This window comes from Acinonyx jubatus, chromosome A3 (assembly GCF_027475565.1).
Source record: "Acinonyx jubatus isolate Ajub_Pintada_27869175 chromosome A3, VMU_Ajub_asm_v1.0, whole genome shotgun sequence".
Taxonomy (NCBI): domain Eukaryota; kingdom Metazoa; phylum Chordata; class Mammalia; order Carnivora; family Felidae; genus Acinonyx; species Acinonyx jubatus.
This window is the reverse complement of record NC_069388.1, coordinates 20,655,913-20,940,825: the sequence shown is the minus strand read 5'-3', so window position 1 is coordinate 20,940,825 and position 284,913 is coordinate 20,655,913. Positions and strand designations below refer to the sequence as shown.

Sequence of the window (284,913 nt, the reverse complement as noted above, 5' to 3'; positions counted from 1 at the left end):
CTCTCTAAAATAAATAATAAACATTAAAAAATTTAAAAAATAAAGGGATTGTTGTGGGAATCTAGCCGATAGATGTATGAGCCTACTGGCCCCATCCCAGGGCATGTGGCGGTCTCAGGGTCGCAGACCCGACACCCCCCGGATGAATTTCAAACGGGTCAAGTTCTTCATGGTGATTTAGAGCATCCTGAAGGGAATACGCGCAGTCTACAGAAACACTTTCTAATCTTTCCGTCTCTTCAGCCAGCCTCTTCCCTCGCCTCCATCTCTGCCATGTCTCTCGGGGTCCTCCTGCTCCAAACTCCCTTGGTTCAGCCAACAGGCATGTACTGAGCACCTACTGGATGCCAGGAGCCATACTTAGGATAAATCAGGAAACAGGTAAGAATCTTCGTTGTTCACATGTAGATTCCAGATCTGTCCCCAGAGGGGACCCTAGAACCTAGAACCTTGGTCCTTCCCCACCCTCTTCATCCAGAACTCCAGAAAACCCTGCAGCCCCCTCCTCAGGTGGCAGGGGACAGAAGAAGCTGAGTCGGCAAAGCCAGGCTCTTTTTAGCAGGCAGGGCTTGAGCAGAGACTGAGTATCTCCAGCCATCAACAACGGTGTCCCATTACGCGTGCAGAGCGCCAGCTCTGGCCCAGCAAGGGTGGCCCCAGTTTATAGCAGTCACCTCATCCCCAGTTGGACTGGCAGCAACTTGCGGGCAGAGCCCCCAAGTTGTTCACCCTTTGAGGAATGCATGCCACAGGACAAGGGACACAGTAGCCTCTTGATGGCCGGCAGGGCTCTCTAGGGCACCCCATGGACTGATCTCTCTTGGAGCCCATGGACGGCCCACGTCAGAACCCAGTGATGTGCTGGGAGACGTGTGGTGGCGGGGGAAGGGAGGCGCTCACTGGCCCAGCCAGGGTTTCCTCTGGGCGACGTCACAGAGCTGTGTCTCCGTCAACACCCACCTAGCTACCTCTCCGGCCACTGAGCCCTCAGTGCGTCAACGTCATGGGGCAGGAAGAGGGTGCGGTGGATGGAGGCCAGGGTGTGGACTTCTCCTCAGCCCCATCCCCTAGTCGCTCTGAGACCTGCCAACCTTCCCGACCTTCAGTGTCTTTGTCTGTCCAACGTGAATGCTAACCCCTTCCTTGGTGGAGAGAGTTAAATGAGATGTGGCACATGGAGCCATTTTGTGAAGGCTCGTCTGCCTTTTCTCTCCAAAAAGAAACCACCTTCAGACTCTCAGGCACCTGGGAACCGACCCGAGGACACTGCCTGTGGCGGTACTTGTCCCTGTGGCCGCCTCAGTTCCTTAGAGCCACACGTGTGTGCCCTTGTACACAGCACAGACGCGGGTGTTGTTCCTAACTGCAAGCAACAGAGAGCAACTGTGGCTAATTGGAGCAGAAAAGGAATTGCGCCAAGGATAAGAGTTTGACTTGTGGAATCATAGGAAGTTCTCCAGGCCTCTACCGCGAAGGCAGAGTGAACTTCTTAAAAATTAATTGAGCGGCTCAGGCAGCCACTGTGTGCGTTTGCGTCGAGTTCGTGTCCCATAAATGTTACCCGATAACGAAAGCACATCTCTGTTCCAAGTCCTTCCATGGTCCCAACTGTCACCAAGGAAGCCTTGGCCTCTAGGCTGTGGGTACTCGCAGTGGGCACGGGGATAGAGGCTCTGACTTCTTTCCAAGGGTCTGCAAACCCACGTGGCCATGAAGCATTGTCTGGGGGGCTGGCACACGTCCTCAAGTCAGGGGGAAGAAACACTCACCCCACCTGCCTCTCTGATCTCTGGCCCTTCCCCGACCCCTAGGAATTTGGAATTACTGCTCCGATCAGTCGGATTTAGGACGCCGCTAGGCCTTGGTGTCCTAGCTTCTGTGGCTGGAGGCCCAGGGTCCCTTTCTCTGTTCTTCAAACTGTGCGACTGGTTAGTAATCGCAAACTCTCTCCCTCTCTCCCCCACCAGCCAAGCCAGCCATCCTTGGGATTCCTCCCCCCACGCAGCACAGAGGCCAGCCCAAGGCCGGGACGAGAAGGGCTGGGCAGGGGGAAGAGGCCCGTCCCACTGCCTTCTGGCTCCTGCCCAGCCCAGCCACTGGCCACTGGCCCAGATGACAATGAATCAATACTTTGTTTCTGAACAGGACGGTCTCTGGGTTCGGCTCCCAGGTGTAGTGAGGGCCGGGCAGGGTGGGGGGGTGGGGGGGCAGGGAACGGACAGGGCAACTTTTGGGCATTCAGAGGTCCCTTCGCCACACCATCAAATATCATCAAAACACGCCCCCAGCTCCTCATGTCAAATGCCTGCAAAGGGGAGGCCAGAAAAATGCAAATTCATTTAAAAGAGTTGCTAAATTTGCTGTGGTTTTCCTCGGCCCACCAGCTGCAAATCCAGCTACGGGTCTTGGGCCGACCTTCGTACTTGAAAAACTTGGGTGGTCCCTGGTCCCCAAGAACAAGACCGCGGCCTGGCCCCTCGGCCCTCCCCCAGCACCTTCCCCCTTGCAGTCCACACTGCGGCCCCTGGGGATCTTCACCCTCCGTGCCTTGGCTCAAGCTGTTCCCTCCACCTGGTCTGTCACCCCACAACCTGGCAGGACGTCCTCTGTCCCCTCATTCAGAAGCCCTCAACATCCCTTTGCCACCTCTCAGCTGTGTGGCCCTGGGCAAGCTGGTTCACTGTTCTGAGCCTCAAGCTTCTCATCTGTGAAGTGGAGCCAAGGAGACCTACTTTCAGGGATGGGGGAGGATTAAAAGGGAACGTTAGCCAAAGGCCTGCCTTCATTCCTGGCACGGTTTAAGCCCTCCAAAGATGGAGGCTGCTCTTATGGACGGGGACCCTGGAGTCCAGAGAGGCAGGGCCACGTAGAGGCAAAGCCAAAGCCAGGCCCTTGTCCGTCACTGGCTTCCTCTCATCCCCGCCTGTCTGTGTTCCCGGCCCCGTGCTCTTATCACCCTGGGTAGGGCCAGGCAGGGATCATTTGCTCTTTCCCAGGAACAGTTCTCTTTGGGACCACCACCCTCGGCCCCCGGGGGCTGGCTGAGCACAGGCGCCGATTTCCGCATGTGGCCGAGGGGACTTGGCCTTGGCTGTTGGAGGCCCTTGGCCATTTGGCAACCGCATGTTGCCTTACTTCCTGTGACCCTCCCTCGGGCTGGAAGAGGCCCAGCCTGCCAGAGCCCGTGTCGTAACAGAGGTGAAGCTGTTCGGAGAGAAAGAAGTGAGAGCCGCGCTCTGTCCCTGCCGTCCCCTGGGAGGGCGACTCAGCTCTTTGCAGAAACTAACCTCTGTGCACGGCCAGCGCCTTCAGTCTCAGAGGCCGGCTTTCCGCCAGCACCACACTCGGGTGGCTGGCACTCCAGGGCCAAGGTCGCCTCCTTCTGGAAGCCTTGGGGGATCGTCAGGTCAGGCTGCGCTTGAGCTTCTCAGGCTCCAAACACGCATCGTCCGGAATTCACGCTCTGGGTTCTGACCCTCCTTTCATTTGTTCACCATTAAATATATCTTGTGATCTACTCTGGGCTTTGAAGCAATTACAACCACAACAACAACAGCGGCAACAAGAATAAGAATAATACCATAAGGAAGATCTGCCCACGCCTCCCCGACCAGCGAACCCCAAAGGGCCCGTTTATGAGACAGAGGCTCAGAAGGAGGCACTTCCTTAGTATAACAAGGTCGGGGAGACACCCTCTCAAGGGGTCATCCACACAGTGCAGCGCCTGATTGCCTTGTACATAGTGCACGTTGAGGTCAGACCTCCACGAAGGACTCTTGCTTGAGGATAAAGTGGGGACCACGGGGGAACGCGGGGTTCAGCAAGGTTAGGCTACCAGCCGAAACTGCGGGCAGGTGGCGAGCTGGGATGTGGGCCCAGGTCTGTAAGGTTCCCAGCCCACACTCTCGACTGCTGTGTGGCAACTGGCCACTGCTCACAGCACCAGGCGGCTCCCAGAGGGGATGCGGGCCACGGACTCCTCTCTCTTGCACACGTCAAGCCCAGACCCAAGGCTCAGAGGACGGAGAGCTCAGTCTGTAGCGCCCCTGCCATGTTTTCCTGGCGGTTTCAGGACGCTCCAGCCAGCCAGTGACTGAACTAAGACTACGTACCGAGCGCCTTCTCCGTGCAGACTGATTCACACATGAGCTCAGCCCTCAGAACACATCACACGACTGGCGCTGTCTCCCCATCTTTCAATAAGGAACCTGGATTTCGGAAAGGACTCTGTGATCAGGGTCGCACAGAGAGTGGGGTAGCCTGGTGGCCACGACGGACCCACCTGCTCTAAACCCGATGCGCTTGCCTCTGGGAAAAGTCAGCTTCCCAAGGACCACAGAGTAGAAAGATGGACAAAACCTGAATTAACTATCTTGGATCCACCCCACCTTGGAATTCCTGTAGGGATGCTGTATTTTCCTTATGCTTGCAGCAGTGGTGAGTCGGGACAGGAGGAGAGAGTTTGAGAGGACGGTGGGCAAATTCTAATCCTTACATATAGCTACACGTGTATTAAAATTCACAGATCGGAAAGAAACTATAGGAGGTAAGTATGGCATAATGTGAAGATTTTATAAGCCTGGGTAGTCTATTCCTATCTACATGTTTGGAATATTTTACAGTAACGATAAGACCCAACAAAGAGGAGGAAGAGGAGCAGAGGAAGAGGAGACACTGGAAGAAGCTTGCTTAGCTGCAATGGCTGGAGCCGCTGCAGCCATCTTGTAGCCATGAAAGAAGCCAGGGTGAAGGTAGATCTGAGACGCCAGAGCAGAGAGGTGGAGAGATGGCAAATGTCTGCTAGCTGCTGAATCAGCGTAAACCTGCCCTGTCTCTTTGGAGTTCTCTGAGATAATGTGCCTATTGTGGAAGCCAGTGTCAACTGGGGATGTCTGTGACTCGGTAGAGAGTCAGATGTGAAGCAGTGAGGCACCTCCATGGCCAGTGGCAGCACTGAAAAGGATTTGGCTGGGCGTGGAAGGGGGGGTGGCTTGTGCAGAAACTCTGCCAGTTGGCTTTAAGATTTCGTTTTGGTGGCAATGTAAGTCACAGTCACATGAATTCCATCATAATGCTCCTTTCCTGTCTGACACCCTCACAGATGCAACATCTGCCTGGGCCCAGGGGACTCGGGAATTTGGGGGCAAGTGTTCAAATCTGTATGAGATCATTTTTTTTCAAAATCTAAGTTTTTGACAAATCATCAGTCTAGGTGTCTCGGCTGCTGCTCAGCGCTCTCTTCCTCGTACAGACACAGGCATCTGACTCTGGGGGGCCAAGAAGGTAGAGCCAGGGTGAGGGCCCAGGGTGACGAGTCCTCCTGGCAATGGCTCCAAGTAAGCGGAAGAAGTCTTCTCTCCATGAAAGGCGGTGTGACCTTGCCAGGGACACGATTGCTCAGTTTCCTCATCTCCAAAATGGAGAATAATCACCCCTCCCTCTCAGCCCTCCCTCGAGGGCTGTTTTTAGGCTTGGAGATAATATATGCAAAGCGTCTGGCACATAGTAGATGCCAGGGGTGGCCACCGTTTTTTATTCTCAAGCAAGCCAGAAGGATTCTTGTTGTGGATGGGGGCAGGAAGGGAGAGCCTTTTAGCACCAGGCAAAGAGAAGGAGAAACAAAACAAAACAAAAACAAAAAACCTCGGGTCTCACATCCTCCCGGCTCGGAGGGCGTCATTAGACTTCCATAAAATTAGAGGAGACGAGGAGGAGACGAGGAGACGGGGCACCAGGGGGCTGATGGGGACCCAGCAGGAGAGAAGCTGGCCTCCCCCTCAGCAGCCCCGCCCCTCCTCTCATCGCCATGGAGACTGAACCGGCTGCCCGGTGGGGTTCCCGCCCACCCAGGGCCTGAGGCTGCCGCAAAGGGAGGGGCAGGGGCGAAGAAGACGGAGACCTGTCTGGAAAGCTGGGGTGGGGATGTGGGGAGTGGCTGCACCTCCCCCACCTCCCCACCCCCCTGCAGGCGCTCAAGGACTCAGGCTGATGTGGGATATGCCTGACAACCTGCATTTGAGTCCCAGCTCTGCCAGCGGCTAGCTGTGTGACTGGGGGAAGAACACTTCCCCTGTCCAAGCCTCAGGTTCCACATCTGTCAAAGGAAGGGGGAAAAAGGAACAAAAAAAAGCTTGGTGCAGAACACTGTGGGGCGTGGAAGCAACGACATATGGTGCGCGTAGAAGCATGTGGGGCGTGGAAGCAATGACATATGGTGCGCGTAGTGCTGGGGGGAGGGGGGGAATTCACTACGTACCGTTCATTGGAAACAGGGAACTTTACAAAACTGACCAGTGTGGGGGCGCCTGGGTGGCTCAGTCAGTCGAATGTCCGACTTCGGCTCAGGTCATGATCTCGCGGTCTGTGAGTTCGAGCCCCACGTCGGGCTCTGGGCTGACAGCTCAGAGCCTGGAGCCTGCTTGGGATTCTGTGTCTCCCTCTCTCTCTGCGTCTCCCCCGCTCATGCTCTGTCTCTCTCTTTAAAAAATAAATAAGCATTAGAAAAAAATTTTTTAAAAAAACTGACCAGTGTCATCCCATTTTTCTTTGTTCAAAAAACACGGAAGGGGTACTCTAAAACTCACTTCTGCTTGGTGTCTCCAGAATTGGGGATTGCATGCGATTTTTCTTCTCCTAGTTCTTTCTCAAATTTTGGCCAATGAACATGGATTACTTTTAAAGTCAGAGAGGCATTAATAGCTACCATTTCTGTGCTTATTATGCGGGGGCATTGTGCCCACTGCTTTGCATGGTTTAAAGCCCTCTCTGTCTTCACAACCATCCCAGAAGTGAGGGTACTCTGACTATCCCCACTTTACCGAAGAGGAAATTGAGTTTCAGAGGCATTAAGGGGCTTGACCAAGGTCAAACCACCAGAGAGTGATAGGGCTCCGATTTAAAACCACAGCTAAGCTACTGGACTCCAAAGTTCGAGCATTTCATTATCCCCTACTGCTTCTTAGGACAAGAAAATACGAAAGAGTCTGTTTTTGAAAACTGTTTTACTATGGGAAATATCAAGGATATCAAAAGTGGAAAGAAAAATGTAACTTCCAGTTATGACGTGAATGAATTCTGGGGAGCTAATGTACAACATGGTAAAGTACAGTTAAGAATACTATATTGTGTACTTGGAATTCGCTAAACCAAGAGATTTTAAGTGTCTCCCCTCACCCCCCCCCCCCCACACACTATCAAGAAAGGATAGCTGTATAAGGTGATGCCTGTGTTAACCAGCTTGGCTGTGGCAATTATTCCACAATGTATACATATATCAAATCATCACGCTGTATACTTTAAATGGATACAGTTTTAGGGGCCTGGGTGGCTCAGTCGGTTGTGCGTCCAACTGCAGCTCGGGTCATGATCTCACGGTTCACGGGTTCGAGCCCCGCCTCGGGCTCTGTGCCGACAGCTCGGAGCCTGGAGCCTGGAGCCTGGAGCCTGGAGCCTGGAGCCTGCTTGGGATTCTGTGTCTCCCTCTGTCTCTGCCCCTCCCCCGCTCATGCTGTCTCTCAAAAATAAGCATTAAAAAACAGGCATACAATTTTGTGTGACCATTATGCCTCAAAAGGATGGGGGGGCGGGGAAGGAAAATATAATGAATCCTGATGTTCCTACCCTACAGCTTCAAGAAGGTTTGTAGGTGGAGGGATTTGGGCGGGGGCTCAGAGAAGGGGGTGGGGATACTTAGGGAGGGGATGATGCCCAGAGCCAAAAGTCTCATCCTGTTACACACAAGCGTGTGCACACACACACACACACACACACAGTGCCCCCCTCCCCCGCGCCCCCCCCCCCCCCCCAGCTCTCAGGCTCCACTCTGGCCACCTCTGGGGCTGTGGCTTCCCCCTCTCCCTCCCCTGCCTGGGTTCCTTCCTCCTTTCTACATTTTACTGGTTTGCATTCCCCCCCCCGCCCCCCCCCCCCCCGCCAGATCCTTTATAGATGCCTGGCTCCCCTCCAAGGCCTCGAGGCTTTGGCGGCTCTGGAGGACAGAACATGGCCAGGGAACCTGACAAGGCACTGACACGAGCGACCCTGGTGGTGCTGGCCACCCTGGGCACAGCTGTGATCGCGACCACGAACCCCGGCGTTGTGGCCAGGATCACCCAGAAAGGCCTGGACTACGGTAATCAGACGCCTTCCTTCCCTCCTCTCCTGCCCCTAAGGAGCACTTATCGAGCACCTCCTGTGTGCAGTCCTTTAACTCCAGTGCATGGCCTGCTCACAGCTCCTCAAAGGAGGCCCTCTGACCCCTGTCATGTATATGAAGAAACCGAGGCAAGGTGAGTGGCCCAAGGTCACAGAGCTGCAAGGTGGCAGGCAGGGTTGGGATTGGAGTGCCGATCTGGAGGACTCCACGTCCAGTGCTCAGGCCCCTGAGGGTCCTCATGGTCTCCTCCCTCTCTCTACCCAACTGCCAGCTCAGGCTTCTAGGCCCTTCTCTTCCCCCCAAAGCTGATTCTCAGTCTTGAGATTGAGTTTTGCCTTGAGATTCCTGGTTCCATCTTCAGCGTGGGCAGAGCCCAGGCCCTGTGAGGAGGCTAAGTGACGGGGATGGGGGAGGAGGGCCCTTCTTCACGGTCTCCCCCCAGGGCAGGGGCTTGGCAGCCACACTGCGCACATTACCCATCTGGATGTACCAGAGAGGGTCCCCCCAGGCCATTCATCCGGGTCCAGACAGAGGAAAGAGTGGCATAAAACAGCCCCTGCCGCTCCACTCTGTGCCGGTCATTTCATCTTTATTTCAACCCTGGGTAGGACATACCCGTCACCAGCAACATCCACAGATGAGCAAACTGAAGCTTGGAGGAGGCACTAGGGAAGTGCGCGCCTAGATCTCGCCACCAGTCTTGGCTCATGCCCCCCACCTTCCCCGCGCGGGGCTGCTCGACGCTGCCCCCCAGTGGCAGAGAGATGAACTGTGGAACAGTGCGGGAGATCCAGGCGCGCAGAGGTCAGACCAAGGAGAAGGCAGACCCTCATGGGCTGGCCTGCGGCTGAGGGAACGGGGACAGAACTCAGGGGGACCTGGCACCCCACCCCCGAATTCCTTCCCCAACCCAGGCAGGACATCTCTGAATCCCAGGTGCAGGCAGAAGGCTCCACGTGAGCTCGGAGACAAGAGTACGGGGTGGCCTTGAAGGCTTCCTGGGAGCAGAGGCCTGGGCTCAGCTTTTAAACCCAGAAGCCTTCGTGTTCTGTCACAGCAGACTCAGTTTCCCCATGTGGCAACCAGAGTGGGTGTCCTGAAATACGGCAAATCTGCTCGTGTCCCTGCCTTCAGAAGATGTCCTGAACCTTTAGCATGGCATTTGAGATCCTTTAAGACCTGGCCCAGTGCACGGGCTCCGGGACCAGAAGGGTCAGGATTTGAAGGGTCATCACTTGTCAGCTGTGTGGCCACTTTCCCAAATTTCCTCCTCCTCACCTGTGACTTGGGGGTGGTGACAGGACCTCCTCCCGGGGGTTTTCAGATTCAATAGCTTAATACGTGTACAGAGCTCAGATCAGTGCCTGGCACAGAATAAGAGTAAATGTGGGGGGAGACGTCATTTCCACTGGCTGTTGGAAAACACAAAGCCTGGGATCCCTCTTCTTACCACTTCCTCCTTCTCAAGTAACATGTCTGCCTTTCGACGGGTCCTTGGACGCCGTTAGCCACCTAACTGATGGCAGGATTCCTGACTTTGGGCGTTCGTTCATTTACTCACCCAATATTAAGTGCCTTCTAATAGTAAGTGCCGATCACTACGGTAAATGGAGGGGCCACATTCATCAACAAAACGGATGTGGCCGCTGCGAGCCTTGAAGGGTTCCTGTCTAGCAGTTGGGAGAGGTGGTAACCACAGCGTCACATGCATAGATGTACAATTACAAACAGTCATGCCCGTGGCATCACGAGAATGATAACAAGGAGGATTGCTTTCGTCTCCTGGGTCAGAGAAGGTTCCCGGAGGAAGTGAGGATCGAGCGGACCAGAAGTTAACCAGGTGAAGGTGGGAGGGAAGGGTTTCCTAGGCAGCAGAAATGGCACAAGCAAAGGTCCTGTGGAGAGAGGCCAAAGGTTAGAGAGATGGAGTGTTTGCGAGGGCACAGCACAGAGCGAGGTGCAGAGTAGGTGTTCCGTGAATACTCATAGAATGCATGACTGGGTGTTTGGGGTGATATTTTATTTTATTAAAAATGTTTTTTAACGTTTATTATTTTTGAGAGAGAGAGAATGACAGCGCGTAAGCAGGGGAGAGGCAGAGAGAGAGGGAGACCGAATCCAAAGCAAGGCTCCAGGCTGTGAGCACAGAGCCCCACACTGGACTCGAACCCATGAACCACGAGATCATGACCTGACTGAGCCACCCCGGTGCCCCTTGGGGTGATATTTTAGACCAGGGATTGGCAAACGACAGTCCTCGGGCCAAATTTGGCTGGCCACATGTTTTTGCATGGCCCGTGAACAAACAATGGCTTTTACATTTTACATTTTTAAGTGATTGAAAAAAAGTCAAAGAATAATATGTGGAAGTTATCTGGAATTCAAATCTCAGTGTCCGTAAATGAAGTTTTAAAGTTTTATTGGAACACAGCCACACCCATTCGCTTACTTATCGTCTGTGGCTGCTTTCGTGCAATCGCAGCAGAGCTGAGTGGTTGTGACAGAGACCGCGTGAGCCACAAACCCAAAAATATTTACTATCTGACCTTTACAGAAAACCCTAGCCGACCCCTGATATGGACAGGGACAGGCTGTGCCTCTGACTGTCACCCCTTTTCTCGCCCCTCAGCCTGCCAGCAAGGAGTGGCCGTGCTGCAGAAGGAGATGGAGAAGATTACCATCCCCACCTTCTCAGGAAGCTTCAAGATCAAGCATCTTGGGAAAGGGCATTATAGCTTCCACAGGTGAGGCCTGTTGAACTCAACCCTCCGTGTACAGAACTTGTAGTGTCCCGGGCCACCAAGACCTAGAATCACAGAGCCACAAACTCCTAAACTCAGAGAGGTTAAGACTCCCAGTCTAGCGTTGACCCCACCCCGAGGGGATATAGTCCCCCAAGCTGAGTGTAGAGGAGGCCACAGAAGGTGCTCACCATGACTCCCAAGGCAGGGGGAATGTGTCACGAACCCCAAAACTCTGTGCCAGGCCCATATAGCAAGCAGGATTTGGAGGAGGGGGTTCAAGAGCAGAAAGCTTAATCTAAAATGGCTCAAACCAGAATTTATTGGCTCACGTGTCTGAGAAGTCTCTGGAGTAGTCTGGCCTCAGGTTCAGCTTGAGGTAGCCCCAAATGACATTGGCCCCTGTTTTCTCCTTGCCACTTCTCAGCATCGCTTCTCTTGAGGAGGTCCAATTCTCAGGTGGGGTGTCCCCTCAGAGATGCAAGATGGCGACCGGCATCTCCTCAGCACTCCGAATCCTGTGGAAGAGAGCACTTTTCCCTTGAATCTCAAGCAAAAACACTAAGATTCTCACTCTGATCGTCCCACCTTAGGTTACGTACACGTCCCTGAACCAATCACCGTGGCCAGGGGATACCCTACACTAACTAGCTCATGCCCAAGTCAAAAGCTCCACCCTGTGAACATGGAAAGTCAACTTCCTTTGCAGTGACATGGAGTAGCTGTGTGGAGCCCCAAAGGAAAAAGGAAGTTCTGTTACCACAAGAGGGGAGTGTGGGTGCCGGGCAGAAAACCCATAAATGTCCACTACAGAATTTTATGCACCTATTCACTCAACAGATATTTTTGAGCACCTACTATGTGTCTGACACAACAGGCTTGGCTACAACAGTGAACCAAGAGAAACACATTCCACCCTTTCATAGAACTTGCAGTCAGGCGAGATTACATCTGTTATCCTCGTTGATGGTCACACTTCCCGCAAGATGGAGGTTATTGTGCCCAGAAAACTGAGCCTCAGGATGATCAAGTGACATACTCAGGGTCACACAACAGTACACTGAGGAACGGGATTCAAATGCAGATTTGTCTGACGTTAAAGCCTGCCACTCTGCCCAATGCCCACAGAGTTTCCAAGGTGGCTCTCGTAGTTTCCGGGTTCTTCTGCAGTGGATGTGGTGAAGGGCTGGGGGTGGGATGAGTCTGCACTAACCATTAACTGAGTTCTTGTGTGGGCCCCCAGGAGGCTAACTGAGCATTTCTTCTTCACAGCATGGCTATCCGTGGATTCCAGCTTCCCAGTTCCCAGATAAAACTAGCTCCCAGTGAGGGCCTCGATCTCTCCATCACAAACGCCAATGTCAAGATGAGTGGAAAATGGAAGGCACGAAAGAACTTCATGTGCGTTTCCAACCTTGGTGTTGACTGAGTGTGTGGGTGAGCTTTAGGTGATACTTGGAAAAGGGGTAAGGGCCAGGACCTCAGGAACACTCAATTTTTGCCTTACCCATCACCACTTGTGCCCACAGGGCTCCTGGGGGGGATTTTTCATGTGTGAAAATTCAACATAGCCCCTGGTTAATAGCTGAGCATTTGTCCGTGTCACAACGCAAGACATTGACAAGATTGAGTTTGGTACGTGAAGCGTAGGATGGAAGGCTAAGCGGGACCTATAATTTACCCCTTTATCAGTTAGCTATGGCCGTGTAACAAAACACCCCAACTCAGCTGCTGAAAACAATAGTCATATATTATCACTATGTATCTGTGTGTTAGCTGGGGTTCTGCTGATCTGGGATGGGCTCAGCTGAGTCAGCCCTTCTCTACACGTATCTCTTCGTCCTCCTCCTTAGACCTGTGGGCTACTCAAAGCATGTCCTCGGTGGTGGCTGACATGCGAAAAGGGCAACCAGAAACATTCTAAGGTCTAGAATTAGCCCGTGGTCACTTCTACTCACTTTTACTCACTTACGCCATTGGCCAAAGTAAGTCACGTGGCCAAGCCCAAAGGCAAGAGCCTGGAAATGCATGCACCTCCCCCCCAAGATAGGCAAAGGAATGGAAAATTGGGGCAAATCATCCAAACCACAACTCTGAATCGAAATACTGGGTTCTCACCACGGTGAGCCTGCCCTCTAGGGGTGGCGACTCAGAACGACCAATCACTTCAGCGACTTTGTGGCGATTCCAGGGGGATCACAGAGGAGAAGACACTTTGGGGAGAGGGACGTGAGTCTGCCTTCCTGTCCCTTCCCCACAGTAAACATCGCTTAGTTCTTCACGTGGGCTCTTTTGCATCTATCATTTCACTCGCTGATGGCACAAAAGGTAACAGTACTTCATTATGTTAAAGGAGAGTTGGCAAACACGCTCACGTCCACCGTCTTACCCCAAACTCGTTCCATCCCTGAAGGAGGAGCTATTGACCCCATTTCATGAATGAGGACATTAATTAGTGAAAGTCTCCAAACATGCAGATTCTTAGGGACAAAGCCGGTGATCAACGGCCGGTCAAGGGTCTGGGCGAGGAAACTGGAAATCAGAGCAGTTGAGAAACATACCCAAAGCTACTCAGCAAGGGCAGAGGCAAGGGGAGAGAGCAGCGTTCTGCCAGGCAGACACAGATCCACGCGTGCCTCCGTGCTGTGTGACCTCGGGCAGGCGGCCTCCCCTCTCTGAATTCCATCTCAAGCAGCAAAACCTACCTTCCGGCCCAGGTTTGAAGTTTGAATGGCACTAGGGAAGAAACTGCCTGCTCTGACTCTTTGATCTGTGTTTCCCTTCAGCAAAACCAGCGGCAACTTTGACCTGAGCGTGGAGGGCGTCTCCATCTCGGCCGTTCTGAAGCTGGGCTTTGACCCCGCCTCCGGCCACTGCACCGTCTCCTGTTCCAGATGCAGCAACCACATCAACAGTGTCCGTGTGCACATCTCAGGCAGCAGCCTGGGGTATGGTCTCCTAGGGCCGTGGGCGGGAGGAGAGACCTTAAGAAACACTGCCCTGCATTCAGAGAACATCCCAAGTGCACCTCTTGCCAGGCCTTGTTCAGAGGCCTCCGTTGTAGGGGAGGGGCAGGGTCCGCAGACAGCACAGAGACCGCCCCCACCTCCAGGAGTCACTTGGTCACCCGACATTCATTCAACAGACTTTCCTGAGCCCTGACTATGCCCCGGGCTCTGGCTAACCCCTTGACGTGTGTTGAACCGCACAACCCTCACCACAGATCTGTAGGCGTTGATTCACCCATTCAACAAATGTCCACTGAGAATCTGCTGTGCACCAGGAAACAGCAGTGGCCGATAAAGACTTAGCAATAGCGAACATCAGCGGGACGTCAGCTAGCATTACCGTGAGCCAAGCGTGCTTTTCAGCTTGTGAATTGTCTCAGTCGAGCCGCACGGTGAAGTTAGTCCGTTATGGCCCCCGTTTTCAGAAGGGAAAACCAAGGCAGAGAGGGGATAGAAAAGAGCCTGAGTTTTCATACCTCGTGGGTGTTGAAGAGGGATTCGGCCCACGGCTATCCGGCCCCAGACTCCGAGCCACTCAGCCCCTGTTCTCTTGAAGCTTCCGACCCACTGGAGGAGATAGACATTAATCAAATCATTGCATTAATGAATGATTCACAAAGGATCACAAAAGAATGTAAGAATTAAGAAAAAGAGGTACAAAGTGCTGTGAGCACATAGAACGGAAGGGTCTGACCCAGTCTGAGGGCTGGCTGCTTCTTCCTTGATGAAATGACATTTGAATTGAAATGAAAAGAATAAGTAGGAGTTAATTAGGCAGATGTGGGGGACAGGGGGTGTTTTCAGTAGCAGGAACAGCATGTGCAAAGGCCTTGTGGTGGGAGGCAGCATAGAACACAGGAGGATACTGCAGAGCAGTGCGGCTGGAGTGTCAAGGGGGAGAGCAGCAGCGACGAAAGAGGCTGAGACGGGGTGGCGCCCCAGCCGTGCACCAGCTGAGGAAACAAACTCATGAACAAGTCACTGCACCCCGAGGGCCAAGTATCTAATGGGGGTGTGCCCAGTTAAAGCCTGGGCACGAGGGTGCCTAGGTTACTTGAAGGAGGGAGGAAGGTGTCCCAGATGAGGCAGCCTCCAAGGCAGCCCAGGGACACCTCGGAAGCCTCATGCCTGTCCCCACATGTCAATCTCCAGGTGGCTGATCAACCTCTTCCACGAAAAAATGGAATCTTCGCTCCGAAACAGGATGACCAGCGAGGTAAGACGGGCTCGGAGTGGGCGGGGCCCTCAGTGCAGGCATCGCTGGATCCTTCTGCTCTCGGACCAGAGGACTGGAAGCCGTCCTCATAGCTCTTTGAGACCTCCGGCTCGGCTCTAAAAACCAGTCGTGAGGAGTCCAGCAAGAGACTAAAACGAGGGTCACAGCACACACCCACAGAGCGTGCACTCGCCCCACGCCCTGCCTGGACCTCCTCTGCTCTTCCCCCTGCCTTCCTCCCTCAGGCAAACATCCTTCTCCCAGCTCCGGCCTCCTCCCCCATCCCTGCCATTCCCCAGTCCCCCCTCTTGGTGCTCCCCACCCAGAAACCACACGATTGATGAAGCTGCTAGGCTAGCGTGCCAGCAAAGTATCCCCTGGGGCTGGAACAGAAAAGGGCCACTGGCTAGCGTTCCCCAACCCTCCCTCGCCCTAAATCCACCCAGGCCAGCTTCTTCGGCTGAGAAAAGGGGCCATTCATTGGGCTGGTTTTCCATGAATAAACCATAAGCTGCCAGGAATGCCCTGCGCCTGTCTCCCAGGCCAAGTGAGCCGAGGAAAGCGGGGAGCCACTGAAGATTTTAGGCAAGGGGGTGACCCGGCCAGATCTGTGCTTTGGAAGAGTTTCTGTGGCTGCCGTGAGAATGACTGGAGGAGCCAAAAGATGGGGCAGGGGACCTCAGGGAGCCCAAGGAAGCTGTACAGTCTTCTAGAGGGCCGCCACTGGGTTCTTGGTCAAAGGCACTGACAGTGGGGACAGGGAGACATCAGTCAGATCAGATCATTGGTCTGACGGCATTCTGTCAAAGTTGTAAAACAAAACAAAACAAAAGCGGTGCGTGGTTGTCAAAATGCGTACCACAGCAGATTATAAAATGGGTTTTAGTGGCAGAATCCGGCCCCCGGGTCTAATTCGCTTTGCAACTTTAAGCAAATTTCAGATCCTCGGTTGGACCATCTGTAAAATGGGGACCTTAGTACCTCCTTGCACCCAGCTGCTCAGGCAATGCAGGCGGTGCGCTCACCCACCAGCCTGACTAACCCGTGGTTCAACTGTCCTTGTAATTAAGTCATAGTACAAGGGCAATGGCAGCATTTAACATTGGAACTATAAAAACAGAGTATTTCTTGGTGACACCTTCAGAGTGGCCCTCAGGAGCAGCCAAGTTAAAAAGTAATGATGCACCTGTTGTTAGACAACAAGGGTGAGGAGGAGGGGGAGGGGGAGGGAGAGGAGGGAGAGAGGGAAGGGGAGGGGGAGAGGGAAGGGGAGGGGGAGGGGGAGGATGCCTGCATACAGAGTGCTTGCAGTGAAATTGGCCCTATGTCTCGAGCTCTCTACAAGGATCCCAGCATTTAATCTGCACAAAATCCTTATGCTAGGGGGTGTCATGGTTTTCTCCATTTTACCGATGGGTAAACTGAGGCTCAGCGGGGGAAGTGATGGGACTGGGGTTCAAACCCAGGCTATCCCCCCCCCTCCGAGGTGGAGCTCTTGATCATAGCAAAATACTCTTTAGAAGACAGTACTGGCTTGAATGGACAGACGGATGGATGGATGGATGGATGGATGGATGGATGGATGGATAAACGAGGTACCAGGGTGTCCATGATCGTAGCAAGGGCTGGAAATGACGAGGAGTGAGCTGGGCAGTTAACTCCCGGGAATACAGAGTGAAGGGTGGGCATCTGAGGGAAGGAAGAGCCCCGGTCTACGCAAAGTGTGGGGGGGGCGGAGAGCAGGGGACGACACAAGCAGCCGCTGGAAGCTGGGCTCTAGGCTGTGATGCGATTTGCTGTGGTTTGGAGCCATCTGGTGGCCCTCGTCGGGGAGTGGCACTAGAGGGCAGCAGCCCAGGGGCAGGCAGCCCCAGCTCCCAGATGTGCCACCCCCCCCCACCCCCTTCCCCAGACCACTCGCGGCAGAGGTACCGGCTCCTCAGAGGACGATATTCTAGGCGCGTGCAGAGTCTTGCGTGTGTGATAGAAACACACTCAGGGCAACCAATTTTCTCCCTCCGCCACTTTCCTCCCTCCTACCCTCCCCCCTTCCTTCGAAGAAACATTCAAAGAAAGCAAAACGTGCCCGGTTCCTCATTCCCGAAAGACACTTTCCGCCACGGGAAGCCCTCACTGGCCACTTCTTTGGTTCTCTCCAGATCTGCAAGGTGGTGACCAGTTCCGTGTCCTCCAAGCTGCAACGGTATTTAGAGACGCTGCCAGGTGAGCGCTGGGCGAGGTCAAGGAGACGGGGAGAGAAGGGGGAGGGGCGCAGGAGAACAAGGAGAGTGTGATGGAGCCACCAGGCTTCCCAGACAGGCTTGGGTCTGGGTGGAAACGGGTAGAACGGACGATTTTCAACCGGCAGCTCGCATCGGACCCCAAATGGGCCAGGCCCTCTTGGCAGGTGCAAGAACCGCCCACGCCCATTCATTCCCCCACCGGTGCCGGGGCCAAACAACAAACAGTCCCAGCTCTCTGTGGTCGGGCCCTCATAGCTGCCCTGAGATCTGACGCTGGTCATTTCGTCTCTCTGGGCCCCGGTGTTCACATCTTTAAAATGGGGACAATTCTCCATACCTCCCAGTAACTGAAGAGCTGCAGGTTGGGGGGCAGGCTCCCATTGGCTGAGTGCTTCCCATGTCCTCGCACCCAGAGGAACCGTCTCCTCTCAGCTTCCCAACGCCTCACGGAGGTCGGTGTAGTCTCCCAACTTTACCGGGAGGAAACTGAGGCTCAGAAAGGAACTGTGGCTTGCCCGAGGTCGCAAAGCCAGAAAGAAGCAGAAGCAGGATCCTAATTGGGGTTTTCTTACTCCAGAGCCTGTACCCCAACCTGCTAGCCAGGCTCCCTCCCGGTGGAGCAGTCATGGCAGCCCATGGTGCGAGCCCATTCAAGATGATTCCTTCCCCAGGCACGGCCCCAGACCCTCCCGCGATGGGCCCTACCTGGGCATGTTCAGTGCAATGACACTGACCGCGGTTTGGCCTCAGCAGGCAGGCAAATGACTTTGGTTTGAGTCCCAGCTCCATCACTCTCCAGCTGTGCCATCTTGGAGGAGTGACATCTCCGAGCCCCGTGTCTTCCCCTCTGATGTGGGAAGGAAGGGCTTAAGGAGGGACCGGCATTTATTTAATTCTCATTCATGACTGCTGGGAACCACACACACTGTTCAGACCTGGACCAACCTGGGCTCAGCCTGGGATATTATCACTGCTAGTAATGGTCCCTTTGGCTTTTGAGCCCCTCCCATGTCCAAGGCATCTGTGGGCTCACCAGTGCTGCCCCGTTCTACACGTGACAAAAAGTGGCTTAGAGTAATGAAAGCAACTTGTCCAAGGTCAGATAGAGTCCAATTCAAGCCCAGGTCTCTCTGCTTCTTGACCCTGTGTTTTAGCTACATCTCGGGGCTATGGAAGCAGGGGAAGAGATAATGTCCGTTTGTGTAGGGTGGGGGTTCATTTTCCCTTAAAGGGAGCCCAGGGAGGGCTTCGTGGAGGAGGTGGGAATGGAACCTGCACTGCAGTTCTTTGCCGTTCAACTCTGGCAGATGCCAACACTGCATCTCAGGCCCTAAAGATGCTGCCAGGGGAGGCAGCTCATGGCTCATCTTCTTCCCGTCTAGTGACAACTCGAATAGATCATGTCGCTGGGATCAATTACTCACTGGTGGCACCTCCAACAGCCACGACTGACAGCCTGGATGGGCAGCTGAAGGTGAGACTTACACTGGGGAACTTATACCCTCATGCCTTTGCCACAGGCCCTCCTGGGGCTCCCCAACATCCTAATCTCGGCATCTTCTCCCTGCTCTGGTCACACTGGCTGGCCTCCCGCTATTCCTGAACCACTCTATCCCTGCTCGCTCCCTAGGGCCTTTGCACCTGCTCCCTCTCTGCCCAGAATGCTCTCACCCAGATATTCACATAAACTCTCCCTTCTTTTTAAGTCTTCACTTAAATATCCCTCCCACTAAAGCCCACTCCCACTGAAATAGCTCCTTCTTCCCCCCCATATCCTGATTTATTTTTCTCAACATCACATATTATTAGCAACCCCCCAACACACACACACACACACACACACACACACACACAGAGTCACATGTCTATCTCCCTCACTATGATGAAAGAGGAGGAACTATAGCTGCTTTGTTCCTGACTGTAGGTGCACACACAGAACCATGCTTGGTATCTATTAGCTGCTCAGTAAATATTCTGCTTGGACAGACAAATGGATGGATGGATGGATGGATGGATGGATGGATGGATGGTGGATAGATGGAGTATCATTTCATGCTACTTTCCCCCCACTCACCACCCTCCAACCAGGCACATGGGCTTTGCACTTTCTCAACACACCAAGCTCGTTCCCACCTCAGAGCCTTTGTCTTACCCATCCCCTCTGCCTGAACTGCCTTCCCTCGCATGCCCCCCTCGACCCACTGGCTTCTTCTACTCCAGGTGAGTCTGTGCTTGGATGTCACTCCCAAAGCAGCCTTCCCTGACCACCCCAGCTGGAGTGGGTCCCACCCTTGAATTCCCTCTGGATGTACTCCATTCAGTCCCTCCACGATTGGTGATTGGCTTGTTTACTGTTTACTTGTTTGTTCTAAAATACATTTGATGCAAAAAAGAAAAGTTAGAAACTACAGAGAAGCAGAGCAGAGAAATAAATAAATAGGAAGGAAAGGAGGAAGGAAGGGAGGAGAGGTAGAGAGATTACCCAAATATTACAACTCAGAGGCTAAAATTAACAACTCAGGAAACAACAGATGTTGACCAGGATGGGGAGAAATGGGAACCCTCTTGCACTGTTGGTGGGAATGCAAACTGGTGTAGCCACTCTGGAAAACAGTGTGGAGGTTTCTCAAAAAATTATAAATAGATCTACCCTACAACCCAGCAATAGCACTCCTAGGAATTCTTCCAAAGGACACAGGAGTGCTGATCCGAAGGGGCACATGTACCCCGATATTTATAGCAGTGCTCTTAACAATAACCAACTTATGGAAAGAGCCCAAATGTCCACCAACTGATGAATGGATAAAGAAGATGTGGTTTATATATACAATGGAATACTCCTTGGCAATGAGAAAGAATGAAATCATGCCATTTGCAGCAATGTGGATGGAACTGGAGGGTATTATGCTGAGTGAAATAAGTCAGTCAGAGAAAGACAGATACCATATGTTTTCTCTCATATGTGGAACTTGAGAAACTTACCAGAAGACCATGGGGGAGGAGAAGGGGAAAAAAGAGTTACAGAGAGGGAGGGAGGCAAACCATAAATAAGAGACTCTTAAATACAGACAATAAACTGAGGGTTGATGGGGGGAGGCAGGGAGAGGGGAAAACGGGTGATGGGCATTGAGGAGAGGGGCACTTGTTGGGATGAGCACTGGGTGTTGTATGTAAGTGATGAATCATGGGAATCTGCCCCCGAAACCAAGAGCACACTGTATACACTAACCAGAACTGCCGTGAACATCCTTGTATCTGGGTCTCTGCCCATCCTTGGCTATCTCCTAGAAGTGGCATTGCTGGACCAAATAGTATACTTTAAAAAAACAATCTAAGTGGTACAATGGAATAAAGGTTGAGAATAACCTGTTTATTGACCCCCCCCCCCCCAGGCTCCTGCCCAGAGGTCATGGCTGTGAGGCTCAGGGTGTGTTATATGTGAATCTCCGGGCTCCCTGGTTCTAAACATTCACATAAATGCAAGCCCATCCGATTTTGCTGGTAATCTGTTTGCATGAATGGATACATATCATCTTTTCACTTGCTCTTCTCGCTTAAAAATATGCATTAGAGTTGGCACATGGGTCCACTTATTTATTTATTTTGAGAGAGAGAGAGAGAGAGAGAGAGAGAGAGAAAGTGAGCACATGCATGTGAGCAGGGGAGGGGCAGAGAGAGAGAGAGAGAGAGAAAGAATCCCAAGCAGGCTCAACGCTGTCAGTGCAAAGCCTGATGGGGGGCTCAAACTCGCAAACCATGAGATCATGACCTGAGCCGAAATCAAGAGTCGGATGCTTAACCGACTGAGCTACCCAGGCGCCCCTCACTTATTTATTATTTTAAAGAGTTGCATGGTATTCTGTAAGATAGGTGAAAGGGTGGTTAATTTTTTATGACGAAATGATTCAAAGATACAGAGAAGATTACACACTGACGTACCTACCACCGAGCTTTAAGAAATGTTACCATTAAGGGGCGCCTGGGTGGCTCAGTCGGTTGAGCGTCTGACTTCGGCTCAGGTCATGATCTCACAGTTCATGAGTTCAGGCCCCACGTCGGCCTCTGTGCTGACAGCTCGGAGCCTGGAGCCTGCTTCGGATTCCGTGTCTCCCTCTCCCTCTGCACGTCCTCTGTTCACACTCTGTCTCTCTCAAAAATGAATACACATTAAAAAAGAGAGAGAGAGAAAGAAAAAAGGAAAAAAAAAAGAAATGTTACCATTTTGCTGTATTTGCCTCTGATTTTTTTCTTTGAAACATTTGAAAAATAAACACTGAGGCTTCCTTGGGCACCCGTACCCAGCAGGGAACCCACACGGATAAGACGCCCGTGTGTATCCTTCTTACCTGTGGTGTTTACACTTTTACTGCTTACCTATGTGTCGATAATTCTTAAATAGTACATTTTATATGCCTTTAAATTTTACATAAATGGTTTTCTACCATATGTATCCATCTACAACTTACTCTTTTATAACTCAGCATTGGGTTTTTTTAGCTAAATAAATGATCTGCTTTGGCAACGTGTGGCCAAGTCGCTCTTCAGAAACTTATAAACATATATTCCCCCACAGCATCTGAACACTCTCCCCCAAACCTGGATGGTGTCAGCTTGAAATATGCATACACTTAAAACAGTTTACCTCTCCCTTTAACATTTTGCTAATTTGACAGATGAAAGCCAACAAACAGAACCTCGCTGTTCTTCTGGTAGAATTTCCGTGCTTGTTGGCAAGGTTGAAGCTGGGCTGACGGAGTGGCCGGGAGGTTGGGAGTGTCGCACGAGCGGCCTCAGGCAAGCCTCTTCGGCTCCCGGGGCCTCAGTATGCTTTCCTGCAAAATGGGCATAATCACATCCCCCTCGCAGGACTGGCAGGAAGAGCCCCTAGAAACTAGCACCGAGGAGGCGTAGGACATTCTTGTTAGTTTCTGCCATGGCTTCCTCCTCTGTGAGTGCGTGATTGGTACCCCCAGCCCATTTTCTCCTGGAATGAAGACGTTGAATTATAATTCCTGAAGGAATCCCGGGCTCACCCTGTCGCCTCCGCCCCCAGGGGGAGTTTTTCAGGTGGGCCCACCCCAGTCCCCCTCCCTTTGCCCCTCCGCCACTGGCCTTTCCCAGCGACCACGACCGCATGGTGTACCTGGGCATCTCCAACTACTTCTTCAACACAGCGGGATTCGTGTACCAACAGGCCGGGGTCCTGAACCTGACCGTCACGGACAACGTGGTAAGGCCAGGCTGGGGGTGGATGCGGGAAGAGCACGGGGCTCGGAGCACAGCAGGCCCGTCTGGACTTGAACTTGTGTTTACACGGGGGAGATCACAGTCCAGCCTCTAGGGGCAGCCAGACCTGAGTTGGAATGTCAACCCCCTCTTTTCTAGCTGGGTGACCTCAGAGCAGTAGGTCAACCTCTCAAAGCACTCAGCACGGGCTTAGCACGTAGGAAGTCCTGGACGAGGATAAAAGTTACAGCCAACACCGCCCTTGCCCTCGCCCTTGCCCTGATCCAGGCTTAGCCTCAAACCACCATTATCATCAGCCTCAGTGTCTCTATCGATATATTCAAAGCCGAGTCCTGCTCTGGGCCTCAGTTCACTCATCTGTAAAATGAGGAAATAACCATCCTGTCCAGAGTCCAGGTGCAACCAGGTCACCAACCATGTGTCCCCTGGGAAGATAAACAAAGACCTCCCGAATGCGAACTCTTCCGGGTGAGAGAGTCAGACACCAACACCTGCATTTAGCAGAGACTCAAACACACGCAGAGGAGGGGGAACTTGATGGCTTTATACCTTTACAAGTGTGCTCCTAGAGAGTTTTGGCACGGGGAAGCTGGAGGTGAGCTAAGAGAAGCTGGGCATCCCATGTGATTGGTTTGGAGAGCCTATCCGAGTTTTTTGGGGAAAAAAAAAAAAAGGGGGAAGCTGGCAGTCCAGGCTGTTCCAGGCTGATTGTTGCAGAAGTTGGGGGTCCCCATTCTATTGTCACGTGTAGACTGGCCGTTGTGCCTTTGTGGATTCAGTCTTTCACCCCTCCTACGGACCCCCCCCCCAATCTAGCACATAATCCCGCAAGATCTTTTTCTCTTCTTTTCTTGCTACAGATACCAAAGGAATCCAAATTCCGACTGACAACCGATGTTTTTGGAATCTTCATACCCCAGGTAAGAAAGAGTCTGTTCCCCTTTGGTCCACTCATGAGGCATCCTGGGGGTACCGGGGAGTACTAAGCTCTGCCGAATGGCCTGATGAGAGCCCCCCTCTCCAGATCTAGAGACAACCCAGCCTGAGAGTGGAAGTAGCCTTGTGTAGTCCGTCCTCAATGCAGAGAAAGGCTCCGAGCACCCAGGTGACCAGGCGCGAGGGTAGACACTGGGGGCTTTTCCATGCAACAAATATTTATTGGGGGCTCACCGTGTGCCCAGGGCCCTGTTCTTGGCGTCTAGCAAAGCAGACCATCTCCCTGCCCTCCTGGAGCTCCAGTCCAGTGAAGAGAGAAAATTCTTATTCAGGTACCCAAAACAAATAAGAAAATGCACGCCAAGATAAATGAAGCCAACAGATGGATGAGGTCACTTTAGACGAGGACCTCTGTCTCAGCCTGCTCAGGCTGCTATAACAAAGTGCCACGGACTGGTGGCTGACACAACAGAAATAAATTTCTCATGGTTCTGGAGGCCAAGAAGTCTAAGATCAAGGTACCCACACATTTGGGTTTGGGGGAGAGCCTCTTCTGGGCTAATAGATGGCTGCCTTCTTGGGGCGCCTGGGTGGCTCAGTCGGTTGAGCGTCCGACTTCAGCTCAGGTCATGATCTCACAGTTCGTGAGTTCGAGCCCCGCGTCGGGCTCGGTGCCGACAGCTCAGAGCCTGGAGCCTGCTTCCGGTTCTGTGTCTCCCTCTCTCTCTGCCCCTCCCCTGCTTGCGCTCTGTCTCTCTCTAAAATAAATAAACATCAAAAAAATTTTTTAATAGATGGCTGCCTCCTTGCTGTGTCCTCACATGGCCTTTCCTCTGAGCAAGCAAGCTCTGGTGTCTCTTCTTACGAGGACACTAATCCTGTTGGATTAGGGCCCCACCCTTATGACCTCGTTGAATCTTAATTTTTTCCTTAGGGCTTCATCTCCAGCTATAGCCATACAGGGGGTTAGGGCTTCAACGCATGAGTTTCGGGGGACACAAACATTCCATCCATAACAGCCTCTCCAGTGGTGGCCCTTCCAGAAATTTCTATACAGGAGGTACTGGTGTGGGCAAGTGTGACTGGTAGGGGGACCAGGGGACTCCCCTTGAAGCTTTATGGCCTAACCGTGAATTGCCTGGGGGAGGGTTGGAAGCTAGGAGAGACGGGGGCAGTGTCACAAAGCCCTCCTCAGTTCCCCCAGGAAGCCACCACTGCTCTGTGACATTTGAGCTGACCCCTGAAGGAAAGGAAAGAGGCAAACTGGGAAAGAACGGGGGGGGGGGGGGATGAGCATTCAGCAGGGGAACTTGGACAGGAACAGAGTGGGTCATATATTTGAGGAACAGAAAGGAGTCCCATATGGCTGGAGCTGGAGAGCAGGGACTGGGGCCCATGGGGTGAGGTCGTGGACACCAAGTGCAGAGAGTGCAATCTTTCCAACAGCAATGGGAAGGGGTACCTGAGGGGCTCAGTCGGCTATGCATCCAACCCTTGATTTCGGCTCAGGTCATGATCTCATGAGTCGTGGGATCGAGACCCATGACGGGCCGTGCACGGAGCGTGGAGCTGTTTGGGATTCTCTCTCTCCCTCTCTCTCTCTCTGCCTCTCTCGCTCTCTCGCTCTCTCTCTCTCAAAAATAAATAAATAAATGAACAAATAAATAAACAAACTTTTTTTTATTAAAAACAATGAGAATACGTTGGAGGCGTTTATGCAGGGCCAACACAAGATAGGATTTAGAAACAGTTTAATAAAATCGTCACTTTGTTTGTTGTCCCCACTGGGGACTGCAGGTGGCCAAGATGTTCCCCAACATGAAGGTGCAGCTCGTCTTCTGGGCCTCCTCCCCGCCACACCTCACCGTGCACCCCGAAGGCCTTGTCCTCGCCCCTACCCTGGATGCCCAGGCCTTTGCTGTCCTCCCGAACTCCTCCTTGGCCCCCCTGTTCGTGCTTCGCCTGGTAAGCGGTTCGCAGGTGTGGGCAGACGAGGGCAGCGCCCTGGGAGTTGGGGGACCAGGGTGCACCTGCCCAGGTTCAGACGCTCCAGGGTCTGAGACCAGAGCCACGGTACTAACTGTTTCTGGCTTCTGCGGGCATTCATACATTCAACTCTTCATTCTGTCGCTGCCTTGAAATACGTGTACCGTTTCAGATTCATTCGCTCGTATCTTTGGTCATTCAGTTATGCGTTTGTGTATTTGCTCATTCATTCAAGTATTCACTAGATTGCTGACTTGAAATGCGCTAGACCTGTTCTGGTGCATACATGCATTAATCCGTTATTCATTTATTCACTTACTTAAACCTTTGTTCAATTAAACATTCATGTGTATATTTGTTCATCCATTCATCTTTTATTTGTTGACGCACATCTCTGTCGATGCCTTCATCTGCGTGTGTAAGCCCTTGCTCGTTCAAGTTTGGGTTCTATTGCTGGTGTGTGGGTTCATCCTCTCTCTGTCTCCCCATGAGCATTCGGTGGCACCCGCTGTGACCATGGAGGCGAAGACCAGACCTTCTCCCCACCGGGGGGTGCTCACAGGCCTCAGGCAGGTCTGCCGTCTCTCAAGTCGAGACCCATTTCCCCATTTTGCCAATCAAATGGGCTCCCGGGGGGATCGTCCCAGGTCTTACAGACAGTGGGCAGGAAAGCTGAGGCGGGGAGCTCGGTTTTCTGGCTTCGTCCGTATTTGTTGAATGAATGGATGAATGAATGAATGAATGGATGAATGAATATCTTGACATTAGGGCTGGCTTGGACTCCAGCCCCGAGGTCTGTCTCACCTAGCCTGTGAGAACGGCCTGGGAACTCTGGAATGGAATCCAAGAGTGTTAAGTGGTAGGTGGTTGACAACCCAGGACTCACCGACAGGCACGGAGCAAAAGGAAGAGCCCCTCCCCCTCGGGTTCTGCGTGGGCTCGGGGACCTCACTCTTCGGCTTGCTGCTTTGCAGAGCATGAACATTTCTGTGACGGTCGGAGCCACGCCTGACAGGCTTGTGGGACAGCTCAGTTTGAACAGGTAAGTGTGGGGACGACAGGAGTGGCTGCCCATCCGTTCTCGGGGCCCGTGGGCCAGCAGTGGCCCCACAACACCCCGAGCACGGTGTCGTTGCTTTCTTGTTCATCGGTGGCAATTAAGCCTCAAATGGTTCACAGCGGGCCCCATGGCCCTGTTTTACAGACAGTGAAACTGGTGTGCAGAGGGGAAGGGCCCCGCCCAAAGTCGTACACGTAGGTGACCGGTCATCTTGGTTTGCCCGCAGCCCCCCACCGTTAGCACTGAAAGTCCTGCACCCTGGACGGCTCCTCCGTCCTAGGCAGACGCGTGGCTGGGCGATGCCAGCTGGTGCCTCCAACCCGCGCTGAGCCACGGCAGCGCCCAGCCACCTGCATCCCTGATCCGCCTTAGCGCTCGGAAAACCCACAGCGATTTCCTCCTACCCCATCCTTGGGACTTTGTCAGCCACCTCGTGTTGGAAGAACCCCAACAGAGGCGGCTGTGGCTCAGCGCGGGCTCTGGTGTTGAGGCCGCCCGCCCTCAAAGCGCAGCTCACCTTGCAAACACTGAACTCACCAAGGTCCCGTTGCCCTGGCTGCAGAAGAGGCCCAGTGATTTAGAAGAAACAAATAAGTAAGCCCAATAATTGTTCCTGGCCAGCAGCGCTGTAGGTGAGAATGAAATCAGATATTCAAACGCGTCGAGGTATTGAGAACACAAGAAATCTAAGTGCTCAGTAAGCAAGACAGAGAGAGGCACACGCGGAAAAGAGAAAGACAGCAATGGGGAGAGAGAGAGAAAGTCAGAAACGGAGACACATGGAGAGACTCTCAGAGAGAGATAAACGGAGACACATGGAGAGACTCTCAGAGAGAGATACACACAAAGTGGGGGGGCGGGGAGAGACAGAGAGGGACAGACAGACAGATGATGGAGAGGCATGATAAGAGAGAGACCGAGAGAGAGAGACAGAAGGGGGGAGAGAGAGAAGGACACACACACACACACACAGCAGAGAGGGAGATCCTCAGAGAGCAGATGTGATGGCCCCAACCGCTAGACCTGCTGTCTGCCTCTTAATCACGCTCGCGCTGCTCGGATTGAGTCTTGACCTACATTCCTGCCCATTTCCGCCCTCTCTCCAGCACAGAGCTGTCCTTCTTAACCTTGAGACTGGCTCCTGAGGTTTACACGCGGCTTATTTCTCCGGGCATCATTCTGACAGGTGTTACTGCCTCAGATACATGTGGATTTAATTTTCCTTGAACGCCCATGGGCCTCCCAAGTAGGGGAGCCGGAGAGGATACAGCTGGGTGAGGGCTGAACAGACTCTCAAACACGCGGGGCTGGGGTGCGAGAGTCCACAGGGCAGGAGTCCCGGGGCTCCCACCTCTTGCCGAACAAGGGTGAGTTTGCAAGCTCCCCTTCTAGGGTATTCGAGACAAGAGCTCAGGCATCAGAGAGATTGGATTGAAATCCCACTTTGCTGATTGTTAGTTGTGAGACCTTGTAAGTTGCCTAGTGGCTCCGTCAGTTTCCTTATCTGTGACCTGTGAGTATGATGGCCCTTGCCTCCTGGGGGCTCTATGATTTCCCATGGAGGATAGCACACAACATAGTGACGGATGGAGGTTCAACAGGGAGCCACGTGGTCCCCCCCCCTTTGATCACGGTTAAAATGTCATAAAGACTATAAAGAGGGGACAGTTTATTGGTAATTGAGAAGTCTAAGGATTTCAGGCAAGGGTGGATCCCAGTGCTCAAATGATATCCTGAGGATTCTGACTCTCTCCATTTCTTGGTTCTGCTCTCCCCTACGCGTGATCCATTTCACAGCAGGCTGTCACCAAGGGGCCACAAAAATGGCCACCGGGAGCTCTCTTTTCCCGGAGGAAAGAAAACACCTCATCCCCAATATTTCCAGAAGTCCTAGGGCCAACTCTCGTTGCACCAGCATGGGTCACAGGTCCCTCCTTCCAACAATCACGATGGCAGGGAAGGTGGACTCTGCCCTATTCGCCAGACTACCCCAGAGCTCAGGGCTAACAACGTAGGATACCCTAAGTACCCTAAAGAAACAATCAGGGGGCTGTGACCAGAGGAAGGGGAATGAATACTGGGTGGGACAACCAGACGGCATCCACCAGAGAGGGCCCCTTCTCCCCAGCAACTGGGCTCTAACACAGCCCAGGCAAGTGGTGGTCTCAGTTTCTTCCTCCCCTTCTCACAGGCTGCTCCTAGAACTGAAGCACTCAGACATCGGCCCCTTCTCGGTGAGTCTGAGGCCTTTGGTGGCTCCTTCCGTCCCCCTGATTTGGAGAGAACTGTCCTCAGGGCCACTAAGGCTCATGAACTGTCCTCAGAGCCACCAGGGCTCATGGCATCCGGTGTGGAGGCCACCTGTCCCTTTGCATATAATTTGCATGTGACGTCACGGCGGGTGGAGCTTTGTGGGCCCACAGACCTAAGCTCCAATCACTGCTCCACACTTCCCCTCTCCGAACTTCCAACCTTCCCCCAAACCCAGGATAATCCTTCCTAATTGCGCGAAGAACAAAATGAGGGTGGGGTAGCAAGTCGCGGCGAGGGCTGAAGGCTAAACCATGTGATCAGGGAAAGCCTCTCTGAGGAGGTGATATCGAGGGCTGAAGGCTAAACCATGTGATCAGGGAAAGCCTCTCTGAGGAGGTGATATCTGGGCTGAAAGAGCCAGCAAGGTAAAGAGCTACTGCAGGCAGAGGGAACAGCGGGAGCCAAGGCCCTGTGGTGAGAACAAGTTCCACATGTTTGGGGAATGGAGGGAAGCCTGCGGGGCTGGAGCAGAGCAAGTTGGGCGTGGGGGTACAGGAGGAGATGCGGCTTGAGAGGCAGGTGGGGCTGGCTCATCCTGGGCCTTCTGGCCTGGAGTAGATTGTGTTCAAAGGGCAGTGAGAAGCCGGTGGACTGTTCCACACAGGGGGCGGCCTGCTCTGGTTTGTAGCTTTATAAAAGATGCCCCTGGCTGGGGTGAGGGGGCATGGATTTGGGAGGACAAGAGCTAGCCCGGGTGGATCAGCAGGGAGACGGACTGCATTTGTGGGTGAAGAAGGAGAAAAATGGTGGTTTGGAGCCACGCTTTGGAAGTGGTGTTCGAGGCCGCGTGGTGAGAACTTTGATGTGGGTGGAGGGGGTGGTGAAGAATGAGTCCTCGTTTTTCGGCTTGAGCAGCTGGGTGAAGGGCGGAGTCATGTAGAGGTGGAGAAGGGCAGGTGGGAGGGGAGACAGTAGGTATCTCGCCAGCCTGCTAGATGATTCCACTACCTGCAATCACTGACCATCATTAAGCAGACTCACCCCTGCCCACCCCCCTCACTCCCTCTAGGGCACGGGAGTTGCCCAAGTAAATAGCAGCTTTGCACTCTTCACCAGCCACCTTGAATGAGCGTCGCCCTTGTGACTTCCAGTTGCCCTTGTGACTTCCATTAGAAGCCACGGCATGCTGATTCTGTCCTACACATGGCCCAATCTCCCGGGGGGCGTCCTGTTGAACCCCTGGAGAGCATTTTCTTGGATCCCTGAAATGCCCCCCAAGAGCCCCACCAAGTGGGTACCTTGGAAGCCACCTGGCCCTGAGGTCAGACCATCCCAACATCCCTCCCCATTGGATGGAAATCCAGCCAGCCATTTCCACCCAAAAGGACTACAACGAACAGAAGGACCCAAAGTGTCCTCATTGTATTTTCACAGACTTACTGGTGCCAGGGTTTTGTGGGCCTGCTTCTTCCCAATATTTCCAGAATATTGGGAATATTTCAGATATACGGTGGCTTGACTCAGTTGGTAACCAACGTCTGCTTCTGCATAAGATCAAAATTTAAAGTTCTCAGATTCATGGGAAGAAGGGCACCACATTTCATGAGCCCAGGGATTTACAGCCTGGCGAAGGAAACTCAGTTGCTCCCCAAACAAAAATGTACATATTTACAAGTTGTAAACGTCACCGGGAAATCATCTTGAGGTGCCACATTACCTTTGAATATTGTTTTACTATCGCAAAAGCAAAACATGTACGTTATAGAATAATCAGAACCTACAGGTGTGCAAACCAAAGAGAATAAAAGCCATTTCTATTCTTACCACTTAATCATTCGGAGTATATCCTACCTGACCTTTTGCTATGCATAGCCAACAACACAACAGAATTGTGTGGTTTCCATAGCCTGCTTTTCCTCACTCAAAAATATAACATGAATATCTCTGTGTGGACAATTAAATTTCTACGGTACTATTTTTAACAGTTGCATAGTATTTCCTAGAATCAAAGCCCCCCCCCCCCCGGGCCCCCTAGGAAATTCCCCCATTTGTTAGACATTTCGAGCCCGATGCGGGGCTCGAACTCACGGACTGTGAGATCATGACCCGAGCCGACGTCGGATGCTCAACCGGCGGAGCCACCCGGGTGGGCACACACATTTTTAAGGCTTTTGATGAACATTGCCAAACAGAGCCTCAGAAGGGTTGAACCAGTTTGCCCCGTAGCCGGCAGTGTCTGAGGTGATGCATTTTCTTACACAACGGTTTTCATGGTTAAATACTCTCTGATGACCTTCCTTTCCTCGGCCTGGTACCTTCCATCTAGAACACACTTCACATCTGGAACCTTTGGGTGCAAAAGCGATCACTTGGGTGACCTGATTGGGCTGCGGAATCTGCCCGGCATCACCTGGGTCCCAGCTCGGAGGTTGCCCTGTTGGGGAGGGAGGCTGATGCCCGGGCGCCCTGACATGGCTTCCGTCCTTCTGATTTGCAGGTTGAAGTGCTGCAGGCTGTCATGAACTATGTTGTACCCATTGCTGTGATTCCCAAGGTTAACGGTAAGGTGCTTTGGAGAAACGGTTGACTTTCAGTCCTAGGGGAGGCGGAGGGAGTTAAGTCCTACAGCCGCCTAACACCTGGCCCCAGTTATGGAGGCTGGAGGGTGGTCACTCAAATGAACCTCACGTGGCATCTGACCCAGAAAAGGGGATGAAAAAAGGGGACCCCACGGGCTGAGCTCCTATCATGTGCTCATCCACCACTTCACCCAGTCTTTAAGACCGCCCCATGACATGCGGATTAGTAATCTCTCCAATTGGGAAGAAATGGGAGATCCGAGAAGTCACAGGGGGCTGGTTGCAGGTCCCGGGGGAGGGTGAGAGACGAAGCTGGGATCAGATCCCAGCTCTGAAGCCAGAGCCCTCAGCCCCCGCCCACCTCTGGGAGAAGGGCCAGGGAAGAAGGGCTAACCTCGGCTAACGGCTTCCGCTCATCGCCCTGATAAAAGCCTAACCTTTGCAGAGCCAGGGACAAGAGAGCACATACCTCTCTTAGAGGACCACATACCACGGGACTAGAATAGTTAGAAATTGTCAATTAAGACAAAAGTTATGATATAGGCTACGACATCTCCCACCTTGGCAAATGTAGCTTCCTAATGATCTGGGAGGCCAGGTTTGAGTTTAGAAGTCTCCAGAGGCTCTCATCAGAATATGGTGGTATGGGGGGGAGGGGTCCCGGGCTACCGCCTGTCTCTAGTTTCATCCTAAACATCCAGGGGCTTCGTGTGCACACGGGTAGATACCCCCAGTCGCATGCCACGGGCTGTCTATCCCTCCCCCCCCCCACCCCCAGCAAGCAGCCGCCCCTGACCTTGTACACCAGCATTGCCATCAACCTCGGGAGGGGGGTCTTGGGGAAGAGGTCTGCACGCATGCTGAATGTGGGCTGGGGGCTGACGGGGCGAGAAGGCAAGGCTCCGGGTCCCTGCGCGTGGTGAAGAGCATCTCTGGGGCAGCCTACTTGTCCAGCCTACAAGTAGTGCCAGTCCCTACCCAGAGCCGGGGACGCTGGTTCAGGGAGGCTGCCCCCTCCCCTCCCCCTGCTGACCTCCTCCTCCACGGCAGAGCGGCTGCAAGAAGGCTTCCCTCTCCCGATGCCCAGCAACGTCCAGCTCTTCAATCTGGTGCTTCAGTCTCACCAGGTAGGTCCGAAGGGCTCCTTCCGCCAAATGTCCCTCAACACCAGCAACCTGTTGCCACAAAGCTTCCCGCAGGCCAGCCCTGCAGCAAGCACCCTCTGCCCTTACAACACCCCGCGAGGTGGGGGGCTGTTCACCCGCAGGGAAGAGGAAGGCTCAGAAAAGCCACGTGGCTATTCAATGGAGTCCAAATTCAAAGCCAGGTCCCCCCTCCCCGCCCCCGCTTTGAACCACTGGCTTGGAAGCGTTCCCACACTGTGTTCGGTAAAAACGGAGCTCACTTGGTGGCCACAGGGCCTCTTTTATAAGTGGATGTATTTAAATACTTGGCAAGTGGGTATCGCATGACTCCCTCGGCGGCCTGGCAACATTCTAGGCCTGGGGGAGAGGTGGGGGGGGTGGTGGTAAAAAGTGAGGTACCAAGAGGGGACTTAGTCCCAGAATGGAGACCTCCTTTTGTCTGTCCCCCAGCCAGACCCACAACAGCATCTGAGACTACTTAGGGATGCTTTCTTCTCCTCAAAGGCTCCCTCTCCCGATTTCCCAGCTGCCTCTCACGGGGTCAGTGCCGGCTTCTTTCCTGGCTCCTTCTTCCCTTTCCTTCCCCTTCCTTCCTCCCTCCCCCTCCCTCCCCTTCTTCCCTTCACCTTCCCTCCCCTTTCCTCTTCCCCTCCTCCGCCCCCTGCCCTCACCCTACCAGCAGGAGTTCTCCAGAGTTCCTGCCCAGGCCTCTGCCCTCCCCCACTGTTGGCTTTCCCTGCCCACTTGCCCCAAGCCAGCAGCCGCCTTTGTGCCACCCAGTGACCCAGCTGCACTTCTAGATTCTTCCATGCTCCCAACTTGTGCATTCGCTGGTGTGCCTGGAGTCTCGGCCCTGAGGCCCCTTAACCCAGCATGTCCACTGGGTAATGACACTGCCACCCCACTATAGCGTTCCTTAACTGGCTCAGTGGCTTTCCTGTTAACCTCGTGGCCTTCGTGGGGCCTGGCCACGTCGTCCAGATTCCCCGCCCTCCCTCACCCCCAGTCCCCAGGTCTTCAGGCAGGCTACCAGTGGGGCTGAGACTACGGAACAGTAGCCAAGAAAGCAGAGGCCGCACATCCCCCCATGTTCCCCACGTTTTACCAAGTTCATCCTTAAAAAAAAAAAAAAAAACGACTCCATGGTACCATGCAATTTCTTCATTTCTGAAAATGCTGAGTGAAGGGCAGGAAGGAGCAAAGAAAAGTGGTTTTGCAGCCTTGATGGGAAGGAGGCTCCCTTGAGCTGCCATGAGGCAGGGATGACAAATGAAGGCCTCCGCTGCAGCCCGCGGTCCGCCACCCATGTCTGGGAGGGGACAGCTGCCAGGGCGGCTGCTGATAGGATCACGGTGCTGACATGCAGACCCCGGCGGCGACATCCCGAGTGCCCACCCCCCCTCACTCCTGCCTTTCTGTCAGCAGACAGGCCCCACTCTGCTCTCCTTCCCGTCGGGCAGGCTGCTCCCAAGGTTTCCTTCAGAAACCCCAGCAGCCCCGCGCTCACAAACCAGGGCGCACGTCCCGCTGATGGCAGCGTTCTCCTCTCTCCCTAGAATTTCCTGCTCTTCGGTGCAGATGTTCGCTACGGCTGAAGTGGCCGTGGGCGCCAGGAGGGGAGAGGTTGTCCGCACCTGCTCCTGACGTGCCCGTGGGGCAGAGGCTGCCTTTCTCCAGCCCTTGCACCAGAGGCCCTTGCAAATTTCTCGGAACTCAGATTCGGAAATGACCTCCATACAGGAACTGTGCTCCTTGAGAAAGCGTGGGATGTGTATTTCAGGGATTATGAGCGTCCTGCGAGGTCTGAGTCCCCCCTCCCCGCCCCCCAAAAAGCACTGCTTTCTCTGTGGAATTCTGTGTGATGGTGTTGTTTCTTGTTTCATGTCCATTCTTTTCTTCACCGTCTATACCCAGCATGCTCTGCGGTGCTGACAGCACAGCCCCCACATGCCCTTCTCAGTAGAAAGTCTCCTTCTCCCTTTTTGGGGACACCCCGCATGCCACACTTCCCACGAGTACTTAGAGTTTACTCAGTCCAAAGGGAGCGCATCTTGCCTCCTAAGTAAGGTCAGGCCGAGTGGATCCACCTGCTGGGCTGTTGTTTCCGCCACTGCCACACGGTGCCGCTGTTGAACAGCTATCCTGTGCAGCCTGTCGTCGTGACTACAACCTCCGGAGCCTGTTGCTCCTGTCACCACCACACGGTGTCGCTGTTGAACGGCTATCCTGCACAGCCTGTTTCCTTTCCCCACCCTTTGGCTCTGATGTGGCTCCCTTTTCCCAAGCTCTCCTGCTCAGCCGTTGACCCCAAAGCAGAACACGGGGCCAGGGCACAGATGCCATTAGAGGTGTTAGTCACATCCTTAGCTGCAATAGCTCTCCCCCGTGACGTTCAGGGCTGGCACAGGCACCAGACCCCTAGCCCAGACTACCCTTGGGCCCTTGGTGAGTTTCCTTGGGGGCTCTGGGCCATTCCCCCTCGTGGCATATCAGCGGTGGCCATCTCGGGTCATTAGCCGGGTCCTGCTACCATTGACCGAGCAGTCCTGGAGGGCTCTTGCACTGTTGACATCTGGTCTGAGACCAGAAAGATGAGTTTGAAGCAGGCGGTGGGGTATGGGATGACATAAGCAGATTTCGTTTTTAAAATGTTTGCTTGTGACTCCTGAAAGCATTTGGAGGGGCAGGCAAGAGTGGAAGGAGGTGGGCACAAATTAGGAGTCAGACTTCATCCAGACTGTTTTGTAAAAATGGAGAGGAGCATTTGTAGTGAGGAGAAGCGGACAGAAGACTTTAAACATTTTTTGTTTTTAAAGAAAAATGCATATGCTCTGCTAACATCATTGATTCGCTGTTAAATGGAGGTGGGGATTCTGGGGCCGCACAGGGGCAGGGAGGGACACTGATCAAGCACAGCACACCAATGATTTCATTTAATCCTCAAGGCACTTTTCATCCGCCAAGGTGGGAATCACTCAATCCTTTTAGACTGAGTCACCCTCCCTGAATCACACAGCTGGCAAGTGGCAGAGCTGGGATTCCCCACCATCTGCCCTCGGAGCCCACACTCTGTCAAAATCTTGTCTGTTGGGGGCTTGGTGTATTTAAAGCAGGACTGCTGTGTTCAGTTGCATATGTTGCGTACTATAAAAAGGCACCAGGCTGAGAGAACAAAATCCTTCCTCTAATTTGTCCACCAAGAGGGTCCACATTTTTTTTCTCTTTCCCATGGAGGCAGACTATGAACAGAAAAGCAGCCTGTGAGGCTGGAAGAAAGACCATGAGTGGGAGTAGCAGCAGGACGAAACTGATGGCCTTCAGACTACTAGGGACTCTGGCTTGCCTTCCAAGAAAGTAAGGGGGGGGGGGGTCATTGGAGAGTTTGAGCAGGAAAGCAACAGAATCCAATTCACATTTCCAGAAGAGCCACCTGGCTTTGGTGGGGGGACAGTGCTGTTGAAGACAAGGAGCCCTGCCTCCCCCACCCTCACATCCTCCCCCACCACCTCTCTGAGGATAGTTGCCCCCACCCACACACACATACACACACTGACCCTCTACTTTCTGACGTTCAGGCAGCCCCTGCCCCACTCTCTACAGAAAAAAAAAAAAAAAGGCTGGAAAAAAAAAAAAGAGGTTAGGGTGGAAGAGAGCCAAAGCCTAAGAGACTCTTAAAAACTGAGAACAAACTGAGGGTTGATGGGGGGGGGGGGGGGAGGGAGGGGAGGGGGGGGTGATGGGTATTGAGGAGGGCACCTGTTGGGATGAGCACTGGGTGTTGTATGGAAACCAATTTGACAATAAACTTCATATATTAAAAAAAAAAAAATGCCATTATTTCTTGGACCTAAAGATCGGTGAATGGAACACACCGAGCCCCATGGACGGCTCTTGAATGGGGGAAAAAGCCAGTTGTCTGAGGCGTGATTTGAAGGGTATTCCCCACCACGCTCCAAATGATCCGCCGCGCTGCCCCCCAAAACCACTGTTTGATCAACGTCTCCCTGCAGGCTAAGCATTGCCCGCTCCAAGTGATTGCTAAAGTGTAGGGTTTCTTTGGGGGGTGTTGGAAACGTTCTAAAGTTAGTTAGCGGTGCTGGTTGCACAACTGTTTGAACACGCTACAAGCCGCTGAACCGTCCGCTTGAATGGCGAATGTCACGGTGAAATATGTGTCAATAAAGCCGCCAAAAAAAAAAAAATCGCCACTCCAGACTGCCTGAAAGCTCACCATTCAAGCAGCTTCCCTTCTGGGTTAAGCATTGCCTTTGGGGGTTCCTTTTGGAAATGGTGAGTTGTTAAATATGAAGGGAGGGTACCCTACCGGGGGAGAGAATGGGAAGCGGTCCCAGGGAGACAAACCACTATGTTCATCATTTGCCACATCCCATTGGTGGCCACGGGTGGCCCTGCCTTGAGCCAATGTCCTCAAACTTTAATCCTCATGGCCACATCCAAAGGTAGATGGCCGGGTGCAGGACAGAGGGCATGCGAGGTTTAGACAGGCTACGTGGCCCTCTCGAGGTCACTGAGCTCAGAGCCTGGTTTCAAACATCAACCCAGCCCCTCGTGGGTTGCACAGCTTTCCAAATGTTACTTAACCCCTCTGATCCTTCTCTGAAAAGTAACAATGAAACCTTGCCCTCCTCTTTGGCGGGAGACGGTTGGGAGAAATCGGTGGTACAATTAGTAAGTTCACGGCATGGAGGTTTACAGCATGAGCTATGGTCCCGGACATGGTGGTTTCAAGTCCCAGTTCCGCCACTTCCCGCTGTGTGACCTTGGGCAATTAGCTGGCTATGAGGACACAGGAGTCCCTACCTCACCGAGTTGTTATGAGAATCAAACATACGTGTGGCACGGGACCTGAGGAATAGAAATCAAAGCAAACTGAGGGGAGCCAGAGTGGCTCAGGCAGTTAAGTATCCGACTTCAGTTCGGGTCATGATCTCGCGGTCTGTGAGTTCGAGCCCCATGTCGGGCTCCGTGCTGACAGCTCAGAACCTGGAGCCTGCTTTCAATTCTGTGTCCCCCTTTCTCTCTGCCCCTCCCCTGCTCTCTCTCTCAAAAATAAACATTAAAAACATTTTTATTTTAAGAAATCGAAATAAGCTGTAAAGATTAATAAACCCGGGAATTCTCCCTGTACTGTAAGGACTGTATCTGACGTGCCACAGTTGAATTCCTAATGCCTGCCCGACAGTTGGTGCTCAAGACTTATTACTAATTTTTTTTTCATGATCTAGGACTTGAATCCAGCTCCTTGTGACTCAAAGCCACCGTGTTATGATTTTCAAAGTATGATCTGGGCCTGCCTGCTTCGACAGGCTTAACCCCAAGCATCAGAACCATCAGCTGGCCAGAAATCTGGGTGCAGTGACGAACTCATGGTATGGCCAGTCCTTCTCCTTCTCTAGGCCTCAGTTTCCCCATCTGTAAAAGCCAGGGCCCTCTGGAAATCCAGGAAAGGAATCCACTAAGGTGGGTTCTGGCAAATACTAAAGAACCTTTCCCTGCTGAGAAATTTTCATTTTAACAGAAGCTCCTTAGGGTCCCCAAAGCTAACAAGACCCAGTGAAACGAGGCTATGGCTGGGATTTTTAGATGCCGCCACAGTTGCAGAGGCAAAGGGAGGGCGGAGGGAGAGATGGGAGGGTCCTCAGGCTCCTTAGAGTCCCCCTGGGGTGAGGGGCTACGAATCCACACGCTGCTGCTCCAGAGGGCCTCCCGGCAGCGCGAGTAGGCGACACAATTTTCAAATCACACTGGCTCATCACCGACCGTACTATTCTCTTCTGTAAATCTGAACGCCCAGATCTGCAGATGATGGGGCTGGGGAGGAGGCCGCCATAAATATCAAACTTTCCACTCCAAGGTACCCCGCAGAGATCCAGAACCATGGGCCTTTATAACATCGGTCTCTTCCAGCTAGAGCTGACGTTCTCAGGAGTGTGGGCCCTGTCACAGACAGCTCTGCATGAAATAGGAACGAACAGAGTTATGGAATCGCCGAGGCTGGAGGGAAATCGGAGCTGGTTTTAGTCCCTTGTTCTCAAAGCACAGTCTAAGGTGGGACCACCAGGGAGCTTGTTAGAAATGCGGAGTCTCAGGGGTGCCCGGCCGCCTCAGTCTATAGAGCATGCAACTCTTGATCTGGGAGGTCACGAGTTCGAGCCCCACCTTGCATGTAGAGATTACTTTAAAAAAAAATAAAAATGAATAAAAAATAAAAACAGAAGAAGAAATGCAGAGTCTCAGGCCCTAGAGGAAACTGATGAAGCAGAATTGCATTTAACGAGATCCCTGGTATATATATACAACTTTTTAATCCATTCATCTGTTGGAGGATTAGATCGTTTCTGTGTCATGGCCGTTGTAAATAATGCTGCAGTGAACATGAGGGTGTAGACATCTCTTTGAGATCCTATTTTCGTCTCCTTTGAATATACACCCCAAAGTGGAATCACTGTACATAGGGTAGTTCTATTTTTAATTTTTTGATTTTCTACAGTTGGAAAAAGTTACCTGTCGCAATTTGCATTCTTACCAACAGTGCACAGGGGTTCCTTTATCTCCACATCCAAAAGTTGTACACACACATACACACACACACACACACACACACACACGCACACCCCACAATGGAATATTATTCATCCATGAGAGAGAAGGAGGTCCTGCCATTCGCAACAATGGCATTGTGCTAGGTGTAATTAGACAGAGAAAGACAAATACTATATGATATTACTGATATGTGGACTCTAAAAAAGCCAAACTCAGGTCACGATCTCACAGTCTGTGGGTTCGAGCCCTGCATTGGGCTCTGGGCTGACAGCTCAGAGCCTGGAGCCTGCTTCCGATTCTGGGTCTCCCTCTCTCTGTGCCCCTCCCCCACTTGCTCTCTGTCTTTCTCTCTCTCCCTCTCCCTCTGCCTCTCCCCACACACTCTCTCTCAAAATAAATAAATGAACATTAAAAAAAATAATAAAAATAAAAAAGCCAAACTCCTAAAAGCAGAGAGCAGAGAGGCTGGGGGTGGGGGAATTGGGGAGATGTCAATTAAGGAGACACATTTGGAACTAGTAGATAAGTCCTCTTAAAGGACTTCACAAACTTCCAAGTTGCTAAAAGACAAGATCTTAATTGTTCCCATCGCAAAAAAGAAATGATAATTATGTCACCTTGTAGAGGTGGCACTTAACTCTACGGGGGTCATCATATTGCAAAATATAAACGTATCAGATCGACACACGGCACATCTTAGATTCATATAAAGATAAATTTAAAATTAAATAAACAAGATTCCTGGGTGATTTGAGAAATGCTGTCCTGGTCCAACGCCCTCATCTGGATTGGCTGCGGAGGAAAGTGAGGATCAGAGAGGGGCACGGTTTGTCCCAGGTCACACAGCCTGTCGGGAGCAGAGCCTAGACGAGGACCCAGGCTTCCTCGCTGCTAGTCCTTCCCATGTTCCTATGGCTCTATGTCTCCAGCACACGCTGCTCCCTCCTCCTGGACTGCCCTCTGCTCTCTCCTCTGCAAAACCTCAGTGTGACCGGCAGGACGCGGCAGGATGCTACCTTTCTAAGAAGCCTTCCTCGGTGGCCCGCAGAGACTCCCTTGGGGGCAGAGCATGGGTCACTGTGTATTTTTAGTGCCGTCTTTTGCAGCCGAGTCTCCCCACAAAAGGCCCGTACAGACTTTGGAAAAGAATTCAAAGCTTTCCACAAGAGAAAGGCATTTGCTACAGATCAATAAATGCGGGAGAAATGCTCAGGGTGGTAATGGTGCCCATCGGGGCCCAGGCAGGAAAAAAGAGTCCGACTCAGATGGTTCTCGGGATTTGAATTAAGGGGCTATTTATAGAGGTAAGGGACAGGCTTAAGGACACCGGCAAAAGATGCTGAGGCCCCCAGGAACTAGCATCCCTGGATCCTGGCTTAAAGCAGCAAAGAAAGGGGTCCGGTGTCCAAGCCCAGGGAGGGCTAGAGCCACTTTCGGGTGGAAGGGACACAGCCACTGTCAGACTGAGATCCAAAGCAAAGAGCGAGCGGACAAGTGCCCTATTCCCTCTCTCTTCCAGACCTCTGACTTCCTGCCATACGGCCCTTTGGCTGAGCCCAGCTACAAAGGAGGAAACTGAGTCACAGAGTGCCCAAGGTCACGCAGGGGGCAAGTCAGGATTCAACCCAGGCCGTCTGGAGCCAGAGTCCACACCCCTAACCATTATGCTGCTTCCTGCTTCCTGTTCGTTCCCTCTTTCAACAATGACCCGCTATGTGCTGCTCAGTCTCCAGGCACTGCGATTTCCAAATGCTGGGTTTTCCAAACTCTTTCAACCTGTCCTTATGAGAAGGGAGGGCGCTCTCACTGCTGTGGGACTTGGCAGTGGCAGGAGCTCAGTGGCACCCATCACTGTCACGGAAGCGGATGGACAGCCTGGGAGAAGAAAGGCCCGGGGGATCTGAGCAGTGTTGGAATCACGCTGGCCCCAGGAGCCTCTGATGGGTTCTGGGTCACCAGCAGGGACCTTGAGCGGGGGGTGGGAACCCATGGGGGTGGAGGCCTGGCCCGGGACCGTGGGGCATGTGGCTGGCTGGGCAGGTCTAAGGTCCAAGGGTCACTGCTGTGGGGATTCCCACTTCTGCAGACAGCCCCAGCCTGGGACATCCTCAGACTCCTGCCATAGAAGGAGGGACACCTGTGTCCCCAGGAGGTCCCCACTCTCCAGACTGTCCCCCCCTACTCCACATGGGAGTCACCCGTTCTGTCCCCGTCCTTTTACAGAGGCAAACTGATGCACCAGGAGGACACGGACTTCAGGCTTGCCGTGGGTCACCCAGGCAGGAGCTGAGCCACGTCAGACCCCGGGTTCCCAGCTCCCGGCCCAGGACCCCTCCCCACCACCACAGGCTGAGTCCCGGAAGCAGGGCCCCCTGGCACGTCGGGGAGCCCTTGCTGGCAGGCTGCTTGCTTCTTCGCTCTCTGCTCAGCCTGAACTGGCTCTTCCAGAGCCTGGCCCTCTCTCATCCTTGGGGGCTCAGCTCAACACGTCACCTCAAAGAAGCCTTCCTTGACCATCGTATTGGAATGGCGCCCACAGATCTGGGTTCGAACCCCCGGTGGCTGACTGTGGCCAAAATCACCTCACCTCTCTGAGACTCGGATCTTTCCACTGAAGTAAGACTGAGACACCCGCGTTAGAGGGCCGACAGGTGCACACGACCCGCACAGTGTCCCGCACAAGGCAGGAGCTCGCAGCCTCTCGTCCCTGCCCCGCCCTGCCCCAGGCTGCAGGGCTCAGGGATTGGGAAGCCTCGGCCCTGCCCTCAGGAGCACCCAGGCTGGGTCACAGGGGACAGAGGAGCCGAGAGGCCTGGGCTGGAGGCTTCCCCTGTGCTCATCGCAGAAAATTCTGATCCGAACCCCGATGCCAGTGCCTTTTATGACCCATTGGGAAGAAACTGTTCCTCCCACCACATTCGATCTGTTGAGGCGGTCACAGAGACCCACCCAGGGTCAAGGGGAGGATATAGAGACTCCACGTTTTGATGGCATGTATAAAAGAATTTGTGGACATATTTTTAAAGGACCACAATTACCAAGAAGCAGAGAGTGGTTAATGCTATGAGGGAGGAGGTGCAGATATTCTGGGACCTCAGAGGAGGACCTCTCTCTAATCCAGGGAAACGGGGGGGGGGGGGTGATCAGGGAAGGCTTCCTGGAAGTGGAAGCAGAACAAAACTCACAAATATAGGATCCGTGGAGTGAGGGCGGGGGGAGGATCCTTATGTATTAAGCACAATCCCTACTATAAATTTTGTTCTCCAAAATGAAATGTTATGATCTTTACTTACTGCAGATGCAATGTATCCCCAAGACAATAAAAATTTTGAATATCCACAAACAAAAAGATTTTCAAAACACGCAAAACCCTGCCCACCCAAACAGAGACAATTCCTCAAAACTCCTTGCTAAACATTTTCCAGACCAGCAAACGTGGGAACAGAACCTCACTCTGTGGTGTCATTGGAAACTGTCCCTCCTGAGCATCTTTCTGCATCAAGAAATAAATATACGGAATCAAGAAATACATTTATGATACATTCAAGGGAGGCATTACTTTCAATGTATGATAACTAATTTGGCCAATCCCCTTTTGTTGGACACTCCGGATTGGGTCCACCGCTCCCTTGCCTGTTTCATGCCGCACAGCAATGAGCATTTTGTTGCAGTGACATATTTCACGCTGACTTTGATTATGTACTTACGTTCCGGAGGTGGCACTGCGGGTTACCGGGAATGCAAGCGTTTAGAGATTTGCCAAGTTGCCTTCCAGAAAATTTTACCACCAGCAAGGTTTGAGAAAGCCCATTTTTCCATGGGGGCGTGGGGGAAAGATTTCTTCATACTCAACCCTGTTTATTTAAAACGAGAGGAAGGAATTTGGGTGGTGCCCAACCTGGCTCGGACTCCCAGCTCCGCTACCTGTCAGGTGTGTGACCTTGAGGGACGGACATGGCCTCTCTGAGCCTCGGTTTCCTAGTCTGTAACATCGGGCCTTCCTAGCAATGCATGTGGGGTCTTTTTGTGGGAAGGGTGGACGGAGATTGTCACCCAGGGTCAGGCCAACCCACCCTCTGACCCGGGACAGCAGCAACCACCTTCTAAGCATGACCCATGACCCCAGCAATGTTGCAAGCCAGTTCCAGTCTCTGTACCTCCCATTCCCATTGCCCCAAACTGGATCCCAGGAACCCGCCCCCACTCGGGAGCCACCCCTGCCCCAGCCCTCCTGCTATATGGGAGCCGGACCCGGCCTGGGCCACTCCACTGGGAATCCAGGATGAGGGCCTTGGCTGGGGCCCTGCCCTCTCTACTGCTGAGGTTGCTGCTTACATCCTCCCCTGAGGCCCTGGGTGCCAACCCCGGCCTGGTCACCAGGATCACTGACAAGGGACTAGAGTACGGTAAGAAACTGCGGCTGTTGGCTGGACTGGGGACCCGCTGGGCACCAGGCTGCTCTGGGAACGGTGGAGGACACCAACGGGGTGCTCTCCCTCGGGGCGGCGAGCCGAGGTCAGGCCTTGTCACCCGCCTGCTGTGCCACTCGGGCACGTTATTTGTCTGAGCCAGGGGTCTCCCCACTAGCCAACAGGGATAAGGATTTAGAGCAAGCAGTTGATTTGGGGGAGGATGCCAGGAAACAGCACAGGAGAGTGGGAACGTGAGATGAGAGAGGGAAGGCAGCCGGGGGACAGGAGAGGTGTGTAAGGACAGGAGAGGTGACTGGGACAAGTCCCCTGGAAAGTTCTTGGTAGAGCTTGGAAACCTCTGTCTTAAATCCAGAAGTCAGAATGGCGGTTGCCTCCAGAGAAAGACAGTGACCCGGAGGGGACGGGAGGGAGCCCGCCGGGTGCTGGGAATGTGCTCTGGGTGGTGGTTACACGCGTATACGAACATTTAAGAATTACCCGGCAATGCCTTGTATCTATGTCATAGCTCACTCTTAAAAGAATGAGAAGTAGGACTGCTTTGCTGAAGCCAAGCGTCAAAATTAACCCATCCAAGGGCCAGGGTGCTGAGGTATTTATACACCAGTCCCCACAGTCACCGCACGGCTGTCCTCACATCCATGGAGCCTCAATTGCCTTTTCTGTTAAATGGGGTGATAATGTTCCCTCAGGCAGGTCTGTTGGGAGACGAGAAAAGGAAATCAGGGAAGGCTTCTTGGAGGAGGTTAGGGGGGGCACAAAAGGTGAGTGGGAATTAACCAGGGACGAGGGGTAGCGTTCTGGCAGAAGGCCCGGCACACGCACTCACTAGAGACAGGGGTGCAGCTGGAAAAAGGGAAGACCACTGGTCCTCTGTGCACACATGCCGTCCTTGAGGACAGAACCCTGGGTCCCTCGTGTACCCAAACAAAGGGGCCTGGTAAATGCTGTGTGTTTTGAAACCCTAAATCAGGCAAAATTTGCCTTTGGTTCCTTTCCGCTGTGTGAATGTATCATGTTTACTTAAGCCAATCGTCTAGAGTTGGACATTTTGGTCCTTTCCATATTTTTAGAACAGAAACCCTGCTTTGCTGCTCCGGGGCCTTTCCTGAGCACCTGCTATGTGCACCACACCCCAAGCTAGGAGTGCTTGTTATCTGCCCCCGGCCCCTCTTTGCTCTGCAAGGATCTCCTGTAATCCTCATGCCAGCTCCGAGAAGAGAGTTCTGTTACCATTGCCATGGAGAAAGTGAAGGCTGAAGGCTTGCTCAAGGTCAGCCAGCTAGAAAGACATCAATGTCGGGATTCCGTCCCTAAGTCTTTACATCTAGCACAGGCTAGATGCCGGGAAGGACAGGACAGAGGACCACCCACCCACACCCACAGCACTCCTCCCTTGGTGGGGTTGCTGACAAAGACACTGTTTCCTCACCCATCAGCTGGGCACCCACGTAACAGCACCATGTGAAACGGGGTGATGCTCCTGTTTCCTGAAGTCACGTGGTACGCAACAGGGGCTCAACATTCTGTAACTGTCATTAATACTTACAAGGAAGTCAGCCTGTCTCCCTAGAGCAAGTGGGAGCCACTGAAGGGTTTAGAGGGGAGGCAGGCAGGCAGGCATAGCTTTTTCCTGTCCCCAGTGGCCCACGAGGGATTGGTGACCCTGCGGGAGGAACTACTCAGAATCACGCTGCCTGACTTCACCGGGGACTTCAAGATCAAGCCCTTCGGCCGTGGGCACTACGAGTTCCATAGGTGGGACCTTCCTCTGCAGGGGCCCTGAGAGGGTGGGGAGGGGTGGGGGTCAGCAGGGGAAGGAGAACCCCAGAACCTCCCTGGGGCAGCAGTGGGAGAGTTCATTGCAGCATTCAGAGGGAGGTCCTGGGGAGGAGTTGGGTTCCCCCATTCATTCATTCATCCAATAAATATCAAAGAAGACCCACCAGCTGTGTGACCTGAGCCTCAGTTCCCTTATCTGTAAAATGGGGATGACACTGTGATAATCTAGGCTCCAGTCTGGCCCCTGGATGTAGTCTGGAAGGGAAGATAGACCTTAAACTTTAAAGACATTAGCCCAGCTCTTAGAGCTGAGGGTTGTACATCCGGGGGAGTCAAGGAAGGCTTCCCAGAGGAGCCGGCATTGGAGCTGAGCCTTCAGACGATCGTTAGACATGAGCAGCTGATGCCAAAAAAGGGCATGAAATGCTTGTTGAGGCACAGCCAATGGAGGAGGGCAATCCAGTCACAGCTCATCACCCCCTCCCTGCCCGCTACCACTGATGGCTTCATTCTTTCTTTCTTTTATTCAGTCCATCAGCAAACATTTATTGAGCACCTACTATGTGCCGGGCAAATAAAATGAAACGACCATTGTTTTCCCACTGACGGCCCCACGATATGTGTCGTCTTGGTTTGCTTCTCCCAGCACTCTGTGTCTTTTCTTGAGGCTGGCCCCAGCCTTCCCTGGATCTGATCCCTCAACCCGGATCTGTCAAGGGAGCTGCAAAATGCAAAGGGGTGTGCCTGTGGGCCCAATTCCAGATCCTACCCAGGACCACGAGATTCATGGGCTCTGATCCCAGCTGCGTGACTTTGGGCAAGTGCGGCCCTTTCAAGAGGTTCTATTTCCCCCTCTGTAACAAGGGAACGAGGACAGTGCTGTCCCCTTTGAGAGGCCTAAGTGACATAAGGGATGGAACACGCTTAGCATGGCCGCACAGTCAGGGGGAGCCACACGCCTGCCCGAAGCAGGCTCTGCCCGCCAAGTCCCCGTGGGGTGGGGGTAGGGGGTGGTGGAGGTCGGAGCAAGAGCCCTGCTGAGGAGGGACCCAAGCTGGGGCTGACATGGCACTCCGTGCCTCTCTCTCCTCAGCCTGCAGATTCACAGCTGTGAGCTGCCTGGCTCCACTCTGACACCCCTTCCCGGCCAGGGCCTGAGTTTCACCATCTCTGACTCCTTCATCAGAGTCCAGAGCGAATGGAAGGTGCGCAAATCTTTCGTGTAAGTAGACTCTGCTCCCAGGTTCTTGGGACGTTGGCCTTGGTCTTTCTCCCATCCTCCTTGGGTCTAAGGTATTCCCGGCTCATCAGAAAGGCCACTCGGTAGATGAAAGGAGCCCACAGGGGCCTGAGCCCTGGCTCTTGGTTAAGACTTAAGCTTTCCTGGTGGGGTTTATGGGCGAGCTGAATGAGAGAATGCTGTTTCTTTTCGGTTTGCTTTCCCCAGGAGCAGACCCCAAGGCAAGAATTCAAGTGCAAGTACTTTACCTGGGAAATGACCGAAGGAAGCGGTCCGTGGGGGTGGAGAAGGAAGGCAGGGAGGGAAGGAAGTCAGCCTGGCAGCTGATGGGAGTTCAGCCCTCCTGGGGACTTCTGGAAGCCATGCAGGCAGAGCAAACCTCTGAGTTACCCCAACTCAGCCATTACGACCCCTTCTTCCTTATTTGCCGTTGGTCAAGGGCAGCTCCCAGGGGCACAAAATCTCTGGCTCTTTGAACTGTTCTCCGACCTCCAAGGTCCTTGGATGGAAGGTGGATGAGTCTACTTGGGCTGCCGTAATGAAATAGCACAGACTAGGTGGCTTAAACAACCCTTCCGGAGGCCGGAAGTCCAAGATCAAGGTGTCAGCAGGCCTACTTTCTCCCGGGGCCTCTCTCCTTAGCTTGCAGACGGTGACCCTCTGGCTGTGTCCTCACATGGTGGTCCCTCTGTGTGCAGGCACCCCGGGTGTCCCTCTGTGTCCTCTTTTCAGTGTGTGCTTTTCCTACGAGCGCACCAGTCACATCTGATTCGGGCCCGCCCTAATGGCCTCATTTTTTTTTTTTAAGTTTATTTTTTTTAAGTAATCTCTACACCCAACATGGGGCTGGAACTCACAACCCTTAGATCAAGAGCTGCACGCTCCACGGACTGAATCAGTCAAGCATCCCCCTAATGGCTTCATTTTAATATCATCACCTCTTCAAAGGCTCTGTCTCAAATGTAGTCACATTCCGAGGTCCTGGGATTCAAGCCTTCAACATTTGAATTTGGGGTGGGGACACACAATTCAGCCCATAACAGGAAGGTTGACCAGTCTCTTCTGGATGACCTGACTATATTGATACTTTAGACCTGCGCTGTCCAATATGGTAGCTTCTAGCCACGTGTCTTTCTAGAGTACCTGAAAAACAGCCAAGGGCGCCTGGGTAGTTCTGTCGGTTGGGCGTCTGACTCTTGGTTTTGGCTCAGGTCATGATCTCACAGTTTCGTGAGTTCGAGCCCCGCACCGGGCTCTGAGCTGGCCAGGCTGCTTGGGATTCTCTGTCTCCCTCTCTCTCCGCCCCACCCCCACTCGCACTGTCTCTGTCTCTCAAAATAAATAAGTAAACTTTTAAAAAAGAAGAAGAAGAAAAGAAAAGCAGCTGGTACCAGTTGAGATCTGCTGTAAGTGTGAAACACCAGATTTGAGGATTCAGTACAAAGAAAGAACATAAGAAATCCCATGAATGATTTTTATGTTGTTATATGTTGAAATGATAATATATGCTGTTAAAATTAATTTTAGCTCTTTCATTTTGCCTTTTTAAATGTGGCTACTAGAAATGTTTTAATTACCTACGGGACTTACATTATATTTCTATTGGGCAGCGGGGCTTTAGAAAGACGCTCAGTCGACAAGTCACATTTCTTCACTTCCATGAAAGGAATCGAGCCGTGCTCTTCTGTCCTGGCTTTGTTCAGTTAAAGATCTCAAAGATCTTTCTGTATGAGCATATGAAAATCTACCCCATTCTTTTTTTTTTTTTTTTACCTTTTTTAATGTAATATTTTTTGAGGTGAAATTCACATAGCGTACAAGTAACCATTTTAAAGTGAACAATCCAGTGACATTTGGTACATTCCCAATGTTGTGCCACCACCACCTCCATCTAGTTCCAGAACGTTTTCATCCCCCCACGAGATGAACTCCAGACCCATTAAGCAATCACGGCCCATTGCCTCCTCCCCCGGCCCCAGGCAACCACCAATCTGAACTAGATCTCTATGGTTTGCCTACTGGGGACATTTCATACAATTGGAATGATATCGACATGGGACATTTTGTATCTGGCATATATTATCATCATGTTTTGAGGTTTGTCCACAACATAGCATGCGTCAGTGCTTTATTCCTTTTTTAAAATGTTTTTAATGTTTTTTTTTACTTTTGAGAGAGAGAGATAGCACACGAGGTGGAGGGGCAGAGAGAGAGGGAGACACAGAACCCGAAGCAGGCTCCAGGCTCTGAGCTGTCAGCACAGAGCCCGACACGGGGCTCCAACCCACGGACCGCGAGATCATGATCTGGGCCGAAGTTGGACGCTCAACCGACTGAGTCCCCCAGGCGTCCCAGTGCTTTCTTCCTTTTTATTGATGAGTACTATTTCATTGTATAGAGAGACCACATTAGCCCTCATTCTTTTTAAAGGCCGCATGGCATTGATGCCCACGGCTTCTTGAACCTGTGCCCCACCAGTTGACATTTAGATTGTTCATCACCTCCTGCTATTACCCATGATGCTTCTGTGAGCTGCCCCACGCATATAACTTGGCAGGAAGAGCCACAGAGTAAAGTTCTAGAAACAAAATCTCTAGGCCAAAGATTGCGTGTGTTAGGATGGATCCCACCAGTCTATATTCCAGATATGCTCTCCCAACCACGGTGTCTGGGACTTCTGTTCACCCGTTACCTTCACAAGCTTCAAAAACGTTCACCAATCTGATAGGTAAAAACTGGCATCATTTTATTTTCATTTTTAATAACTTTTCATATGCTTATTTGCAATTGAACTTCCTGTTTGATATCTTTGATCCCTTTTTTCTTCTCTTGGGTTGTTTTGTCCTTTCCTTATTAATTTGTATAAGCCTGTTCTTTGCGTATTAAGGAAATTAGCTCATATGTTACGGAAATTAGCTCTTCGGCTGGCTCACCATGCGATTTTTTTTTTTTTTTTTACTTTGAATACGGAAGGTTTTTTGTTCACTGAAGTTTTAATTTTCTATGCTGGCCAGTTTATTAACAATTTCCTTTATGGCTTTTGAGACTTGGATCCTACCTAGAAAGGCTTTTGCCCACTCCTTCCCATAAATAACTAGACCCAGTCTTTCTTCCTGATCATTTGTGGTCTTATTTGTAATAAATCTTTACTTTGTAATAATTTTTGTAATTAAAGTTTTGTCCAGCTCCATTTATTTTGGGGTAAGAATTGGGCTTCCTATTTTCCCCCCAGATGGTGGCTGATCTTAGTCTAGGAATCAATGACTGCTTCTCTCATTTCCTCCAGGAAACTACACGGCTCCCTTGATGTGGAGGTCAAGGGCATTACCATTTCAGTCAACCTTCTCTTGGGCAGAGAGCTCTCTGGGAGGCCCACCGTCAGTGCCACCAGCTGCAGCAGCCACATTCAAGATGTGGAGGTGGACGTGTCGGGAGATTTGGGGTAGGTCACCATCGGGACCCTGGCCAACTTGATCCCTGGGTGCAGCCCGAGATCCACCCAGCCCGAAGCCTGGCTTCTGATAAGCATAAGTGTCCAGGCATCATGCACAGGCACATCACAGACACTTAGAGGTCATTCCTTGGAGGACCCTGCTGAGATGAACAGAGGTAGTTTCAAGCCAGGAATGCTGGTGGGGACCACCATCAAGGGAGTGAAATCTGATTATTGGAAGAACACAAGGGCCTTTGGCCAAAGGAGAGAGAGGGTGCGGACAATATACAAGTGCTTGAGTACATCTCTTTGAGTCTCAGTTTCCTTGTTTAGAAATATATGGATTCTCAAGCCTCTCCTCCAAATCTACTGAACCTGATCGGGGTGCAGCAGGGGGCTGGGAGACCAGATGAGCTGAATCAGTGAACATACTGGGAGCTGGGGACTCTGGATTTCCATCCTGTCCAGAATTCTGTCACACAGCAGGGCACCAAGACGGGTTGAGAGGGCTCCGTTGGAGACTGGCCTGGCCCCTCTGCTGCCTCACTGCCCCTGCATTCGGCGGAACACAGCTGACCATCCTTTGTGCTCCTCTCCCCAGGTGGCTGTTGAATCTCTTCGACAACCAGATTGAGTCCAAGTTACGCAAAGCGTTGGAAAACAAGGTAGGAATGTCCACGCGGCTGGTATCCCGCCGTGCCATGCAAGGGTGAGGTGTGATTCCTCACCGACTTCTGGTCCTAGATGGTCAGGAGGGCTGGCCCAGACATACTTAAGCCCAAGGCCCAGAAAGGACAAATCACTTGGAGCCAGTGTGCAGTCAGGCTGGGGCAAAATGTGGGTCTCTGGACTCCAAGTGGGTGTGGTCAGGCAGAGAATGGTAAGAAGTTCAGCCAATGGTAAAACAGCAGGGACCGAACAGAGACTCCTCCCCTTCTCTCTGCTTGACCTTGCTCAGAGTGTGCTCCCCCCACCCTCACTGCCCTGCACTCCATAAGGCCAAAAAGGAAATTAACACTTAGGTGCCTGCAGACAGCAGGCAGGAAACTTGGGGAACGTGAGAACCGGGTGTTCATGAGCCCCTGCCTTGGACGGGAAGGCAGCCACAGAGTGTCGGTTTTTCCCATTAAAAAAAAAAAAATTACATGAAATCTCCAAATTTTGAAACCTCTGGCTAAAACAAAGAGGTTTCACGTTAAACACTCATTTCATCCCCAAAATTCCTGAGGTGTTATGAATGTGGAGCTGTGTCTGTAGCAACGATTGTGCTTGAGAAGGGAGAAAGTAATGAAGGAGGAAAGAGGAAAACACACACACACACACACACACACACACACTCTCACACTCCACTTGGTCCAACGTCTGGTCTTGTTTCATAAGTTTATTTATTTATTTTGAAAGAAGGAGAGCACAGGAGGGTCAGAGAGAGAGAGGGACAGAGAGAATCCTAGGCAGGTTCTGCATTGTCAGTGCGGAGCCCGATGCGACGCTCGAACCCACGAACTATGAGATCATGCCCTGAGCCGAAATCAAGAGTTGGCCACTTAACCAACTGAGCCATCCAGGTGCCCCTGGTCTTGTTTTGAGTGCCCCCTGGTGGTTGAAGCGGGAATAGCAGACAGACCCCACAGATGGGAATGGCAAACTGGATTCTGTTCCTTTCCTTTTTCTGGAGTCCTGGGGTGTAGGTGAGCTGGGGACATATGCTAACCTCCTTCTTGTGCGCCCCATTTCCACGATGCCATGGCTTTCTGAATAGGACACAGTATTCTTCCGCAGTGTGGGTGCAAATAATGACTAGTAATATTATATAATATTATATAATATTATATAATACAGTAATATATTACAAGTAGCATTGATATAATAATTGTCATGGTAATTTATTAATTATTGTTTTGATCAGTTAATATAATGTGAACTGAATATATATATATATAATTATTCTTTTTTTAAATTTTTTAAAACATTTATTCATTTTTGAGAGAGGGAAAGACAGAGACAGAGCATGAGTGGGGGAGGGGCAGAGACAGAGGGAGACACAGAATCCGAAGCAGGATCCAGGCTCCAAGCTGTCAGCACAGAGCCCGACGCGGGGCTCGAACTCACAAACTGTGAGATCATGACCTGAGCTGAAGACGCTTAACTGACTGAGCCACACAGGCGCCCCTAATTATTCTTATTTATAGCAATGGCAGCTATTTATTGAGCCTGTGGTTTGGCCAGAAGTAGTGTGCTAAGCACTGAACCATTGATATGCCATTGAGTCCCAACCACAACCTTTGAAGAAGGTGCTGTTTTCTACATTTGATAGAAGAGGCTCTGAGAGGTGGAATAACTTGCCCGGTGGTCACCTTGCTAGTGAGGAAGTAGGTTGGGTTTCCAACTTCCTAGAACATGGAGCATCTTATACCAAAGGCCTCACAGGGGCTGGGTGTCTCATGAAAGATGGAGATCTCACCTGACCCCTGACCTTTATGGGTCTTCAGAAATCTCCTTCTTCCAGGAAAACTAAGAGCCTGATACAGGACCTTTCAAATTCCTCACTCAGGAAGGGATATGGTATCTGACCAACAGGGTTAAGAATAAGCACTTACTGGGGTGCCTGGGTGGCTCAGTCGGTTAGGCGGCCGACTTCGGCTCAGGTCATGATCTCGTGAGTTCGAGCCCCGCGTCGGGCCCTGTGCTGACGGCTCAGAGCCTGGAGCCTGTTTCAGATTCTGTGTCTCCCTCTCTCTGACCCTCCCCCGCCTCATGCTCTGTCTCTCTCTGTCTCAAAATTAAATAAACGCTAAAAAAAAAAATTAACAACAACAACAACAAAGAATAAGCACTTTCTACATGTTTGCTCTCTGGGCCATATATATGCACTGTCTCATTCCCTAGTCCCCCCAAAATCCCTGGGAAACAGGGATTGGCCTTGTCACTGGATCCTGTGTGTGAGGACTTGAAAGCAGGGAAAGATTCTTCAAAGGTCACACAGCCAGCGGGGGAACCGAACAGGATTTGAACCCAGGTTTGCTCAGCTCACATACTACACCCTTACCCCGCCTTCCTGGGAGGCCCTACTACAGGTCTGGGCCTGAGGGCCCAAGGGCCTTCGCTCCCCCCATCGTGCAGGTCCCCTCCAGGGGGTGGGGCATCCAGGGGGGCCTTTAGGAAGGTCCGATGGGCCTTTGTCTGAAGGAAAAACAAGAAGGGGACAGGCTCCAGTGAGGCCAGCAGCGTTTCCTTGTTCCCGTGAAATCAACCATGACTATTGTTCACCACACCTTTCTTTGCTTTTTAGCAGCAACCTGATGCCAAGCTCCTCTCCCCAAACTGAGCCAGCTACAAAGGGAGGCTACGATCTCACCTCTTGCCTGCCCTGCCCCCAGCGTAGTTCCTTCCCCACAACCTTGTGCCTGATTTATGTCTGCTCACCCTTTAGCCTGCCCTTAAAATGTCACCTCTTGAAGGAAGGCACCTGCAACCCCCACACAAGGCCAGGGCCCCACCCCATGCTCTCAGAGCCCACCCCGCCATGTTCCTCTCCTTCCTCTATGCATGGATCCTTCTTTTTTTTTTTTTTTTAATTTTTTTTAACGTTTATTTATCTTTGAGACAGAGACAGAGCATGAACGGGGGAGGGTCAGAGAGAGGGAGACACAGAATCCGAAACAGGCTCCGGGCTCTGAGCTGTCAGCACAGAGCTCGCTTAGGATCCCCTGTCCTCCTCTCTCTCTGCCTCTCCCCCGCTCACGTTTTCTCCCTCTCAAAACACTGAGTAAAACATTAAAACAAACAAAATGAAAATAGTCTCTTGACTGATTGACAATGGACTTCGTCTTTCTTGCATAAAACATTGATCTGCCCCAAGTTCCGGCTCAGATTTCTCTAACCACAATGAGAATTCGAAGACCTTTGCAAAGCAATCCCAGTGCAGAATCCTTCTAGATTTTTATGACTTTTCTTCCTCCTAAGCTTTTTCCTGTTCACACCAAGAAAGTCTCTTGGTTCTCTCAGCATTTTCTTTAAGCAGCTCACCTTTCCAAGGCATTTATCTTTGGATTTCTCCGCCACATTTCGTGGGTTTACATAATAAATAATTTGAGCGATTACAAGAGCACGTACGGCAAACTGGTTTGGGAACATACATTCCCGACGGTCTAGTTCTGCTATTCAATTCTAAATTCTGGGAGGCCAACACCTCCCAAAGGAAAGTATCTTTCGCGGTAGTATTTCAGGAAGTGCCTCCGGCCGACATCCCCTCACCAGGCTGGGTCACGGACCACCCAGCTCAGGTGTCCAACCCCGGGAACTACTTTGAAAGATCCATTTGGACCCTATTGAGGTCCACATGGGACCTACATGTTTTTGATCGTTTCTGTTTCCTGACGCATGGCACATGGTAAGCACTGATACGTTTTTGTAGAATCGTTGGTCAATGAGCAAATACGTGAAAGGCCGTGACTAAAGCGATTAGCACGATGGCAGACCAAAGCCGGGGGACCCGCTCAGGCTTCTCCTCCCGTGTTTTGCAGATTTGCGAAAGGATCCAGAAATTGGTGGCCTCTGACCTACAGCCGTATCTCCAAACTCTGCCAGGTAGGCCGTCCCACCCGTCCCTGGGATACTCGCGCATATACATACCTCGTAAAACATTAAACGGGACAGAAACGTGGCAAGTAATCATTTTAAGTCCCCTTTTCTCCCCCAGTTTTCTCCCAAGAGGTAACCTCTGTTTAGGTTTTGTATATGCAAATTTTCTTTTGTATATGCAAATATAAATATACACATGCACGGGCGCCTGGGTGGCTCAGTTGGTTGAGTGTCTGACTCTTGATTTCGGCTTAGGTCATAATCTCAGGGCCATGGGATTGAGCCCCGCATCGGGCTCTGTGCTGAGGGCGGAGCCTGCTTGGGATTCTCTCCTTCTGCCCCTCCCCCGTGCGCGCGTGCGTGTATGTGTGTGTGTGTGTGTGTGTAACCCTGGAACCCATTCGGGCCCCAGGCTGAGCATACTACCCTCTTCATGGCTAATCCACCAGTGGGACAATAGAACCATGTCATCTCTTTCTTGGAAAAGCAGCTCTTTGCTGTGGGGCTGGGCTGGGTAGAAGGTCTGGGGGCAGAGGGGCAAGGAGCCATGAAGAAAGTTACAAGGGTATGGGTCAATCAGATCCCCCATCACCTGGCTCCTGATTCCGCCCCTCTCCTGGTTCACAGTCACAACAGGGATCGACAGTTTCGCTGGCATCGATTACAGTTTAACGGAAGCCCCTCGGGCAACAGCCCAAATGCTGGACGTGATGTTTAAGGTGAGAGGCCCAGAGGAGGGGCTGGGGTGGGCTGGGCCCCAGGATGGCATGCCCTCAGGACCGGCCCTCACGCGGGGCCTCCTGTCTCTCCGGCTTCGGATCTGGCCCCATCTCCCCAGCGGTGCCCACTGTGTTGAGGGCAGGGCGATATGGAGTGATGGGGAGGGTTTCAAGAGCCAGAGTTCCAACAGGCATCTTACAACCCTTAGACCTTGAAACCCACGCTCTTCCCTTCCTTCATCTTGACCACCATGCAGGTGAGGTCAATCAGAACCCGGCTAGGTGGTGTAGACGGTGATGTAGAGGGTACTATGGGTTAATATGCCAAAGCTGGGGAGCTTGTCATTAAGGGATTCTGGACCCTTAGGAAAACGCCTTTTGTGGTAGAGTTTCAGGCAGTGACTCTCGCCAGTGCCCCCGCATCAGTCTATGCGAGCGATTGCCTAGCTCAGCTGTCCAGCTCTGAGACGGACTTTGAAAAGTTCAAATGCATCCTATTTCTCTTTCCAGGGTGAAATTTTTAACCGCGATCGCTATTCCCCAGTCACCTTCCTTGCTCCTGTCATGAGTCTTCCTGAGGACCACAACCGAATGGTCTACTTTGCCATCTCTGATTATGTCTTCAACACAGCCAGTCGGGTTTATCACGAGGCAGGGCACCTGAACTTCTCCATCACAGATGACATGGTGAGGGTGGTGGCAGAATAGCACTCACGAGTGACAGTGTAACCTGTCCTTCTTCCTTCTTTCCTTTCTACCCCATTTACATCAGTGAAATGGGAAGCTGTCGTGAAAAAAGATTAAGACAAGGAAATATACAAATTGGCACAATTTCCCTTTTCGCTTTGGCCGCCAGAAAGCTCAAATCAAAATTCTTTCTCCCTCAGAACTGTGAAAGACTGTGGCTTCCTTGTCTGTGTTTTACTTTTGCCCCAGTCTAGACCTGTTGTTCTAATTCATATTTTCTCTCATGCTTGGTTGCGGAGGTTTAAAAAAAAAACTGAAAAAAATTTAGTAAATGAGGCAGGATAATAAATACCCCGATAAATGCATATAATTACATGGAATAGGAAATTAAGACCAAGTTACAAGTAAAGTACAACTAAAGAAAACACTGTGCCCCTAAGTTGATTTTTTTTTAATAAAAAATCTCTCTGGGAGCTTCCTTGTAGCCAAAGTGAAAAAGGTCCATGATCTAGTGATTCATGGTAGAAAGAAAGGCAAAGCCTTCCTAGGACTTACCTTTAAAACACTTGTCTTAAATGGGACTTTTTGTCAGGAATCTTAAATTTTACCACGGATGACATCTTTAATAATTCTCAAGTTTCTTTAGTATTTCTGGGTCTCAGAAAATTATTTCTGGTCGCTTTTTGTAAAGCTGAGGCCTCGTGAACAGCGTCGGGATGATGAGGGAAGCAGAGTGCAGGCCGGCCTGGAAGGTCCAGCCGGCTCTGATGGTAGATGGGGGCCGTGTGGCGGGTGGAGGGAGTGGCTTTTTGTCTTTTCATTGATTTCTCACACATGCACACAGGCCTTTTACTTCTGTTATCACATTTGAGTAACCCACCCTGCCTGTGGTGCAGTCCCTTTTTTTTAGTGGATCGGATCAGAATAGCTGTGTTTGTTTGTTTGTTTTTTTTTCAACGTTTATTTATTTTTGGGACAGAGAGAGACAGAGCATGAACGGGGGATGGGGGGAGAGAGAGGGAGACACAGAATTGGAAATAGGCTCCAGGCTCTGAGCCATCAGCCCAGAACCTGACGCGGGGCTCGAACTCCCGGACCGCGAGATCGTGACCTGGCTGAAGTCGGACGCTTAACCGACTGCGCCACCCAGGCGCCCCAGAATAGCTGTGTTTTATAATAGTTATGCTGGGCCTTGGGCTAGGTGCGTTGTTCACACTGTCCCATTTAGCCCTCACAATGACCTGATAAGCAGGGACTACTATTATCCCCATGCTACAGATGAGGAAGTTGAGGCTCAGAGAGGTGAAGGGAATGGCCTGAGACCACACAGTAACAAAGCCGGGAACCATACCTATTACATCTTTGTGACTGCAGATCGCACCCTCACTCAGGACACCGCATGTCACCTGTGTCCCAAGGAGAGCGGTGGGGACCCCGGCGACTGTTGCCATAGTAACACAGGCAGTCAAGAAACTACCGTCTTGAACATCTCCCCCCCCCCCCGCCACACCTCCTTATTCTTACACCTTCAGCTCCAGCGGGAGGACCCTAAAACCGTGTCTCTTTGCTGCAGGTTCCTTCTGGCTCTACTATCCGGCTGACCACCAAGTCCTTCCGCCCCTTCGCGCCCCGGGTAAGCCTTCTCTCAGCCCTGGGCAGGTGCAGGCCAGGCTCACTAGCCTCCAGGGGTTTCTCTAAAACCTCGGTGCTACTCTCAGCTGACCAAGGCCAGCAGTGAAGCCCCCAGCGGGGGCGGTGCTTCGTTCTGGAGGCTTGGGGGCTTCTCTCCAAAGCCCAAACGACAGACGCCGGAGCCCTATGTCTCGTGGGGCCACAGGTGGCCCGGTCTTTTACCGATGGTATCTGAGAATCCCAAAGAATGCCAACACGTCCTGCCAAATGCACCCTGATTAATAACATCATTAATAATAACATCATTATTAATGACATTAATAATTACAGCGGGCACGTGAGGGACCAGGCACCCTAACAGTAAATAAGAAATTTGTTTATAACCACACTAAATTCTCATAGCTCCACATTCAAAACACATAAAAGGTTCAAGAGTGGAAAATTTTCCCATCTGCTCGTGGCCCCGAACCCCCCAGTGCCCACCCCCAGTATATATCCTTCTGGGGATGTTCCGTGTGGATCCAAACAAACGCCGTGAGTCTTTTCCATTTTTTTACACAAACAGAAACATACCACACACGTGATTTTGTACCTTCCTTTTTTGCCTTACTGGCCTGGGAGATCATTCCGTCGAGATAGATAAGGAGCTTCCTCACTCTTGTTTCCATTGGGTATCCAGCCTGCCATCCGGTGGACTTCTGTAGCTTAACACATCTCCCCTGAGGGACCAGGGGGTTGTTTGCACTCATGGTTACATCAGTGCTGCAGGGACTATCCTCGCAACTCTGTCATCGTGGGGCTAAACCTCACTGTGCGTGGCGTCTCATCTAACCCGACAGCAATCCACCTGTCCTCTCCCCCACCTTCCCAGCCCCCCGCAAGACACAGCTCAGACAGTCAGGAGTGTTGAACAGGCCTTGGAGAAGCCTTGCAGGTGGCTGAGGGGGTTATAATGGGAAAGTTTTTAAACTTAAGGTCCTGCAGTGCCTGGGTCGCATCCTTCCATAAGGTGCCCCCCCATAGGCTCCTTCTCTCCCTTGAGCTCCAGAACCACTTATCAGGCTACCAAGTTGTCAGATTTGGAGAGCCCTCGGTGGCTCCAACATCCTTTTAGCCCTAGAAAGAGGAGCAAACTCTTCCCCTCCCACTTCCTGCTTACATCAGCCTCGACAACTCAGCCCAGCTTCTCAGTAAAGCCTTTTACCTCCCCAACCTTCTAAATATCTCCCTTTTACTGTAGGATGCAGGTTTTATATTTGCATAACAAAAAAGGCTCACAGGGACTGTTGTTCTTTCCCCTAAAAAGGAACAAGTCTTGCCCCCCAATTAAATTCCAGTTAAACAGAAAACCGTGAGCACTGGTGAAACTGTGCCATCTAGTCTGGTCATATTTCAAAAATGGAGGGCGTCGGGGGGGGGGGGGGTCTGGTCTCCGTGTGCACAGTTTCCCCGAGTGCAGGGAGGGCCCGAGACGCAATAGGTCTCTCACCTCACGCCCCAGGAGGGATGGGGCATGAGAAAATTGGCCCGACCTTTCTGGAGGACAGTTTGACAATACTTGTCAAGAGCTTGAAGAATATCCCTGCCCTTTGACTCAGCAATTCCACTTCTAGGAGCTTCTTCCACCCACCTCCCCAAAATAGCCAAAGGTACACACAGGGGTGATCGTTATCATGGCGAAACCTTGGAAACCACCTGCTTTTCACTGTGATTAGATCAGTTACAGACCCACGCACAATGGACCCAGTACAGCCACAAGATACATGATGCAGACTCCAGATGTCTGATGACAGGAAAGATCTCCAGGTGACCCATTAAGAGAAAGAAGAACAGAGCATTATTTTGTGAAAATAAAATCAATCAAAAAGCATTCTCAGCTTTATCTGACTCCCTTTGGGGCGCCCTTGGCAAACTTGCATATTTCCTTCTCTTGGCATAATCTCCTCATTCTGTCCCCCCAGTTAGCCAGAATGTACCCCAACATGAACTTGGAGCTCCAGGGAACAATGGCCTCAGCCCCATTCCTGAACCTCAGCCCTGGGAATCTGTCCTTGACCCCCCAGATGGAGATTGAAGGCTTTGTGCTCCTGCCCAGCTCCGTCAGGGAGCCTGTGTTCAGGCTTGGTGTGGTAAGGTTCAAAGCCTTTGCAAATGCTGTTCCCTTTTTCTGCATGCTCTTCCCCCTACTCACCACCTGGTTAATTCCTTCAGATCTCAAATCTCACTTCTTCAGAGAGACCTTTCTTGATTACCCGTTACCCTTGACCCACCTTAGGCCCCCTGTCATTTTTTTTCCTTAAAACACCCTATTATTATAATTGCATAGCAATTATAAAGATACTTATATAGTTGTTGGCAGGTTTATTTGTTTAATGTGTGTGTCTCCCACTAAGTGAGACTGGGCTATTGTTAGAAGGAAGGTGGAGGGGGTCTTTGACCTGTTTACTCTGCATCTATATCTGACCCCTGAAGATGACATTTCCCAGGCGCCCTTGAACCCTGGTTTCAGGCGAGGTCAGCCAATGGAATGTACCATCAAGAGGCTACAGGTGGGAGGAAGGAAGAAGCCAGAATATTTCTTCCTCTTTTGATTCTGGACAGAGACTCAGGCATTGACTATTTCTCCTCGGCGGTGGCTTTCATAACCCCAATTCCTCCTTCGGTTCTTCTAGTCCTGGGGTAGAAGCAGCTTTCTGCCTTTGCTAGTCTCTGAGTCACCCCTCTAACTTTTTTTTTTGGCTTCTTGTCAATTGCGTCACTTGCATAACCAATTCCCTATATTAAAGTCCCTCTGAGTTAAATATTGAGAGTGGTCTCTCCTTTCTCCTGTCCAAGAGAGAAGGGATTCTGAATCCTTTTGGGTTCCTGCCCACCGGATGGAGAACTTTGCTCTCTTGTTTTAGATCTGAAACTCAACCACACAGATTTCTGGAAGGGTAATTGCTTCTAGATGCTGTATCTGCAGTTTGGTATTATTGTTACAATTATCAAATTTGTTGTTTAATGGATTGTACATTTAATATGTTGTATATATTGTAAACTAAAACAAAATTTTATCATTATTATTTTTTATTATTGTCACCACTAGGGCTGATTCTTAGCCCTGAGATAGCTAAAAGCGATCCCTTTAGAGATATCCAGGGACAGGCACCCTACACCTTCTCGCGGTAGTCTGTTCATAGTTTAAACGCGTTCATAGTCAGCAATTTCAAGTAAAAAATGTTCAAGTCCAAGTTCAAACATTTATCGAGTACCTGTGATGAGCCTTCTAGGAGCCTGCAGTCTAGTGGACAAGTTCCTGCTTTAACTTGCTCAGCTGTTTGTTTAAAGGAAACAGTTGGTACTAATAGGTATCCTTCCCATAGGGGACAACCTTTCTCATATAAAAACCTGTTTTCTTCTACTGGAATTCCCAGACTACCAATGTGTCTGCCATGTTGACCTTCAACACCAGCAAGATCACTGGGGCCCTGAAGCCAGGAAAGTAAGTCAGCCTCCCGCCCACATGGGGACACTCAACTAGGCTTCGTCCATCTGGACCCTCTAGCTGATTCCCTGTAGCTGGGGATGGGGCTGTGAGCAGAGCCTCCGCTCAACGTTGGGGCCCACGACTAGGGAAGGAAACTTAAATTTTACATGAGTTGTTGCCCCATGGGTCCTGCCTCCATAAACTTCCTTCCCACCTAATCCCCATTACTTCCAAATTTCTAAACAATTTTTGAAAAAAATTTTTTTTAAAAATGGGGCGCCTGGGTGTCTCAGTCGGTTGAGCTCCCAGCTTCGACTCAGGTCATGATCTGTGGTTTGTGCGTTCGAGCCCCACGTCCGACTCTGTGCTGACAGCTCAGAGCCGGGAGCCTGCTTCAGATTCTGTGTGTATCTCTCTCCGCCCCTCCCCTGCTCACACTCCGTCTCTCTCTCTCTCTCTCAAAACTGAATAAACGTTAAAAAAGTAATAGTAAATAAAGAATTAACTAATACTGCTTTTGTTTAGCCTGTGAATTTTAAACATCAGCTCTGTTGACTTTCTAATATCAGATGAAGATTGAGTTCCTCTACGCGACCCATCTCCCCTCTGCAAGCCTTCACAATAAGGGGGTATCACAATAAGGGGGTTTTGTTATTTAATTGTCTTTTTCAGTCCCATCCTTACCCCATCCTTGGCTCTCTGTCTTCTCAAGCTAGTGCCTCCTTTCTGGGGACCCCCACATCACTTGAGTGGAAATTCCCATGGGCATAATGACCACATCTCTGAGTCTTCTCGGATTTGTTACAGGGTGCAAGTGGAACTGAAAGAATCTAAAGTTGGAGTATTCAATGTAAGTTCTTATTGTTTTTATTGATGAAATGTTTAAGGTATCAGTTAATTTTGTGCATTTACTAAGCAATGCTATGGCACCCATTAGTAGAAAATAGAAGAATTAGGGGCGCCTGGGGGGCTCAGTCGGTCGAGCGTCCGACTTCGGCTCAGGTCACGATCTCGCGGTCCGTGAGTTCGAGCCCCGCGTCGGGCTCTGTGCTGACGGCTCAGAGCCTGGAGCCTGTTTCGGATTCTGTGTCTCCCTCTCTCTCTGCCCCTCCCCTGCTCATGCTCTGTCTCTCTCTGTCTCAAAAATAAATAAATAAATAAATAAATAAATAAATAAAATTTTTTCAATATTAAAAAAAATAAAATAGAAAAATTAGAAGAGCTGCTTTCTGCCCTAGAAAAGGGTAGAAGTTCTCGAAGACTTGAAACATAGGGCCAAGGAGCAGTTACATCCCAATACAAGATATCGGGTGCTAGCTCTCATTGGATTAATCTGAATCACGTGGCCGTTCTTTAGACACTCACTGTGGTTAAAAACTGGACAAGGCCGATTGACCAAACAGGGGTTTCATCTGGACTCCTGGGGCCAGGATGTGGGGTCTCAAACCGTACGGACTGAGCCTGGAAAGGAGGGGTGTCCGGGGGAAAATAGGAGCTCCGTTATTAAAACCAGAGGAATGGATTGTGGGGCAGGCTAACCCAAGAGGTGATTCCACAAGGAGGAACAAACAGTGAAATGGATGGCCCCATATTGAAGGAAGAAAGACCGTGGGAACATCAGTATGGGAAGAAGTAATCAGGGAAAAGTCTCTGACAAGAGGGAAGACAGGATGACGGCAGTTCCTCCTCAGGCCAAGCAGGAGATGGATAGACTTTAACTTGCAAACACCATCCCGCCCTCACCGGCCCCTCTGGCCGGCCACCCCCTGTCTTCTGCTGCCCAGACCTTCCCTTACGAACTTACCAAGTAGAAACAAGCACATAAAAGTGGGGAGAGATGCTACCCCCAAGGACCCCAAACGATGACCTCTTTCCGTAACAAAGGAGGAAGGGAATAATGACATGCTAATATTGCTTCTGTGCGTGGCATGAAAAAGTGTTCCATGAGGTGGGGCGCCTGGGTGATTCAGTTGGTTAAGTGACCAACTCTGGCTCAGGTCATGATCTCATGGTTCATGGGTTGGAGCCCCGCGTCGGGCTCTGTGCTGGCAGCTCAGAGCCCGGAGCCTGCTTCTCATTCTGTCTCCCTCGCTCTCTGCTCCTCCCCTGCTCATGCTGTTTCTCTCTCTCCCTCTCCCTCTCTCTCAAAAATAAATAAACATTAAAAAAATTAAAAATGTTCTATGAAGTGAACCGTCAAATGTAAAGATTCACAAAAAGTCATCTTACCAGAACAGAGGATGTAGAAAGCAAGAATGATAGAATCAGATAAATTCAGGTTCAAATGTGGCCCCTGCTGCTCAGTTTCTGAAAGTCACTTTCATTCTATGGGTCTCGGTTTTCCTGTCTGTGAAATGGGGGCAGTAATATCAACTCCAAAGGGTTATTGTGAAGATTGAATCAGATGTATACGTCATGCTCTGAGCCCTATACCGGGCACACGGTGAATGTTAAAAGTTGGGTTTCATAACTTTCGTTTTGAAATTTTTTCCAAAAAAAAAAAATTCATTCAGGAAAACATTCGGTGAAGGAAAAATTAAATGGTAAAAAAAAAAAAAAAGAAAGAAAATTAATACTAAAGATAAGGCTAAGCCAAACCCTGATGTTCTTTCTGAGGAAGGACAGTTGGGTGTGTAATCTTTCAAATGTTTCTATCCGTCTGCACGCATGTAAATGCGCATCTCAAAATAGTTTTATCTCATAAAATAGTAGCATGATGTAGCCACCTATCTGAAATTTGCTTTTTTTCCGTCTTTTTTGCCATGGCAGCACGTAGAGATTAGCTGAGCCCAGGCAAAATGGCGCGTGTGGTCACAGTTGTATCTCTCCTGTTCTCCACCAGGTGGAGCTGTTGGAGGCGCTGCTCAACTACCACATTCTCAACACCCTCTACCCTCAGGTCAACGGTAAGAATCACTATGGATTTTTCCAAATCAAGGACAATACTCTTTGGGGGGAAAGGAGCTGGACTTGGAGATGGGAAACAGGGCTCTCCTGCAGGTTGAGTGACCTTGGACTAGTCATTTCTCCTCTGAGCTTCAGCGGCCCATCTGTGAGATGGGCCTATTGGAGGTGGCCTCATCTTCCTCCAAGGCTCTAGCGAAATTTGGACACTGAGGCAGCTCTTTGGAGCACAGGAAACCTCCTCCTGAGAGAGAAGGAGGGGCCCACAGAAGTGCCCCCTACACCCCGAAAAGGCTGGCAAAAGACAGAGGACCAAGTTAATACAGAGGGCACGAGGTGGCCCATCTCTGAATTTCCCAGTCAGTTGCCAACTCCCTAATCAGAAAATAAGGCATAAAGCCCTAAACACTGTTTCCACAAGGACCTGCTTCGTTTGGCTGCGACAGAGGGCAGGACAGGGGCGGAGGGCAGAGAGCAGGTGCCCACTAGCTTCTTCGCATGAGCGTGTGCTGCCCCATCCCGGCCACTCCTCCCATACGGCACCATGGCTGGTATTTCAGGGTCCTATAGCAGCCTGCCTGGGTTGACATTCCAGCTCTGCCACTTTCTGACCTCGCACAGGTTCCTTGGCCACTCTGTGCCTCAATTTCCTTATCGGTGAAATGGAAATAATAGTCTTATCTACCTCATAATCTTTGGTGATAATTAAATGGGAATATACCGTGTATAGAGTTGGCAGAGAGGAACTTACCTTACAATTGTTGTTTATTAACAAATCTCTCTCAATGTTATGCCTCAACCTCCAGAGAAGTTGGCAGAAGGCTTCCCCCTCCCTCTGCTGAAGCGCATTCAGCTCTATGACCCTGTTCTCGAGATCCACAAGGTCAGTGGGCTCAGGTGGGCTTTTGAGGTTTTGGGGCAGGGGGGGTGATTAGTTTTCCAAGTTCAGGGGCCATAGCTCAGTGGGTCGGAGCCAGCCCAGCCTTACAGCTCAGAAGGCCTGGATTGGGGGAGGGATGCCCCGGGCATGGCTAGATGCCATGCAGTGATCGACGTGTCCTTCAGAGGTGGTACCCGTACCGGGGCAAGAGGCATTTGACACGGTCTGTTGTCCCCACTGCCTCCCACCCCCTCCCACCATGGGGAACTTCAAGACCGGCTCATTTTGAAAACACTGCCATGGCAACAGCCCAGGTTATGAAAGCCATTTGTAAGCTTTGAACATTTCTTCTAAATTCTTAAGTGGAGGGGACGTTATTATTAATATAGGTTTGATGTGCTCCCCCTCATAGACCATCACCCCATACTCCCCCCCCCCACAGTTACTCGCGGACTGCGAGATCATGACCTGAGCCGAAGTCGGCCGCTTAACCGACTGAGCCACCCAGTCGCCCCTCTAGGTATTTCAAAAATGCGTTCGTTTGTTTGTTTGGGATAGTTGCACTCCTGGTGCCCAGACCCTTTTTCTTTCTTTGCTGTTTCTCTTTTTTGTTGTTGTTGTTGCAAACTAGTCCTCGGCGCTCCCATGTTAAATACCGTTCTATCCATCAGAGACCATAACCTACTGAATGATTTCGATACCAAGGAACACGTCTGATTGTTCACTCTCCTCTTCACTATGCTGTCCAAGCATGTTCTGGTCTGTCTGTGCCCACGGTTCAGGCTATCTTTCTAGAATAGCATCTGCAAGGTGGGATGACTGGGTCGGCAGCCCTGTGAGCAGCAAAGGAGATGCCAGATCGCATCTGGTCCATCGTCAATATGCAGCAAATAACAGTCACTGAAGAGAGTGAAGGGCAGCAGAGTGGTCAGGGACACTGAGACACTGACCAACTGCTATATTTGGAAAAACCAATATCCAAAGTCCTTTTGGGCCCAGAGATGCTCAACATCCAACTCCTGCTGAGTGATTACAAGGAGTCAGACAGCTCGTTATTTAAGTCAAAACTGACAATTCACACAGCTGGCCTCAGGATGGCACGTGGGAAATCATCAGAAGATTTATTCTACACTATCATGCTCATTAGAATTTTGAGGTCATTTGTTTGACCTCCAAAGGCATGGGATGGATCACTGTGGGAGAGAATTGGACTTCTCCTGGAGTTCAGAGTTCCCGCCCCTTCGGGTGATGGAAAGTTACCAGGAGGTAGGAGAGTAAATCCCAGCCGCGCACAATTTTGTGTTATTCGCGAAGGAGAGAAAATTTAGGTGACACAAAGGACATTTATGAGGCCTGCCAGGAAGCAGCAGCTTGGGAAATGACAGACAAATTGCCACCTTAGAGAAGGTGGCTGGCAAAAGCTGTGCTTTATGGAGACCTTGGGGATGGAGGTACGTTCGCGATTTATGCACTGACCTGTTTCTGCCAGAGCTTGTGTTTCCCCAGACGTGGGCCTCCCTTTAAGCAGAGATACATCTTTTCGGAGTAGAGGAGGCTTTTACCATCTTGTCCTGTCTTGTCTCTCCTAGGACTTCCTGTTCCTAGGTGCCAATGTCCAGTACATGAGAGTTTGAGGGCAAGGAGAGAGACGGGGGCTTGGAGGCCACAGCTAAATCGGCAAGTTGCTTTTCCAGATGTGCAGCATATTCCCGGAGATTCTGAGAAGACGAAGATTTTTCCGTTCTCAGATCTGGGGGAGAGGTCTGCCTGGCCCCGGCCCCCACACCGCTCCTCTTCAGCAGGTGCACCCACACCTTCTCTGACTCTGGACTTCACTTTCCCCCCAAGATTGGACCATCTTCCCCCACTGGCCTATACTATCTTTAAGGGCAGACACCATCAGGTCCCTGTGCCTGGCATGTAGTAGGTCCTCAATAAATATTTATTGAATGGTTCAATGAAGGAACCACCTGGTACTCTCGCTGAACCTCCCTACCACCCACCATCTTTTGACTGAGGGGTCTTTGGATGGTCAGCCCCATCCATGTTCTCCAATGCTCAACCCTGACCACATTCCCCTTTCTCACTGGCTGCTACAATGGGAAGTTCAATGAGGAAACAAGGGGTTCTGCTCCCCACTCAGCCCTGGACCTGGTAGTGACGCCCAGTCTGTAAGGCACTTTGTCTATCACCGTGCTTGGGCAGCTCATGGGCACACCTCAATATGTGCTCCCGTCCTCACTTCCTGCCTGCTGCAGCCGAGGGAGCCGCTGGGTCTCCCAGAGCAAACCCTCAGCCTCCCGCTATTCTCCCCACTGAAATGGGTGTAAATTAGGAAGAAATGGATCCCTCTAGGTTTTTGGTCCGACCCCAATAAAAAGCTCATCCAACTGTTGTTTACGAGCCCCCAGCCTGGAGGAAGAAGCCATGATTTCTAATCACTGAACAACCAGCCCTTGATCAGACTTACTAAAGAGTCATTTCCAAGTTATGTAGTTGGGCCCCCGGGGACTGGGAATCAGAAGGCTCGTTTGATATATTTTTTTTTATTGGGTTAATGAGCAGATGGATGGAGCTGCCGGCTAAGAGATAATTCACAGGGAATAGACCCATTTACCCTGTGTGTGACAGAGCTGCGTTCCGAGATGGGACAACGCTCTGTCACCCAGCTGCTGGCAGGGTGGGCCATGGTCTCACGTGCCCCCTGCTCTTTCCTTTTGTTCACTTGTCTGCCTGCATCACCCATCCCTCTGCTGCACAGGTGACAGACCTGGGCTTCGTCTATTCCTAGCCACGTGGCCTTGGTCAGGTCCCTTCCCCCTGCCTCGGGATCCTCATCTATAAAATAAGGATCGGGGTGCCTGGGTGGCTCAGTCGGCTGAGCGTCCGACTTCAGCTCAGGTCCAGATCTCGCAATCCGTGAGTTCGAGCCCCACGCCGGGCTCTGTGCTAACAGCTCAGATCCTGGAGCCTGTTTCAGATTCTGCGTCTCCCTCTCTCTCTGACCCTTCCCCGCTCATGCTCTGTCTCTCTCGAGAAAGTCTCTGAAAAATGAATAAACATTAAAAAAATTTTTTTAATAATAAATAAATCAATAAATCAAATAAGGATAATAACAACAGTAGCCACTTCCTGGGGCGGTTATAATGGTCATATTAGGTAACCCACGTAAAAGGATTTATTTAGCTGTAGTGGGGATTCGACGTTTCTTGGCTGGACGTGATTACCGATCATCTCCTCCTCACAGGCTCAACTGACCCAGTTCCAGCCCCCACTTGCAAGAGTGTTGCCCCGGGTTCTGTGGAAGCCTGACTTGCTTTGGGCCCCCGGGCAAAGCCTGTCTGACTCTGTTTCCCCACCTGTCGACTGCGTCTGGGAATCCCTCCTTGCCGGGGGACGAGGGACTCCATGAGTTCACGTCAAGCCCTTGGGGGTGCAGGGGTCATACTAGGTCCTGGTAAATGGCCAGTGTGACTATCCGCCATCTTGCTTTGGGCTCCTCAGAAGCAGACCCTGACACAAGCAAGTGAGTACAAGTAGTTTCTTTGGAAGAAGTTCCAGGAGGAGAGAAAATGGGATGGGGAAGGGAAAGCAGCCTAGAAAGGGTATGTGATCAAACCAACGGTGACCACAGCGTAATCCCACCGGGGAAACTCTGGAAGCCAGCACAGAACACTCCTCAGAGTATACACCCAAGGGCCAAGGGAGCGTGAATATTTATACACCATCTCCCGTCACTCGCTGGTCGAGGGGAGCTCCTGGTGGACATTAGTCCCCTAGTTCTTCTAGTCTTGGCAGAGAAGGTTCTGGCAGCCATAGGAACCTCTCAGGCAAAGAAATACAAGTGCCAGGAAGCAGAAATGGGGTCGGTGTCCACGGCTGTGGGAAGATAGGTTGGGGCACTGATATGGTCCTACAATGGGGTAGGAGCTCACCAGCTTTAAAATCCTGGACATGCTAGAAAGCGGTTTGCTACCATGCCTGGAAAAGTTGTGGGTTGTTCTCCTATGCACGTGTTTAAGGCACTCAGCCTAGTTTGCAAGCGAGCCTGCATTCTGAACATTCTAGGACATCCCAGCACATCCCAGGGGACGGCTCCAAGAAAAGACTCAGGGAAGCCCAGGCAAGTCCTTGATGAATGTGGGGCAACCGTTTTGCTATGAGACAGGGAAAGAACACTTACTTGTAAAAGAACAAGATATTTGTGATTCCCAAAGCAGGGAAAGGCTGTTCTTGCCCAGTGAGACTGAACACATTCATTTTGTAACAGGGTGTCATCGCACCTTGCTGGGATAGGTGCAGAGCAAACCACAGCTGGCCCATAGTGGGTTCCAACACCCTGAAATCTGACTGTGGACATATAACTGTTCAACTCAGACCTGCATAGACAAGCTGGCTTCGGGACAGGACATTCTGCTTTTAATGATCGAAACTCTGAGCTGTCAAAGAACCATCCCGAGACCACAGTCTCATTGCACCATGGACCTCATCCGCACACCTAAGATGCACCCTGGAGACTCTCCTCTTGGCTACGAGCTCTTCCTTCTCCTCTGCTCTCCCCTGACTTCCCCACCACCCCTCCTTACAGCTACGCAGAGTTCCGTGCTTGTGAATGTACAAGACAACTTCCTCTTTCTTTTCTATTTTTAAGTTTATGTCTTTATTGTGAGAGAGACAGAGACAGCACAAGGGAGGGAGGAGCACAGAGAGAGGGAGAGAGAGATCCCAAGCAGGCTCCGTGCCACCGGCGGGGGAGCCTGACGTGGGGCTCGAACCCATGAACCGCAAGATCACAACCCGAGCTGAAATCAAGAATCGGCCGTTTAACCAACGGAGACACTCAGGTGCTCCACAACTTCCTGTTTCTGAAACACGCATAGGATTTCCTGGCAGGGATCTACCACAACGTCTTTAACCAATCCCCTACTGATGGGTTCTTAGTTCGTTTCTAATACTTTGCTTTTATCAGTAAGGAATCCGTCCACCTCCTCATTGTAACCAAATTCTGGCATTTTCGCCAAAAACGTACATGTGCTTTCTGAGGCCGGACCATGGGCAATTAGAAAGCCTTTCCCTGACAGGCCTCAGGGAGGAAGGCTGGCCTCCCTGCACCAGACCTGGTGAACAGCCCGCGTGTGGCAGCCCGTCCCGCTCTTAACATAACCTGCGTTCCTACCCCAGCCACCTGCGGTCCTAAGTGTCTTCATCTAAGACCTTCATCAGAGGGCTTCCCTAGATGTCCTTCTTCTTCCTTTGCACCCCTGCCACACAGGGAGAGAAGGGGGATGCCTGGCAGACAAGATTCCCCCCCCCAACCCCGGGGCCACCAAAGACTCAGGACTCAGGACTTTCTACCTCCAGCCCACCCCCCTGGCCCTCTCTCCCCTGGCCCAGGGTCCATAAAACTACCAGAGGCTTCAGTGTGGGTCTTCCTCTCCAGCGAGACAGTCCCCACGTCTACACTGACCCCTCTGCATTCCAACCCACGGTGGAAAGGGAACAGGGGGGTGGCGGTGCTTTCTCTGGTGTGAGCCTCTTGCTTCGACGATCAGAGTGAATGACTGAAGACTTCACCGTCACTCTCATGTGGGCTCGTTGTCGCTTTAATCCACTACCCAGGCACACGGCAGGCCAGCTCCCTCTCCAGCTCTGCTGAGCTCTTGACAATAAATAGGGCTTCAGTGAAGAGCTCGGGCCATCCATCACTTCTCTTCACACATCCACTCATGTATATGTGCAGGTACATCGGTGAAATCAATATCCAGAAATGGGATCCGATAATTGGAAGAGACTCTTCCATGATTCAGCAATTGAGTATTTGCTCGTGGTCTCTCCTTTCACACACTCTCCCCTTCTCCTGAGGTGGGGCCTGAGCGCCCACAGAATCATGGCAGTAGGGGGGGGGGGCGTTGGTAGTAAATGATTCAACCTTGCTCAGAGAGAGGTCTGATATTCGCCCTCAGGCCAAGAGGTAACCTCTAAGCCCTTCGGAAGTCTTGCTCCATCTGGGGGCATTGGGCGTGTCTTCCAGTGTGATCTATGCTGGGGGCTTTGGGTCCTGTGGCATCATCTGGAGCCCCCAAGGGGCTGGAGACTACAGTCATTGACATGGGGCGGCGGGGGGCGGGGCGGTCAACCAGTGCCCACAGATGAAACCCTGGACAACAGGGCTCTGGACAACAATGCTTGGGTGAGCTTCCTGGTTGGCAACACTCTGTGCACATTGTGATACATTGACGGGGATTGGGGGGGGAGGGCGGGGAGGGGGAGTAAATTTGCAAGGAGAGGTCGACCAGAAGCACTGTGTTTGGAACTTTCCTGGGCTCTGCCCTCCGAACCTCTTGCCTTGGCTGATTGTAACTGGTATCTTTTGTTTTTAACAAACTGTCGCCTTGAGATGCACAGCTTCCTGTGAGTTCTATGAGTTCTTCTAGCAAATCATGGAACTTACGGGTGGTCTTGGGGACCCTCAAACTTGCGATGGGTGTCAGAAATGAGGGTGGTCTTGGGGACTGTAGCCTACCTCTAACTTCACAGGGGATCTTCTGTTCTCTGGCTCCTTTGGCCACGAGACACATTGCTGGCCTCAGACACTTGATATCTATTTTCTCTGGCTTGGAGGGGCCTGGGGGACCCCCACTCCTGCTGCCAGCTGACTCATCCTGAGCTCTGCTCTTGTGGCCACTGCAAACTCTGTATTCGTCAGACTTCCCAACTACAAACTCCAGAATCCACTCTGGTTAGTATAGGCAGGAAGGGGGTTTCAGCCTCCAGAGCTTTGAAGATCATCTGTTGCAACGACCCTTCTGTATATGTCTCGAGTCCAGACCTCTCCTGAGACTCTGGCCTATCCCCTAACTACAGACTTGACATCCCCCTTGAGCTAACTGGATTTGGGGGGGGGGGAGGAGGGGCGGTGCACATGGCCCGTGTGACAAAGGGATCTGTAAAAGCATCCTGAGGATTTCCACTGGAGTCTGGTGCATAAATCCCACCCCCCGCCCCGGCACATCCGCCTGGGCCTGCTTCTCCCAGCCCACACGGGAACACTGGTAGTAAAACACAGCAGAACAGACAACTGTTTTATGGGCCAGAAGAAAATGATTTCCCACCCGAGGCCACTAAAGAATCTAGGGCTCCGTTCTCCACTTCCCTTAGAGAATGCTTTCCTCCCGCCTCAAGTGATCTCATGGGGCCCTAAGAGCAGACCTATCAGCAAAAATCCCAGGGACAGGCAGGCTGTGTTTCAAAGGATGCTCTTGACATTACTATGTCATGTTGGGGTACAGGGGTAGGCCCATCACCTCAGCACCCAGACCCGATCAAGCCCGGGTCTCCTCCAGCCCCACCCCTCCGCTGCTAGCTAGCTTTCTAGAAACCCATCGCGCCATCAAGAATGGTCCTCCAAGGGGTGCCTGGGTGGCTCAGTCAGTTAAGCGTCAGACTTCGGCTCAGGTCGTGATCTCATGGTTCGCGAGTTCAAGCCCCACACCTGGCTCTCTGCTGTCAGCACAGAGCCCGCTTCAGATCCTCTGTCTCCATCTCTCTCTGCCCCTCCTGCTCTCTCCCTCTCTCTTAAAAATTAAAAAAAAAAAAATTTAGGAGAAAAAAAAATTAGGAAAAAAAGGAGTGGCTCTCCAAGAAATGCCCCTGCAGAGAATCATTTCAAGAGAAATATGAAAGGGGCGCCTGGGTGGCTCAATTGATTAAGCATCCAACACTTGACCTTGGCTCAGGGTCCACGACCCGAGTTCAGGCCCTGCATCAGACTCTGCCCTGGTAGCACGGAGCCTGCTTGGATTCTCTCTCCTTCTCTCTGCCCCTCCCCCACTTGTGATTTGTGTGTGTTGAGGGATCCTAGCATCCCATGGATACATCCCATTTGGTCAGGGGGTCTGGTCATTTTAGGATGAGACTGAATTTTATTTGCTACTATTTTGTTGAGGATTTTTGCATCTATAGTCATCAGAGTGGTCATCCTCTGGAGCGAGTCGTCCCGTGGTCCTGCAGCTTTCTTTTCTCGTGCTGTCTTTGTCTGGCTTTGGCATCAGGGTAACACTGGCCTCAGAAGCTGAGTTTAGAAGTGTTCCCTCCTCTTCAATATTTTGGGAGAATTTGATAAGGATTGGTATTAATTCTTCTTTAAATGTGTGGTAGAATTCTCAGTGAAGCTGTCTGATCCTGGGCTTTTCTCTGTTGGGAGATCTTTGATCACAGATCTAATCTCCTTACTAGTTATGGGTCTGCTCAGACTTTCTGTTTCTTCCTAATTCAATCTTGGTCGGTTGTATGTTTCTAGGAATGTATCCTTTTCTTCTAGCTTACCCAATGTATTGGCATATAATTGTTTATGGTGGTCACTTATCATCCTTTTTATTTCTGTCATCAGTTGTAATGCCTCCTCTCTCATTTCTGATTCTATTTGAGTCTTCTTTTTTTCTTAGTCTAACTAAAGGTTTACCTATTTTTCTGATCACTGTTAAAAAAACATCTCTTAAGTTTCATTGGTTGTCCCTGCTCAGTTAACCCCTCCTTTTCCCCCAGCAAGAAAATATGCACTAGCTAGATCATAAACAAACAAATGATATCTCCTTGTTCAGAATTCTGAAAGCTTGTCATCAGATCCACAGTTCATTTGGCACCTGATCTTGTAGTATTGTGGATTACTATTTAAATATTTGGTTACGTAACTTCTCCCGAGTTTTACGTCTAACCTCCCTAAGTAAATTATAATTTCCTTGAAGGCAGGAAACAGATATTATGTGTCTTTGTGTCACCCATGGCTCATTGCGATACTGAGTTGGGCACTTAACATGTACCTGGTGATTTGATTTGAAGTCTCTTATCACTTAACCTAATACTCCAACCTTTTCCCCAGTTATGGGCTGCCTTAGGCCCTTACCACATAGCTCTTCCAACTTACAGTCAGTTGTTAATTATCTCCACAAGCCTCTGCTTGTGCTGCACATGCCCAGTTGCCCCTGCCTTTCACTTTCATGACACTGCTGTTCAGATCACAGAGCTCCTCAAAGGATTTCCTCACCGTCTTCTCACTCTTTCAGATGATCCTAAGCTCTCTGTTGGGGTTCCGGAGAGTACTTGGGCGGTGGGGGGAATGAGCCATGAAATGTTAAGTTAAGAAGATGGAAACCCGGGGCGTCAGAAAACAAGAGAGGACCCAGAGGACCTACATTTTGGAGATTGATCAAAGGCTGCAGGGATGGGAGACCTGGTAGGTAGATTGAAATGACCTTTGCCATAGTTAATGTTTTGGTGAATTTCCTTAACAACTTTCCATTTTAGGGGACCCTATTCATGGTTAAAGTCGTGTAGAGGGAGTACAGAGTGGGGTGGCTCCAACAGAAAAAGTCCCTCTTAGCTCTAACCTTCCCTGATTTGAAGTCCCTTACTGCTATGGGTTGAATCGTGTCCTCCAAAAAAGATGTGCTGAAGCTTTAGCCCCAGAACCTCAAAATGTGACCTTATGACCTTATGAGGAAGTAGGGTCTTGATAGACGTAATCAATAATGGGGTCATTAGGATGGGCCCTAATCCAATATGACTGGTGTCCTTTAAAAAAGGGGGGGAAATTTGGACACAGACACAGACACACACAGAGGCAAGATGATGTGAAGACGGCGATCTGATGACAGAGACAGAGCTTGGACTGATGTAGTAGCAAGCTAAAAAAAGTGCTTGAGGCTCCCAGATGCTAGGAAGAGGTAAGGAAGGATTCTCTCTAAAGTCTCAGAGGGAGCACGACCCTGTGGACACCTTGATTTCAGATTTCTGTCCTCCAGCACTGAAAGGCAATATATGTCTGTTCTTTGAGCCACCCAATTTGTGGTCCTTTTTCACAGCAGCCTCCCAAACGAATATACTTACCTTCTCCATGCTTCCTTTCCCTTATCCATAAAATGGGCTCCTAATGTCAACCTCACAAGAGTGGGAGGGTTTCAGCTGAGATAAACATACCAATGGGCTTTAAATTCGCCACACAAAAGTCTTCGCACTGAAATAACCACAGGTGTCCCAGGGATCCTCTTGAGAGGAAAATCTTCCAAAGCGTTCCCCGGGAGAGGGGTTCCCAGGTGGCCATGTTCTTTTCTCAGGGCCGTGTCCCAGTCTGCTCAGCTCCCTCAAGACCATCGCTGCCTGCCCAAGTGAGTTGCACATGTACTGAGGCAGAGAAGCAGATGATGGTGGCTGTTTGGTGCTCAGTTATTTGGGAAAAAAGTTTTGGTTTCCGTGAGAACATTCAGTTTACCCAATCTACGTGCCAATGGGGGAAGAGAGAAAGTTTACTCATTCTACAAATATTTATTAAGTCTGCATTATGCGCCAGGTGTTGTTATGATACTTGGCATATATCAGTAAACAAAACAGACCCCCAAATCCCCACCTCTGTAAAGCTTATATTCTAGTGGGGAGAGAGAGGCAATAAACAAAAACATAATATGTTAATTATGTGGTTAATTAAGAGATGATAATGGCTATGGGAGAAAACAGAGCAGGGTTATAATCCGGTCTTTACTTCGTTGCTCAAATAGTCCATGCTTTAAGCCATTCGGAGCGATTCACTTCTGTCTTTTCACTACGGCCCCAGCTTTTTCTGTGCACTTCCTTTCTCTCTAGCACCATAATATGTTTCAGGCTCATCTTTATGCAAGCTCCGGAATTAACCATATCTTCAAAGAACTTTGGTTTTTTTAATAGGAAAATGGTACGTAGAAGCCACTATCTGGGCACTAAGTATCTCTCACTAATTATCACTAAATACGGTTCTGAGAGTCAAGGCTATACCGAAGGGTGTAGTCGCCAGCCCTTGGTATTGTCAGTATTTCTAATTTTAGCCATCCTAAGAAGCATGTAATGGCATCTCACTGTGGCTTGAATTTGCATTTTCCTAATAGCTGTGTGAATACCTTTTCATGTGCTCATTGGCCATCTTTACATCTTCTTTGGTGAAATATCAGTTCAAGTTTTTAACATATTTTCTAATTTGATTATTATCTTAAAGTTGAGTCTAGAGAGTTCTTTCCATATTCTGGATACAAGTCTTTTGTCAGATATGTGATTTGTACCTATTTTCTCCCAAATTGTGGCTTGTCTCTGCACTTTTTTAGTAGGATCTTCCACACATCAAATGGTTTTCATTTTGATGAAGTCCCAGTTATCAATTATTTTTCTTCTATGGCTTGTGCTTTGGTCTAACGTCTAAGAACTCGAGTTCACCAAGCCCCAGGTCATGAAGATCTTCTCCCATAATTTCTTCTAAAGGTTTGGTAGTTTTGCATTTTATGTTTAGATTTATGATTCATTCTGAGTTAATTTTTGCATACAGTGTATAGTTTAGGTCAAGGCTCATTATGTTTCCCTTTGTAAGTAAATCCATTCGTGCCAACGCTATTTTTTGGAAGGACTATCCTTTCTCCATTGAATTGCTTTCACACCTTTGTCAAGAATCTGTTGGTCATACTTGTGTGGGTCTGTTTCTGGACTCTATTTTTTTTCCCCTTGGTTTACATGTCTTTCCCTACACTAACACCACTTGCTTGATTACTGTAGCTCTACAACAAGTAATAAAGTCAGGTAGGGTGATTCCCCCAACTTCATTCTTCATTTTAAGTGTTTTAACTATTCTGGTTCTTTTGCCTCTGCATGCATTTTGAAATTGGCTTGTCTGTATTTACAAAAACTTTTTTTTTAATGTTTATTTAAAGAGAGACAGAGCGTGAGCAGGGGAGGGGCAGAGAGAGAGGGAGACACAGAATCCAAAGCAGGTTCCAGGCTCGGAGCTGTCAGCACAGAGCCCAAAGTGGGGCTCAAACTCATGAACGGCTAGATCATGACCTGAGCCGAAGTTGGCACTTAACTGACTGAGCCACCCAGGCACCCCTGTATTTACAAAAATTCTTACTAGAAATTTAATAGAGATTATGTTAAGCCTACAAATAAATCTGGGGAGAAATATCATTTTCATTATGCTGAACCATCCAATCCGTGAACACAGTCTATCTCTCCATTTATTGAGGTCTTTTATTACTAGATTTTACTTCTTAATCCTCCATAGAAATATTCTGCTTCAATATCCACAGATGAAATTAGTCTGTGAATTTCTGTTTGCTGCTTTGTCTTAGTCAGCTCAGGCTGTGTAACAAAATACCATAGACTGGGTGACTTACATCACAGATATTTATGTTTCACAGTTCTGGAGGCTGAGAAGTCCGAAATCAAGGTGCTGCTCAATTCAGTTCCCAGCTAGGGTCCAAATCCTGCCTTACAGATGGCCATTTTCTTGCTGTGTCTTCATATGGCAGAGAGAAAGATCTCTCATGACATCGTCCACACGTAACCACCTCCTGAAGGTCCCACCTCCCAATACATCACACTGGGAGTCAGGGCTTCAACGTAAGACTGTGGGGGAAGGGCACAACCCACAGCAATGTCGGTACCCTTCATAAAAATAACGGGGCAGTGTCCCTTATTTCTTTATGCTCTGGAAGAGTTTGATGAGCTCTGGAATCACCTGTCACTTGCAGATTTGGGAGGAACCATGCAGTTCACTTGGATAACTTTCTCAGCCACTGGCACAGTTATGAGTCTGTCTAGCCGTTCTGTTTCTTCTTAAGTCAGTTTTGGTCATTTGTTTTGGGTTTTTTTTTTTAACTCCTGTTGGTTTGAGATCATCCTAATCTTCAAGCAGATTACCACTGCATTCTGCTAAATGCAACAATTAAAGAGAATAAAGTAGATCTATATAGGTTGACAAGGAAAAATCTAGAAGATGTAAAAATACAGAATCCAGTTTTTAAAACAATGTTTTATTTTGAAACGAGACTCTAATGCCAAAATGAAAGTTCGTTGTAACAGTATTATATTACTCTGAGACCTGAGCGAGACTCAGTATTATATTACTCAGTATTATATTACTCTGAGACCTGAGCGAGAGGTACCTTCTGCCTTGGGCTTCCACTTTTGAGGCACCTGCTCAAGTTCCCTCCAGATGTATCACACCCCACAGGGGACACACCCTTCTAGAGCCTGAGACTTCCTTCTAGACCAGGCTTCCTACTCCTCCTGGGAACTTCAAATTCATTCCAGGGTCCGTGAGGGCCTCCCCTCCTTAGGGTGATATGACCCCTGCCAGGTCCAACCAGTATTGAGGTGGGGGAGGAGCTCGGATGTACAGGTTGGAGTCCCCATACACACAGGCGTGCACAGGCCCTCGTGGTGCAGACAGAGTCATGTGTGGAAGGTCAGGGTGGCCTCACTGCCACGTTCTGGCAAGGAGCTCGGGAGAGTCCAGAGATTCTAAATCTGAACCCGGTTTTCCAGGTCTATATGAAGGTATATTTGTTTAGAGGTAGGAGGATAGGACATTTTTTTTTTAATTTTTTTTCAACGTTTATTTATTTTTGGGACAGAGAGAGACAGAGCATGAACGGGGGAGGGGCAGAGAGAGAGGGAGACACAGAATCGGAAACTGGCTCCAGGCTCTGAGCCATCAGCCCAGAGCCTGACGCAGGGCTCGAACTCACGGACCGCGAGATCGTGACCTGGCTGAAGTCGGACGCTTAACCGACTGCGCCACCCAGGCGCCCCAAGGACATTTTTATTTAAGGGTTTATTCGCTGGATTTACCAAAAAAATATGTAGACATTTGCTATGTGAGCCTTGGCTGAATCTTTGTCCTGGGCTCCACCAATGTCCTGTGAGGGCCTAGTCATGTTATTTCTGGGGAAAGAGGTAGGACTTGTGGGGAAGAAGGTGAATGAGGGTGTTATGGGCTAAATTCTGTCCCCCGTCAAATTCATTTTCAAGCCCTAACCCCCCAGCACCTCAGAAGGTAACTGTGTTTGGAGATAAGGCCTTTAAGGAAGGGATGAAGTTAAAACGAGGCTGTTAGGGTGGGCCCTCATCCAAGCTGGCTGGTGACCTTATATATATATTTTTAAGTTTATTTATTTATTTTTAAAGACAGAGAGAGCGAGTGGAGGAGGGGCAGAGAGAGGAGAGAGAGACAGTCCCAAGCAGGCCCCGCACTGTCAGCACAGGGGCCGATGTGAGACTCCAACTCATGAACCATGAGATCATGACCTGAGCGGAAACCAAGAGTCGGACGCTCACCCGACTGAGCAACCCAGGTGCCCTGGTTGGTGACCTTACAAAGAAGAGGACATTAGGACACACAGAGGGACACCAGGGGCACGTGCACAGCCAGACAACCACGTGAAGAGACAGTGAGAGGGCCACCACCCGTACCCCAGGAAGAGAGGACTCAAAGGAAGCCAACCATGCAGGCACTTTGATCTTGGACTTCCAGCCTCCACGATGATAAGCAAGTACATTTCTGTCGTTTAAGCCCCCCAGTCCGGAGTATTTTGTCAGGCAGCCCTGGCGGGCTAAGACAGGGCTTTAGCTGTTGACTCGATATTTTCTTCTTGTTTGACTCTTGTTTCTAAAGCACACGTATCCATGCATTATTTATGCAATTAAAAGATACATAATAAAATGTCCTCTTATCATGCTTATCTGTCATTTCTCATTCCTAATTGTGCCTTCTCTGTCTGTCTTCCCCTTTGATTAGGCTAGCCAGAGGCCTATCTGTTTTCCTGTGTGGGGCTCTTTTCTGCAACAAACCAGCTCCTCAACTTACCGAGTTTACCTTTGTTGTGTTTTCCGACTCAGTAATTTCTTCTTGTCTCCATTCTGTCCTTCTTCCCTTGGGTCGATTTTCTTGCTCATTTTATATCTTCCTGGGTTGAATGCCGGATTCAGTTTTCCTTGCTCTTGGTAAGGTTACTGGGGTCTCCCTACAGCTTGGGTTCCCACCACCCTGGGGCTTGAAGACAGGCCCAAGGTGTGACCTTCCCTAACTCAGTCCACCTGTGCCCAGAGTCATCATCTTTCCAAGGAAGGATGTTGGCCTGACCTTTCCAGGTCCTCTCACTTACTTTTGGGAAACTGGCACCTCCTTAATATCTGGGACATAGGCAGGGGCTCTCGAGATCGCCCTTAAAGGTGTGGCCGATATCCCTGTGTCTGGAAGATGCTCTTGCCAATTTGCTCACATCTGCCAAATTCACCGTAGACAGCATGTTCTTCTGTGACTCCCTCCTCCATTTTGTCTCTGCTGCTGCTGCTGGAGAGGGTCACCAGGGGGTTTTCACTCAGCACTCTTTTCCTCCTCACACCCATCCAAGTGCATTGCTTCTGTCTATTGCCACATTCTACGAAAGCCAGTAGCTGGATCCTCACGGAATTGAGAGACTATGTGTTGAAGTGTCTGACTCAAAATAAAAGCTATTAACTTTGTGGATCCCTGGGGACACCTCAAAGGTCACTCTGAAGCCGGAATTCAGTGGGAAGTCCTTGTGCCCGCCGATGAGGACAGACGAGGCATGTTAAGATGCTGTTGGGAGAGAACGCAGTGGCCTCAAATCATGTCTCTTGGACAGGGAGATGCCCTGAATTGTGTCTCACGCAGGCCACTCCACATGGTCTTTAGGTAAAGAGGCCAACCAGGCTTTACTGGTTTAATAATATTCCTTTTATCTTCCTGGGTGACATCAGGGAGTTCGTTGAGTGGTATAGAAACACGGTACTCTCAAACTTTCTTTGTTTTTCCTTTAACGTTTTATCTTTCTCTTTCTCCTTTCCATTTTGTTCTTTTCATTCCTTCTCCTGATCCTGTAACAAATTTTTAAACACCAGTATTTCTGATGCTCAGGAGGTGTTTTTATGACTCTTTCCTTTTTCCTTTGAATAAGAGCTTATCAGCTCTTCCTTTAACCATAATTCTTACCTTCTCATAGTCTTTTAAGAAACAGAGTAATCTTTGATTTACCCGAACTGGCCATTATTATGTAAAACATTCTTTATGTGTCTCGGTCAGTTTTCGCCAGGTTGTGCTGCGAAACAAACAATCCCCAGATCTTCGTGGCTCATCCCCACCCTGGTTTATCTCTCACTCACATCACATGTCAGCTGAAGTCCTGCTCAAGTTCTCCTCCTTCTAGATCCGGTCTACAGGAAGAAAGAGAAAATCAAAGTGCAAAAGGGACGAGCCAGCCAGATCTAATCCCTTTTAAAGGCTTTTGCCAGGAGCCCACCCCTTCCTCGTTCGTGTGCGCTCATTCTGCAGCCTCCTACGGCATGAGCAGCTCTTCCAGCACCCAGTTCTGCAGTGTGTGACAGCCAGCAGCACTGAGGGGCCGGCAGCTTCCCCCAGCATCCCCACCTAGGGCAATTTTATATCCCAGTGTCTCCACTGGGATACCTTCTGTGAATAGCTTTCCCCAGCACCATAGAAGGCAATTTTCTGGCAAGTTCCACTAACACAGACCGCAGTGACTTGTCTACCATCCGGTGACCCACAACCGTGCCCTACTAACAAAGTCTAGATCTCACCTCTGGGGGGAGAAAATGGGGGAGGTGGGAGCTCTAGCTCAGCTCTGAGAGTAGCGGCTGCTCCTTATCCTGTGTTCTCTTCACTTCCCACTAGCCCCTCCCTCAGGACTGCAATCCCCGTGATAGTTTGTCATTCTTTATATTAAACTTTCCCTGTTCCAATAACCGTATGGTTTTTCTCTCCTGATTGAATTCAGATTAATGCACCCATCCAGCATTACTGGCTCCCATCTCATTGGCCAAGACTAGCTCAGGGCTCTTTAGCTGGACAGGCAGCCGCTTCAGCCAACCCAAGATTCTGCTAATCAGGAAGAGGGGACCTGAGGTCTTGCATAAGCAATTGGCAGTGTTTGCTTCGATAGCAATATATTGATAAGGATATTGCCCAGAGCTCCAATTACTCTTTCTTCCTTCCTTCCTTCCTTCCTTCCTTCCTTCCTTCCTTTCTTCCTTTCTTTCTTTTATTTTTTGAGAGAGAGAGAGATAGAGTGCATGCACGTGAGCAGGGGAGGGGCAGAGATAGAGGGGGACAGAGGATCTGAAGCGGGCTCTGTGCTGACAGCAGAGAGCCTGATGTAGGGCTCAAAACTCAGGTACCACGAGGTCATAACCTGAGCCCAAGTTGGCCACCCCAGTGCCCCTCCAGACTTCTCTGTTCTCTAGGACACTTCTCTTGACCACACCCATAGGTAAAAACTCCCCCCTGACCCCATATCCAGGCTCATGCTCCCAGGCACTATGGATCCCCTCAATGTAGTCTATTAGAAAAGGATTAAGTAAATAGAAACAAATGTAACAAGTACGATTTGCACTGTTATGGGTATCACGCAGACCAAATGTCTCACAATGTCCCTCCAGCCTTTGAAAGCCCCCAGCCCTTCCAGCCTTTCAGAGTCCGCGAGCCACAGCAGTCCCGTCGGCCCTCCGTGTGCTGTGACCCGTGTTGTTCTGCCTCCCTGACCCTTTGAGCCCCTTTCACAGGGGGGCTGACACAGTGTCTGTCCAAGGCAGCTCCTGGCCCGGTCACACTGGCCCCCGCAGGCAGGGATGAGTATCATCTCCTTTCTCAGAATACTCCCGGGACTCTAGGGCACGTCCCCGCGGCACAGACACTGTTCCATCCGCTCCTCTGACTCGAGTACAAGTTCCAGCTGACATGGAAACTGGAGGCGGTGACAGCGGCTTCCTGCGTGACTTCGGGCAGGTTATTTCCTCTGTCCTTACTCAGGGCTTGTTGTGAGCGTACAGGAGACAGTGAATGAGTCACGTGCTCGTCACCGTGCCCAGCACAGAGTATGCTCTCAGTAAATGCTAGTCGGAGGCATCATTCCTTCTATTTTTTAAGAGTTCCTGGTTACCTTATCAGAAAGAGGGGTCTCTCCCCCCAAGAGCGGGTCATCTCTGGCTGAGGAGCCTCCAGGTGAGTTCTGGCTGCTTTGAGGTCTTGCGCATCAAGAGAGGCCCCTCTGAAGGGACAAAAAGGGAAAGCAGGAGGCAGGCAGCTTAAGGAACCAAGCTCTTGGGATGGATGTTAGCCTGAATTCGCAGGAAACCTGGTACTGTGAGATCTTTCCAGAAGCCCAAGAACGGCATTCAAAGTGCGGACTACACCGCCACCTGCTGGCCATGTCTTGGAGAGGTAGGCTTGAAGGAACGTAGACAACTGGTCACCTAGGATGCTGGTGAACCAGGCAGGTTTCTGACCCCCACGCTCGGGGTGCTGGGGGTGTCTGCATGTTATACTGAGTCCTTCGGGCAGTCCAGTGCTCCCCTCCTCTTCCTACAAGGGGACCCCACCGTTAAGTTGAGAACAAAAGTGTTCAAAATGATGTGATGAACTGAGATGGACTTCTGCCCCCAAACACCTAACCTGAAACTAACTAGGAGGACATATCAGACAAACCTAAATAAAGAGAGTGGCCTGTACTCTTCAAAAATGTCAAGCTCGTGAAATACAAAGAAAACGAGTGAACTGTTTCCAACTCAAGCAGACTAAAGAGACAGGACAACTGAATTGCGAGATATGATCTAAGATTTTTTTTTCTTTTGCTGTATAGGATGTCATGGGCAATTGACAAAATCCGAACGGCTCTTCTGACAATATGGTATCAATGTCAATTTCACGATTTTGATCATTGTACTGTGACTTTGCAAAAGAACATCCTCGCCTTTCGGGAACACACACAGAGGTCGTTAGGGGTAAAGGGTCACCAGGTCTGCATCCAGTTTGCCCACAGTTCAGAAGGGAAATATATGCACACGTGTAGTCTTAGTGAAGGGTGTTCAGGAATTCTTTGCACCGTTGCTGCAACTTTTCTAACAGTCTGAAATTGTACTGAAATCTGTTTAAATTTTTTTTCACAGCCCTCCTGAGAAAATACAGAGTGACGTAATGCCAGCATACATTCAGTTACGCATTCATTACACCAGGAACCCCTCACAGATGGTAGCTACTCTTGTGGTGAGCGTTGCACCCCATATAGGCTCGCACAATCACCACGTTGTGCACCTGAAACTAATATGACGTTGTGGGTCAGCTATATTTTTGGAAAAAAAAAATAATAATGAATCAGGGGCGCCTGGGTGGCTCAGTCGGTCAAGCGTCCCACTCGTGATTTCGGCTCAGGTCATGACCTTGCAGTTTGTGAGATCGAGCACTGCGTTGGGCCCCATGCTGACAGTGCAGCGCCGGCTTGAGATTCTCTCTCCCTCTCTGTTCCGCTCCCCCCACCTCTCAAAATAAATAAATAAACATTTTGAAAATAAATTAATTAAATAAAATAAGTAAACACCGTACAGTGGAAAAACAAGCAAATAAATAAAACAAGAACACCCCACCTTTTTGTGAAGCCCTCAGTAGGGGCCGGGCGTGTCCTAAGTACTTTTCGAGATTTATCTTGTTTGTCCTCACAGCAATCCTATGGGAGAGATGCTCTTATTCCCCCTCAGTTGTCAGACAAGGAAACCTTCACTTCGGACAGCTGCGTGCCAAGGCCACCCAGCTAGTAAGTGATGAAACTGGGATTTGGAGTCATCAAAACCCACCCAGTAGCAGGTAGGGTCCACAACACGGGACGACTACAGTCCATCTTGGTACCGAAAGGACCGGGGCCCGCTCCTGCGGCTGCCACATTGGACCCCACAGTCTCGGCCCAACTCACCTGGGCCTTGGCTCTGTCTCTGCTCTTGTCGCTGCCCCTGGCCGCCCTTCTCACCGCCTCCAGTAGCCCTCCCCTCCCTCCTCTTCTGCGCTGAGCCACCTATGTTCCTTCCATGCCCCCTCCCTGGGAGGACGCTGTACCTCTTCTGCTCTCCTAGGATCCTCTAGCTGCCCTCCCTCCGAGACTCTCCGACTCTCCCATCTCCTGCCATCATTCCTTTGGCGGAGGCAGAAGAGTGTATTGCTCGCTCCGGCTACGGACTCAGGCCTGGATTCCAAACCCACCCTGCCACTTACTGGCTGTGTGATCTTGAACAAGTCACTGCACCTCTCTGAGCATCTTATAAGTCAAGCAGAGCTATTATGACCCAACTCATTATGAAGAGAAAGTGAGCCGAGCCATACCTACAGCCCCTTTCATGTGACGTCTGGCAAGCCGTGAGTGCTTAATAGACGCCAGCTCCTATTCCTGTGTCCTGTCTCCACCGTGACGGCTTTACGTTTTTTCGGTTAAATTCGTGATAGGCACGTGTCGAAGTTTTATTTCAATCTTGCCACACAGCCACGTCACAGTTCCCTTTTGTTAAGGACATTTTGCAGGAAAAGAGAGTGGCTGGATCATCACCATTACACTGGATACAAGACAAAGGATGTCTAATAATCAGCTGGATGTGTGGGTAGCCGATTTCTCCAAAGAGGTTTTAATCGTGTTAAAGCTTATCAGAAAATTGCTTAAGCATTTATCAGGAATGCTAATTTCCTCCCACAAGGACTGTGTATTGCATCAAGCGAGAGAATTCTACACCAGACCGTGATTGGGGCACCTTCTTCTTAATCACACCCGCAATAATCAAGGCTGACATTTCCTGCGGCCTTACTATGTGCCCAGCCTGGAGCTGCATCCCAGGCCCAGCGGGTGCTGTTAGCAGATCCTGGACGCATCCCATCATTGCCCCCCATGCCCATGGAGCATGCTCCCACCCAGTTCAAGGCCGGACGGTTCAGGCGGCTACTAAACGCCAGTGGAATGGGTGAATGGGGGTAGCGGCCATCATGCCCCAGGCCTTCGTGCAATGTGGCACGCATACCCTCTGCTGCCCTCCATGCCACCAAGATAGAAATAAACGGGATTCTGCAAGTAGAAACTACCCACCGCTCCTCCGATTTAATGGGGGTGTTAAGTAGGTGCTGTTCAGGAAAGTGGGACGGGGTTAGGCTTTCTGGTCCACCACCGTCGGGTGAGGCCTTTACCAGCCAGCTGACAAGGTGCTTTATTCTGGCCACAGAGCTACCGAGGGCTCGTTAGTTACCAAGCACGGATGCCTTTCCTCTGACAGACAATAAAGAGTTGGATCCAAGTTGCTCATTAGCTTCTTTGGGGATTTGTTGGACATCTTGCTGCCGTACGAACGAACAAATGGACTTGGCTCCTGGCTGCGAGGATGTTTTGGAAGGAGCGGATCCACCTATCCATTGTAAAGAGCAAAGCACTCTATCTGACTGGGGTGCGGTGTCTCCAAGTTAGTCTGGGATGAAGTCGGTGGTCCTCAAAGTGTGGTCCCCTGACCGGGACCTTGTTAGAAGGGAGAATTCTTGGTTCCCCACCCCAAACCTACTGAATCAAAAACTCTGGGGGTGGGGCCCAGATATCTGTCTTAACAAGCTGGGCTGCGTGTCCCAGTTGGAGTGGAGTCCAACTACGACGACTTCTCTTCTTTCCATCTTTACTCGCTTCCCATTCCCCACGCCTCTTTCCTGTCTTCACCCACCTGTCCTCCCCTCTAAACCAACACCTTCTCAGAAGCCCCTGGGGTCGATCGAAGCACTCCATCTGGGCGGTGAGATCCCACGGATCACGAGGAAGACGGAAGGTTACCAAGCTCCAGAAAACTCTCACGTTCTCCCAGCTGAATGTTGGAGAACAAACCTGCCCGGGTGAACTAGAAAACGCTGTGATGGCCACCTGAGGCCACGGCTCAATGCGCTTCTGGGGCAGAAACAAGACCAGGCCAGGGTCTGGAGTCTGTGCTGTCCTGGTGTCAGCTTTAGCATCACAAGGATGTTTGGAGCAAAATGGCTTGGGCAAAGAACAGCACAGAAGAAGTTAAGAAAAAGCCGTGGGTGACCACAGAGAAGCCTGGAGCACTGGAGCCATTCAGGGAAAAACCCAACACACAGCTATAGGACAAACCTAGTGAAACATACCAGCATTTTCTAAAGACTCAAATGGATTTCCTGCAGAGCTGGGGGGCGGTATTCAGTGGATTATTCGAGGAAAGAGTGACTCCTGAAGGCTGGAGAGCTGGAGACCGTCATGCACGCAAAAAGACCTTCCAACGGATTCTTTCAATAAACATTTGCCCCGTGCCAACAATTCACCGTGGCACAGGCAGGATTTTATGCAGAGGGCAGATCTGGTCCCTTCTGGCAAGCCCTGCAGCCAGCTCCTCCTATGGTTGGGTCTGCTCAGACCCCTCAAGATCTCAGGGTATCTCAGGGAAATTAAATTCCAAGGCCCCCTGCTGTGGACTTAACTGTGTCCCTTCAAAATTTGTATGTCAAAACCTAACCCCTAATGTGACTGTATTTGGAGGAAGGAAGTAACGAAGGTAAAAATGAGGTCATCAGGGTGGAGCCCTGATCCAGTAGGATTAGAGTCCTTATAAGAAGAGACCCCAGGGGAGCCTGGGTGGCTCAGTCGGTTGAACGTCTGGCTTCGGCTCAGGTCATGATCTCGCGGTTCGTGGGTTCGAGCCCCGCGTCGGGCTCTGTGCTGACAGCTCGGAGCCTGGAGCCTGTTTCAGATTCTGTGTCTCCCTCTCTCTCTGCCCCTCTCCCGCTTGCACTCTGTCTCTCTCTGTCTCAAAAATAAATAAACATTAATAAAAAAAAAAAGAAGAAGAAGAGACCCCAGAAAGATCTCTTTCCCTCTCTCTCTCTCTGTCTACCAGGTGAGGACATAGTGAGAAGGTAGCCATCTGCCAGCCGGGAAGAGATCCCCTGCCAGACCCCAAACTGTCTACCACCTTGACCACGACTTCCCAGTCTCCAGAACCACGAGGAAATAAATTCTGTTGGGGCACCTGGGTGGCTCAGTCCGTTAAGCCTCTGACTCTTGACTCGGGCTCAGATCATGATCTCACGGTTTGTGCGATCGAGCCCCGCGTCAGGGTTTGCGCTGACAGCGTGGAGCCTGCTTGGGATTCTCTCTCTCCAGCCCTCCCTGTCTCTCACGTGTGCTTTCTCTCTCGCTCTCTCTCTGTCTCTCAAAATAAATAAACTTTAAAAAGAAAAGAAAGGAAACTCTGTTGTTTCAGCCACCCAGTCTATGGTATATTATTACAACAGCCCAAGCAGACTCAGACCCCCCTCTGCCCAGCCACACGAAGCTGTCCAGTTGTCCAGGCTGTGCTACAGGTTAGCGACGGGAACACCTTGGGAACATCCCGGGGGACGCCTCCTGCAGACTGCTGAACTGCAAACAGGGCCAGTGACCTGCTCCTTGTCTTCTGTGTTCTCTCTAATCCACCACCAACATCCCTCCACCACCACCCCCCCCCCCCCCGCCCCCGGCTTCAAACCTGAGTCCCAGGCAGGGAAACTGGGACACCAGCTTAGCCTTTCATCTCTGCTCCTCTGTTCTTCTCCTTCCTCAACCTCCCAAGCTCAAGAAGACGATAGGCTTTTCCTCTGTGGCTCCTAATTTTATCTTCTGTCTTCCTGCACCAGCTAAGCCTTCATGGTGGACCGCAGTGCCTCTCCACATCCCTGAAAATTCTACTGGGACAGATTCTCCGAGTTGGCTTATCGATACAAGAATTTGGAGAAGTCGATTTGCAAGGCGTTTGTCCTGTTGTCCAATCCAGCGTGTGAATGGCAAAAACTGACGGCTGCAGTCTTTCTTGGCCTTCTCTCTGCAACAGATTCGAATTTCCCCCAGGCCACACAGATATCTGAGGTGTAATGGAGAAAAGATTATGGCTGGGAAGGGCAAAAGAGAAAAGCACATCAAAATGAAAAGATTACTACCCCATTCTGAGTATATAATCTTTAACAAAAAATGATATCATGTTTTACCTACTTCTCTGCTCCTGACTTCATTCACCTGGAAGGACATCCTTACCTTTCACGTTGGCACGGAAAGATCTCTCTCATTCTCTATCTCTACCGCCCCAGTCTCAGCCACCAACATGCCTCACCTAGATCACTGCCTCAGTCTCCTACCTGGCCACCCTGCTTCCCAGTCCTGTCCTGCCTCGGTCTGTTTTCCAAACAGAAAAGAAGATCTTTAAAAAATAAAGACGTCAGGGGCACCTGGTGGCTCAGTCAGTTGAGCGACCAACTCTTGGTTTCGGCTCGGGTCATGATCTCATGGTTTCGTGAGTTCGAGCCTCCCCTCGGGCTTCACCCTCACGGTGCGAATCCTGCTTGGGATTCTCTGTGTCCCTCTCTTTCTACCTCTCCCCCACTTAGTGCTGTCTCTGTGTCTCTCAAAATAAATAAATAAACTTAAAATAATAAAGACAGCAATAAGACAAATCTCCTGCTGAGAACAATTGGAAAAAGTAGATAAAATATAAGAAGCATGTTTTTAAAGACATCGGAGAGCTTTGGAGTCCAACAGCACTCGAAGGATTCAGTTGTGGTGACGGGGAGAGCCTCAGTCCCTTCTGGGGAGCTTGGCTGAGCGTGTGCCCCCTCTTTCTCTCTGGGACACTGCTAAACTCATGGGGGGCTGGAGGCTGTGGATCCGGGTTTGACTCCTGGTAGAAATCCAGAAAATTTTAAATTACACCTGTGGCTCATGTTACATCTCTACCACGCAGTACTGACCCAAACTAGGGTCACAAGGTCTAAGGAGCAAGGACGGCATGAGGCTGCACATGTCAGGACGTGCCCATTGTGGGAGGGGCTCTAGGCACATTGTTTTATAACAGCTTTATTGAGATGTAATTCACACACTATAAAATTTGCTCCTTTAAAGTGTAATTCAGGGGCGCCTGGGTGGCGCAGTCGGTTAAGCATCCGACTTCAGCCAGGTCACGATCTCGCGGTCCGTGAGTTCGAGCCCCGCGTCAGGCTCTGGGCTGATGGCTCAGAGCCTGGAGCCTGTTTCTGATTCTGTGTCTCCCTCTCTCTCTGCCCCTCCCCCGTTCATGCTCTATCTCTCTCTGTCCCAAAAAAAATAAACGTTGAAAAAAAAATTATAAAAAAAAATAAAGTGTGTAATTCAGTGGTTTTTTTTTTTTTTATTTAGTACACACATCACCATTATCTAATTCCAGAACATGTTCATCACCCCCAAGAGAAATACCCATAACTGTGAATAACCTAAAACAGCTTGGAGCCTTTTAACAAGTTTGGACCTTTTCCATTTGGAGGTGCCCGGACTGTTTTAAAAAATGAAGAAATTCTGAATAGGTTTTCAGGTTTGATTTACAAAATGTATAAAATTTAGATACCTATGGAGCATCTGGGTGGCTCAGTCAGTTGAGCGTCCGACTGTTAGTTTCGACTCGGGTCATGATCTCACGGTTCATGAGTTTGAGCCCCAAGTCAGATTCCGTGCTGACAGATTCCGTGCTGAGGCCTGCTTGGGATTCTGTCTCTCCCTCTCTCTCTGCCCCTCCCCTGCTTCCTCTTTCTCTCTCTCAAAATAAATAAATAAACATTTAGGAGCACCTGGGTGGCTCAGTCGGTTAAGCGTCCAACTTCGGCTCAGATCACAATCTCACGTTTCGTAGGTTCAAGCCCCACGTCAGGGTCTATGCTGACAGCTCAGAGCCTGGAGCCTGCTTCTAATCCTGTGTCTCCCTCCCTCTCTCTCTCTACGCCTTCCCTGCATGCGCTTGGTCTCTCAAAAATGAATAAACATTAAAAATTTTTTAAATAAATAAATGTTTACAAAATTTAGTTACTTACATTTAACATATAAATGCTATTAAGCTATCACACAAAAATGCCATGAAAAATAAGTGTGCTTGGGCAAGGGTAGGATCCTTTTTTTTTTTTTTTTTTTTTTGAGAGGGAGAGTGCAAGCAGAGGAGGGGTAGAGAGGAGGACAGAGGAGCTGAAGTGGGCTCCGTGCAGCAAGCCTGATGTGGGGCTTGAACCCACAAACTGGGAGATCACCACCCAAGATGAAGTCAGATCCTAGACTGAGAGAGCCACCCAGGTGCCCTGGGTCTGTTTCTTAGACATTACTTTGTAGTGCACCAGAGATGATATTGGTCCAGTGAAGAGACACAAATTTAACTTTGAGGATTAGTTTCCTGACAGTCCAAATCCAGAGGCCCTTTGGGAAAAGAGACCCAATCATATATGGCGTTTTTCCCACTGCTGCACACCCATAGCATCCTAGGCTTTGGTTATTTGGGGATTATGAAATGCTTTGCTAGGTATTATAAATACAGACAAAACTATACCAGGAAGGACTGACTTTTATTAAAAATTAGGGGGGGGGAGGCACCTGGGTGGCTCAGTCGGTTAAGCGGCCGACTTCGGCTCAGGTCATGATCTCGCGGTCCGTGAGTTCGAGCCCCGCATCAGGCTCTGTGCTGACAGATATTGGGGCAGCTTGGATGAGCAGCGGTTAATGGCAAGGAGTGGTCAGATCTGGACGCTAGCACTGCCAGGACTTGCTAATGAATTGGAGTGAAGTCCAACGGGAAGACGATTCCTAAGTGCTTGGCTTAATTACTGAATGGATGGGTGAAGGAGCCCTTTGGGATGCCTACCAGACATCCACGTGGAGATGCTGGGTGGAGATTTAGTGCTACGAGTCTGGATCCCAGGAGAGAGGAAGGAGCTGGAAATATAACATGAGCCTTATACGTATAGAAGACACGTAGAGCCAAGAGACTAGATGAGGTCACCTAGGAAGTGAGAGAAGAGAGGAAGGCGAAGGCTGGAGCCCAGAACACTCCAACATTTAGAGGTTGAGAAGAGGAGCAGGTGTGAGCAAAGGATCCTGAGAAGAAATGGTTAAGTGAGGTAAGAGACAATGCCAGAGAAGGTATTGTCCCCAAAGGCAGGTAGGCTTGAAACTAGAAATTTTAAATATGAATTGCAAGGAAGGGAACGGAGATTCTTCTTCATCAAGTGTTGGCCCGGTAGCTAGCTCCGACCTGACCACCCTCTCTTATAGAACAACTTTAAACGCTGGACAAAATGTACAGAACAGCTCTCTGAAGGCACCGGGCAGCAATCCAAAGCTGGAAGATACCAGAGAGGAGTTAAAACCTGAAATAAGGGGGGCGCCTGGGTGGCTCAGTTGGTTAAGCGTCCAACTTCGGCTCAGGTCATAATCTCACAGTTTGTGAGTTCGAGCCCCACACTGGGGCTCTGTGCTGACAGCTCAGAGCCTGGAGCCTGCTTCAGATTCTGTGTCTCCCTCTCTCTCTGCCCCATTCCCACTCATGCTCTGCCTCTCTCTGTCTTGAAAATAAATTTTAAAAAAACATTAAAAATAATTAAAAATAATTTTTAAAAAAACCTGAAATAAGGGATCAACACTGGGTGAGTTTCCCACTTTTTTTATAGCTTTTAATTTGAGGGAAGGGGACAGTCTTGCTGGTTTGAAGAACCAGAAGACAGAGTTTGGGGCAACCATAGTGGCTGAAAATAAAGAAAGAATCCTCTCAGAAAGGGAGGAGCCTCAGGGGTACCTGGGTGGCTCAGTCAGTTAAGCATCCGACTCTTGATTTCAGCTCAGGTCATGAGCTCACAGTTCATGAGTTTGAGCCCCGCACCGGGCTCCACGCTGGCAGTGAAGAGCCTGAATGAGATTCTCTGTCTCCCTCTCTCTCTGTCCCTTCCCTGTTCACTCTCTATTTCTCTCTCTCAAAATAAGCAAATAAACATTAAAAAAAAAGAAAAGAAAAGGAGGAGCCCCAAATTCTGTGTACAAAGTCTGCCTAACTCTCTGGCTGACTCCTGAACTAGGACACATGCACAGTGCAAACTCTAAACAGCCCGAAGGTGGATGAAAGAACTGAACTGGGATTTCAGCTGCTTCCCAGCACAGAGAAGACCAAGTTTTCCATTTAAGGTCAACCAAAGTAACTGCCTGCTTTAAATATATATATTTATATATATAAATATTTAAATTTATATTTAAATTTATATTTAAATTTATATTTAAATTTATATTTAAATTTATATTTAAATTTATATATAAATATTTAAATATATAAATATATATATTTAAAGCAGGCAGTTACTTTGGTTGATCTTAAATATATATATATGTATATGTATATATGTATATGTATATATATATAAATATATAAATAATATATAAATATAAAATATTTATATTTATATATATATCTTAAATATATATATATTTATCTTAATATATATATAAATATATATATATAATATATATATATTTATATATATATTTTATATATATATTTATCTTATATATATATCTTAAATATATATATGTATATGTATATATGTATATGTATATATAAATATATAAATAATATATAAATATAAAATATTTATTTTTTAATTTAAATTAATTTAATTTTAACTTTAATTTAAAATATATAAATAAATTTATATATAATATAATATATAAATGTATTTATACATAAATAAATAATATATATTTATGTAAATAAATAATATATATTTATATATAAATAATATATAAAATTTTATATATTTTTTAAAATTTATATATAAATATTTTTTAATATATATATTCTTCAGAGGAACATAACAAAATCTAAAGCTTTCAGATGATTCACAATGTCTAGAATACATCCTAAATTACTCAGTGTGCGAAAAACAGAAAAACATGAGCTGCACCCAAAAGCAAAGACAATCAAAAGAGACCAACCCTTAAAGGATCAAAGTGTTAGAATTAGCAGACAAGGATTTTATTTTATTTTTTTAAAAATTGTTTAACCTTTATTTACCTTCGAGACAGAGAGAGACAGAGCATGAATGGGGAAGGGGCAGAGAGAGAGGGAGACACAGAATCGGAAGCAGGCTCCAGGCTCTGAGCCGTCAGCACAGAGCCCGACGCGGGGCTCGAACCCACGAACTGCGAGATCATGACCTGAGCCGAAGTCGGACGCTTAACCGACTGAGCCACCCAGGCGCCCCTAGGATTTTATTTTTTTAATGTTTATTTATTTATTTTTGAGAGAGAGAGAGAGAGAGAGAGAGCACGTGAGAGAGAGCATGCATGCCCAGGAGAGGGGCAGAGAGAGAGGGAGACAAAGAATCCCAAGCAGGTTCCACCTTGTCAACACAGAGCCTAATGCAGGGCTCAATCCCTGAGATTCATGAAGATCCATGAGATCATGAGCTGAGCCAAAATCAAGGGTCTGATGCCTAAGTGACTGAGCCACCCAGGCGCCCCGACAAGGATTTTAAAGTACCTCCTGTAACTGTGCTCAGGGACATAAGGAAAATACACTCATGGTGTAGGAACAAATAGGACATCTCAGTAGAAACTTTTAAGAAGAACCAAATGGAAATCCAAGAGCTGAAAACTTACAATATCGGAAATCTTAATGCTCACTGGATGGATTTAACAGCAGATTGAAAATGGTAGGGAAAAACAGGAGTGAGCAACCTCAGGAAAAAGTATTCAATCTGAAGAACAGAGAGAGCAAAGATTGGGGGGAAAAAACAATGAACTGAGCCTCAGGAACTAATACAACGATGTCAAAAGATCCCATGTGCATGTAATTGTAGATCTAGAAAGAGAAAAGAGAGTGAATGAGGCCAAAAGAGGTTTTTTAAATAATGACCATAATTCAGAAGTGTCACAAATTTGGTGAAAAATATAAAATTGCAGGTTTAAGAAGTTCAACTAATCCTGGCAGGATAAATACAAAGAAAACCACACTCACGGGCACCTGGGTGGCTCACTCGGTTGAGCATCCAACTTCTGCTCGGGTCATGATCTCATCGTTCATGAGTTCGAGCCCCACGTCAGGCCCTGTGCTGACAGCTCAGAGCCTGGAGCCTGCTTTGGATTCTGTGTCTCCCTCTCTTTCAGTCCCTCCCCTGCTCACACTCTGTTGGTCTCTCTCTCTCTCAAAAATAAATAAACATTAAAAAAAATTTTTTTAAAAAACCACACCCAGTCACATCATAATACAACTGTTAAAAAACGAAGATTAGGAGAAAGTTTTGACAGAAGTCACACACAGACACAAAGTCACAACAGGGGCACAGTGATTTGAAGGATCCATGAATCCGTGACTCATCAGCAACGATGGAGGCCAAGAGACAGGCTCCATCAAACATCTCCATCTAACATCTTTAGAGGGTTGGAAAGAACAATTGGGTTCTATATCTAGCAAAAATGTCCTTCGAGAATGACAGTGCAACAAATTAAGGAATGAAGAGTTCACTGATGCACAGATAGAGCATGTTGGTGGTGGCACAGGGGTGGGGCCCCTGGAGGTGGGGTCACCCAGGAGAGCCTCACTGAGAGGGGAACACTGCCAGCGGGGACCCGACAGCTGAGTCGCAGCCAGCCTTGGGTCAAGGCTCCCATGACACCTTTGCTCTAGCGCGTGCCTGGCAGGTGCACCATGAATTTGTATGGGATGAGCAAAGGGAATGGTATATGGATGAAACGTATGTGAAAGGCATCAGACTTTGTCTTGACAGTTCTAGGGTCAACTAGAGTCCCGGGGCCAAAGTGTAGAATTTGCAGGCAAGCAGGAAAGAGTTCTCAGTTAGAATTCTGTTAGTAGAAGAGTGTGATGGCTGAAAATTCAATTCTAGGGTGTAGAGCAAACTGGTTACAGAAGCAACAGAGACTCTAGTAGAAGGTAGGGGAGGCAGTGCTGGCAAACCTCACCCACCCATCCTCAGCCTGTCAGTCTACCCTTGGCTGGTTCCCCTCAATATCCCAAGGTGGCTGCCACAGTTCCAGATATCACGTACTTCCATGACAACCTCCAACAGCCGCGGGCTATGTCTCCCCACGCACCTTATGTATTGTCAGTTAGGAAACCTTCCTCAGGGGGACTTCTACACCTGTCGGTGGCCAGGATTGGATCGCATGCCTTTTCTAAGTTAATCACTGGCAAAGGAACGATATTGCCTGCCTTCGACAAGTCAGAATTTACTAGAATCACATGGAGGAAGAGTGGACATAATAAAAACCCAGATTTAGGCAACCACTTGGTGTTCCTGCATAATGTTTCTTCATTTTGTTCACTTGAGTGTGAGAGATGAAAAGTCAAGGTCTTCAGTTTACCAGTCTTCATTCGTTCATTCATTCATTCATTTATCAAATATTTATTGAGTGCCTATTCTGGGTCCAATGGTGTGTTGGAAGGAAGGTATACAGTTGTAAATAAAATATGGAAGACCGTCTTTATACCCGGTATATGTATTTTAGCATGTGGTTTTGACGGTACAGAACCAAATACTTTTCAGGTGGGGGAAAAAGTGATTTTTAAAAAAAAGAAAGGTGATCCATGTGGACAGGAAGCAGATCTGAGATACGCCACAAATGAGCAGTGGGTTCTGGTTCCTGGCCCCAGTTTCAGAGGCAAAGCCCCCAACCTTTCCCTAGATGAAACAGCCTGATGTGAATGAGTTCAACTTGATAGAAGGAAACATAGCAACAATTTGGCAAAACTCGTAAATGCAAATATCCCACCAGCCAGCGTATGTGCTTCCGAGAAGAATCCCCACAGACATGCGCACAAATACATCGGCACGACGATATCGTTCGCAGTGAAGTTTGCCCTGGCAAGAATCGAAATAATCCGGATGTCCATCAAGAGGAGACAGGTCAAACGAACTGAATTTCCCTATCATGGGATACTCCGCCATCATTAAACTAGATGGGCCAGATCGGCATGTGCTGTTATGAAGCCATTTCCAAGATCTATCCAAGTGCAGGAAGTCAGACGTAGAGAATTTGTGTTACCATGCGTGCGTCTCTGGTCATCAAGTACGTCTGCAAGGATGAGAAAGACACTGCCTCTGGGGCAGAAAGCCGAAAGACTGGGGACAGGTAGAAGGAAGAGTTATTGTCGCCCTTTGATAGCATTTGTTCCATTTTTATCGTGTATAGATACTGCGTATAAAGATATTTTGCAATCAGGTGAACTAGGGCGTCGGCCCAGTCCTGGAAGAAGCTCGGGATGGAATTGAGCCCAAAGGATCAGCGACAGACACAGTGCCCCTGCTGCAGGTCAAGGTCTATGCAGGCCTGGGATGGACCTGGGAGAGCGGTCAAGCGGTTCCACTGAGGGAGAGAAGGGAAATGCCGTGGCTAGGCCTCCCCGTGGATGTTTGTAGGTAGGTGTGCACCCCCTATCCTTGGAAGAAGAGGGTCTTGGGTGGGAGGCAGTGAGGAGACCAATCCCAGGATGAGGTGGCAGAAAGAACACTGAGACAGGTGCAGGAGGCCCTGGGGGGCCCGACGAAGAGGGCAGTGCCTGTAAAAGCATCTCGAAGGCATGTTTTCAGCACAGAGCTTTTGCAGGGCTTTCACCCTGGAGCTCTGTTACATGAACTTCCAATCTCCTGGCCATGACCTCAAGTTTCAGCCCAAGGAGAAGTGAAAGCCACAGTTAGGAGTTTTCCTCTGCTGCTGGCTTCACATCTCTGGCAAGACGAGAGGTCTCAGGAGGTCGGCCCAAGGAAGGGTCCCCAGGGCACACGACCTCACTGCCTAGGCTCAGCAGGTACCAGACATTCAGGCCATTCCCAAATGTGCTCCTGTTTAATCCCCACACAACTCCTACAAGGTCAGTAGCGTTAGGCCCATTTGGGGGATGGGATACAGGCTTACGGAGAAATAGTCATGCGGGACCTTGACGCAGATCTCAGCACTGCCACGACTTTAACCGTCATCCTCACTCCTTGCAGATGATGGGACACTCTTACGAGTTGGAGTGTGCCCCCTGCCAAAATCCCGTGCTGCAACCCTAGCCCCCAGTACCTCAAAATGTGATGTTGTTTGCAAATAGGGCCATTGCAGAGGTAACGAGTTACGATGGGTCAGTCGGGTGGGCATCTAAGCCGGTATGACTGGTGTCCTTATGAAAGAGAAATTTAGAGACAGACGTGCACAGGGAAAATGCCACGCCACGATGAGAGCAGAATTCGGGGTGATGGGTTTACAAGCCACAGAATGCCGAAGACTGGCAGAGAGCCGCAGGAAGTGAGGGAAGGGAACTGGAGCAGATTCTCCCTCGCAGCCCTGAGAAGGACCCCGCGCCACCCATACCCCAACCTCAGACGTCGCAGCCCCGGAAACTGTGAAAAAACACACTTCTGTTATTTAATCCCCCCGGTTGTTCACGCGGTCACAGGGGCCCTAGCCAACTACTACGGGCAGTATGATCTGGCCCCCGAATCCTTCCGGAGGCCAACCACATGGGCACCCTTAACTGAGATCTTCTCCATCCTCCCACTGCTGCTGGACCTCAGGGCAGAACCCAGACCCCACCTGGCCAGGCTCCTGGTTGAACTGTTTCCAGGAAGTTGTAAACAAAGCCCCCCTCCTATCCCTTCTCTGTACCATCTGATGGGAGAGAAGGAAAGACTCTTGGCTGTCCCCCTAAACAAAGCCGAGACAAAAGGGCCCCCAGGAGAACCACCCCTAGCAATGTCGGCTCGATAACAAGCAGACGAAGAAGAGGCAAGGACTACCTCCCTGATGTCCCATCTTCCAAAGGGGAAGGGAACCGGACTCAACTCTGGCCACAGGCCTCGGGTTGTGGACGTGAAATTGGGGGCCACAAATAGAGGACAATTCTCCCAAGGGTTGAGTTTTGCCTGGGGCAGCGGCTTGGAATTGAGTCTGTCACTAACAGGACCTATGGGGGCCTCCGTTTACCCACTCGGAGCTGAGAGATACCAGGTTTGGTGGGTGCTGATGAGTCTCAGCAAGGGTCACCTCACTGCCACGGAGATAAACACAGAGGACTTCCAGTTCCCCCGGGTAGCCCCTCCCTCCCTCCTTACATCAGAGCAGGGAAGAGGGAGGGGTACGGGAAAGAGAAAACCACCCTGCATGCACACGCATACAAGCACACCCATGCAAGCTCACACACGCACGCATGCATACACACACGCTCATGTACAACCACACACGTGTGGACATGCATGCACACACACGCGCGCATACGTGCTTGCTCGCTCCGAGCCACGAGAGCCTCCGGAAGTCTGCACGAGGCAGAGGGAGAACATTAACATAGTAGAATATGAGATGCGGGTTCACCTGGACAGGACCAAGTCTTCAACCGACCGTGATGGAAGGGTTTGAATCAGGACTGAGACGTCATGGAAGGACCCCCCCCCCCCCCCGCCGTGCAGGGCAAAAGGGGGATTTAACACAACATGGGGATTGTCAATTACAGGGAAATGAAAACTCTTCCGTGTTCATACTTGACCAAGGCGCTGCCAGAGGAGATTCTGCCCGTGTGTGCTCCTCGTTCTCCGTCACTCTCTCCCCCCCCCCCCCCGCCACACCCCTAACCCTTTGCTTTCCCACAGTTCCTTGTGCTTTCTGGAATGCACAGTGCTGCTTCAGGCTTCCGTGCTCCGGCTGGTGCTGTTCCCTCTGTCCAGGATACCTTTCCACCCTGTGGCTGTCTGCCAGACTCCTGCAGGTATTACTTCAAAACCCAAACCAAGCACTGTCTCCTGTCTTGATGGCTCCCTCTCTGGGCTCCCACGGGCCCTGGAATAGAAGCCGCCGAAGCACCTTCGGTGCCTCCTAGCACTTCCACAGTGGAATTTTATGTTGATTCGACTGGAAGGAGATAGGAGCCGGGAAGATGCGAAAGGGGGTCGAGAGCCAGGCTGCTCGCCGTACATCTTGTTACATTGATCGACTGTTGAGCGATGTGAAGGTACTTCTTGTTTGAAGAAAATTAAACATACAAGACAGGGCAATCAACGGATTGATCGTGCTGCTGTGTAGAGCGCTACTCTACGAGCAAAAGGAGGGAAGTATTGACACATAAAATAACACGGATTAATCTCAGAAACGGAACGCTGTATGGCAGAAGCCGGTCAGCACAGTCAGTATGCACACTGCATGGTTCCACTCACACGAAGTTCTAGAACAGACAAAATGAATGGATGGTCACAGGAAGCAGGCCAGTGGTTTTCTGGGAAAAGAGGTGGGATCAGCGATTGGCTGCTAAGAAACACGAGGGAAATTCCCGGGGTGATGCAAGTGTTTTTATCCTGACCGTGATGTGATCACACCGGTAAATACCTGCGTCAAAACTCATTGAGCTCTACACTTAAAATGTCCGTGTTGGGGCGCCTGGGTGGCTCAGTCGGTTGGGCGTCCGACTTCGGCTCAGGTCACGATCTCGCGGTCCGCGAGTTCGAGCCCCGCGTCGGGCTCTGGGCTGATGGCTCAGAGCCTGGACCCTGCTTCCGATTCTGTGTCTCCCTCTCTCTTTGCCCCTCCCCCGTTCATGCTCTGTCTCTCTCGGTCTCAAAAATAAATAAACGTTAAAAAAAAATGTCCGTGTTTTATTGCATATAAATCATATCTTAATAAAGTTGCTTTAACACAATGTAGGCAAGGGGCACCTGGGTGGCTCAGTCGGTTAAGCATCTGACTCTTGATTTCAGCTCAGGTCAGGATCTCACGCTCCGTGGGTTCGAGTCCCACGACTGGCTGTGCGCTGACAGCACGGAGCCTGCTTGGGCTTCTCTCTCTCTCTCCCTCTCCCTGCCCCTCCCCTGCTTGTGTTGTCTCTCTCTCTCCCTCTCTCTCAAAATAAATAAAGATATAAATATATGTTAAAATTAAAAAAAAAACAAAGCAAGAGAATATTTACAACTGTCTGGAGCCTAGAGTCGCAGAATCCATCTGTCGTATGTGTGACCTGACTTGAGATCATCTTGCAAGACGTCAGCGGGGAGAACACGGGGGGCCCGTGGAGCCAGAGCACAGGCCTGGCAAGCTAAGGCAGTGGAAGGTCTAGTTGGAGAGGCGCGCCAGAGCCAAAAAACGGGGTGTTGACATTTCAGTCTGTAAATAACGGAGAATGAATGGAGGTGTTCATCACGAAAGAGGTGTGGCAGGAAGGCTCCTCTGGCAGCACCGGGCAGGAGAGCTTAGAAGAGGAAGAGGGTGGGGGTTGTGGTCCCACTTCCGCTGCCCTTAGGCCAGAAATAAACCTCAAACGATTCCACAGGCGACTTTCTCCCCGTCTCAAGTTGCTAAAATCTGGACTGCCCCAAAGCCTTGAACTTCCCCGTCTTCTCTTCCAGCTGGCTCAGTTCCTCCTCTGGCCCCTGGCTTTATAAGCACCTCAGTTCTGCTGTCACCTTCAATAAGGGAGGCTCCTACGGAGAGAGCCTGACCAACCTCTGCCCAGGACGCTGCTGAAAACTGGATGATGGCCAGGCCGTCCTGTGTGGTGTTGGCCCTGTTGCTGCTGGCGGAGGTCTCTGGGTCTGCAGAAGGGGCGTCTAATCCTGGGTTCGTGGCCAGAATCACCAGAAAAGGCCTGGAATACGGTAAGGGGGTCGGCCATCCCTCTGGTGCGGCTGTTGCCCACCAGAGTGGTGTCGCAACCAGGAGAAGGGGTCTTAGAAACCCTGGGTATGTCACTCTCTGGGCTTCAGTTTCCTCATCTTGAATAGCGGAGGCTAAGGGTGGGGCTAGACCGGCATTTTCCCCAGGGGGCCAGCGGACTGTCCTGGAATTGCTAGGACACACGGTAAAATACGGATTCCGGAGATCCGCCTACTACCGACGGAAGCGAGGCCTGGGAATCTGCATGGGTAACACAGGGTCCAGGCGATGGTGAAAAACCCGAAGGTTTGACTACACTGCAGTAACTCATTCCTCAAAAGCTCCCACGGTATTGTATCATTGCTTCCACGACCTTGTTGAATGAATAGATAACAATTGCCACTTACCTGGCACTTGGAATTCACGATCTAATTTCATTCTGAGGCGTAAGGTGGTATCATTGTTATTACCATTGTACGGGTGGGGGGAAGCGAGTCGCAAGGAATTCAAGGGGCTTGCTTGGGAGCACACCAATAGTAAATGACAAGTCCTACATTCAATCCCAGGCCGTGTGATTTCAAAGCCCAGGCATCCGACTGCTACGCTTGGCTGCCTCCCAGGGAATGAGCTGACTCCCCCCATTTCCCCTCAGCCCACCGCTATGGAATAGCCACCCTGAAGAAGGAGCTGTCCACGGTCAACTTGCCTGATTTCTCAGGAAGCTTCAAAGTCGGTTGGATTAAAAGCGTGAGCTATGAGTTTTACAGGTGAGGTCTCCATTCTCCACTGCAGGGGCAGCGGAGGAGAAAGAATGGGGGCCTAGGTTCACGGGGTGGGAGGAAATAAACATGGAATCTTCACTTGGGTTAAAAGCAAAAGGATCACGGCCAGCTCTTGTGGGGCTTCTGGAAGGTTCTATATGTTTCTTGAATCATCAGGATGGGAAGGAGAGACTTAGAAACCATTTATGAGCCCCGTGAGGTCAGTGCTATAGAAACTACCCTTAGATTTTTGTTCTGCCAGAGACCCCCAGGTACTCTCCTCATTGCCCGGATGAGGGATCAGGCCATGCCACTTAAAGGTCAATAGCCCTACCCACAGCCCTACAGTATCCCTTGCATCTGGTTTTCGCAGTGGGATACTTTTTAGTTTGTTAACACATCCAGATCTGCCACCAACTGGGAGTTCTTCAAGGGCAAGGGCTGAGCTGTGAATCTCTGTGTCCTCTGTGCCTAGAACCGGGTCTCACAGAACGGGGTCTCAATGGATGTTGGTTGAGTGAACTAATGAGTGTTGATCTGACAAGAGCCACGAACTCAAATGGCCACAGGGAGGGGGTATGTACCAGGTAGGGTGACTGTATCCATCACGGACCAGCCAAAAAAGCAGAATCCACACGAGGAACTTCGATGGAGGGAATCTAACATAGGGAACTTTCTCCAAGGTGTTAGAAGAACCGAAGAGCCAAGTAGAGGACAGTGAAGCAGCCAGAAATTCATAAAAACAGCGAATCACTAACAACCCTAGAGCCGAGAGCCTCGTGTGGAGGACTAACGGGCACCTGGCTTTTCTGGGTTTGAGAGTCTGCCTTCCTTCTCCAGACTGAAGATCCATCGCTTCGAGCTCAGGAACTCAGATTTGAGACTACGCCCAACGCAGGGGATCACAGCCTCCTTGACCAATAACTACGTGTCTGTCAGCGGGAACTGGAAGGTGAAAAAGGCTTTCATGTGAGTGGATTTGGGTGAGATTTGGGCAAGGGCAGGTCCTCCCACTCTGGGCTTCCATTTCTGGGTTCTTAAACAACCCGTCTAGGAAGGACCCAGATCTGACTATCCTGAAGACTCTATTTTATCATCTGTAGAATGGGGTCAATATTAACCCACCTCATAGATGCAGTTGTGGATTTAATAACGGAGCAGATGTAAGGCATTTAGCAGTGTGCCTGCCTGGCACACGGCAGATGTTCAATAAACGCTGGCTGTTTTAGCTCATGACAGAGGAGAGGCTCAGTTAGGATACACAGCTAGCTAGTGGGGAACTGGGGACTGGTCTGCATTGTATTGGCTCCTCTTCCTACAGGGGACTGATCATACATTTGCTTCCCATTTCTCCCAATCAGCACCCTCGATGGTACTTTCGACGTGCGTGTGGATGGCATTTCCATCTCGGTTTCTCTGAACTTGGGCAAGGACCAGTCTGGACGACCCACTGCCTCTGTGGCCCACTGCAGCAACTCCATTGGCCACGTCAGCGTCGACATTTCTGGATCTCTAAGGTAAGAGACTCCACATGCTCGCTGGAGATTCTCGGAGACGCCTCGACATCCGGCCCACCCAGGGATGCTCCCAGTGGGGCATAAGAGGAAGATTTAAGGTTCATCAAGATCAGAGGTCAGTGAACCTGCAGGCCGATCCAGTCTGCCTCGTGTTTTTGTAAATAAAGCCATGGGCACACAGCCACACTCACTCCCATGTCGTCTACAACTGCTTTAGCGCTACAAGGGCAGAGTTGAGTCATTGCAACAGAGACCGTGTGGCCTGCGATGCCAAAAATGTGCACTATCTGGCCCTTTAAGAAGGAGTCTGCCGGCACCTGGGCAAGAGGGCCTTTAATGGCAACCCAGGATTCCAAAGTGACTTGCCCGGAGGAGATGCTCAGTGAACATCGAATGAATAATGCCAGTCCCCAGATGACTGCCTTCCCTCCGCTGGGGTTGTCACTGCATCGCCCAGATCCTGGCAGGACACAGGGCCTAATTGCTAAGAATCTGATGAAGAGAATCTTAACTGGAGTGTGGACAGGGCTCAGGGATGTTCAACAAGGGGTGTTGAAACTCCTGGAGACTGACGACAGTAGGAAGCTGTTACCACCGCTAGGGGTGAAGGTGAAAGGGGAGGGAAGGGTGTTGCCAGAGCCTAGAAAGAGCTGGAACCTTGGAGAAGGGGCCCTGGGGCAGGTATACTCACACACCCCGTCCCTGTGGCACAGCAGGAACACACCTGGGTGTAAATACCCCAACCCCTCGCTCATTCCTGCCTGCGCCCCCTCATCAGCCAGACAGCAGGAGAGCCTGAGGGATGAATCTCCAGAGGCCAGCCCCCAGGACACAGAGGAGAGCAGAAGGGAACTGGCAAGGGGGCGGTGGCAAACAGAATGAATAGCCAATCACCTCTTTGCTAGACATGAATTCGCTGGATGACCACATTGGGGAAAAAAATGTCAACAGAAACATGGGGTCCTTTAATCCTGTCAGCTGCAGGGGCATTTATATTTCAGGAAGCCCAGAGACCGTTAACTGTGCATTTACTCTACTGACAAATGTTTTCTGCACAAATACGAGGGGCTTTGAACTTAAGGCTGCCATTTGGAAAAGGAAACTTTTAGTTGAGCCTGGATGGCTTTAAACCACTGTATTGTTTTATTTATTTAATTTTAATTTTTTTACGTTTATTTATTTTTGAGAGAGAGAGAGAAAGAGACAGAGCGCAAGCAGGGGGAGGGCGGAGAGAGGGGGAGACAGAATCTGAAGCAGGCGCCAGGCTCCGAGCTGTCAGCACAGAGCCCGATGCGGGGCTCGAACCCACGAACCGGGAGATCATGACCTGAGCCGAAGTTGGACACTTAACCGACTGAGCCACCCGGGGGGCCCCACTACTGTATTGTTTTAACTGGGTGGGCATAATACCCCATTTCTCAGGAGCAAAGCCATGAAATTCTGTGTAGTTTACACACACACACACACACACACACACACAATGGAGATGAACACAGTGACGGCCAGAGAAATATTTTAGCTAGTTTGTCATGGTGGTGATAGCTGCACGGGTGGGTGCCACTGATAGGGACACAGAAGTATGATTACCCATGGTCTTGACCCAAGTGGGGAGTTGGTAACTATTTAATTGTTCATTCAACAAATATTTATTGATCCCCTATTATTTGTCAGATCCTGAGCTCAATGCTAGGAATACGAGATGATATACAACACACAGAGTCCCCACCTTGGTGTAATTCGTATTCCAGTGGGGGGAAGAAGACATAAAGTATATTAATATCTATTGAATTGCTTTCAACATAGTTGTGATAACACGCTTATAAGGAGAGAGTCCAGATGCTGTGAATATAGAGGATTTACCTAGCATTTGGGCAGAGACAGATTCTTCACGGAAAGGATATCTGAAATGAGCCTTGATTCTTAGCAGAAGAGGAGGAGGGGGGATCTTCTCCGGTGGAGGAAGAAACATGTGCAAAGATCCTGAGGCATGAAAAGTCTGTACTTCCCAGGAAGGGAGCGGAGGCCAGCATACCTGAAGGGGTGGTGCTTAATTAGAAAGAGCGAAAGGGATAGGCGGGAGCCAGACTCTAGTCTTTATCCCAACGTCAGGCAGCGGGGAGCCATTGAAGGATTTTAAGAAAGGCAGTGATATAATCAGATTGGCTTTTTTTTTTAGAAGATCACTCCCTAGGAGATTAGAGCTGGGCAGAGTGAGTGGAGGGAGACCAGAGAGGAGAGAGGCAGTTGTCCGGGTGAGAGACGATAATGTCCCAGGCAGGTGATGGCAGTGGACGTGGGGGAAAGGGCATGTGACAGATTTAGGAGTTGGACTGAATCTGGGCAACAAGAGGAGGAATGGGGCCAGGATGACTTTATGAAGTCTGTGATCCAAGGAAAGTTTCTTACTGCTTCAGTCTGTTATGCTTCTACTCAGTGTTGGAGGGGTCCTCAGAGGTGTCAGAGGGGGTGGGCTTTTCTGGAAGCAACACCCCACCCACAGCTGTCAGGGACTCCAGCCGTGCTCTCTACAGCCAGCGTCATTCAGATCCACCCAGGGGCCAACGTTCACCCAGCCTATGAGTCCTGGGGCTTGCTCAGGGGACAGAACCCTGGAAAGTTCAAGATGCGTTCTGCAGAATCCCAGGGAATACTTGTGTCCGATTTTACTGCATGAATTTATAATATACCTACATTCATAATACACATCACTCAATCAGCAAGCATTGAATGGCAAAGAAAAATCTATGGGAGAAAAAATGTTACCAGACATGATTCCACGGACTCAGTTCACTCATTTCCCACAACCTCTCACCCTCACCCCAGGAGAGCACATAGCGTGGGATGTCTGTTTGGGGACACAATTCTCACCGAGTGCTACCTGGGGTGGGGAGGGTTTCTCTGAGAGCAGCTTTACCTGAAGTGGGTTAGACTCACAGCATGAGCCCAGGAGGTTATTCACCAGTGGCCCCTCAACACCTAACTCAGTGCTTGGCCCATCAGAGGAGCTCAGTAAATGTTTGTTGAATGAATAACGACTTGCTAAACTGCCAGGTAAGTTGTTCAGTGGATTTTGTAGGGTATAAAGAATGGACCTTACCCTGCTTTCTTTTTCTTTTCTTGAGGTATAATTCACACATGATGTTATAGTAGTTCCAGGCGTACGACACAGTGACCCGATACCTGTATAGATTGTGAAATGATCGCCACAGTGAGTCTCGTTAACATCTGTCACCACACAGGGTTGCACGTATTTTTATGGTGATGAGAACTTTTAAGACCTACTCTTAGCAACTTTCAAATATGCAATAGAGCATTATTATCTATAGTCACCACGCTGTACGTCATAGCCCCATGACTTATTGGTTTTGTAACGGACGTTTGTCCCTTTTGACCTCTTCCGCCCATTTTGCCCCCTGCCCCCGCAACCACCAATGTGTTCTCCGTAGCTATGAGCTTGATTGTTGTGGGGTTTTTTTAGATTCCACGCATAAGGGAGATCGTATGGTATTTGTCTTTCTCTGTCTGACTTATTTCACTTAGCGTAATATCCTCAAGGACCAGCCATGTTGTTGCAAATCGTAAGACATCCTTCTTTTTTATGGTTGACTAATATTCCTGTGTGTGTGTGTGTGTGTGTGTGTGTGTGTGTGTACCACATTTTATTTATTCATTCATCCTTTGATGAACGTTTAGGTTGTTTTTATATCTTGGCTATTATAAATAATGCTGTAGTTAATACAGAGGTGCCAATAACTTTTCAAGTTAGCGTTTTCAGTTTCTTCAGATAAGGACCCAGAGGTGGAATTGTTGGGTCATATGGTAGTTCCATTTTTAATTTGTTGAGGATCCTCCATACTTTCTCCAGAATGGTTGCACCAATTTACGTTCCCACTAAGAGTACATGAGAGTTCCTCATCTGGATGGGTCCCTTCTTGGGACAATGTGGGGGAAGATCAGATCCGCGAATGGCCCTCCTTTTTGGAGTCCTAGTTAATCACAAAGTGGATCCTGACTTCTTTCCTCTTTTTTTCCAGCTGGATCCTGAACCTCTTCCATAAAAGAATTGAAAACAATTTCAAAAACATCTTAGAACAAAAGGTAAGCAAAAGCAAAAGGATAAGTAGACTTGTGATTAATACAAGGACAGTTTGGCACGTACATAGGTACATATTTGATATTTGGAAAGAGCCTTGCCTCTTAAGTATGCTGTCATTTGAATGTGCTTAGTAAAACTTTCTTCATTTATGGTGCAAAAGCAAACTTCAAGGCTTTCCTAAGTTTGTGGGACCACGTACGCTAAATTGGCATTTGTAGCTGGCAGAGTGTTTGATATCTAGTTGTAGATAATATTACGGACATACGGACGAGTGACTTTGGTCGGATCCTTCCCTCACACCATACACAAAAATCAAGTCCAGGTGTTCTAAGGATTTAAATGAATGCCAAACCAAATCCAAAACTTTTTAGGAGAAAATCTAGGATATCCTTTTCACCATATTTAAGGTGAAACTTAAATATGACTCATTCTTAAATATTCTTAAATATGGCTCACCCTCCCCCCACCCCAAATGCGCCATATTGAAAATCATAGTGGGGCTGATCTTCAGTACCTCTCACCTCTGGAAAAAGCCTTGGAGGCAAAGAGTGCCTCTTCTTGGGAGTGCCTCTTCCACTTACCTGGTGTGTGTCTTTGGGCACACTGAAGGACCCCCTGGAACCTCACTCTACTCATTTGTAAAATTGGGACAATGAGCCCTACCTTGAAAGGGGCTGGTAAGGATTTGATTCGATAACCACTTAGCGCTCCTGGCACGCAGGCTGTGCTCAGAGCACTCACCAGCATTACTGTTGGAGACTCATTTCTCAACTGCATTTCACCTTCCGGAATCTTTGCTCTTGACCACATGAGTCCTGCAGTCAGACCTCTGGGGTCTAAATCCCAGCTCTGCAACTTGTCTGACTGGGATGCTGTGGTTAACGGGCTTACCCTCTCTGAGCCCTGGGATTTTTTTTTTTTAATTTTTTAATGTTTCACTTATTTTTGAGAGAGAGAAGGAAAGAAAGTGTGTGTGAGTGGGGGAGGGGCAGAGAGAAAGGGAGACACAGAATCCGAAGCAGGCTCCAGGCTCCGGGGTGTCAGCACAGAGCCCGATGTGGCGCTCGACCTCATGAGTTGTGAGATCATGACCCAAGCCGAAGTCAGTCACCTGACCAACTGAGCCACTCAGGCGCCCCTGAGCCTTGGGATTCTTATTTATAAAACAGAAATAATCACAGTGTCTACACTGAAAAGCTGGTGGGAGGACGGTATGACATCATGCACACAGGCACTGACGAGTGCCTCATACAGAGGAAGGGCAGAGTAACTGACACGAGGCTATTTTCCTTGCCATGTATGCCCCAGGAGCCCTGTGCAGCAGGCTGAGGTCAGAGGCAAGTTGTGGTCTCTGCCCAGCTAATATAGGAAACATGGGCCAGAAAAATCTGGATACCCTGCGTCCAGTGGGGAATGGGGCAGGTGTCGGAGAGGCTGAGCCCAAGGACTGGTCAGTTTCCCGGGATGGGAGCCCTGGCTGCGGCCCCCACAGGACTGAGGGTGCAGATAGAGATATGAAGACAGAGAGGACCTCTGACCCAGGGGCTTGGGGTGGGTGAGGTCAGGCCCCAGCAGGGCCAGCTTCCTGGGTGGCGCTGCCCTTTCCTTGTGCTCCGGGAGAGGCCAGGTCAGGCCCACCTGATGCAAGCTGGCTTGGAGTTTGCACAAAACAGTGGTTCCCAAAGTGGGGAAACTTCCCCCAAACAAAGTGTTGATTTTAAGTGATTGTGGAGCCTCGGTATTGCATCATGCAGAATGATGGTGTGAACGAGTGATCCCCTTTGCAGTCCTCTCCCTCTTTCATCAAAGGGGAAGTCTCCGTTTGGGGTCAACGTATCCTGAACGCTTCTCACAAAAAAAAAAAAAAAAGGGAGCATTATCCAACGAGGCAGCCATGTCTAGCCTGGCTTTTTTTTTCAATCCCTTGTATTCTTTTTTCCCAGTTATATCGTGTGTATGCCAAGGGAGGCCAGCTTTTCGCTGACAAGTGCTATAAAATTTCTGTATTTTTTATTACGCGTATGTGATTCTTAAAAGGCCCCTTGATGCAAAGTGAACATTAAGTAAATGAAGAGGTGAGAAAGGCCAAGTCAGAGAGGTGGTGTAGGAATAGCAGAAGTTGGGAAATCGGAAGCCTAGGGACTTCTGGAATCGTGCAAGCCGGAATTCTGGACGTTGGGAGCAGGCTGGTGGCCACTGAGGAACTGGTCTCAGGATTCTCCTTCTGGCTTTGCTTTGGGGCCCTCTGGTGGCCTTTATCAGTACTGCCTGCAGACCAGGCACCTTGTTCCATAGGATCCCTTATTCCCAGGTAGCGGGGAGCCAGCGCAAGAAGAGAAAGCCAAGGGGCTGAGGAAGGAGGGGTTGGAGCCTCTGGTTCAAGAGCTGCCTCCTGCACCTAACGGCTCGTCTGCTTTACCCCTCGCTCTCTAATAAGCGTGTCTACGTACTACACTTCTTGCCCCTCAGCTGCCAAGACATTGAACTGAGGACCATGACAAGAGCAGACCCCGGGGCCAGACTTGGCCACCATCCACTTTTAACATGGGTGCCAGAAAAGTCTAGGAACTTAAGCTGGGCCCCCGTGTGTGGCCCAGCCCAAATGGCACAGTGACCAAGTGTTGCGTGTTGATGAAGGTAGCGGCCTCTTCTCCCTTTTGACACGCTCCTCCCCCCCTCACACACCTACCTACAGGGTGGGGAGATAACCCAGGTTTCCTGGAGGGTGGTGGGGGGAAGGGCAGGGCCAGGGAGACAGAGGGTAGAGGGAGACTCACCTGACTTTCTCACGCACTTTGGACAGATCTGCGAAATGGTCCGGAAGTCAACAGCCTCTCACCTGGAGCCCTATCTCCGGACGCTGCCAGGTTTGGAGGCCCCCTCCCTTCTCTGGGTGCCATCAGATGCCAGGACACCCGGTACCCCTGGAGCCATCACCATCATTTCCCAAGAGCCCCGGGAGAACTTTCCCCACTAAGGACCTCTAGAGTTGGATACGGGGTAACCCCCTCTCTTGGGGGTCTCTTCCGGAGGTGGGGGACTCAGGAGAGTAAGGGTAGTGACTCAGAAACCTGCTGGGAGCACAAGGTGGGCAGAGAATGACAAACGCATGGGAGAATCACGGGTCGGCTCTGCCCTGGCTGCTTTAACGAAACCGGGATGCTCTGAACTCCCCGTGTAGGGCCGGGGGTCCACCCAGCCCTGCCCCTCTGGCTGCCACAGGGACCTTTTACAATCAGGTCAGGTCTCCCCATCTTCTTGGACCTAGCGAAGATTCCTCTGACTCTCAGGACACTGAGCCCAGCTTCGAGTGACAAGGCCTTGCGTGGTCCGGCAATGTGGCCGGCCACACAGTCCCGATATGCCTCGAACATCGCCAACTCCTCTGATACACCCTACGTGCCTCTAATACGCTCTGTACTGGTACAAGATCCTTGCACATATCGTTCCCTCTGCCAGGAACGTCCTGCCCCACTTCCACCCCCCTTTCACTGAGTCAACACCCGCTCCTCCTTCAGATCAGAGCCCAAGCAACCCCTCCTCTGACTCCCTGTCCAAATCAAGCTGCAACCCCCTATTTCACCCTCTACTATACGGCTGATACCATCCAAGGGACCTACGCTACCTAACAGAGTTGCACTTTTACATTTATTTGCTCGAGCATTCGATTGTCTTTCCCTATCTTCCTCCCCACCCTGGACTGTCAAAGGACAGGGATTTGGGCTCTCTCGCTCAGCTGTTTCATCAGCCTCTTGCATTACACTTGGCACATGGCACATGCTCAGTAAACATTGAATGAGTGAACGGATGCACACAGCACTCTCTTTGTGACTGAAGGTACCATGGATCGGCCCCAGCCCCATTTCCATTCTCCAAAGGCAAAAGTCCATGCGAAAGGAGAGCCCTGAAACTGTGCAGTGCACGACGCACACAACTGTGTCTGACTACCCTATTCATAACGCTGTCTCTTTCCTGTTCCACAGTTATCGCCATGATTGACCAGGTTGCCGGCATTGACTACAGCTTAGTAGGAGCTCCCCAAGTGACTTCTCAAGTCATAGACACACCCTTCAAGGTAAGTTGCTGTGGAGACGGGACTTTAGAGCTCAGGACTAGCAGAAAATCAGTTCTACCTCCCAGAGTCGGCTCCTCCCCTCCTTCTCTAGTCCATCTGCCTATAAGTCCCCATCCTTGGCCAGTGTCCACAGCAGCAACAGGAAACTAATATACCTTCTCTTGATTCCAGTCTCCTGCAGGATTCCCGGGGGGGTTGAGCCAGGCCCTAGAGCACCAGCCTCCTCCAATCGTATTTACGAACTGAACACATCTGCTCCTTACTATGTGCCAGATGCTGAGTATTTGTACGAATATTGACTTATTTAAAATTTATGCCACCTAGAAACCATTGGCCCCATCCTAATTCGGCAAATGAAGCGGTCGAGGCACAAGCAAGCTGGGGACTCACCCAAAGTCCCAGAGCTAGTAAGTGGCAGGCCAGCGTTCAAACGGACACAGTTAATCTCCAGACTCCATGCTTCCCACATGCTTTCCACGTGCCACATCCTGAGCCTGGGAGAACACGGCACATACCTCCCCACCCGGCTCGATAACAGGGAGATTTGGGACGGTTGTCGGGGTCTAAATATTGTGGGGCCAGAAGGACACTTTCAGGACCCCAGGCCCACATTCTGGAGAGGAACCACCGCCCAGGGCGCAGGAGACTCCCCTAGGCAGGCTTTGGATGCCTCTGCCGGGCACCCTCTCTGGTAGGAACCTTAGGTGGGTGATGTGTCCCTCTGTCTCCAGGGTGAATTCTTTGGCCGAAACTGGCGCTCCCCAGCCCCCTTCGATGCTCCTCCCATCAGGCTGTCTGAGAAACAGGACCACCCGGTCTACTTTGCCGTCTCCGAGTATGTCTTCAACACAGCCAGCCGGGTTTACCACCAGGCTGGGCGCATGAATTTCACCATCCAAAACCAGCACGTGAGTAAGAGAAGGAGGAGCCTGGGGGTCCCAGGAGAGAGTGTCAGGCAGGACGGTAGACCAAGGTTAGCGGTGTTCAGGGAAAGAACGTGCCATCTGAAACCTGCCGTGTGGGTTCAGACCCAGGCTGTGCCTCAGTTTCCGTCTGTGCATGTGGATCCCAGAGCTGCCTCTTCCCCAGGGATCTGTAAAGAGCGCGGTGTCTGACCCACGATACAGATAAGCTACTGTTGGTAGTACTTTCAAACGTAAGCCAGACTCTGCGGTGACCTGTCTGGTCCTCCAAGTGGCAGTGGACTTGGGAGAGAGGGATGAGGGGCAGCGCCCGTGAAGGATAAAGGGGAGAGGAAGGGGAAGTAGGAAGGGAGAGCCCTCAGCGGGAGATGCAGTCCCGACACCGACACCGTGGAGGAGGGGGCAGGCGGGCACGCTGGTTAGGAGTGCTTGAGGGACCCCAAGCCAACAAACCGTGAGATCGTGACCCGAGCCAAGTCGGAGGCGTGACCGACTCACCCACCCAGGCGCCCCCCCCCCCCCCCCCGGCTGGCTCATTGTCTTAATCCCGCCTCTGACCACCAAATTCTCCAGATCTATATCCACCCTGGCTGTTCTCCGCCGGGGGCTGAGGGCTGTCTGGGAGAGTGTGGCCCCAGCACGAACGGTGTGGGGCCTGAATGAGACAGCAGGATGCTGCCAGCCACCTGCCCTCCTGGAAGTGGACCCCCTGAAGTCTGAGCCTCGCACCCCCACAGCCAAGCACTATGATGAGTGCCATACGAGCAGCCCACGGAAAGAGGGGATCGTGAGGGAGGAGAGATCCAGGAAGGTGGGCTGCGTGCAGGTGCAGGCAGCGTTCGCCAAGCCGGAAAATCAGCAAGTCATTGGGGCCGGTAGAGGACGGCACCATGAGAGAGGTTGGGGGGCCAGCCATCTCTGGCAGTGATTAAATCCAGGTCGCGCTGGTTACGAGACCTCACTGGCCCTTGAGGGGAGCATCCTGAGAAACTATAAACAACAAAAACCGACTTTTGTTAAGAGTTGACTGAGTTTCCAGGCACTTAGCGCTCTGCCCACACATGGTCTCATTCCATCCTCGCACGCTCTGCTCGGCGGGTGCTATCATGATCATCCCCATTTTCCAGGCACAGGACCTAGCAAGGGGTGCCGGGAAGTAGTCCGCCAAAAAACTGTCAGGAGCGGTACTTGAACCCAAGCTGTCTGACCTCCAAGTCCACATCGCGTCCTGCATCTCAAGTAGCCCCGTGCTTCTTCTACTGCAGATTCCCCAGGACTCTCCAATCCGCCTGCACACCAACTCATTCCGGGCCATTATTCCTCAGGTAAGACCCGTGAACACTAATCTCGGAGTATAAGGCAACCCCTCGACCTAGACCAGATGTGAGGTTGTACTGGCATGGCCACGAGCTGTGCCTACACTTCCTCCAAACAGCTTACCTATTAGAACGGTGGGTAAAGATAAAAGCTATTAATTTTTGCATGCACAAGTCCCATCATTCTCTGACCCCTTGTGGCATAAAGTCTCAGGATCTGGATTCGGATTGATTGCCTGTGTTTGAACCCTGGGTCTGCTGTTCTCCAACTCTGGAACTCTGTCTTGTCGGGCCTCAGTTTCCTCGTCTGTCAAACGGGGACGATAATAATACCTGACCCGCCGGGTCGCTGGGAGGGTCACATGGGAGATGATAGCACCGAACCAGCGCAAATGTATAAGATCTTTCTGGGGCACAAGGGGGGAGGGCACATCGGGCCGGCTCATAATGTGGGGCTAGGCTACTAATTGATATTTGTTTGACGGATATGTGAAGCGTAGCTGAAAAGTGGCGGAAGCCGAGTGGAGAACAATCGGTGCCCCCTCTCTTGACCCAGGCAATTCAGCCCCAGCCCCAAACTTACACTGTAGTCAACACAAGCCGGCCCGCATAGGCAGCAGTATGGCGACCATCCCTGTTACCGGAGCGCGCCCACTGGGGGTGTCTCTCGCTTTATTAGACAACACCTGTCTATTGGAAAGAGTCCTGGAAAACACAATGCCCGCCCTCCTGTCATATTTCCACTGCTGGTCAAAGGCCCTTGGAAGTTTGGACTTTGGGGATCTGCCCACCTGCCCTTCCCTGATACAGCTCGGGCTCCTTCTGTCTGTCTCCCGCCCTCCCCTGAGTCTCTGCCCTCTTTCTCCAGCTGGCCAGGTTGTACCCCAATACGGAGCTAGAGCTTGAGACGTCTCCCGAATCGGCCCCGTTCCTGATGTTCACCGCTGGAAATGTGACCCTCAGTCCAGTGATAGACATCCAGGCCTTCGCTCTCCTGCCCACCTCCTCTGAGCGCAAGCTACTCTTCGAACTCAGGGTGGTAAGTCTGATCCCAGCTCCCCAGAGGAGCAAGGGGTTCCACCTGCCACGGTGTGAGCCTCTCCCTCCTCTGAAGGACCGGGAGACTGCACAGTTCATAGACGCTGGAGGCTGCTTCTCCTTGCCAGCGGCGTGAGGGGACCTTGCATTTCAGGCTTCCCAAGGGCATACTTAATCACATCATACACTGTCACAATTGCGAGAAAGCTTAAAAGTCATTCCCTCCAGCTACGCTGGACAATTTTAGCTTGCGCACTCTTACATTTGCTATAAAAACGTGTTTGATTTAAAGCACAACCCTTCTGAAATTAGTATAAATAAAAATCATCAAATTACCTTTTTAAAGAAGGTATAAAATGTAAAGAAGTCTTACGACGGCAATACTCTCCAAACTGAGCTACACGTTCAACACAATCCCTATCAAAATCCCAGCTGGCTTTTTTTGACCAGCTGATCCTAAAATTCATATGCAAACTCCAGGGGCCTAGAATAGCCAAAACAATCCTGAAAAAGAAAAACAAGCTGTAGAGCTCCTACTTCCCTATTTCAGAACTTACTAGAAGGCTACAGTAATCAAGATAGTGTGGTGCTGGTGCAAAGAGAGACATACGGATCAACGGAATAGAATTAGGAATCCAGAAATACATCACCATATTTACAGCCAAATGATTTTCAACAAGGGGACCAAGGCAATTCAGTGGAGGAAGAATAAGATTTTTTTTAAGTTTACTTATTTTGAGAGAGAGAACACGTACTAGTGGGGAAGGGGCAGAGAGAGCAGGAGAGAGAGAGAACCCCAAGCAGTCTCCCCAACACCGGGCTCGATCTCATGAACCATGAGATCACGACCTGAGCTGAAATCAAGAGTTGGACGCTTAACCGACTGAGCCACCCAGGTGCCCCAAAAAGAAGTTTTTAAGAAATGGTGCTGGGACAACTGGATATCCACATGCAAAATGAAACCAGACCCCTTCCTTATACCTACACAAAAAATTGACTATAAGTGGACCCCAAACCCAAAGGTGGGAGCTAAAACTACAAAACTCTCAGAAAAAAAACACAGTGTTAAATGTTCTTGACCTTGGGTTAGGCAAAGGCTTCTGAGATGCAAATCAAAAGCATGAACAACAAAATTAAAAAATGGGTAAATTGGACGTCACCAAAATTAAAAACTTCTGTGCTTCAAAGGACATAATTCAAAAAAGTGAGAAAACCCACAGAAAGAGAGAAAATGTTTGCAAAGCATATATATGGGAAGGGATGTGCTTCCAGAATATATAAAGAACTCTTACAAGTCAGTCATAAAAACGACAAGCCAGGGATGCCTGGTTGGCTCAGTCGGTTAAGCGTCCGACTTTGGCTCAGGTCATGATCTCACGGTTCGTGAGTTCGAGCCCCATGTCGAGCTCTGTGCTGACAGCTCAGAGCCTGGAGCCTGCTTCGGATTCTGTGTCTCTCTCTCTCTCTGCCCCTCCCCCGCTCATTCTCCACCCCCTCCCTCTATTTCTCTCTCTCAAAAATGAATAAACATTAAAAAAATTTAAATGACAATCCAATTTCAAAAGGGGCAAAACACTTCTGCTTCTGGGAAGATGGGCTAGATAGATGTGCATTTCCCCCACTCCTGCTGGGTACAACCAAAAACCTCACACATTACATATAAAATAAACAAGAAAACTCTGAAAGGCAGAGAGAAAGGTGGATGGGCCAGGGGCCTCAGGATCTAAGGAACGGCATGATGATGAGTGCCCTGGGTTTTCTTTTTGCCCTACAGAGTTCAATTTGGGGCAAGGTGGAAACACTCCCAGGCACAAGCAAAAAAGAGCCCCAACAACATCCTCCTGTCTCTAGCCAAAGGACCAAAAACGGGACAGCCTCGTAAGACAGAAAACTTATAGACAATCCATAACTCGCTTAAGGCTATACCAACATGCCCAACACCCCTGCCGGGGTGTGTCAGTGGAACAGAGAAAAGGAGTGAATTAAAAGATAGGACGATAGAAATGAGCCAGTCCGAACCCGCAGACTGAACAGACGTAAGGAGCCTCAGGGCCCCGTGGGACTACGACAAAAGATCTCACCTTCATGTCTTCAGAGTCTCAAAGTAATAATGGCTGGGAATTCCCCAAATTTGGCAAGAGACATAAATCCAGAATAGGGAACCACCCTAGATGTCGCCTGGTTCAACCCCATCCCTCGACGGACCAGGCCCCGGGGTCGGCTGGTGGTATCTTTAAATGTCCCTAGGGCTCAGGGACTCTCTGAACTTCTCTTAGTAACCTGCTTCAAAGCCCAGTCATACTTGTCGGTGGACGGTCTCCCTATTTGAATGTTCTGTGTCTTTAGCTCCGGCTTATTTCCCCTTTTTGATGCTTCCATTAAGACCTCTAAAACCCCGGCTCACCTTTCTTAAAATCGGCTGGGGAGCCACCAACATTCTGCATCCCCAGCCCACAATCCTCGGGTCGCTCCTTTTTACCTACATGTTCCACATCCCGCCGTGGCTTCTATTTCTGAAGAATTCTCTCCTGGACTGGGAGCCAACCTGACTTCTACATGGGCTGAGAGTCTGAGTTACCCCCCTTTGGTTTTCTAGACAACCAACATCTCCGCCACCATCAATGTGAGCTCCGGCAGGATCGTTGGTTCGGTCACCACGGGCAGGTAAGAGGCCGTAGGATGAGGGGAGGAAATAGGGCAGGATGGGGAGAACCCGGCAGTGACTAGAGCATCTAGTCTGTTCGCTGATAGGACTGGCATTGACCCTTGGAAACAGAGATCTCCACGGGGGCTGGCCTATCCTGTAATCCGGGTGCCCCTTTGGAAAGGCATGTTGACATGGCATGCATGAAAGGCATGCTTCCCTGTCCCCTCTCAGGCGTCAGTGGAGGAGCCAGACTTCCGCAAAGGGATAACTTAGGAACCGTAATCTACCTGGAAGACGTGGGGCTCTGCAGGGACTCTATAAAAGACTGAGAAAAACTATCAGTAACCTGCACAGGAGAAAGGGAGATTTGGGATGCAGGGTTAAAGACGCCCCAGCCACTCCTTGCTGCTCCCCTGCCCAGACACCCAGTCAGTAGGCAAGTCCTTACCTAACCAGGGGGCCAGTGGGGGCGGGGGGGGGGGTGGGATGCAGGCTTTGGGCAGGAGGGAGTATATCCCCAGCGAGGGCTGGCGCTTCCCCTGGCGGTGTCCTCCGTCTGGAGCCCTCACCTGTGTCCCGTGTGTCACTGGCTCTGGGTGCTGCCGCCTGCTGGGGAACAGGTGCAGCGGGTGTGTCAGAGGAACTGATTCCAGGCTTCGGGGCTAGATGCGTGTTGGCTGATAAAGTGCACTGACCCCATTAAGATGAACATCTCCTTTAGAGGCCTTTAAACAGAGAAGCCCATGGTGAACATGTGGGCCGTGCAGAGGTCCCAGAATTTGAGTTTATGCATAAACCTGGCTAGGGGTGGGGTCGCAGTATCCGAGCGGACAGCCAAGGGCTTGGGCTGTGGAGAGACGACAAAATGAGGGGGGACTTAAGAGGACCTCACACAGTGGTTTCATCAAGGAACTAGCAGAACGATTCTGCCCTATGAGAAGAAAGCAGAGATCAGCCCAGGGTAGTTAGAATCCCTGAACAAGAGAGCCCGGCCAGCAGCCAGGAGGTTCAATGGGGAAAGCGGAGAGTGGGGGGGGGGGGGGGGGGCTGCTACAGCGACAGCAACCGAGGTCCCTGGAACAATATTGTCTGTTCCCAGACAAGAACAATGATAATTGTTTGCATAATTATCATGCAAATAACGCGTGCTCATGGGAAGAAAAAGTTGGAAATTGCAAAGGTGTAAAAGAAAACCACCCCGAATCCCCCCTAACCCTGCCACGTAGTACTAGTTTCCCGCTTCCTTCCGTTTTTTGTGCCGTTTTATATAATCGGACGAGCAGAGCATTACTTTTTGTATCCCGCTTGTTCCAGTCAGTGTTTGTATCGTCACAATTTATGTAAGTTGTTGCAGATGCTCTGCCAGCCTTATTTTTAACAACATCGCTTCTTCTTAAATCACCGGGCATGCTTGAAGGCCTTAAATGCGCCACACTGCAGAGAAACGCTGGGGTGCCCAGGCCCCGGGGAAACGGCCTTGCCCGTGGGCACTGGGTGCTCCCCTCGGGTAACGGCGAGGAAGTAGCGGTCACGGCTCGCGGTGACCCGTGCCTCTCTTTCTCCACGCAGTAAGCTGAAATTGGAACTGAAACACTCCAACGTCCGTTACTTCAACGTGAGTTGTTTTCCCCAGCACCTCTTCTGTGTGTTCTCTGAGCAGGGATTCGGCCCGGGGGGGGGGGGGGGGGGGGAGGCCACAGAAGACACATCGTGGAAACGGATACCGTGTCTAAAAGTTAATCCTCCAAGAAGGGCGCTGCCTGAGGGCCAACGGAGGCAACAGGACGTGGACATCAAGAGCGTTGAAGGAAGATAGATCTGGGCGCTTGTACCAGATGTACCGCTGGGTTACTGCGTGACGTGGGGAAAATGACTTAACCTTTCTGGGCCTCAGTTTCCCTGACCGTAAAATGGGAATACTGATACCCACCCCAGCTACTTCGAACGGGAGCTATCACATGACACGGGGCAATGAATTTAGTAAGACCCTTTGACAAAGTGCCTCACACAGAGTAAGCTCTCGGTATATATTCAGTGTCGTGATATCATGATAATAGGAGCCCGGGTCCACAACACCTTACCCAAAGCCCTTAGAGCTGATGGGCTTCAGAGTTGAGAACTTTTGACAGGAAATCTGGGGCGTCCAGCATAGGTTAGCTAACTCTTTCAGGGGGATCTGGGGCAGCGCTCTATCACCAAACACATTAAAACTTCTGCAGCAAAATTTTAAAGTGTTTGCACAGAGTGGAGTAAGAACCACGAAATATCCCGACGGCAGTTCAGGTCCGGGGTTGCCATAAGATGAGCCTGTACGTCCTGATGGCGAAGGAAGGTCAGAGAGTGGGGTTTAGGAGATCGGGAGTAAGGAGCTGTTTGTTCATCCGCAGCCAACCTGCTTTGGGAGTGGGGTGGCATGTCGGTGTTTCTGGAGGCGGGGGCCAGGCAGATGTCCTTCCCTCGGACTTGTTTTCATTCACATCTTGTTTGTTCCCTTTGCTCTGCGCCGCCCCCCCCCCCAGGTGGATCTGATGGAAGCCATCCTCAATTACTACGCGCTGCACACCCTGTACCCCTCTCTCAACGGTAAGCCTAGAGCTGCTACCGTGCAAACGTTGAATTCTACCCTTTCTGTAGGAGTCAGGGATCAGTTGGCCTGCCGCTTACCAGGCTGAGCCCCTCTTCTTCCGGGACCCCGCGCTCATGGAGCGCACGCTTTGTTGGGAAGGCAGACGTGTAACAGGCAGTGACCACCTGCGTGACAAATGCCTTGACAGAGGAAGCACAGGGTGCTGTGGGAGCTAGGAGGAGGCATTGAACATGACTTAGAGGTCGGTCCAAGCTTCCAGGAGGTGAGGGTCAAGTTGAGTCCCAAAGCACAGGGAGTTGGGTCAAGGGAGGAGGGGCATTCCAGGCAGCACCTGGAGAACATCTGGAGTTGGCACCCCGGGGTTCTGGGCCAGGTTGGGTGACTGACTTGCTCGGTGACCTTGACCTTGATGGAAGCAGCGCTTGGCCCAGTAGCTGCCGGAGAACCAGCAGGCCTCCTTCTACGCCACGGCCTTCTCCACCTGGCCTCACCACCTGCCTTTTACCACCACGAGGTTACAGCAGGAAGTCATCCTGGAAAAGAGAGAGCGGCGGAGAGGATGGTCCTCAGGGACGAGTCCCTGGTTATAAGTACAGCATGTCCCATCCCGGGCCACTCTGGCTGGTGGAGGCTGTCCACATCTGTCCCCTCCTGAGGAAGCCGCATTTGCCGGGCATTTTCATCTACATGCCCCGCTCCCCACAGAAAACCGGCCCCGAATCCAGCAGCCTACTGCATTTCAAAGCAGCCCGCCCTGTCACCGGCCAGCGGCCAATGCAGTGAGCTGTGTCCCCACACGTCCTCAGCCTTCTCCGTCCAACCCGTGTCTCTCTGCTGTTTATCTTCCAGCAAAGCTTGAGGAGGGCTTCCCTCTGCCTCTGCCAAGGGACACCTACCTCAACAGTTTGGAGCTCCACGTCCACAAGGTCAGTGAGACGTGGGGTCTGGATGGGGAGCCCTAGGGCCTCCTGGGAGGGCTGCTTTCGGGGCTGGTAGATATTAGGGGGAGCCCCTGATTCCCACTTACATCCTGGACCTAATGTTTATAGGAACAAATATATTTGTTTTAAATTTTGGAGTGCAGACGCAGGTTTGGATTATGCGGAATCTTGGCTTCGTGCAGAAAGGCTCAGTTCCCAGGAATTCAGTTCAAATACCTTAACTGCACATCAACAATGTGGAGGGCCCTATACCCATGTGTGGCAGGAGGAAAGCGTGCACAGGGGTCAGATTAGACGCACCACTTCCGGGTTGATGAGCCAGAACCTCCTTGGTGGTGTGAGAGTCCCCACTGGGCCACCAGCCAGCCTTCCCTCCCACAGCAGCAAGGGATGCTCCCGGAGAAAAACTGACCAGGCCTCTTAGCGCAAGAAGCACGTCAGGGGCAGGGACAGGGACAATGACAGTTTATAACTCCAGAGACACCCATGTCTTCAGTGTTCATAGCATGTTCTTACTCCAAGGTAATTCTAGACTACATCCTTATAAATTAATTATGTAAGGGGAGTAAACTGAGGCAGCACCCAGAGGCACGTTGTTCTCCTGGGAGAAAAAACTTCTGGGGGACGGACAGTGACATTCATGCGTGTCTTCCAGAACTCAGCGGATCGGGAAATGCAAATAATTCCCGGGGGGCAGGCAGCTGAGAGGGACAGTGTTTCTTTTTTTTTTTTTTTTTAATTCTTTTTAATGTTTATTTATTTATGAGACAGAGAGAGACAGAGCGTGAACGGGGGAGGGTCAGAGAGAGGGAGACACAGAATCGGAAACAGGCTCCAGGCTCTGAGCTGTCAGCCCAGAGCCCGACGCGGGGCTCGAACTCACGGACCGCGAGATCATGACCTGAGCCGAAGCCGGACACCTAACCGACTGAGCCACCCAGGCGCCCCGGGACAGTGTTTCTAAAAACCTCCAAGACCTAAAGGCATGGCCTTTGCACTTGACCCGGTGTTTCGGTTCAAGTGAGAACGTGCCTCTAGACCCAGTGGGGGTTCCCCTTTCGGGAAGCCCCTCTCCTACGCTGCTCACAAAGTGAGCTTTCTTGTGGGTCCTGTTTGCCTCCTCTCCAGAACTTCCTGCTCTTGGGGGCCAACCTGGAAGAGGCCGAACACTGAAGAGGAGTAGCCATGGCCGGAGGAGGGGACGACATCACAGCTGGGGCTGCCGGGGCCGGAGGCTGCAGCCGCACTGCCTCCACTCCCGTGAGGGCTCCCTCCACATGGACACTAGTCACGGGGGAGCCTGTGGCACCTGAACACACGCCTGAACAGGTGACCCCTTCCCCCCCCTTTCTCCTCCTCCTCCTTCCCGTGTCCCTTCGTGGTTTCTTTACGGCTGCCCTTAGCCTTACTCTGGGCGGCTCGCCCCTGGCTACCTACCTGCCGGCCACCGGAATAAACTTCAGTAAAGGGGGAAAGCATGAGCACTGTCTAGTCGCCACACAGCTCAAAGCACCTCGCTCACCACGAAACATGAACTTAGTCCCCTGTGTCCTTTGGTGTCGTGGTTACAGGAGCAAGAGTCAGACAGAGGGGGCTCAGCGCTTCCTTGATGTGTGATATTTATCGAAATGGGAACGGGGCGCCTGGGTGGCTCAGTCGGTCGAGCGTCCGACTTCGGCTCGGGTCATATCTCGCGGTTCATGGGTTCCAGCCCCACATCAGGCTCTGTGCTGACCGCTTGCTCAGAGCCTGGAGCCTGCTTCAGATTCTGTGTCTCCTTCTCTCTCTGCTCCTCCCCAGCTCACGCTTTGTCTCACTCTGTTTCTCAAAAACAAATAAATGTAAAAAAAAAAAAAAAAATTTTTTTAAAGATCCTTTAATACACTAGGAGTAGGATGACAGACTTCCAAATTTTAAATAAATCTGTCTTGAACCATCAACCAACAGCATAGCTCTGATGAAATCATAGAAGTGTTCTGTTTTTTACCTCGGAAGGCCCAGGAAATGAGCCAGCAAGGTCCGATGACCTTACCCAGGAAAATCCAGGGTGCCTAAGAGTGAAGATGGAAGATGGTCAGCAAGGATGGTGAACGATAATGAACCAAAGTGAAATATTTGCCTTGAATGCTCAGTTAGTTACCAAAGGCTGATGTCCAGCCTACTGTGTTCTGTGCTGATAAACTCCCTGTCCAGCTAGCCCCCACTGTCCCCTGAAGGCAGGAATTCCTGCCTCTCCAAGCCAGGCTCGGGCATAAGGTCTTTTGTCCAAGATCATTTCCTCTAGCATCTCCATTAGAAGTCTGTCACCATCTGTCATCTCTCATGGAGAAGGCAGCTTTGTGAGGGGTCATTGTCATGTGAAAAACCTGCAACCTACACCATCCCCTTCCAAGACAATGGGTGACTTTTCTGATCTGACCACTTCTGTGTCCCTAGACTCTGACTTCCAACCCCAGTCCTTCTGGGACAATTCAGCAGGAGTCCTCCCGAAAGCCTGTGGGTCACCCATCTTCCTTCTCCACCTCCATTCCTGAGGGACCTTTCTGAAGCCGGAAAAACAGCTGGGCCCGTCCCTGGAGCTCCCTTGTCTGAGCGCACGGGACAGCCCATTCAGGATTTTCCTAACTGGCTGCCATCAGAACGCTTCATTTTCAGCTGAAATCTGTGATCAAAAATTGACCCATTCGTATTTTCAGAGCTCAACATGTCACCCTGATTGCCAGATGCCTCGGTTTGGTGGCATATTTTCTTAAAGAATCCTATTGAAAGTTCTGCCCCTGGATGGCGGTGGGGACAGCCTGCATTCAGAGGGGGTTAGGTATTAGGGAGCCCTCCCCCACCCAGCTCTTACGAACAACAAAGCTGACATTTTCCTCTCCTTCTGCCTGATTCCTGCTTCTCACCTGGTGTGACTCAAGAGAATTTAAAGCAACAAGATCAGGGACGCCTGGGTGGCTCAGTCGGTTGGGTGGCCGACTTCGGCTCAGGTCATGATCTTGCGGTCTGTGAGGTCGAGCCCCGCGTTGGGCTCTGTGCTGACAGCTCAGAGCCTGGAGCCTGTTTCGGATTCTGTGTCTCCCTCTCTCTCTGACCCTCCCCTGTTCATGCTCTGTCTCTCTCTGTCTCAAAAATAAATAAACATTAAAAAAAAATTTTTTTTAATAAAAAAAAAATATTCAATGTAAGCTCAGGAAGAAAAACAGCTCGATAGTCCTCCCGTCGTCTAGTTTTCTAGAGTCTAGAGAAAACAAAAGATGTTTACTTTGCTAATGATGGTAATTAACAGAAATGGCTAAGACAGTATTAGGCATAATTGCAGGGAGATGCAAGATAACACAGGTAGTTTGCTTCAGGGAATTATTAGTTTCCCAGGATGGTAAATTCACTACGATACGTACATTGCTTTTTGTAATATGTTCATAAGGTTAATTATATTTTGCAAATAAGCCCCCCACTTTTTAAAGCCTCTAAATAATAAAAACAATATAAAAGGTTATACTGTAAACGTCCACGTTTTAGTAAGAATTTTTGGACTTGGGTTATAATACCTACCGTGTTTCAAAAACCAAAAACCAGTATTAAAAATTTTTGACAAAGTTGGCTCAATGAATTTATCCGTAAGGAGAAAGGTTTATACATCTTTTACTGCACGGTTACATGGTTGGCACATTCACAAAACTAAAATTAGAATTTAGGGGGTTTTGGTTAAATTAACTATTCTGTACCCACTTTTTAAAATCCCTGTAAAATTGACCTAGCGTTATATTAGTTTCAGGTGTACAAAATAATGCTTTGACACTTCTATACTCTCCTCGGTGCTCATCATGGCCAGTGCACTTTTTTTTTAATGTTTATTTATTTTTGAGACAGAGAGAGACAGACCATGAACGGGGGAGGGTCAGAGAGAGAGGGAGACACAGAATCCAAAGCAGGCTCCAGGCTCTGAGCTGTCAGCACAGAGCCTGACGCGGGGCTTGAACTCACAGACCGTGAGATCGTGACCTGAGCCGAAGTCAGAGGCTCAACCTACTGAGCCACCCAGGCGCCCCGATGGCCAGTGCACTCTTAATCCCCTTCCCGGATTACACCATGTACCTCCCCACCCACCTGCCCTCTGGTAACCACCGGTTTGCTTTCTATAGTCAAGTCTGCTTTTCTTCTTTGCTCATTTTGGTTGTTTCTTAAATTCCATGAGTGAAATCATATGGTATTTGTCTGATTGACGTATTTCGCTTAGCATTATAGTCTCTAGCTCTATCCATGTCATTGCAAATGGCAAGACTCCATTCTTTTTTTATGGCTGATTAATATTCCACTTGTGTCCATCCGACATCTTCCTTACTCGTTCATCTGTCGATGGGACATTTGGGTCGCTTTCCTATCTTGGCTACTGTTAAGTAATGCCACAGTAAACACAGGGGTGCATATATTGTTTCAAGTTAGTATTTCCATTTTATTCGGGTAAATATCCAGTAGTGGAATTACTGAATCAGGTGGCAGTTCTATTTTTAAATTTTTTTTTAAACTTCCATACCGTTTTCCACAGTGCTTACATCAATTTACATTGCCATGAACAGTGCACAAGAGTTCCTTTTCCTCCACGTCGACAACACTTATTTTTTTTTGTTTTTTTTTTAAATATTTATTTTTGAGAGACAGAGTGAGACAAAGTGAGACTGGGGGAGGGGCAGAGAGGGAGACACAGGATTGGAAACAGGCTCCAGGCTCTGAGCTGTCAGCACAGAGCCTGACGTGGGGCTCGAACCCACAGACTGTAAGATCGTGACCCAAGCCGAAGTCGGACGCTCAACCGACTGAGCCACCCAGGCGCCCCGACAACACTTATTTTTTGATACTAACCATTTTAATTCACATGAGGTGGTATCGTATTGTAGTTTTGATTTGCATTTCCCTGGTTAGTGACGCAGAGCATCTTTTCGCGCGTCTGTTGGCCATCTGTATGTTATATCTGGCATACTCCGGATTCGTTTTAATAAACCTCATTTTTTTTTTAGTTGTTTCTAATAGGTATTTACTTTTTGCTGCGATTTTTAAAATATTGGCTCGTAAGAACTTTTTCTTACATTTGAAAATTGTGTTCATATATTGTCCTCTGACAATTCTTCCCTTTCCCTTTCCCAAATTCAGAAAAAAATAGTGAAAACGTCCTTTAGTCCTAAACTGTCTTTGGGTTTCCTTGAATGGCCACCAGATTACACAAAGATTTGCCCCGATCACCTTAGAAGGGATAAAAGATATAATTACATCTTTTTTTTTTTTAACATTTATTTATTGTTAAGAGACAAAGAGACAGAGCATGAGCAGGGGAGGGGCAGAGAGAGAGAGGGAGACACAGAATCTGAAGCAGGCTCCAGGCTCTGAGCTGTCAGCACAGAGCCCGACGCGGGGCTCAAACTCACAGACCGCGAGATCATGACCTGAGCCGAAGTCAGATGCTTAACTGACTGAGCCACCCAGGTGCCCCAAGATATAATTAGATCTTATCCATTCTCTAAGTTTTAATCAACTCAAAACTCGTGAGAGCTCTTTGTTTTCCAAATTTAGGATAAAAAAAAAAAACACGCAAAACCAACAAAAGAAGTTCCATTTTCCTGAGTTATTTATGTATAGAGCATGTTAATATGAAAACATTTGAATAATTTTGTACTTTTTGGCTTAAAAGAAACATGCTCCTGCCAAGCAAAAAGACGGGGACAAGAACGGTCTACAGAGTGATTTGAAAGTTTCAGCATCCCTGTCTATCAGTGACAGGGTACACACTTTAGGATATAAGCCTAGAGCTACTAGTCGATCAATGTCTTCGCAGCGTCTATGTTCTCAGTCCAAGGTAACCCTTCACGACATCCTCGGAAATCGTTACCCCTCAAAAGAGGCTTTCACTCTCTTCCACTCTGACCACCTATATTCGTTACAATTGTTCAGTCTTACCACCAGTAGAGGTAAATGGCTGTGGTCTTCAACGCTGGTGGGAAAAATTTAAAAGCCTGACCAATGATGTTTCTCGTGCATGGCCTGTCTACAGCTGAATTCTGAGAAAAGTGTGTAGTCTGAAACCAAAGCCTCATGGCCCCTATACACCCCTCCAAATGGATTGTATCAATGGTCTCCAGTAAGGAGGTAAGTGTTTGCGTCATTATGTATTCATTCAAGGACAGATCCAAGATTTCTTTTCAGAAAATCACAGCTTTGATAGGGACCGAGAAAAGTTCATGTTGTAACAGGCAAATAAATCCTTATTGAGCTCTGTCCCCTGTGGTCTTTATCAGACTATTAGTTTCCCATTTCTCCTTGAGGCAATTTCGTTTGATGTTTTCTCAAAATGTGCTCATCAAAATATAAATTTTTATATACAAAAAGTGATCTATATCATTCCCTAAATTTGGCTTTACTTTCTGCTCTAATTTTTATTCGCATTACTTCTCTTTTTTATTACATATTAAATCTCGGTCTTCTATTTCAAGCACCGAGGCTTAAATTTCTCCTTAGTAATTACTTGAGCTACAATTCACAAACTTCGGTATGTAAATTTTTATTATCATTCCGTTGTCACTATTTCTAATTCTGCTTACGGTATCATCTTTGATGAGGTATTTTCAATGTTTTTAAATTTCCCAAACATAGGGATTTTTTTCAGAACTGTTTTTGTTATTGCCTTTCTATTGCAGTGCAAATGTAGTTCATAGGACACAGATTCTTTGGTATTTGTCACTTGTTTTATAACCCAGAATATGAACAGTATTTATAAAGGCTCTTTATATGCTTGAGAAAAGCATGTATACTCTAATTTGGAGATAAATGTTTTTAAGCCATCTATTAATTATTATGCAAATCTTCTGCTGTAAAAGGAACGGAACTATTTTTGATTGCCCACAAATTTCAGCATTAGAAGTGAAATAAGTCAGAGAAAGACAGATACCATGTTTTCACTCATGTGGATCTTGAGAAGTTTAACAGAAGACCATGGGGGAAGGGAAAGGGGGAAAAATTGTTAGAGAGAGGGAGGCAAACCATAAAAGACTCTTAAATACAGAGAACAAACTGAGGGTTGATTGGGGTGGGGGTGGGGAAAGGAAAGGGGAAAATGGGTGATGGGCATTGAGAAGGGCACTTGCTAGGATGAACACTGGGTGTTGTCTGTAAGCGATGAACCACGGGAATCTACCCCCAAAACCAAGAGCACACTTCACACACTGTATGTTAGCCAATTTGACAATAAATTATATTTTTAAAAAAATTAGGGGCTACACCATCAAAGCCCCCAAGGCCCAAAAGAAGTATGATCAATTTCAGTATGGTGCAGAGAAACCTTCAATAAATGATAGTAATAGCTATCAGTTACGAAGTATTTCCTAAAGGGACACACTACTCAGGCTTTCACATGCATCGGTCTATTTAATCCCTACCTCACCCCACTCTTGTAAAGGTGTGGGTCTCATTTTACAAGAGGAAACCGAGGTCAGGTAGTGGAAACTTGCCTTATGCCACCCGGGGGGTGGGGGACAGACTCAGGTCTGTGTGACCCCAAAGCCAGTGACCTTACACTCCTGCAGGCGGCCGCCCCAACTTTGTCCGCCCACACTCAGAACTACCCTAAACATCCCGGCAGGGGATGTCGCACCACCGTGGGCTCCTAGAGTAACAGCCTTTCTGTAAAGGTGTCCAGCAACCCTCTTCGTTCACGTAATTAGCCCTGAACTCACCTTCTAGACCAGCGCTGTGCTGTCTGACTTCACGTTAAACAAAATTCAACCCGGTCAATTTGAAGATCTAGTCGGCTTTATTAAACTAGGAGTCGGGCAGCATCCCACCCAGCCTGGAGAGAAGAGAGGTAGGGCAAGAGCCATTTGCAAACGAATGCTTCCAGGCAAGGTTGCTTTCCGAGGGGGAACAGGAGGGGAGTCTAATCACGCAGATTATTTCCTCTTCCTTTGGGGATGGAGAGAGCCCATGCAGTGGACTCACAGGCACCCATCAGAGAAACTTCTGACCGGTTAAGACTGCACTTCCACGGCGAGCTGATGCTGCATTTCGATCAGGTATTAAGCCTGGGTTTGGGGACTTGGCTTACGTGACGCCATTTTGGGCCTGTGAGTTTTCTTTTTAACACTTCTTGCAGTGACAGGAACAGTCCTATGCATCTGCACGGCCCGACACAGCAGCCGCTTGTGGCCACCAAACATCTGAAATACGGCTGGTGCAAAGGAAGATGTGAACTTCACGCTTTTATTTGTATCAATTTAAAGAAACAGCCACGCATGGCTAGCGGCTCACCCTGAGGGACTGCAGTCTTATAAGCTCCGTGAGGCCTCCTGTGTGTTGTGTTCGGAGCAGTATCCCCAACCTATAGCAGTGCCCAACAGAAGCGCACATTCCAGATATTAAGCATATAAACAACACATGTAGAGACCGTTCAGGGATACCGTGAGAACCCAAACGTATTCCCCATCCTATCCCCACTTTCAGCATGGGCTCTGGCTCATACATAAATGCGGTTTTTTTTCTTGTGATGAAGGAACCTTCACTCTAACCAGCTCTCATCCTCCCAGTTCTTGACTGTACGATGGAAATCTCCCATTACCTGATCCATCCGGTAAGCACACAATTCCCGGCAAGAATCATACCTCCCTGGCCTGAAGCCTGGCTCCTGGGTCACCTTGTTGACGCTCTTTCCAGATTTGTTCAGGCCCTAAAGACTGGGGATGGCTCACGCTTCACACGCCCCAAGCGCCGCGAGGCAGGCATGACCTGGCACCTGGCGTCCCCGTGCACACTTGTGAAGTCCGGGCCTGTGTTGTGCTGCTGCGTCTCCACAGCAGCCAACATAACCGACTTCAGGCAGCTGACCAGAAGTCAAAGGACGGTCCACGGAGAAGTCAGAAAAAAAGACACTTGACTTCTGGATGCCGCTGTCGGGAACTGGCCGGCAGAGTGAACACCTGAGGCGCGGAGAACGCCTGCCTCCCACAGGCGCCCGTCAAGGTATCAAACTCACTGAGGCAAGTCCGATTTCCAATGCAGAAACGGGACAACGCGGCCTTTCATCATGGCCTCTGGGGCCTATTTCCTCACATAGACCCTTCCATCTTTAAAATGGGAATTAAAGGGGCGCCTGGGTGGCTCAGTCAGTTGAGCGTCTGACTTCGGCTCAGGTCATGATCTCACGGTCTGTGAGTTTGAGCCCCGCGACGGGCAGGCATTTGTACTCATGAGCCAGGCCCCAGAACTCAGGCCACCCCAGCTTCCTCGATGGCATCACTGCCTGCCTCACTCCAGCCCACCCGGTCACCCGTCCCCCCTTCCAAAGCCCTGGCCTGTTCTTCAACACCCTTGACTTTTTCATGGGCCCTCAATCTGAGCCAACTCTACCAGCACCTGGTCACCTCCTTGTCCTAACTGAACAATCGAACAGTAGCCTGGGTGCCAAGCCTCAGGAGCCTAACAGGAAGAGGCTCACGGGTGAAAACACGACTGGAAGGCCATCCATTTCACGTCCAGCCTCAGCGGCACACAGCTTTTTAGATGACTTAAAAGGCAGACGCGGCAAGTCCGTAAGGTTTATTGAATGGGTAGGCAGAGGGGAAAGTGATGAGCAGCTAGAATGCGAGAGGAAAACGTTCACTCATTCAAGTCATTCCAGACACAGCAGAGGGACGTGGGGCTGACCTCCCGTCTTCGGCTTCTCGGGGCACGGCTGTCCTGACTCAAGAGCCAGCTGGAGCGGACCCGGCCGCAGCCCCAGCACCCTCCCTTTGATGTCACGCGCGGAGCCAAGAGCTGCTCCGAGGTGCTCTGAGCGGACAGCACGGGGTGCTCTGGGGATGCTTCGCATAGAGGACTCCCTCTCCGTTCTCTGCCCCTCTGGTGACTACTAATGGCACCGAGAGAACCTACAAGAAAGGACAAGTGAGACCGATGATGATGATGGTTTGGAGTTCCCACCCACATGAACGCAAACCAGCTTCCCCGCTGCCTGTGGGTCTCCGGCACTCGGCACTAACTCACCTCGGAGAAAAGTCTCAGTGAACACACATCCCACGTCATCCCGACGGTCAATGACTCACGGCCTTGGGACTTACTTCAACAGCCTCCGGACCGAAGGCTGACCTAAGAGGGAGAAGAAGCATATAAGCATTTAATCTCCAGGCCACCTTCTCCCCAAGTGACATCACTGAGAAGGTCCGCATCAACCAGGCCTAAGCTCCCAGTTTACACGCGCCAAACTAGATATCTATCTATCTATCTATCTATCTATCACCAAGATAGAAAGGATGATAAAAGAGAAAAACATCTTAAAAATCCAGTTTTTATAAGAAATCGCTTTCTTTCTAGGAGTTCACGACCAGGGCAACTGACCACACAGAGTAATTCCCAGGGAGACAGCTCAGCACTCACTGTTGGGAGCTTGGCACTGAGGAACCACTGCATCTTGACCAAAGGGACAGACCCTCATCCTCAGCAGCTCTCCCACACACGTTCACGACTCGTCTGCCCAGCCTGTCACAAGGCCCCAGCAGCTGCCATCCTGTTCTGTGAAGACCCACTTAACACGGCCCGGCCATAAAAGGCAAATGCCAGATAAACTTCCAACAAAGACTTGTTCTGGTGAGGTGCCCCGACCTTTGAAGGTCAACACTGCCGGGCCCATTTGAAGGATAAATGAAAACACGTCATGAACGCTTGAGAAGATTACACAAGTGACTCCCAACTCAACCTGCAGGACTCCACACCCAGGGGTTTGAATGACCAAGCCTGGAGTGGGGGGTAGGGGTGATATAAAATGTCTTCAGGATGGTCGCCATTGTCCCTTGAATCCTCCAGCCTGGCTGAGGAGCCCAGGACCAGGAACTAGGCTGTGGGACAGGACAAGCCCCTGACGCAAAAGGGGTGGAGAGCAGGTCTGAAAGGCAAGGGGACCTCAGGGTTATCAGAGGACTCCTGGGCACCGGGTGGTTCACATACACTATTCTGACTACCTCCACATCATCGTGAGACGGAACAAAAACATGTGGCCCGGCAGGATCCCACCTGCAAGCACGAGACCTGAAGGCAAACGGAAGGGGTCTCAAAACTAGACAGGAGCCCCCAGGCCAGAAGTCTGGAATGGGTACCTTGACCTCGCCTCCAACCTCACCTCACTTCTTACCCGGGAGCCAAGACATGCCTCCCAGGGGCACCCGTTGTATCTGAGTCTACAAAGCGAAGGCCCCGTCGCAAGGTTTCTGCCTCCCCGAACACAGGGGCAGCGCACAGAATGAGACGCAGACGGTCAGCCTGCTGTTGACGAGGACTACAGAGTGCCCAGCCTGCAACATATACCCTCAATGACACAAATCAGGAAGCAAGCTAGGAAATCTGGAGTCTACAAATAGATTTCAAAGATCCACAGGACTCAGAACTTCTTCTTCAGTCAACCCCCGGGGTCACCCTTTGCAAAAGAACCCACAAAGCACAGATGAAGTCAGTGAAGGGAGACCTACGAAGAGGGTGATCCATCAACACATCCTTCTCCTGTCGGCGAGTGACAAAAGAACTCCTCGGGCTTCTGGCTGAGGGCTTCTGGCTGACCGTGACAAATGAGAACTATTTCTATTGACTCAGAATTGATAGAACTCCTCCTTGCCCCTACAGCAGGCCCCACCTTTGTTTTTCTTTCTCCATTTATTTAACGTTTCTGACAGCTCCTGGAAAAGCAATGCACGCTGTGCTCAAGAGACAGTCGAGGAGCAAAGACAGCAGACACACGAGCGCTGAATTCACACACTGCCTTGACTAACGTGTTCTTGCGGACTGGCCTCGGCTCCTGTAAATTCAAACAGCAGAAGCCACGACTTCCAATTCTTACGTGTGCCCTCGGGCGCTATGTGAATTTATACCAGTGTGAAGTCCAAATTAAAAGGTAGGCTTGTTTCTGACAAGAAAATCCGTAACGTGGAAAGACAGAATGAGCCCCACAGGTCGGGGGGCTAGCCCAGTTACCACCTCACATGGGGGCCAGCAGAGGCCCCAGCTCAGAAGGGAAGGGCAGGGGGAAAAAGCTAGTGTGGGAAAGCTCCAGGGTTTGGAAAGGATGGCTGGACCCTTCAAACACGGGAACTTTTCTCGGTGACTCCTCTCCTGCCCTACCAATGACCAAGGCACAGGCAGCCTGCAGTCACTTTCAGATACGGGAGCAGAAAAGGACAGAAAGAACGCCAGGAAGGATGGCTCACAAAGCCAGACATGCATGCCTCAGAAACTGGACCAAGGTCTCTGGTGCCTAAATCTACAGGCTTTCCCTCACAGCACGGTGCTGACACCAGGAAGGAAGCCCTTCACCAGCGCAGCTTTCTAGAGGCCTGTCCCCCCTCCCTCACTATGTGGGGGATTGCCTCCCAGCCAGGACACAACTGGGAACTCATGGATGCCCACTCTCATCTCGCTGCCTCATCCAGACCCCAGGGCACATGTGTGTGACTTTACGGATGCAAAAAGACACAATTCCAGAGAAGGCTCCAAAACCTTACCTCGGGGCACTTGTGGCCTCGCGCCTGGCTGTAAGACACCTCTCATGGAGCCTCTGGACATGCAGATCCACCTGCAAGAGACAAGGCGTGAATGAGCACTCACAACAGGCCTGGGGGGGTGGTGCAGAGGGTACCTGGCACAGCAGCCAGCGGATTCCAGCACCCACAAACGTGGGCCATTGCTACCAGGACTTGGACAGCCACACTGGTGTCTCAGGAACAAGAACAACTTAACTCTAGGAAGGGACCTGGGGAACATGTGTGACAAAAGTAATGTCAGTGTTATCCTATGTACCCACAATCAATTTGTTGCTAAGCAATCTGTATCAAAAAGTTGTCAAGGCCAGGTTTTGGAGAGCGAGCCACACTGACCGGCAGCAATGAGCCTGGAGCAGGAAGGGTAACGGGTGGTGGGAGGGCCCCACGTCCTCCATCTAGTGCGTAAGGGCTGCCTACGTACGCATTCTCGACGACGACGTCCTGCCCATCTAGGGTACTACTCCCTTCCTTGCTCCTTAACCTAAGAGCAGAGGGAATGTTACCCCCAGTGGACCACAGGCCCAGCCCGTGGCCAGGACAAGAGAAACACTTCCAAGGAGAGCAGGATGCCTCAGCCTTGAGCAGGTACAGTCTCCCCACTGACAGTCCAGAGTGGGAAAAGCCCATTGCCTCACCGTGTAGCACTCGATCTCCCCCACCTTGTTCTGTCTTGACCCAGTGCTACATGTCAGACACCAAGATGGAGACACTGCCCTCGAGATCACAGCACAGGGGAATGACAAGCAAATCACCAACATCCAATGTGTTCAGGGCTGAGCCACGGGGCTGAGGGTGTGGGAAGCGGTGCAATAAGAAGGCAGAGAATGCTTCCCAGGGAGAGCCGTGGGGGAAGAGGGACCCCGGTCAGCATTCCACCACCGGCCTATGAACAGAAACACGCTGAGGCAGGGCCCTACTCGGCAAAAGGGCACTCAGTGAGCCACCCAGCGCCAAGTACCAGAAAGCAATACAAATCAGCGGACAGAGAGATGTGTACGAAAGCTCCAGAGTTTGGAAGGGACAGGATGGGCCCTTCCAACACGGGGAAACGCTTTCGGCAATTCCTCTCCCTGCACTATCAATGACCAGGGCACGGGCCGCCCACGATCACTTTCGAATGCAGGAGCAGAGAAGGGCAGTGAGTGGGCCGAGAAGGGAGACCTCGGACAGCAGCCCAGGAACTGACTTGAACTAGGAGCCCAGCAGACAGGCCAATGGCCAGATTTACAGCCTAAGATCACAGAAGCTTCCCCTTATCTGCACAGACGATTTACCGCTCCCTACCAAGAGGTGAGGAGACTAACTGCGCAGAGATACTGAGGATTCATGGTTCTGAAAGACTGGGTGTGGGTGATCACAGAAGAGCGCTCAGGTTCACTCAGCTGGGAACCGGAAAGGAGTCTAGGTTTGCCTCTAAAACGCAGCCCTCTCTCTGTCCATCCCGACACCGCTGCTTGCCTCTCAATGTCACAGCAGCCTTTATCAGGGGCTCTCAGGAGCAGAAGAGGGACCTGACCTGTGCCTACCAGCCTGAGGGGACACAGACAGCTGGGAGCAGCGGGAAGAAGGCACTCTTTCCCACACCTCATCACCTGAACCCCTCCAGCCTCACAGCCCGCACAAGACCTGAGCTCTAGAGAATCCCACTTACCTGGGACCTCCCGATCCACGTTCTTCTCCCTGAGGTCGCCTTTCACAAACAAGGAACAGCAATCACGACCCACTCCTGCAAGAGACAAGAAGCCTGTGGCACTGCTTACACGCCCAGGAACCCACTATCTTTACCAACAGGAAAACACTGGGGGAATCTGGGTCTTAGGAGGTAAGCACACTGAAAGCCTGCCTCCCTCCCTCCACCTTGTGCTCGGTCACCTAATGTTGTCCCATTTTGGAACCTCTGAATATAGAAAGAACCTTGCGACTTTTCCTTTGCCTGCGTTACCAACGACCAAGAAAAAGGCAGCCTGTAATCACTTCAACGCAGGAGCAGAAAAGGACACCGGGCTGCTGAAATTAGAAACCAGTGTCAGAAGACCACAGCTGTGGCTCCGCCACCAACTCAGACACACAGACACAGGACCCACTCTCGTTCTCCCTTTTTAAAGCCTCACAGAAACTGTGCTGAGCCAGGCATAGAGCGTACAACAAGACAACAGGTGCCAAGAGGCACCTAAAAAAAGGTGGTGAGAAGTGTGGGAAAGCTCCAGGGTTTGGAAGGGACAGAGGGGACCCTCCAAACACGGGGAAGTGCTTTCTGCAAGTCCTCTCCCTGCACTATCGATGACCAGGACACAGACAGACCATGATCACTTTCGAATGCAGGTGCAGAAAAGGCAGAAAGTGAGCCAGGAAGAGAGAAGGCCCTATAAGCCCCCAGCTGCCCAGCCAAGCCCAGGACCCTGAGTGCCATCACCATCTCATGTAAACACGCCATCTCCCATCATCAAGAGGGGACACGTGAAGACCAACTCGCGGCAAAAACGCCTACATTGTTTAGTCCCCCCACAGATACAGACAGACGATCTACTATGTGCCACCAACCGTGGCTCAAAGACAAAGAACACAGACAAGACTTCTGTCCTCCCAGAGCTCTGGCAGTTTCCCCACTTAAAACACAGCGGAGCTCAGAAGGACGTAACCTAGCCAAGGTGATGCGCTCGCCACAGGCTGAGGCAGGATCTGAACCCAGACCTCTCTGGCCCCCAGACACACCCCCATCCACCACACCAGGCCTCCTCGGGGCTTTCTCAGAACCCGCAGGAGCTCCAGGACGCCCCCCACCCACCAAACCTCCCACCGTGGTGTGGCAGGAAGGCAACGAGTCCCCTGCTCAAGGATCTCCTGAGCAGCAGCACTTACCCAGGCCTCACCCCCTGGACACCGCGGGGGCACATCCGGCGCTGCGGCTCAGGGTCCTGCAGCAAAGAAGGGGGCGCTGCCTGACGCACAGCTCCCAAAGCCGTCCAACGGAGACTTTCCATCTGCTTCCAACAGAGCCCCAGAGCCCGCAACGCCTACGCAGGAGACAGCACGGGGAAGGGGCTTTAGTGCAAAACAAAGACACCGGAATCGGCCTCTGCAGCTCTGGGGCCCCGCGAGCGCCCCCAATTGAAAACTCACGCAACCGCTCTGCACAACGGGGGTTTTAACGCTTTCTCTTAAAGGCTGTTTGTTGACAAGAAAACGGGTTAACGCTCACATGGTCACTTCGTGGGCAACCGATGAAGCGCTTTGGGGGATTCGAGGCCCAGAGCCGGAGGTGGGTGTGTGCGTGAAAATCACGCGGCCCCGGGAGCTCTTCAGGCCCGGGGCCACACGGGGCTCCGCACCACTGGCGGCGGCACTCGGTCTGCGCGTCGCTGGACCCGCTTCTGGTAGTTGGCGGGACTCGAGTTTTCCCGGCGGAGGGGTGAGGGGGGCTGAGGGAGAGCGATCCGACCCAGGACACGCATCCTGAGAGGTCCGCACCAACGGAGGAGCTGGGCCCGAACCCAGGGGCGAGGCCTGGAACCGCGGCTGACCTCCGCCGGCTCTCCCCGACTCCTCGGGCCTCAGTTTCCCCGAAAGGTGGTGGGGGGCAGACCACGCGCCCAGCGATCCCCACAGTGGACTCACCCCGGGCAGCCGCGACCTATGGCGCGGGACAGCGGCCGTAGATACAGCCGACAGTGCGGGAAGCTGCGGATGTCTGAGGATTGTGGGAGATGGAAACCGACGGCGTGGACGGCTTGGGAGAACCGGCCGGGCGATCACACCAGCAGGAAACTCCTCTTCCGCCCAGCGCCGGCGGAAATGCAGCTGGAGCGCGGGTGGCGTCCTAGAGCGGCGTTTCCGGGAGGCGGATCCCGCGCAAACGGCCCTGCCGCGCCCCCTGGTGGCGCGGAGCTCAAATTCTGACTCCGTAGGGCTTGGAATCACTTCCAAGAGCAGCCTGAAATTTGGGAAATAACATTCACTCACTTGTTTTGCTTTTCTCTTTATTCTGCTTTTGCCACTGATTTGTCATTAACTTATAGAAATGGTTGCTTTTCCACGTGAGCAGCTGTTATTAGCAAGAGCTCATGCTGATTGCAGGGAGTTTGGACCATTGGGTTCTTGCCTGATTGACTGCTGTAGTCATAGTACCTAGTGTAGTGGCTGGCATAATTGAATAAATGAATGAATTCTGACCATATATTTGGACATTGTCAGAATAAAATATCGTTCTGATGTCCTGAAAGTAGAACGTGAGAGTAACAGGGAAAAGTGGGCAAGTGCTTTGCTAAACTTAGTCCTAAAAATGAGTCTTTGAAGCAGTAGGGGTTTGATCAAATTTGCAGAGTGGCAGAGAAGATGGATGGAAGCCCCATGCTCCCGAAAGGACACTGCAGACAGGCATGAGACGGGGCTCATGGCTCCCAAATCTCACAAGCACTCACACTGCCAGCATCCTGGGCCATGTTACCTCTCGAACCTGCCGCAACCCTGCCATTAACTCAGCCCACATTCTGAAGTGTCAACTTCCGTGTGCCTGAGGAGGGGGTTCCCCCGGTCAGATCCCTGGTACTAACCAGGTCAGCACAATGTGGAAATCCAGGCCTGACAGATGCAACCGAGGAGGGGGGGGGGGGGGGTGTCTGAAGGTGAAGCACAGAGCAAAGGGCCAAAGCATGGTAGTTGCTACCCTTTAGTATTTCTGAGAAAGCTTCTGTCACTGTGAGGACACTGTGGGATTGTTCAGGAGGTTGAGAGAATGTGCTGTGTTTGAAAAGGCAGCACTCTCAGTAGAAATACAAGGCTACCCACATGTGTAATTTAAAATGTTCTAAGAGCCACGTTAAGAACATACCAAAAAAAGGTGAAACTAATTTTAATAGTAGATTTCATTTAACCCAGTAAAACCAAAATATTATTTCAGCAGGTATTTTTAAATTTTAACGTATTTTTAAATGATTAATGATCACTGGGTGTTGTATGTAAGCGATGAATTCTGGGAACCCACTCCCAAAGCCAAGAGCACACTGTATACACTGTATGTTAGTTAACTTGACAATAAATTATATTTTAATAAAATTACTGATGAGATATTTGCTATCTTTTCTTCTCTGTACAAAGTCTTTGGAATCTGGTGCATGTTTAATACTAACAGCACATTTGGACGAGCTGCATTTCCAGTGCTCCATTAGCCACCGTGGCTGCTGGCTGCTGTGTTCATCAGCTTTTGGATCAGCCCTTTTGAGCCAGAGGAGCGAAGAAGCAAGCAGGAGGCTGAGAGCATGTCCCTTCTACAGTCCCCAGCACCCCCATGAATCTGGGACATTCTAGACGGGGCAGGGCCTCCCGCGTGGCTCAGGTTGGGGGCCTTATTGTCCTGAGCTGGAGATTAAGGCAAGGGTGCCCTAAGAAGATTGTGAAAGAACAGAGCAATGATTCAATCCTAGATTACTCTCCTGCACCCTTTGCTCCCATGATGCCAGGGAAGGGATCTGGGGCAGTTTATTTGTGCATCCCCGGTGCCTGCAAGAGGCTAGTATTCTAAGAGGCGTGGCTGACGCTCATTAATCATTAGTGTAACAGGATGTTAAAATGGCCATTTCAGCAAGACACCAAGGTGGCATATATAGGTAGGCATGATATAGGGAGAATATAGGTAGGAATGAACTGCTTAACAACAACAAACTGCTGTTATGGTAAGCAAATTGTGGCCCAATGTTGGCAATTTTTGAAGGTTCCATCTAATAAAATGGCAGCTGCCTTCCAGAGAAAGTATTGGACCAGATCTAGAATTTACTGCTTGTGACTCCAAATTCTCTCTTCCAAGGTGACAGTATTCGCAGTATACATAGCCATTAAAAAGAGGGAGAATTATGAATTCTATTTCTTAAGATAGTCCCACCCCCTGTCCCCAAGAGGGAGAACAAGAGGAGTATCTGAGTACCAGGAGTTCCAGCAGAAACATCTGGGAGCTTGATATAGGTTACCTGAAGGTGGGGAGCACAGGTGAGCCCCGCCTACCCTACGCCTCAGGCCAAGGTACATCATCTTCCTCCGCAGGTGTAGAGTCTGGGGTAGTGAGGCAGGTAGAATAGGGAAATGTCGGGTAACTTCCGGAGGAAGGACAAGGAACAAGGAACTGGCCTGGCACCTGTTGAATAACAGGATGCCCGTGGCCAGGATTAGCCACCGAGAGGCTCAACTGCAGCATAAATCCCCAATTAACCTGCAACTGAAGAGAATGACCCGTCCACTGGGGGGGCGCTAGAGGACTCCTCCTAGATCTTGACTGCATACGAAGGTTCCCAAGAGAAAATCAAGGCCAGCGCAAGGGATCAGGCTGGCGCATGAGTAATGGTATACAGGGGTCTTGGGACTATTTCCAGAACCCTACAGGAATATTCCACCTGTTGATTATAACTGACTGTTAATCAGAATCCCACATCTACGCAGCGCCACTCAAATTCTCTGAGCGTGCCTGCACACCTCGTCTTCGAGCGTGTACTTTTGCTTTACAATAAAGCTTCTCATTTATGTTTTACTCTGATTCTGCCTTGAATTCTTTCTTGCCGCAAAGTCAAGGACCTGGCACCGGCTGGTGGTTGAGGGCTCAGGACCCAAGAACTTCCCCAGTCTCCCGTGTCAGTAGGAATGTCCATCTGCTACCCAAGATGTCCCGCCCAAGAGAGATCCCGCTAGGGTGAGGAGACCCCAAGGAGAGAGCCTGTTCATATCCCTAGGAGAATGAAGGGTGCAGGAGTGGGTTTCCCCAAAGAAGCCCTGGAATAAAGAGGCCAAGAGAGAAAGACTTACATTAAATATGTGCCCAACCTGGAGACTAGTCTCCCCCCACCTTAATCTTCATTCCATCTGTTCTGATCCTGGAGCTATTGGGGATAGGGAAGTGGGTGGAGTCCTCCTGGTGAAGAGAAACACATTTGGATAAGAGAGAAGTTTCCTGGCCCCTCCCAACAAATAGCAGCCCACCCTATGCTTGGCCCCAGCTGGTGAGAGAAATCTTACCTATAAGTTATCATTGAAAATGTGGTTCGTATATTGGACTGGGCTTTTAAAATAATCGAATAAAAACTATGTTCCCTATTTTTTGTGATTGTAATACTTATTACCTAAGAACGATCAGAAAAGCTATGAGGCCTGCCTTATAGTTTTCCAGGGTCAGGGAAAAGATACTTCCATTTAGAAAGTCTAAAGAGGGGCACTTGGGTGGCTCAGTCGGTTGGGCGTCCGACTTCAGCTCAGGTCATGATCTCACAGTCCGTGAGTTTGAGCTCTGCATCGGGCTGTGTGCTGACAGCTCAGAGCCTGGAGCCTGTTTCAGATTCTGTGTCTCCCTCTCTCTCTTCCCCTCCCCCACTCACGCTGTGTCTCTGTCTCTCTCAAAAATAAATAAACATTAAAAAAAATTTTTTTAAGAAGAAAGTCTAAAGAGACAGGCAAAAAAAAAAAAAGTATGATTACATACCAGGAGTCTTGCTTTCAACAAACTGGTCACATTAATAAAGATATGGACTGTGGCTGGGAGGCCAACATTCCACCATGCTGGAGTTTGTGACCTCACAGTGGCTGAGAGATCCCTGTGGTCTAGAGCCCCTTCCTTGGGGAGGTGGAGCTGAAGCTTGTTGGGCAGATTGTTCCAAGGAGGTGGTGTCCAGGGTCCAGGCTGGAAGCCAAGAACCAGCCCTGTGAGACCTGCAGGAGCTCCAGGCCCTGTCCCCTTACTAAGAATGCCCACCATGCTGGAAACCTTACTGTACCTGGCCATTGTCCTCCTTTGCTTCTTACTGCTCCTCTGTTACTGTGTCTTTCGGGAGAAGTAAACTGGCTCCTGCAGGGTGGGACTGAGACCTGACAGAAGCCATATCCAGTCTAGCCCCTCAGCGCCTCTCAAGCAGGACAAGCTCTTCCTAAGCTGCTCGTGGCCTGAATCTTGGCCTGTTCTGGGGTCTCCAATAGCCCCAGGCCCTCACCAGATGCTTCCCACCGTGGTTGGTTTCCACTCACATCTCAGCCTCTCCTGTCTAGGTCGGCTAGCTGGGTCCCTCCCAGCCTCTCTCCTACTAGTTTTGCTTCTGGTTCATTTTTGTCCTGGGCTGAGGACCACTGGTTCTGGAGAGGGACTCAGCATGGGCTCAGAGAAGTTATAATTGGCTCAGGACTCTGCCATGGAGGCAGGCATGAGAAGATGTGGCCCTCTCCGCCTCCAGAGGTTGGCAAGGCTGGGCCCTGGAGAACTGGAGTCCTAGCTAAAGACGATAAACTCAGCGATGACTTTAGACTTCCCTTCTATCCACGGTGGACAATCCTTGAAAACAAGCTTCTTGACTAATAAAGCTGGATGTTCCTAGCTAATTAACTCGGCTGAACAACAACTTGGAACCTTCCTTGCTAACTGAATCACTGAGATATTTGAGGGTCATTACTTAAACTTTCCTGGCTTGTTAACTTTCTTGCTTGAATACTTGGGCATTCTAGGATAATATTTGACTTTGCCTCATTATCTCTCAGCATGGTAGCTGACCACATTCATTCTTCACTCTTAAAACCTTGGATTTTCCTGACCAAGAGCATCGGAACTCCCCCCTCCCCCAATACCACCCCTGGGCTATTTCTCTGGGACTTCCAAGATAAAAACAGAAGAATGCTTCAATGATTCCACCATTATGTATGATATTGGCAAATGGATTGTGATATATATTGTATTTCTAGAATTCTAAGAAATTTTTAAAGTTATAAATGGATATAAGCGTTTATCAAGTGATGGTGATGATCACAATGTTGATCCTAAAATGTATTAAACCATCTTCCTCTAACTCAACACTATTTTTTTCATGTTTATTTGTTTTTGAAAGAGAGAGAGAGAGACAAAGCAAGCAGGGAAGGGGCAGAGAGAGAGGGAGACACAGAATCTGAAGCAGGTGCCAGGCTCTGAACTGTCAGCACACAGCCCAACGCGGGGCTTGAACTCACGAACCTCAAGATCATGACCTGAGTTGAAGTCAGACGCTTGACTGACTGAGCCACCCAGGCACCCCACTCAACATCTGCTTTTAAAAATTTTTTTAATTTTTTTTTTTTTTTTAAATTTTTGAGACAGAGAGAGACAGAGCATAAGCAGGGGAGTGGCAGAGAGAGAGGGAGACACAGAATCTGAAGCAGCTGTCAGCCCGGAGCCCGACACAGGGCTCGAACTCACAGACGGTGCGATGGTGACCTGAGCTAAAGTCAGACACTTAACCGACTGAGCCACCCAGGCGCCCCGTCAACATCTATTTTTTAGGCACCTGGGTGGCTCAGTCAGTTGAACATCCATTTTTTAAAAAGCACTTATGGTACTAAGTTTCAATGTATTATTTGACCTACCTTTAAAATTTTTAATTGCAGTACAATATACATACCTTACGGGTTATCATCTTGACCATTTTACTTATTTATTGGGGGTGGGGGGATGTGGAAGGGGAGAGGCAGCAGAGCCCAGCGTGGGGCTTGATCCCACGACCCTGAGATCATGCATGACCTGGGATGAAATCAAGAGTCGGGTGCTCTGACTCAGCCCCCCAGGCGCCCCTCATCTTGACCGTTTTAAAATATTCAGTTCAGTACTGTCAAGGACGTTCACACTGTTGTGCAACTGGTCTCCAGAATTTTTATCTTGCATAACTGAAACCGTACCCTTTAACCAATGATTCCCCATTCCTCCCTTCCCCAGCCCCTGACAGCTACCATTCTCCCTCTGTCTCTGAATTTGACTACCCTAAGTGCTTCATCTAAGTGGAATCACGTAGTATTTGTCCTTTTGTGTCTGGTTTATTTCACTTAGCATGATGTACTCAAGGTTCTTCCATGCGGTGGCATAGGCCAGAATTTCTTTCTTTCTTTCCTTCTTTCTTTCTTTCTTTCTTTCTTTCTTTCTTTCTTTCTTTCTTTCTTTCTCTTTCTTTCTTTCTTTTAGTTTATTTATTTTGAGAGACGGGGGTGGGGAGAGAAAGAGAGAATCCCAAGCAGGCTCTGTCTGCCCTGTCCATGCAGAGCCCGAAGCGGGGCTCCAACTCACGAACTGTGAGATCATGACCTGAGCCAAAATCATGGGTCAAACACTTAACTGACTGAGCCACCCAGCTGCCCCATATCTTATCTATTTAATTATTTTTTATTTTTTTAATGTTTATTTATTTTTGAGAGATAGAGCGCAGGCAGGGGAGGGACGGGGCGGGGGGGGGGGGGGGAGGGGGGGGGCGGAGACACAGAATCCAAAGCAGGCTCCAGGCTCTGAGCTGTCAACACAGAGCCCGATGCGGGGCTCGAACTCATGAACCGTGAGATCATTACCTGAACTGAAGTCGGAGGCTTAACCGACTGAGCTACCCAGGTGCCCCAATGTCTTACCTTTTTTCAAGTTTAAAACTAATAAAGTTTTAATAATAAAACTGAGGTTCAGAAAGATGAAGTGAATTGCTAATACAGCTAATATGCGGCAGGGAATAATTTTAACTGTGTCTGTTGTATTCATTTCCTAGGGCTGCCATAACAAAGCACCACCAACTGTGTGGCTTACAATGGCAGAAATTTATTCTCTCGTGTTTTTCCGGAGGCTAGAAGTCTGAAATCAACTGTCAGACGACATTCACAAGACAGGAGCACAGTTCCCGCCCTTCAGGGACATTGGGGCCAAGGCTAATTCCACCTGAAAGTTGCCAATATATTTTTAAAGATGTTTACGACTACTTTCATGAGCTGGACTGTAATTTACTTTCCTTCACTGACCTTGTCTAATTTGGGGGTTATGGTTGTTACACAAACTGAGAACAGCTCCTTCTTTTTCTATTATCTTGGAGACCGTGTAAGGCTGAAAAGCTGGGTATGATGTTTTCTTTCGGGAAATAGTGTTAACTAATGATTCAATATTTTATTATTTAAAAATTAAAAAAAAATTCCGTTTATTTTGAGAGACAGAAAGCGAGAGAGAGAGAGCGCGCGCGCGCGCACACACACACACACACACACACACACACACACAAGTCAGGGGTGGGGGCAGAGAGAGAGGGAAAGAGTGAACTCCACGTGGGCTCCTGGAACCTACGAACCCACCAGATCATGACCTGAGTAGAAACCAAGAGTCAGTCGCTCAACCAACTGAGCCACCCAGCTGCCCTGCCTGATTCAACATTTTTAAAGTGTTACAAGATTATTCAGGTTTTCTATTTTTCCTTAAGACAATTTTGCTATATATTTTTCAGGAATGTGTTCATTTTACCTAAGTTTTGAATTTTATTTTTGTCGAATTTTTTACTCTCTTCTCTGTACTATGACCCCTTTCTTTTTTTTTTTCTTAAAGTCATGTTTTTATTGAGGCGAAATTCTTCTAGTAGAGAATTAACCATTGGAAGGTGAACAGTTCAGTGGCATTTAGTACATTCGCAGTGATGTGCAACCAGCATTTGTGAAAGCTGAAAGGAAAATAGGGTCACATGTGTCCAGGGGTTTTATTTTTATTTTATTTTATTTTTTGAAATTTATTGTCAAATTGGTTTCTATACAACACCCAGTGCTCATCCCAAAAGGTGCCCTCCTCACTACCCATCACCCACCCTCCCCTCCCTCCCACCCCCCATCAACCCTCAGTTTGTTCTCAGTTTTTAAGAGTCTCTTATGCTTTGGCTCTCTCCCACTCTAACCTCTTTTTTTTTTTTTTTCCTTCCCCTCCCCCATGGGTTTCTGTTAAGTTTCTCAGGATCCACATAAGAGTGAAAACATATGGTATCTGTCTTTCTCTGTATGGCTTATTTCACTTAGCATCACACTCTCCAGTTCCATCCACGTTGCTACAAAGAGCCATATTTCATTCTTTCTCATTGCCACGTAGTACTCCATTGTGTATATAAACCACAATTTCTTTATCCATTCATCAGTTGATGGACATTTAGGCTCTTTCCATAACTTGGCTATGGTTGAGAGTGCTGCTATAAACATAGGGGTACAAGTGCCCCTCTGCATCAGTACTCCTGTATCCCTTGGGTACATTCCTAGCAGTGCTACTGCTGGGTCATAGGTTAGGTCTATTTTTAATTTTTTGAGGAACCTCCACACTGTTTTCCAGAGTGGCTGCACCAATTTGCATTCCCACCAACAGTGCAAGAGGGTTTCTGTTTCTCCACATCCTCTCCAGCATCTATAGTCTCCTGATCTGTTCATTTTGGCCACTCTGACTGGCGTGAGGTGATATCTGAGTGTGGTTTTGATTTGTATTTCCCTGATGAGGAGCGATGTTGATCATCTTTTCATGTGCCTGTTGGCCATCTGGATGTCTTCTTTAGAGAAGTGTCTATTCATGTTTTCTGCCATTTCTTCACTGGATTATTTGTTTTTCGGGTGTGGAGTTTGGTGAGCTCTTTATATATTTTGGATACTAGCTCTTTGTCCGATATGTCATTTGCAAATATCTTTTCCCATTCCATTGGTTGCCTTTTAGTTTTGTTGGTTGTTTCCTTTGCTGTGCAGAAGCTTTTTATCTTCATGAGGTCCCAATAGTTCATTTTTGCTTTTAATTCCCTTGCCTTTGGGGATGTGTCAAGTAAGAAATTGCTACGACTGAGGTCAGAGAGGTCTTTTCCTGCTTTCTCCTCTAGGGTTTTGATGGTTTCCTGTCTCACATTCAGGTCTTTATCCATTTTGAGTTTATTTTTGTGAATGGTGTGAGAAAGTGGTCTAGTTTCAACCTTCTGCATGTTGCTGTCCAGTTCTTCCAGCACCATTTGTTAAAGAGACTGTCTTTTTTCCATTGGATGTTCTTTCCTGCTTTGTCAAAGATGAGTTGGCCATATGTTTGTGGTCTAGTTCTGGGGTTTCTGTTCTATTCCGTTGGTCTATGTGTCTGTTTTTGTGCCAATACCATGCTGTCTTAATGATTACAGCTTTGTAGTAGAGGCTAAAGTCTGGGATTGTGATGCCTCCTGCTTTGGTCTTCTTCAAAATTACTTTGGCTATTCGGGGCCTTTTGTGGTTCCATATGAATTTTAGGATTGCTTGTTCTAGCTTCGAGAAGAATGCTGGTGCAATTTTGATTGGGATTGCATTGAATGTGTAGATAGCTTTGGGTAGTATTGACATTTTTAGAAAAAAAATTTTTTTTAACGTTTATTTATTTTTTTGAGACAGAGAGAGACAAAGCATGAACGGGGGAGAGTCAGAGAGAGGGAGACACAGAATCTGAAACAGGCTCCAGGCTCTGAGCTGTCAGCACAGAGCCTGACGCGGGGCTTGAACTCACGGACCGCGAGATCATGACCTGAGCCGAAGTCGGCCGCTTAACCGACTGAGCCACCCAGGAGCCCCAATATTGACATTTTGACAATATTTATTCTTCCAATCCATGAGCACGGAATGTTTTCCCATTTCTTTATATCTTCTTCAATTTCCTTCATAAGCTTTCTATAGTTTTTAGCATAGAGATCTTTTACATCTTTCGTTAGATTTATCCCTAGGTATTTTTTTGCTTCTTGGTGCAATTGTGAATGCGATCGGTTTCTTTATTTGTCTTTCTGTTGCTTCATTATTAGTGTATAAGAATGCAACTGATTTCTGTACATTGATTTTGTATCCCACAACTTTGCTAAATTCATGTATCAGTTCTTTTTTTTTTAATTTTTTTAACGTTTATTTTTGAGACAGAGAGAGACAGAGCATGAATGGGAGAGGGTCAGAGAGAGAGGGAGACACAGAATCCGAAACAGGCTCCAGGCTCTGAGCTGTCAGCACAGAGCCCAACGCAGGGCTCGAACTCACGGACTGCGAGATCATGACCTGAGCTGAAGTCAGGCGCTTAACCGACTGAGCCACCCAGGCGCCCCTCATGTATCAGTTCTAGCAGACTTTTGGTGGAGTCTATCGGATTTTCCATGTATAATATCATGCTATGACCCCTTTCTCATTCCTAAAATTGTTTGCCTCTGCTGCTCTATGTATGGTTATGTTCATTTTCTGCCATTTTATTTTGTTTTTGTAATTTCATTGATTTGCTCTATTTAGATCTTTCGAGTGTCCTTTTTTCTTATTATTTTTCTAACGCCTCCAGTGCTATGAGCAGACAGATGGAATTCTTCTTGCATTTTGGAATTAAGTGAGTCCCTCTTTCATAGCAAGAATGAGGATTTCTCTTTTCCTGTGTCAACATTTAAAGCTCATCTATTGGCATACCTGGGTGGCTCAGTCAGCTAAGCATCTCACTCTGGGTTTCAGCTCAGGTCATGATCTCATGGTTCGTGAGTTGAAGCCCTGCACCGGGCTCTGCGCTGACAGTGTGGAACCTGCTTAGGATTCTCTGTCCTCCCCTTCTCTGCCCCTCCTTTGTTCATGAGCATGCGCATTCTCTCTCTCTCTCTCTCTCTCTGTCTCTCAAAAATAAATAAACATGAAAAAAATAAAATTAATTGGGGCGCCTGGGTGGTTCAGTCGGTTGAGCATCCAACTTCGGCTCAGGTCATGATCTCATGGTTTGTGAGTTCGAGCCCCGCGTCGGGCTCTGTGCTGACAGCTCAGAGCCTGGAGCCTGCTTCAGATTCTGTGTCCCCCTCTCTCTCCGCCCCACCCCTGCTTGTGCTCTGTCTCTCTCTGTCTTTCAAAAATGAATAAACATTAAAAAAGTGTTTTAAATAAATAAATAAATAAATAAATAAAATAAAATAAAATAAAAAATAAAGCTCATTTGTTAAAGGCCATGCAGTGAGATGTCGAGGTAAGACCCCATCCAGTTCCTAACTGAAAGGGTGGGCCTACGCCGGCTGGCTCCATCTTGTTCTGTGTCCTTCACCTAGACCACGCCTCCTCCCTTTGAGTGACCTCTCGCTCACCCATTCAAGCTTCCTGATCAAAACACGCCCCTTCCCCAGCCAATAGGCTGAGGCCACGCCCCTTCCCCAGCCAATCGGCTGCCCCTAGACCCCTATAAAATCTTTGTGCTTTTGAAACTCTCTCTCCCTGGTATCTCACCGCTGCGTCGGTGCAGGTAGGTGACTGAGCTCGAGCTAGCTCAAATAAAGGCTCTTTTGCTTTTGCATCGGACTCGGCTCCCTGGTGGTCTTTGGGGATCACGAATTCTGGGCACAACACTAACTACTTCACATACTATTCCTCTGCCCCTTCCCCGACTTCAGCTTCAGATTCTTCTTCCTTCCTTTTCCCTGAACTTCTTCCTGTTCTCCCTTTCTACGTGAGCCCTTCAATAACCTACCAAAGCATATCACTTCCAAGAAGCCACCTTTCTGGAAATTAATAGAGGGATAACTCTATTCATGGTTCCACAGCTGCTTTTTGGATCCATACTTCCTCACATTCACCATGCAAAATCAAGGAAGAAAGTATGACCTACCCAGCTTGGGTCTCACATCCAGTTTTTTGTCAGAGGAGGGCAGGACACCATAAGTGACATTTACAACTCGATTGAATTCAACAGGAAGAGTGCCACAAGAAAACCAGGGAGAAAGAGTGACTAGGTCCAAACTCTGGATAGTCCAGCCACTTAATATCCAGATTCTCATGAAAATAGGCAAGTTGTTGGTCCTAGTTTTTCCAAGAATACCTCTAAATGTAGGCATTGAAATGTAATGTTGTTGGCTGGTCATGGTCTGTATCACATGAGGAAAGCATTCGTTTAATCCAAGTATGCCGAAATATACTTTTCTGGTCAGGAATAGAAATGAAGTATTACCAAAAAAAGAGAAATTAAATATTACCAAACACATTTTTAAGCACCTATTAAATTGCTCTTAGATTGATTTCTGGGTTTGAATTGTGACTCTGATATCTTCTGTTTAGGAGAAGCAATTTGCCACGGGCCCTGTGGGCATGCGAACAATGCAAGGCCGTTGACTCCTTTTTCCCCCAGGCCCTTTCTTAGAGCTGTGTTTGGCAGTGAGCAAACCTTGAAGGATGAGATAAAGTCTCCTCCCACACTAAAAGCAGGCTTACTTCTGTTTGCTCCAAGTGGCAAATCCCCCAAGCTCAGTGTTCCTCTTTTGTAACACTGTAATGCATTGTGTGTCCAGGCAGCCATCATGGGCCCTGCACCACTCCATGGGACCTCGGAGGCATGGAAACCAACAACATCAAGAAACTTAAAGCCCTCTCTGCTTTGCCACAGTAATAAGGTCCTCAGACTGCCTCAGGAATTTTCTGTCCTCTGCCAGCACCTACCAAACAACAGGCTAACCGGTTAGCTCACAAGTAGGGTTCATTCTCAGATCATGCACACTTCTTAACACGTTAACTGCGTGATCTTGTATACATGAATTAAACTTTCTGAGCTTTTGTTTCCTCATCGGCAAAATTAATAATAGTAGGGTTTATCTTATATGATTGACGTGACTAAACGAATCAAAATGCCTGGAATATTGGGTGCATTCAACACTTAGTCATTATTAGTTGATATTATGGTTGTAGCTGTCATCTGTAGCGTTGATGGGATGGGGCATTGCAGTGACAGCATGCTATGAAAAACACTGTTACACCATTTCCTCGGGCAGGCCGTTGCTGTCGGCCCTGGCTAAGTAGGTCCCCACTATTATACCACCATGCCCACTTCCTTTGTAGCACTTGTCATGATTTTAAATTATTGCATTTGCTGATTCATTATCTCCACAAGAATATACCAGCAACAAAATATATCAGAACCCTGTCTTCTGCAATACATGTCCAGTGCTTAGCCCAGTCCCTAACATGAAGTAGCCGCTCAGTATATTTTTTCTGTGCGGATGGGAGTCTAGATGAACATCTAGATGGATGAATGGATGAGTGCGTAGGTGGAGGGATGGATGAGAAAGTTGGTGCCCTCTATTTTCTCTTAGGGGTAAATGGATGGATGGATGGATGGATGGATGCGACGATGGGAATGTGAAGGGTTGGATACTTGGCGGGTCAGATATTGACCTCCTATCCACCAGGGGGTGATAAGAGGCAGCGCGCGCGCGTTCAGCCCGGAGATGGCTCTCTAGGGCGCAGCCCGCCGTCGAGCTGCATTTCCGCCGGCGCGGTCCGGGTGTAGCAGTTTCCTGCGGCAGTGGCTGCTTCCCAAATAGTCCTGAACGATTCCGGGGCGTGCCGCACCGTCTCGCGCCGTCCCCTCTGACCCTGCCGGTGACAGGCCCGGCTCCCCGGGTGAGTCGCTGCGGGGCCGCGATGCACAGGAAACCCCCCCGCGGCCTCCCAAGGCCGGTGCATCATTCCCCCCCCCCCCCCCGACAGGAGGAGAAACTGAGGCCCGAGGGGACGGGGAGAGCCGGCGGAGGTCAGCCCCGATTTCAGGCCCCGCTCCTGGGTCCGGGCCCAGCCCCTCCGCCGGCTGCGGACCTCTCGGAATGCGTGTCCCCGAGAATGGGACTCCTGGTCTGATCCCCCGCGCGCGGGGAAGACTCGTGTCCCGCCAACTACCAGAAGCGGGTCCGGCGACGCGCGGGCCGAGTGCCGCCGCCAGGGGTACGGAGCCCCGTGTGGCCCCGGGCCTGAAGAGCTGGGGCCGCGTGATTTTCACGCACACACCCACCTCCGGCTCTGGGCCTCGAATCCCCCAAAGCGCTTCATCGGTTGCCCACGAAGTGACCATGTGAGCGTTAGCCCGTTTTCTTGTCAACAAACAGCCTTTAAGAGAAAGCGTTAAAACCCCCGTTGTGCAGAGCGGTTGTGTGAGTTTTCAATTGGGGGCGCTCGCGGGGCCCCAGGGCGGCAGAGGCCGATTCCGGTGTCTTTGTTTTGCACTAAAGCCCCTTCCCCGTGCTGTCTCCTGCGTAGGCGTTGCGGGCTCTGGGGCTCTGTTGGAAGCAGATGGAAAGTCTCCGTTGGACGGCTTTGGGAGCTGTGCGTCAGGCAGCGCCCCCTTCTTTGCTGCAGGACCCTGAGCCGCAGCGCCGGATGTGCCCCCGCGGTGTCCAGGGGGTGAGGCCTGGGTAAGTGCTGCTGCTCAGGAGATCCTTGAGCAGGGGACTCGTTGCCTTCCTGCCACACCACGGTGGGGGGTTTGGGTGGGTGGGGGGCGTCCTGGAGCTCCTGCGGGTTCTGAGAAAGCCCCGAGGAGGCCTGGTGTGGTGGATGGGGGTGTGTCTGGGGGCCAGAGAGGTCTGGGTTCAGATCCTGCCTCAGCCTGTGGCGAGCGCATCACGTTGGCTAGGTTACGTCCTTCTGAGCTCCGCTGTGTTTTAAGTGGGGAAACTGCCAGAGCTCTGGGAGGACAGAAGTCTTGTCTGTGTTCTTTGTCTTTGAGCCCACGGTTGGTGGCCCGTAGTAGATCGTCTGTCTGTATCTGTGGGGGACTAAACAATGTAGGCGTTTTTGCCGCGAGTTGGTCTTCACGTGCTCCTTCTTGATGACGGGAGATGGCGTCTTTACATGAGATGGTGATGGCGCTCAGGGTCCTGGGCTTGGCTGGGCAGCTCTCCTCTGCCTGGGAACATAGGCTACTGACATGGGCTGCCTGTGTCTAGGTCAGTGATAGTGCAGGGAAGGGAATTGTTAAAAGCGTTTCCCCATCTTGGGAACGTCCACTCCTGTCCCTTCCAAACCTGGGGCTTTCCTGCACTTTCTCTTTCCTACCCACTTTTAGATGTCACTTGGTGCCAATGTCGGGCTCACTGGTAATTCAGGCAGAGGATTCAGGGAAAGAGTTGTCCTGTGTTTGGAGGCTCCACGTCCACACCTTCCAGGAGTTTTCCCACATCCCTTCTTCTCTGTAGACACCTTGGGCCCCCAGGGCCCTCGGGGCAGTTGTGTATACGTTAGGGTCACTGTTGGAGCTTTCACTTCTGCCCCTGCTGTTGGGAACCAGGCTATATGTGTCACTTGAGTTCTCCTCGAGGCCCAGCATAGTTGTTGTCAGACAGCCACGGCACTCCCATAAATCCGGCATTGGCGTCCTTTCCAGCCTCTCACTGGTTAATTATGCATTAATCAGCATTGGCCACCCTGTCATAGACCAAGCACTGTCTCCCCCTAGGATAGTAGGGTTAACTACTGTCCTCTCTATGAGGAAATAGCATGTCTGTTTAGGAAATAATAACAGCCGATCTTTGTCAAATGCTTACTTTACTATCTGCTAACTACTGTGCTGAGACCTTTCCTGATGCTTGCCCTGCCCTGCCCTGCCCTGGTGTGAGCAGGGACATGTTGGGGGCCCATTCTTGGGTTCTTGTCTATTGCAGATGAGCCCACTGTGTGGAGAGACATCATGGGAGTTCTATCAGGAACATTCTAGACCCCAGTGTCCTTGAGGTAAGATCTCTGGTTCTCTGGAGTGTTGGTTCCTTGCATCTGGTACCATCATGTGGGGGTTCCTAGGGGCTTCCTAAGAAGGTATAGGGGAGCTGAGAAGTGAGAAGGTAATGTCCATGAGTCCTCAGATCTGTTCCCCACCTCAGCCCCAGGTAACCTAGATCACATCTGGTCCCTGACATGTCTTCAATGGCTGCTGCAGAGGAAAGGCCTCCAGAGTCTCACTGGGTGATGAGAGCTCTCTGGGGTATCTACCTTCCCTCCCTGGAGTGACGGCAGAAGCATGTTTTTAATGGGAAACGAGTGGACCCATGCATCAGAGTCTCCCGTCCCCTGGGTTTGAATCCCCTTCTGCTGCTAAGTCAGTGATCTATTCAGAACCTTATTTTCTTCATTTAAAACAACAAACCTATGATAGTAGTGACTTCTGTGCTGCTTAAAACCACAGGATCCCTATCATTTCCAACCCTAATATTTTCCCAGTGTTTGTGTCCAAAGTGACTTTTCTTTGATTCCACTTGGCAGGGAGGTTCTATGGGGCTTTTGCAAGAAAGAGTGGCCACTCACGGGGTCCTGTGCTTGGGTGGTTTTCCCAGATTCCACCTATTCCACAGGCCAGTAGCACCTGCTCCCCTTCCTAGGTCTCTGTCTCTCTACCCTTGCATGCACCTGCATTCAGAAGCGATCACGGGCTGTCTGTGCTCTGGTCATTGATAATGCAGGGAGAGGAATTGTTGAAAGCAGTTTCCCGTGTTTGGAGGGTCTACACCCATCCCTTTCAAATGCTGGCGCTTTCGCACACTCCTGCTTCTCCCCAGCTAGTGCTGTCTGGTCTCAGGCATTGAGGGCTGCTGTGTGAGAGTCAATGACGGGAGACTTGAGCTTGGCCTTTCTCAGCTTGGCCTCCTGTTACGGGAAAACGGGCTATGTCGGTGTCGAGGTTTCGAAACTTCCTGGGGTTTAAGGAGCCAGGATGAATTCTGCATGATGACGTTACGCGATACTGGGTGGTTTATACTGATTGCCGTAACGTTTTCAAAGGGAAGTCTCTTTTTGGATATGGTGGCCCTGTGCACGCCTTTGAAGGGGTGGAACGTGATGGGAAATAGAAAGGTATTGGGTGGTGGGGGGAGCAACACGAGGAGTTTGACGCAGGGATGAGCACAAGCACTTGGGAGACAGATGTGCAGGGATGTAATAGACAGTGGAGAGAGGCTGCGGTGGTGGCCTTCACTCCCAACATGGGGGATGGGGGCTCAGTGGGAGGAGCCTCTGAGCTTGAGCCCTCCAGCCACCTCTCTACCAATTACTATATCTGCTCTTGCCCTGCAAAGGCCCAATTGTTAAGAGATCCTTTTATTTTGACCCTTCTCTGGGAACATTGAGATTCATTTTTGAGCTGTGTTTGGTGTGAAACAAAACTGGCGGCTCGTCCCTGATGAATGGGGGCATTCTCACTGATAGCAGCTTGAAGACAGTTGAGAGATACCATTGGAAACCAAACGCATGTTGTGACCCTCTGCTCTTCACCCTAGGGATGCTGCCTCGGATCTAGAGATTGTTGGAAGAATCCTTAAGGAGATGGAGCATTGGTCCTCTCAGGATGACCTGGGTCCCAGCTGCCCTGGAGGGACCTCTTCATGGTGAGTTAATGCCAAGGAGCTAAGCTGGCCTGTGTTAGTGATACAGAAGTTCCAAGCACTTGGTCTCATTGGACTTTTCTGCTTTAGATTATTTCGGAGTTGATCATGGACAGTGGCAGAGTGAAGAATGATGTCGCCACGTGAACCATGGCCAGACCTTCTTATCCTGTTGCCTCAGCACAGCCTGGAGGGACTTTTCTCTCTGCGTGAGCAGGCCAGAGGGAAAGTCCTGGGACCCTGGAGACTTGAGGTCCAGAGCTAGAGACTTCAGCTGGCTCTGCCGCTCCCCCAGCAGGTGTCACACAGCACCTGGGACCAGGAAGACTGGTTCCCTTCCACCTGAGCCAGGTGTCCAGCAGGCTCCACGTGCCCCTGCCTATTCCTCCTGTAACTTTTTACAGCCAAGAGTTTTCTGCACTGTGCATCCTTGTCCTCTCACCCACCCAATAAATCTTGAAACTGACCTCCTCGTTTTGTTTTGCTTCTCTTTTAAAACCCATACCTCCAGGGGCACCTGGGTGGCTCCGTCGGTTGAGCATCCGGCTTTGGCTCAGGTCATGATATCGTGGTTCTTGAGTTCGAGCCCTGCGTCAGGCTCTGTGCTGACAGCTCAGAGCCTGGAGCCTGCTTCAGATTCTGTGTCTCCCTCTCTCTCTGCCCCTCCCCTGCTCGTACTCTATCTCTCTACCTCTCAAAAATAAAATTAAAAAATTTTTTAAAATAATAAATTCATACCTCCATGTGCCAGCAAGGTAGGTATACAGAAAGTGGGTCACAAGCAGATCTTCCATTTTTTACTCACTGAAATGTTCCATTTAATGCACTCCTAAGGCTCAACTTAGGGGTTAGGAGTTGGGATGTAGGAATTGAAGTAGGGGTTGAACAATCCCAAGTGCTTCTGGGGGGGCTCAGGTTTGGGAGAAAAGGGAAATGTTAGAGTCATTGGCTGAAGGACGTCTGGGCCAGGGCTTTGGAAAAGAGGATGACAGTGAAGTGGACATAGAGACAGAGGAGGCAGGAGTGCTCTGAGCTCTGGGGAGGAGGGTTCCCCGGGGGAATTTCAGGGGATGGTTCTAAGCAGGGGTAGGCATGGCGTGGACGAGGAACACCGTCCCTTGGAGAACTCTGGGGCTGGGGTAGGCAAAAGCCAGGTGTCGGGATTTCTGTTACTGTTCCCACAAAGCAGGTTTGGCCTTTGAGAGTTCTGTTCGGTGAAGTAATGGCAGTGGTGTGCTAAGCACGCCTGCGCCTCACCACCTGTGGGTAGGTCCACACAGAGGAGCTCTCCCAAAGGTAGAGAGGGAGGGGCTGATTGCCCATTCCTTCCATGGAAATTGAAATCAATGATGGGGGCTGAGGTCAAACCCAGGTGGTCAGGCCTACCTTTGTGAGTTCAAGGCCTTGATGGCCTCAGTCAACAGGAGGCATTCTTGGGGGCTAAAGGATCTACTCTCCCCACCAGTTTGGGCAGAGATCCTTATTTCTGCCTCGCCCCTCTCCTCAATTCCTACCCAAGGGCCTGTCATCACCCATTATTTCTCTTGAAGAGCCCCCTCCTTCCTACTCCCCTTCTTTCTGGGCCAGTGTCCTCCAACTGTTCCCCTGGCCCTCTAGTGAAAAATGAATGCACTTTCCCCAGCTGGGCCAAAGTTCCTTCCTTTTCAGTGACGTCTAACTGTTGGTTGTGGCCTTGATCTCTGTAGACGTCTTTCCGTAATACTGACTGGCCCTTCGTTGCCAAGTAGTTTCCTGTCAGATTCGGTAGCAGATTCCTGTCCGCGTTCAGTAGCAGACCCTTCTTTATTCTGTTTGTTTTCTTAACTCCCTACACCCCCACCCCCACCCCCTGCCCTGCACCTCTGTCCTATGGCCTGGGGGATCTCTGCTGCCATTGTAGGAGGGGGCAGTGACGGAGTGTTTGGGAAGGAGGGAAGAGGTGACGTCGCCTTGGTTGCTGAAATGGTCAAGGGAGAGGAGTCTTGGGACTTTAGAGGCATGATCACTGACTGGCTTGGCCCAGGTCACCAAAACTTCCTCCCCAGTAAGCCCCACGGGTCAGGCTGTGGAAGGCCCACTCATCCTTCGCACCCTAGTACCACGACGGGATGTGGGGTCAGGGAGCTAGCACGCTGGAAGCACGTCCTGCCGTGTTGGGCACAGGATACGCTCAGAGCACAGCTCTTCTCGAAAAATAACTCGTTTACTTTCAAACTGTAAATCACCCTCACCCCCAGCCCAGCCTCTTCTGTCTGCCCTCCCCCGCCCTCTGCAACCCTTGCCCCACCTGACCCTCAGCCCTAGCGGAGACTGCCCATCCTCCAGGGTACATGAGGGACCCTCCTCACTGCCCATGGCATGCCTGTCCACCCTCCTGTCACACGCCACACTGCACCAGCACCGTAAGGCCCCAGCCATGCGACTACTGAAGGTTCCCGAACGTGCTCCCCTTTTCCCGGCCTGCCTGCTTGGGATGCACCCCCCGTTTCAGATGCTGGCCTGACTCAGCTTGCGTCACTTCTTCCAAGAAGCCTTCCTTGGCTAAACCTCCAGCCAGAGTGGATTGTCTGCCCCGCCTTTCATTCATACCAAGTGTCCACCGTGGGAGGCACGATTCTCGGAACTGGGCTACGAGAGAAGGCAAAAAAGCAACCCCCTGCCTTCATGGTCCTTTCATTTCAGAGGACTGAGACAGACCATAAACAACGTCCTAAACTGTGTAGTTTGCTGGAGAAGGGCTGAGCGAAAGAATAATACAGCAGGGAAACGAACAGGAAGTCTGGGGCAAGAGGAAGAGCAGCATTTGAAACTGAGTGGATGGGGAAGGCCTCACCCGGAGGTGTCATTTGAGTCTAGGGAGGGCCTCTCACCTCTGGGTGTTCATAGCAGCCTGCCTGCCTCCCTCACAGCATGGATGGGGTGGCAGGAAACTTTGGGGTACCAGGCCCAGGAACCAGCCAATGAGGCTGCTGCAGTGCCATACCTGATTATGAGTGGCTGCAATGGAAGCTGTGCCTGTCTTGAGGGCAGGCTCTACACCTGCCAACTCTAGCCCTGTCGCCCTCCCACCCACAGCTCAGTGGATTAGGGAAGCACCCGACAGGAAGTGCTAACCCGTGACCTTGGTTTATAGTACTAAGAACAGGTTTTCCTCTGGGGAAATGTGATGAGTATGTGAAGAGCCAGAGTAGTCGGTTGCAGAAACAGGAAGAGACAGGAATTGAGTCCCTTTAACCACAGAATCCAAAAGTGCAGAGCACTAAGCTCCCGTTGCGAGGGAGGGAGCCATTTCTAGAACGCTTATGGGGAAGAACGATACTCCAATCTCCAAACCACGTTAATGTTCCAGAAGGCCCGGGGTTCAGCTGTCCCTGAATTTTTGCAAGGCATGGCCAAGTGACCAAGACTCCTGTCTTCCTATTTTTCTTACCAGAGACCTTACATTGACCACCACTGTGCCTTTGCCAGGGGAGCCAGACGAGTCTCTGCACCTAACAGCCTCAAGGGTGTTACTTACCAGTTCAGTGACTGACATACGCAAGCAGCTCAATCAGCATTCAAGGATGTGGAATGAGGCCAATCGTGGTCTTGACCGTGTGCACCAGAAAGGGCTCATGGAGACCTCTCTGTCCCTGTGATTACAAACACCGTGTCACCAGGATACCTAACTACACCTGCATTAGGAAGCAGCCTGATGAAATCATTTAGAGCCTGTTGAATTAGCACGTTGTCCCTCAATCGCCGTGGGGGCCTGGAACCTATTATTTTGCCTCCTTGGGCCTCAGTTTCTGGCTCTGTGATTTGACCCTGTGCACCTACCCCCAATAGTTAGGGTTAAATAAGATGATGCATGTTGAATGCATAGCACAGTACCTGCCTCATAGTGTGTGCTCGATAAATATCAGCTATTTTTATTTGATGAGCACGTCTTGCATGTTGCTAGTTAGCATGAAGAACAAATATGTCATTATGACAGACTCATCTGTCAACGTGACACCATAAATACTTTCCTCTTTGCTCATTTGCAGATATCCCTGTAGGACTTGGTGGTAATCACCACCCCCACTGATTGAACTTGGATTGCATGCCACGCGCTGTACTAAGTAAGCCCGTCTATATAATTATCTCATTTCATCTTCGCAACAGCCCAGTGAGGTAGATTTAATTACCTTCCATTTTATAAGGGAGGAAACCAAGGCTCAGAGAAACGAAGGGACCTGTCTTACTTCTAGTGAGTGGCTCAGCTCGTTTCGCATTGACATAGTAAGTAGTGAAAAATGTTGCAGGCCGATTTCATAAATAGCATGCGCATCTGAGGTTGTCAGATGCTTGTTTGTACTGGAAAACTGGAAATTAGGGTACTTTACTATTCTGTCCATCTGCTTCACGTTGCCTGGTTTCCAGCTTTCCTAAAATACTCCCCATCTAATTCAACAATCTTTAGTCTTGAACTTGTGAACCTGACGTGGAGAGAGACAATAGGCATATTTCAGCCAACACCAAAATATCAACTGTCTCCTTCTTTACTGTTGCGTCTGAAACAGAGTCATCATCCTAGGTCTCCCGAGCTTAAGGAAACCTTCACCGAGTGTTACCAAAGTGGCCCAAGAACCAGGATTAGGGTCAGGAAGAGCCATGATCCCATCAGAAAATAGGTGCTTGGTCACAGAGGCCCTGATGAAGCAGCTGGTGGGAGTTATATAGCTGAATCAAGCCGGGAGCACAGAAGCTGGAAGAATCAAGTTCACTTGTCCATTCAAAAAAATACTTGTCAGGCTGCTGTGTTGAGAATAGGGACACAGTGAGGAATAAGAAATTTCTTCCCTCAAGAGGATCACATACATAAGATAGTGAGTTCTATTCCTTCACACCTCAGGTATCTATGGCCAGTCACCGTGTGCTGAGTCTCGCTGTAAGCTGGACATACAGCTCTGATCTAAAGCAGAGGAGGGGCCTCCTGGAGCTTATAGTCTAGAACAGCACTATCCAATAGAAACGTAGTGCATCCTATATAAGTAATTTAAAATTTTCCTAGTGGCCACTTAAATAAAAAGAAGATGAAATACATTTTAGTAATATAGTTTATTTAACCCACTACATTAGAAAATACTGTCATTGGAGGGGCACCTGGGTGGCTCAGTCGGTTAAGCGTCTGACTTCAGCTCAGGTCATGAGCTCATGGTTAGTGAGTTCGAGCCCCACATCGAGGTCTGTGCTGATGGTGCAGAGCCTGCTTGAGATTCCCTCTCTCTCTCTCTCTCTCTCTCTCTCCCTCTCCCTCTGCCCTCCCCACTCGCTCTCAACATAAATAAACTTAAAAAAGAAAATATTGTCATTTCAATATATAACCAATATAAAAAGCTACTAATGAGATATTTTACACTTTTTCCCCAAACTAAGTCTTTGAAATCTGCATATTTTTTTCAATATATGAAGTTTATTGTCAAATTGGTTTCCATACAACACCCATTGCTCATCCCAAAAGGTGCCCTCCTCAATACCCATCACCCACCCTCCCCTCCCTCCCACCCCCCAAAAATCTGCATATTTTATGCCTGTGGCACATCTTGGTTTAGGTGAAGTGCCTTTTGAATGTTTAGTAGTGGTTAGCGGCTACCTTATTGGACAGCATAGGTCTAGGTGATGAGGGGCTCAAGGCTAATTCCATGTAAGAAGAGTGTTCTGAGGATGCCTCCTTTACAGGAAGGCGGCTGCATCTTGTTGACTCTTAAAGAAGCTTCTGTAGCCTAGGTCCCCCATTCTCTGGCGGGGAGAGGTCAGAGAAGGTTTCCTGGAGGAAGTAGAATTGACTGGGCAAAGGAGGGGTGGTCCATGTATACAAGCAATGTGGGGGATATGGGGGCTCAGAGATGGCCGGTGTGGACGGCGGGCAGCACTGAGGCCTGGGGCAGCAGCCTGCTGTGAGTGTGAAAGTACGGGGTTTGTGCCACACACACACAGTTCAACCCAGCCAGGGGACTCGGGTGACAAGCTTCACCCTCTCTGGGCCTCCGTTACCTCCCTTGAAAGGATGTGGTCAAGATGTACGAGAACACTTTATATAGCAGACGCCCTGATTCATTATTAAATTGTTGACCTCCGTTAATATTTATTACAGGTTCTTCTGCGCATATGGAGATGGCCAAGTTTTGCGTTTGTTTCCTTGTCTCGGGAACTTTGGGGTTGAAGGCACCACAGTAGTTTTTAGAGAAGGACACACCCCTCCCCTTATTTTTCCCCTGACTTTATTTTTACCAGAAGTTGGACAACACAAGTAACAGATTTGAGTTTTAAAAATAAATCTTTTGGGGGCACCTGAGTGGCTCAGTTGGTTAAGTATCTGACTCTTGGTTTCGGGCCAGGTCATGATCTCAAGGTTCGTGAGTTCGAGCCCCGCATTGGGCTCTGTGCTAGCTGTGTGGGGCCTGCTTGGGATTCTCTCTCTCTCTCTCTCTCTCTCTCTCTCTCTGCCCCTCCCCTGCCTGTGCTCTCCCTCTCTCTGTCAAAATAAATACATAAACTTAAAAGAATTTTTAAATAAAAAATGAATCTTTTCTTCCGGAATAATCTTAGATTTACAAAAAAGTTAAAAACCTGGTAGACAGTTCCCTTATGCCCTTCCCCCAGCTTCCCCCATAGGCACCTTATGCAGCCACAGTATATTTGTTAAAATTAAGAAGTTAATGTTGGCACACTACCATTAACTGAACTCCAGACTGTTTTTGGAATTCACCAGCTTTGCCTCTAATGTGCATTTTCTGTGCCAGGATCTGAGCTAGAGCACCACATTACCTGTGGTCATCATGGTAATCATGGGTCGTCGTCTCCTCTAATCTGAAACAGATTCTCCATCTTTCCTTGTTTGCCCTGACCTTGACGGCTTTGAAGAGTGTTAGCATTTTGTAAAATGGCTCTCAGTTTGGGTTTTTCTGATGTTTTCTCATGACTAGAATTTCGGGGAAGAATATCACAGAGGTGAAGTTCCTCTCTGAACATGTATCAGGGGTATATGATATCCACATGACATCACCAGCGATATTAACCCCGATCACTTGGTTAAGGGGTGACTGCCAGACTTCACTGTAAAGTTACCGTTATTCCCTTTCCAAAGATTCTGGTCTTTGGAATACAGGCTTGATTGTAATACGTAGTTTAGAGAACATGTTTAGAAATCTTTGCCCAACAGTGAGAGAGCATATATTTTTCTCAAGCACATTTGGAGCATTTACAAATATTGACCATGTTTTACGCTGCAGAGCAAGTCTCACATACCAGTGCATTGGAATCATATAGACTACAATATGTGACTATAACATAAAGACATAAAACAAACTTCAGAGAATACTTAGACTTGAATGAAATGAAAATCCTAATCCTATATATCAAAAGTTGTGGAATGCAGCTAAAACTGTACATGAGAAATATAGCCTTGAATGCTTTTGTTGGGAAGTTCCTACCAGTAAGAGAGCGTGTGACCCATCATATGGGAGACTTACCTGTATTGACCTATGTAGATGGGAGTTCAGAGGGTCCAGAACTCCCCAGCGTTCTGGTCTTTGGCATTCCTTCATAACCATGAGGGAATCAGAACACCAGATTTATTCCCTGGCAGCATTTGTTTTTAATGTTTACTTATTTTTGAGATAGAGACAGAGCCTGAGCAGGGGAGGGGGGAGAGAGAGAGAGAGAGAGAGAGAGAGAGAGAGAGAGAGAATCCGAAGCAGGCTCCAGGCTCTGAGTTGTCAGCGCAGAGCCTGATGTGGGGCTCAAACTCACAGACTGTGAGATCATGACCTGAGCTGAAGTCAGAAGCTGAACCACGACTGAGCCACCCAGACGCCACCCCCCACACCCCCGCCGGAACCTGTTAGTATTGAAGCAATATAACTTACTTTGTAGTTTTCTAATACATTTATTTAATGCTCGGTATGTTAGTACTCGTGTTGGTGGAGATAGGCACAACAACTCCTACCAGAGGGGGTAAGGTAACTGCCCTGAGAGCCACCTGAGGAAGGGACTACAGAGTGCAAAGAGTAAAGGATCCCTGCTGCCCATCTCCCCCATCACCCTGGCTGCAGTAGGTCCGAGTGGTGTCATGGTCTGAACAGAGAACTGTGAACCAACGCTTGGACCCACATCATGCAACTCAAGCCCAGTCATCTTCAGTGGACTGTTGGTAGCTCAGAAGCCTAAACGCATCCTGGTTTCAGTGTGACTGAGAATCACCAAAATCAGCCTGCCAACACACTTTGGCAGCCCAATTTCACACAAGCTGGTGAAAGGAATTCTGCACCAGTTAGCAAGAGTGAGTTCATTGCCAGACTGTCCTCCTGGAACCAGAACTGGCCATGAGGCTCCAGAATGATTCCATATATGTAAGTCCTGGAGCTCTTCAAGGCATCTGGTCAATCTCACACATAAGTGAAAGGAGGAGGTAGTAGGAAAGACGGTTGAAGAGCTCTTCAAAGAGAGGAAATAAAGAATAAGACAGGGGATGGACCTAGTCTGGGAGTGCATCGCCCTGCCTGGATGGCACCCTGGCTCTGGCCGGTCCCAACCACTGGAGTGAGGCTTAGAAAACTTGAAGGTAGAAATTTCTAGCTAACAGGACCCACATGGGACCTGGTCTGGATTGGAGCACCCTACCAAGAGGACATTATGCCTTGGAGGGGTGCATGGAAAAATTCGAGGAATACTGATCCAAAGTGCAGTACTCCTTGAGGCACAGGGTCTGGGGCAGGGGACCTCTTTTATTTTTAAGTTTATCTATCTATTTTGAAAGAGAGAGAGAGAGAGGGAGAGAGAGAGAGAGAGAGAGAATGAGCAGGGGAGGGGCAGAGAGAGAGGGAGAGAGATCCCAAGCAGGCTCTGCACTGTCAGCGTGGAGCCCAATGTGGGGCTTGAACCCATGAACCATAAGACCATGACCTGAGCTGAAATCAAGAGTCAGTCCCTTAACCAACTGAGCCACGCAGGTGCCCCTGGGACAGGGGAACTCTTACCTAGGTGTAATGATGATACTTTAGTATCACTGGATATTATTCACTAAGACTTAACAGTAGAGCAAGAAAGTGGTTAGATGCTGAGCCAGTGCATTTTCCATCCACTATCCATCCACTGTCCCCACACCCACCTACATATCCATCCAACAAATGTTTATCGAGCACCAACACTGTGCCAGTATTAAGTTCAGGGGAAATAGAAGGGAATCTTCCCAATCATTATCTACCCCAAGCTAATTCTATACATTTTAAAAAGGAAGAAAAAGAAAAAAAAATGGCTACAGATGAGATACCTCTTATACATCTGTTAAAACTTTTCTCAATTATGACCCTTGAAAGTGTTTTAATTGCCATGAACGCATACAATTTACTCCCCAAACTTAGTGGTTTAAAATAATGACAATATTTATTTTGCCCATGAATCTGCGCTTGGAGCTGGGCTCAGTAGGTTTAGCTTCTCTCTGCTCTGCTTAGTGTCAGGTAGGTTGATGTGAAACCTGGGGACTGGAATCATCTGAAGGCTTCCTCACTCACATATCTGGCCATTTGATGTTGCCAGATATGTGACGATGGAACATTTCCACACGGTCCTTTCATGTGACCTGGGCTTGCTACCAACATGGTAACTGGGTTCCAAGGACGAGCATTTGAAAAGGGGGTAAACTGGGGCGCCTGGGTGGCTCAGTCGGTTGAGCATCCGACTTCAGCTCAGGTCACGATCTCACGGTTCGTGAGTTCGAGCCCCGCGTCGGGCTCTGGGCTGATGGCTCAGAGCCTGGAGCCTGCTTCCGATTCTGTGTCTCCCTCTCTCTCTGCCCCTCCCCCATTCATGCTCTGTCTCTCTCTGTCTCAAAAATTAACATTAAAAAAAAAAGGGGGGTAAACTAATGGAAGCTGTATCCTCTTGATGAGCTAGTCCCAGAAGACACATAGTATTCCTTCTGCCACATTGGCCAGAACAGTCACAACCAGACTCAAGGGGCGGGGACGGGGACATGGATCCCATTTTTTACTGAGAAGAGTGTTGGTTATATTGTAAGAACTGTGGGATGAGTTGTACATATATCTGTATGGCCAACGTTGGGCGGAAAAGTCTGCCAAAAGAAGGTTAATATAACTCCATTTTTCCTTTGTGACTGCAATGCCTTTTAAGACACAATAAATAAGAACACAATACAAAATTATATTTTGACATAACAGTTTCAGATGAAGACATTCCCCCAATTTATTCTACTCTTCTAGTTAGAAATTAGGATGTGGAACAAGTGTGAATTAGAGAAACCATAAAGTTTCCTTCTGTATAGGGTTTCATGTTTCTTCAGTCTATTGTGTGTGCATACCTTCCTGACATGTTTCAAAGTATTCTCACGTTTAGTCTTTTCCCCCCGCCTCAGGTGTTTGTGCGTGTGTGCACGCTGTAACTTTACGTTGATTTAAGTGAAGCCCTCAAACATTTAAAAAACTGGTAAAGAAAAAGGTGTAGAAATATGTTACTTTTGAGGGATGACTCTCTTACATCTTTTCTCCACCACCCCCTGCCTAATATTATATCTTATATTCCTGACCAGTACAATGGTCCTTACCCTTTGTATTTTATGTAAAAGCCCTACTCTTAACTTGAAATTATTTATTGCTTATGTAATTTTTGTTTGCATTATTCCTTTAATCTATTTTTCTGTTAAAATATTTAGGTATCTTGGGTTGGAATTGAACATATTTTTTCCCATTAAAATTAATGGAAATAGGGGCGCCTGGGTGGCTCAGTTGGTAAAGCGGCCGACTTCAGCTCAGGTCATAATCTCGCGGTTCATGAGTTCAAGCCCCACGTCAGGCTCTGTGCTGATGGCTCAGAGCCTGGAGCCTGCTTCAGATTCTGTGTCTCCCTCTCTCTGACCCTCCCCCATTCATGCTCTGTCTCTCTCTGTCTCAAAAATAAAATAAAAATGTTAAAAAAATTAATGGAAATATATATTCTTTCACTCAACAGCTTTCACTTAGAGGTATTCAATATTTATTATATTAGAAATGTGTTTGGTTGAAAGTAACATAAAACTCAACAAACTGTGGTCTAAATAAGATTTCCCCCCTCTCAAAAACAGGAAGGGAGTCCAGTGTTTGTGCGGCTGCTTGAGTATATCCTCAAGAACCAGGCTTCTTTTATCTTTCTGTTCCACCTTCCTTAGCACAGTCCTCCTCGTGGTCTCAAGATGACTGCTGCACCTCCAGGTGTCGTGCCTCAATTCCATGAATGAAGTCAGGGGAAGGGGAAGGTCACAGGTGTCTCCAAAGACTTCCTTTTTATTCTGGAAGAGAGGATCTCCCTTCAGACTTCTGTCTACATCTTATCGGCCAGAACTTGGTTTCGTTGCCACTCCTAGCTGCAAGGGAGGTTGGGAACTCTAGGGTTTGCTTTCCAGCCTCTGTAGTTTAGAAAGGCAAGGGATAAGTGGTTGGGATATTGAATGAACCTCTTAAGATATTTGTCACGCTGTGTTTAATTGAAGTGTATTGCTTTGATCAACAAAGTGTCCTGGATATAGCCCCATTCCTATCCTGGAACATTCTTTCTCCTTGTTCCTCTTGCCTCTAACAACTTTCCTGGCGTGGGGGTGGGAGGGGGGGGCAAGGTCTTGAGGAAACACTTCTCTTTCATCCTTTTTATGAGAATATCAGTTCCCTTGTCCTTCCTCCGTGGTCTCTTCTAACAGAAGGTAAGGAGGAGTCAGCATTTTCTCTGCTCTCTTCCGCTCTTTTCAGACAACCATGCCTTCAGTACTACTCAACATCCTGATCCTGTCTTCTTTGAATATCAAGGGCAGTCTCAAGGCCAGGGCCTCCCTTCTCTTTCAGCCCAAGTTTCCCCCTTTACACTCCCAAGGCACTTGAGCTGTACCTCTCTAAGGCTACTTATTACTTTCTTCGTTGAAGCTGAAACCAAAATACTGAAAGTGGAACTGTTTACAAAATGTGTGGTGCACTGTAGGTGCTCAAACCGGTATCTCCTGCTATTATTATTACTATTTATGTCTTATCCCCTATATCAGACTCAGCTCCTTAACGAGAGGCTCTGAATCTGATGTCTGATTCATTTTAGTAATCTGCACCTGGCCTGGAATTGAGGGCATTTCTCATAATTAATGCTATGCCCAGGTAATAAAGGGGCGGCGGGGAAAGGGCAACATTTCAAAGAAAGGGTGCTGTAATGGTAGGATGTGAGAAACTCCTAGAACCTGGGTGGGAACCAGAATCTTGCAGAGAAGCCCCTTCCTCTGTCCGCACAGAAAACACGCAAAGTCGGGATTGATGCACAGGGACGCAGGTGCGGCGCCCCCTCCGCGGCATCGAGATACTGTAGGCGCAGCCGTCACTTCACTCCTCCCACTCCACTTGCTCCGGAAAGGGAGGAGGGAATATGCCCCGCGCGGCCATCTGGGATAGCTGCGCACGCGCAGCTTCCGGCTCCGTGTCTTGGGAATTATTTGACGCCGCCGCTTCGGACAGGCAGAAGGCTCTGATCAGGCGCGCCGCGCACGCGCGGTGGTCCGCTCGGTTCGGGGAGTTATTTGACGCTGCCGCCCCTGGCAGTCGGAAGTTGCCAGAGCAGAGCCCAGCCGGCCGGCCCGACCGGCCTTCGTCGTCCCCGGGCGCCCTCGGAGAGCCGCTGACGGGTGGACTGACCGACCGCCTAAGGACAGCCGGCCAGGGCAGCGAAAGCGCCGGCACTATGGCGCGGGTGGCGTGAGGCGGAAGGCCGAGTGCGGCCGGCGGCGGCGGCGCCCGCCCCAGCGATGCGGGCCCCGCCCGTCGCCTCAGGTAACCGAGCGGCCCTCCCCGTCGCGGCCGGACCCTCCCCTCCCCTCCCCTCCGGGCGGTCCTGGGACGGCGAAATCTGTTTCTCGGGCCCGGGTGCACTCAGGGCCCTGCCTTCGGAAGCACGTCTCTGCCTTTTTCGGGGGACCCGCGGGGTCCGGCGGAGCCTGGCCCTGACTCCGGGGCGAGTCGGCGGTTTCTGTCGGGTCTGTTCAAACCGGGTCTAGCCTTTGGGAGCTGCCCGGGTCGGGCGATGCGCTCTCCTGGCAACCTGGGGGAGGGGGCGGGTCTGGAGCGGAGCTAGACAACTCCGGCGAGGAATTTGGTCCAGCAGAAGGGTTGCTCGAGTTGCTGCCGCCCTGTGGAGGCGATGCTGCCCGCTGCACAGTGACAGTCGGATGAGGAAGAGTTAATAACGAGAATAAACAGCTTATCCTGGTTAAGCGCTCGCTATACGCCAGGCCTTGTGCCAGGCCATTACGTTCACCATGTCTAACTTCACGAGAACCCTGTAAGGTAGGGTTCTTATCCCCATTTTACTGACGATGCAACTGAGGCTCTGAATGGTTTGGTGACTTACCTGTCCAAGGTCACATAGCTGGTGATTTGGACCCAGGCATCCTGACTCCAGAGTCAAGTTCTTAACAATTAGGTCAGTGGCTCTCCAACTTTGCTGCACGTGAAAGTCACCTGGGGCAGCCTTTAAAGATTCCTGATGCTTAGGCAGCACATCCAGGCCATTAAATCAGAATTGGGGGGTGGGGAGGGTGGTGGACGTGGGGGGACCTAGACGTCAGTATTTTTTAAGGAGCCACGTGTGAGTCCAGTGTGTAGCAAACTTTGGGAACTGCTGGGATGGGCAGTCCTGCATCTCAGAAGACATTGCACTGTGTCTCCAGTTTCACTGTGTAGGAGAATCATCTGGGAGTTTGTTAAAAATGCAAGTTCCACTTGCAGGGATCCATCTTATCCTTAGGCCCAGTGACGACTCCACTTTGTGAAAGACAGTTGGGGGTGGAAGGTGACTTTCTTTGCGGGGTTTCTGAGTTGCTGTACCTTTAAAGTGTATACATCTCATGCAAAGCTGTTAGTTTGTAGTTTTCCTGGGCGTACAGTACTCACAGGTCTAGTGTCTCTAACTTCTGGGTCATCTTTGCACAGGCTGTTCTTCTGCCTAGGCTATCTTCCATGCTTTGTCCCCTCTCCAGACTTCTCTCTCATACACGCGTGCACATAGCTTTTCCTTCCGGTTTTAGTAACTTAGTATATTTTCATTGCAGAATGCCTGAGCTGCTATGTCCTAGCATATTTACAGATTTTAAAGAAAGGCAGGGTAGTAATTCAGATTGTATTTGTTCTTGGCTGGTCCTTAAGCCATGTAAACTTTATAAAAGGGAGTGAGTGAATATGTGTGTGAAGGTCATTATGAAAGGGTTTGAGGACAATTTTTTTAATAGCAGTTAAATATGGTGAAGTATGTGGACTGAATGAAAATATACACATTGTGTATAATGATATTCTATACAGGATAAGGATTGTTGTAGAAAGATTCTCTTGGTTGAACTTTGTACTCTTCTGTCAATTTTTAGGCTGAGGCTAATATGGAAACTGATGAGACAATTCTTGTTAAATTCAGATACTAAAGCAACTTGCCCTTGGTTCTCTCTGATCAGATATGGACAGAGTATCCAGTTCTGGCTTTAACACAAGGAAGAAACTCAGTCTTTAAGCATGAGGTTTAACTCTGTAGTTGATATCCAAAGTAAAGGTGAAAAATTCCACATGATCAGTTAAAGACCAAAAGTGACTTGAATCAAGGTAGCCTGAGACTTAGAAATGGATTCTGTTTGAGATACTCACCAGTGTGAGCAGGTGTGTTCTCTGACATGTGTAAAAATGTTTTGGATAGAATACATGATTTTCTTTGATAGAAGATGATTAAAGTTTAAGGTATTTAGAGTTTAATTTTAAGTTTTTGTAGGTGAAGAAAGTAGGTAATTTGCCCGAGATTTCATGGTTGGGTTCTAGCACATCAAGGACCAGAATTCAGCTTCTTTCCTCTGGACGTAGTGTTTCCTTCCACCCCCATCCTCCACGGTGAAAGGATGTCTTATTTGTTATTGGTGTGTGTGTGTGTGTGTACACACATGTATGTTGGGGATGGGGGAAGTGACTATAGTCTGCTATGTTTGAGATCCTCATTTAGATGTATAGTGAATGCTTGGCGTGTAACATGTACTTTGCTGTATATACTGAGGATACCAAGATAAATACGACGCAGCTCCTGTCCTCAAGGAATCTGTAGTCTAGTTAGAGTTGTAATAAAAAGAATAGTATCTGGGACGCCTGGGTGGCTCAGTCGGTTGAGCGTCCGACTTGGGCTTGGGTCATGATCTGGCGGCTTGTGAGTTTGAGCCCTGCGTCGGGCTCTGTGCTGACAGCTTGGAGCCTGGAGCCTGCTTTGAATTCTGTGTCTCCCTCTGTCTCTGCCCCTAGCCCACTTGCATTCTGTCTCTGCCTCTCTCAAAAATAAATAAACATTAAAAAAAATTAAAAAAAAATAGTATCTAAGGCAGCTCTGTCAAGTAGAATTTTCTGCAGTGTTGGAACTTTTTGGTTTTTGTTTTTTAGTATTTATTTATTATGAGAAAGAGAGAGAGAGTGAGCATTGAAGGGGCAGAGAGAGAGGGAGAGACAGAATCCCAAGCAGGCTCCGCACTGTCAGCATGGAGCCCAGTACGGGGCTCAAACTTGTGAACCATGAGATCATGACCTGAGCCAAAATCAAGAGTTGGATGTTTAACCAACTGAGCCACCCAGGCACCCTGACAGAACTGTTCTATATCTGCACTGTCCAGTGTAGTAGCCACTAGCCACATGGGACTTTTGAGCACTTGAAATGTGGCTAGTGTAGATAAGGAACTGATTTCTAATTTAATTTAAATTTAAGTGGTTACATGTGGGTATGACTACTGTATTGGGCAGAGCAGGTCTGAGGTATGAAGGATGAGACCTGTGGTGGTACCAGTGGGAGCAAGCAGGGGATTCATAGTATTCATACTTCTTTTCTTTTCTTTCTCTTCTTTCTTTTTTCTTTTCTTTTCTTTTCTTTTCTTTTCTTTTCTTTTCTTTTCTTTCTCTTCTTTCTTTCTTTCTTTCTTTCTTTCTTTCTTTCTTTCTTTCTTTCTTTCTTTCTTTTAAACAGACTAGCAAAAGCTACTTGTTTACACTTTTAGGGAGGAATACAGGCACAACCTTTCTTTCGGGTATTTGATAGGATACCCAGTAGAATTTGGTATATAGGTGAATACATTCCTTTGTGACCGAACTTGGTTGATATTTGCCTTTTAGGGTCAATGGGACTACAGCAGAAACGTGAACTATAATCCTTCTGTCTTTACTCATCATAAAGTTATATGGGTGACCTTGAGAGCACTGTGTGCCTTAAAATCTAGCGTGGTTCATTTGTTTACTCAGTGTTTTGGCACCCTGTTCCCTGTTTTTCCTAAGAGAAACAAAGCATGGCTGATAATATGTACCTTGCCTTTGTACATCTCAAAGTATGTTGACTTGTATCGCTTTATTTGATTCTTCCCCGGAGTACTTTAGGTAGGTACTGCGGGTGTTCTCCCTGCTTTGCAGACGAGGAAACTATGACAGAGAAATGCCAGGCGACTTGTCCAAGGTCATTATGGCGAGGTATGGAGTCACAACCAAAGGGACAAGCATTGGACTTCAGAGCAGGAGGTAGAGTTTCTTATCCCAGCTCTCCTGTCACTTGCTGTGACTCTGAGCAAGTTCTAGCCTTACTTGCTTTCTCACCTAGTATCTAGTGCATCTGTCTTCCTTAACTTTGGAGGCTTGTTATTGGAATAAAATGAAATAACATGTGAAAGCTCTTTCAAAATGATCAGTTTTCCAAAGGTACACTGTTACCAAGCCAGATCTCTAGTGGTTTTTTTCCTGTATGATGCTGGCCTCCTAACTCATCACGTCAGTTATTCACGTTGAATACTATGGTGTGCCGTGTTGTCCTAGATTCTTCTGTCTTCCTCGTTATGAAATCTTCCCTTGTGCAGCCACTGTGTCCTGTTTGTATCTGCATACCGCACACCTAGGACGATATCTGACATGTAGCAAGCGTTGAATAAATGTTTGTTTCATGAAATAACTGATGTCTGGATTTACTTTATGAAGTTTTTAAAAATCGATCTCTGTAATTAGACTTGAAGCTTCTTGTGAACAGGGATCTTATTTATTCATTATTATTATTCTCTGTGCATGGTGTATAGAAGGCATACACCTTGTATACAGGCATACACCTGTAATAAATATTGATAGAGTCAGTTGATACAGTTAATGTCAGGCTGTGGTCTTAGTGTGTCTACCAGCACCAACATATCGGTCATTTTGGTAATCTGTCAATTAGAACCTTCGTGTTACTTTGTGGTAGTACCAACAACCATGGGCTGTTACCAGAACACAGTCGCCTGATAATAGAAACCTCCAGAGAGATTACCTAGAAAATGGACAAATGCAGAGTTGGACGACACTAAGTGATCTGCAGGGGAGCACTGTCATCATCTTCTCTCTCCTCCTGTCGTACTTACTTCTGGAGTATGGAGGTAGAGACTTCTCTGCTAGCAGCTCAGGTTAATAGCTGACCGAGCCTGTCTGGGGAGGAGGCACAAGACCCTTAACATAGCAGTCAGAGCCCTTCAGCCTGTCCTCCCTGCCTCATCCCCATCCTTCCTCCCTCCCGCTCCTCAGTATATAAGCCACACTGGAGTTTACTTTTCTATTGTCCCTTCAGCTTGTCTTGGATACTTACACCAAATTTCTTTACTGGGAATTCAGTTCCTGTCGTATCATTTCTATGATAAAGTTACCATCCTCTCATTCTCCGCCCCCAGTTTTTACTAAATTAATTACAAATCTCCAATCGTAGCATTCATACTCTTTCAAAATCCGTCCCTGTTTATCTTTGAAATCTTACCCCTTGTACATCTAGCTTTTTTTCCTGCCACTCTGGGTTTTTAGTTTCTGGTGCTGTTTTTTGCTACTTGAAACAAGCACCCTGCCCTTCCTCTTACATATTTTTCTTTTCTATCTGCCTCTTTTTGCTGTCACTCTTACTCACTTAATTTTCTTATGTGTTAAAATTGTAACCTTCCTTCAGTACCCAGTTCATTCTTCCCTGATCTTATCCTGTTGTTTTCCAGCTCAGCCCTTCTTTGAATCAAAAGGAATCTTTTGTCCTCTGAACTTCCTCAATATCTTGCCTGTAGCTTACCATAATTGGTTTAGTTAACACCCATCATCTCCTATAGATGCGGTAAAAAGGAAAAGATTCTCCTTGTGAAAACTCTTAGGATCTACTCTCTAAGCAACTTTCCTGCATCTCATACAGCAGTGTTAACTATAGTCATCATGTTGGACGTTACATCCCTAGGGCTTATTTATCTTATAACTGGAAGTTTGTACCTTTTGACCACTTTCCTCCAGTTCCCCCTCCCCAAATCCCCCACCACTGGTAACCACAAATCTAATCTCTTTCTATGATTTTTGTGGGGTTTTTTTTGTTTGTTTTGTTTTTTAAGATCCCACATATAAATGAGATCATAAAGTATTTGACTTATTTCACCTAGCATGATGCCTTCAGGGTCCATCCATGTTGTTGCCAATGGTAGAATTTTCTTGTTTCTTTATGGCTGAATAATATTCCATCTCACACACACACACACACACCCTCCCCCCCCCCCCCAACTTTTTTATCCAGTCATTCATCAGTGGATTCTTAGGTTGTTTCCATGTATTAACACTGCTATGAATGTGGTGGTGCAGATACCTTTTTGAGTTAGTATTTTTATTTCCTTTGGATATATTCCCAGAAGTGAAATTGCTGGATCATATGGCAGTTCTTTTTTAATTTTTTAAGGAACCTCCATGCTGTTTTCTGTAGTGGCTCCACCAGTTTACAGTCCTGCCAACAGCGCACAATGATCCCTTTTCCTTGGCATCCATGCCAGTGTTTATTACGTCTTTTTGGTGATGGCCATTTCAACAGGCATGAGGTGGGGGTCTCATTGTGGCTTCAGTTTGCATTTCCCTGATACTAATGATGTTGAGCGCCTTTTCACGTACCTGTCGTCCATTCATAGATCTTCTTTGGAAAAATGTCTATTCAGATTCTTTGCCAACTTTTCTTTCTTTCCTTTTTAAAGTTTAGTGTTTATCCTTAATGCTAAACTTTATTCATAATCAAGGAATGATCACAAAATGCCAGACTCATCAAATTAATATTTTTAAAAATTACAATACCCAGTGTTGGTTAGAGCCCTGGGAAACTGGTACTCTCTGCCCTGCTGGTGGGTGCTAAATAGTAGTTTCCTAAAAGGCTTGTGAAAATACATTTCAAAGAGCTAGAAGACGCATACTACATCTGATCCAGCATCAACGCTTCTAGCTTAGGAATCTAGTCTGAGGAAATATGCATATACGTGGATTTAAGAAATGTGACAGTTTATATACATCAATAAGTTAATAATGGTCATTTCTGGGTTACAGGCTAATTTTTTTTAAATTTTATTTTTTATTTTTTAAAATTTACATCCAAATTAGTTAGCATATAGTGCAACAATGATTCCAGGAGTAGATTCCTTAATGCCCCTCACCCATTTAGCCTGTCCTCCCCTCCCACAACCCCTCCAGTAACCCTGTTTGTTCTCCATATTTATGAGCCTCTTCTGTTTTGTCCCCCTCCCCGTTTTTGTATTATTTTTGTTTCCCTTCCCTTATGTTCATCTGTTTTGTCTCTTAAAGTCCTCATATGAGTGAAGTCATATGATATTTGTCTTTCTCTGACTAATTTCACTTAGCCTGATACCCTCCAGTTCCATCTACATAGTTGCAAATGGCAAGATTGCATTCTTGAAAGTTTATTTATTTATTTTGAGAGAGAGTGAGAGTGGCTAGGGGAGGGAAAGAGAGAGAATCCCAAGCAGGCTCCACACTGTCAGCACAAAGGCTGATGCAGGGCTCAAACTCACAAACCACGAGACCATGACCCGAGCTGAAATCAAGAGTTGGATCCTTAACCAACTGAACCACCCACGTGCCCCCTGCCCATTAAAAAAAAATTTTTTTAATGTTTATTTATTTTTGAGAAAAAGACAGCACAAGAAAGAGAGAGAGAGAGGGAGACACAGAATCCGAAACAGGCTCCAGGCCCTGCAGTGTTAGCACAGAGCCCGACGTGGGGCTTGAACTCAAACTGCGAGATCATGACCTGAGCCTAAATTGGACACTTAACCGACTAAGCCACCCAGGTGCCCCATCCCTGCCCATTTTTAATTGGATTATTTGGTTTTCCCTGCTGTTGGTTGTATGAGTTCTTTATATGTTTTGGATATTAACCCTCTATCCTTTTTTTTTTTTTTTAATGTTTGTTTATTTTTGAGACAGAGAGAGACAGAGCATGAGTGGAGGAAGGGTAGAGAGAGAGAGAGAGAGAGAGAGGGGCGGGGAGGGAAACACAGAATCCGAAGCAGGCTCCAGGTTCTGAGCTGTCAGCACAGAGCCCGACGCGGGGCTGGAACTCACAAGCTGTGAGATCATGACCTGAGCCGAAGTCAGACACTCAGCCGACTGAGCCACCCAGGCGCCCCTAACCCCCTATCCTATACATGATTTGCAGATATTTTTTCCCATTCAATAGGTCGTTGATGGTTTCTTTTGTGTGCAGAAGCTTCTCAATTTGATGTGGTCTGACTTATTTTTCATTTCGTTGCTTGTGCGTTAGCTATGATTTCCAAAAAATCCAATTCCAAGACCATGTCAAGGAGCTTTTTTCCTTTGTTTTCTTCTGGGAGTTTCATTTCTTACAATTAAGTCTTTAGTCCATTTTGAGTTAATTTTTATGAATGGTATAAGATAGGGGTTGTTTCATTTTTTTTTTTTTTTATGTGACTATCCAATTTTCTCAGCACCATTTATTAAAGAGACTATATTTTCTTGTTTGACATTTTGAAATAAGGGCTACATAAGTGTGTATGTAGTTGTGATTGTGCTGATAGCAGCAGATACCACAAGTGGCATAGCCTCTGGTGATGGGATTTTTCTGAAATGGGCAACAATTCTTTTATTTTTTTTGTTAACAGTTCTTGGTATGGTAAGGTTCTAGACAAAATATGGTTCAGTCTTTTCTCAGTTTACGTGGTTAATTGCATTACTGGAAAACTCAGTGTATGTTAAAATAGCACAAAATATTTTGTATTTTTGTATACACTTTCAGGCTTAGACATTTAAGGACAGAATGATTTTCTGGCAGGCATTTGACAGTCATGTGAAAAGTAGCATAATTGTTCATTGTGCAGAACTGTCTCCTGCATTGCAGAATGTCTAGATTTCCTGGCCCTGCCCATGAATACCAATAGCACGCCCCAATCATTTTGTTAACCAGAAGTGCACTTAATATTTCCAAAATTCCCTCTAGGGGGCAGTTCTTTTGTGTTGAAAACCATTGACCTAAATTCTTGAGTGTGTCTTGTTGGCCTTACCTCCTAATCAGAATTGAGTTTTATCACTTGTTTTGCTAGTTTAATAGGTACGAAACGAGATCTTTGTTGCTTTACTTTGTTTTTTTAAATTCATGTTTATTTCCAATTTATATTTTCTCTTCATTGTTTTATTTAATTTGCCTGTAATTATAGTGTACATCTTTGTCTTAAAATTTTTTGTGTATTTTGTTAATATTTAGCATGTTTTTTCTATTAGATACGTTTTAATAGTTAAGTTCAACTTTTTCATTGTATCCTTTCTACTTTACATGTTTCTTGAAAGCACTTATTTCATTTTCTGACATTTAATCATTTAAATATTAATGCATTTAAAGAATTAGAATTTCTTACATTAAATTTATTTGTAAGTTTTTAAGAATTTAAGAGCTATTAAGCCTTAAAGCTTAATAGCCTTGGTCTTTCATAGTGTGTTTTTAAAGAATGATACTCCTGTCCTTTTTTCAGAATTGGAAGGGATAGCAGCTATGTCTTAAAAATGCATGTTCCCAGGCCCCAGTCCAGATCTATACAGAATTTCAGTTTCTAGTGATAGGGTCTGGAGATACACAGATGCTGCACCCTCCCCCAACCCCATGATTCTTGTGTATGCAATGGAGTTTGAAAACTAGCTTGCCTTTTTTTTTTTTTTTTTTGCCTTAAAATATTTTTTTTCTCTCCAATAGTGTGTTGTCTGGAATGTATGCTAAATATTTAGATATTCTTTAAATATTTGGAAACCATCCAACTACTTTAAAAAAAACTAATAATTAGCATAAAACAAATGGACATCTTCCAATTTTATTTGTATACGACATGCAAAATTTTTGACATACCTCAGTGGAATAAAGCGAACTTTCTAAAGTCTTCCTGTTTCCCACTGGTAAGCCTTGACATTCTGAAACATTTATGTAGTATCTACTGCATGCCAGGAACTATTTAAAGATTTAGGAAGTGAGGTTTCCATTCAAAAAAGGCTGACACTCTTGTGGTGAAGAGATCTTTACATGGCTAACAAATAAGTTAGAGGCTTGGTATGAACAGCCTGTAATAGACACAAGGGGGAGGGTTGATTTGGGGAGTAAAGAAAAGGCTTACCAAAGGGAGGACGTTTGTGCTGTTCCTCGAAGGAGTAGTAGTACTTCCTAAGTACTAGGATCGAGGTGGGGCACGGCCGTGCAGTTAGTGGGGAGTAGTGCAGGCAGTAACACAGGGTATGAAAAAACTTGTTGGGTTTGAGTGATCATCATTTGTGGCGTTAGCTGGGGGAAGGGATACACGTTGGAAGGTGTCCATAGAAGATGAGGCTGGGGAGGCGGAGTAAGCAATTTCAATTAGAATTCTAACAAGGTTTGTTTATTTTTTTGGGATCGTATAAAATCATCTTAAATTTTATATAGAAGAATACGTATTTAATAATTTGGCCTGAGAATACCCAATAAAGCTTTGAAAAAGAATAGTGGAGGTGGAGGGGGCTTCCTTTTTAGATATTAAAACATTCTGTAAAGCGACCAAATTTAAGTCATTATGGCATTGGCACAGGAATGGACAAACAGACAAACATACATAAATAGAGCCTATATAAATGAGGATTTAGTGTAGAAAAATTGGTATTTCAGTTCATTGGGAAAGGGTGTATTTTTAACAGATGATGATGGCATAACTGACTGTACATTTACAAGATAATAAATGGCACCTTTCCTAAGCTACTTATATAAGTAAGTTCCAGATGAATATAAAATTTAAGTGTGAAGAAATAAGCAATTGTCTTGTGGGAAATCTAGGAGACTGCATATACACTTTACGGTTATGCTTTCACACTTTTGGACCTAGACCCATAGTAAATATATTTTACACTGTGACCTCAAATATAGTATTTACGGAAGGTGAAACAAGTTTCACAGAACTTTGCTTACCTTTACTATGTGCGGTACCTTTGTTGTATATCTTCTTCCATGTAACTGAAAACAAAAGTATTACCCATTACATTTATTTCATGACCCACCATTTGGAAAACACTGATAGAGGAGATGGGAGGGAGAAACCACCGAAGCCAGACTCGAAACTAGAAGCTATAGGGGTGGCTAGGTGGCTCAGTCAGTTGAGCATCTAACTCTTGATTTTGGCTAAGGTCATGATCTCAATGTTGTGAGATTGAACCCCACGGCAGGGTCTGTGCTGAGCATGGAGCCTGCTTAAGAGTCTCTCCCTCTCTCTCTCTCTCTGCCCCCCTCCCCCGCTCACTCTCTTTGTCTCTCTAAAATAAAAAACAAACAACAAAAAAACCTAGAAGCTATAAAACATAAATATATGACTAGAACAATGAAATCTCACTTCATACCTATCACGTTGGCAAAGAAAGAAAAAGAAAATACTCCTTGGCAGGAGGTGGGGAGTGGGAACAGGGAAGGGCTCTCATCCATTCCTAATGTAGTTGGTTGTTAGAGCTTCTTTGGGGAAGCAATCTGGCAAGACCTATTAACATTAAAAACAAATGCCCTTTGATCCAATAGTTCATTCTTGGGAACTTGTTCCATAGAAGTTAAAAGGCCACTGTTTATATGAACAAGCGTGTTTATTGCATCATTTCCTGGTGACAAAAAAGTGGGAAATGGAGTAAATACACATTATTAGGAGATTGGTTGGATAAGTTATGCCACACCCATGCCATGGAATGTTACACACTCATTAAAATGAGTTTATTATTAGTTGGAAAGATAGTCATGAGGCATTGTTGAATGTAAAAAAAAAAAACCACAGATGCAGAGAAGTATACAGTCCCTATCTATGCAAGTATATAAATTATTTTGATGTGATTGAATTAGGGTAGAGCAAATACAAGAGGAGATGTTAGGTTGTTAACATGGACTATCTATCCAGGGAAGTGAATCATTTGGACAGGAAATGAAGCTAAATAAAATGAAAAAGGTAAAAAAAAACCCCACTACACTAAAACAAAGCAGGGGCGCCTGGGTGGCTCAGTTGGTGGAGCATCCGACTTCGGCTCAGGCCACGATCTTGCGGGTTCATGAGTTCGAGCCCCGGGTCGGGCTCTGTGCTGACAGCTTGGAGCCGGGAGCCTGCTTCAGATTCTGTGTCTCCCTCTCTCTCTGCCCCTCCTCCGTTCATACTCTGTCTCTCTCTGTCTCAAAAATAAATAAACATTAAAAAAAAATTAAAACAAAACCTCTCTGTAGTCTAATATTCTTGTGTATTTATGTAAGGGGCTGTATGTATAGTGTGTGTATATTATATTGTATATACATATGCACGTATGTACGTGTTGATTTAAAAAGGTGAGGAAAATGTGTGGTGTGGGAAAAAAAGTTATCATCTGATGGAGATGGCTCCCTGTCAGAACTTTGCCTTTTTCCCCTTCCATTTTTGAGAGTGTTTATTTTGGGGGGAGGGAGGAAGAACACCAGAATATCCTTGGGGGAATCCCTTATAAACCTGAGGAAACAGAGACAGTCGTAATAGTTGAATCCAGCCTTCCTTCAAATTGTAGGTACCTTGTTAGATGCTGGTCTAACTCTCTTGCCGTCCCATGTTCAGGGCCTCTTGGTCAGAGGAGAACATCAGACCTCATAGGGTCGCTGAAAAGTACCTGGGCCCAGGGTCCATCAGATTCCAAAAGAAGCTGAGAAGACTGGGGTTGGGAGGGTATGCAAGAGGGGAGGTGAAGGTGGTAGGTTCCTCTGTATGGAAAGGAGAAAGAAAGGTAGTTGGGGCCCAGTCTATGAATGACTTTGACTTTCATGCTAGGGAGTTTAATCTTCGTTCTTCAGGCCTGTAATTCTCAAATGCCATATCCTTTGGAAAAACACTGATACTTGAGCTGGAATGAGGTTTTTTAAGATGAAAATTTAACAGTGCTGGTCTTTCCCAGTGTGAAGAAAAATGAGCTTAAGGGAAGAATTTTTTAAAGATTAAGTGTACCCCTGGACTTTGCTTAAACTCTCTGGCCAGGCATACAGATTTCAGAACAAGTAGAAAATGGAAGTTGAAACAGAAATGAATTGGAGAAGGCTAACTAATCATCCTCGATTCTCTTCGTGAGTATGGTGTTTATGATGGTAACGTTTACATTGCATTCATACAGATACGTTTTCTGTGGCTAAAAGTTTTTTATTTGTGTGGTAGACATAGATCATTTCATGGGGGAATGTATAGGATAGGAAGAAGGCAGTACATGCCATGGTAAGGAACGTGGTCTCTGGAACCCAACAGATGTGGAAACAAACCCAGCTCCACCATGTTATAGCTCTGAAGCCTCAGGTAAGAAGTAAACCTCTCTGTGTCTCTGCTTTTTTGTCTGTGAAGTAGAGATAACATTCCTTAATATTCATTGAGTTGTTGTGATGATTGCGTGAGTAGCATGTAGTAAGTGCTCATTAAGTGGAGCTCTTAATATGTTTTCTGAAGAACACTGTGACTTCCAGGTGTTCCGTTACCGGAAATTTGTGTGTCACTGCTGCAGGGAATGAAATACTCTCGAAGAATTTTATGTCTGATTTGAGGACATTGGTGGGAAATTGCAGGGGTATGTTTCTAGCATGATAGAAAATTGCTGGAAATTGGAAACTGTTGACTGAAGAAGCTGGATCTTGGAGTAAACTCTTTCCTTTGTCTTCCTTTCTCAGGGTGCTTCATTCTTCTATCTTTTTCTATCTTGGAACATAGAATGAGGAGGGCTCCCTCATGTTAGGAGTGTACCACATCAGATCATCTTCTCCCCCTGCACAGTGGCGTCTGTCCCAGTTCCGCTCCCGGGCTTCTGAGGCTCTTTTGGGGAGGTGCTTAGACAGCTGCTTCCCAGGGTCCACCTTCCTACCTGACCTCGCTGAGAGGCTATTTTAGGACATTCTCAAAACATTTAGACGCGTATTTTCTCAGTCGTCTTGGCCGTATGTTTGTAGCTGCTTTATCTTACCATGTAGGATAAATCTGTTCTGCTTAGTTTTATTAATTTGCAACAGTGTTTAACAATAATTCTGTTTTGTCTTTTCAGGTGCCATTTGGACAGTCCTTTAGCGGCACGATGTACTCTGAGTGGAGGTCACTGCATTTGGTGATTCAGAATGATCAGGGCCACACCAGTGTGCTGCACAGCTATCCGGAGAGCGTTGGGCGAGAGGTGGCAAATGCGGTGGTCCATCCTCTTGGGCAGGCCTTAGGTACCCCTTCAGTGGCTGGTAGTGAGAGCTTGTTAAAAACTGACAAAGAAGTAAGTGTTTTCTTCGTTTCGTTTTACTATGTGAAAACATAATCTCGTCACTGAAGAATTTATTTAACATTGTCTTTTTAATGGATTTCTGTCTAATGGAGTAGTACATCTTTCTTAATTGTGACCTTTGTTTGGGTTGAAGGCTGGGCTGACTGAGAGTTTGTGGGGGTCATAAGGAATACGTTGTGCCATTGTGCTGCTGGCTCCCTACCGGCCAGACCCAATTCTCCACTTGAGCTGTGGGCGTGAGACAGAGACTTGAGTGTCAGGCCCCTTCCCCTAAGCTCTGGGCCCAGTCTTCAGATTTCTATTCAGAGGTGTGTTTGGAAGGTCTTCGCTGCTACCCCCATATGGCCTCTGACTGAAGGCCTGTCTTCTGTCAACTTTTCAGGCTACACATATGTGTTGAACCTGAGGTCCTCCTTTGTCTCCGTGTCTGCCTGCCCTTACCGACTCCCAGGTTTAAGAGTGCTACAGAGCAGCTAAGCCTATATGGTTGTGAGCCCAAGTGTTTGGAATTGGAGTTGTGTTTGCTGTCCCTAAAGATAAGGGCTCTTGGAGTAGCTTGGCCTGAAGTTGGTCCTGTTCTTGGATTCAGGAGATTGGGTTGAGGTAAAGTTTTCAGAGGGAGGTCATGAAGGGACCCTGAAAATGGAGGGATACAGGAACTTGCTAGTATGAGGTCTGGCTAAGATATGGGATTAGAACTGTGTGCTGGAGGAAGTTTATACAACCTTCAGGCTTTGGGTTAACTTATTTCTCAGACTCACCTTTTTTTCTCCCTCTTTTTGATTTCTTTCTAATGAAGGAGAGACGAGACTTAATCTAGACATAAAGCTAGTCTAGATATAAAACTAGTCTAGCTATAAGATTTGTGACTCTAAAGGCAGTTTATTTACTCTCTATAGGCCATAGGTTGCAGGAGGGTGAAGCTCCTCCGTTTGAGGAGTGTTTTTCTCTCTTCACAGGACCTTAGCAGAGACTAATCCCTGAGGACTGGCACTTGCCCTGGTGAACTCTCCTCTTGGTGGGTCTGGAATCTTCTCCTGGGAAGAGATGGCACATGAGTGGATAGAGGCGCTCTGGTGCCTGCCTTGTTTGTTTTCCTTTCCTACCTTCTAAGAGATAGGAGACAACAGTCCTTGAATCCAGTGTCCTCTAGAATTATACAATTAAACTATTATGAAGGTGACACCTAAGATGTTTTCTCCTTTAGGTTTCATCTGACAATTAGGGACTTGCAGCCCCTTTTAAAATCCCTTCCTAGGCGCGGTTCCGTTCCTCCCACCCTCCTGTGTTTGTCACAGCTTCACTGTGCTGTCGCAGGCTTAATGCTTATTGCTCTTGTACATTATATTATATTAGACCAATTCTAGTGCTGTACATATTTTTACCCTTAGCTCTTGTAGTTGTTTTTGAGCTTGAAATTTTCAGTACCTGTGTTTAATCTTGTTAGATTCAACTTGAAGTCTTTTGGGATCCTGAATTTCTGTCTAACAAGTTAGCTATCCATTTTAGCTTTGTGGATATCTACAGATGGTCAGCATGTGATCTGTTCTTCTCTCTTTTCCTAAGTTAAAATCTCAGCAGGGCCTTTGGTGTGCCACTGGGCACCGTCTTCCTAAATGATCTTGGTACATTAGCCCATTGCTAGTCTCTCATCTTGTGTCTTATAAATCCAGCCATTCTGCCTTCCTATGGGTCCTATGCCTCCATCTTGTCCACAAGGATATCGTGCCTCTGACCACATTTCTTGCTAGAGCCCAGATCTCCCTGAGCCAGAGAAGGGTGTTAATGGTATGGTGAGAGTAGCTTTAGATATCTAGCTGGAAGACTAGGGCTCAAGTTTTCAGTTCTACCATTTCCAAACCAGTGACTTGGGCCAAATTGCTTAATCTTAATAAGTGTCAGTTTTCTTATCTATAAAGTGAGGATAGTTTACCTTCTCACACAGGGTTATTTTGATGGTTAGAAGCTGCTTATGAAAGTGCTTTGTAAACTGCCAGGATTGCACAATTGTCTGCTGCCTTCATAGTAACCTTGTTAATAAAGGAATGATGCTTGTCTGGCATGATTTGTTCGTTTTGAGTATGTTGGTTCCTAGTGATCATGCTTTCCTTTTATAAGTGCTCATGAATCATCTGCTTAGTAATTTGTCCCAGAGTTTAGTGTGGAATTCCCTGAAACTTTCCAGTCTGTAGTATCTGGAATATCATTTTATCTTCTTTTGCAAATTGTGCCGTTTTTCCTTTGTCGCCACATCATGTTCATTCTTCATGGGCAGGTTCTCTCAACCCTTATCATGTGATTCAGTTAAGTAAAGAGGCTGGAATTCATTTAGTGCAGGTAAGTGCCTTGTTAAGATCTTACCCAGCTTGGGGTGCCTGGGTGGCTCAGTTGGTTGAGCGTCTGACTCTTGATCTTGGCTCAGGTCATGATCTCACAGTTTGTGGGATCGACCACCGCCACCCCTGTGGTCCACCCCTGCCTGCCCCATGTCAGCGTGGAGCCTGCTTGGGATATTCTCTCTCTCTTTCTCTCCACCCCCTACCCCCATCCCCCATTTGTTCACATGTGTGCTCTCTCAAAAGAAATAAACATTAAAAAAAAAGATCTGGGGCACTTGGGTGACTCCGTTGGTTAAGCATCCAGTCTTGGCTCAGGTCATGACCTCATGGTTTGTGAATTCAGGCCCCCCACCCCAGAGCCTCTGCTGGCAGCACAGAGCTTGCTTCGGATCCTCTGTCCCCTTCTTTCTCTGCCCTCCCCACTTGATCCTGCACACGCTCTCTCTCAAAAATAAACAAACATTAAAAAAAAATTAAAAAAATCTTGCCCATCTTTAGTCCCTTCTCACTTGTGTTTGTTTTTACCTTCCCATGTTCATTATGTTCTTTGGCAGAAAAAAATAGTCACAAAATAAGAGTTGAGCAGTTCATCTTCCTTCCTGTTGTTTGTTAATATTGCATAATCTGGAAATGGAATATAATTGAATATATGTATATGATTTCCTAAATGACACACATACCTGTATATAAATTAAAAGGAGAAAAGTAGCTAAAATTTTCTATTTTTTTGTCCCAGTCTCTATGGAAAATCAGGATGACCCATATTTGCTTTTTATTTCATAGTGCAAATAATAATAATGTCTAATGGGTAAAGCCAACATGGAAGTGATATTTAGAAAGAAGTAGTTTATTGTTTTCTTAAATATTTTGCTTAGGAAATGTTGTCTGAGTATGTTTTATCCATGGAAAGTACATTCTCAAGAATAAATCTGGCATATAGTTGAGATGAATATACTGTCAATTGAGAGATTTTTGGTAATAAAAGAGGTAAACATTTTAAATCAGTCTGCTGAGATACAGTAGGGATGTGTGATAATTCTGAATGTATATTTTGTTTTGTTTAGGTGAAATGGACCATGGAAGTAATTTGCTATGGATTGACCCTTCCCTTGGATGGAGAGACTGTAAAATATTGTGTTGATGTATATACAGACTGGATTATGGCTTTAGTGTTGCCGAAAGATTCTATCCCATTGCCAGTTATTAAAGAGCCTAACCTATATGTTCAAAGTATACTAAAACACCTGCAAAATCTTTTTGTACCAAGGTAAGCTATACCATCTGTCTGACCTGTTACCAGGATTATAATAAAATATTCATAAATGTTACTTTTTTCTATTATAGGAGCTGATTTCATTGTTAGTCTTTTGAAAAGTAACTTTCATTACTGTTTAATTAAAGAATGTATTAATATGAATGATAAGAGATATGGGCTTATATAATATTTACTAGGAGTTTTTATTAAGTGTGTACTCATTTTAAAGGCTTTTGGTTTTCTAAGATCTGATAGCTTTTAGATATTAAAATACTGTGACCCCTTTCCCTTCCATTCAAAAAACATACTTTTGCCTGTCATAATTCTTTTCTCCACTTAAGCTAAAGGCACCTAAGCCTTCTACCTTAAAATGAACCTTTCCTATGAGAGAATGAAGACATCAAAGTAAGCAGACTTGAAATTATTATGGACACATTCATAGTTGGCCAAAAGATGATCTTAATAGTTTGGTACTGATTTTTTCCCCTACCTTCTGAGACAGTGACCTTAAATATTATAATATGGGATATGTACTTTATTTGGGCTTGATGTTTTTTTTTTTTCCAATTCTAAAAGATTGTATGTCATTGTAAGGAGTTTGGGAAATACAGAAAATAATGGAGAAGAAAGCATTAATTAGGGTTTCCTTTAAGAAAAATCTGTTTTCAGCTATTTTTTTTATGTGTTTGAAAGAGGTAAAGGGGCTTGCTTCCTTTTGGGAAAGTTCTCATTAAAGCTTTTTTACTATCAGGTGGTAAGGGACTTTGGGTCTTCCAAAAGCCACTCTGTAAATTTTAGCTTTTTAAATTTAGAAGGAAGATTACTTTGGGGTGCCTTGCTGGCTCAGTCGGTAGAGCATGCCACTATTGATCTCAGGGTCGTGAGTTCGAGCCCCACGTGTGTTGTAGAGTTTACTTAAAAAAATGTTTTCTTAAAGAGTTTTAGAAGGAAGATCACTTTGCAGAATTTGAATAAAAAAGTCTCTGTTAAGAACTCTGATGTGTAGGATCAAGTATAAACTCCTTGCCTTGTGTGAAATGCTGGCTGTCATCTGGCCCCTAGCCAGATTAGCTGCTGCTAATTCTGCATGAGCCCTGCTCATTGGTCAGACTCATAAATTAAACATTTCCTTAAGACTCCATCATGATCTTCCCCATCTTCACCTACCCTTTTGTTTTCTTCCTCTTCCTCTCTCTCTCTCTCTCTCTCTCTCTCTCTCTCTCTCTCTCTCTCTCAGCTGTCCACATCTTACTCTTGTTGGTTCATTTAAAATTCTGCCTTGTAAAGAGGAACCTTACTTTACCATCCAGGCCCACAGTGATCATACCTTTTCTGAACCTGTGTGGTTCCGGTACTTCCTGTGTCACTCTTTTATCTCTTCACTGTTTTTTTTTGCTCTTAAAACGTGTGTGTCTCATTTCCCCGTCTAACGAACTTGAAGGCAGGATCTAGGTCGTATATATATTTTGGGCTTTCGCAGTACCTGGTGCGGTACTGATATTACCTTAGGTGTGAATTAAATGCTTGTTGCTTGATTTATTGATTTCAAATAGAAGTAATAACAGGAGGTGGTTGGCAGTGATTAGCATATTATTTGTGTCTAAGGCTCTTCTTTTTTTTTTTTTTAAGTTTATTTTGAGAGAGAGTGTGTGTGTGAGTGAGAGAGGGGTAGAGAGAGAGAGAGGGAGAGAGAGAATCCCAGGCAGGCTCTGTGCTGTCAATGAGGAGTCTGATGTGGGGTTTGATCCCATGAACTGTGAGATCATGACCTGAGCCAAAATCAAGAGTCAGATTCTTAAAAGCTGAGCCACCCAGGCACCCTTCTAAGCAGGTTCTTCTAAAATGGTATAATAGTTCTGGTGCTTTCTTGTCATTCCATGTAGGAGACTAGTTCACTGGGCTTTTTCTTTGGCCATGGGACAGTCTCACGGGTAGTATTGTCACTGTTTCTTTCCTATTTGTACCCTTACCACCTCTTAGTGCTCAATTCATTTGTATTGATGAAAAATACCAATGGCATTTGAATTAATTGGGCTTTTTCTTTTTTTGCCTTTTGAGAACCTGAGTACCTTGTTCATTTTACTGTTTGTAATTAACTTGTTTTCTCAAGAGTGTTTGCATGTTTCTGAGAGGATACTGAACTGAGTACTAGAGTTTTCCTGGCCAACAGTGTCTTAGGGAGCTGAATATTTTCAGTGCTAAATATTGGGAGTTAGGATCTCATCTTCCTTTTTTTTCCCCTTAAGTTTATTTATTTATTCTGAGAGAGAGAGCGCGGGAGAGAGAGCAAGCACAAGCTGAGGAGGGGCAGAGAGACAGAATCCCAAGCAGGTTCCACACCATCAGCATAGAGCCCGATGCAGAGCTCGAACTCAAACCGTGAAGTCATGACCTGAGCTGAGCTCAAGAGTCAGACACTTAACTGACTGTACCAGCCAGGTGCCCAGATCTCATCTTTCTTTATTGGAAGTATCAGGTTTTTTTAATCCATATCACAAAATTGTCATCAAGTTTACTTAGTTGTTGTTATAAAAGTGATCCCCGAAGTGTTTTTACCACTTTGCTAGAGATAAGTCAGAGTGGGGATAACCTTTTTGCCTATCAGTTTGATCTCTTTTTTGTTTGCATAATTGAGTGAACAGTGAACCATCTTTTAAAATCGATTAGGGTTTTCATTGCGCAAATATATTGTAGTTTAAAAATGTAATATTCTTCTAAAGCAGTGGTTGGCCAACTTTTTTGATAAAGAGCCAGATAGTAAATATTTTAGGCTTTGTGGGCTATATGGTGTCTGTTGTAACTAGTCAATTCTGCTGATGTAGAGAAAACAGCCATAGATAATACATAAATGAATGAGCATGGCAGTGTTCCAGTAAAACTTTATTAATAAAAAAAACAGATGGCAGACAAGATTTGACCATGGGCTATAGTTCACCAGCCCCTGTTCTCAGAACAGGTTTTCTGAAGATCATAAGTTGTTTTGGAAAATTGAGGGGAACAGAAAATCTCTGGTATTTAGACTTTTCTACTTATTTTTTAGTAAAGATGACCGTATTTCCCTTAGCCATAGAAACCTGGACACTGCTTATGAGTTTAGGCCATCTTAATGAGGGGACAGTACCTACAGAGCAGATGTCTCCTTTTGTACCACTGGGCAGATAACTGGAATTGGTCAGTAGGCCTAGGTTACCACTTGGGATGCTTAAAGTACTATCACTAAGTTGGAAGAGTGTCAGCCCCAGTGCTGTTTTGATTCTTATACTGGACTTTTTCTTGTATGGCCAGAAGAAATTTATATAGCTATTATATAGTTTCTTACTGTTCTTCAAGTAGCTAGAGTTACAGACACAAACTGGAGCCTCATGGCTTCACGTGAACTGGATTCACCTCCAGCTGAACATGGCCATCTCCCTGCCCTTGGGGGCTCTTGCCTTTTCCTAGGTGAATGTCTCATTTTGCTCTAGGTCTGACTTCTTTAGGAAAAACTTAGGAATGTCATTTGTTTGCAACTGTAAGGTAAGTGTCTGGTTTCTGTGCCATGGCCCAGAATCTGAGAATCTTCTATCTTAAGGTTGAGGTGGGAGTGCTAAGGCCACTCACTTTATTTTCTGGATTTCTTGAGGAAGCTCTGAGATTGCCTACTCTGATTTACTCATGTTTTACCTGTTCTTTGTGACATGAGTCATAATATAGAAACTTGTCCTCAAGATTCATTTCAATAATATTAGTTACTTGTCTTGGGTTGTACGTAGGAGGTCTGGAGGCCAACTCACCACTCACTTATGCAGTGAGTTTCCTGCTACTCTTGAAATTCTCAGGTAGTCTGCTTTGGAAAGCAGGGATCAGGGGCTGGGGCCTTGACCTCTGTCTTCAACTCTAGCCCCAATACTTTGATCTGTTTTATTCTCTTGGGAAAAAAATGCACTTGTGGACTAAAGAGTTATAAAACTTTTCTAGGGTATCTTGGGAACCACCATCTTAGGTTAAGTTGTTTTTTTTTTTTTTTCAATTGGAACAGCAGTAGCAGGCGCTCATTTCTGAGGCAATTGCCTCCATACCTCATCGGTTTTGGTGACCTGTGAGAGTATTTCATTGGGTCTGTAGGTTCTTCTCTAGCAGGCATTAGCTTCAAAGGGACTGTGAGCACTATGAATGCACATTCTGAATTCTTGTGAATGTGTATTTAAAAAAATTTAAAAAGGATTCAAAGGCCGTTCTGCTTCAGTGTGAGCAACAGAAGTGGCTGTGGGTATTAACGCATTCACTCATCAGAAAATGGCGTGCCTGTTACGTGCCAGGCACATTTTAGACTTAGAAAATCCAGAGGGGAAGCTTACATTCTAGTGTTCCCCTCCTTCCCCAGGAGCTATTCAAGCTCTCAGAGAAGTGGTTGGTTGAGATCCCAGGGTGACAGACTGTGTGATGGTGAAATAGCTTTGAACCCAGGAGGGTGCACCTGGCCCTGTCTTCTGATGCTCTTAGGAGTGCCGTTGGACCATCGCTTGCTGTGTGCATAAGTTGCCTGTCCTTAAGTTGTTGCTCTCTTTCCTCAAGGCTTGTCAGTGATCTCTGTCTGTCTTCTTCAGACAGGAACAGGGCTCCAGTCAGATCCGACTATGCTTACAGGTCCTGAGAGCCATTCAGAAACTGGCCCGTGAGTCATCCATCATGGCACGAGAAACGTGGGAAGTCTTACTGTTGTTTCTTCTGCAGATTAATGACATTCTTCTAGCCCCGCCAACTGTTCAAGGTCGGTTTCTTTTTCTTTTCTAGTTTATTTCCAAGCTCCAGATACAGTTCGCTTTAAACTCAACAATGGGTAGACTCAGCGGGGATTTACATTTTGGCATGGCATTTGGCAAACCAAGGTTAAATAACAGTTCTTAGAATGGAAGCCCTCACAGGCATAATATGAAGTTACTTTACCTTCAGTGATGATTTTGCTAACGTGGGGGGAGCCTCTGCATTACTGCGTATTTGATAATGATAGGAGTAGTAGCTTGTTTAGTATATTAGGATAGAGCCTATATAAGGAACAACTAACTAAAGTAGAACCTGTAAGCACTGTACCTGATGACAAAGTAGTTATCAAAGTAGACACTAAAAACTTGACAGCTACAGAAGATACTTCGTTCAGCATGTGAAATCTACACAATCTTCAGTGTTCTATCTGGAAGTATGACAGTTTGCCATTCATTACCTGGACATCAAGAAGCCTCCCGTTTTACACCTTCAGATTGTATTTTAGAAGCCCTGCCGTGTATGTTGTAGCAAGTGTACCCAGATTGGAAGTTGATATCCTAGTACTGGGTTCCCTTGTTGCCTGTTCATCTGTGTAGTCTCTTTGCCAACAGACATGCACGTGTGCTTGTGATCTCACCCAAATACAGTCCAGGAAAGTACCTAAAGGAAATCACAGAATTCCACTATTGACCCCATAATAGGAATACTTTGTTACTGACAGTAGCTGGCCAGTCATTGACTCATTGGCTCTTTGCTGCAGAGTCCTGGTGCCAGGGATCTCAGCAACTCAAAGCGGGCAGTTCCTCCCCTTCTGGGGCTTATTGTTGGAATTTAATTTTTGTTCATTTGAAATACACATTCTTGTAACTTTTCCTGCTAATCCCAAGTTTGCCTTGTGGAGTTATACAGAGTACAGACCCCTGTTTTTCTCCCTAGTTCCAGGGCTCAGGACAGAGGGACAGGTCTGGTTTTGTGGTTGACGCTCTGTCCTGCCCAGCGTCGGTCCTTTTGCTCCCTTCTTTGTCCCTCTCTCCCTTGAAGAGTGGCTTTCAAACACCTGAAAGTTTTATAGCAGAGTTTGGAGGTAGAAAGACCTGGGTGTTTATTTGCTCTGATTCCTTCACTTACTGACTGTGTAAACTTGGACAGGATACTTAAATTTTCTCATCTAAGTTTTCTCCTCTTCAAAATGGGTATAACTAACCATTGGTAAAAGATAGAAATACCTATCCTGCAGGATGAATGTGAGGTCGTATACATGAACCAGTCGGCACAGAAACGGACCCAGTAGTCACACATCATAGACATTTGTCCTTTCCCTTCTCCTCTGTGTCCTGTCCACTTGCTGGAAGACTAAGATCTTTGATAAGAAATGAGCAGGGTGACTCGAAAACTTTTTTAATGATTTATTTATTTTAGAGAGAGAGAGAGAGAGAGAGAGAGAGAGAGAGAGAGAGAGAGAGTGTTAATGAGGGAGGGGCAGAGAGAGAGGGAGACACAGAATCTGAAGCAGGCTCCTGGCTCCGAGCTGTCAGCACAGAGCCCGACACGGGGCTCGAACCCACGAACCGTGAGATCATGATTTGAGCTGAAGTCGGACTCTTAACCGACTGAGCCACCCAGGTGCCCTGTGACTTGAAAACTTAATAAATGATAATTGGTTGATGTTGTTATGATTTTCTTCATAGGAGTTCCTAAGAATAGTTTCTCATTCTTACTAATTAAATGGCTATTTGAAAGTCAGAACTTAACATTGTAGTTATTTTAATTTTTTGACCACTTATCTCAAATCATTGAATTAAAGATTTTTCTTTAAAAATGAGTGTGCCAAAGTTGTTTTCTTTTTGTTGGTAAGGTGGCATTGCTGAGAATCTAGCAGAGAAGTTGATTGGTGTTCTCTTTGAGGTTTGGTTACTAGCTTGTACTCGGTGCTTCCCAACACCTCCTTATTGGAAAACAGCCAAGGAGATGGTGGCAAACTGGAGGCACCACCCAGCAGTGGTGGAGCAGTGGAGCAAGGTCACCTGTGCACTCACATCAAGGTAGGTTGTCATCATTGACTTGCCTTCCTTCATCCGCCTGGCCTGAGACAGCTTTCCCCTAGTTCTGTCTTACTGGGATTCATGGAATATGTTGTAAAAAGCCTGTATCCTGTCTCTGTTATTGTATTTTAGATACAGAATCGAGCCGCTTTTTAAAAATAGATATAGCAGGGGTGCCTGGGTGGCTCAGTCGGTTAAGTGCCTGACTTCGGCTCAGGTCATGATCTCACGGTTCGCCCGCGTTGGGCTCTGTGCTGACAGCTCAGAGCCTAGAGCCTGCTTCAGATTCTGTGTCTCCTTCTGTCTCTGCCCCTCCCCCGCTCATGCGCTGTCTCTCAAAAAGGAATAAACGTTAAAAACATTTGAAAATAAAAATAGAGGGGCGCCTGGGTGGCTCAGTCGGTTAAGCGGCCGACTTCGGCTCAGGTCATGATCTCGCAGTCCGTGAGTTCGAGCCCTGCGTTGGGCTCTGTGCTGACAGCTCAGAGCCTGGAGCCTGTTTCGGATTCTGTGTCTCCCTCTCTCTGATCCTCCCCCGTTCATGTTCTGTCTCTCTCTGTCTCAAAAATAAATGTTAAAAAAAAATTTTTTTTTAAAAAGAAAATAAAAATAGATATAGCACTTTGACTAGTGCCTATTAAATTACAACCTTTCAGATTAAGCAAATATAGAGAAGCAGATAAATTCTGCACCTTACCTCCCTTGCCAAACTCCCACTCTTAATCTTACTACTAAAATATTCATGATTATTACTTAAACCAAACTATAGAAAGGTATAAAAGTTTTAAGTTCACTAGAAATCCTATTATATATGTTTATACATAGTTTTACAGAAATGAGACCATACTATAATGTGCTGTACTATAACCAAAGTAGTTTGTTATAATAATTTTACTTTTCTTACCATTTATATACAATATTATCACTGTTCTGTGAGTTAATAAGGCTTTATTTTTTTTCAGGCTTGATTTTTCAATTCAACTCTGCATATTTTAATATGTAACTCTAAAAGATGAGGATTCTTTTTTAAACACAATCACAGTACTATTATCACCCCTAAAAAAACGTTAACAGTTGTTTAATATCAGTTAGCCATTCGATGTTTAAATTTCCCTTGAATGCCTTAATTTTTTTCTTTCTGTGGTTGATTCCGTTGAATCCCAACTAAGAGCTCACTTATTACATTTAGTTGACATGTTTCTTAAGCCTATCTTAAACTATAGGTTCCTACTCTCTCATTTTTATTTCTTTGCAGTTTTTGTTATTGAAAAACTTGGGTTTTTAGACTGTTTCACATTCTGAATTTTTTTGATTATGTCTTAGTTGTGTTAATATGTTCCTCTGTCCTCTGTATTTCCTGTCAACTGGTAGTTAGATCTAGAGACTTGATTTGATTTAGGTTTGGGGTCAGGGGAGGCAGTGTGGAGGCAGGAACAAATTTAATTAATTAATTATTTATTTATTTTTAATTTTTTAAAATGTTTATTCTTGAGAGAGAGAGAGAAAGAGAAAGAGACAGACAGGGTGTGAGTGGGCGAGGAGCAGAGAAAGAGGGAGACACAGAATCCAAAGCAGGCTCCAGGCTCTGAGCAGTCAGCACAGAGCCTGATGTGGGGCTCAAACTCAAGAACTGTGAGATCATGATTTGAGCTGAAGTCAGATGCTTAACTGACCGAGTCACCCAGTTGCCCCAGAAACAAATAATTTATAGGTAGCATTATGTATCAGAAGGTAGATTGGTCTTTTTCTGAGTTAATAAAGTGTTTATACATTTATCATTATTTAAATTAAAAGATGGAGGTTTTGGAATATTCTTTTGATTCTGGTATATCCTAGTGAATGTCAAAATTATAAATCTATTTTTAAATAATACTTCTTATCTTGATTATAAAAGTAATACATTGGGGGGGGGGGCACCTGGGTGGCTCGGTCGGTTAAACACTGGACTCTTGATTTCGGTTCAGGTCATGATGTCACAGTTCGTGGGATTGAGCCCTGCGTCAGGCTCCTCGCTGATAACACAGGGCCTGCTTGGTATTCTCTCTCCCTCCCCCCTCTCTCTGCCTCTCTTCTGCTTGTGTTCTTTCTCTCCCTCTCAAAACAAACAAACATAAAAACACTAAAAGCAATACATTCTCAAAATAGAAAACTTGGAAGACAGAGAAAAGTACCCATCACTTACAGGCAACCAATGTTAACATTTTAATGTATTTTTTCCATTTCTCTTTATAAAAAAAAGATTATGTAGTATTGTTACCTGCTTTTTTTAAATGGTTTTTTTTTTTTTTTTTTGAGAGAGAGAATGGGTATGCACACACAAGCAAGCAGGAGAGAGAGAGAGTGGGAGACGAGAATCTTAAGCAAGCTTCATTAGCACAGAGCCTGATGTGGGGCTTGGTCTCCAGTGTGAGATCATGACCTGAGCTGAAATTAAGAGTTGGATGCTTAACCGACTGAGCCACCTAGGTGCCCCATTATTTGCTTTTTTTTTAAAATGTGATTCTTAACCACATTAATTACATGTGCCTTTTTCATTCTTTAATCTCAAGATATTTTACTTTTGCAATAGTAGAAAAAATTTATATTATCTTTGTGTTTTGTTACTGTTTTCATTGGTTTTTTTCTTAATATAATTTATTGTCAAATTGGTTTTCATACAACACCCAGTGCTCATCCCAGTAAGTGCCCTCTTTAAGGCCCATCACCCACTTTCCCTCCCCACCCCCGTTCAACCCTCAGTTTATTCTCTGTATTTAAGAGTCTCTTATGGTTTGCCTCCCTTCCTCTTTGTAACTTTTTTTTCCCCATTCCCTTCCCCCATGGTCTTCTGTTAATATTCTCAAGATCCACATATGAATGAAAACATATGGTATCTGTCTTTCTCTGACTGACTTATTTCACTTAAGTATATTCAAGGTCATATTTTTAATGGCTTTGTAGTTTTTCATTATGTAAATGGAATTATAATTTATTTAACCATTTCATTGTTGTTTAGATATTTATGTTGTTCCCAGTATTTTACTTTAAACATATTGTTGGGGTGCCTGGGTGGCTCAGTGGGTTAAATGTCTGACTTCACCTCAGGTCATGATCTCGTAGTCATGAGTTTGAGCCCGGCATCGGGCTCTGTGCTGACAGCTCAGAGCCTGGAGCCTGCTTCGGATTTTGTGTCTCCCTCTCTCTCTCCCCCTCCCCCGCTTGTGTGTGCTTGCTCTCTCTCTCTCTCTCTCTCTCTCTGTCTCAAAAATAAAAATAAAAACCATGAAAAATATTGTTGATGTGAATATACATTGTGTGTGTGTATTCTGGTTATTTCTAGACATAACTTCTAGATATAAGGTATAATTTCTAGATAGAAGACAATTGAGTCAAAGGGCTTTGAACCGTTTAAATACATTTGGAATAGTACTAATAAATTAAGTAACTGAATTGTTGAATTACTTTTAAGGTACACTATAAATTCTGAACTCCATGTAAGTTATATAGCAGTTGTTATTATGGATAAATTATAGCTTAGTTGTGGGGCGCCTGGGTGGCTCAGTTGGTTAGCGTCTGACTTCAGCTCTGGTCATGATCTCAGAGTTGTTGAGTTTGAGCCCCCACATTAGGCTCTCTGCTGTCATTGCAGAGCCCACTTCAGATCCTCTGTCCAACCCCCCCGCCCCTCCCCTGCTCTCACACTCTTGCGCATGTCTGTGCACTTGCTCTCTCTCAAAAATGAATAAACATTAAAAAAATTATAGCTTAGTTGTGTTGAAGGAGTTTGCAGTGGGATGAACCTTTTAAAAATAATTTAAATAACAATTTATTTATCTTATAATTCTGTAACAAATTATATAACATAAGTTGAATATTATATGACTATATAATTATTTGCAATTAGTTATAAATAAACATTTAAAAATAATTCATGATTTTATAAATTGATAATATATGGTTTGTAATTTTATGTATTATAAAATTAACAAAATTAGCGTATCATATACAGTTTTTTTAAATTTTTTTTTTTTTAACGTTTATTTATTTTTGAGACAGAGAGAGACAGAGTATGAACAGGGGAGGGGAAGAGAAAGAGGGAGACACAGAATCTGAAATGGGCTCCAGGCTCTGAGCTGTCAGCACAGAGCCCGACGCGGGGCTCGAACTCACAGACTGTGAGATCATGACCTGAGCCAAAGTCGGACGCTTAACCAACTGAGCCACCCAGGCACCCCTCATATACAATTTTATATATTGCATACTGTATATTATAAAGCTACATATATAAAATTAGATTTTTTTTTTAATATGAAATTTATTGTCAAATTGGTTTCCTTACAACACCCGGTGCTCATCCCAACAGGTGCCCTCCTCAATGCCCATCACCCACTTTCCCCTCCCTCCCACCCCCCATCAACCCTCAGTTTGTTCTCAGTTTTTAAGAGTCTCTTATGGTTTGGCTCCCTCCCTCTCTTCCCCCCCACCCCCTTCCCCTCCACCATGGTCTTCTGTTAAGATTCTCAGGATCCACATAAGAGTGAAAACATATGGTATCTGTGTTTCTCTGTATGACTTATTTCATTTAGCATAACACTCTCCAATTCCATCCACGTTGTTACAAAAGGCCATATTTCATTCTTTCTCATTGCCAAGTAGTATTCCATTGTATATATAAACCACAACTTCTGTATCCATTCATCAGTTGATGGACATTTATGCTCTTTCCATAAGTTGGCTATTATTGTACAATTTTATATATTGCATACTGTATATTATAAAGCTACATATATAAAATTAGATTTTAATGATACATAATGTTAATGTGTAACATGTATATGTGGTTTTATAAATTATAGGTACATAACCTAAACTATAAATTAAATATATAAATTATAAGTAATAATTTTAAAAACAAATTATTCAAATATTTGAAAAAGTTTTTAATCTTTTACAAAATTGGAAATCCCCTTTTAATTTCTCTCTTGTCAGTAAGGGTTTTCATCGATCTTACTTTTGTTACGTATGATACACATTTCATCTGTTTTCTCTTGTATTTCTCTTACCTCTTTTTTTTAATGTTTGTTTATTTTTGAGAGAGAGGGAAACAGAACGTGAGTCAGGGAGGGGCAGAGAGAGAGAGGGAAACACAGAATCCAAAGCAGCCTCCAGTCTCTGAGCTGTCAGCACAGAGCCCGACGCAGGGATCGAATTCACACACTTGTGAGATCATGACCTGAGCGTATGTCGGACTCTTAATCAACTGAGCCACCCAGGCGCCCCTCTTTTATCATATTTTAATTCTTGAATATGTTTTTCACTCTGTTAAGAAACGAACTTGGTGGTGTGCAATTTTTTTCTATTCTAGATTGCTACGCTTTACGTATGGTCCTTCATTTCCTCCATTTAAAGTTCCTGACGAAGATGCCAGTCTGATCCCTCCTGAAATGGATAACGAGTGTGTAGCACAGACGTGGTTTCGCTTCTTACATATGTTAAGGTACTATTATTTAGTCTCACGTTTGCTCTTCATCCAGTGTCTCAGGGCAGAAGCCGTGCTGTAGCTCTCATGTTGGCGCTCAGTGTGTGGCTCCTAAGTACAGGCCTCAGGTGGAGCCACATGGGACAGCAGGCGTATCTGCATCATGTGGCTCCTGCTGTCCCGGTCTCAGCAGAGGCAGGCTGCCCTCGGCCGTGCTCGGTCTGCACTCTCCGGAAGCTTGTCCCCTGTGGTACATATGACATTTGTTCTCTTGCCTACTGCTGCAGCCTAGATCATAGCTCTCCCAGGACTTCGTTGCATTCTGTGGGGACTGGAGACTGCCTTGCTTCTGTGTGTGACCAGTGCTGTGTCTGGTCAGCTTGGCTAGGAGGACCTCTCTAGTGTCCTTGTTTGAAATGTCACTGAGGCATACACTAAAACTACACAGAAGGATAAATTGCTGCTTCCTGCTCTCTCCTTCTTTCTGATAATTCTATTCGGCTCAGTTTCATTGCTTCCTGTTTTTTTCTCTACTGGCCACATCCTTGTGTGTAACTTCTGTTCTGTTGCATACTGCCTTAATTCTCATTTCCTCTCATTCTGGTTCGACTGGCCTCATTTTTCTGTTTGTCTATTGGTGATTCTAAATTACTCTATGTGACCTTTTTATAAATTAGGGTTGTGAACCCATTCTCTTTTTTCCCAGTTCTTAGTTTGCATTTTTCGTCTTTCAGTTTTCTTAAAAATGTCTTTTTCTGGGATCATTTTCTATTTCCTTTAAAATTGGAAAGTTTTTCTGTGTAATTAATTCCTTTTCTCTTTTTTGATAGTAATCCCGTGGATTTGAGTAACCCGGCCATTATAAGCTCTACTCCCAAATTTCAGGAACAGTTCTTAAATGTGAGCGGAATGCCACAAGAATTGAATCAGTATCCCTGCCTTAAACATCTGCCTCAAATATTTTTTCGTGCCATGCGTGGAATCAGCTGTCTGGTGGATGCATTCTTAGGTGAATTTTGTGTATGTTGCTAAATGTTTGGAGAGCTACATGTAGATAACTTTAGAATCTAGATTTAGAAACTATTATGGAAAGCCAAAAAGGAAAAAAACAACACACCAGATTTGATGACAAATAACAAAGTAGGAAAAATTATTTGCAATAAATGTAATAGCTAGAAAGCTTTTGTTATCTTTATATAAACAGATCAGACAATGCTAAGAAAAAGAATAAGACTTAGAAGATAAATGGACAAAGAATATGAATAAATGATTTGCAGAAAAGTTCATTCTCACTGGTAATCTAAGAAAATACAGATTAAAATTCATTAGGTATCATTCTTCTGTGTGTCATAAGCAAGTTATGCCTTTTGTGAGCCATTATTTTAAACTGTTTCACATTTTAAGAGTATGAAAACTCAATTTTTTTAACCTATCGAAAGGCAGTAATATTGAATATCTATTATTTTCTAAAACATCTGTTATGTGCATTTGTTAATATGTTTCATAGGTAATAGTTCAAATTAAGTTTGTCTGCCACACAGCAACCCAAAATACCAGTGATTTAAACAAGATAGTTTATTTTCGCATATGTTAAGGCCAGGGCTAGGTAGTATAGGGCCACTGTAGCTGTTCCATCGTTACCAAGGACCCAAGGCTTTGGTCTTTTGGCTCCCCATTCTTTGTGTACTCTCTCGTGGTCCATGATGGTTGAATGAGTTCCAACCATCCTGTTCAGGAATTAGGAAGGGAGGAGAGTCTACATTTGATTGGTCCTTTTAAGGAGATTTCTTGGAAGACGCACCCAACAATCACCCACTTCTCTGTGGTCAGAACATAGCCACATCTTATTCTAAGGGAGGCTTGAAAATGTCGTCGTGTATTTTGGGTAGCCGTGTCCAGCTGAAACTTGTATTCTGTAATCAGGAAGAAAGAGTGAATGGATATTGGGAGGCAACTAATGGTGTCTGCTGTAGTCTTGTCCTGAGCCTTCGCTGGTGTTGCTTGAGGAAGATTTTTCTGACCACGTGTTTGGAACTGTGAAAAATAACTCTGTTGGTCTTTGTTTAAAAGGCATTTCTAGACCCCGATCGGACAGTGCTCCTCCAACACCCGTGAATAGACTAAGTATGCCTCAAAGCACTGCTGTCAATACCACCCCACCACATAACCGGAGGCACCGGGCTGTTACTGTGAATAAGGCCACCATGAAGACAAGCACAGTAAGAGTTTTCATCTCTGTTACTATGCTGTGTAAAGTTAACTTGTTAAGCTGCTATCCGTTTAAAAAAGTCCTGGTGTTTTCTCACATTTTTCTTGAGTGTGGATATATTCTTACACTCCTGTAACAGGTTAGTACTGCTCATGCCTCGAAAGTTCAGCACCAGACATCCTCCACTTCTCCTCTGTCAAGTCCCAATCAGACAAGTTCTGAACCCCGGCCACTGCCTGCCCCTCGGAGACCAAAGGTTAACAGCATCTTGAATCTCTTTGGATCATGGTTATTTGATGCAGCGTTTGTTCACTGTAAACTTCATAATGGGATAAACAGAGACAGCAGCATGACTGGTAAATATTGCTCAAGAAATATGTTATCACTTTTTTCTTTTCTTTTTTTTTCTTTTTAATCTTTCCTACCTGCAAGATTAATATGTATCTTAAAAAGCTTTCTGTCTCTGACCAAGCAGTGTCTTTGTGTTTAACCCCTTCCAGCTGCAGTAACAGAATTTAGGAAGTTTTCCTACCTGTCCTTTTTATGTATGTTCTATGAGGTTTGGCATTTGTCTGGTTTTATTAGACACACTTCAGGTTAGCCACTTTTTGTTGAATCAAATTCCTTTCAGTAGGTGGCCTGGAAGTTCCCTTCATGTCAGCCAGGGTAATAATATTGAGAGAAAGAATTGAAGATTTTGACCAGAAATTTATTCACAAGAAGTGTTTTCTTAGATTCTGACAGCCATTCACTTATTAGTACATATCAGTATCAGAAAATTTCTGCTTCATGAAAGACTCTTACTTCTCAGGTTTTAGTTGAGAGAACTTTATTTCAGGGCCCACTTTCAAAAATACCATTTGCTCTGGAACTAAATAAGACTGGTGGAGAATTAATAACTCAACCCTGATATCTTCATTTAGATTTTATGACAAATTAAACTGTTTAGATAAAATCTGATTTATTTTTGTCATCCTACCGTTGTACTTGGAAGTCGTGGCATAGTGTGCAGGATGGGAACGTAGGGAAGTGCAGAATGTGCTGGATATTTCTGATAGGTCTTACAGAGAACGATAATAATGGCTAGCGTTTACTGAGCTGTTACAGTTACTATGTGCCCAGGCACCGTGTTATATGCATTAATGAGTGTATTGGTTGTTTGGTAAGAAAGCACTTTTCTGACTGGGGTTGGAAGTAGCTTGAGAGAAAAGGATGCCTAATTTATGCATGTCTAGGGAGAATGTTGGTTCCAAGGATTAAAACTAATATACTGATCATAAAGGTCTCTGCTTTCTCTCAGAAATGCATTCTTAGCTGTTATGAATCATCTCAGAACTAAGGTCTAAGTGAGCATTATACACGTATAATTATTTTAGATGTTCTTACAAATTTTTTAAATGATTTAAAAAGTGAATATGAAGATATTTTCAGGAATATGATTTGAGATCGCATGTTTGAGTTTACAGATTCCCTTGTTCATTTTCTTCGCATTCAGACCCTTTATATTCTGCCATTTCCATATTTTGTTTACAAGCTTGAAAGTAATGCTTACTTGTGGATAAGTAAATGTACTTACTAATGACTCAATGAAAACTTAGAAAACCATTTTTGGCTTATATTTTCTTATGTTCATGTGCCATATATTTTGAGTTTTCTGAATCATGTTTATTAATTTGTATTGTATTTGCTAGAACGAATCAGTCATATTTTTAATTTTTATTTTTATTAAGGTGCAATTCTTATGCTGTAACTTTTGGGTATCAAGCTGTTGACTCTAAAGTCCCTGAATCCAGAATGGCTCCACCTCCTGCCTCCTTGGTGGGCTTGCTTAAAGGGAATATGCAAATCTTCTCACTCTCTAGGGAGTTTGTAACAGCTTTGCTCACCCTCTTGTGCCAAAAGATAAAAACCAGAATTCAGATCATATGTGGGCAACAAATTCTTACTTTGAACTCTTAACATTTTCCTTGGTGTGGAAAAGATAGAAGCTCCTCTTCCCCCTGTTGTGTTCAGAGATGAGAAAGGCTGTTACATTACCCAGGAGATAGGAGGTGTCCGGGTATTTCCCTGGATTGGAGTGCTAATGGGTGCTGCTCTTGAAGTTGTGGGGATGGAGGGTTTGGGAATACAAACACTGTTAGTCTGTTTCTAAGTACTGGCTGCCATCAAGGAATTCTGCCATGCAGTTCACCTCTAATTAAAGTGTTTGCTTCTATGAACTGGTTAGCTTTAGATTGATGTGACATTACACTGTAGTTTGTAAAAGTAACATTGAGCTGGGAAGGGTTAATGAACTAAAATTTTAATGCACGTTATTGGCAGTTCAAAACCTCAATTCTTTGTAGTTGTGTAATTTTCTTCGTTCATTGTTTTGCATGATACAAAACTCATAATTTTGGATCTGAATGCACAATTTCCTGTTTTTGAACTAGCTTGTGGTATCATAAAGCTTTTAATCTAACTTTTAAAAAGCTAAAAAGCTTCTTAACTTATTGTAAAATTTCACCATCTTTAAAGTATTTTATAATTACTGCTGTCCTTTGATTTGTTTCCATTTATTTCTATTATCTTGCAGCATCTTTTATCCAAATTCTTCTTTCTTATAAATCTTGTAAGTAGGAACCAGAAGCTTCTCCTTAATTGCAGTCATGTTTTTATTTTTTTCATAATTCCATTAAAAAATTTGATTGTCATTGTCTCTTGTAGTTTTTGCACTTGGGAAGAAAAATACTTTTCTGTGTTTTGAATGGGGAAGATTGTTGGCAAAAGCAAATTAATCTGCCTGAATCAGTCCCATTATTTCTGTACACTAGTCTGGTCATGTCATGAATTCCAGGACTTTGCACTAACTGTGTTTTGGCTTTTTTTTTTTTTTTTTTTTTTTTTTTAAAGCTTTAAGCTTATTTTTATACAGATTTAGTGTTTGATTTGTATGCATTCTGCATGTAGTGTTTTTCAATTGTATTATTGCTGGATAGCTTATTCAGGACTAAAAATGGCTCATGGGAAGTTGCATAAAGATTTATGCTTGACTCTGCACTCTATTAAAACTATTATTACAAAATAATTTAAACATTTCACGTAGAGTGATAAAAGATTTCAGAGTGATTTTCAATACACTATGAAATCTTTTGTTAAAAGTAAAAGCAACTTTCAAAGGGCTTCTGTTTCAGTGACAACGAATGACCATGATAATCTTTCTTGCCAATCCAATTTTCTGATTTATCAACCTCAAGTTAGCTGCTGTCTGTGGTTGTTAAAATTCATTCTCATTTTGCTTGGTTGGGCGATTCTTTGGTGTGTGTTTTGGAGTTGGGTGGGTGGTGGGAATGCTCTCTCTTCCTCCCTACCCATTTCTCATCCTTACTTTGCCCTCTCCCTAAAATATACGAACTGGCATGGGCTTGCCCATTTAATTATAATGTCTGTCTGGGGTAATATGTAAATTGCAGTAGCTGTTTTTCTTAATGTTTAAGCATCATTCTACAGGGAGAGGAAAAAGAATTAATAATAGAAAAGCCAAATTCTTTATTATATACCTGAGACTCTGAGTACAGATATATACAGATGTACTCTGCTGATCAAAAGTTCAGTTGAAAAATGCTTCTAGTAGAATCTGTGAAACTGTTAATATCACTGTAAATTGTTACTATTTTCAAAGAAGATTTCCCAGAGCCCCTTAAAAAAAAAATTAAGACATAGTTGCCAAACAAGCATTATTGAATTCTATTTCAATAACTATTTAATGACACCAACACTTGATCTTTGTGTCCAGGGTCCCATGAGCCTATTTGCGTATTGACAAATGTAATAACACCCTCCTTTTCTCTCCTCAGCCATTACAACACAAGCTAGCATGGAGTTTCGACGGAAAGGGTCACAAATGTCCACAGACACCATGGTTTCCAATCCTATGTTTGATGCAAGTGAATTTCCCGATAACTATGAAGCAGGAAGAGCTGAGGCTTGTGGGACACTGTGTAGGATTTTTTGTAGCAAGAAGACTGGAGAAGAGATTCTGCCAGCTTATTTATCCAGGTCTTAGAATTTTCTTTTTGTTTCTTTTTCCATTTATATCGTTTTGATAGTGAAACTATTGTAGCATGGCTTGGTAGGCTGAATTGATGAGTAAACATTGGTCTGAAAAACTTGCAAATGTCTGTAAGTAATTGAAACTTTTGCTTGAAGTTCTTCCATTTTGCCTGCCTCATCAAATTTGGTAAATATCCTTAAGATGCTTTTTATTTTAGAAGTATTATTTATTTCATCATATTTGACTTTTATTAATTATGGAGAGATTTGGAAGGATCACGCTAGTTGAATAAACTTTCAGCACAGTATTAGCCATATACACAGTCCAGAAATGTTAGCTGTGAATCTGGCCTCTGAGGAGCTTATTTTCTCAAGTGAGCAAAGAAAGCCATGGACACAAGTGACAGTGATCCATTAGTAATAGAAGTTGGTAGGAGAGAGGCAGAGGTAAAGTGTGTGGGCATTCAGAAGAAGAAGCAGTATGTACTTACCGGATTCAGGAAAGAGAGAGGATGGGATGATTGTGCTGGACTTAAAAAGGATGGGTAGTATTTAGAGGATGTTAGCAGGTTGGGTAGGGTCCTCTCACTCAAATCTGTGACTTCAGCCATCTGTGTGAATGGCCCTGCCAGCCATTTAGCTGCTCAGGGCAGAAACTAAGAGTCCTTTTAGACTCTTCTTCCACTGTGTCTTTAGATGGTGAACCAACTCCTGCCTTTCTGCTACTTAACCCTCTTTGGAATCTCTCTACTCTGTCCTAACCATGACGCTTCAGACCTTGCCACCTTTTTCCTAAATTAACTTGTAGTGGCCTCCTGTTTTTCTTGACTACATTTTGCTTTCCTCCACTGACCTTTAGCCTAGCTGCTAAAGTGATCAACGATACCATTTAGATGGCTTTGTACCTGCTATAGGTTCTCGGGAGAGAGGATTACGCTGAATCAGAGGGAACCAAGTGCAGAACCCTATAGGCCTGAAACAGGGAACTAATCAGGGAAATCTTAATAATAGGCTCTTGGCTTTTGTTTTTGTTTTAATTTTTTAAAATGTTTGTTTATTTTTGAGAGGGAGAGAGACACAGCAGGAGTGGGGGAGAGACAAAGAGAGGGAGACACAGAATCCGAAGTAAGCTCCAGGCTCTGAGCTGTCAGTGCAGAGCCTGATGCGGGGCTCGAACTCATGAACCGTGAGATCATAACCTGAGCTGAAGGCGGACGCTTAACCGACAGAGCCACCAGGCTTTGGCTTTAAGTAACAGGAAACTCCTCTGCTGATCAAAAGTGTGATTTAAGCAAAATAGAAACATGTTATGAGAAATTGTGCCATTTAATACATTCTGAGGTCAGGACATGCAGCGGGGCCGCACAAAGGGCAGGGACCAGCAACTAGAAAGTGTTCAAGGAACAAAACAACTTTCTTCCTGTTTCTCTGTCTTCTTGGTCTCCCAGAACTTCTTCATTCTTCTCTTCTCTGCAGATTATTTTCTTACGTTTCAGTGTGCTTCTGAGTTCCCAAATTCCATTGCTTTGGTCTAGGTGATCAGGAGGGCCAGTTAGCATCTCTGAAGCCTAATTTCAGATTCCTGCGAAAAAAGATCTGATTGATCGGGCGTCTACCTCTGGCCTAGTCAGCTATGGCTGTGAGGGTGGGTCACATGGAGTGCTGGAGCTCATCCTTTGTGGTGGGGGCATAGTCTCAGGAGGGAGACTATGGGTTGGGGAGATACCCTGAACAGTACCAATAGTGATAAGGTGGAAGGTTGTTATCGTGAGCTTTCTGTCTGGCCCATAAGACTGGATGGATGGTAGTATGACCAACCAAAAGGGCAGATTTGTGAGAGGGCAGATGATGAACTTAGTTATGAACCTGTTGAGTGTGAGATGCCTGTGGGATATTAACAAATAATTAAGTTCCTACTATGTGCCAGACACTCTGCAAATACTGGAGTAATCAGTACATGTTGTCAGTAATCGATAATTGGACATGACCTGCCTTTAGGTATCCACACACTTTTGGCTGACAGATCTGGGCTCAGTTGAGAGGCATGGACTAAAGACTGATTTGATTATATTCTGTGGCTTAAAATATTCTGTGTCTCTCTTCTATTTTAAGAGAGAGAGAGCTTAAGAGAGTGGATGGAGCTTAGCAGCCTGATGGACACCAGTATAGGAGGCAAGCGGAGTAAGAGGTCTGTTAGAGGAAACAGCTACAGCAGTCAGAGAGGGAAAAGAAGAAAGGAGTATATTAAAGTGGTGAATGAATACTTTAAAAAGGCAGAGTAAGTTGAGACTTGGACATGTCTTTTGGATTTAGCACTTAGGACACTGTCGGTTATTCGCAAATATGGTTTTAACTGAATTCTAGGAAGAGAAGCTAGACTGAAATGTGTTGAGTAGAGACCAGGAGGTGAGGAAGCTGTTTCCAAAGAGTTTTGCAGAGAAACTCACGGTAGTAGAAGAGTTTACCAGTATAGTCGCTCTGAATTATAGAAGATTGAATACCTAGTTGATTGGGGGTTAGGGGAGGGGGCTAAACGAAGGTAGATGCAGGTATATTCCTAAAAGGAGTTTTATTTCAGACTCTCCTCCATGTCACGGTGAATGCAGGGCTGCATGAGGTTTCTTTCTTTCATCGTCCCCCTGGAAAAGAGGGGGAAGGGAAAAAAGACACAATGCACCCTTTTTTTTTTCTTTAGGAATTGGAAGACGTTGCAAAACTTTACTGGCATGGAATTCAGCTCACTAATTCCTCTGGTTTATTAATAATTGCTGTAGCCATTTGTTTTGTTTTGGTTGCTTCATTTGCAGGCACCTATAACTTTGAGTTGCAAGGCTTAAAACTTCAAGAAGGTGTAAGAGACATGAATCCTTTTTTTCTTTTCATTAGGAAAGATATTTTGGTTCTTAGTATATTTGCTTTTGAGTTGTTCTAACTCCAGTAATACCTTTTAAGGATAGAAGTAATGAAGAGTGGAAATAGACTTTCAGATGACTATGTAGAAAATATTAATGATTATGAAAATAATTGATCGGCAGTTTGTTTAAAATTTTTTTCTTGCTTTCCTAGATTTTACATGCTTTTAATTCAAGGTTTGCAGATAAATGATTATGTGTGCCATCCTGTCTTGGCCAGCGTTATTCTAAACTCCCCTCCTTTGTTCTGCTGTGACTTGAAAGGGATTGATGTTGTGGTTCCTTACTTTATTTCAGCTCTTGAAACCATTTTGCCTGACAGGTAAGCTATCATTCTGCACTAGTATGTCACTTGTTGGGTTTGGCCTGGTCTGTTTTGGTGCTTCCTCCCCAGTTGCCTAATTTATCCTGTGCTATTGTCTTCATAGCCCAGAGGAACTCAGGTCACATTACATGGGCATAGAACATCCAGATCCATCCACCTCATCCCTGAATTCAGTCAGTTCTGATTTGTCCATGGGCATGTTGAATTCTTTTTGGCCTGATCTGGAGGGCTAAGAACAACCCCAGCCCAGAGGTCCTACTTTTATAGAGTAGGTCATACATTTAAAATCAGTCAGTCAGATTCTAGTTTAATTCTGTAACACCTTAACATAGAAATTCACACACACACACTGCAGAAAATAAACTCAGTGGAAAGTAGTTACTGCATTCTTTATGAAACCAAACCCAGTACTTCTATTGTGAAAAATTGACATAATGTATATTTGGCAATAGCTAAAAACATACTTTGGTTTGGAAATACCAAAAGCTTTTTTTTTTTCTTTTTTTTTTCTTTTTTTTTTTTTGGCAGAGAACTCTCAAAATTCAAAAGCTATGTAAATCCAACAGAATTGAGAAGATCTTCCATTAATATCCTACTTTCTTTGTTGCCCCTCCCTCATCATTTTGGCACAGTCAAATCTGAGGTAATGTTTCATTAAAGTTTTTTATATTCTGCATTCTGTTTTGTGTGCTTCTTCAAGTCAAATTGTATTTTAAAAATGGAACATGAGCTTTTTAAGATTTTTCTCAGGGACTCCTGGCTAGCTCAGTCAGTGGAGCATGCAACTCTTGATCTTGGGGTTGCGAGTTAGAGCCCCACATTGGATGTAGAGATTACCTAAAATAAATAAATCAATAAAATCTTTAAAAAAAAAAAAAAAGAACCAACTTAGATTATTTCAGTTGAACTGGCAAAGTTGATTTGTTGTGGTATTTCTTCTGTCAGTCAACCAGCATGCCTTGGTCTACTATTTCAGATGGCACTAACACATGCTGTGTGAGTTAGTGCCACATTAGCCAGCACAGTGGCTAATATTAGATTGAAAGCCTTTCTTGTTAGACCGACCTCTTTGTCCACTGTAGCGGTTGCCACATGGGCATAGTGCACCACAACGGTCGATGTTGAATATTATTTGTTTCTTCCATAGGTGGTCCTGGAAGGAAAGTTTAGTAACGATGACAGCTCTTCATATGATAAACCGATCACTTTTTTGTCCCTGAAGTTGAGACTTGTGAATATACTAATAGGTGCCTTGCAAACGGAGACGGACCCCAACAACACTCAAATGATACTAGGTTTGTGTTCACAAAAGTTTTTTTAAGTGAACCCGTATGCTGTTGACACCAGGCATGCTGAGACAGCAGGGGTCAGTGATGGGAACCTAAGCCTAATACAGCTCTACTTATTCTGAATCAGAGGCAGAATTGTTTGCTTTTATATATGAAAAAGTTTAAAGGGGGGGAGATGAGGGAAGGGGGAAGAATTATAGTTGTCTTAGTGCATCATTTTGTTTAGTTTTATTTGTGATACTTTTCTCTTTCCCTCTTGCCTTTCCTCTCTCCTCCTCTCTCCCTTAACCCACTTCCTCCCCTGCCCTCTCTTGTCTTTCCTTCCCTCCCTTCTTACATCTGTGTTTTCCTCTTCCTCCTGCCCATTACATCCATATGGAAAAAATTTGAGTTGGGTGTAATTCTAGAAGCCATGTAAGAACGCTGCCAGGAGGAAACTGAGGAGGAGCTGTTGCTGTGCTTCCCTCCTTTTTCCTTAATGTTTTCTTTTGGTCCCCTGATCATACTGATTCTCTTTTAAATGGCCCCTCATCGTTACGGCCAGTGACATATTATAAGCGCTCATTATTTTTCAACTTGATTACTACAACTGTCTCTTTCTGTCTTTCATCGAAGCCAAGAGCATGGTCCTAAGTACAGGCATTCTGAGGACAACACTAAAGAACTGATGGCATGGCTTTTATCCTTGAGCAAGTCCTATTGCAGAAATTAGGATATCCTCAAGGCAGAGCTGATTGCCTGCCTTGTTCAGTGTCTTCAGTGTTGAGCGAAGAAACCAAAAGGGCAAGAAAGACTTCAGAGGGGGAAGTGGGAGTTAAGTTTGATCTTGTAGGGCAGAATTTGAATAGGCAGAAATGAGGTTAGGATTTCATTTCAGGAGAGGAAGTGTCATGACCAAAGAATTGGTGATTGCAGTCGTAGTTGGAGTAAGTGTTCAGAATGTAGTATGTTTTGCAGTGAGAAAGTGGAATAAATAGGGAAGAATAAATTGTTCCCTTTTGGAAAAGACTTGAAGGAACAGAGCTTAAATCTCACTATAAGAGGGCCTCCAAGTTGTAGGGTTTTAGGTTATTCAAATAACATACCACTTGAAATCAGATAATTTTCTACAGAGTTGATATTTAGTTTTGCCTTAACCCTTGTTCTGAAGAGCTCCCTATGTATATTTCAAGAAAGAGTCAATTGTCACTCTTCCTATAGATTGGGAAAACTATGTCTGTCCCTTCTTTAACCAGGTGGACAAGAGCACTCCCACACTGGGATGAGAAGCATTGTGTTAGGCTCACCATCTTGTTTCTGTCGTAGCCTTTTCTAGAGCTGTAAGTTCCCTGATGGTAAATACATGCAGCTTGCCTTCAGAATGTGCAGCCATGGTCAAGCCCTGAACCACGTGGCTTTAATCATTCTGAAAAAGCAGTCTGGTATGTGTATGTATATACCCACGTGCGCGCGCGTGCGCGCGCGCACACACACACACACACACACACACTGGAGTATTACTCGGCAATCAAAAAGAACGAAATCTTGCCATTTGCAACAACATGGAGGGAACTAGAGGGTATTATGCGAAGCAAAATTAGCCAGTCAGAGAAAGACAAATATATGACTTCACTCATTTGTGGAATTTAAGATACAAAACAGATGAACATAGGGGAAGGGAAGCAAAAATAATATAAAAACAGGAAGGGGACGAAAACATAAGAGACTCTTAAATATAGAAAACAAACTGAGGGTTGCTAGAGGAGTTATGGGTGGGGGGGTGGCTAAATGGGCAAGGGGCATTGAGGAAGACACTTGGAATGAGCACTGGGTATTATACGTATGGGATGAGTCACGGGAATCTACTCCTGAAATCATTATTGCACTATATGCTGATTAGCTTGGATGTAAATTAAAAAATTAAAAAGCAGTCTGGTCAGAAAGATACAGCTGTGATTTTTATTTTGTTGTTTTTCTTTTATTTCTAAAAGAACAGAATGTGATTTTAAAGTATTCCATATCTTTCTTTTCTTAGTTTGTATTACCCTTGAAATTGACATGTTTACATTGTCAGCTAAAATCATATTCCTGTCTCTGCTGTTAATTGAGATATTTCAGCCATTTTAGTATTCTTGTCATATATTTAAATAAAACGCACTCTTTTTTTTTTTTTTGCTGTTACAGGGGCAATGTTAAATATTGTTCAAGATTCAGCACTTTTAGAAGCCATTGGTTGCCAAATGGAGATGGTAAGAAGCATACCACGTGTAATCTGTCAGGAGAATATCAACATCTGATTTTATGTAAATTGCATTCCAAAATGTCTGTCTTTGTGATTTTTAAAGGCATTTATAAATTCAGCTCATTGTTCTGAAGCATCCTGTTTTAAAATGTGTATTTCGAGGTTTCTTACCTTTTAGTGCTTCCTCAGCCATTAATCAGGTCTTTGAGAGATTCTGCATGAGAGAAATTTCAGATAGATACAGTTCCTGGACAGTGTCTACTTAAAGCTCTTGACTTCTTTTGCTGTGCTGGTGAACTGGCTTAAATAATCTAGGAAAAGCCCTCTATTCTATTATTCCTTCTATGCCTAGTAGATCTAATGCTGGCTGGAAACAAGCATGAGTTTATTCTTTTCCATCTTATCAGCTCTTTTTTTTTTTTTAAGTTCATTTATTTTGAGAGAGTGAGAGAATGGGCAGGCGCATGTGAGCGGGGGAGGGGCAGAGAGAGAGAGAGAGAGAGAGAGAGAATCCCAAATGGGCTTTGTGCTGTGAGCCTAAAAAACAGTGAGATAGTGACCTGAGCCAAAATCAACAAATGGACACTTAACCGACTGAGCCACCCAGGCGCCCCCATCAGCTCTTTTACACCAAAGTTTGAAGGTCCCCCAAAGCATCAGTGCTTCCAAATTAAAAATGTTTCCCACTGCCCCCCTACTTCTGGCTTCAGGATATGTGATCCTTGTACCTGGGGTAAAGACAGGAGAGTGGAGAAATTAATAGAGTATACTAGAATGAGATGGGTATATGTAAGATGGGTGATCAAATTGTTATTAAGGAAATTAGATTCATATCCCAGTAGGTAGCTAAAATAATCAACTGATCTGGATATAATGAATTTTGTTTATATGGGGGAAAATGAGAGAAATCTTTAACAGATACCTTTGTCAGCCCCTGTACATATGGAATACTAACTGTAATATTTCATTGTTTGTGTTCTATGATGTAACTACATTTGAAAGTTACTGTTGTTTATTTCTGTTTTGTTTTTTTTAAGATTGTATAAATCTTAAAGCGTTCTGAAGTTTTGCTTAGAGGCACTAGGGTGTTTCTTTAAGGACCCAGAGTTATTAGCTCGTGAAATCTAGTGAAGATGGGAAAGGTCCTGAGCTGGCCCTTTGTAAACAGTGGCAAAGAAGACTCCAGAATGGGCAACCATAATCATCAGACCTTTCATACCCTTCAATAGATGGTGTCTGTGCAAAAACACAATAGTTTTAATCCCTTGTCAGTTTTTATCTGTATCAGTTTGTGCTGCTTAAACAGCTACTTAGCCATTCCATTTTATCAACGTGGCTTTTAATGACTGACCTCTATTTATACTTGTCAACTTGGGATGTAGACCTCAGATATTTGACTTGTTTTTATTTGACTAGGGTGGTGGAGAAAATCACCTGAAGAGTCATAGTCGCACTAATAGTGGTATTAGTTCAGCAAGTGGTGGAAGCACAGAGCCCACAACTCCTGACAGTGAAAGACCTGCTCAGGCCCTCCTAAGGGATTATGGTAAGCCATGTCTGGTTTTTTGAAATCCAAATTTTATTGAATAACTTTTAATGCCCAGATATGTAAGACAAACAAAATCTTTTTAAACAAAATTTTAATGTTATGATTTTTTAAGGTATTTAAGTGTAATAGACTATTAGTCTAAGAGATTTTTATTATTTTTTAATTTTTATTTTATTTTAGAGAGAGAGTGTGAGCAGGGTAGAGGGGCCAAGGGAGGGAGAGAAATTTCAGCAGGCTCCATGCTCAGTGTGGAGCCCGATGTGGAGCTTGATCCCATGACCCTGGGATCATGACCTGAGCTGAAATCAAGAGTCGGATGCTCAACTGCCTGAGCCACCCAGGCGCCTCTAAAAGATTTTTTAAAACAAAGCAAATCTTTTAAAATTAGCTCTATAGCTTCTAATAGCTAATTTTGGGTAGTTTATTAGATTTTATAAATGATTATAGTGGGTTGTCAGGGAAACATTTCTGGATTCTGTACCAAGTGTTGGTAATACAGAGTCAAATAGGATGTGCTGTCCCTCAGGCTCTAATGACAGAGTCAGCCAGCACGTCAGTTATTGCAGTGTGATAAGGGGAGTGATGAAATATACATTAGATGGGAACTCACAGGAGAGTGTCTTTGTGTTTAAAAACTATATATCTTACTATAACTGGTTAGATTCTTCAGTCACAAATTTTAAGCAAGAATAAGGCAGCATTTGCTAGTTGAGCATTCTATTCAATGATATCCTTTACCCTTGGCAGTTACTTTATGGGTTTTGTGAATTTATGGGTGCCTTTGTGTTTTTATACATAATTATTCATATTGTATTGAATCCGTGAGTGCCAGTCCAACTTGACTGGAATGAAATCTAGATCCTTAGATGTGAATTTAATTTTTTAATCATCTGGAAAATTCATGAGCTTAGGAGTCCAGGCATGTTTTAAGTATCCTCGAGCATGTCAGATATATCAGGTCATTGTGAGGTTTTTCAACAAATTTAAATACAGCATTTATAAAGAAGTTACTTAAAATTGTTATCTTCTTCATTATGTTCATGGATTTAAGTATACTATAGGTGAAAATTTGTTTTTTATGCTTTCTAAAACACTTTTAAACTAAAGAATTTTCTGAATTATTGTATGTGTTCTAATATAAATGTTGGAAGTGATTATTGTTTGTTTCAGCATTTTGAACTGGTGTTAGTGAGTTCTGCTTGTAATGTTGTAGTTTTTACTAAGAAATCCAGATTTGTGTTAGTGTCGCATGAATGTCTCTCTTTAATGATCATTCCTTTTTCTGTTGTCACTGCCCTCTTTCTGATAGGATCGACAGGTATAATGTCCCTAAAGCTTCCTTTATAATAAAATTCAATTTAGTTTGTCCTAATTTATTATTAGCTAAGTAGTAATTACTTTACATTTTTTAAAAGTTTTTATTTATTTATTTTGAGAGAGGATGAGAGAGAACAAGTGGGGGAGGGACAGAGAGAAAGGGGGACGGAGGATCCCAAGTGGGCTCTGTGCTGACAGCCGGGAGCCCAATGTGGGGCTTGAACTCGAGAACCGAGAGATCATGACCTGAGCCGAAGTCAGACGCTTAACCGACTGAGCCACCCAGGCGCCCCAGTAGAACTGGAGGCCAAATAAAAAACATGGTGACTTGGTTAATTTCTTTTTTAGAAGTCCTAAAGTGGTCTTAGAGAATTAAATGTTAAAATGTGTTTAGAAAGACATTGCATGTGACTTTTGATAGTTTAAACCCTGAAAATAATTTCAACAGATGCTTTATTCCTAGCATCTGAGGGGATTCTAAAATGTGAATTCTTTTTTCTATAAAATTCCAAGGAAATAATGATAGCCTTTTCAGTGTTTTTTTTTTTTTTTTGAAAATGTAACTCTCTGAGTTTAGAAATTTTAAGATTTACATTATTATAAGAATGATACCGAACTGCCAGATCCCGGTGGATGTCTGTGTAAAAAGTAGCTGAGCTGGGAACTAGAAGCTGCTTTGGTCCAGTGTGTGTGCCCTGTGCACTGTTGTTGAGTCAGGCTTGGTGCTCAGGCCGGTGGGGTGGGGAGTGTAGCCCTGTGCGGGTGCCCATTGTGCTCACTGTGGCTGCTGTGGTCTGTGCCTGGTGGAATGCTGTGCTTCTCGTTACTAATGCTTAGTTGTTTTCCCTCCCTGTGGGATGTGGCATTGGGGTTATATCCTAGCTCTTAATACAGATTCAGCTGCTGGGCTCCTGATCCGCAGCATTCATCTCGTCACCCAAAGACTCAACTCCCAGTGGCGGCAAGACATGAGCATATCACTGGCAGCTCTAGAGCTCCTCTCTGGCCTGGCAAAGGTGAGGGGAACAGTCGTCGTATTTTAGCCTGACAGCTTTGGACCGTCACTCTTTTTCCCGTGTCTCCTGACAGTGGTGGTTATACTCAAACGTAGTTTATGTCTAGAGTGTGCAAAAAGGAGCCTTCAAATGAAATTTTACAAAGTGAACTTTATTTGTTTTTAATAAGTTCAAAGAGTGAATTATATTTTTGTTGTTAGTTTACAGGAAACATCTCAGTACTTCCTATTTATTTGCAAATGATAATAGAATGCCTGTTGATTTTGTATATGCTATATAATACCCTTAAATTTTCAGCGTGACATTTTATGCCATTGTAGGATCATCAGATTTTAATAAGTACGTGGGAAAATGTGCACAAATCTCAAAATATTTATGCTGAGTACAAGAAGCCAGACCCTCTCCCCTCAAAAAAAGAATACAATACTATATGATTTTATTTGCATAAAACTCTAGAAAATGCAGGCTAACCTGTAGTGACAGAAGGTAGATCAGTAGTAACCTAGGGAAGGGGCATAAAGGAGTGGGAGAAAGGATTAGCAAGGTGCATGAGGATATTTTGGGGGGTGATTGATATGTCCACTACTTTGATTGTGCTGATAGTTCACAGGTATATACTTTGGCCACAATTTATCAAATTTTTCACTTTCAATATGTGTAGTATCCTCTATGTTAATTGTACCTCTGAGCAGGTACATAGAACTTCGTAGCCCATAGAGCCTCACTGTAGGGTTGGGTTAGGGGCTTCAGAGGCTTCAGAAATGGGCACACGTTCCATTGCCAGCTATCCTTCTGATATCTGGCAATGATGAAGTTTAGGTTTTAGGCAGTGAAGAAATATGCTAAAATGAAATACTGTTTTAGGGTTTGAAAAATGCCTTCTTTATAGAGTATTATGTGATACATCTGAAATATTCTGTTCCTCTGTAGAAATACCATTTTTTTTTTAATACCATTTTAAAAAATAAGGCTTTCTATGGTGTATCACAGCATCAGAAAGGCTGGGCTTCGGCGCAGATACTTTGAAATTGGTACGGTGGTTCCTGGCTAACTGTGTTCCCCGTGTGACTGTGTTCAGGTGAAGGTGATGGTGGACTCTGGAGACCGGAAGCGAGCCATCAGCTCCGTGTGCAGCTACATTGTGTACCAGTGTAGTCGGCCAGCTCCTCTTCACTCCCGGGATCTGCACTCCATGATAGTAGCGGCTTTTCAGTGTCTCTGTGTCTGGCTGACAGAGCACCCTGATATGCTTGATGAAAAGGTTAGTTTACTAGATCTGTTGTTTGTTTGTTTGTTTTTGAGAGAGAGCAGGTACATGCACACTGCTCGCACATGAGCCAGGGAGGGGGAAAGGGAGAGGGAAAGAAGAGAATCTTAAGCAGGCTCCACATCTGGCACCGAGCCTGACACAGGGCTTGAGCTCATGACATGAGCCAGACACTTAACTGACTGAGCCACCCAGGCGCCCCAAGTTTACTAGATCTTAAAACGGGGAGAAGAAACAAAAATGTATGCTGGGAAAATCCCTCTTAAAAGAGAATCTTTAAGGTGGGGGAGATGGGAAAATGGGTGATGGGCATTGAGGAGGGCACTTGTTGGGAGGAGCACTGGGTGTTGTATGTAAATGTCGAACCATGGGAATCTACCCCAAAAACCAAGGGCACACTTTACACACTGTATGTTAGCTGATTTAACAATAAGTTATGTTAAAAAAAAGAATCTTTAAATACAATATTGCATACTTACACTGAATATAGTTGTAATATTTTAGGAGAACACTTGTTCTTTTGAGCACGACTCAATAATTGTCATCATGCTTATATTTGGTTGCAAATTAACCCATAGAAAAGTTCTTTTTTATTATTATTATTTAAAAAAAATATTTTTTTTAACATTTATTTATTATTGAGAGACAGAGAGAGACAGAGCATGAGCAGGGGAGGGGCAGAGAGAAAGGAAGACCCAGAATGTGAAGCAGGCTCCAGGCTCTGAGCTCTCAGCACAGAACCCAATGCGGGGCTTGAACTCACAAACCACAAGATTATGACCTGAGCTGAAGTCTGATGCTTTAACTGACTGAGCCACCCCAGGCACCCCGAAAAGTTCTTTTGAAAAATGTAGCTTTCACCTCTTTGACTGTGGCTGCAGCAACTTCTTACTTGACATGTCTCCAAAGGCAGGAGAAATAAAAGCAGAAATGAACTGTTGGGACCTCATGAAGATAAAAAGTTTCTGCACAGCAAAGGAAACAATCAACAAAACTAAAAGACAACCAGTGGAATGGGAGAAGATATTTGCAAATGACACACCAGATGAGGGGTTAGTATCCAAAATCTGTAAAGACCTTGGCAAACTAAAATTAAAAAAAAAAAAAAAAAGAACTTACCAAACTCAACACCTGAAAAACAATAATCCAGTGAAGAAATGGGCAGAAGACATGAATGGACACTTTTCCAAAGAAGACATCCAGATGGCTAACAGACACATGAAAAGGTGCTTAACATAGCTCATCATCAGGGAAATACAAATCAAAACCATTGAGATACCACCTGACATTGGTCAGAATGGCTAAAATTAACAACTCAGGAAACAATAGATGTTGACAAGGATGTGGAGAAAGGGGAACCCTCTTGCACTGTTGGTGGGAATGCAAACTGATGCAGCCACTCTGGAAAACAGTGTGGAAGTTCCTCAAAAAATTAAAAATAGAACTACCCTACAACCCAGCAATAACACTACTAGGAATTTATCCAAAGGATACAGGAGTGCCGATTTGAAGGGACACATGTACCCCAGTGTTTATAGCAGTGCTATTGACAATAGCCAAAGTATGGAAAGAGCCCAAATATCCATCAACTAATGAATGGATAAAGAAGATGTGGTGTGATGGAATACTACTTGGTGATGAAAAAGAATGAAATCCTGCCATTTGCAACAACGTGGATGAAACTGGAGGGTATTATGCTAAGTGAAATAAGTCAGAGACAGATACAGGTTTTCACTCATGTGGAATTTGAGAAACTTAACAGAAAACCATAGGGGAAGGGAAGGGGAAAAAAAAGTTACAAACAGGGAACCAAACCATAAGAGACTCTTAAATACAGAGAACAAACTGAGGGTTGTTGGGGGTGGAGGGTTGGAGGGGGGGCAGGGAAAATGGGTGATGGGCATTGAGGAGGGCACTTGGTGGGGTGAGCATAGGCATTGTATGTAAGTGATGAATCACGGGAATCTACTCTGGAAGCCAAGATTATACTGTATACACTGTATGTTAGTTAACTTGACAATAAGTTACAAAATAAATATTAAAAGAAAAAGTTGTAACCTTTTCTCTCTCTGCCCTTCCCCCCACTCACGTGCACATGTACTTTCTCTCTTAAATGAAAATAAAAGGAAAGAAAGTTGGAATCTTGACTAATTTATCTGAAGTATTAAGAATATTATTTTTTGAAAGGATGTGGTAGCCTCAAGATGACCAGTGGGCACTTTGGTCACCCATTGCCAAATTCCGAAGGACATTTGGTATCCCGGCTGCAAAACTAGAGCATAAATTGCCGTAAAGTTTGCCTGTATATAAAAATTTCATTTCGGGCCCCTAGATGGCTCAGTCAATTAAGTGTCCCAACTCTTGATCTCAGCTCAGGTCTTGATCTCAGGGTCTTGAGTTCAAGCCCTGTGGTGAGCTCTAAGCTGGGCATGAAGCCTGCTTAAAAAAAATTCATTTCACACATGTGTTCCATTTTCAAGTAGGCACAGGTATCTAGGCTGATTTCTCTTGCCATTGTTCCATGTTATATCTTCCTTATAGGGAGACAGGCAGTTATCAAGAATTCATAGTATAAATAAGATTATCAGGCTCATTGAATATTTATGGAGAGCTTTATATAGTTCTTAAAATAATACTGTTGATTAAATCTTCACTTTTTTTTTTTTAAACGTTTATTTTTGCAAGAGAGAGTATGAGTGAGGTAGGAGCAGAGAGAGGGGGACAGAGGATCCGAAGCAGGCTCTGTGCTGACAGCAGTAAGCCTGATGCAGGGCTCGAACTCATGAACCATGAGATCATGACCTGAGCTGAAGTCAGACAGATGCTCAACCTACTGAGCCACCCAGGTGCCCCAAATCTTAGCTATTTTCATTATGGCTTCTAAAGTTATGATACCAGGAATTGCTTAAAAATGTCAGTAACTGATAAATTTCCCTTTGGATAATCTAATGTACCTTTTTTTTAATTTAAAAAAATTTTTTTTAGTGTTTATTAACTTGAGAGAGAGAGACAGATAGACAGGGTCTGAGAGGGCAAGGGACAGATAGAGGGAGACACAGAATCCGAAGCAGGCTCCAGGCTCCGAGCTGTCAGCACAGAGCCCAACGTGGGACTCGAACCCACAAACCGTGAGATCATGACCTGAGCCGAATGCTTAACCTACTGAGCCATCCAGTCGTCCCTGGATAATCTAATGTATCTTAAACCACTCTAGGTTTAACTGAATTACTGTTGTGTCTCTTTAACTTGGGCTTTCATAATTTTATTGTCTGTGGTAATTTTATAAGAATTGTGACTGATAAAAGAGTATGGAATTTATCATTGCTTATTTAATTCTGAACACTCAAATTCAGTTTTTTAAAGAGAAATTGGGGTGGGGGCAAAGTTTATTATTGTGAAATTAATATCCACTTATGAAAGTGAGAAAGAAACTGGAGCCTGTCAGCAAAATACCACCACTATTAGTATTTTGATGTATTTCCCTGTCTTCTCAGGTGTATTACAAAAACTGATCTGCCTTTCCTGCTTCTAGGATTGTCTTAAGGAAGTATTGGAGATTGTGGAACTGGGAATTTCAGGAAGTAAGTCCAAGAACAGTGAGCAAGAGGTCAAGTACAAAGGAGATAAGGAGCCAAACCCCGCATCTATGAGGGTAAAGGATGCTGCGGAAGCCACCCTAACATGGTATGAAAGTGACTGCACAGGGATTGTGCCTAGGAATTAGGATGGGGTTAGCTGTCATCCCTGTTGTTTCTTCTCCTCCCCAGTTGTTCAGCATTAAGCGATGCAACCTCTCAAGATATTTTTTCTCTAGAAAAAAATGGAAAAGAAAAACTTGTCTTGGGGACCTTTTAAAAGAAGCCAGGGATGTGGGACTGAGAGTTTGGGTCCTTATTTTTCTGGGCTGGTTGGCATCAATCGAAGTCCTACCATGTTAGAGCTAGAAAGGATCTTGGAGAGCCTTACTTACCTCTTCACTTTGGTGTCTGAGTCCTGAGAAGGGATCTGCCTGTGGTCTCCTGCTTCTTCGCTTAGTGGTCTGTACTCTGTTACGTTTGTCGTATGTATTAGACGTTCATTCAGTCAGGACTTATGAGCTCCCTCTTACGAACTTATAATAGGATTGTAAAGATAAATCAGATTCAGCCACCATCCTCAAAGAGCTTCTTGTCCAAAAGGGCAGATAAGACATGAGCACAATAGCTATAATATTAGGTGGAGAATAAGTGCTGCAAGAGAAGAGGTATAATAACATGCTGGCAGGAGGAAATGAATACTTCCAGATAGAGGGAAATCAAGATGACACTGGACCTGACTTTTACAGGATGGATGAAGAAGTTTCACCAAAAGCTAGATACAGAGTGGTTAAGAAGGCAGCAAGAGATTTCTTTTCTAATCAGTTTGGTTGTGAAGGGATAGAGACAGGTCGGAACCTTAGAGAAATAGCAGAAAGAGCTGAGAGAGTTTACATTTGGCTGGTAAGCGAGGACGGTGGAAGAAGGGACGGAAGGCAGTTTAGGCACATTATGGACTGAAGGGAAGAGTTAAGTGGGGAAGATCGGAATCACATACAGATGGAAAGATGGAGCCTATGAAAAGGTAAGTGTGGATGAAGACCCAGAAAACATAATAGAGGGAAGGAGGATGTCCAGTCAGTCTGGGTTGGCTCATCTTGGTCTTCTTAATAAAGCGGTAGGCCTTCGTTAGCCTCTACTTTTGTGATAGTCTAATAAAAGTTTCATTTTTATTTTTAAAAACTTGATGTTTACATTGAGCCGAAATCTCTCCCGCTTTAGCTTCGACCCATTGGTGGAAGACTCCTTGCAGATTTGTACGTAGATCAGCCCTTACCAAGATTCCAGAATCTTTTTGGTGATCTGTTCATAACTTGGGGCAGGCACAGTCAAGTTGGATTTATTTCTCTTCTTCACGGGCGTTGGTCATTTAGTACATTTTTAGAAGCACGCATGCTTTATTTTAGTCCTCCTCACTGCACTAACTGGGCTTCCAGTGCACCTCTGGAGGTTTGGCTCTTAGCTAGAAAATCACAAAAATGGGCATGCAGCTGTTTAAGCATGTACTTACACAGACGGTTGAGTACTAGAAATAATAAAAGTTCAGAGGGAAGACCATATGAGAGGTGGGCTAGACTGAAAAGCTTTATGAAAGAACAGAGCGTTGATGTGTGCCTGAAAGAGTAGGAAGGATATGGAGAGAAAGAAAAGGGGAGAGCATTTCTTACTGGGAACTCTGTATCATACAAAAGTCAGTTTGCTGCAATCCTAGCCTGGGTAGGGCATTCCTAGGAGAGTATGCCGGAGAGCGAGCATTGGATATGTACTCAGAATGAGGAGTGAACCTGGGATGCTTCTGGGCAGCCTAGCCAGCGGTTATCTAGGTGACTCATCTGTTTTATCTGCAGCTGTCCTGTCACTGCTGGCAACTCCACAAATGGTATTTCCAGTTACCAGTCTTGAAGAGTGCCCTGAAGAGTACTGTCATCATGAAACCTGTCCCAAACCAGAGCTCTTCGTTCCCTCAAAATTACTGCTTTATGTCAGTATCACTGCTGGTTTTCGGCTATACAAACGCAGACCTTTAGCTTTTTTCCTGATTTATCTCTGCTTTATCTGTCACTCCCCATGTGAAGCCAGGGACTGAGTCCAGTGGACTTTATTTTTGGAAGTATTTCTTCTGTCCCCTCTAACCTCAGCATCCTAGTCTAGACTCTTCTCACTTCTTGCCTAATTTCTATGTTTTTAATCTCACCCTTTCTGTTCATCTTGCATTCCATTTTTGAACTCATCCTTGGGCACTTTTTTTTTTGCTGCTCGAGTGGTGGAAACCTGAATAGATCTGTTTCCTGCCATGTTGTCTGAACTCCTTGTCTGATTGTCAAGGCCCTCCTTATCCTGTCCCCACTCACACTGATCTTTCTCAGCACATCCTTTCTGCCATAATAGAACCTGGCAGGCCATTTGTGGCTGTGAACCGGGCATGTTCTTACCTGTCTCTGTGTATTCCCTGGGTTTCAGGACTTCTGTCTTTTCCCCTCGGTCACATCCTTCACTGCTCAGTGCTCATATCAAATGTAGCTACCTCCATGGCACCTTCTTTGGTTATTCTGCTTCTGAATGATGACTCTTTTCTGTGCTTTTGTGCTCAGTCAGACCCGATTGCACAGCACAGAATTCTATACTGTCATGATCGTATCTGGTTATATTTGATACATGCTAGTGTCGTCTCCCCAACTTGGGTAGAGTCCACATTTCCTTCTTTAACACTTCTCACAGTGCTCAGAATAGTAGGCAGTTATGAAGTGTAGACTGGCTAGTTGGGTGTTTTCTCCTTAGTGTACTATACAAATTCAGAATTAGGACTCTTGCAAGTCGTTTTGGCAGCCCCCCTGCTTAAGCAACTCGTAAGGCCTTCCAGGTTATTCGGCCTCTAATTTGGTGATAGTCTAACCCCTAAGGCTCCCATTTCATTTTTATTTTTAAAAACTCGATGTTTACACTGAGCTGAACTCTCCCACTTTAGCTTCCACCCATTCGTTCTAATTCAAACTTTTGATAGTGGAATCCTCTTTCCAGGCAGTAATGACATCTGAAGGTAATGCTTATGAAGATGGTGATTTGTTTCTGCCAGTACCTTAAGCTGTTTGTCATATGACAGAGATTCAAGTACCTTTATCGTCCTGGTCATTCTTCTCTCAATGGTGTGGGTTTGGGTTTGACTAAGTACCTCTTAAAGGTGGTTTGCTGAGTAAAATATTCTACGTGAGGGTGGATGATCTTTACACTCTCTAGGATATTGTATTTTCATTAAAATGTACTTGGCGACCGCATTGGGTTTTTGAGAACTTGATAGTTTGCGTCAAGTCAACTAAAACTGGAGTCTTTCACACGTTTATTTTTTGTCTGCTTTTCTCATCCTGTACTTCCTTGTTTGGGGGTATTTGTATCTACAGAACTTTACATTTAAACCTGAGATCTCTTCACGTAAGATTTACCTCATTAGTTGGATCCCAACTTTTCCTCTGACATATTAACTCTGCAGCTCAACTTTTGGTCAATGAGCGTGTTCTGTGTGTCCTAGTCAAAGACACTGATGAAAACATTGAAAAGAGACTCACAAAGCACATTATCAGAGATTTTCATTCAGGTTGACCGGGGTTTTTTAATGTCTATAAGTTTATCCTGATACACTGTCAAATACTTGCATGTCTTGATTTCAGACATAGTTCTCCCCCTTTCCAGTCTGGTCACTGTCAAGAAGAGAAAATGTGGTTAGGCTGGTATGATTTGATCTTAGTAACCTGTTCCTTGCCAGCAGCCCATTTGATAACTGTCTGTGAATCTTGCATGGAACACCACAAACTCCCGTGGTCCATATATTTTGCGACATCTGTCTCTGCCCCATTTTAGAAAAACAAAGTCAAGTTTTCCTGTTTCTAGTCTGCTGGTATTTCACCCGTTTTCGACAATTCCTTAAAGGCTTGAACTCACCATCAGATTCTCCTGGTCTTTGAAATTTTTGGACAGTTCTCCTAAGAGAAGAGAAAATGGATGGAAAACATCTGCTGAGCAATGTTGCCTTCCATTATCAGAGATATTTGGGTTTCGGTACTAGAATGAAAGGGAAAGGGAGAGGCCACTACTCAAGGATCGAGATGACAAAAATGGTGTTGGGGAGTATTCGTTTTCCAAATGAAGTGTATATGAAGGGTCAGGTGATATTAGGACCACAAGGTAAAATTTTTATGTTTTCATTAAAAGAGACTTTCTCTCTGTGCTTCAATTGTTTCATTTTAAAATGGGAATAATGTACTTATCTGTACTTATCTGTTGTTTTGATAGCTCAATAAAAGAATGTGTGTAAAGAATGTATGTAGACCAGTGCCTCGTGGTGAGTGCCATATAGAGGTTATTAATTGAATGTATGCAGAAATCTCTATGGACATAAACATTTCTGAATGTTAAGGCTTGTTAAGTTGAATTCTAATTTATGAGGCATTTTTTTCTTATACATTCGAATTTAATAATTACAGTAGTTCTTTGAGATGTACTATTAGTGCCTCCAGTCTTATCTGTAAAACGAGGATAATGTCTACTCAGGACCGCACAGTGAGAAGGCAGCAGGCCCTGGTTTCTGGTTACTTAAAGATCACGTGTCATGTCTGAGCCTGAATTTCCTCATCTGAAAAGTGGAGGTTTGGTGGGTCTTTGGGTCCTTTTCTAGGTCTAGAATGCTTTGGCTAGCATAACCCTGAAACCTGGAACACAGAACATTTTTTAAATATATCTTTAGGAGCTCCATGATTTGGAAGTATGGTTGTCAGGTTCCCTGGGTAGGAAGCTCTGAGAGAAATTTCCTTGCAAGAATCTTACTGGAAAATGCTTTTAGGATCAGTCCCTAGAGGGGGTGAAGGAAGCAGGACTGAGCAGAGGCAAGGACGAATGCATGCAGGTGCAGCAAAGAGCTCTGGGGCTGGGTTAGCCCTTCAGAGTTCTCTCCGGTTAGGGCCCAGGGGCTGGGGCTTTGGACGCCCACACTGCCCTTGCCCTTTCGCTGGCTGTGGGCTGTCCCAGGACGAAGCTGTGATTCTGGGTGAGCTGGTTCTTGTTGGCTGAGAGCAAGTCCTGGAGAGGGACTCTCACCTGCAAGCTGTGGCCACCACGTCTGCATTGGGGGGGAATGGATCTTTCAGTCTTGGGAGGCAGGACAGCACACCAAGCCATCCGCCCCAGGGAGTAAATCTGACTTGCAAAGAGGAAGTGTGGCTGTGGTCACTTAAAAGAGCAGAAGGGCACATTGATGCATGAGGTAAACTTAAGATTTTGCTTTGGGGATTAACTGTTATCTTTTGCATTCTCCATAGTATTATGCAGTTGCTCGGCGCATTTCCTTCACCCAGTGGTCCCGCTTCTCCTTGTAGTCTGGTGAATGAGACCACTTTGATCAAGTACTCCAGGCTGCCAACCATAAATAAACATAGTTTCCGGTACTTTGTCTTGGATAATAGTGTCATCCTGGCAATGCTGGAGCAACCTCTTGGAAATGAACAGAGTAAGTTCCAGCACTTTGGGTCTTCTCCACTGCGAAATCACCGTGTTTTAGCTCCCTGCTAGCAGGCTGCTTCCAGGGTCAGGGACCTGTAGCTACAGGAACAACTGCAGATTCACAGCAACTTCGCATTTGTCAGAGGGTCTTCTAGCTACAGTGACTGAAAAATAGAGGGTCAGAAAATAGAATATACATAGTAAATAGAATCTTTTAGAGGCTCTTTTATGTATCTGAAATACTAGAACTAAAGTAGTTCTACAAAAAGTTTGTTTTAATGGGGTATTTTCTCTTGTTTACCATGTATAAAAATTACTGTTATTCTTCTTGAACTTTGGATCCTGCCCTTCTCCTCTCCTGGTCCCCACTCCACATTGTTCTTTTTCAGTTAATGGTGCCACCCAAACAGACTGGAAATTTGAGGAGTCCTCTTGGCCTGCCCCTTCCTGTTTCTCCCTTACATAATTGGTGTCCAATTGCTCAGTGACTCTTGAATCTTTTTTTTTCTCTGCCTCCCTCCCAATACATCCAAATGTAGGGTCTTATTATTTCTTACTGAGATTATTGCAGTTGCTTCCTACCTGGTCTCATCCCTCTCCTTCGGTTCTAAAATGTGTTACCCTTCCCTCCATCCTACTTCCTGCCACCATTGTATTCTTCCTCAAATATGGATCTGGCCATACCAGTGCCCTCATGAAAACCCTTTAATGATTTTCCACTGATACAACATGCACTGTTTCCCTCCTCAACTTTCTCTCAATTATAAGCTGTCTCAAGGTAGATTACCACTGCAACCCAGGCTACTCAAAGTACGTATATATTTTTTTAAGTTTATTTATTTATTTTGAGAGAGAGAGAGCCAGCAGGAGATGGGGCAGAGATGGAGAGAGAAAGAATCCCAAGCAGGCTCTGCACTGTCAGCACAAAGCCTAACGCAGGGCTCGAACTCACAAACCGTGAGATCGTAACCTGAGCCGAAAGCAAGAGTCGGGTGCTTAACCAGCTGACCACCCAGGTGCCCCAAAGTACATTTTTTTCCTGTTGGTAATCAGAATCAGCCAGTATGTAAAGGAAGCATCTTCTCATGCTTATGAGAAAGTGACGGTTATAGAATTTTGGGGCATAGAGAATCCAGGGAATCACCTCATGTTCAATTCCCTGATCTACAGGTGAAGAAACAGAGGCTCGGAGAGGGCCTGTGACTTATTCAAGGTTATTTGAAAAGTACATGGTATGACTAGGACTAGTGTCCAAATTTCCTGAGCCTCATTCTGTCCCTTTATATTGTCCTTATCGCACAGTATAGGATTTTGCCAGTAAAGACTTGTTACCTTTACAGAGGTGAACAGACTCTTACGGTCCCGTGCAAATTCTGTTGAGGCTATATGAGTAGGATCTCATGAATCTATAAAATGAAAGTGAGACATTTCCCTATCATTCAGAGATTCGTGAATACCATCACAAGTTTCCACTGTGTGGTGGTAAGATACAGTGACTTTAATGTCAAATAGATGGGGCCTTTAATCATTGCCCAGTTCCAGAAGTGCTGATTCCAGCTCTTTCCTGCATGCACTTCTTTCTTCTCTATTCCAGACGTAGGGCTTGCTTGACTTTCTTCCCTGGCTTGTGCCTATTATTCATGATTCCTTCAGCCTCCTACTCCCAAGCCAACTGCTAAGGAGTCTAAAATCCCAGTGTCCCCTCTGGGTTTCCTGGCCTGAGGGGTAAGTGTCAGCCCTCTTCGAGATTCTTTAGGACTCTCCTACGTACTCTCATTCCCAGTCATTTCACTGCATTGGAAGTCTACTAAAAATACAAACAATTGGGATTTTATAGATTTACAAGGACATTTTAATAGTTTATTGTAACAGTGTAACAGAAGAAGTGAGAAAGCAAAGTTTGAAAAAGTTTAACTCCACATCAGGACAAAAGGAGGGAATAAGAAGGAGGACCTGGGTCCCTCAGGAAGTCCATCCTGAGTTCTCCCCACCCCCCACCCCCCATTTCCTTCCCCTGAACTTCTGCTGGGATGGGACAGTGCCTGCCTGTGGCGGACACGAGTGCATAAGGTGTGGGTGAATGCAACATCAGCACTTCAAATACCCATCTGTCTGCACTTAGGTTGTTCTCAATACTGGAAGTTAAGAGTATTGGCTAGTATTTGTTTCCCAAAAATGGATTTATGTGAGGTAATGTTAGTCAACACGTTGGTGAACATTATTTTATGTATTGTTAAACACGTGGTTCAAAACTACATTATTGGCACACCAAAATTCAGTTTTTCATTTAGAGTAAAGACACACAATTTCCTTTTGAAACAGGCTTAAGTTTAAAAAAGAAAGTGGTCGATAGAAAGTAAGATAAGTACTTATAGTTTGAGGATATGGCAGAAACCACAGAGGTGGTACACAAAGGATGAGAGTTTGGGAAACACTGTGCTAGGGCTTTGATTATTAGAGGCTTTATGGTTGATAACAGGTGTATTTTAAGTAGTCGTCATCTGAAATAAAAACTTTTTACACCAATATTTTATTCTAGATGATTTTTTCCCCTCTGTCACTGTGCTGGTCCGGGGAATGTCTGGAAGACTTGCTTGGGCACAACAACTTTGCCTTTTACCCAGAGGAGCAAAAGCAAATCAGAAGGTATCCGTTAGAAGTTACAGGGAAGTGACTAGGAGTGAGCGAGTGTGTGCATGCGAGTGCGCATGTGTGTGTTATGATTTAAAGGTTACATAACATTCCAACAAAATTCATTAGTAAAATAAATATTTTCGATCCTAGCCAGGGTCTCAGTCAGTGGTTCATATCAGAATCATCTTAGGAGCCTGCAATTCCCAGATCCACTGAATTACTCTTTAAAGACATCTTCAAAGCAGGTGTATTTTCAGAAAGCTTTCCAGGTGATTCTCACATCCATTTATGATTAAGAACTACTGTTCTGAGCTGTGGCCTCCTTTTTTTATGCAGTGTTAAATATAACAAAACTCAGGTACATGCCATAAATGAAAAAAAATTGGCCAGACTCTTGATCTCTCAGATAATGGGACTTAGTTTCAAATTATTTTTATGTGACTTATTCCTGTATAGTTGGTAATGTGCTCTGTAATTTTTTTAAATATGCTGTGTAATTTAAATCTTATTTGGGGTGGCATAGTTTATTTTATTTGTAACATTTGTAATTCGGTGAGTAGAATTTGCTCATGGGAGAAAGTTGGAAAATTCAGATAGTAAGAAATTGTAAAGCATCTGTACTCCCACTTTCCAGAAGTAGTCACTCTTAATATTTTAGTAGATTTCCTTGCAATCTTTTTTTCCTTTCTGTGCATGATAACATTAAATAGAATTTGAGTCATTTTTGTATACTGTTCTTTTCACTTAGTACAGCATAAGCTTTTACTTATGTTACTAAAAATTCTTTAAAACATCACTTCATAAAGTGTCCCCGGTGTTTAAGAGAGACAGTCACAAAATTGGAGCACGGGTCTCAAATCATTTAACATCCTAGGTGTCGCTTTTAGATGTGTTGTCACCCTGTGAGGAGCACACCTCTGTTTTCGCTTGGTGCATCATGCAGATCACATTCTGGCAGCGGCACTGTAGGCCACTGGGTCAGCATTCAAGACGGGAGGAAGGAGGAGATCAAGAAAGGAACTAAAATTTATAGATGCTTTAATGTGTACCGTATACATTTTTATTTCATCATTACAACAGCCTTATAATGGATGATTTCCACTTTTCAGATGTGAAAACAGAAGCTGCACAGCTAATACACATTTTAATACGTATTACAATTTGGAGGGATTCGGAGCCATTAGGATCTAGATTTGGTGTTCAGTTGAACTCACTGTCTAGAGAGGCCCAGAGGACGTAAACTTACACTTTGTTATATGGGGTGATTTGAGAACTCTTGGGACAGAGGGAAGTTTGAGCCTTGATCCCTGAACTGTCTCATCCATTGGTTTACCACTTATTAAGAGAGAGTCAGGCCTGGGGCAGTTAGAGGTATACAGCCCATTTGTCAGTCAGAAAATCTCAGTTGATGAACATTTTTATAAAAGTGAAAGAGTACACTGGTATGCAAGCTATTTACCGTTAGTGTTAGCAGTGGTATTTGCAGATCCTCACTGAGTGCCAGTGTTAGGTAGTCCTAGCGAAACAGGCATCTAAGAGACCAGGGAAATACACGTCATTACAGATGGCACCAAATGTAATACGCATAACATTATCTGTTTTATTTTAACAGCTTTTTGTACCTGAACCTCGTCCAATTCCTAAAAATGATGTTGGATTTAAATATACCGTCAAACATCGACCATTTCCTGAAGAGGTGGATAAGATTCCTTTTGTGAAAGCAGATCTGAGCATTCCAGATTTGCATGAAATTGTCACTGAAGAAGTAAGCTATTGTCAGCTGTTGTTAAGCGAATGACTATAAACATTCCTGAACAACCGCCACGGTCTAGACACTGCTTTTTTTGGTGTTATTGGAGATGATTCCTAAGATGACCTAGATCTCTGTCATCCAGGTTACCATGTAGTAAGACAAGTGTAGTTTGTGGCCGATTGAAAGGACCTGGACTCTCTTAGGAGTCACCGGGCTGTCTGGGCTGGCCCATGGTAGGCGTCCACAGGATGGGGCCATGATCAGACTGCAGTGAAGGCTATTGGAGAAGGGAGACCCAATTTAGAGACTTTGTTGACAGTCCAGGCGGGGGAGAAGAAGGACTAGCTAGCTGATAGCAGAAGTTGAAGCAGATGGAATGTATCGTGGAGGCAGAGCCAAGCAGTCTTTGATTGATGAGGGAAGGAAAAGAGCTGAAGAACTTAGATTCCAGACCTTAGTGACAAAGGAGATATCAGTGCTATTTACAGAAATATGGATTCGGTAGGAAAAGGGCAGGTTTGGGAGGACAGGAAAAAATTTATGTGATTTTAGATTAATTTAGACAATTATATTAAGTAATTGGTATCTTAGGTCAAAGGAAAAGAATTTTAAGAAGTGGGGACAGAAGTCTGTCAGGGCATGAGAGAACAGAAGGGCAGGAATGGAGGCTGCTTATACCAGCCAGAGAGCTCAGGGAGAAGGTGCCCTGAGCAGGGGCCCCTGGATTTTGGCATGAATGTGCAGGTGACCTTTGAGAGCATGTCCAAAGAAGTGTTAAAGTTGGGGACAGAGTATAGAGGTCTGGGTGGTGAATGGTTACTGAGACACAGTGAACATAAACTACACTGTTAGTAGTTAAGGAGAGTATACAGAGTGGATGATAGCATGAGGAAATGGCCTAGCTAAGGCAAGGCAAGGCTAGTTTTTACTTTTCTTTTTTCTTTCTTTTTTTTTTTTAAACTCACGGATGGGAGGAATGTGAACATGCTTAGAGGTGGAAAGGAAGGAAGCAGTGGAGAAGGGCCTATGTCTGCTACCACTGGAAGATGGGCTGGGAACATTATAAGTAATAGAGTAAAGCCCTGGAGGCAGTAGGGTCAAGAGTCTCAATGTGACTGTGTCTAGGAAAGCGGTATTTCTGGCAAGACGGGAGAGAAGGAGATAGCAGGTGGAGGTTCAGAGACATTTAAAGGTGAAAAGGAGGGAAAATGAAGGAGCTTCTATACATTTTAATTTTAGTTCTCGGCAGTGATATAGGGAATAAAAGATGGCTCCTAAAATTGCCAGGCAGCCCAGCCCAGGTTAAGTAGCATCGTCTGTAGTGAAATTACTTAACTCACTCTGCTGACTTTACTCAGAAGTCCTTGGGATCTGGAGGCATAAGTAAAAAATTGGAGTGGTGTGGAGATTGATAGAGGTAAGAACGTGGAAGAGTAAGAAACAAGACAGCCATTTATATGTTTAGAAGAGGGTATTAAGATGTTTGGTTTGGGATTTAGGCTTGGGTGGGAGGTAGATGAAGCCAGGATGCTAATGGCCTGGGAAAACGGGAGAAGGGATTGAAGCTCACAGTGATGAAAAAGCACAGCTCAGGGAGTGAAGGTGTGGGAGAGCTGCAGGAAGGAGGCTTATGGTTGGAGAAGGGAATTTCAGAATTCTAGCTCTTTGAAGTACAGCATGGCTGAGGTACAAGGTGTGCTTATGGATGGCCAAAGTTGTGAAGGTTGACAAGAGGTGGTAGAAATACAAGCTAGGTTGTTGGAAGGAGCGTTGCCCGTCAGAGAGGAGTTTAAACTAAGATTGATGGGAAGGGAGGCAGGGGTGTCAGGGAGCATCTCTGAGAGGAGGGTGGGGTAATCCATATGGACGAAGACTTTAAAACATGAGGGGGCCGCCACTGCAGGATGAAGGTGGACAGGGATCTGGAAGAGGGGGGTGACAGCAACAGCGCTGCCCCCTTTCTTGCCTGTTTGAGGGGAAGCAGAAACAGAATGATTTCATTTACAGCGAGGAGCTGATTTCTGAGGCTATAGGGGAGTTTTTTTGGTATTTGTTGCAACTTTGAAACCATGTTTGCTTGGTTGCGTACTCTATTGAATTAAAATTCAGTGTTGATCACTGAAAAGTATTTCATTGCCTTTGTTGCTTAAACCTTTGTTTTCACTTTTAAATTAAGATTAATCCGATTACTTTTATGGTAGCTCCAAAAAAAAGTGAAATACTTGGTTTATTTCAGTTAGAAGAGAGACATGAAAAATTAAGGAATGGCATGGCTCAGCAGATTGCTTACGAAACGCACCTTGAACAGCAAAGTGAGGAAGAATTGCAGAAGAGAAGTTTCCCTGATCCCATTACAGATTGTAAGCCTCCACCTCCTGCCCAGGAATTCCAAACGGCACGCCTCTTCCTTTCACACTTTGGATTTTTGTCCTTAGAAGCATTGAAGGTAATTTTCCTAAACTTCTATGAGTAAATATATTCATAGGTTAACACTGAGTCGATTATAGCTAAAACATTTTAGTGAGGATAGGAGGAATTAAATAAATGTTACTCTGCATGTAAGTAAATGAAATTCTGTGGTGCTGTATGTAGTTTTTACTATACAAGTCCCAGAATGTGTGTCCCATGAATCCTTCCAGAGTTCTGACTGAGGGGGCTGCTTTGATAATACATCCAGCTCTGAAATTTCCTGAGTAATGTGCGACCCGTGTCACATATATAAATGAAATCTACAGGTAATGAGGAAAAGGATGTTAAAAATCTTCCCCTGTCAACGTTTATTACTAAAGGTATGAGCTAGAACGGACTCTGCTCTTTCACGCCACTTTTAAAAAATAACAAGTATTTGTGAGCCAGGAACTTAAGTTGTACAGGTTCTGCGATCAGACTGGTTAGATTGCTTGCCAGCTGTGTGGTCATGGGCAGTTGCCCAGCTTTTCCAAGTCTTAGTTCCTCGTCTATAAAATGGAGATGATAAAAGTGTCTGTCTCATTGTGGTTGTATAAGATGCTTCATGTTGTACTTAGCACAAAGCCAAAGCCAGCCTGTAAGGTAAGTATTGCCCTTCTTCTTCTTCTTCTTCTTCTTCTTCTTCTTCTTCTTCTTCTTCTTCTTCCTCTTCCTCTTCTTCTTCTTCTTCTTCCTCTTCCTCTTCCTCTTCCTCTTCCTCTTCCTCTTCCTCTTCTCCTCCCCCTTCTCCTCCTCCTCCCTCTCCTCCTCCTCCCTCTCCTCCTCCTCCCGCTCCTCCTCCTCCCGCTCCTCCTCCTCCCTCTCCTCCTGCTTCTCCTTCTCCTTTTTTTTTTTTTAAAGTAGGCGTCACACCCAACACGAGGCTCGAATTCACAGCCCTGAGATCAAGAGTCAAGAGTCATATACTCTATCAACTAAGCCAGCCAGGCGCCCCAATATTGCCATTATTCTTAATTCCATTATCCTTAAAACGGTTTTACAAGGAAAGTGGTACTGTGCCTACTTTGCAACTATGGAAACAGGCTCAAAAATGTGAAATAGCTCGCCTGAGATGGATTTGGGGTTAGTACTAAGGCCTCTTTGTTTTGAAAAACACAGCTCAAGATTGCCAGGCAAGAGATTGCTTATTGCACAAGTTGTCCCCTGCCCTCACTCCCTAGCAGCTACTTGGTTGAAGGCCATGTAACTTTTTAGGAAAGCAGGGACAACATTGCTAATTTTGGATTTCAGCACGTAGATGGGAAACATTCTGTGTTGTAGAAAAGTGAGTTGGTGATGGGGAGTATGAACATTAAAAACTTTTAAAATGCAGAAGAAAAGAGAAGAGAGAGGAAAATAATGAGAAATACAGTGGCAAATATGGAAGGCAAGGAACAAAGATACAACCTGCAAATGATTAGTGATATTCCTAATGGAGAAAATTGAACAGAGTAGAAGCAGTAAATAAGAATATACTAGAAGAAAATTATTACATTCTGTGGACTAAAAGGAGGTAAGAACCCTGATGGCACTGTCTTGAAATTCTAATTTTCCATTCATATTATCTATTCTAGTTGATGTCTTAAGCTGTCAAGAAAATAATTCTCATGCTTTCTTATCTGTGTCAGGACATAGGAAAAAGAAACTTACCTGGTATGTTTTATGAATCTTAGCCTATAACTCTAATAACTTAAACTTGACAGCACACACATACAAAAAAGCTGTAAACTAATCTCACTTATGCATATATGTGTAGAAGTATTAAGGAGAGTGCTAGTAAAACTGAATTCAACAGCGTATCAAGCAGATTACCTTCCACAACCAAGTAAGGTTTATCCTACAGACTCAAGGAGACTTAGTTATTACTGGGAAATATTAGTACAGTAAAGCTATTAAGAAAATAATTTGATCCTATTAGGTCAATAAATAAAACAAGTCAATATTCAGTAGGACAGTATTCATTAGGATTTTCAAAAACGAACAAAAACTAAACCAGGACTAGTAGTGTAGATCTGTAAATGGCAGCCTATGAGAAATTAGAAGCACCCTTTGTTAAAATCAGAGGCAAAGGATATCTATTTTGACAACTATTGAATACTGAGAATTTTTTAGTCCAGAAATTTTTTTATTTTACCATAGTCACAGGTTAACAGAAAGTTGCCCCCAAAAATGTACAGGGAGGTTTCCCCCTGTAGCAACATCTTACGTAGCTATAGAACAATATCAAAACCGAGTAAGTCAGTGAAATACTAAATGAAATAAGTAAAAACTATTGGAAAGAAGACAGTTTACAGGTAATATGACTTCCATTAGACAATCACTAAGGAATCAATAAACCGTTTAAAATAGAGTTTAAGATCACCACACAGAAAAGTACAAAAATCAACGACTATTGCTATAATATCCAGTTAAAACTATAGTACAAAAGTACTCTATTTACAGTTGTGATATGGATGAAAGTTACCCAAATGGTGTACAAGATCTTCAGGGAAAAACTTTAAAAAATTACTAAGAGATGCAAAATGCGTGTTTGTTATGTTGCTGCGTTAGAAGATCATCTAAAAGAACAAACTGATGAGATAGCTTTAAAAAAAGAAAATTTGGAAGGCTTTGCCACATGCTACAGGTTCACGGTTCCTTATAGAAGATTTCAGAGTAAAGTAACAGTGAAAACCAGAAGGTTTTTTTGTATGTTTGTAGCAAATCCATTTAAGTAGCAAAATCTGGCCTGAATTGACAACATGGCTATTTGTAGTCTTTAATTATTTCACGTGGTGTGTATACGCTTCTGTTTGACTGCAGAAATATTAATAGTGTCCTTGGTTACAGGGTGTTGCCCCAGCCCTTGCTAGAAGTGTTGTGGTATAGACAAGAAGACCAGGCTCACCGTCCTTGCTAATGTAGAAAGGAGTAATCTTTGCCATTCTGGGGGATGCGTTCCTGAAAAATAACCGTGGATGACAAAACCTTGGGCAAGGTCAAGATCTCCAAGAAGAAAAGGGATTAGGGGGGAAAACAAAAAAATTCATTTAAAAAGTTAGTAGACTTTATTTAGTAGAGCGGTTTTAGGTTTGCCGAACAGTTGAGTAGAAAGGACAGAGAGCTCCTACATACCCCAACTGTGCCTCTCCTCCCCAGTTTCGCCCTATTATTAACATTTGGCATTGGTGTGGTATATTTGTTGAAACTGATGCACCAGTATCTGTGCATTATTAACTAAAGTCCGTAGTTTACAGTAGAGTTCACTCTGTGTTGGACAATTGCACAGGTTTTGACAAATGTTATAGTGTGTATCCACCATTACAGTATGCTCTAAGAATCCACCATACCCTGCCTCTCGCCATCCTCCCCTCCCTGCTTCCCCCAACCCCTGTCAACCACTGATTTCTTTACTGTCTCCACAGTTTTGCCTTTTCCAGAACATCATATAGTTAGAACCATACAGTAGGTAGCCTTTCCAGGTTGGCTTCTTTCACTTAGCAATATGCATTTAAGGTTTCTCCATGTCTTCTTATGACTTGATGGCTCATTTCATTTTATTGCCAAGTAATATTCCCTTGTGTGGATGTATCATAGTTTATCCATTCGCTTACAGAAAGATATCTTGGTTGCTTCTAATTTTTGACAATTATAAATAAAGCTGCTACAAATGTTTGTGTACAGACGTTTGCTAGACATAAGTTTTTAGTTCATTTGGATAAATACCAACGTGTGTCATTGCTGTGTTGTGTGGTGAAACTATGTTTGGCTTTGCAAGAAACCACCAAACGGTCTTCCACAGTGGCTGTACCATTTTGCATTTCCACCAGCAATAAAATGAGAAAAAAAAATGCATTAAAAATTTTTTCTAGACAGCATGATATATTACAGAGAAAATAGGATCGAAAACTATACACATAGTATGATTGCAGTTGTTTTTAACAAAAAAAGACGAAAGAATTGGAAAGAAGTACAAAAGAATTTTAAATAGTTTTTTTAGGATTATGGTTGTACTTATTCCTGCTACTTTATAAATTTTTAAATAATTTTTTAACTTAATGTTTATCAGCTATGAGCAGGTATTGCTTTTATAATTAGAATAGTGAAAAGGGATAATAATTTTTCCTTTCTCCTTTCTTCCTTTGGTGGTAGGAACCTGCAAATAGTCGCCTACCTCCTCACCTTATTGCACTTGACTCCACGATACCTGGATTTTTTGATGACATTGGGTATCTGGATCTCTTGCCGTGTCGTCCCTTTGACACAGTTTTTATTTTCTATATGAAACCAGGTCAGAAAACAAACCAGGAGGTAAGATTTCTGAATTTGTGGGTAATTTTTTTATGCTGTAAATAACTACTTGCCTTGTGCTTATCCATAGTAGGAGATTGGTTACTATTGATGCTTAAAGACTTGTTGTGAACCAGTTCAGAAATGGAATTAATGAAAATCGTGTTGCTCAGAGTCCTGAGTCCTTTGACTCTTAAAAAATTGTAATTGGAGAGGAGCCGTAGTATGTCTTTCTCCCCCTTAAGGAATTCAGATTGATAGGACAAAAGAAACTGAAATACAGAAGATTAGCCACAAACAAATTAAAGCTAGGCCCAGTTGCTTAAGAGTAGAACAGCAGCAACAAATACTTGCTGAACATCTTCTATGTGATGCACCATGCCAGGGTATTGAAGTGAGTAACAACAGTCTTTCCTCTTGAGGAGCTCACCTGCGAGGTAATTTCACAAGCACGTAATTTCAGTTGGGGCATGGTAATGTACAGTGGGGAAAAGAACACCCGAGATAAAGTAAGAGATTAAAGCGGAAGATGTAAGTAAAACCTAAGTTAAATAAAAGACTTATGTTGGATGCATGTATCAAAGAGACTAGGAAAAGGATGAAGAAAAATATAAGGTGGGAAAATGGAAAACTGAGAGTAAGTGACAAGGGATTTGAAGTGTCTATTGGAAATGAATAGTTGAAACATGGAACAGGCTGGCAGTTGCCAGCTTTTGACTAGGAAGAAGCTAAAGGAAGATTTATCAAATACAGCATTAGATGTGTAGGACATTAGGACTACATGATTTTGGAATTTTACTGTAATCCTTATAAGACTGTTAGCTGATCAAATTGGACACACCTTAAGAAATTTACCAAAGTCACAAAATGTTGATTTATATTTAGAAGCACTATTTCAAATTATTAGTGAGCTACTAGAAAATGAGATTGATTTGTGAGAAAGTTCTTCTCATTTAAGGTATTGATTCAATAAATATTTATTAAGTGTCCACTGTCAGGTGCCAGGGTTATAGTAGTAAGCAAGATCTACAAGGTTTCTGACGTCCCAGAACTACTGTCTAAGGGGGAAGACAGATGATTAAGTAAATAACCGTAGTGAAGTGTGCTAATTAGAAGCATGGTGTAGGAGCCATAAACAGGAAAACCTAACCTCATTTTAAGAACGTGTCCTGAAGGAAAAGACATTTTAGCTGATACTTGAGATTATGTTGACTGTAGATAAAAAGGCAGGCTGTTACTAACAAAGTAGTAGCATGTATAACGGCCCCGGAGGTAAAAGAGAATTCCATCTTCAGAAAATTGCAGAGTCCAGTATACTTGGAACTTGGGAGAATGTGGGCTTATGGTAGGCAGAGGTGAGACTTTTGAAAGAACCTCAGAATGAGATTGAAGGGGTTAGGAACTTGTTTGGAAGAAGTCTGCTGCATGGTTCATAGGAGAATAATAGGGCCATTTTTCTCTTTTCTGTAAAAGAAGACACAAACCATTGCTGTTGAGGTAACTCTTAAACTAATTCAGTTTCCTTAGCTTTCTAGGAGCTGAGAATGATTGGAACAGTGCACATTCTCTGCGGCCTCCTAGAGAATGTCTGAACCCTGCCTTCCCTGGCCACAGGGTAGATTTAGATTAATTTCTAGCTGCCAGCCAGTGGCCTGCAGGTTGATTTGACTCATGTATTGCATCTTGACTAACTTTTCAGAAATTGTTTACTTAAGTTTCACTTCTGAATAAAAATTAAAAAAAATTTTTTTTTAATGTTTGTTTATTTTTGAGAGAGACAGAGACAGAATGCAAGTGGGTTAGGGGTAGAGAGAGAGGGAGACATAGAATCTGAAGCAGGCTCCAGGCTCCGAGCTGTCAGCACAGAGCCCCACATGGGGCTCAAACTCACGAGCTGTGAGATCATGACCTGAGCCAAAGTCGGACGCTCAACCGACTGAGCCACCCAGGCGCCCCTCTGAATAAAAATTTTAATTGGAAGAAAATAGGAAGTAGTTGTCAAATCAGTTTCCTGGCACTTCTGTGAATATGAAGGGCTATGGGTGAACTAAATAGGTGTACTTCTATCGAGGATATTTAAGAGAAGATGACCTGGCTGGCGATTTTTTGCCCAGTGGATTGACAAGTAATAGATGTAACAATGCATATTTTGACTTGATCGGGCCTCTGAATGGTCTTGACATAGATTAGCGTTGATATACCACATTCGGGAGCTTTTAAAAATAGTGATTCCAGGATCCCACCTCTGCTGATGCTGATGTAGGAGGTCCACAGTGCTCTAAGAAGAAACTTATGTTTAAGAAATTCCGCAGGTGACAGATTTATGTATCCCTGCTCCTATAGAATCCGTGTCAGCTCACCTGTCTCTGAATTAAAGGATGGTTCAAAACTCTATATGCTGATTTTGAGTGCTATAAATAGTGATACCTGTTGATATGTTCAGTGTCATGTGATTCTTAAGCTTTTTGCTTTTCTGTTGTATGATTTGTGTTTTATATACATAGTTCATATGTTCACACTTTTAATATTCAATTACAGGTATTAAATTATGAGTTGAATGATCTTAGATTAAGAACGATAGATCAAATAAATGAATTAATAATTTTAGTCATTTATGCTCACACAGGAATAATGTTTAATACAAAATTAAAGTTAAATGCTCTATAAATATTATTTTCTTAAATGTTCATTTATTTATTTGTTTTGATAGAGACACAGCGTGGGTGGGGAGGGGCAGAGATGGAGGAAGAGAGAGAATCCTAAGCAGGCTCTGTCCGTGCAGAGCCCAATATGAGGCTCGAACTCCCAAACCAAACTGTGAGGTCATGACCTGAGCCGAAATCAAGAGTCCGGCACTTAACCAACTGAGCCCCCAGACTCCTCTATAAATATTATTAAACCAAAGGTTTAATGAAATGTTAAAAAAAAAATATTCCCTGAGTGATTTTGATACATGCCCCCGCCTGGCTTTTCATTTATAATTTCTAGAGGATTTCTTGTTTTCCTTCCTTTAGCATAGGGTTTTCAACAGCAGCGCTATTGCTATTTTGGGCCACATAATTCTTTGTTAGGGGAGCTGTCCTATAAATCAGACATTTAGCAGCATCTTTGGCTTCTACTCAATAAATACCAGTAGCACCCCACAAGTTGTGGTAACAAAAATGTCTTTAGACATTGCAGCTGCCCCCTGGTGAGTGAAAACACGCCTGTGAGCACCACTGTTGTAGAACAAACTACTTTTCTTCTTGAGGCCAGTAAGAAGGTATTAAACTAGTGTTTAGCGAAGAGGGGAGAACCTTCTGGTCACTTATTTTTTTCTGGAATGGCTTCATTCTCTTCTTAGGACTAAGAGGAGGATGTTTTCATGCTTGTTTGTTAATTATACCTAATCTTCATGGGCTATTTAATAGATTTGTACTTTTTATATTGTTTGTCATGATTTGTAATAAAATAATCACATACCTATGTAATGTAGCTCATGAACCAGACAGTAAACTCTGTGAAGACAGGGACATAGCACTTTTTATTTACTTTGAGTAAACGTGTCTGGCTCAGTAATTGTTTAGCTGGAGAGGGAGCTAAGGGCTTTACTCGCATTATCTCAATCTTCACAGCCATCATTAGCATCCCTACTTTATAGATGAAGAAACTGAAACAGTGAGGTTAAGGGACTCTCCCAAGGCCCAGCCAGGATTTGAATGCAAATCTGTCTTAACTAGAAGCATCATTTTTAACTATAGTGATGAATTCCCAAGTTTATTCTGAGCTTAGATTTGATTTGTTAGACACTTCAAAGCTAACTGATTTTTATGGAGGTTTATTTTGATGTGCTCTTTTGTTTCCTTCATTATAGCTGATGATTGGTATGTATTTCAGATTTTAAAGAATGTGGAATCTTCCAGAAATGTTCAGCCACATTTCCTAGAATTTTTGCTCTCCCTTGGTTGGTCGGTAGATGTGGGCAAACACCCCGGTTGGACTGGGCATGTTTCCACCAGTTGGTCTATTAACAGTTGTGATGACGGTGAAGGACCTGAACAAGGTAAAAACCCATAACGGTCATGTGTTTTTTCTTGTTTTGTTATCCTTGATTTCTCCCCCTTCACTAGAAGTTTGTAGTCTTATTATAAAAAGAAAGAAAGAAAGAAACCAGAGGTATATGAAGGAAAAGTTTGCTTCCCCTAATTCTAGTCCTCATAAGAGGTCACTGAACAGTAGTTTGTATATTGTTAGGTGAGAAATTTTCTGTTTTTAATGATGATTGAGTTTTAGCATTTTTCCATATTTTTATTTCTTTCCTGAGAGCCACTTGTTCATTTATTTCCTCTTCCCAGTTTTTTGTTGGTGGTCTTTTATGTATTACAGGTAGGACATTGTGTTCATTTTTTTTTTTTTTTAATGTTTATTTATTTTGGGAGGGGCAGAGAAAGAGAGAATCCCAAACAAGCTCTATGCTGTCAGCGCAGAGCCTGACATGGGGCTTGATCCCATGAACTGTGAGATCATGACCTGAGTCAAAATCAAGAGTTGAATACTTCGGGGCGCCTGGATGGCTCAGTTGGTTAAGCATCCAACCTTCAGCTCAGGTCATGATCTCATGGCTCATGAATTCAAACCCTGAGTTAGGCTCTGTGCTGACAGCTCAGAGCCTGGGGCCTGCTTTGGATTCTGTGTCTCCCTCTCTCTCTGCCCCTCCCCCACTCACGCTCTGTTTCTCTCTCTCTCAAAAATAAATAAACATTAAAAAAAAAAGAAAAAGATTCGGATGCTTAACTGACTGAGCCACCAGGCACCCCCATTGTGTTCATTTTAATTGAGCACTATACTAGCTCTCAGGAATGTTACTTTTGTTAATTCATTCTTGTTGGCTTAACTGCCTGTACATTTTACATTCTGTCACTGACGATTGGGGAAGGGAGAGCAGAAGCAGAGCTGAGGAGCAGTAGAGAGAGACCAGGGACAGAAATGCCTTGAAAGCAAGAGTGCAAAAGACACAGACACCTGCCCTAACTCCTTTCAGAGGTCTGTGGTGGTCTTCTTCCTTTGGATTATTAGTTCTTCCCACGAGACTGTTTTCATAATCTGCTCCATACAGATGAGTTCATGTCTGCTAATCAGAAGTGGCCTAATTTAGAATACTTTCAGAAACTGTGAAATTAAGGTTTTATTATTTAAAGTTAGTGTAAAGACATTTAATGAATATTTATAGTCTTGTTCTTATACACTAATTGGTTCTTGCTGGAAACATGCCTTCTATTGATTACCACTTTATTTGACCGTTTAAAATTTCATGAAGTAGGATAAAACTGATTTTCTCCACTGTTTAGAGCAGTAATGTAGTGTTTCTCATTCCTAGATGAAGTGATTTCTTCTGAAGACATTGGGGCTAGCATTTTCAATGGACAGAAGAAGGTGCTGTATTATGCCGATGCCCTTACGGAAATAGCTTTTGTAGTTCCTTCTCCTGTGGAATCCTTAAGTAAGAACATTTTTTGTTTGGTGTTTTAAAATCTATTTTTGTATTCACTGGTTTGTGCATTGGGAGAGATTCTGAAGTCATCTAAGTCATCTGAAGTCATCATTGTTCAGCTTCTAATGCATGATAGCTTTTAGATTATGCAGAGGTATAGGATGTTAGCTCCTCTTAACTTTCTTAAGGACACTAGTTAAAGACAGGCAGACTGACCCTCTCATAGTAATCTTAAACGAACTGCAACCCATTTTTTTTGGTCTTTCTTTAATCAGTACATAGAAGGCTTGTTTTCCAGTTTATTCATTTCTTTCTCTGGCATCGTTATGAATGAGCCCCCACTTACTTGCCTGTTTCCATGTAACAGCCTTATACGGCCAGAGAATCCTACAGTTGGAGGGCTCTCGTGATAGCATTTGGCTGATCTGACACCAAGCGGGAGAAACTCCACAGCCTAGAAAAGGTGGCAATTAAGCCTGTTCTTCTTAAGGATCAGGAGTGATCATGACTTCTCAGTCTGAATCCATAGTCTTATCTTGCCTAGGACCTTTGCTTCTTACAAATTAAGCCCCCTTCTTTGTGCCTGACCAGGCAATAGATGGAAAACTTCACCTTCTTCATTGAGACCATCTGTAAGATGGGCTGCTACACATCACACTTTCATGGTCTCATCTCCAGGCTAATGAGTGCTTGTGCCCTGCTCTGGCAGCCTCCTGACCTTTGTACTTAGATCCCTGACTTCCCCCACTAGCACCCCATCTTATATTTTGGGGCCAGTTATATCCCTGACAAGAGGGGCCTCCCATGGTCTAGGTCAGTATCCTAGCAGCTGTTTGCCTTCATGTCCAGGCTTTGACCTACCACCTTGATTTCAGATGCCAGACTCCATCTGTCCTATGTGGGTTGAGGCCCTCCCTGGTGGTGTCTCTAGTCCAGCCTGTTTGCACCGACACAGCTCGATCCTTGTCTTTGCACTTCAGTTGCCACAGTTGGGTCTTCACTTGTGTCATGAAACTCCCGTGTGGCACCTGTGCCCCTGCTCCAACTCAGCCTCCTCCTGTTTCTGGAGACTTGTCTTTTTTTTTTTTTTATAACTCTCTATATGCTTGTCTCCAACCAGATCTCTTCTTAATCACAGAGACTAGGTCCTCTGCAGCTTTGGAATGCCCCACTGCTACTTGGTACCACGCTCCATGATCGAATGTATAATCAGAATAATTCAGAGAATAACAGATGGCTTATATTCTACGTCTGAAAAGTCAAAAATATTTTCTAGTCTTACCTCGGTTATCCCGTAGTACAGGAACTGGAAAACTATGGCACACAGACCAAAATCAGAAGACTAAGTACAGTTTTTACATTTTTGAAGTGTTCTAAATAAAATACAAAGAAGAATATGCAATTGAGACCTACATAGCCAGCACTATGACCCTTTACAGAAGAAGTTTACCAACCCTTTGTCTAGAGGCAGTGACTTCTCTTAAGTGACTTAAGTCAGCCTATTAGCGTAAATAGTTTAAAAACTTCTCCAAAGAAGTAGATATAATTGATTTTATTTTTTACTTCATAGCTGATTCATTGGAAAGTAACATCTCGGACCAAGATAGTGATTCAAATATGGATCTTATGCCTGGGATCCTGAAACAGCCATCCCTGACACTTGAGCTTTTTCCTAATCACACTGACAATCTTAATTCCTCACAGCGGGTAAGTCATTTTGTTTACAGCTCTAAAAATTTGTTATGAAATGATTATAGAATCATGCCTGAAAAGCTGTTAACTGTAACCCAGAGAGCAATTTCAGCAGTACTGATTCATTAGTATCTTAATTTTTAAAATTCAAATTCTCACGATTTTCTTTTTTTTCAGCTTGCAACAAATAGGTCATTCTAAGACAGCTTCTGTTGTATTCCATGATTTGGCCATTCTGGTACCATGCTTGGTTCTCTCACCAGTTCCTTCCCAGCCTACGTTTTTATTGGGTCCCTGAAATATCCATGAAAGGTACAATAGTGGCTATACGTTCCACGTCAAATTAATCATGCAGCATTCCACTTAAACAAGTCTGCTATGTACAAATGGTAGCATTTTGGAGACTAACCCAGTGTATGAATAGATACACTGAGTGAGGCACCCAGCCGCCACTACGAGAAGGGAGCATTTTACTTTTATACTTTCTTTCTTACCATATCAGGAGATGTTATGTCTTTATTTTTGTTTTCTCCTCATGTTACCTCTTCATCCTTACACTTGGAAAGTGGACAAGTAAGGGATAGCAAGTGTATTGGATCATTTCATAAATGTGGGAAGATTGATTTATAACAAATAGTAAGAAAGACAAAAGAAGTGTAAACTTGATTGAACCATTGTTTGATTTTACAGGATTTTAATTTGGCTCCTTCCATAGTGAAAGTTGTGTTTAACATAAGTACAGTTGACTCTTGAACAACACAGGTTTAAACTGCATGGGTCTACTTATATGTAGATTTTTTTTTCCCAATAAATATAGTGCAATACTGTAAATGTATTTTCTCTTCATTATTTTTATTTTATTTTATTTTATTTTATTTTATTTTATTTTATTTTATTTTAGAGCATGAGCTGGGGAGAGGGATAGAGGGGGTGGGAGAGAGAGAGAGAGAGACAGAGACAGAGACAGAGAGAGACAGAGAGAGACAGACTCTTAAGCAGGCTTCATGCTCAGTGCAGAGTCCAGTACAGGGCTTGATCCCATGATCTCGGGATCATGACCTGAGGTGAAATTGAGAGTTGGATGTTCAATTGACTGAGCCACGTAGGTGCCCCTTCCTTATGATTTGCTTAATAACATTTTATTTTCTTTAGCTTTATAGTGTATAATTCATCTAATGTATAAAATATGTGTTAATCAACTATTTATATTACTGGTAAGATTTCTGGTCAATGTAGGCTATTAGTAGTTAAATTTTTGGAGACTCAAAAGTTACACTTTTTGACTGCATGGGGGGATCAGCAGCCCAACCCCTGCATGGTTCAAGGGCCAACTATATATATATATATACATATCTATATATAGATATATAGATATAGATATATATGCATGCTTGAAAGAGAATACAAGAGAAGTATTCACCTTTAAAATTGATTTAGGAAAAATAGTTAAGTTGTGTAAGACTCTGAAGTAGATCAATTTTGAGAATCAGGAGTTGCTATATTTAAAAGGTTTCATAGAATAGTTTGTAGATGAACATGTCTGTGTCAGGTGATAATGTAGGATTTCAGCCAGATCTAATATTCAGTGATTGGCAGCCCTTGTACTCATTTTCTGAATGCTAGCATAGGTATCCCTTAAAATCCAAAATCTATAAAGCACCATGTTTTTATTATTTATACTTTGCAGACTACTACTACCTTAAAAATAGAACTTATTTTACCAGGGGGCACCTGGGTGGCTCAGCCGGTTGGGGATCCAACTCTTAATTTCGGCTCAGGTCATGATCCCAGATCATGGGGATCAAGCCTCATGTTGGGCTCCGTGCTGAACATGGAGCCTGCTTAAGATCCTCTCTTTGCCTCTGTCCCTCTCCCGGCTTGTGCTTTCTCTCTCCAAAAAAAAAAAAAAAAAAAAAAAAAAAAGAACTTATTTTACCAGCAAAAATGTATTTACTCGAGAATAGCAGAGAATTTCAGTTTGGGACATGCAACTTATGGTAAAACTATAGGCAAGCCCAGCAAACAGAGGAGAGGAACATCATTTTATGGAGAAGGAGGATGTTGGGAGGGGTCATTTTGAGTGAAAGTGCATTGGAGGAAAGCAAGAGTTAGGGATGAGAGGGACCAAGGTTTTTCATTGGCTGAGTTGCAGGGGTAGTCAATTTCTTGGCAGAAGATTCCATGTATATCTTTTCCTGGTGGAACCTATAATTGATGATTCTTTCCTGTTGATGATTCTGTTGGGGATCCGTAATTGACAATTCTAACTATAATTGCTTTTGGGTGGTACAGCTCCCTTTTCTAGCCTCCCTACTCCACTTGAGTGGAGTTTCCCTTAATTAATTTTCACACTGCTAACTAAAAAAAGAAAAATCATGCTATCTCAATAGATGCAGAAAAAGCAGTTGCCATAAAACTCAACATTTGTCCATGAGAAAAACTTTCAGCAAACTATAAACAGAGGAGAATTCTCTTAACCTGAGACAGAGCTCTACTGGAAGCCTATCGCTAACATTATACTGTACACTATTCTGTGACTGCTTTCCCCCCAAATGGAGGACACAGCAAGGATGTCTGCTCTCACCACTTCTGTTTAACATGGAGTCCTATACAGGGAAATATGGCAAGAAAAAGAAATAAAATACAAAGGACTGGAAAGGAGAAATAATACTGTAGATATTTGCAGATGACATGATCGTATATATAGAAACCCTGAGGAATCTTTTTTAAAAAATCTACTAGATCTACTGAGTACGTTTATTTTTTTTTATTATTATTTTTTTAATGTTTATTTTTGAGACAGAGAGAGACACAGCATGAGCAAGGAAGGGGCAGAGAGAGAGGAAGACACAGAATGTGAAGCAGGCTCCAGGCTCTGAGCTGTCGGCACAGAGCCCGACACGGGGCTCGAACTCACGAACTGTGAGATCATGACCTGAGCCGAAGTCGGACGCTTAACCGACTGAGCCACCCAGGCGCCCCCTGAGTGCGTTTATTAAGGTTATAGGAGAAGAGGTCACTGTGTTAGGCAGATGACCCTCAGAGACTCTTGCCTCTGTATGATGTCCTCTGTGTGTGGGTAGAACCTGTGAATATGAGAAGATATCTTATGATTATGTCAGATTATGTAGCAAAAAGCAACTTTGTAGATATAGTTGTTAAGGTTGCTTTGAGCTGATCAAAAGGGAGATGATCCAGGTAGGCCTGACCTGATCACAGGAGCCCTTTAAATCTAGGGCTAGAAGTCAGAGATGCAAAGTTGGTGAGGAGCCATGCTAAGAAAATAGTCTCTGAGTGGGGCAGGTGTCTGCCACCAATTTGGGGATGATCTCTCAGCCACAATCATTTTCTGTGAATGCCAGAACAGAAATAAAAATGGAAACAAGAATCTAGGGGAAGTGCCATGATTTCTGGTCATCTGCTAAAGACAGGTATATTTCTGTGCTAATAAAGCAGTTTTATTTTTAAAATTCAACTTAGATGTGAGATTCTGCCTTCTGTACACATAGCTTTGTCTGGGGCCTTAGCATAAACTCACCCCTGCTGCATGCCCTCAAGGGTGGGGCTCAAGAGTGCCGCCAGTTTGCTGAAGGGGAACCACGTAGGCCTGCCAGCCTTTCAGGGAAACTTAAAGTCGATTGGGTAGGCAGGGAAGCCAGAAGCAAGCTGTGCATGATAGCAATGACAAAGCAACTCTTTTTTTCTTTTTCTGCTGACAGGAAAAAGGCCTTCTTTTTGGCCTAGATTGCAGTAGGAAAGTTCTGGCCTAGAAACGAGAACTAGAAGTAACTTGCTGGTGGACATTTTAGAGATTAGGATCCCCAAGCAAGCCAGTGATGTCACTGTGATGAGGAAAGCATCTTGCTTGCTGGCCGTAGGGATAGACTCAAATCCTTTGAAGCCCTCATTAAAACATTGCCCACAGATTTTACTTGTGTTGATGTAAGTTATAATTGCTCAGTATTCCTTAACTTTTTTCCTTTAAGAATTTAAGACCTTCATTTCTTTGTTCTAGGTTGAGACTTGATAAACAGAGGAGCCAAAGAAGAACGTTTTGGCAAATATGTTTCACTTTTTTCCTAAAGTGATTTCCCATGACTGATTTTTACATCACTGGGTAGCTTGATGAATATGTGATTGGGTGGTTTTATTAAGTCACTTTTTTTCCCCCCTTCCCCTTTTCTGTTTCTGCTTCTCTCTACCTCATATAGCTTAGTCCCAGTTCCAGAATGAAGAAGTTGCCTCAGGGTCGTCCTGTGCCTCCTCTTGGACCTGAGACCAGAGTTTCTGTAGTCTGGGTGGAGCGCTATGATGATATAGGTACTGTGTAAGGACTTTGTCCATACGTAAAATTATTGTAGGATGACGGTGACTTGCTGAATGTCTGTAGGAAGAGGCAGCACAGGTGTGGTCTGGTGGCCGAAGCTGGGGCCGGAGTTCAGCAAGCCTGGGTTGGCATCCCGACTCCGCCCCTCACTCAGTTTCTTTAAGCCTTAGATTACTCACCTGTTCAATGGAGATATCCATTTACTTCTGGTTGTGACGATTTGGTGAGACTAGGGGATATAAACTTTTAGCTATTCTTGATGTCACAGTTAGTAGCCTATTGCCAGTTGGTCCCATTGCCTGTAGCCCCCAGTCATCCCAGGACCTGTGGAAAGAGAAAGGGGGGAACTTCCCTCACCCTCTGCACAAACCCTGCTGTCTAGTTCTGGTGTAAATATTAATTTGTCCTCAGGAACTCTGCTGTGGATAAGTGTCTCATGGTTTTTATGTAAGCAATGTAAGAGCATTAGAAATGTATACTTAGCCTAGAATGTCATCTAGCTCAGGGTTTGTGGGAAAGTGAGGTAGTTGCTTTTTAACCAAGCCCCCAAAGACCACAGATCATGTTCTATAAAAACTGCTTTAGAAGAACTTAGCTAAAATATGTCTTGGGTGTGTTGGGGGAGATTTTCTTTTTTCTTTTTCTTTTTTGGGGTGGGGGGGTAGGGGAAGGAATAGTTAGGATTATGTATTTTAGGATAGCACAATCCATATATTTTTTGCACACTTGTATAAAGAGACTAAGAAATTAGATTTCATGCTATTTATTTTGGAAATATGAGGGAGATATTAATTGTCCTGCTGTTACTTTTTTCCAGAAAACTTTCCCCTTTCAGACCTACTGACGGAGATCAGTACTGGTGTGGAGACCACTGCAAATAGTAGCACTTCTCTGAGGTACAGTCTTGATTTGCCTGAGGTTCACCAGCAAGTCTTTAAGCACAGAGAAACCTATTTGTTACAGTGTATTGATTGTGGTTTCATAAAGAAGACATAATGAAGCAAAAAGGATGAAGACAATAAGAAATAGACGTAATTAGGGGGAAAGAATCAAAGAAAGAAGTTGGTGGATAAATGCACAAGGTGATAAATTAGCATGCATTTTGAAGTGGCATAATTCATTGCTAGTTGACATTTATCTGCAGCAAAGAGAAAAATGAACAGTTGGAAGCAGCTAAGTATTAACCATAATAACAGACTAGCAATATTAGGTAGAAGTAAAATTGGTTACATTGGTTGAGACATTCTGGATAGTTAACATATCCTAATTCAACGAGCTCTTTAATGGAAAAATATTTCTAAGTAAAGTGTAATACTTTATTATAGTGGTAAGATTTCTGTTTTTAGCCGCCCGTGCACAAAAAGGATAAAAAGAAAATAATAGGATTCCAAGATTAGTAACAGTGTATTTGTATAGGCTTTTTGCTTGCTTGTGTTGGGTTTAAACAAATACATTAAAACAACTCCACAAGGTGCAGTTATCATCTCTGTTTTACACATGGAATAAAATAGGTTCAGAGAGGTGATTCCTCAGTATCACGCATCCAGTTAATGAAGGAGAAAGTGATCTGAACCCAGACGTCTGACCCCAAATGCTAACCTTATCCGGTATGGCAGGGACCTACCCTTGATTCCAAGCTACATGATCCGTTCATATTGCATGTAAGATGAATTTATTCTGACAGCATTTGATTATTGTTATATCATTGAAGTGAGTAAAAATGATTTATTTTAACATCCTGTTTTTAAATTTCCAGAAGAGGACGTATCATTCTTAAAACTTTTTTTTTATACTAAAGTATTTTAAAGCAAATTATAGATATTCTGACATTCTAAATATATCAGTCTGCATTTCTAAAAAGTAAAGAACACTTTTCAAATAAAGATAACGTTATCACAATCCTAAAGTTAGTAATAGTTCCTTAATTTTATCTAATAACCAGCTCCTATTGAAATGTCTACATTTCCTCTAAAATATCCTTTATACTGGTCTTTTCAAACAAGAATCCACTCTAGAACCTTGTGTCTGATGGTAATATGCCTTCAGTCTCTTTTACTCCAGGACAGCCCTTTTTGTCTCCATGATGCTGACTTACTAAAGAGACTAGAGTAGTTCATGAGGTGGACTGTTCCAGAACTAGTTTGGAAGAGAACTTTTAAGTGTCTTGTATTGGTAGTGCTGTTACTGTTTCAATCTTCTTTTTTTAATGTTTACTTTTGAGAAAGCATGAGCAGGAGGGGGGCAGAGAGAGGGAGAGAGAAGTTCTGAAGCATTCTCTGTGCTGCTGACAGCAGCAAGCCCGATGGAGGACTCGAACTCACAAACCAAGAGATCCTGACCTGAGCCGAAGTCGGATGCTCAACCGACTGAGCCACCTAGGCGCCCGCCCCTGTTTTAATCTTTTTAGGTCAAAAGTTCTATGACTAGACTGTAAAAATTGTATTTTGTTGGTAGACTGGCAAAATCAACAACTTGTCTTGCTGACAGAAGTAACTATAGGATTGACTTTTATATGACATATTGAAAATTGACTTAATGTTGCTTTGGCTAGAATCACTTTCTCTATATAGAAAGAAAGCTCATTGTATTGAAAACAGAAAACAGGCCAGCATGTAGCAAGTATCACAGAGTAATAACATGGAAACCTCTAGATGCAATGACATAACCCCGAGCATGATGTGTATCTCTGTCTTCTAAAGGTGAAATTGTGACATTAGCACCTGTCACCTACTCAGAGGCTTTGAGGGCTTTGGCCCTGCCAAGATACAGCCATTTATCACCTCTGCTAAGGAGGACACTTGTAGCTGGCCCAGACTAATGGTCCTCCCAACCTCCTCCCCCCCCAACCCCTGAAAAAAAGATTGGAGATCCCCATAGTGGCCCTAACCTACATTCCCTCTTCTGCTCTGAGATGCCAGCATTGACTGGAGGAGTTCTCTGCACTCTGGCTACCCCTGCTTTTGTTCCCTACAAGAAGGAGGAACTAAGCGAAAGTCCCACAGCCGGTTGATAGATTCACAGCTTCCCACCAGACATTTCTCTGCCTTTTCTTCCACCCTGTGTCCCTAGTGGTTTTAAAACACATTTTTTAGCCCCTCCCCCCTTTTTTGTCAGTGTGAAAAGCCCAAGCCCAGTAATGGGTGTTTAGGGCTACATGTTAGTGGGAGGGGGGCAACAATACGGGCTCCCAGAAGGAGGATCCGAGCGGACTGACCTGTTGGCTGTTCAGACTGCATCAAGCCTGGCATTAGGGCGCCTGGGTGGCTCAGTTTGTTAAGCTTCTCTTGATTTCGACTCAGGTCACGATCTCATGGTTCATGAAATCAAGCCCCGCATCGGGCTCTGCGCTACGTGCGCAGAGCCTGCTTGGGATTCTCTCTCCCTCTCTCTCTGCCCCTCCCCTGAACATGTGCATGCACGCCCTCTCTCTCGCTCTCTCTCTCAAAATATATGAACAAACAAAAACCTGGCATCAAGTCTTCTTAAAATTCTTATATTGCAGATGGGGGACTTCAACTTTTATATGTGTGGGGTAAAAGGAGTGTTCTTTTCCTTTCTTAAGATCTACGACTCTTGAAAAAGAAGTTCCTGTCATCTTTATCCACCCTTTAAACACTGGATTATTCCGGATAAAAATTCAAGGAGCCACTGGAAAATTTAACATGGTCATCCCTCTTGTGGATGGGATGATTGTCAGCAGACGAGCCCTTGGTAAGGTCTTCATATATGGCTGAAGAGTTAAGGTTTCTCTCATTTATTTACTGAAACATTTTGTATGAGCCAAGAAGAAGTGGAAATAAGGAAATGGTGATATTACTTAATAGATCCCTTATGTAGAAAATGCTGTGGTTCTTGTGTTCTGTCATGTTTTAACTGTGCTTAATCTCCTTAAGTACAAGTAGAGCTACAGTTCGTAAACTGTCAGTCCTGGAAAATGCAGATAGCTGTTTTATAATCCAGGGCAGGAAATGGGGTGTCAGACCAGATTTTTGCTTTTCTTCCCCCCCTTGTCATTATGTAGTTGTTCTAGCAGCTTTGTCTTAGTCGACTTTTGTCTCTCCAGGGATGGGGAGTTTCCCAAATGGAATGAAGTAAGTTTGACTTTGCAGAAGGTAGTTCACTTGAATACTGATAGTTCACCAGATGGCTGGTTATTCATGCTGATTTTAATACGCTCTGTTTTCAAGGTTTTCTGGTGAGGCAGACTGTAATTAATATTTGTAGAAGAAAGAGACTGGAGAGTGACTCCTACAGCCCACCACATGTCCGCCGGAAACAGAAAATCACTGACATTGTCAACAAGTACCGGAACAAGCAGTTGGAGCCAGAGTTTTATACTTCACTTTTCCAGGAGGTTGGACTCAAGAACTGCACTTCTTAGACCCTCTCTGTCTAGGACTGTTGAACTCCAGTTTGGGGCTATGATACCAGAGCAAAACAATTGGATAGGTGATCACTGTAAAAAGAAAAATCACTCCCCAAGAGCTTACTGTTTAATCACCAGAATAGAAGAAACACATTATAAACCCATTTGATAGAAGACTTCCGGCTTTCTAGTGAAATGGGCACCCAGACACAATCATATTCCTCCTGGTAATGATGATATACATTTTAGCCATAAACTTTCTTTTAAAAGTGACAATTTTAGTTAAACAAAAGCCTTTTGCGGAGAAGGGCTTTATGCATCTCAGTTAAACACGTGCATTGGTAGTATCAAATTTGCCAATTAGCAGTTGAAGATAGTTTTATACTTCGCTTTTTAGGAGGTTGTGTTCAGAATTAAAATCTGTCTCAGAATCTTCCAGGACATTTAAAGACTCATGTTGATGATAGCATGGAGGAGAAGGAAAGAAATCTCAGCTTTCTGCTCACTCGTAAGTCCATTTGTCGTCCAGATGTCCCAGCTGACAGAAACAAGCGTAAATGTGTTTGTTTAGATAAGAAGCCTGACATTAAAATATTTCATGTTTCCTCTCCACATTTCACAAAGTTATCATCCTCATTACTGCACAGGTCTGTCTGAAGGCCGCAGTTTCTGGGCAGCCTAGGAGCAGATCTAAAATGGAGGCATGGCCCTCCCTTAACAGGGACACAGGTGGCATTTGTGGGGTTAAGAGTTGTAAGACAGCAGTGATGCCTCCACTCTCTCCACTGTTGTGCGACTTGGGGACAAAATGACAGGCTAAGCATTCGTGATCCTTTGGTAATTTCTTGGTTCAGTTTTGAGAAATGTAAATTCGTAGCAAGGGTGGAAAATTACTTGGTTTCATCCATTGTCTCTTATTTCAGGACCAAGCAGGAAACTGCAGTAGTTTATGAAGGATTCTAATTTGGGGTTCAGGAAATAGCCTCTCAACGCTACTAATTCAGATCTCTCCCAGAGAGCTGCTGGATTTCATCATAATTGACAAACATTAGTGACCACCCCCTCAGGTGGCCGCTGTTAGAAATGGCTGTTGTTGTCATATTTTCCAGACTTCTGCCAACTGAAGGCACAACAAATCCCTGCCCGGGTTTTGGAAATACTTCTGTTACCTCGCTGCTACTTTTCTGCCAGGGATAATAAATGTTTTGAGGTGGCCAGACCCAGAACATCCTTCCAAGGATTCCTGTTACAGAGCTAGAGTGTGCACTGCTCATTTCTCCTATTCCTCTGTGCTTTCTTCTTTATTAAGATTATCTTATGTTAAGAAAGTAAGTGACACGTAAAGTCCAAAGAGGAGTGATCACAGCTGTGTTAGGGGCGGCTTCCCACTTGAACTCTGGTGTCAGTAGACTCTACAGGTCAGGGCTGCAGCGGTGTGTTTGGCGTGACGTTTGGGGAGTTAATTAAATGGTGGGGGATAGCGGAGGGCCTAATTCCCGGTGATAGTTCTGTTCCAAAAGTATGTATTTTGTCATCTGTGAGCAAGAAATGTGGGTGTCCTAGCAGCTCTTGGTTTTAAGTTTGCTGCACCTTTTTCTTCATGTTTGTTTTAAGCTCAGGTAAAGGTTACCTCCTCCTTCTATGACTCCAGTTTCCATTCAGGGTATTATATTATTGAAGAACTGATTTTCTTTTTAATCTGGGCAATAAGTCAATGTTTCCAGATGGTAGCATGGTGGGGGGGGGGGGGGTTGTATGATTAAGATGAATAAACTCTACCCTAAAAATGTTTTATTAACTCAGCAGATATAAGGTGAGGTTTAACAACTTCCATGGAAATTCCAGATTGGCATTTCAAGGGAAAAATGGGCCCTTTTCCTAGTGGACATGAACAAAGAAGGCTTAGATTGATATGCAACTTGTAACATTCCAGAGGTTAAAAATAACTGATTGTAGGTGTGCTTCCTTGGTGTGATTCTTCAGATAAAACTCCTGCCTTTAGCATAGTTTCACTGTCAGCAAAACACACGGTGACGTGTGTGCTGGGGTAGGCTGCCTGATCCTTCAGTTTGCTCTAGTTTCTGGCAACTCTGTAATTCTCATGGCTTTGGTAAGTGAATGTGTGGAATGCGGTTTGTAGTCTGGAAGACTTTGTGATCGATCTCTCCCAGGGAAGGAGGGATAGTTTCAGAGCTGTGCAGCCCCCGAAGGCATGAAACCCCATTGTGTACAGCACAAACAAAACATAGGGTACATATACCTCGTGAGGTGCTCTTTTCCTTCTGCTCAAGATAACATTGACCTAAAAAAAGGGAGTGTGGTCAGAACCCTTGGAACCTTCCACTAGTATGGGTTTGAGTTCATGGCGACTGAGTTCACCCAACTGCCCTTGTTAAAAATCACTTTGAGTTGAATGATGCCAGAGGAGCAGATCCAGTCCCTAGTAATAACCTTGAGTAGTCCACTTGATAAAGTTGCCCGCATGTATTCATAACCTTCGAAGGGAAGCCAGGACCACTTTGGTCTGTGGCTTAAACAGTGTAGTTGCTGCATTGACAGGTGTTGGGGGGGGGGGGGGGAAGGGGTGAGCGTGCCATTTGGTGACAATGACAGCATTAATTACCCAAGGGACAGAGACACGTAGCCCCTCATAGTACTTTTTCCCATTAGGGAGGTGGGGGCTTTCCCCCTCTTTTCTGGTTGAGAGCACTGATGACAGGAGGCTTTGCCTTTTCTTGTTCAGCAACTCCTGCTTTTGTCCTGTGCTTCCCCCTAAGACTTCCTCCCACCTAGCCTTGGCCTTGTGAAAGGAATAGCTGCGTGGCGGGTTGCCCTACCACGTACACCCATGCTCCTTGTTGCCCTCCATTTCCAGGCCCTCGATTTCAGGGCAGCCCATTCTCCTCTGGACTCACTTAAAATACAAAAACACCCAACCCCACATCTTTGGCCAGTAATGTCAGTTGTCCATGGGTTGCGTGTATGAAGCCTTTGTAAATGGTTACTTTCTACATGCTCTGGGGAAGCATTTGTCGGGCTCTGCACAGTGATTTTGAGAGGGACGGAGTCTTCGAGAGTATTTCTGTTGGAAGGTGGAGCTTTACCCAAAGTGGGAATCCGCCTTGCTCAAAGCTGGGTGGCAGACGGGACACTCCCAGCAGTGGTTCTCCATTCAGCATTTTTAAACCCGTTCAGGTTATATCGTCCTAAAAAGAATTGGTTTCTGTGTTTACATGAAACAGTAGGTTGAATTTCGATGATCTGTTTTAAGGATTTTCATGACAGCCTCTTTTCCTGAGATGGAGAGATTGGAGGTAATCCACCCGCTAAATGTGGAATCTAACTGTGGGTTCTCGGTAGCTGAAGAAGCCATGTACTATATAGTGTGTTTCTCAGAGTATCAGCTCACATTCTTCAGATGCTTTTCTTTTTTTGATGGTGAGGGAAAAGGTGTGATTTGGGATTCCACAGTGCCTTGCATATAGTAGGCGCCCAATAATTATTTGTTGAAGCAAACCAAGTTTCCCAAGTCCTTGCCTCTTGCAGTGACCAAGAACATCTTTCTCCTCTGAAGGGCTTGGCAGTTGTGGCTAAAAAATAAGCAGTATCATTATTTGCTTGAAATCATATATACGATTTGTATGAATTTCTGTATGCTGCCAAGACATGATCTTTTTCTTATTGTATTTTCTGTAAATATTTCTGGCACTGAACTGTAAAGTAAAGGCAAAATGTAAATACGAAGGTGTACCCGTGTCCCCTCGCCTCCTGTGTTTTCTCTTCGTCAGTTAGGGAAGAAGGCCCAGAGGCTTGTTTGTATTTATGCCGATCCTTTGTCCAGAAGAAACCCATGGAATATTGAATGTAATACATTTAGTCAATTAAATTTTAAGGAGATTCTTATCTAATAATGTTTTGTGTGCTTTTGGTTACAGGCTGAAGTTTGACTCCTGCAGTGGGTGTTTCTAATTTACTGTTTCCAGGCTGTGCGTGCTCTGCTTTGGCTGACCGTCGTGATTTAGATGTGTGCGTTTTTACTCTGGTTTTGTAGAAGTTACACAGAATACTCAAAATTAGATTAATTCTTTAAAAAATTTTTAGTTGGATTATAATTCACATACCGTCTTAGTTTCAGGGCATACCATAATGAGTCGCTGTTTTTACACACTATGAATCGATCACCTCGATGGGTGTAGTTACTCTCTGTCACTGTACAGAGTTACCACAGAGCTTGTGCAGCGGAAGCCCGGCCGACAGAAGCCCCACCGTACAGGGGCTCGTGTTCACCGAGGGCCCGGCCGGCTGTGTTGTAGGAACACAGAAATGCCGGCCACGCCCTCTGACTGCCGAAGATCTGGGCTCTGCCAGGGCTAGCAGTCAGGAAAGGGGAGAGACGCAGAGGACGTCACCCCCCCCCCCCCCGCCGTCACCCACTGTCCCTGTGAGGAGGGTTGGTTACAGAGGGTTCCATGCAGCCCGATTAGCACCTTCTCGCCTAGCTCCATGTGGGGGGTTGTACACCACCACCGCCAAGAGCCGCCCTTCCAGCCTGGCACTGACTCGACTGGACGTGAACGTAACCCCCCCCCCCCCCCCCCCCGAACTGTTCCTGGAAGCCAGGGCTGGGAGCTGCCTTCCCTGCAGTTGTGTGTCCATGCTTGCTCTGCCCTCAGGACTCCGGCTGGTCCTTGGTGGCCAGGGAAGTGTCTCCTTGGGCTGATGGCACAGTGGTCCTATTTTGGGCTCTGGCAAGAAAATGTGTATTCAAGCCTATCCCACCAGTGCCGCTCAGCCCTTTGTGACCCCAGTCCCTTCAGGACCCAGTGCCAAGAGATTCCCCCCCAACCTCAACCCAGACCACTCCTGGTCTTGGCCTCTGGACTCTGAGTGGCACAGCCTGCCAAGGCACTGTTTTTCTTAGACACACATTCTAATGCCATCCACCCAGGCCTCCTCCCCTGGGGACTCCAGTCATCCCAACACTGGGCTAAAACGGTCTCTCAACCACTGGCTTCAGAGCTCCAGCTCTCCCGTCCCCTGCCCTGCCTTGCCACCCGTTCCCTATTTTTCTGTGGCTGGCTCCGCTTGCCTTTCTCCCTGAGCCGGTGTCTTCCTTCCTCTTAGGGGCATCCTTCTGCCCCGTATCTCCCCCAGGTCTACCACCCACTTCTCGCATCTGCTCTCCCAGCCTGGAACTGGGTCTGCCTGACCTTCCAACCCGTGCTCCGTGAGTTGCTGTGATGCCAAAATCTGGGCCGCATCAGACTGGTTGCTCCTGAACATGTTGCGTCCTGGGCCTCGCCTGGAGTTTCTGACTCAGAGCAAGGGGAGCGTAGGAATTGGTGTGTTTCACAGGCACTTGCCCGTAGTAACCGGGGCAGCTGGCCCAGGACCCTCTTGGACAGGGCAATGCTTGTGCCTCCCTCCCCTCCACAGGCAGCAGCCATTCTGCCTGTGAGCTTCCCATACTCGTCAGGCACCCCGTCTGGCCAGTCTCACTCCAGTGCCGGGATTTGGGGCCCTGGAGGTCCAGAGCCTCCTTCCTGCCACAGGGCTTTGCACAGGGAGGTATGCGAACTACTTCCTGAATGAATGAATGACAGAAGAGGTGGGAAGAGAGAAGAATGACTTCTGAGAGTCATCTGTGCACCTGGGACACAAAGAAGCAAGGCCGACGCCTTAGAAGCCCCTCACTGAAAACTCTAATGAGAGGTGCAGAAGCTTCTAGATTAGTCATTTATTGAGGACCTATTGTGTGTTAGAATGTTTTTAAATGGCAGCCCAGTGACCCAGGCTGGCTCGGCAGACTTGTTTGGTTTAGCCAACCGTGTTTTAAATGCTTGATGCAACATTTTTAAGTTGGGAGAGTTCACATAAAAATGCAGATTTGGGGGGCTCTCTTGGAATAGATGTGGCAATACTGGACCTGCCTTTCCCACACAGCACTTAACTGCCTGAAGCTGTGACAGCTGCCTGCTTTAGATGCACCACGTTCCACCCAGTCTGCCACCCCCCACCCACCCCCCCACTGCCAGCAGGTGCAGATGTGGGCACCTGTAGCCCGGATGACAGGGCCTGGGATCTGGCTGGCTCCTGAAGGAACCTGTGACCTCAAAATACATGAACACCCACCCGAGGGCGATGCTCATCCCATCGTTTATTCTGATTTTTAGCAGCTTGGTGAGATGAGAATTGTCTCCATCTTCTAAGAGGATGCAAGGAGGTGTCCCATGAACCCCTAGGATCTCAGCAGGAATTCAAACCCAAGTCGGCCTGCCTGGAAGCCTGGGCTTTTGTTCTTAGCCAGACTGTCTCCACTGCCACTGACTGCCAAGCTCTCCTTGTGTCTGAAGGACGTTGTGACTTCCTTGTTACGTCACCCACTCAGTCACAGTTGGGCTGAGAGCAGAGTGTGGCCCGGCCCCCCAGGTCCCCAGGGCAGCCCTGCCAGCCCGGCACAGGCAGGCCCGGCTTAGCCACACGCGCACCATGAAGTACCCGCTGGTGCCACTGGTGGACGACCTCACGTTTTCTTTCCTGGTGTTCTGGCTCTGCCTGCCCGTGGGCTTGCTGTTGGTCTTGCTGATCGTCTGGCTACGCTTCTTACTTAGCCAAGGTGAGCTGCTCTGCAGGGGCCCTGATCCTGGAGCCTGGTAGGGGGTCCCGAAGCAACGGCAGAGACCGGTTTCCTTCTTGTGCTTTAACTGCTGGGCTGGCTGAGACGAGCAGTCGCCTGTAGCGGAAAAGGATTAATCGAGTAGTTTGGTTTCTCAACCTAGAGGCCAAGAGTGAGTCCCCAAGTTTGGAAGCAGTATGTGCGTGTGCACACCTGTGTCCCCTCAGGGCCACTGCTAGCACAGAAGGTCTTTGGTACAAATCAGAAATAGGTGGCCCCTATGGGCAGATGAAGTAGGGAAAGGGGCCCTCTCCTGCGGGTATAGCCAGGGCACAAGGCTGGGGGAAGATTTCAGCTCCTGCTGCTCCCTCAGCTGGGTGCTTTTGTGCAGTAAACAACTTAGACGATGGGACATGGCAGCCCTAAGCCTTTATTAGGTGCCCAGGGACCACTCACACTGCTTTCTGCCCGGACTGTACCTCAGGGAGGATCTGGATTCTCTGGGACGCCAGATCACGGAGGCTGACACTTTGCACTGAGCTCAGTATGTCACCAAGAGGAACAGAAGGCGGGGTGAAGCTGGCCATGAGGGAAGTTGGGGGCCAGTGGCAGGGGTCACCCTCTGCTCCTCAGGTGTCCTGGCTCCCTGGGCACTCCCTTCTCCAGGGGGCCTCTTCCTAGGGAACTCTTGCCCTCCCACCTCCTGTTCCAGAATTCCATGACCTTTGGCCCGCTGAGGAGGGAGGGTACTGATCGGCTGCCAGCTCTGGTCAGACGGCATTGAGACAGGGGAAGCAGTTCACCCCCAAACCCTCCCCAGGAGCTCAGATGTGGGGTGCTGGTAATGGTGTAATTATTGGGAGTTCCTGGCAAGAGCTTCCAGAAAATGTCTATTTATATTCTCATATTCCCAGGACGGACCGCAGCCCTCCCTGAGGGACGAAACGTCAGGCAGCGGGCTGGTGGCTGGTGGGAGTCAGAGCACTTGTCTGTGTGGCTAGAAATGCCGTCTCTCTGGAGTCGAGGAAACGTGGGCTCAGATTTTAGCCTTGCCCCTGAATAGTTCATCATAATTGCTAACCTTTTCTCTACCCTGTGCAAAGGCTTGTGGTAAACACTGATGTGCATAATTTCATTTAATCCTCAGAATAACCCTGCGAAGTAATCCTTATCGTACAATTGAGGAAACTGAGGCTTGGGGAGAGAAGCAACGTGCCCAGGTCACACACCTGTGAAGTACTTACGAGTGCCGGTTATCTGGCGTCACCTCCTGCCTCTGCTGCCTACCAGCTCTGTGACTTGGGGCAAGTCCTCTCAGCCTTGGGTTCCTCATCGACAGAATGGAGATAATAAGGGCCCCTTCCATTTGGGGCTGTGGAGAGAGCATGTCGAGGGTAGGGCATCCAGTACATGTACACACGTGGCACATAGTAGGTGCTTATAGGCTGAGAAATTATCCAGTCAGTGTTTGCTTTTCGTCATGGTAGGAGGACATATAGGCATGGCTTTGGATGGCTCCTCCGAGGAGACACCTTACCTAAGGTCTAGGGCACTAATCTCCAGCACTCCATTCTCCTTGAAGGCCCTGCTCTAAAACCATCCACAGCCTTCCCTGTCCTCAGACTTTCTCTGACATCTCACACGGCCCCTTGCAATTAGGCCTTTGGTCATTTGCAATGACCGGAATGTGGGGCGAGCAGTCTTCCCTCAGGGTCCCAGTCTTCTTGGAACTCTTAGAGTTACTGCATCGGTCCTGTCCTTGTGCCATGGTCTGGGCCTGCCAAGAATTGAGGGACCCTAGTGTTCTCAGGACACCCTAGCCTGTGCTCTTCTATTCCGCTGTGGATCTTGTTATTGGAACTCGTTTGGCCTGGCATCCAGTGTGAAAAGCAGACAGGACCGGCTCTGATTCCTCCTTCCCACCCCCATCCGGCCTGGCTCAGCAGGGCAGTGCCAGGGCCCAGAAGGCAGACGGTTTGAGCAGGGAGTGCCACGTGGCCCATGAGGACGTGCCTTCTCAAGTAGACAGGGGAGCAAGGGGAGGAGAAGGGAACCGCCTGGCAAGATGGCCGTTGAGGCAAGAAAATGTTGTGGGTGGCTGAGCCCTGCAGAAGCTGGCCAGTGGGGACAACACTAATCCTGGACCATGACATTAAGAGAGAGGATGAAGCCACATGGTGCCCTTCAAGCGGAAGGTGCTCTGCTGAGGACGTTTCCTTTGTGATTGGAAAGGACTTTGCAGAAGGAAGAAGAGAAACCTCCAAAGAGATGGATTTAAGGCCGAAATGCGCCTATTGAGGGTCCTGCCCACCCTCGTGGTGGTCCTTGGAGCGAGGTGTTAAATCCAAAGCTACCTTTGAATTCCCTGACAAACAAGTGCACCTGCTGGAACTGCGGAGGGCTCTCTTCAGCCTCCTTTACTTTTCTGCAACCAGCGAAACATCTTACAAGTACAGGAAGAGAAAGAATCTCCCCCATCTCCTCTCCTTTCTCCTCGACCTCACCTTCTCGAGACAAGCCGTGTTCACAAGCTCATGCTCCTATTTAATAACACACGTAGGTTTTCCAAAAAATTGGAGCGGGGGCAGGATTGTTAGCTTGGTTTTCAGAAAAAGGGAGGAGATCCTCCTATATACATTTCTCTGAAACTTGCTTGTAATGTATCATAGACCTCCTGCAAGTCGAAAGCTACAGATTTCATGCAATTGTTTTAACAGCTTCTGACTTGCTATTGGATAGATGGGCCAGCTCTTTATGCGGTGCAGTGTGCTACACTTCAGTCAACCAGATCTCTCATGATAGACACACACACACACACACACACACACACACACACACACACACACAGTTTCCAGGGTGTTTTATTGCTTGTGCATGCTTCACCACAAAACAGTGCTGCAGTGGAAATCATTGCATGTATACACTCAGATATTTGTTAATAAATGGACTGGTGGACAAATGGATGGATGGGTCGTTGTTGGATTTGGGTCTCCTCAGTGCCGTTCTTGGACCACACCCAATACAGGTAGGTCATTTGCTTGCCTCTAGGGCCCTTCCCTATTTATTAGGTAGATCTAGCCACCTTCTGAGTCATAGACAACTTTTTTGGTCCCTGGTCACCTACAAGGTCCTGAAGTCTTCCTGAGATCTCTGGGCTGTCCCATATGTCATGATTCTGCCTTGGCCCCTCGGTCTCGGGGATGCCCAGGCCTGGCAAGGGGTTCCTTTTGGGTCAGGGGTAGGAGATAGGATGTAACCACCCAAGAGGCCTTGTCTTGTACCTCCACAGATTCAGAGGAAGACGACTCAGATTTATGCTTTAGTGGGAGCCCTGGAGCAAAGGCCCAGCCCAGTTTTGCTGGGAGGGGACACTGTATAGCCAAGAGGAGGAGGAGCCCTGCTGGTGAGCCTTTTCAGCCAGGTGAGACCTTTCTGGGGGCAGGTAGGGGGAGCCTCAGGTCCTACCCAAAGCCTAGGGCAGCTGCTGTGTTGGAGGTCTGTTTCCTCCACCACACTGGAGAGCTGATTTTCTCCTCCATGTTGGGGAACCCTCTGCGTCATTCTCTTGGAGACCTGTTTTTGCCATGTTGGAGGACCAGCCTCTTCTGCCATGAAGAGTTCCTTTACAAAGATCCCCTGCCCTTTACCTGCGTGACCTCACCCCCCACCACCCTCCTTAGGGTCTTTGCACTGGCTATTCCCTCTGCCTGGAACTCTATCCCCCACATCCACTTGGTGCACTCCCTCATCTCTGAGGTTGAGCTCAAATGTCCCCCTTACTCCACTCTAGATTGTCTTCTGTGATAGCACTTATCACCTTCTGACCTGCTCAATAATTGATGCATCCAAATCCAGAGCACTCCCGGCCACGCCTGACACACAATGGGGGATCACTAGATACTTGTAGAAGGAATGACACGACAGTGATGATGATGATGATGGCTGATACTCAGCAGATGCCTTCATAGCTACCAGGGCCTTTGCCAAGCATTTCCCTTTCACAAGCTCATTAATGAAATCCTATGAGGAGGATATTATTCTTGCCTCCATTTTGCAAATGACCCTAATCGGCAGTGGAGTTGAGCGATTTGCCTGAAGTACCAGGGCTCTGGCACCTGAAAGCCCGGAAAGGTCTCATCCATTCCAGTGCAGTTCAATGCCATCCCTGTGCCAACGACGCCGACGCTCTCATCTTCCTTCTCAGCTCTATTAGCTGCTTGACACATTTTCCTGGCTAGAATGGGAGTCTTGATTCCCTTGGCTACCCAACAAAGCAAAACACAGCATCCACTCTTCTTCCAGCTCCTCTCCATCTTCATGAACAGCCAGCGCCTCCATGGATTGGTCTCATTCCTTGAGCCGTAAATGCAGGGGCCAGCTTTTACACCTTCTTTTCTTTTCAGCCCATATCCAGTCCACCAGTATGTCCTAGACTCTGTCTCTCACACATCCACTTCTCTCCGTTCCCACAGTCACGTGGCCTACCCTATTCCCAAGTCAGCTGATGCAACCTGTCACTAATCCACAACGTAGGTCACAATGTGGAGCCCCTGGCTGTCTGAGTAGAGAACGGAGGTGGGGTGAGAAGCAGCGACCCTCGCTTAACCTCGATTACGCCGATTCTTAGCTTTTGTGGGTCATGACCTTGACAGTTGAGCGTGCTTTCCCTGGAAACACACACACACACACACACACACATGTGCATGCACTCGAGTTTTGTGTTCAGGGCCAGCTTCACGGGTGGTAACCTGTGTAGTCCCATGAAGTCCCATGTTCAGAAGAGCCTCATGCTTGGTTTAATGTTCTGCTGTTACTTGTCTTAAAATTCTTAACTTTTGAATGAGGGTCCCCACAGGTTCATTTTTTAGTGGGCCCACAAATAATGTAGCCTGACCTCTTTGTGTATAATTAGTGGGGTAAGAAAAGGAGATTTTTTGGGGGGAGGGGACTCTGCTCAAGAATTCATTTATATAGAGTCCACCCCACTGGGTATCTGTTGTTCTCTCTCACTCTTTCGTTCCATTGTCACCCCTAGAGCCAACCTTCCATGTTTCTCCAGCCTGGTTTTCCTGGAGTCAGCAGGGCGGTGGCAGTGGCCAAGGTGGATGGGAGAGACCCACTGGGCAGGGAAGAAGACTGCCAAGGGAGGCTCTTCCCTGGGATCCCCGACTCATCTCCTCCATCAGTGGACACACAAAAGCCTCCAAAGGACCCTGCTCTTCGCCCACTACAGACGACCTCCCAGGGTCCCCGGGGAGGAGCCCGAGTCCATGAAGACGGTATAAGCAGGCACAAGGGGAGAAGTTGGCCAACTGAATTTAGAGGAAGTCCTAGGACAGGGCCGGGCCAGAAGGTGTAGGTCCGTGTTAAAGAAACAATGAAGGTTCCTGTGCTCAGGAGAACCCCTGGCAAACCTGCTGGGCCTGGCCAAATCCATTCACTTAACAAGCCGTGGGGCCTGGGCCTAACCCCTGGCACTGATTTAAACTGTCCTTGATCTTCTTCGGGACTCCCTGACTCTCTCCCATCTGGTCAAGGGACTGGGGGAATCTTGCTTTCAACTTCCTTTCTCTAATTTCAAACTCACTCCTTGATTCGCCTTTAGGTTGATTTTAATAACAAATAATTCATTTTATGAATATCTACAGAGTATTTACCATATGCCTGGTTATGATAAAAAAAATAGCTCACATTTTTTTTTTTAAATAGCTCACATTTTAACAAGCACTCACTGTGTACCAGGTGCTTTTCTGTGTATTTATAACAGAGTTTTTAACCCTCACAACAATTCTATGAGGTTGGGTGTTTGGTTATCCCTATTTCACAGATGGGGAAAATGAGGCAAGAGTGGCTTTGGGGGCTGGGGGGCTTGGTGTTCTGTGGTTCGTAGAAATCCCCTGACTTCAAACCCTCACTGGCTGCCCAGGGGCAGCAGAGTTGGTGGAAGAAGGGGACAGGCCCTCCAGGCGTCCCCTCCTCTGCCCCCACACATCCCATCAGTCACCACAAGGCTCTTGAACTACCCAGACAGAGACAATGGAGCCTGAATTATTATCTCGTCTAGATGGTCTCACCAGTTCTGCTTTTTCTGCTCTGTCAGAAGGATCCATCCAAAGCACAAATTGCAGCAAGCCCTTCCCCCTGCTTAAAGCCCTCTATGGCGCCCTATTGCCCTAGGGCTAAAGTCTGAGATCCTTATGTGGTGTAGAGAGCTGCCCTTGGAGAGCTGAGCCCCACCGAATTTGCGGGACAAGGTTTCTGTTCTTAGCAACAAGGCTTCAGTAAATACCCTTGAACTCTTGTCTCCATATGCAAGTGTGCTTCTATCTAGAGGATAAATTCCAGGAGGAGAGATTACTGAGTTTAAGATGGATCACATTTTGTAGGTTTACTGACTGGCCCCACCATATGGTAGCACCGAGGGTGTGCATTAAAGTGCCTGTTTCCCCCAGGCCTTAGCCCTACTGTCCATGTAGGGCCACACACACACACACACACACACACTCTCTCTCTCTCTCTCTTTTATATATTCTCCCCCAGCCCCGTAGCACCCCCCACCCCCACGCACATAGCTCTTCCTCCACTCGTGCTCTGTTCTAGCCGAGGAGATTCTGGCAACCCATGTTTTCCTGGGAGCTTCCCTGACTTTGAATAAACACTTTTGGTAACAAACGTCCCCTGTGGCTGAAGCTTCTCGCAGGCTCTGTCTGGCATTTTCCCCAGCGCTGCTCCGTGGGGTCCCGTGAACTGCTTCGTCGCCTCTGCTCCCAGCGCTGCTGGGGGAGCCGGGGTTCAGCCTCTGTGCTGACAGAGGAACCAGGCAAGCCACGAGCCCCACTGTCCTGCCCCCGGCCACTCCGGAGGAACCAGAGGATCCTCTTGGGGGCAGCGCAGCCCTTGAGGGACAGTGAGCAGCTGCCCAGCACAGCAGGGAGGACATCTGGTCACGGTCTTGAGAGCATCTGGAGCAGAAGGCGGGGGAGACAGTTCCTTGGGGCCCCTGGCAGCTAAGCAGAGATCGTGGTAGCTGGTTGGGGGCTGTGGGAAGATACCTTCCCTGCTCTGGGTGGGAGGCTGAGACCCCGGGCCTCTGAGGGTACGGAGTGAGGCCCCCTTTTTAGTATTTTGTTCTATAAGGCAGATTGTGTGTGTGTGTGTGTGTCTGTGGTAAACATACCCCGTGATCCTCTAATAATAGGCTCCCCGAGAGATGCCCACCTCTAAACAGAAGCTCTGGAACCCTGAGTGTGTGCCCTTCCCTCGTCCGTCTCCGAGGCCAGTCCTCTCTGTCGTAGTTGCCTGTGGCCTGCCACCGCGGAGTATCACAACCTGGGTGGCTGCGAACAACAGACATTTGTTGTTTCACAGTCTGGAGGCAAGGAGTCCCGAAGGTGCTCGCGGGGCATGCTCCCTCTGAGCCTTCGGGAAGAATCCTTTTCCTGCCTCTTCCAGCTCCTGGCAGCTCCCGATGTACCCTGGCCTGTGGCCACCTTACTCCCGTCTCTGCCTCCCTGTTCACATGGCCTTTCTCCCTGTGTGTCTTCACATCCGCTTCCCTCTGAGTGTGTCTGTCTCTGTGTCCAAAGTTCCCCTTTTTATAAGGACACCTGTTCACTGGTGAGGGCTCACCCTAACGACTGCGTTTTTTTAACTTGATTACCTCCGTCAAGACCCTATGTCCAAAAAAGGTCATATTCTGAGATCCTGGGGGTTAAGACTTCCATGCATATTTTTAACAGGACACCACAATCCCTAACACCCTCTTCTGTGAGAATTGAATCTGGTCACGTGTGTAAAGCTCTGGGCATGATGCCCAGCTGGCACTTGCTAAACACTCCTGAAATTGCTGCCGAAAGAAAAAAGCTGAGCACCTGGAAATAAGGTGCTTGGTGTACGTCGTGTGCCAGGTACATTTTGGGTCCTTGACATGTATGGTCCCACTGAATCTTCACAACGACCCCTTGAGACAGGCAAGACTTCTCATTCAAATGATGAGGAAGCGGGGCGCCTGGGTGGCTCCGTCGGTTAAGCGTCCGACTTCGGCTCAGGTCATGATCTCGCGGTCCGTGAGTTCAAGCCCCGCATCAGGCTCTGTGCTGACAGCTCAGAGCCTGGAGCCTGTTTCAGATTCTGTGTCTCCCTCTCTCTGACCCTCCCCCGTTCATGCTCTGTCTCTCTCTGTCTCAAAAAATAAATAAACGTTAAAAAAAATAATAAATGATGAGGAAGCTGTGACTCAGAGAAGTTAAGGCACTTGTCTGAAGTCAAACAGCCCAAGTGGCAGAGCTGAGGATCAACCCCAGTTGCTCCACCTGTCACGCTGGGTAGGACGCCTGTGTGGAGGGGAGCGGGAGATGCTCAGAGCAGGGAGAAAAGCAGGGAGGGAATTCTGAGCACAGAGCCCACAACCCTGGAAAACTTCCTGGATCTGAGGGGCATGGAACGCCTCTTAATAATAGTGAGTGGGTGGGCTGGATCACAGGCTCCCCTGGGGAGGTGCTGGCAAGTGCCAGGATCTGAGTCATTCCACTGTGGCCTAACATGCCTGCCCAGTACTCCAGGGCTGGGACCAGGCCCAACTGGGGCTGAAGACGTTGCCCGGAGTGTAGACGCACTTCACTCTATTCTGAGTACATGCGGCTCCCCGGGAAGCTGAGGGGTGATACTTCCTTTAAGAAACTTGAAAGTGCAGTTTACTCAAGATTCAGGATACTCTCTCTTCCTCTTGCATTCTTTCCAGGGGTTCCCTACACCTAAGCAAAGTGATAGCAAATTAGGTTTTCTGTTCTAAACTTCTGAACCAGAAGTTCATTTACTTAGATACTAACTTGTTTACTCATTCAAACATTTATTTATTCCTTCACTCATTTAGTTTTCCACCCATTCACCTAATGGCTCACTGGTTTATTCATGCTCTCACACATTCATATACACAGCTATCCATTCATCATCTATCCTTCCATCCATCCATCCATCCATCCATCATCCATCCATCATCTATCCTTCCATCCATCCATCATCCGTCCATCATCTATCCTTCCTTCCATCCATCCATCCATCATCCGTCCATCATCTATCCTTCCATCCATCCATCCATCCATCTGTCCATCATCTATCCTTCCATCCATCCATCCATCCATCCATCATCCGCCCATCATCTATCCTTCCATCCATCCATGATCTGTCCATCTATCCTTCCATCCATCCATCCATCCTTCCATCCATCCATCCATCCATCCATCCATCATCCGCCTATCATCTATCCTTCCATCCACCCATAATCCGTCCATCATCTATCCTTCCATCCATCCATCCATCCATCCATCATCTGTCCATCATCTATCCTTCCATCCATCCATCCATCCATCCATCATCTGTCCATCATCTATCCTTCCATCCATCCATGATCTGTCCATCATCTATCTTTCCATCCATCCATCCATCCATCCTTCTGTCCATCCATCATCTATCCTTCCATCCATCCATCCATCCATCCTTCCGTCCATCCAGCCATCCATCCATCTGGCATCCACCCATTATCCATCTATCCATCCATCCATCCTTCCATCCTTCCATCCACCCATCCAACGCTTATTAAACACCTACTATGTTTTACACACAAAGCTCCCAAGGCTCCCAAAATACTTTTTCATCCACTTTCACTGCTACTTCACTTTTATATTGGGAAAAAGAGCCTCTGCACCAATGACACCCCCAAAATACTTGGCCTTCTGGTGGCATGGCTCTAGAGTCTCCTCCCTAAGAGGACGTTGGAAGGGTCCTCTGGGTCCCTGCACAGTCCTAGTCTCTGTGTGAGAGCCAGTGACAGCCATCTGAGACTTGAGGGTCCCGAGGGCCCTTTGTCCTGTGGGACACTTCCCATCTTTTGATGTGAAGGCCATATATAGTTCTGGGCACTATGGCTCCCCTAGAGTATTATTTCCAGTTATTGGGCTCCATTTCTTGCTTCCCGCAGGCCAGAGCAGGCTATGGTGACCTGTGGACTTGGGCACCATCCTTGAGTTGTTCCTTGGGACCACTTTTCACAGCGTAAAGGCAACCATGCCTCCTGGGAGGGTCACTGACACTCAGAGACTTTGAGGAGGGCAGCGCAAGAGTGCAGAGCAACCTGGGGAAAGACCATAGCATTCTGTCCCAGCCAGAGAGCAAGAGGAGGCCCTTCTGGTCCATAACAGATATGGGGACACGAGCCAGGGAAACTGGCAGGAATATCCCTCCCTTGTCCCTAAGTGCCCCGCTTCCATGCCTTTGCATGTGCCGAGCTCTCGCTCCTTCACACCCCGGACAAGATGTCAGTTCCCAGAGCAGCCCTTCTGGACCCCCACTTTCTGCCACTCCCCTTTCCTGCTCCCTTAACCTCCTCTCCCTCCCAGGCCTTGCCCTTTACACACCCTTGGCACAATCCCCGCTTGCCTGCTTCCCTACTTCCTGGCAAATGTTACCACCCCCATTTCACAGAGGAGGAAATCAAGATTCAGAGCAGGCACAGAGGGAGTGGCCAGGCCCGGGTGAAGATCCCTGAGTCATGGTAGTTTTTTTCTAGCCACGTTAGCCAGGTACTTTATTAATTCAGTTTAACTTAAAATTGGATGGGTCGTGTGTGTGTGTGTGCGTGTGTGTGTGTGTGTGTGTGTCTGCCTGTGGGTGGCCCCAGCTGAGCCCGCCCCGGGAGAGGAGGTTGGACATTTGGAGGTGTCTGGGAACTGGCTGTGTCCCAGAGCCCTGCAGCCGTCCTCCGGGTTGCATTGGTAACAGCCACTGTCACAGCGGCTGCAGCCGCCAGCCGTCAAACTGGGAGCCGTGAGGGCGCCTGCCAATGCCAGGGCCCGGTACCCCCGGCCTCACCGTGTCCCCGGATCCCGTGGTCCTGCACCACCAGGCAGCTGGGGCGCTATGCAGAGCTGGGCTGAAGGTGCAGGCGTCATGGGAGGGGAGCAGGGAGGTTTGGGCCGCTGGTGTCTCAGGGCCAGGTCCGAGGGGTAAGGAGAATGAGGCGAGGACCTGCTACGTCGTAGGGGTGTATGTCCTCTCTGTCAGTCCTCACAACACCCCCGTGAGGGAAGAATTCTCCTCCTCTCCTACAAATGAGGAAACAGAAACTCGGAGAGGTTAAGTAAATGGCCCAGATGCCAAGTGGTGGGGGCGTATTTCAAACCTCGGTCGGTGGACTCCAAACCCAGACCCTTGTGGGACACACACCGCCCCAGACTCCTGCTGCCCGCCCCCTGCAGGGGTCACTGACTTCTATAGTCTAAGGGATGTGAGTGACGACCCCACCCTGCCCATAGGTGCCATTTTCCCTTCCTCTGAATATAAAGAGTATTAGGGACCCCTGCATTTATTCGGGACCTTAAGCGATGGTTTTTTTATATGGACAGTCTTGACCGGACAGTTTTGCTTTTTGGTCTATGCTACTTTTATCTTGTTTTAACTCACCTTTCTTATATTATTAGTGCAGTTGAGCACCTTTTCACAGGCTGAGTGTCCGACAGATCACGGAGGCAGGAAGACCATTTTGAGGCTAGTGCATCAGGTCTGTTAGCACAGTGCATTAAGCGACGTGCCCAGCTGCACGCAGGTAACTTGCAGAAGAAGTCATTTTTACAAAGTCTGCCGAAAAACTCACGCTCACAGGTAGCTCTGAGGTCTCTGCCGTGGGTTAACGTCACCTATCTCTCCAGATACCGTGTTTCCTTGAACCCCCAGGTGCGCGCCCCTGTGTGTGAACCCACGCACCAAAGGATCACCCACACCCAGTTTCAATGCATCCGTGCTAGAAGGTCGGCCTGACTCGCAAAGCCCAGCTTTCCCACTTACCAGCTGTGGGGCTCCAGGGAGGTTACTTAACCTCTCTGGGCCCCCGCTTCCTTCTCTGTAAGATGGATGCCGCAGCAGTTGCTGCCTTCCCTGCTAGGAGGGTGCAATGAGACGGACGCACGTGAAGGGTGTAGCACAGAGCGGGGACGTGGGGAGCCCATGGTATGTGCCAGATCATGAGTGGTCCGAGGGAACTCTCTGGGAGGGACCCAAATAGCACGGGTTTGTAGTCATGGGATAAATCAGCGCAGGTTGATAAATCACTGACTCCTTGGAGGGGGTAGAAAGATCTGCATGTGAGTCATCAGTTCTCCACTGACCTCACCCTCCTGAACCTGTTCCTTTCTCTGCAACAGGTGCCTTTCTCATAGCTGCTGTTGCACACAGACGCGTCACCGGGGCCACCCGGTGCGGCCATCCAGGGACCAGGCCGCAGCCCTGGTGCTTCTTAACCACCTCAGAGCACAAGTGCTGGCAGGCAGATTCTCTCCAGGGCTCACCTGGGCTGACTCACTTACAAACCAGCAAAGCGCAGGTCGCGGCTGACGGGCTCCATGTTTCCTCTCTCGCCTCACAGTGGGGCGAAAGGAGAAGGCTGTCCTCACCCCGAGGGGTTGGGTTGGGGCCCCTCACACACAGCTTCAGGATTCCGCACAAGCCCTCCCATCACGCATTGCCAGCCCCACCCAGGTCGGCCAGCAGAGGCTCCTAGAACGTGAAGGTGTCTCTTTCTTGGCACTCGCCGGCCCTGGGTGTTCGCGAACTTTTTGGCGTTTCCCAGGCCAGGGGGTGGAAATATTGCATTGTTTTTATTTGTGTTACCCTGATCACATCTTTTCACATGGAGCATTTACGTCTTCTCTTCGGAGGGTGTTAATTCCTCTCTGCTGTGTACTTTTCTAACAGATGTTTTTTTGGAGGTCTTTTTTTCCTTATTGATTTCTAGGAACTCTTTATATAGACTGGAGAGGAACACTTGATCATTTGTTGCAGACATCCTGTCGGGTGGCCACTCACTTTGTTTATAGTGTCTTTGTTATACAGGAATTTTGAAGGTTGATGTAATGAAACCGCAGGTGTTTCTGGTTCATGGCTTCTGGATTTTATTTGGCTTGGGGAGATGTTCCCAACCACCTTTCTTCCCAACTGCGTTCTCATCAGACCCTAATGTAGGCTCCCACCCACCAGGGGAATCTCCTTTGTACTTGGCACAGAATAATAACTTGCTCCCCGTCCTGTGAGCTCTGCATATCTCCTTCCCTCCCTAATGTTTACTGACCCTTTAAAACTGAGTCCCGGGGCGCCCATGTGGCTCAGTCGATTAAGCGTCCGACTTCGGCTCAGGTCATGATCTCACGGTTCGTGAGTTCGAGCCCCGCGTTGGGCTCTGTGCTGACAGCTCGGAGTCTGGAGCCTGCTTGCGATTCTGTGTCTACTCCTCTCTCTCTGTCCCTCCCATGCTCATGCTCTGTCTCTGTCTCTTAGTAACAAATAAACGTCAAAAACAAATTTTAACACTGAGTCCCAACACTGCCTCCTCCGGGAAGCCTCCTCTCCTCAGCCCCATCACACCCTGGTTACTCTTCTGTCCCTCCGGGTTTTTTGCCCCATCTTAGCTGCTGTGTGCGCTGTGTTGAACCACAGTTTTCCACGTTTGTCAGAGCACTTACTATGGGCCAATTTGTATGCATTGCTTGACTCCCTCCTCAGGACCCTGTGCATATTATTATCAGCATCATCACCCCCATTTTGCAGGGGGAGCTGGGAGACTAAGGTATTTTCCCACGGTCACATGTCAAGAGGACAGACCCAGGCCCAGACGGTCTGACTCCAGGGCCTGGGCCCTAAGCCACTGTGCTGAATGTCTCCTATTGCCGCTGTAGCCAACGGTCACAAATTAAGTGACTTAAGCAATACAGATTTATTATCTTAGAGTTCTGGAGCTCAGAGGTCCAAAGTGGGTCACCCTGGGCTAAAAATCATGTATTGGCAAGTCTATGGTCTTTTCTAGAGGCTCTGGGAGAGAGCCCACTTTCCGGCTTCTAGAGGCCGCCCTGCCTTCCTCAGCTCGTGGCCCCCTTTCGCCTCCAAAGTGCGTGCAGTGACCCTCCAGTCGTCAAACTCCCACGTGTCTGGTTTTCGCTCTTCTGGCTCCCTCTTCCCCGTTTAAGGACCCTCGTGATCATGCGGGGCCCGCCCAGATAATCCGGGATAGTCTCCCCATCTCAAGGCGGGCTGAGAGCTGCCTAAATTCCATCAGCAATCTTAATCCCCGCCTTACCGTGGATCAGAACATATTCACCGATTTCAGGGATCAGGACCTGGGTACCTTTTCTGTGGGGAGGGCGGAATTCTGCATCCCACAGCCAAGCCTCCTTGCTGCTTCTCCAGACAGGAGTCACCTGCCTCTACCCCCCGGGGCTTCATCCCTGCCTCCCCCCTCAGACTCACCCTCGGGATTAAAACCCAGATGGCTGTGCCCACCTCAGGGCATCGAATTCAGGAGTTCTTGGGCAAGGGCTGAGAACTGGCGAAGCGATTCACACATTCAAGTTTTCTGGTCACTGAATCAAACAACCGGTTTTAAATTTAAGTTGGTTAGGGGCGCCTGGGTGGCGCAGTCGGTTAAGCGTCCGACTTCAGCCAGGTCACGGTCTCACGGCCCGTGAGTTCGAGCCCCGCGTCAGGCTCTGGGCTGATGGCTCAGAGCCTGGAGCCTGTTTCCGATTCTGTGTCTCCCTCTCTCTCTGCCCCTCCCCCATTCATGCTCTGTCTCTCTCTGTCCCAAAAATAAATAAACGTTGAAAAAAAAATAAATTTAAGTTGGTTAAAATCAAATACAATTAAAAAATCAGTTCTGTGGTCACACGGACATTTCAAGTGCTCAGTAGGCACACGTGACTGACACAATATGTATCTTGTCCAGCATATAAAATCATCTGATTAAGTGGCTCAGGCAGGGACAAGCTAGTGTCCATGCCTTTGCTTAAAGGAAGGATCCAGGCAAGCCTCAAAGCAGGGGGGTGGGGGGGAGCTTTCCGAACCTTTCCGGCAAGCTCGGCAGGGATGATCTTGAAGGGACAGCCACCACCAGCTTCTTCCAGGTGCCGGCACTTAGGGTGGGGGCCTCCGGATTATCATCTCCTGTTCGTTTTTGAGAGAGATTGTAACGAGAGGTTTTAAAATATTTTTTTTAAGTTTTATTTATTTTTGAGAGAGTGAGCAGGGGAGGGGCACAGAGAGGGAGAGAGAATCCCAAGCAGGCTCTGTGCCATCAGCGGGCAGCCCAACGCAGGGCTTGAACTCACAAACTGTGAGATCATGACCTGAGCTGAAACCAAGAATTGAACCCTTAACCAACTGAGTCACCCAGGAGCCCCCATAACTAGAGGATTTATTTATTTATTTAAAAAAATGTTTTTAATGTTTATTTTTGAGAGAGAGAGACAAAGTGTTAGCAGGGGAGGGACAGAGAGAGAGAGAGAGAGAGAGAGACAGAATCCGAAGCAGGCTCCAGGCTCTGAGCTGTCAGCACAGAGACCAGCGTGGGACTCGAATTCACAAACCGTGAGATCATGACCTGAGCCGAAGTCGGATGCTTAACCGACTGAGCCGCCCAAGCACCCCCAGCAGGTCATCTATTTTTCTGGCTCTCGCCCACCTTGACCAGCTGACGGGAGCACCCACAGATGTGCTTTTCTCTGTCTCCCAGCCAAGCCTCAGCTCTCATTCATGACGCTCAATGATATTGATTTTATTTCAAGATGTTTTTATTCTTATTATCTATAATACAAAATAGTCACGCTTGAAAATTCTGCAGCCCAGAGAGGCGCTATAGCAGAATTATTAAGTGGAAGAAGTGTGGTGAACACTGCCAGACCAGTCTAAGAATGAGTACACTGGTGGAGTAAGCCACTCTTGTCTTAAGGGGAAAGTTATCGCCTTACAGGAAGCTTAGGAGTCAATAAAGACGATACTCAAAAATTTAAACACAGGATTTGCCTTTTATAATATGTCATCCCGGGGCGCCTGGGTGGCGCAGTCGGTTAAGCGTCCGACTTCAGCCAGGTCACGATCTCGCGGTCCGTGAGTTCGAGCCCCGCGTCAGGCTATGGGCTGATGGCTCAGAGCCTGGAGCCTGTTTCCAATTCTGTGTCTCCTCTCCCTCTCTCTCTCTGCCCCTCCCCCGTTCATGCTCTGTTTCTCTCTGTCCCCCAAAAAATAAATAAACGTTGAAAAAAATATATGTATAATAAGTCATCCCTGCCCCACCCCATCCTCCCAGGGATTGCCTCATAGATAGCAGTATGGCTGTGTACTGATGTTCAGGTTGTGCACTGCGTAAAGATATTACGTCTAAAGGGGCACCGTCCACATGGTAGTCATTTACTAAGTTATATGATGATACCTGTGTGGGCATGGGGAATCCAGACTTCCATGCGAGTTCTAAAGCAGCAGAAGAGAGACTCTCTTTCATAAGCCCACGTTGTCGCACATGGCCATGTACATGTTCACAGGAAAGTATGGACCTACACGTTCCCCAATGTACCTATGGGCACATGGCTATGCCCCAAGATTGCCTTTCAACCTGTGCTCTCAGAGACCTGATTCCTCCCCTTCGCTTGACTCAGAGCCTAATGTGTCATTTCACCTGGGGGTTGGGGATAGGGTGGGATGTGGACTGTGCCCATGGCATGTGCACCTAGCATCTGGAAATGTGTAAGTGGGAGAGAGTGGGCCCACTAGTCCTCTGGCCAGGCTGTTTAGGTTGTTCAATAATATACTGTCTCTATCAGCTATGGCTGTGTAACAAATGGTTCCAAATTCAATGGCGATCATTCATTAAAGCAACACTCGTTATTCGTGCTGTGTGTCTGCTGGCTGGCTGAGGGGCCGCTGATCTGGCCTAGGCTCTGCTGGGTGGCTCCATTTTGAGCTGTGGGTCTGGCTGAAGTTGCCCCCTCCTGCTGGTCGGGCTCTGGTCTGTGCCATATGTGTTCATTCTGGGACTCGGGCTTCAGCCATCCAGGAACAACTCCTCCCATGGTGATGGGAGGTGCAAGAGGGCCATTGCCACCACACGGGCACATTTCATGCCTTGGCTTGTCTGGTGTCTGCTCACGTTTCATTGGCCAGAGGACATCATGTGCCCAAAGCCCAAGTCAATGGACAGGTGGGGTTGGGGGTGGGGTGGGGACGAGGGCCACAAGTAGAGGGAGGGATAATGAATTGAGAATAATAATTCAATCTGCCCAATATGAACTTAAATGACATAGGGACAACACTAGTTTTGCACATTAGTACCAAAAATAACTGAGTTCCTACCAAAATCCTTCTCCCGCAGCCCAGGGATCAAACCATGGAAATGCCAAATGCCTGTGGCTTTTCCCTTCTTTACCTCTGCCTGTGCCGCTGTTGAAATCAGGAGTGGTTATGACCGGGTGTGACCAGGCACCTTTGAGCATCCAGCATTTGTCTGTCCTCATTCCACCCTGAACTAGAGACTGATGTCGGCACTTTTTCTTTCTTTTTAATATTTATTTTTGAGAGAGAGAGAGAAAGAGAGCAGGGCTCTGAGCTGTCAGCACAAAGCCCAGTGTGGGGCTTGAACTCACAAACCGTGAGATCATGACCTGAGCCGAAGTCGGACGCCTAACCGACTGAGCCACCCAGGCGCCCCATCAGCAGTTTTTCAACTGGCTCTAAAACAACCCAATTCCTAAAGCATTGGGTGGTCAGTTTGATTCCCTGAATGTTCGGAGAGGACCTACAAGGGTCACATCACACGCCAGACAGCCATTCCTCCCGCGATGGCCGTGCCTGAGGATCCACTCATGGCCTCTGTCCCTCCTTTGTCTTCTCCCCGGCTTCTTAGCGGCCCCTGGGTTTTCCACTTGGCCAAGGGAAGTTTGGCATTTCCCTGACGGTGGGCACCTGTTGTTCCTTGGGGACCCCGTGGGGGTCTATCTCAGTCCACCTTGCTATAATACATCACTATCCATCGCTAATTATGAGTCAGAAGGAATCTCCAGAAGAGAGCAGCTGGTAAGACGCAGAGCTGGCTGAGTCCAGGCTGGTGGTATTGCCTCCTCAACCACATGTGGCGTCTGGCCAGTGGGGAGAAAGAAAGAGAAGGAAAAGTCACAATTAAGAAAAAAAAAAAGGTACACCAATGGCTTATTGCATAGCGGTTGAGAACATGGCCTAGGAAGCCAGGTTCCTGGGGTCCAAGTTCAGGCCTGCCATTTACTAGCCAGGTAACGTTGGACAAGTTAATTTCTGCGCGCCTCTGTCTTCTCATCTGTAAAATGGGAGACCGCCAATAATAGGCATCTGTGGGGATTACATGAATTAATCCACGTAAAACGGTGGTTCTTAACGGGGGGCAATTTTGTCCCCCAGGAGGCATCTGGCAATGTCTGGAGACACAACCTGGTCGCAACCGGGAGGGGTGCTTTTGGCATCTGGTGGATGGAGGGCAGGGAGGCTGCGGTCACTTATGGTTTGGCTCCCTCTCTGTTTGAAACGATTTTTTCCCCTTCCCTTCCCCCATGGTCTTCTGGTAAGTTTCTCAAGTTCCACACATGAGTGAAACCATAGGATGTCTGTCCTTCCCTGACTGACTTGTTTCACTCAGCATAATACCCTCCAGTTCCATCCGCGTTGCTGCAAATGGCGGGATTTCCACTGTTGTTTAACCTAGCGAGGGACGTCTTAGCATCAGCAATCAGACAGCAAAATGAAATAAAAGGCATCAAAATTGGCAAAGAAATCAAACATTCAGTTTCCACAGACAACACGATACTCTACGTGGAAAACCTGGAAGACTCCACCAAAAGTCTGTTAGAACTGATAGATGAATTTAGCAAAGTCGCAGGGTACAAAATCAATGTACAGAAATCGGTTGCCTTTTTAGACACCAATAACGAAGCAACAGAAAGAGAAATGAAGCGGGGCGCCTGGGTGGCGCAGTCGGTGAAGCGTCCGACTTCAGCCAGGTCACGATCTCGAGGTCTGTGAGTTCGAGCCCCGCGTCAGGCTCTGGGCTGATGGCTCGGAGCCTGGAGCCTGTTTCCGATTCTGTGTCTCCCTCTCTCTCTGCCCCTCCCCTGTTCATGTTCTGTCTCTCTCTGTCCCAAAAATAAATAAAAAACGTTGAAAAAAAAATAAGAAAGAGAAATGAAGAAACCGATCCTGTTCACAATTGCACCAAGAACCATAAAATATCCAGGAATAAACCTAACCGAAAATGTGAAAGATCTATATGCTGAAAACTATAGAAAGCTTATGAAGGAAATTGAAGAAGACACAAAGAAATGGAAAAACATTCCCTGCTCATGGATTGGAAGAATAAATATTGTTAAAATGTCAATACTACCCAAAGCAATCTACACATTCAACGCAATCCCAATCCAAATGGCACCAGCATTCTTCTCGAAGCTAGAACAAGCAATCCTAAAATTTGTATAGAACCACAGAAGACCCCGAATAGTCAACGTAATATTGAAAAAGAAAACCAAAGCGGGAGGCATCACGATCCCAGACTTTAGCCTCTACTACAAAGCTGTAATCATTAAGACGGTATGGTAGTGGAACGAGAACAGGCACATAGACCGATGGAATAGAACAGAGACCCCAGAATTGGACCCACAGATGTATGGCCAACTAATCTTTGACCAAGCAGGAAAGACTATCCAATGGAAAAAAGACAGTCTCTTTGGCAAATGGGAGAACTAGACACGTAGACAGAATGAAACTAGACCACTTTCTTACACCATACACAAAAATAAACCCAAAATGGATTTGTCTTTAATGTTTATGTTTTTTGAAAGAGAGAGATAAAGCATGTGCGGGGGAGGGGCAGAGAGAGAGGGAGACACAGAATCGGAAGCAGGCTCCAGGCTCTGAACTGTCGGCACAGAGCCCGACATGGCACTCGAACCCATGAACCGCGAGATCATGACCTGAGCCGAGGTTGGCTGCTTAACCGGCTGAGCCACCCAGGTGCCCTGAAGGGGCGGCTTTGCATTCAGGAGAGTTCTGAGCAGCTGTGAGCACTGACCCGATGGCGTGTTTTGTCCACAGGCTGGGCTTGTAAGCCTCTGGCTCCTGGCTGCGGGACAGGAGCTAGAAGCTGCTTATCGGCTGGGCAGCAGCAGGTAAGTCACTTGTCCTCTCTGAATGTCAGGTGGGAAGCGCCCAGAAGCAACTTGTATTTATCGAACTGACGATTACTGAGGACTTCCTGTTCCAGGTGCATAGGTACATCAGCTTTCCAGTAACTAGTTATAGCAGGAGCTCAACAAACTTCTGCTGACTGAATGGAGTAGCTCTTAAACCACACTAGGTGGTCCCCACATGAAGATGAGGAAGCTGAGGCTTACCAGGTTCACAGGCTCCCCAAGGTCACTCCACTAAAAATGACAGATCCAGGGGCGCCTGGGTGGCTTAGTCGGTTGAACATCCAACTTCAGCTCAGGTCACGATCTCCTGGTTCATGGGTTCGAACCCCACGTCGGGCTCTGTGCTGACAGCTCAGCTCGGAGCCTGGAGCCTGCTTCTGATTCTGTGTCTCCCTCTCTCCCTGCCCCTCCCCCGCTCACACTCTGTCTCTCTCAAAAAAAAAAAAAAAAAACAAGCATTAAAAACTTAAAAAAAAATGACAGATTTAGGAGTCAAAATCAGACCCGTCTGACACTTGAGCCAAAGTTCTTAACTTCTAAACTTACGGAAATGGTTAGCTATTGCTTAGTGGGTGTGTAGCAAACGCTCAGGAAATGCCTTAAAAACAAAATTACAACTAGAGACAATCAATTGTGCTTTTCTGCCTACACTATACATCAGTGAGATGCTGACAACGAAACCAAAAAAGCCGTCTGTATTTGTGAAGCTCGGAACGAATTTTGTGGATGCGCTGGGCACCCATTGTCCTGCGGAAGACTGGTTGCCACACTGTGCGCCGTCGTCTCGGGACAAGGACACCTTTAGAACTGTCGGGATTTTGTTTCGTGTCTCTTCCGTCCTGTGCCCCTGCCTGACCTCCCTAGAAAGTCCACCCAAAGGAATGATGCCTCTCCCTCGCTGCTAAGCTGTCAGGGCGGGGACGCAGTTGACTCCTGTTTGGGTTTAGCCACAGCAGTTTCCAGATTGTCACGAAAACACACAGATGCTGGCAATTTTCAAGCGAATCGCAAAACAGCTACAGAAACCAAACTGTGTGCCAGCATGGGGGACCAAACAGATTCGCGGGAGGTGCGCTGACTAGCAGCTTTCTCAAAAAGCATAAATAGAGCGGAACAGCCAATTTTATAATTAACTGGGAATCGGTCTCCAGTTAAGCTGCTGCTCAGTGAAGATGGCCAAGCCGTTCCCCGGGGAGAGCTGGTGTCCTGCCTCTTCCTTTGGGCCCTGGCGGACTTGAGCTGCCTCTGCTTTAGCACCTTTGAGTATATTTTGGGATGCCAATGTGTATCGCTTGGAGTCGCGCTCAGTGTGGGGGCAGGACACTTGGGAGAAAGGCACAAGCCAGGGCCTGTGGGTTAGGACGGGCCATGGGCCAAATGAACACAGAAGCCCTTGTTCAAACGTTATTAAGAATTTCAGGATGATGATTAAACCAAGCAGGAGGCCCTTCTAAGCATCGGTGACGCTAAGTTGGGGGGACCTTGATGGGTGGGATCTCAAGTTGTGGGTGAGGCACCGCCTCAGGGGCTCCAGGGCAGCGGACTCCACAAGAGGGAGGCCAGGGAGGCAGAAGGAACAAAATCAGCACCCTATTCTGGGCTGTAGTAACAACAAACAAATCCAGTAGAACGATCCCTTTCGGAAGGCAATTTGGCAAGAAGTGTCACAATTTCGCAAACCTTTTGATTCGGCAAACCCACTTCTAGCACTCTGTTTTATTGTTTCCTCTGCTCAAGGGAACACGATAATAAATATGATGCTTTCGTCATGTTACTTGTGATACTGACAGGTGGAAAGAACCCAAGCCTCTGTCAAAGGGGACGGATTAAAAACCATGCTACCTCCCCAGTGAGGATCTTTCAAGTGAAATGTGCTGTGTAAGTGACCCTCTTGTGACTCAAGCTGCTCTGTGACAACACCTAGGACCCAGTTTTAAAATTTTCTATTTATTGGGGCGCCTGGGTGGCTCAGTCGGTTGAGCGTCCGGCTTCGGCTCAGGTCACAATCTCACGGTTTGTGAGTTCGAGCCCCACGTCGGGCTCTGTGCTGACAGCTCAGAGCCTGGAACCTGTTTCAGATTCTGTGCCTCCCTCTCTCTCTGCTCCTCCCCTGCTCATGCTCTGTCTCTCTCTCTCTCTCTCAAAAATAAATAAACATTAAAATTTTTTTAAAATTTTCTATTTATTGCTGAGTGTGGGATCCCCTTTGTTCTAAGCCTGGATCCCCACTGTGTGCCCGCCAGTTCCTTGAGGCCACTCGCTTTGCCTCCATGTCAAGAGCGGATGCTCCTATCCCAGAACTCCCAGCAAGAGTCCTGCGTGTTACCTTCTTTGAATCAATTTCTGTGGCTGGATGAATGCACACCATCTTCTTTTCTTTTCTGGTTGGTTGGTTGTTTGTTTTCGGGAGAGCTTGTCCATGGATGGCTTTTGGATGCAGGTAGAGTGGATCCAACAGAAGGTTGGGCTGCAGGAAGAGGATGGCAGCGGGGGCATAGACCTGCTCCCACAGGGTGAGGAGCCTGCTGGCTGCCAGGGGGGCCCTCCGACAAGGGGAGATGTGGCAGGGGCCAGTCAGGAACTGGAAAAGGAAGGGGCCCTCCCTCACATCTGGACTGGTGCAGTATCTTCTTCACCGATTTCCCTGCCCCACGCTTGATCCCAGCTGTCCTGTCTCCATCTCTTCCACCCAATAGTCAAAATGGTCTTTATAATGTAAATTAGATTATGCCCTCCTTAGATGAAGTCAGTTAGCAAATATTGATGAGTGCCTATTACATGCCAGGTACTGTTTTAGGCACTGGGGATACAACAGTGAACACAAAGGAAAGTCTGTCCCCTGGTGGAGCTAACATTCGAATGCAATTCTAAGTACTCTGCTCAAAATTTGGATGTCTCCCCATCTCTCTCAGAGTGACAGACAACCACGGGGCCCTGTTATCTCTTACTACATAAGCACCCCAAATTTAGCAGTGTAGAGCAGCAGTCACTGTCATGATGGTGATGATGGTAATGATGGTGATGATGATGATGATGATGGTGATGGTGATGATGATGGTGATGGTGATGATGATGATGATGGTGGTGATGGTGATGGTGATGATGATGATGATGATGGTGATGATGGTGATGGTGATGATGGTGATGGTGATGATGGTGATGGTGATGATGGTGATGGTGATGATGGTGATGGTGATGATGGTGATGGTGATGATGGTGATGGTGATGATGGTGATGATGATGATGATGGTGATGATAGTGATGGTGATGATGATGATGGTGATGATGATGGTGATGGTGATAATGATGATGATGGTAATGATGATGATGGTGATGATGGTGATGATGGTGATGATGATGATGATGATGATGGTGATGATGATGGTAATGATGGTGATGATGATGATGATGATGGTGATGGTGATGATGATGGTGATGGTGATGATGATGATGATGGTGGTGATGGTGATGATGGTGATGGTGATGATGGTGATGATGATGATGGTGATGGTGATGATGATGATGGTGATGATAGTGATGGTGATGATGATGATGGTGATGATGATGGTGATGGTGATGATGGTGATGATGATGATGATGATGGTGATGATGGTGATGGTGATGATGATGATGGTGATGATGGTGATGATGGTGATGATGGCGATGGTGATGGTGATGATGGTGATGATGATGATGTCTAACTGCTCTGGAGGTTAACAGGGCTCAACGAGGCAGTTATACCTACAACAGAAGCTCCACAAAGCCACGGACATTGTCCATCATTTTCACCGCTGCATCCTCGGTGCCAAGCACATTCTCATACTCTGTCCTTATTGGTTCAGTGGATGAGGTCATTGAAAGAGCATCCACATGGAAACCTCCTTGGTTTGGCACATATTTCAGCCCCCGGTTTCCAAAACATGTGGCTGTATGGGACACACTGATCCCCCCTTGGGGAGAGGCCTGAGGGTCTGCCATGGCGTCTCAAGCGCAGAGCACACACGGGGGCTGGAAGAAGTGGGAGATGCCCCCACTGCAGGAAACCAACCTGCCACCATGACCTGGCCAGCAATCTCATTTCAAACAAAACAGAAAGACTGGGGCCAGGGTGGATAAAGGAGAAATCTGTGTGAATAGCTAAATAAAAACAGGAGCTATTTTAGACCCGCAAGGCAGCAGGAGCCTCTGGGCGGCCCGGGCCAAGAATGTGAATATAGTCACTGCTTCTCCTTAACTTCTGCTTCTGGCGAGTGGTGGTGGATGCTCCTTCTAATGGGTGGGACATCGACTTTTTTGATGTTTTGTTGTTGTTTTGGCTTTTTTTGAAATAGGCTCCATACCCGCAGGGGAGCCCAATGCGGGGCTTGAACTCAGGACTACGAGATCAAGACCCAAGAGTCGGACACTTAACCGACTGAGCCACCCAGGCGCCCCGGGTATTGACTTTTTTAAAGAATAGATTTGACTGAGGGGTGCCTGGGTGGCTCAGTTGGTGAAGCGTCCGACTTCAGCTCAGGTCATGATCTCACGGACCGTGAGTTCGAGCCCCGCGTCGGGCTCTGGGCTGATGGCTCAGAGCCTGGAGCCTGCTTCCGGTTCTGTGTCTCCCTCTCTCTCTGCCCCTCCCCCGTTCATGCTCTGTCTCTCTCTGTCTCAAAAATAAATAAACGTTAAAAAAAAATAAAAAAAAAAAAAAGCAATCTTGGGTTTTGTGAGCCACCAGGGCCTGGTTGACTAACTTGGTTAATGCTGGGCACAACCCTGCGCACACCCGTAGGTCTGCTCATACACGTGTGTGCCACTTCTTCCTTGAGCTCTTGGCTGTGCGCCACAATGGGGAAGGAACGCACCAGGCCGACGTTTCCTTATTTCCCGGCTGTGATCTGAAGGCCCTACTGCCTTAGAGTAACCTGGGGAGGCTGTCCCAAGGGCAGATTCCCAGGCCCTGGGCTTGAACTCCTGGGTGGAATCTCTGGAGGCGGGACGCAGGAACCTGCGGTCTCAACATGTCCCCACGATTCAGATGGCTGGTTTTGCTGTTGGGACCACAGTGAAGCCTGGTGGGGGGATCTATTCCATCATAAATAAGGTCTTGCCTGGGGAGGGACTTTCCAAGGGGACACCGACGGCTCACCCACGCTCGACGCGGCTGGGCCCACGTGATTCTGCGGGGGTCTCCGCCAGATCTGGGAGGAGTGAATTCATTGCTGCATTCCAGAACCAGAAGATACCAGGGGCCGCCTCAGCCTGCTCTGTTCCCCAGGGGTTGCAGTGGTACAGGCTTAAATCTAGACAGTGGTTCATCCCATTGGTGTCCCCTGTATTCTCAGGTGTCTTGCTAGATATCCCCCATTGAAAAGTGTGGTTGGTGTTAGGGGGTCTCATGGTCAGATATGTGGATGTCCCTTGTGTCCACATGGGTAAGTGTTTTTATATGAGGCTTCGGTTAGTGCCTGTGGCTGAGCGTGTAGCTGGGTGTGTTCATCTCGGTGTTCACTGTCGGCCGAAGGAGAAGTCAGATCACCGTGGCTGCAGGATGCGGGCCTGCCAGGCCTCCTTGGAGGCCAGGGCTTGGACGGTGACCACCAGGGGCTCCTGTCCACCCTGACGCAGACCCAGATGGCTGCTGTGGGCCGGCTGGACGTCTACACCCGCTCAACCCAAAGACGGCACGAAGCACCTGCCAGAGGTGTCAGGGACATCTTTGGGGGCTTCAGTTCAACGGTGAGTGAGTGGCATAAGAGTTACTGCAGGACGTGTCTGCCCGGGGCCTCTGTGAGGCCATCACATCCTAAGTGTGACAGTGATTCTATTGCAGGGCTGTGTTGGGGTGTGTGTGTGTGTGTGTGTGTGTACAGTGGGAATGCTTGCCTGTGCACCTGCAGGCCACTATGTTCCCACTTTCCATGCAGGTCTTTATCGGCTATGGGATCTTGGGCAAGATTTCAGCACCTCAGCTGCTGCACCTGTGAAGGGGTTGGGACTGGCTCCTAAGTCCCGGGGCCGTGTGTCATCGGCTGCCCGCGGGGCTAACTGGGAGCCATCTGTAACTCGCAGAGGAAGTGTTTTCAGAGGATGGGGACCCAGCTCAGTTCCGGGGCTTCTAAGTCTCCTCCGGGTAAGTGGCCCGCGTTCTCCAGGCGTGGGCATTCTCCAGCTACGCCACGGGCTGCTCTGTGAAGAGAAGGTTCACACCCCTGAGCATTTCACTCTGCCGGCAGGTGCTCGGGTAAAGGCCTGAATCCGCAGCCTAAGAGCTTGCTTCCTGGAGTCATGACCTCAGCCCCTGATCTTAGACAGTTGCTGCTGGGTTTAGTGAGCCCGTGCCCTTGCACGGGAAATCGCTTCCTAGAGCTCTGGGCTGGGAATCGATGGGGAGGTGGCCGGTCCTGACTGCCTCTCTGTTCTGTTTCCAGCCGCAGAATCTGGGCGGAGGCAGGCAGGGAGGGGAGGAGGGAGGAAGCCTTCCACGTGGACGCCGCCTGCTCGGGACAGGCTGTTTGGCTCCTGCAGAGGCCCCGCCACCCCTCACCCCCTCCCCGGAGGCACCTGCTCAAAGTGTTCCCTGCTGGTGAGCACACTGCCCAGAGGGCTGGTGGCGGGCCCCATCCTCGGGCACCAGCACACCCCGCCTCGCCCTCCTCACCCCTCCATGCTGCCGGGCACCCAGTGCTCCGTTGTTGATTCCTCAGCTACCTACCCAGTAACTGCCCGCGTTGGGGACCGGGGAGCAGGGAGCTACGGGCACGTATGTTCTTCTTCATGTCCATTTACGTTCTTTGTCTTTATGCTTAGAAAGTCCTCCTTCGTCCAGCAAACTGGTCACTGTCCACCTACCTGCATGTGTTTTTCTGGTTCTTTTTTGAATGAGTTTCGGTGTCTGGTGTGAAAGAGAGAGACCCAACTTCTGCTTTCCTTTATTTCCAAAAGGCTCAACTGCCTCAGCACATTTCCTTCCAAATGAGAATGTAATCGTTTATATTTAGGTTTTTAAGACCGAAATAAAGTGCATGGTAAGGTGCGCCCATATTTACCTTGCGCAGCTTGATGTGTGCACTGGGTAACTCCCGCCAGATCCAGATCTACCCCTGAAGGCTCCCCCGTGCCTTCCCACTTGATCCCCATCCCCCACCCCCACCCCCAGGGAAGCCACTATTCTGACCCCTCTCATCATGTGGAGGTTTCCCAGGTCCTGCTGTTACTAAAAGGAAAAGGTTCTCCACGGACCATACCTTGATGTGGTTGGATAGGTAACCCCGGGTAGCCGGCCCTGGGCCTTGTTCCAGAAGCTTCCCATGCACTGGCTCGTTTCCTTACCTCACCCTGGAAGGTGGCTGTCACCACACCCCAACTTCACCAGCAGGAAAGGGGCTGGGA

General features: G+C 47.1%; 5 protein-coding genes, 1 long non-coding RNA gene and 4 other non-coding genes across 17 annotated transcripts; 7 read left to right on the top strand and 3 right to left on the bottom strand.

Annotated features, from left to right (window-relative positions):
• The first annotated feature begins 7,960 nt into the window (after nucleotides 1-7,960).
• BPI (bactericidal permeability increasing protein) lies at nucleotides 7,961-34,421 on the top strand. Its single transcript, XM_027070072.2, has 15 exons — nucleotides 7,961-8,131; nucleotides 10,785-10,899; nucleotides 12,169-12,297; nucleotides 13,683-13,844; nucleotides 15,057-15,120; nucleotides 17,280-17,343; nucleotides 18,746-18,837; nucleotides 22,417-22,593; nucleotides 23,471-23,530; nucleotides 25,344-25,511; nucleotides 26,507-26,574; nucleotides 28,784-28,826; nucleotides 31,343-31,406; nucleotides 32,475-32,551; nucleotides 34,126-34,421. The coding sequence occupies exons 1-15, from the start codon at nucleotides 8,002-8,004 to the stop codon at nucleotides 34,162-34,164; spliced, it is 1,452 nt and encodes a 483-aa protein (XP_026925873.1). The 5' UTR covers nucleotides 7,961-8,001; the 3' UTR covers nucleotides 34,165-34,421.
• An 8,925-nt stretch (nucleotides 34,422-43,346) lies between these two features.
• On the top strand, nucleotides 43,347-66,848 carry LOC106974502 (lipopolysaccharide-binding protein). Of its 2 annotated transcripts, XM_015071763.3 has the most exons (15): nucleotides 43,349-43,539; nucleotides 45,207-45,321; nucleotides 46,439-46,567; nucleotides 49,872-50,027; nucleotides 50,620-50,683; nucleotides 54,542-54,605; nucleotides 55,227-55,318; nucleotides 55,829-56,005; nucleotides 57,579-57,638; nucleotides 59,599-59,766; nucleotides 61,054-61,121; nucleotides 61,914-61,956; nucleotides 63,949-64,012; nucleotides 64,817-64,893; nucleotides 66,480-66,848. In XM_015071763.3, exons 1-15 carry the CDS (start codon nucleotides 43,416-43,418, stop codon nucleotides 66,522-66,524), a joined length of 1,446 nt encoding a protein of 481 aa, XP_014927249.1. In that variant the 5' UTR covers nucleotides 43,349-43,415; the 3' UTR covers nucleotides 66,525-66,848. The 2 variants fall into 2 exon arrangements, with proteins under 2 accessions (XP_053055951.1, XP_014927249.1); XM_053199976.1 differs by lacking the exons at nucleotides 59,599-59,766; nucleotides 61,054-61,121; nucleotides 61,914-61,956 and having other exon boundaries at nucleotides 43,347-43,539.
• Nucleotides 66,849-100,596: 33,748 nt separating this feature from the next.
• LOC106974490 (lipopolysaccharide-binding protein-like) lies at nucleotides 100,597-122,080 on the top strand. 2 transcript variants are annotated; one of them, XM_053199974.1, is made up of 16 exons: nucleotides 100,597-100,957; nucleotides 101,608-101,722; nucleotides 102,557-102,685; nucleotides 103,078-103,233; nucleotides 107,268-107,331; nucleotides 110,133-110,196; nucleotides 111,313-111,404; nucleotides 112,136-112,312; nucleotides 113,593-113,652; nucleotides 114,512-114,682; nucleotides 117,278-117,345; nucleotides 118,898-118,943; nucleotides 119,848-119,911; nucleotides 120,335-120,429; nucleotides 120,765-120,841; nucleotides 121,985-122,047. In XM_053199974.1, the coding sequence occupies exons 1-16, from the start codon at nucleotides 100,834-100,836 to the stop codon at nucleotides 122,037-122,039; spliced, it is 1,557 nt and encodes a 518-aa protein (XP_053055949.1). In that variant the 5' UTR covers nucleotides 100,597-100,833; the 3' UTR covers nucleotides 122,040-122,047. The 2 variants fall into 2 exon arrangements, with proteins under 2 accessions (XP_053055949.1, XP_026925874.2); XM_027070073.2 differs by lacking the exon at nucleotides 120,335-120,429 and having other exon boundaries at nucleotides 100,622-100,957; nucleotides 121,985-122,080.
• Nucleotides 122,081-132,916: 10,836 nt separating this feature from the next.
• On the bottom strand, nucleotides 132,917-133,046 carry LOC113602629 (small nucleolar RNA SNORA71). Its single transcript, XR_003424109.1, has one exon. It is a non-coding gene; the product is annotated as a small nucleolar RNA SNORA71 (small nucleolar RNA).
• A 1,365-nt stretch (nucleotides 133,047-134,411) lies between these two features.
• On the bottom strand, nucleotides 134,412-134,544 carry LOC113602627 (small nucleolar RNA SNORA71). The gene has a single exon (XR_003424107.2). It is a non-coding gene; the product is annotated as a small nucleolar RNA SNORA71 (small nucleolar RNA).
• Nucleotides 134,545-135,610: 1,066 nt separating this feature from the next.
• Nucleotides 135,611-135,743, bottom strand: LOC113602626 (small nucleolar RNA SNORA71). Its single transcript, XR_003424106.1, has one exon. It is a non-coding gene; the product is annotated as a small nucleolar RNA SNORA71 (small nucleolar RNA).
• A 14,659-nt stretch (nucleotides 135,744-150,402) lies between these two features.
• On the top strand, nucleotides 150,403-154,766 carry LOC106974501 (uncharacterized). Its single transcript, XR_008289111.1, has 5 exons — nucleotides 150,403-150,558; nucleotides 151,189-151,343; nucleotides 152,592-152,661; nucleotides 154,197-154,304; nucleotides 154,392-154,766. It is a non-coding gene; the product is annotated as an uncharacterized LOC106974501 (long non-coding RNA).
• Nucleotides 153,329-153,462, top strand: LOC113602628 (small nucleolar RNA SNORA71). The gene has a single exon (XR_003424108.1). It is a non-coding gene; the product is annotated as a small nucleolar RNA SNORA71 (small nucleolar RNA).
• A 12,216-nt stretch (nucleotides 154,767-166,982) lies between the features above and the next one.
• RALGAPB (Ral GTPase activating protein non-catalytic subunit beta) lies at nucleotides 166,983-254,810 on the top strand. Of its 6 annotated transcripts, none has more exons than XM_027070077.2 (31): nucleotides 166,983-167,116; nucleotides 180,680-180,895; nucleotides 184,308-184,510; nucleotides 189,085-189,248; nucleotides 191,097-191,283; nucleotides 196,628-196,759; nucleotides 197,572-197,750; nucleotides 198,812-198,960; nucleotides 199,090-199,306; nucleotides 201,526-201,561; nucleotides 202,787-202,988; nucleotides 206,049-206,216; nucleotides 206,748-206,862; nucleotides 207,367-207,514; nucleotides 209,672-209,736; nucleotides 211,146-211,275; nucleotides 213,490-213,611; nucleotides 214,690-214,872; nucleotides 218,411-218,562; nucleotides 223,760-223,947; nucleotides 226,480-226,586; nucleotides 228,187-228,339; nucleotides 230,564-230,773; nucleotides 234,907-235,065; nucleotides 238,921-239,086; nucleotides 240,401-240,523; nucleotides 242,085-242,221; nucleotides 246,418-246,526; nucleotides 247,351-247,429; nucleotides 250,096-250,244; nucleotides 250,721-254,810. In XM_027070077.2, the coding sequence occupies exons 2-31, from the start codon at nucleotides 180,710-180,712 to the stop codon at nucleotides 250,912-250,914; spliced, it is 4,512 nt and encodes a 1,503-aa protein (XP_026925878.1). In that variant the 5' UTR covers nucleotides 166,983-167,116; nucleotides 180,680-180,709; the 3' UTR covers nucleotides 250,915-254,810. The 6 variants fall into 6 exon arrangements, with proteins under 6 accessions (XP_026925878.1, XP_026925876.1, XP_053055947.1 ...); XM_027070075.2 differs by having other exon boundaries at nucleotides 213,478-213,611; XM_053199972.1 differs by having other exon boundaries at nucleotides 211,146-211,284; nucleotides 213,478-213,611.
• A 1,849-nt stretch (nucleotides 254,811-256,659) lies between these two features.
• ADIG (adipogenin) lies at nucleotides 256,660-262,804 on the top strand. The gene is given in 3 exon segments (XM_053199971.1): nucleotides 256,660-257,515; nucleotides 260,805-260,834; nucleotides 260,837-262,804. Coding segments are annotated over 3 exon segments (243 nt in total). The 5' UTR covers nucleotides 256,660-257,388; the 3' UTR covers nucleotides 260,923-262,804.
• Nucleotides 262,805-284,913: the final 22,109 nt, after the last annotated feature.

What these genes read in the sequence shown, in the direction of transcription:
- BPI (XM_027070072.2), top strand. Translation starts at nt 8,002, where the DNA reads ATGGCCAGGGAACCTGACAAGGCACTGACACGAGCGACCCTGGTGGTG. An exon ending in TTGGAATCTTCATACCCCAG is followed by an intron (nt 23,531 to 25,343) that starts GTAAGAAAGAGT and finishes TGGGGACTGCAG; the next exon opens with GTGGCCAAGATGTTCCCCAA. An exon ending in GGACAGCTCAGTTTGAACAG is followed by an intron (nt 26,575 to 28,783) that starts GTAAGTGTGGGG and finishes CCCTTCTCACAG; the next exon opens with GCTGCTCCTAGAACTGAAGC.
- LOC106974502 (XM_015071763.3), top strand. Translation starts at nt 43,416, where the DNA reads ATGAGGGCCTTGGCTGGGGCCCTGCCCTCTCTACTGCTGAGGTTGCTG. An exon ending in TCTCCATCACAGATGACATG is followed by an intron (nt 56,006 to 57,578) that starts GTGAGGGTGGTG and finishes TCTTTGCTGCAG; the next exon opens with GTTCCTTCTGGCTCTACTAT. An exon ending in CCTCTACCCTCAGGTCAACG is followed by an intron (nt 64,013 to 64,816) that starts GTAAGAATCACT and finishes CTCAACCTCCAG; the next exon opens with AGAAGTTGGCAGAAGGCTTC.
- LOC106974490 (XM_053199974.1), top strand. Translation starts at nt 100,834, where the DNA reads ATGATGGCCAGGCCGTCCTGTGTGGTGTTGGCCCTGTTGCTGCTGGCG. An exon ending in CAGAAAAGGCCTGGAATACG is followed by an intron (nt 100,958 to 101,607) that starts GTAAGGGGGTCG and finishes ATTTCCCCTCAG; the next exon opens with CCCACCGCTATGGAATAGCC. An exon ending in TCATAGACACACCCTTCAAG is followed by an intron (nt 111,405 to 112,135) that starts GTAAGTTGCTGT and finishes CTCTGTCTCCAG; the next exon opens with GGTGAATTCTTTGGCCGAAA.
- RALGAPB (XM_053199972.1), top strand. Translation starts at nt 180,710, where the DNA reads ATGTACTCTGAGTGGAGGTCACTGCATTTGGTGATTCAGAATGATCAG. An exon ending in TTGGCACAGTCAAATCTGAG is followed by an intron (nt 206,863 to 207,366) that starts GTAATGTTTCAT and finishes TTTCTTCCATAG; the next exon opens with GTGGTCCTGGAAGGAAAGTT. An exon ending in TTCTCCTGTGGAATCCTTAA is followed by an intron (nt 240,524 to 242,084) that starts GTAAGAACATTT and finishes TTTACTTCATAG; the next exon opens with CTGATTCATTGGAAAGTAAC.